The sequence below is a fragment of the Cynocephalus volans genome, chromosome 3, assembly GCF_027409185.1.
Source record: "Cynocephalus volans isolate mCynVol1 chromosome 3, mCynVol1.pri, whole genome shotgun sequence".
NCBI classification, from domain to species: Eukaryota; Metazoa; Chordata; class Mammalia; order Dermoptera; family Cynocephalidae; genus Cynocephalus; species Cynocephalus volans.
Window position 1 is genome coordinate 71,204,205 of NC_084462.1, and position 288,358 is coordinate 71,492,562.

At 46.6% G+C, this 288,358-nt stretch overlaps 2 protein-coding genes and 1 long non-coding RNA gene across 4 annotated transcripts; 1 reads left to right on the top strand and 2 right to left on the bottom strand.

Annotated features, from left to right (window-relative positions):
• Positions 1-17,539: 17,539 nt before the first annotated feature.
• Positions 17,540-20,300, bottom strand: LOC134373051 (uncharacterized). The gene is made up of 3 exons (XR_010022940.1): positions 20,225-20,300; positions 18,822-18,901; positions 17,540-17,748 (listed from the first exon to the last, which is right to left on the bottom strand). It is a non-coding gene; the product is annotated as an uncharacterized LOC134373051 (long non-coding RNA).
• ANP32A (acidic nuclear phosphoprotein 32 family member A) lies at positions 17,620-55,917 on the top strand. Of its 2 annotated transcripts, none has more exons than XM_063090489.1 (7): positions 17,620-17,824; positions 48,093-48,242; positions 48,490-48,612; positions 51,098-51,308; positions 52,994-53,091; positions 55,383-55,446; positions 55,704-55,917. In XM_063090489.1, exons 1-7 carry the CDS (start codon positions 17,771-17,773, stop codon positions 55,763-55,765), a joined length of 762 nt encoding a protein of 253 aa, XP_062946559.1. In that variant the 5' UTR covers positions 17,620-17,770; the 3' UTR covers positions 55,766-55,917. The 2 variants fall into 2 exon arrangements, with proteins under 2 accessions (XP_062946559.1, XP_062946560.1); XM_063090490.1 differs by having other exon boundaries at positions 52,994-53,073.
• Positions 55,918-106,128: 50,211 nt separating this feature from the next.
• CORO2B (coronin 2B) lies at positions 106,129-232,865 on the bottom strand. The gene is made up of 12 exons (XM_063090375.1): positions 232,657-232,865; positions 174,131-174,331; positions 132,524-132,640; positions 120,146-120,295; positions 119,288-119,452; positions 117,268-117,384; positions 115,245-115,349; positions 114,607-114,703; positions 111,385-111,497; positions 110,956-111,046; positions 110,619-110,758; positions 106,129-106,483 (listed from the first exon to the last, which is right to left on the bottom strand). The coding sequence occupies exons 2-12, from the start codon at positions 174,329-174,331 to the stop codon at positions 106,352-106,354; spliced, it is 1,428 nt and encodes a 475-aa protein (XP_062946445.1). The 5' UTR covers positions 232,657-232,865; the 3' UTR covers positions 106,129-106,351.
• Positions 232,866-288,358: the final 55,493 nt, after the last annotated feature.

The following is a 288,358-nucleotide window of genomic DNA, read 5'->3' on the forward strand; positions in this document are numbered from 1 at the left end:
TCAGATCCTTTGCCTACAAATCTGTCAAATGTTGTTATGTTTTTGTAAATTCCCCCAACTTCATGTTGCCTATAACTTTGTGTATATTTTATTATATATTTTTACATTCGCATGTAGGAAAAAACCTATTTCTTCAGTTGGTTAGAGTGTGCTGATAACACTAAGGTCCAGGGTTTGATCCCTGTACCAGCCAGCTGCAAAAAAAAAAAAAAAAAAAAACCTATTTCTTTAGCATTCCTAACATTGTTTTTAATCTTTGAAAGTTTATTTGCTACTCAGAAATCTGATAAATTATTAACCTCTTGCTATGGGTTGGATGTGTCCCCCAAAAGTTCATGTATTGGAGACTTGATCCCCATTGTAGAAGTATTAGTAGGGTGGGAAATCTGATTACAGTATTTGAAATGGGGGGGCCTTTAAAAGAGATGGTTGGATCATGAGGACTATGCCCTCCTGAATGGATTAATCCATTCGTGGAGTAATGGGTTAATGGTTTAATGGGTTATCATGGGCATAGACTGGTGACTTCATAAGACCTTGTGGTCATAAGGCTGCACTATAACCAGCTGTGCTAACTGGCCAGCCCTCTGTGACTTTATATGAAGAGCACATGAAAACACTCCTGCCATTCCTGCCATGTGATACCCTGCATTGCCAGGCCCTTACTAGATGTGTCCCCTGGACCATGTACTTCTCAGCCTCCAAAACCGTAAGAAATAAATTTAATTTTTTATAAATTACCCAGTTTCAGTTATTCTGTTAGGAGCAACAGAAGACAGAGTAATACACCTCTATTTTCTATTATTTATGACTTGATTTAAAATTTATGGCGTAATTTTATACATTAACTTGACTTACCTAAACTTTTTTTTTTTGGTATATACTAAAAGATCTAACTTAATTTTTCTTCAAAATAGTTTCTTGAGCACTCTTTGGACAAAGCCTACCTTCATGTAATTGTATTTATAGATCTTTACTGCAGCTCTTATTAATAACTAAAACATGCTTGTTGAAAAAGTTCAAAACCCAGAAATACATAATGTGAAAAGTAAATAATCCCATCCCTTAGAGATAATTTTAAAATGATGATTTAATAAATTTTTAAACCTTTAGCTTTTTAAAATTGAGGTATTTTTTCAAAAATAATATACATAGATTTTAAGTGTGCAGTGTGATGAGTTTTGACAAATATACCCCACCCAATGAAGATATAAAACATTTCTACACCCAGAAAGTTCCCCTTGCTCCTTTCCAGTCAAGCCCCATTCCCCCCAAAGCAAAAACTATTCTAATTTAATCATTATAGTTTAGTCTCGATTGTCCTTGAACTTCGTATGAATGGGATCATAAGTACAAACTCATCTGTGTCTGGTTTCTTTCAGTCAACATAAAGCTTTTGAGACTCATCCATGTCATTCTATGCATTAGCAGTTTGTTCCTATTTATTGCTGGATAGTATTCCATCATATGGATAAACCATAATTTATTTACCTATTCACATATTAATGGACATTAGGGTTCTTTCCAGTTTGGGGCTATGTTAAACAAATCTGCTAAGAACATACACACTTTTCTGTGCATCTTTCTAGGAGTGGAATTACTGGGTCGTAGGGTACGTGCAACTTTAACTTCATGAGAAACTGACACAATTTTCCAGAAGCAGTTGTACCATTTAACCACCCACCACTAGTATTGAACAGCTGCTCTACATCCTCTGTAACACTTTGTATTATTTTTTCTGCATGTGATGATAATTTTAATAGTTTTTAAAATTTTGGCATAATCACAAATTTAGAGAAAGATGTAAGTTCAATACGAAGAACTTTTTTTATTGAACCATTGTAGGTAAGTTGCCAACCCGATGCCCCATTTCCCCCTAATTTTTTGTGTGTATTGCATACAAACAAGGACATTTTCCTACATAACCACAATATAACCATCAAAATTAGGAAATTATCATTGGTGCATACAACCACCTATCCTCAGACCCTGTACAGGCTTTAAAAATTATCCCAATAACGTTCTTTCTGGTAAAAGAATACAGTTCAAAAATTATATGCTGCATTTAGTTGTCAAATCTCTTTAGTCACCATCAAACTGAACTGTTCTCAGATTTCCTAGACTTGCATAACCTTGATACTTTTGAAGTTTATGGGTCAGTCATATTGTAGGACATCCCGAAATTTGAGTTTGTCTAATGTTTCTACATAGTTACATTCAGATTATGTATCTTTGGCAAGATTATCATAGAAGGCACATGACTTTAATTTGTCCCCTTACTGACAATGTCCACTTTGATCACTTGAATAAAGTGGCGTTTGCAAGGTTTCTCCATTACAAAGTTCCTCTTATCCCTTCGTAATTGACACTTTTGTGGGGAGATACTCTGAGATTAGGTAATTATTCCATTGCTTTCCATACTTTTAATTTGTTCATTTATCAACTTATATATGTATAAACTTGTGGTTTCCTATATTATTCAGTGGGCCATAATCTATTATTTATTTTGATACTCAAATTGTACTAAATTTGGCCCTGCAAGCTGACCTCTTTGTCCTTTTGACATGTTCCTATCATTCTTGGAACCATACCTTGCTTTCTGGAACAAGACTATCCAGAGTCACCTGTGCTTTTCCTGCCCAGCCCTGGAATCAGCCATTTCTCCAAGGAGCCCTAGTTTCTTTTAGTGGAGAATGGTACTTAGAAACTAAGATTTAGGCACTTGGTGTCCCCATTATTGTTGGCATATTACTGCTTCCAGGACCTCTCTCGAGACAGAACTAGGGAATATAGATGGACACACACACACACACACACACACACACACACACACACACACACACACCCCTCCATCTATGTTTATTTATATACCTATCTACATGTATTGAAAACCATGAGTCTACACTAATACATCCAATGCCAATTAAATACCATAAGGTTCATCTTAGTTTTCCCCCTTTCTATATTTGTGGCTCTTTACTCTGACATATGTTATCCTTATTATATTTTCTTATTTGTTCAATATGCTGAATATATCCAATCTCCCATGTTCACTGCCATCTCCTTCCCAGTGTGGTTGCCCTCCTCCCCATGGTCATTCTCTGACACTCCACTCTAGATCATCCCTCTACCAGGACACCCTCCTCACCATGCTCAGCTTCTAAAATCTTCTTTGCGCCTCCCCTCCAGTGGACACCCCCTCTGGCTCTGACTCCCCATGCTGGGCCACTCTCATATGGACACCCTTCTTACCCAGCTCTAACTCCCCAGCTTGGGCTACCTCCCATATGGACTCTGCTCTCCCAGTTCAGGCCCTGACATCTAACACTGGGCTGTCCCATGTGGACACCTGTCTCACCCTGCAGTTCATGTTCTAATACACCATGTTGGACTCACCATGGACATGACTGTACCCCTGTCTCTGCTAGAGCTTGACCACCCATGTGAGGCTGGCTTATGCAATGTCCTTCTCACCCCACTAAGGCTCTGACACCCATGCCAACACTTCCCACTGCGGGGATGCTTTCCTCACCCTGCTCAGGCTCTAATACACTGTCCTAACCCATTGTAGCTGCCTCTCACTACCCCCATCAAGTCTCCATTATGCAACATGTTCTAACTGGCCATTTATACATCCTCTTTTGTCAAGTGTCTACCTGAGGCTTTTACCCATTTATTATGTTTATGATATTATGTTGTTTTTCTTCACTTATTGATTCGTAGGATTTCTTTATATATTCTGGATCCAAGTCTTTTTAAAATGTACGTATTGAGAATGTTTTCAACAATACTGTGGTTTACCTTTTATTTCTTAATGATGATGATGAGCAGAAATTTCTTCTTTTTGTGAAATCCGATTTATGAGTTTTTAATTTTATGACTAGTGTTTTTTGTGTCCCATCTGAAATATTTGCCTGCCCCCAATTCAGGAAGATATTCTCCTACTTTTTAAAAAAGGTTTAAAAGTTTAGATTTTATGTTTAGGTATATGATCAATCACAAATTAATTTTCATATGCTCATATGCTGTGAGACAGAGGTCAAGGTTATTTTTTTCCATACCAATCTCCAGTTTTTCAACATTGTTTGTTGAAAAAGACCTTCATTTCCTGATGAATGACCTTGGATCTCTTGTCAAAAGTCAATTACCATATATTGGGGATTTATTTCTGGACATTATTCTGTTCCATTGATCTGTATATAGTCTATCAACACACCAGTACTTCATCGTTCTTAATTACCATAGCAGTATAATCAGGTAATATAAGTCCTCCAACTTTGTTCTTATTTTTCAAGATTGTTTTTGCTAAGTACTTTGGATTTTTATACAGATTTTAGAATCAGCTTGTTGATTTGCTACAAAAAAATGCTGCTTGGTATTTGATGGAGATTGAGTCTACAGATTAAAGTGGGGAAAATTGCTACCTTAATATCAAGTTTTCTATTCCATGAATATTATATATCTCCATTCATTTAGGTCTTTGCTAAATTTTCTTACAATGTTTTATAGTTTGCAGTATAAATGTCTTACAGATCTTTTATCAAGTTTATTACCAAATATTTTGTTTTTAAATGCTATTGTGATTTTTTTTAAAGTTCATTTTAATAGTTTGTTGATAGCATATACATGTACAGTTCATTTTGTATAGACCTTGTATTATGCAATGATCTTAAATTTTTCATAGATTTTATAGATTTTCAATGTAAACAATCATAGTATATGCAGAAAGACAGTTTTGCTTCATTCTTTTTCAGTCTGTATGCCTATTTCTTTTCCTTGCCATACCACAGTGTCTAGGACTTGCAATACAATGTCAAATAGAAGTGGTGATAATGAACATCCTTGCTTTTTCCTGATTTCAGAGAAATATTGTTCAATATTTCACTACTAAATACAGTTTTAGGTGTATGATTTTTAAAAATGCCCTTTATGAGATTGAGGATGTTCCCTTCCTCCCCAGTTTAAGATGTTTTAATTATAAACTGATGTTCATTTTCATCAAATGCTTTTTCTGAATCTATCAACAGGATGGTATGGGTTTTTCTACTTTACTATATTATTGTGGCAAATTTCACTGATTGCTTTTCTACTGTTAAAGTGCTCTTGCCAACCTGGAAGAAATCTCATTTGCTAAATTTTGTTTAGGATTACACACTGCATCATTTTAAATCTTTGAAATTTGTTGAGACTTGCTTTAAGGACTGAAGTATATTTTATTTAATAAACGTTACATGTGCACTTAAAAGCAATGTATGTTCTATGCTTTTTGGGTGTAATAGTCTATAAATACTATTTAGGTAAAATTGGTGGATAGTGTTTAAATATTCTATATTTTAATTATCGGCTTATTCTATGTTACTGAGAAAACTGTGTTGAATTCTTCAAATATGATTGTAGATTTATTTGTCTACTCATTTATTCTGTCAATGGTTACTTTCTGTATTTGGGATCTATATGCTTAGGTGCATAAACATTTAGCACAGTTGTTACTTCCTGTTAAATTGACCCCTTTATCAATATGGAATTTCCCTCTTTATTTCTAGTAGTACTTCTTGCCTTAAAGTTTACTTTCTCTGATATTAATAGAATCATATGTGCTTTCTTTGGTTAGTTGTTTGCAGGATATATTTAATCCATCCTCTCACACTAAGCTTATTTGTGTTTTGTTTTTGTGTATAGTTTGTAAGTAGCATATAACTGGGTCCTTTTAAAAAAATCTCTAATAATCTATATTTTTGGAGCAACTGTTTTGTTCCTTTATATTTACTCTAATTATGGAATTATTAACTGGGGGTAAGTCTACCACCTTGCTATATGTTTTCTAATTTTCCCATTTGTTATTTTCTTCGTCCCTTCATGCCTTTTTATTAATCAAGTTTTTTAATATTATGATTTATCTTTTTTGTTTTCCTTTTACTATCAGTCTTTTAGCAGTTAATCCTAGAATTTACAAAATGTGCTCTTAACTCATTACAGTGTAATTGTCACCATCACGAATAATGCAAGAATCTAACAACCATTTATCTCCATTTACCCCAATGAACATATTTTTGTTGCTTTTATATGTTTTATTTCCTACCTATGTTGTAAACTCCACAGATATTTATTATGATGGTTGTTTTGATAGTAAATAGTCTTTTATATTTATTCAGTATGATGACACGAGATCGTTTTCCTTCAACCTGAATAAATTACTTCAGGATTTCTTACACAGTAGTGTGCTAGGGATGCAGCTTCACAGTTCCTATTTATCTGAGGACTTTATTTCACTTTCATATTTGAAATCATTTTTGTACATTTTAGTAGAGAATTCTAGGTTGAGAGCATTTTTCTTTTGTTTTCCTTTCAGCATTTTAAAGATGTTATTCCATTGTCTTCCATCATCCATAGATTTTGTTAAGAATTGACTATCATCTATTGTTGTTTCCCAAGAGATATTGTATCTTCTTTCCTCTAGCTACTTTTAAGATTTTCTTTTTATCTTAGGGTTTCAGAAGTTTGATTGTGCTGTGTTTAGGTGTGGTTTTAATATCCTGCTTGGAATTTGTGAGGCTTTTTGAATCTGTAAACTTTATCATTCATTAGATTAGGAAAATTCTCAGCCATTATTCTTTAAATATTACTTATGTCCTGTCTCACTCTCCTCTTCTTCTGGAATCCTAATTATATGTATGTTAGACCTTTTGTCTGTGCCCCACATCTCTCTCTTACTTGTTTCTTTTACTGTTATTATTGTTTTTCCTTGCTCAGTTTAAATATTTTCTATGACCGTCTTTGAATCTTGACTGACACTGTAATCATTCAAATAGTTCTCAATTTCAGATATTTCAACTTGCATTTCTAGAATGTCCATTTGGTTCTTATTCACAGACAACAATTCTCTGCTGAAGTACTCTATCTTTTCATTCATTTTGTCTCTAACTTTCCTCTAATTAAAAAAAAATTAATTGACATGTACTAATCGTACATATTTATGGAGTTAATTTTCCTTACTCCTTAACATACTAATTATAGTTATTTTGAAGTCCTTGCTTACTAACTCTAAATCTGGATCATCTCTGGGTCTGCTTCTTTTACTTTTTTATCTCATGATGATTGTTATGTTTTTTGTATTTTTTTCTTTGCATGTCCAGTGATTTTTTTTTTCCTTTGGTCTGCTGAATATAGTGGTTAACACAGTGAAGGAGCTCTAGGTTATACTCTTTCAGGTGTTGAATCTTGTTCTGGCAGCACATTTCTATTTAAATTTAGCCCTAACTCCTATTGTGTAACTCTAGGAGCTCATAGTCCTTAATCCTAGAATGTGGGATTTCTGGAGCATCCATGAGTCCCTAGACATGCATGAGGGTTTAGACATTTTACATTAGGCTAAGCCTAACTTCTCACATATCCCCATTATTGTGCAACCTCTGAAATCTCTGCTCAGCTCTCAGCCTCCCAAAACTCTTCTCTTCTAGACCTCCTGGAGTCTTGCCCTGTACATACAGACCTTAACAGTGAGCTTAATACCTGAGGGAAAGTTTTAGGCAATTTTTGAGGGGTCCTTCTCTGTAGCTGCCTCCTTTGTGTGATCTTACCCTCCACATCCAGCTGTTTTAGAATACCTGTGCTCTGATCTCTATTTCCTCTGCTCAGAGACACTGCTGCTCTCTGCTTGGGTTCTATATCTCTGTGCTGGGATGAATATGAAGTTGACCTCATGTGCTTCCCCTTTCTGAAGGATAATAATCTTGCCACGGTTGCTGTCCAGTACCTGCACATTGTTGTTTTACATAATTTGTATAGCTTTTATTGTTGTTTACATCAGAAAGGTGAGACCAATGCCAGCTACTCAATCATGAACAGAACTGGGAATGAAGAGATTTATTTTTTAAAGGAATACATTTAAGAAACCATTATGTTTTTCTCATCTCTAGCTGTAGGGCAAGGCTAAACATAAAGACTCTTACTACAACATGCTTTCACTAAAATTTAGACTCCAAATGGGAAGTTCTATATTTTTATAGGGTTCTGTCTTTTATTTTCATGCCTTCCATAAAGCATTTAACAGCTTAATAAGATATACCCAACTTAATCTTTGCTAAATTTTCTGCTATTCGTATTCATATAATTGGAGTAAAACCAGAAATTTACATATTGATTGTCATACAAAAAAAAAGATGTCTAACGTCAAAGATAGAACATGGAAGTACAAGTGCTCAGATTTCCTTCATATGTTAAATTAAGAGTGAAATAGACCAGCTTTGTTATCCCATTCCTTTTAAAAAATTATTTATTATTTTTTTGCATTCAAAGATGTCATTGCAGAGCAGTGTGAGGGGGTGGGGGGAGGGGAGCAGGAGGATGGAGTTTGAGTGGGAGGGCGGGGCTGGCCCACTGCCAGCTCCTTAGCTGGCCTGGTTTACAGAGGGCAAGGAGCATGGCTGAGACCCACGGCAGGGGGCCCCACTCTGGTTGGGGAGCCTGGGGGATTTCTGGCAATGGCTCAGTAGTCAGGGGCTATGGCTGAGGCCCTTGGCACCCCTCACCCCTTCTTGTTTTTTGATGAATGCAAAACCTAAAGAAATAAAAGCTGTGTACGTTCATTAAAATTAGCACACTCAAAATTATACCAGAGTCAGAGATAATCTGTAATTTCCATTTCTCCTACAAACTACTTTTTAAGACAATTCAATTCCTGGGTAGGAACCTAAAATAAACTTTTATAGTAGAAAGACTTCTGTGTTATGGTCATAAAATCGAGAATTTATTTTTGTTTCCCTTATGTTGGAAAGAGTAAAGAAGTTACTTAGCAAACTTTGTTTCCTCAATATCCTATTGCTATTTATTTGATATTGAAGATAGAAGTTATTTAAATGTGTCCAAAGTATACTTTTTAAAGTAGGGTGCCCACTAAGTTCAAAGAATTTATCTAGTCATTAAATACATATTGAGTATTTAATTTTCAAACAATGGAAGGGTAATAAAAATGAATCTGACATTGTTCTTAGCTTCAATGATTTATTGTAATTTTGTGAAAAGGGTAAATACGTGTAGTATGTGGAAGTAAGTGGCAATACACTTTACAGTGTTATGAAAGCTTAACGAGAGAAAAGATCTTATTTATTTGTGCTGGTAGAATGGATCATCAAAGGTTTTACAACGGCAGTGGCATGAAATTTGGTCTTAAATTTTGGGTAGGATTTTGACTGGTGGAAAAAAAGATAGGGTAGACAATGTGGAAGTGTGTGTGTGTGTGTGTGTGTGTGTGTGTGTGTCTGTGTGTGTCTCTGTGTGTGTGTGGTTAAAATAGAAAAGGAAAGGGAATAACAGAGGGCCAAATTTGCCTGGAAATTAAGCTTAAATGCCAGGCCATGGAGAACAGGCCACAGGGCACCAAAAAAGCTGTTATTGATCAAAGAAGCACCATAACTGGAGCTCAGAAATATTCATCTGGCCACAAGATGAGACCTCAGGGCAAGTGCTGGTCGAAACAAAGTTTTCAACTATGTGATCTTGGACAATGTGGTGAGTTCTCATAAAATTAAATTTTTTAATGTAAAGGACTGTCATATTCTGAATCCGAGTCCTCCCTATATTACCACTTAAAAAAAATAGTCTGTAGAAAAATAGTTTCTTAAAGAATGTTTTTATCTGGTAAAATTAAAAGTTGGAAATTCTATGTTAGTCTTCAAGCCCTTTTTCTAAATATTATTGGTGAGAAAACCAGAAGCCTGAGAACTACTGGTACATGGGGTGGATTTAGACATAAAGGAGATTCGAGCTGGTGTGAGCTCTCTTAGAGTGTAAAAATGAGGCTGAAAGGAGAAAAGATAGTTGGAAAATTAAGGATGAGGTAACTATTTGGTTATGGGAGTCAACAGAGGACAATTCCAAGGGTGTCATTGATAAAAACAGGGGTGTCAAGAGGATAATGATAGTTTGGTGGAGGCAGAGTAGGCGGAGGCTTGCAAGGAAGATTATTTTCATTTTGGAAATGTTGTGTAGCACAGCTACTTGGAAATGTCCAATGAGCAATTGAAATGTCAGTCAGCCTGGGAGGGGAGCTCATTTATTGGTGAGACAACAGACGTTTATTTTATACCTACTATGAGCCAAGCACTAAGTTTGGGGGAAAGAGATATATTTGCATGTTACTTTTATAAACTCCCTTATAATTATCTTTTCTTCATTAAGTACTTGTTATTTAACATAATCCTTTTAACTGTTTTATGGTGCTTTGAACCTTAGTTCAAAGATACCTTGCAACTACAATATTCAAATTTACAATTAATCCACAAAATCATAAATGAATGGACAAGACTAAAAAAAAAAAAAAAAAAAAAAAAACCCTAAAACTTTGTTAGCATAGCTATAGTAACAAATAGACCCAAACACATAGTGGCACAGCCTCATGAAAGTTTCTATCTTGGTCACAGTATAGCTCTTGAGGGGCAGGTGAATAGGTTGGTGGAATGGCTCTCCTAAGGGATACAAGCTGAGAGAGGTTCCATCTCACGAACACAATGCTTCTAAGGTCTCTCTGTCACCTCCATCTAAGTCAGTATGCAGTGACATATTCAGACCTTCAAGTGGCAATATCACTTCGACTCATACTGTACTGGCTAGAACTCAGTCATGTGGCCCCTTCTAACTACAAGGGCAGGTGGGAGGCATAGACAAACTGTGTGTTCAGGAAGAAAAAAATGGATTTTGTGAACATTTAGCAGTCTGCCATAATTTGCATTAAATTATCTGAGAAAAGTTAAAATTGTAATATAAAATTTTGGTCATGAAAAACATTTTGTGTATCAATGAAAAGAATTTTTAGCACTGCTCCTCTGGAAAGATGTTACTGATACTTATAAGGAACTTCTACTCCTAAACAGTTACGCCATGCTTTAATAGAAATAGAAAACAGTTGAATTCCTTCAACATTTTTCAGAGTCTGTGCAAGTGTATTGCCTTGGATTGTTCCCCCAAAACTTGACCCCTACTGTGAGTGTTAAAAGGGTGGGAAATGCTATTGTGGTAGTTGAAAGGTGGGACCTTGAAGAGGTCATTGGATTGTGGGGACTGTACCCCCATGAATGTATTGATCCATTCTTGGAAAAATGGGCGTGGTTCTGAGGACTTTAAAAAGAGAGTGCATGAGGAGCTCTCTCTCTCTCTCTCTCTGTGCTCTGCTATTATGCCATGTGAGACCCCTGCATTACTGTCACTACCAAGGCCTTCACCAGATGTGTTCCCTGGACTTTGGACTTCCCAGTCTTTGATACTGTTAAGCAATAAATTTTGTTTTCTTACAAATTACCCATTCCCGGTATTTTGCTATAAGCAACAGAAATGGACTAATACAGGTATCATCTGCTTTTTCTAGCTGAAAAGCAATCCAAATTAACTGACCTGAAATGATGTGGGAGAAGATGATATTCCAGTATAAATGTTTTCAAGCACGTCCTTGATGACTGTCCTGTATATGTAGGCCTCTTTGATGTGTTCGAGATTTTTGAATTTCTTTCATCAGCATTTTCTCTTCAAAATTGTCCTAAAAGTGATTGTATCCTGCTATGAACCCTTACTTAGCCTGTGACCACTTGCCTATTTCCCACAGATTTTTACAAGTCTCATACCCTTCAGCTTAGTTCTGCACTTGAGCCTGAACATGTGTGCTCAGAGTAGCAGATAGAAACCCATTAGCAATAATCCATCTCTACTCAAGAACTTATACCACTTGATATCTAGAGATTTTTGCATTTATTCATGAAATATATCATGTAGATTATTCCTGTCTTTAGATTATCCCTTAGGACTAAATTATTTGTAACTTAAAATCAAATATTGCTACTGGGAATACTTCTTCTCAAAGTCCTAAGGTTATCACCAGCCCTGCTTTGTTAAGTCTTTCATTGACATCAACAATAATATATTGTTTCCTCTGGTCTCAAATTTGGAAATGGAAGCATTTGAAAGGAAATTAGGATTTCAGGTACTAGCTCTGCTTTAAATTGATCCTATATAGGTGATGCAGTCTCTTCCCAGTAAGTAGTAGCAAGCAGGAGAGGAGCTAAGATGAGGATCACTATGTAATTAATTAAATAATAAGTATGGATCATGAGAAAACCTTCACAGTATATTTTATTAGAACACTATAGTGGATTTTTTTTTTTTTTTTTTTTTTTTTTTTTTGGTCACCAAGCACCAGAACACTCTGGGCAGAATACTAAAATAGATAAAAGGCAGGGTCACACACGCCACTGTGGAAGCTAAAGGGGGCAGATAATCTTTTTCCCTGACAGCTGGGTCATCTGCAAATGTTCCTACCAAGGGCTTTGAACTTTGAGGGAGTGACACAGAAATGAAGAATGCTGAGAGATCATTTGAAGCCATGTTGGGTACAGAGTCCACAGCATAGAGATGACTTCTGAGGTGTGGGGTCTTCTGCAGACTCTGCCTAGAGCATTGTCTTGGTTGTGCCCTAGACTGCCCAGCATCCTGTGTCCTGCTCATTTCCTGGACCTCGGTCTTCTTTGGTTCTGTGACAGTCTTATAAAAATAGCTTGCATTGGTCAGGGCAAATTTCTGTTGCCTTCTACCAAGAATTCTGACTTGCACAAACATCCCAGATATCAGCTAAACCTATATTTTCCATTAAAAATAACTTGTTTCTTAATGCAATAATTATTCATCAGCTGAAAAACTTTACAAATAAATTATCATAAAATAAACAAAATAAAACAGAAAACACTGTAACATCATCCATACAAAAGTACTGCAAAAACTGTGTTAAACATTTTTTGATACATATCCTCGTAGACTTTTTTCCTGAGTATATGAATATACTTGTATTCTTTATTTCTTTCTTTAGCTATTATAAAAAGTGCTATAATACCATGATCAACATGCCTGATACAAATCTTTGCACATTTGCCTCCTATTCAGCCTTATCTATGGCATTGCTTCTCTACCTGAACACAGATATGATGAGTTGGTCCAGCCTATTGAAAAGTGTTTATCACACTTAGTCAAGTTGCCTTTGAATAAATATTTGTAGAAGAGATATAATTCTCATACACAAGAAGGCATATAAAATGATTTGGGGTAAATTACTGGGCCAGGAAAACCTCTTCGGCAGAGTAAATCATGTTCCTCTGCTGGGTAAGAGTCCTCAAACACTTAACATGGCTATCTCATTTGGTCATATGCAAATGAATTCAAAAATTTTATATTAAAGTTGCTAGGATCCGAAATTTCCAGGGAAGGGTTAGGGTATACAAATACTCTCATGAAAGGACCCAATATTTCAACTAGAAATACATTAAAAATTTACTAATTTCTCAGAATGTATTAAATTGATCTCTAATTTAAGAGTTATAGAATACATATATTTTAAAACAGATAATTACTTATAGGTACAAATAATAACTGCCATTACAAAGCTGAGAATCTGAAAGGACAATTTTACTAAATATGTTAAAAATTATAAATACCATTTGCAAATCGTAAACATATTAAAGGTTCTTAGAAAGCCTAATATCTACCTCTTATTATCTTAATAGATTATAGTACCCTTTTCTTCATAAAGGTAAACTTCAACCCCAGATGAATTAAAACAAATTAGTAGACTCTAATAAATTAATTGCATTTCTACTTTTTCAACCTAAATTGCCTTTAGTCATGGTCTTCTTCTATAGCTACTCAATCCATTATTTGTCCTTAAGACATTTATTCTTTTTCTTTATAGCCACATCTTAATAATAAAAACAACAGCTTATCTTATTTTTAAATAAAATAATTATTTTATTTTAATAAAAATAAAGCTTATCTTATTTTTATTCACCAGGTTTTCTTCCTGGTGAATAGTAAACAAATGTTCCTCATATTGTTACTTCCAAATTATCTTTAGTAAATACATTTAAGAAACCAATTCACAAAATTTCTAGTGATTTCCAAACAAGTGTGCAGGTGATAGGTTTTTTTCCTTTTCAAAATAAAACATCTTTAAGCTGCTTTTAAGATTTTTACTATTAAGTTTTAAAGTCACATATGACTGTTTTCATCTAACAGTGCTTTTTCTCCATGACCAACCCATTGATAAAGTTATTCGATCATTTAAAAATTATTTTTAAATCATCCAGTGCTTTATGAAACAAAAGAAAATTAAGAATAATGTTTTAGATCCTAGAACTCAACATTCCTTTGCTATTCAAATCAAAATGTAGTAACCTTCACATTTGTTACCATGGATTTCAAAAGAATTATCTACATTTCTAAAAGCTATTTATATAAAGACTAAAGAGAACATAATTAAGCTAGAGTCTTTCCATATCATTGTCTTTGGGGTCCAAGCAGGAGAACCATGATGTAGATAAGAGTGCTATGGCCAGGTTCTAGTGTATGTGATTTAAGCTGAAGGACAAAAAGTTGAAATGTGAACACGTTAGCTTGACACATAAAAAAGAATACTAACCAAAGGGTCTCCACCTTTAGAGACCAAACAAGGGTAACTGAGCTAAAACGGCAGCTGCAGCAACGTGGATATTTATAAAACAGTACTTTCCAATATGTATTGAAAGAGGCTAAGGACACCTATTGCACATACGTCTTTGAGAACAAAACAGGCTGCTCATTTGTTTGGAAGGGTTCTTCTTGGGAAATATTCTGGAAAGCAGGAAGATATTTTTCCTTACTTGCAGGTCATTTTTTTCTCTAGGAGCTCAAACTTGGAGTTGTATCTCATTTATTCTTCTCAGTGTGAATCAAACCCAGTTCCAGAGGTTAGAGGCTCTAATCTTTCATGATCTAATTCCTATTGCAGAATCTCTCAGCAGTTAGGAACTCCATCAGTTCCCACTCCATATTAAAATTCAGCCACAGTTACTTGATACAGGGCTTCTTTTCTTATTATATTTTCCAAAATGCAGAGCCATTCAGAATATTTATTTACAACTACAATATGCAATAAAATGTAATTTAAGAAACACTCCTGTAAACTAAGGAATATAAGAGCAGATTTTTTTTGAAATTTGGTCAAGTTAGAAGGGCTCAGCTCTAGCTGAGCTATATTCCTAATTCCTTTCGATAATAAAAAAATCAAAATCAAATTAAATTTTTGTTAGAAATAAACTACAAACAAATCCATGTGTAAACACAGGAAGAAATTTCTTCTTTCAAACTATGCTGGGAAAATGGGAAGTATTCAATTGGTTAATTTACTGTTTGGATATTTCAACTTCTGTAATGATTGACAGCCAGTGAAAGTTTCTTTCCATTTTCTAACACTAATGCAAAAGCTGTTATCAAAATGTATAAAGATAAGATGCTTCTAAAAATAGTTACATTTACTATTTCAATTCAGTAATCAGGCCATGATTTTTTCAATTCTAATTGTAATTTGTTTCAGAACACTATCTTTAATGGGGGTTTGGGCTCCTAAGTCTTCCTCTTCAGTCCTTGGATGCTAAAATGAGCAATCTGCTTCCCTTTACCAGAGCTGGATGGTGCACGTCTCTGCATTTGATTGGCTGGCTTTTAAGAGATTACTCCTCTGGAAAGTCACTGGCCCATATCACACTGGTAGCAGTGTGGTCTTAACTGTGGTTAGAATTTTAAGTTGAAGATGAGCATTTACCATCAGAACATAAACTTCAGGACTTCTATGTTACACAGATTCTACACACCGTATTGACTCACAGTGTTTGTGATCAAGAGCTGTTTTAAAACAACCTTAAATACCATGTCCAGAAATAACAACTGACCCAATGGCAAAGACAGGAAACTTGGGGTCTCTCATGTTTTAAAAAGCCAATACAATTAAAGAATAAATTCCAACTACACAAATAGCCTTCTATCAGATTAGCAAAATCTGAGGATGACAGATATGTCAGCTGTCAATAAATTACTCTATATATCCAGATGAAATAAAACAATGACTTTCAATTTTTATTTTACATTTCCCAGCTGAGAATAAACATTGTCAGATTTCAAATTCCATTTATTATTTTATCTGAAAAAATTTACTGAGAAAAATGCTTAGTTGCAGGACTTTACGTTTGAAATCCATCAAGTTGCAATATATCACTAGTTTCTTCCTAAGTGTAAGCATTCTGTTAGTTTTATTTACATTCCATCACTTTTTATTTCCTCCTAAACCTCATATATTTAAGAATGAAATTGTATTGGTGTTATGTAACAATATTTTAAATTTGCACCATACATACTGGTTTCTCTCTCCCTCGAACCCACTTCGTGAAAAATAAGCACAATGTATCCAAAACGAGAAAACTACCTTCGGGTGTGTGGGGAAGCCTGTAGACGTGTAGGAACAGACACCGGTTGTGTGGAAGGGTAAGGTAAGGATGTATCTGTCCTTGTTGACAACAATCCCCATAAGTTATTAACAGCCATAGGCAGCCAACTTCGTACACAAAGTCCTAGGGCTGGCCATGAGAAGTTGATAACCCTGTGTGAATTAGTGCTTTAAGGTCTCTTAAAACTTAACGTAATTCAAAAAAAGCCCAAAGCAAGCAAACTGAAAAATCTGGAGAAAGTGCTCCAATTAGTCTCCTTGGCAACCCAAATCGAACCAAATGACTCAGGTGGACGATTAGAATAAACTCTGCGCCGTTCTCTTTCACTACGTATATAAAGCCCATAAACTGTTTGGCCCAGAAAACGAGGACTTATTAGCACCTTCCTTTTTCACTTTTATATATTCTATTCATTCAGCAACAGTTCTTAATCCGTGGTCTTCATTCATTTCTTGCCTAAACAAGATCCTGGGTGCCTCTTGGTGATCACTCTTTACAAGCTGTCCTTACATGATAGCAAAATGAAATGTCCCTCCGTAGAGAGGGTCGAGACCGCGCGGTGTCATCCGAAGGTGGAAACATCTTGCTTTTATTTACTTATTTACTCGAGGGGCAACGATGGCGGTGGTCAGACTTTGAGGCGGCCGGAGGGGAAGGGGCGCACGGGCTGTAAGACGCAGCCCTAGGGTGGGAGGCCGCGGCGGAGGTGGGGGGACAGCCACGCTCCTCGAGGTCGACCCGCCGGACCCAGAATATGACGAGCCCCTCCCCGCACTGCACCCTTGACCCCTCCCCTCTTTCCAGGCTTTTCATCGGCTCTCCCGCCCGGCAGCCCGCGGCCCCCAGGCCTCACGCCGTCCGCTTCCTTCCGCAACCCCATCGTGCGGAGCAGGCAGGCCCGAGGCAGCCCCGCGAAGCCCTCGTCCCGGCTGGGACCCCGACCGACCCCTCCGGCCGCGCCCCTCCCCCTCGTATAACGCACCTGCGGCCCCGCCCCCGGCCAAACGTTGAGGCTGCGGCGGGCTGGCAAGGCCGGGCGGCTCAGCCCTCGAGGCACAGTCACCTTCCCTTCCCCCGCCATTCCGCCCACCCCCATAGCTCAGCCACGGAGCAGCCGCCGCGCTCTTCAGCCGCCCCGAAATCTAAAGGGGTCCGTCTCCGGCACCTCAACCAAATGGCTGATCCTCCCTGGCCGGCTGCGCAGCCCGCCCATTGGTCCCTTCCCCCCCCGCCGCCGCCACCATTGGCTGTTGCCCGGAGACCCTCGGCGGCAATTGGCTCAAGCTGCTGCCGCTCGACCGCAGGGCTGCAGGTCCCGCCTCCACCGTGATCAGGTTAGTGTGCGCCGCGGGTGCTGGGGGCTCGAGAACCGAGCGGAGCTGGTTGAGCCTTCAAAGTCCTAAAACGCGCGGCCGTGGGTTCGGGGTTTATTGATTGAATTCCGCCGGCGCGGGATCCTCTGCAGAGAGAGAGCGCGAGAGATGGAAATGGACAAACGGATTCATTTAGAGCTGCGGAACAGGACGCCCTCTGATGTGAGCATTTGCCAAAAATATCTCTGTCGGTCCATTCTACTTTGTGTGTGTGCGCGCGTTGGGGGGAGGCACTTTTTTGGGGGGTGGGGGCCCGGGAGGTGTGGGTTTGGGGGTCCGACTGCACATGAATTCCAAGGTGTGGGGGCTGCAGTGCCATCCGAGCATGTTCCGGCTGCCGCCGCCGCTGCCCTTGGTGTGTGACTACCTGTGCGTGTGCTCCCGCGTGTGCGAGTGTGGGTGCGAGAGTGTGCGTGCGAGTGTGCACCCATCGGGGGCCAGCAGGCGCACGCGTTCGGGTCGGAGAGAACGAGGCAAAATAACCCTCTGTGCTCACCGCTCCAGTGACTCCGTCTGGGGGAAAGATTAACGAGAGAGGAGGAGGAGAGGGGCTGCCTCTTGGATTTAACAACAACAAAAAAGGGGGTTTATGTTTTATAAATGTATCCCCCCTTCCGCCCCCCTCCCGCGCCTTCCCCCTTCCCCCTCCCTTTCTCTCTCTCTCTCTCTCTCTCTCTCGCACACACACAATAAGTTTTGGGCTTCGCGAGTCCGGTTTAGTTTCTGATAAATGTGGGCCGAGGCCCCCGGGGAGAGCGCGTGGGGAGGGGGCTGCAGTGGAGTTGGGAATGGCTCGAGTTTAAAGTGCGTCTTCATTTCTTTGCAGTGATGAGGCGAGAGACGGGGGAGCCATATTTGTAACTTTGTAGTGTTCGTGAACGCGCCCTTTCTCTCCCTCCCTCCCTTTCTCTGCCTCCCTTCCTCTCCTCCTCTCTCTCCCTCACTCTTTCCACCCCACCTTCGGGCCAGATGCTGATGTTTCTTCTTTCCTTCCGAAAGGAGGATAAATTCGAAGGAGGGGGAGGGATTTTCGAACGTGCAAAGGCACAGATAATCCCCGCGCCTCCCCACCTCGAGCGATCGCTAGTGCAAGTTGCCCAAAGGCTACGTCCCGGTCCCCCCTCGCCCCAGCCCCTTCCGGCCTCCCGAAGATACCAACCTTTGGACCCTGGCGCCCCTCGGCACGAGCCCCCGGGCCCGTCTTTCTCGGGGGTGGGCTCCTCGGTAGCCATTCGGCGCCTGTTTAATAAATGGGCACGGGAAACTTTGTCAGGACGCGAGGTGCCCAGAGCTGGTGCCCGCGGAGGGTACTGGCTGAGTCCACGTTTATGCGGGCATGGCAAACACGCAGCGCCGGGATGGGAGTTTGCCTCGTCGCTGTTATTGATTGGGCAGCGGCGGGAGTACAGCCGGAGGAAACTTACGCGGGTGGGAACTGGGAGTCTCGGGCGAAAGCCCACCCCCAAGGAGGAGGAAAGTGAGGGTGGGTGACTCGAACGCTCGTTTTTATTTCTGTTTCCCTCTCGCTTTCAAACATGATTGTTTTCTGCGAGTTGACTCAGTGGAGGAGACCTCCGGGTCTGGGGCGGACACACTGGCCGACTCCCCTATGGGCCCCTCGCGGGGACCAGGGGCGCGCGGGCGGGAAGACACCCAGCCTCGGCGGCCAGGATTCCACAGAGTTGGGAGTTTGGGTGGCACTGAGCGCTGACCTGTCGCCCCTCCAACCCGTTAAACCCGAATCCCTGGCGAAGACAGGCCTTGCTTCCTCTTTACACTAGTTCCTCCACCAAACCTGAGACTTTTGAAAACAAGATCCTTTTTGTCCCTCCCCCCCCCCCGTCATAACGCAGCTGTGAGCTGTAGACGTGCGAGTGCCTTATGGCGCACGGGGAGGGGGTGGGTGTCGCCAGAGAAGACGAGTTTCCGCGAAAAATTTGCCGGCGGTTTGCCTTTCTCTGGCCCGTTTCATCCCGGCTTGGACCCGGACCCGGAGCATTTGGGGGTTGGGTGTGGTGATGGGGGAGGAGGCCGGAGCCGCGGTCTTCCCGCGTACTTTCCGGTAGCCCCCAGTGCAGAGGGGGAAGGGAGCCAAGTAGGGGGCCGGGGTCGCGGCTGGGGGGTCTGGAGGCGCGGTTCGCCTGGCGAATACGATTAACACTGCTGGCCAACTGGGAGCGAGATCGAAAGCGGGTCGAACCGGCTCTTTAAACTTCCCCGAGTGTGTGTGTGTGTGTGTGTGTTTGTGTGTTTGTGTGTGTTGGGGGAGGGGCGCGCGCCGCGCCGAACTGGGAGCGATTTCTCACGCTTCGCCCCCTCGCCTCGGAGCCTCCAGGCCCACACGCCTGCCCCCTGCCTGGAGGCGGGGTGGGGCGCGGGTGGCGGGGGAGGGGGCACTTTCTGCACATGGGGGGAGGGGGAGAAAGCTAGCAAAAGAGGGACAAAAGGGGTGGGGGAGGAGGAACTGGTTTTTTAAAAAACGTTTTTAAGACAAATAGCTCCCGGAGAGCGCTCCCTGCACCCCTCCCCGCCGCGCTCCCCCCGGGGCCCCAACACACCCACCTTCGGAACCTCTCCCAACTCGGATCCGGGGGCTGGTGGCCACGCCGCGACGCCGAAATAGGACGAGCAGCCATGTTTCCCGGGTCTCTCGCGGCCCGCCCCGCCCCTCCCCCATGGCACGGCGGGCGCGGAGCGCGGGGCTCGGAATGCGGGCTCTGGGCTCCATGGCGCGCGGGGCGCGGGCGGGCGGTGGGGGTGCATTGCGCGAGGATCGGGGCGCGGGTGCACCGGGCGGGCCATTTGGCTTCCCGAGCTAGTTTCGAGTTCCAGGTGTTTTATGTATTATTATCGTTTTGAACGGCTAGGCCAGCCTGGGGCCGAGCGCCAAAGGCCCCGAGGCGTTATTCGGGGGTGGGGGCAGCCACCAGGGCCTTGCGCGCCTGTGGCACGACTGCCGGGCGCCGGGCTGCCATTTTGTCACCGTGGCTGTTGTCGCTGCGGGGGGGGGGGGGGTGAGCGGAGTCTTGCGCCATCGCCCCGACGGCCTCTCGCGCGGAGGCGGCAGGGGGAGCCGGCTCCAGGGACCCCCAGGTGAACTCTGGGCCGGGACGGGGGTTTCCACCCCGCTCCAACGGCCTGAGGCTTTGCTGGAGCGTCGCGGCGGCCGTTGCACTGGGAGGGCGACGATCCTCTTTGCAAGTGTCTCCCCTGCTCCCTCCCATCGCGCTCTCTACCTCCCCCGCCCCTCTTCTCTCCCGGTATTTCGCCGTTTCTCCTGAAGGCGTTCTAGACGTAGTTAAATGTGGCCTTAAAGGACAAACAGATCGCCCTGGTGTTTGCTCCTTCTGCGGAAATGATGGGGAGGGGGGGAATTAAACATGGGGTTTCTTTTGGGGGGGGTCGTGATCACGACTCTAGTGGCCCTGACTGAAGCCAAGACAGCAACCTTTTATCCGGGAGAGAAGAGCTGTCGATGAGTTGGGGAAACGCCCTCCGGGGCTGGGCTCTCCTGGAAGGTAGGTCGAGCTCCGGGGTTTCAGATGGGTGTTGAAGCGCCTTGCAGGCTGGGGGAGCCCCCCATCCCCCGCTCTTTCTCTGCCCCTCCCTCTTTTATTTTTGCCTTGGGGAAGGCAGCTGTTATAATAAATGTGACCCTAAACCGAAACAGAGGGAATAAGTTTTGCTTAAAAAAAAAAAAAATAGTAAACAGACTTTCTCTGGGTCTTGACGAAAGAGCCAGTCGCGTTGCTTTCTCCGATGCTGGCATCTGTCTGGGACTTATAAAAAGCCGATATAGGTGCTGGTTAAGCACTCACTGGTTTAATTCTGGTATCTGCGTAGAGCATAACTTTCATGGCAGTGTCCGGCAAAGGCTACTCTGGAAGCCAGTTTTTACTTTGACCTTTGGAATACATCTCATGATGTTTTCCAGGCCGACTTACTGCCTAATTGGGTTCACGGAGCCTGATATTAACTCCAGTTTATGCAAGTCAACTGGGGATTCACAGGCAGAAAATGGAGCGTGAGCTGGGTATAGTCATGGTCAGTTGAGTTGTGTTACTGGGTTCTGCTGCTGGTGGTAGTTTTGAGTCTGGGGGCTCGGTGGTGATGCTGGGCTCTGGAACCACACAGACCTGGGTTTGAATTCCCCCGACCACAGAGATAGGATATGCTAACCTGCGTTTGACCTTGGGCAAGTTAACATAATCTGTTTCTTTGAAGCTTGGTTTCCTCACCTGTGAAATGGGAACAATAATCCCCTTAGATCAGTAAGTGGCAAAACTGGTTTGATCTGGTCCTCAGTATGTGCTCAGCATATGATAGTGTTATTCTCAGAGGTATGGGGTACAGCGAGGCATAACTTGGAGCTTCTCCATGGTTTAGAATAACAATCACAATAATAGCTAATGCTTACATGGCACCCATGCTGTGTCTGGCACGTTTCTAAGTGGATTACACATATCAATTAACTTAGTCCTCACAACAGCACTATGAGGTAGGTACTATTCTTATCCTCATATTACACATAAGGAAATTGAAGCATGGAAGGGTTATCTTGTGACTAGTGAGTGGCAGAACCAGGATTCAAACTCAGACAGCCAGCCTGCATACTTGACCTCTGCACTCTACTACCTCCCTTCAAGAACTTTATTTTGTAAGATACTGTGGGGAAGAGCTTTTTCTTCTCTAGCTTTGCAATGGTGCCATCTTATGAAGAGAGTGAGTTTCCTGTTCCTAAAAGTACGGAGATGAAGACTGGATAGGCTCCTGGTTGAAGATATTGCAGAGAATGGTTCAAGACCAGCAACTCTGGATTGTCATTTTATGGGGGAAGCCATTCACTGAGATTGGTTTAGCACATCACATCTGGTTAGACTGAAATGAATGAATCTGGCCTTTTAGGTGTTGGGGGACATATTTTTGGGTAACAAGAAGATGAGCAGGAGCCTCGCTTCTTAGGCAGTGGCTTGTACGGGATCTTGCATGTCATTTTCTGTTTTTATGAGTCTCCATCTGCAGCCAGAAAACTGAACAGAATCTTCATGTCATTAGTATCTGAGACATATATGCTAATAACATCTCATGGATCATCTCACTTAATCCTTCCAATATCTCCTCAAGGCCAAGCAGTGTGATATCATCCCTCTTATAAGGATGAATCATCTAAGGTTTGGAGAGAAGATTGGACAACTGGCAGAAAGCTGACCTGGTTCTTCTCCCACTATTAAACCAGAGGCCCGTTGTGTGGGCAGTAGGGACTTTGAAGGTTGTATAGTCCATTGGGTCCGAAACATGGGCCATTACCAGAATTACTGGGGAGCACGTAAAAGGCAGATTCCTAGACTCCACCCCTGGACATAGGATTAACACAGGGGTAACCAAACTGTGGCTGAGCTGACTGTTTTTGTACAGCCCATAAGCTAAGAATAATTCATACATAGAAACATTGCAATCAATTTTATGATGTGGAACACTAATTGAATCTCAATTAAGCTAAATGTTATCCCCCCCAAAAAGAATTCTGCTTGTCTCATTAGCAGATTTGTATTACAAAAAAGAAATTGTACTCAGTATATTTTGAATTTTATCAATAAAGATTTGTGGAAATTTGTTTTTTCTTTTGTTAAAAAAGTGCTTATGTAGTATTCTTAATGTTGTCTCTGGGTGAAGTTTACTATCTGGCCTTTTACAGAAAAAGTTTGCTAATCCTTGGTTTAGTAGATTGGGAGAAGGGCCCCTTATATCTGGTGTTGGGTTTTTTTTGTTTGTTTTTGGTTTTTTTAAGCGTGTGGAAAGCCGTACATTTGGGTGGTGCTTTAGGGGTCTTTCCAAGCCTTTTTAACTAACTAGTTCCTAATGGAAATCAGCCTCAATCCAAGAACCTCCAGAGGAAGGGAAATTGTCCTTACTACCAGTATTGAGCACTCCTCTCTATCCAGAAGTAGTTCTGTATACCCCATAGGAATTCTTTATGCTGTGTACTCAGGATATTTCAAAAGGTTTTTGTGTATCTTGTAGTTAAATGGTTACTCTCAAATTTTAGATGTCTTCTCAGAACTAGAGGGAAGGAGCTTTGAACTGTAACAGTTCAAGCTTTGAGGCCTACTGAAGGTGGGGCAGGTGCGTACCCAGTGACTGATACTAGACTGTCAGAGCACAGATCATTGAAAACTGCAGATAATACTGGAATCTAGTTTTGGCCTGTGGCTCTTCCATCAAGCATGTTTCCTGTGGAACAAAGCAGCAAAGTGGCTTTGAGTTTCAGAGCCCTTCTTCCCTTCAGCCTCTTGTGCCTGAGCTAACTGGCACATAAAGGATTGGCCAGGCCTACTCCCCATACCGGCAGCCCACAGACCCAGTTCCTTCTCTTGGCCGCTGCTGCACCACCAGCCTCTCAGGGCAGCTTACTCTAGACTTATACTATTGGCCATCCTTCTTCTTTGCAGTCCCATCAGAAAGGCACCTGATTGAGCTTTCAGGGCTGGCCATCTCAGAACTTCAGTCCAAATTAATTATACCATCTTGAAACAAAAAACTTGGAGCTCTTGATCCTTTATGGGGATTGTGTAGAATACTCATCAGATGTCTCTGTACCACTGTGCCTGCTCTCTCTACCTTGGTGTAGTCACTTGGAAAGAAGCAGAGAGCTTGTTGCTGAGTGGTGATTGGGTCCTGGTCAAAGGAACTTGGCCCAATTGTCTGGCCTGAATTGTGACTTGATTTAAGAGGTATCCACAGGGAGCACTTCTTTAGAGATGTTTGCTGCCACATCCCTCCCTCTCCAATTTTTTGGCCTGCCAACCCTGCTCTAGCTGGTTCTCCAGTCTCCTGGGAATTACCTTCTACCAGTCCCCCAACACCACTGCCTTCCTCTCGTAAACAAGTAGAGAAAACATGGACCTGACTGAATCTTATATTACATTGAAATGTAATTATTCGACAAATGATAAATACACAGCAATGATGTTTTCATTAAAGAGATGGAGTCTGGCAGGGACAGAGATTTGTAAAGGCATCTGTTATTCAGAACTTCTCATTTAATAAAATTTGTTGAAACGGGATGAGCAAAGCACCCGTGGCCCTGAGCCACCTTCCCAGACATGGGAGCAGCCTCCTTGCATAGAACTGGTTGTCCTGATGATATTTGTTAGCAAAGTCTGTAAATTAGATAAACTATCTTTATTCTACCACACCAAGCCCTGTCCTCTGCCTCCTGGGCCACACCCTATAACATCACCCCCACCCCACCCCCACCGTGTTTTCTCTTAAATTTATTTTGTTTTAGCTCCCTAGTGGCCCCCTGCATTTATCTCCTGTTTCCTTTACCAAAACTTGCTCCAGGCAGCAGATCTAAAAGATCAGCTTACTCACTCTGCTATTACTTACATTAATGTGAATTAAAGTCAGCTCTGTTTTTCCCAGAGGTATTTACATTGGAGATTCCGGTTTGGTGAGGAAATTACCAGAGAATTATTAAACACTTGGGTGCTGTTCTCAGCTTTGCTATTAACTAAGTTGGACAAGTTGTTCAGCTTTTTTGGCCTCTGTTTTCTCCACTCTAAAAGAGAGGGTGGATCAATTGGCTAGAGTGCAGTGTTATAACACCACTGTCAAGGGTTCGGATCCCCATACCACCCAGCCGCCAGAAAAATAAATAAATGGGGGTGTTGAATTATATCAGTGGCTTTCAAACTTTTTGATCCTAATATTTACAAATATGTCAGTTACCACAGTTGGTTAGAGTATGGTGCTGATAACACTAAGGTCCAGGGTTTGATCCCCGTACCTGCCAGCCGCAAAACAAAACAAAAAAACCAAATACTCTACACTGCTACCTAGCATGTATATACATACATACACACACATATGTTTTTTGAAAAACCGACAACATGCTTCCCTCCTACTATGTGTAAAACATTTCGATTTATTAAAAAGAAAATTTGCTGGCTTTGACCCATAAATTGATTTCATTACTTGTTAATGTTTGAAAATCATTAGAAGATGGATATTGAAGTTCCTTCATACTCAAACATTTTGTGGTTTGGTTTGGGGGAATAAGGGAATGCCCTTTGTAGCTTTGTGAAATCTCTCCACTGATGGTCAATGGTGATTCCTCCTGGTTTACACAAGCCCATCTCTGGGTCCCATGTTCTCAAGCTGCTCTCCTTGTAGCTCTTTCCCACCCCAAACCTCACAGCTTAAAGAATCATCTTAAATTCCTATCCCAGATGGATGCCTTCCAAAATTCCTGGTTGTGCCAGTGGTCCCCCCCGTGTCCCTCCGCCCTTCGGTGTGCTGCACACCGTGGAGCTTGCTCGAGGGCACCCACGCTTTCCAGCACTGAGTCAGAGAAGATTGTAGAGAGGAGAGTGCACTTGACTTCTCCCACCCAGACTGCCTGGGTGTACATCCTGTCTCCCTCACTTCCAGCTGTGGCACTCGGGCAAGTCCCTTCATCTCACTCTGCCTTCCCTTTTTGTCTCTGTCAGATGAAGATGTAATAGTACCTACCACACAGTCTGGCACAGGGTAAAAACCCAGTAAACGTTAGTTGTTGCTGTTGTTATACTTTATGCTGCCAGGACATCATAGTTGGCATTCACTTAAAAAAAAAAACCCATTATCGACTGACACATTATATAAAAAAGTAACATTTGTTTTAGTGGGAAAAGATGTTAGAAGATAGACATTCAAACTTGCCAGAACCAGCAATTCAATAGTAAGTGTTGTTTCTAGATCTGGGAATAGCTATAGCATGTGGACATCAAGGAGTAGCCCCAGCTTTGAACTCTCGGTACTTTCTACTGAGGGTAGTGTGATGACTTCTCCTCCTGGATCACAACCCGTTTTCTTACTGCCCTCAGCAGCCGTTTCAGACCTCCACTCCTCAGACTGCCCGCTGACCCTCTACCCTTTTCCTCCCAGCCAGTGACATCCTCACAGAGAAAATGGAAACTTCCTGGTTTTCTCCACAATTCCTGAACCAGACCTGCTTAAATCCCTTCCCAGCTCAGCGGTCCTTTGGTTCTCTTCCATTTTTGCTCTGTGGTTCTCTTCTTCCTTCCTTCCTCCTTTTTGGATTCTTCTGAAGTGTGGGATGTTTCTCCCATCTTAAAGCAAACAGAAAGACTCCCTTGATTGAGGGTGTACCACTGTAGATACTGCCCATTTCTCTTCCTGCTTACATTCAAACTTCCTGAGTTGCCTGTAACCATCTTCTCCATCTCCTCACCTCTTTAGTCTTCAGCCGTCTTCAGTCTGGTTTGTTTCCTAGATTGCTCTGAGAATCCCAACAGCCTTCATTTCTTTTCTTAATGACTCCTCATCAGGAGTATTCAGCATCCTTGACCTTCATGAAATAGGTCCCCCTGTTGACTCTCCCTTTCTCTGGTATATCTCCTACAGAGCTGGCGACTTCTCAGTTTCTGGTGTCCTTTTGCCCTCTGTGCAGCCATGAAATACTGGACTCATTTGAGCCAGGGCTGTAGGCCCTCTTATTGTATATTCCCTCATTGTGGAATCTCTTCCTCCCTCATTGACAACTGCAGGTACTATGTGCTGCCTGGGAAGTGATGCTTACCTCCTGGCTAAGCTCAGGACCAACCTGACATGTCCACCTGGGCATCCCAACATCACCCTGCCCTCAAGTCCAAAGGGAACCCATGACCTCTGGACCTTGCTCCCCTCTACACGCATGCGATCCTCTTTCCATCCATCTCAAGTCCTGTCAATTTAAAATATCCTCTGTTGCTTGTCAGCTGATCCCATGGTCGCCTTCAAGCCATGCTTCTAACTTCAGCCAGAATGATCTTATCAAAACTCAGGTGTAATTGTGTTACCCCCTACATGAAATTCACTGTTGTTCTTAGGATAAAGTCCAACAGAGCTCTGCATGGCCTAGCCACTGCTCTCATTTTTTCCCTCACCCCCTTCTCTCTGCCCTGGACTCACTGGCTGCCTTGTGTTCCCTAGAGTCCACTCCACACTGTGACTGCCACTGTCGTCTAGTTAGCATCTAACCATCTTCAGAATCTCCTTCATCCTCCCCCTTCAGGTCTAGGTCTGGTTCTTTTATTACAAAACTCTTAGTGCTTCAGAGTACTTCAGTTTGTAATTATACATTCCTGAATGGGAGTGTTTAATTAGCCATCCCTGTCCTCTCTGTAGATGGTACACTGCGTGCTTGAAAGGACCTGGTTTTGCTTAAGATGTGTGCCTTCAGAGCTCAGCACTGTGCTTGGCACATGGTAAGCGTTCTAGAAGTATTGATAGAGTGAAGGAACTACAAACTTGTCAACTTCATCTCTTACTCTCTAGTAAACCAAGCATGAAGCCACTGAAACAGAGCCCATGGCTTTCTTCCGGGTTGGTGTGAGTTTTTGGTTGAGCTGCCTCTGGATGGGCGATGTACACTCTCAGCTCGTTCATCTGCAAAGTTTTCTGACTTTTGTATCTCTCAGTAAAAAATCTGAACCTGAGCCTCTACCGTTTAATTATAGATCATTTGCATACACTGCATATAAATATGTACATTATAAAACATAATATCAAAAATATGAATGAAAAAAGATAAGTTTAAAAATACTAAAAGTCCTGGGCCGGCCCATGGCTCACTTGGAAGAGTGTGGTGCTGATAACGCTAAGGCCAAGGGTTCAGATCCCTATATAGGGATGGCTGGTTGGCTCACTTCAGAGAGCATGGTGCTGACAACACCAAGCCAAGGATTAAGATCCCCTTACTGTCATCTTTAAATAAATAAATAAATAAAATACTGAAAGTCCTAATATTATCTTCCCACACCCCAGTGGGTTGTCTCGGACAGTCCACTTAGGAGATCACTCTTCTAATTAATTGCTTCTTTTATTTTAAATTCTGTAATGAAAGCTCATGCCATAAAAGAAATGTCTGTATGTTGCCAAACACTATTTCCTTGTTAAGATCTTCCCAGCCCTTATGTGATGAGCAGGGGTGGGAGACATCCACAACCCCCTAAACCGGCCTGCCTGAGATCCCCATCAAATCAAGAGTCTGCTGCTGCATGTCAGCTTAGTGCTGCTTGGTTAGGCTGTGTGTACAAATCCCCTAAAGTCCCCTCTGATCATCCCAAGGATCGCACAGAGGCAGGTCCCCCTGGGTTCTCCCTGCAAATGGCCTGAGAGGCCAAGAGGTGGCTAAGGTGAGAGGATTCTGTCAGCCATAAATTCAGGGCTGGTAGGTAAGTGGTGGTGGGTGGCTTTCTCCTACCTGTCTTTAGGCTGGGAATGAGTAAGAGGATCTATTGTAGGCTGGGGAAGAGCAGGGACATGGGGCAGGGTGAAGCTTAGAGGAGACAGGCCTGCTGGTGTTTCTGCGTCAAACTTCAGCAAAGTTGTGCTGCCACTCTGCAGCCAGCAGTGCCAGGTCTGCGTTTCTGTATTCTACCTCCTGCAGAAGTTATGGGGGGAGGGGGGCGGTGGTAGAGGGTGGTAGGAGGTGGTAGGGTGAAGGCAAGGACCTGTCACTGTAAATTTAGAGGGATTATTTTCAGATTCCTTCAGGCACTGTGCTATCCTGGAGAGGGGCTCATCCCCACTGATGTAACCAGCTCTCACCTCAGCCACTGGCCTCACCAGTAGGCCTGGGTGGTGTGGGGAAGAGGGAGGGCTGAGGGGCGCCCACAAGCACTGGCTTGGCCTCTGTGCCCAGCATCCACGATGAGGCAGGGAGTTATATGAATGCTACTTAAGAATTTGGCAAATTTAATTTGTTGAGTCCAGTTCCTGTTTCCTGGGCTGGGTTGCGGGGTGGGTTATAGAGGATAGCATTGCCTAGTTCCTGTGGTGGAATTGAGATGATAGAACATAGCACACAGAAGGAGGAGAGAGGTGTGTGGTTAGTGAAGTAGATTTCAACCCCAGCTGTGTGTCAGAATCACTAGGGGAGCATTTGAAGAAATTCCCAGTCTGTGTATTTTTAGAAAGCTCTAAAGCACAATTGGGAACTGCCAAATTGAGGTAGGGTGCAGAACTTCACAGCAGGTAGGAAGAAGTAAACTAAGTGGATGTAAAAGAAGAGGAAAACAGAGCAAGGGAAGCAGGAAATCGGAAAGGATGCAGGATTTAACTTGCTGGTGTGCAGGGATCAGCTCCTTGGCCTGTCCCTCCTTCCCCACCATAGCAATGCAGAGTTCACACACCCCCACATGCCACTCACCACACTTGGGATTTTTTTATTTACCTGTGTCTCATGAGGCTGCTTCAGGGAGTGTTGAGTGGGTCTTCTTGATCAAGACTGGACTTGGCCCATCCTCAATCTCCAGGAGGTTGAGAGGCCAGTGGGCCTCTTATAAGAAGGAGGGGGGTGCCCAGGCACAAGCAATCACGTGTGGTGGGCAGGGCCCAAGAACTGCTGAGTGGAGGATATCGGCAGGTCACCTCTTGGAGCCTCAGTTGCCACATCTATAAAATGGTGAATAACAATAATACCTGCTTCCCAGGGATTGTGGTCAGGACTGAAAGAAACATAGTTTGTGCCAGGTGTATGCTATGGACAGACCTTGTAGATTAGGTTTTAACTGGCCAGGCTTGAACAAGCTGCTTAGATATGGGGTGCCAGCCCCTCCAAAGAAGGCTTTTGCTTGATGTGTGAAATTATGTGGTGGGAGCTGTTCTAGGAAAAGCTGTCATTCATTGTCTGCCCCAGAAAGAAGCCTCAATTGGAGCTGCTAAAGCAGATGGGAAGGGCAGGAGAAGCCCTGGGCAAAGGACAGAGCCCCCAGTTTTTTGTTGAAGTGGGGCTGGAGGGATATCAGCCAAGCTGTGGCCATCCCCTGTGCCAATGCCTCCCTTTTCTATCATGGGGCAGGGGATAGGGGCTCTCGGCCTGGCTTGCCTTTTCTGTAGCAGTTGTTCTGTGGCATTAGTCCTTCCTGCCTCTCAACTTCCTCCTGACTGCAGAACTTTGGGTCAGCCTCTCCCAGTCCTTTGTCTTTCATTCAAATGGCTCCCTAGAGGTCCCTTTCTCCAGGAAGTCTTCCTCGACTCACTGGAAGAAAGGGAGCAAATTTTGTCCAAGGTAAAAGTGCCCAGGACTGCCAGGTCATGTGGCAGCATCCTCTCAGCTAGCTGCAGTAGCACCTCACTTCGGTGTGCATTTGTGGCTCCTCTCTCCGTTGGTCTGGTCTTTTTATACTCCCTGCCAGAGGGCAACTCCCCTGCAGCTGGAAACATAGGAGTGCTCTGAAATGCTGCAGATGTGGTTCTTGGGCTTCTGCCTGGCTGCCTGTGGGAAGGGTCTGTCTGTTCTGGCACAGGGGCCTGTTCCATATGGAGGGCCAGGAACTGGCCATCACAGCCACCTGGGTGTTCCTTCCCTTTCTGCATGTCTCCCATTCCCCATGGAGATTTGGGCATACTCTGGATGTGGCCTGGAAGAGAGGCAGGCATGTCCTCTGTGGCACTCCCTCGCTGTCTCCAGTGGGCTTGATTAAGCCTATTTGCAGATATTGGCCTGCAGCCATGACAAGTGGTTCTGCTCCTTCTAGCCCCGTCTAGTTTTTAGCTTTGTTGCAGACATGCCTTTATGTGTCTTGGTTAAGAGTATTGGTGTGTCAGTACATTTAGGTGTGGTCTGAGAGTTTGGGGAAGCTTCTGTTGGAGGAGACCCCACCAGGGCTACTGTTTGGAGTGGGGGTGGCGGGAGCTGAAATGGAATGCTGGCTGTCCTCTTAAAGCTGAAAGGGTACTTGGCTCAGGGCAGGCGGTTGGCCTCTGTCAGTTCCAGGGACCGGTGTAGTCACTGTCAGGAGTGACCAGTGACCACAGGACAGAGTCAGATGTGGAAGTATGAATGTGCCTTTGGCCAGTGGCCATAGACTCTAGCAAGGTATGGATCTTGGTCTGAGAGGTGACCACTGCACCAGAAATAAGACTTGTATCAGGCACATGCCTTGTTAGCCCTAGAACGCTTATTGTGGCCACACGTGTCCCTGATGGTGAGCAGCACTGGGCCAGTATCTGACGTTAACCAGGATTATAGGGGTGGTCTCTGCAAATAGGAAATACTGCAGGGGGATTAAGTGACTTACCCAGTTACCCAGATGGAACATGGAGGTGCAGGATTGGAATCCCTGTTGTTCTGGCTGACGCCTAGCCTTGACTAACTTGTTCATTCACTTATTCCACACATGTTGGTTGAATGCCTGCTGTGTACTGGGTTCTGTTCTAGATTGTCTGGGTGCAGCAGTGAACTAGACAGGTATATCACCTCTGCTGCCTCTATGGGTCTTCCATCCCACTGTGGGAGACTGTCAACAAGCCATCAAGCAGAGGCATGGCTGCTGGTGTCTTAAGTGCTGTAAAGACAGATAAAGCTGGGTTAAAGTGCATGGGGGTGATCCAGGAAGGCCACTTTGAGGAGGTGGCATCTGAGCAGACACTCAAGTGAGCTACACTGGACTTTCAGCCCCCATGAGCCAGAACTTTAGAAGATCTGTTCTAGAAGTACAAGTCATCTTCCCAATGAGCAAGCTGAGGCCCAGTGAGGTTAATGTGAATTCAGGAGGTGATGAGTAGGAAAAACGGAATGATACAAGAGGGACAAAGTATAATAGCTGGCCAGGACTCTCCTCACACCCGCCTTAGGCTCTGCCTCTCTGCCTTGTCATCCCAGAATGTCTTTTATTATCCTCTTGAGACTCACGCTCTGAAGGATTTGGACTTCCAAATTGCATTTATTAACAATAATAGATTTATTTTCTCATTAATGTCTGGGTGTGCTACAGGGGGGAGGTAGACATGTCAAACACATCTGTAACTGCCAAGCGGCCCTGCAGGCAAGGGCTGACCATGGAGTTGCTCTTTTTCCTGTCTTGGCAGAGGTGCTGCCTGGTTTTGGTAACAACAGACTCTCACTATCAGGGTGGGATTTCTACTGGTCTTTCTGAAATAGCAGTGTTTCTTGGAGGAATGCCATTGTACTTTTTGGAGTCCATCTGAACCTTTCAGGCCCTTTCACCCTGGTTTGGGGGTCCAGATGCTTTTGGTTAGACGAGAAACCCAACTGATGCCCCTGACCAAACTCAGAGGGTCCCCAGGGCTTATTTTAGGGGAGAAAAAGCCCACAGTTCAGTCAGAGGTCACAAATACAGCTGCTAGCTGCTGGCTTACCTCTCCCAAGGACCAGGATGAGCCATAATTGGCTGATAGTTTCATCTAGAAGCAGGCATCCTGCATGAATTTGAAAGGAGCTTCTGGTTGAAGTGAGGCTTCATTAATTAGCCTGTTAGGAAAATGGCCTCCAAGTATTAAAGGGGCTGGATAATTTTCATGTCTACTGTCCTTTGAGCTTCTAAAAGGAAGGCACTCAATGTTCATCTTTTTACCAAATAGTAAGAAAAAGTAATATCTTTTTTATGTGTTTTGTTTGTTTGTAACTGTTGAATGCTTGTGTGCCAGACATATTTGTTCCTAATGTATGCAGAAATGCTGCAGGATGAATGGGATTATTCCCACTCTAACAGATGAGGGAACTGAGGCTCAGAAGGGTTAAGCAAGTAGCCCAAGGTCATGTAGTACCGAGAAGGAGCTGTGCTGGGTGCAGAGGTTATTGACTTCTTTGACCTCCTCCCCTCCCTGCCACTTTGGTGATAATATGGAAATGAGACTCCTGACTTCTTTTTCTTTCTCTTCTCTACCATAAAATCTGCTACATTTGTTTTCCTAGGAAAGTGAAAAAGAATATGCCAAAATTTCTGATTTTTAAAAATGTTTTATTGTGGAATAGAACTCATAGAAGTAAACTAAATATGAGATTCAGTGGGGTTTTTTTTTATTTTTTCATTTAAATTATTATTTTACACTTTCAGTGATATGCCAGTGAAATCAACTTTCCATGTGCCTGCGCATGCCTTTGTGTGCCAGGGTTTCGAGGTGTCTCAGTTTCCGCTTATGGCTGTGACATACTTCGAGACACTGGGGCATATGCATACAAATGAGGAACATACCCAGGGTGCCTTAGAGATACTGAACAGGGTCCGGAAGTGGGAGAAGGACAAATTGTTTCCCAATAAAAGTAGGCTAAAACATAATTAGGGGCTTAGGTGCTGTCTCAAAAAATAAGTGTCTGTGTATTTTAGCCTTCTGTAAGAAAAGAGTAATGCTTGTTACGGAACGGGCATGGTGGTGCCATGCATTTTATTTGCAACACCTCACTGCCTTTGCCATCACTAAGACCCCTTCTCAGACAAGAGGAGGCTTACCCTTATTGAGCACCTACTATGAGCCTTGCGTGGTAGTTGCTTGCAGGTACTTGGCAAGCATTACCTTTTCGATTTGTTAGAACACCCCTGAGGGTATAGGTATGGCTACCCATTTACAGATAGGGAGGCTGGCTTGAGGTCAGATGGCTTTCAAGGCACACTGAACCACCCCCTGTGTGTTGTAAGGGTCCCTCTGCTTGTCCCTCCCAGACTGGACACGGCAGGCAGAAGGCAAGGACCCCTTTATCATTGTATCCCCAGCACCTGGTGTAGTGCCTGGCAACTAATAGGTTCTAACTGGCGTTTATTGAATGAATGGAGGTTAAGTAACTTGTCCACAGATGGGTGGACAGTGGCAAGCCCATCAGATTATAGAACTCCAAGGCTCTATGATTGCCACCGTGTAGGTCAGAAGTGGGGTCTGATTCCAGCTCCTTTGTCAGTAAGCTGGGTGAATACAAAATGACACGTGCAAGCTTATCTGTATTGCAAAATTATTTATTATAACAAAAGATTGAAAACAATCCAAATACTCTCAGTAAGGGACTGGCTAAGAAAAACAATGGCACATCCACACAGTGGAATACTATGTAGTTGCAAATAAGGAATGAGGAAGGCTTTTATGTACTCTATTACCTGAACTCCATGAAAAAAATGAAAAGCAAAGATCAGTGAAATAAGCTAGTTTTGAGTAAAAGGGAGAAAAATAAGATTCTGAATTTGCTGGTATATTCATACACACTCCGGAGGTACTTAGTAGGTGGGGTAGCTAACTGGGTAGACACAGGATAAGATGGGAGGGAGAATTAACAGTATATCTACTTGTACTTTTTGGTTTTGAAACCATGAGAATGACTGTGTTACATAGTCAAAAAATTAAAAAGAAAAAAATAACAGAAGTTACTTTGGACTTATCGAAGCTTCAGTCTCCCTGTCTGTATAGTGGGGCAGGTGGACTGGATCAAGGCTTCTTAATCTGGAGTGGAATGTTGTGTATATTGTATATTTCTGTGGCTTTCATGGGCTTTTACAGGAGATTGTGACCCTGTCCAGGATGGTCTGTGACCCCTTCCATTCGTGGCCTGGCCCCCTCAGGATGTTTAGGAAAGGCTGGTGTGGCACAGAGAGCAAGGAGCCTTCTTCCCCAGAGGTGTCAGGCCTTGTTTCTGTCCCCATTTCTGGGACACATTGCCCTGATGTGACTCTCAGTTGGTTCTTCCCCCAAAATGAAGAGTTACATTGAAAATAGGCTGTTTTGGAGCATTCTGGCAAAGTGCTACAGTTTAATAGGAAGAGAAAATGGCAAAACATTTTCCCAGGTTATTTTCGATGCTTTTCAGTTTAGCAAACATTTACTGAGAGCTAAGTGCAAGGCATTGTGGGGGAATCAGAGTTACATAATACCTCAGTTCTGCTCTATGGGGTGCTAAGTCTCGGGTAAGAAACGTGCTCATAAAATTCATCACAGTAACCTCCAGCACCACACAGCTTACCCAGTGCTTTCATACCCATTATCTCATTTTGTCCCATGGAGATCTGTGAGATTGGTACGGATTCTTCTTCCATTTTACAGATTAAGAAACTGAGTCTCAGTGGAGGCTTGCCCAAAGCCACATAGTTCCTAAGTGGTAAAGCCTGGAACCAAACCAAATTTTCTGACTACTTCACTTCTCATGTGCCCAGACACTCATAATCAAAACATTCTCCCATAGGATATTTTCTAAGGGTGTGACCTAGGCTCCTTTCTACCTGGAAACATGGGCTGAGAACAATCCTGAATTAAGGATTCACTGTTATCATTTGTTCTTTTTTCCTTTAAGACAGGGCAGAGGAAATCTTTAGACTTATGGCCAGGCCTTGGTATCTCCTTTGCTGTGGTCTGAACAATTCTGTCTTCTGTTGACTGTGAAACTCACCACCCTACCACCAGTTGCATGCAGAATGTCCCATATGTGTGTAAGGATACCTGTGACATACAGCAGCTTTCTTCCCACCCCAGTCTCACACTCCTATCTCCTTGACTTCCCTTCTAACACAAATATCTGGCTTCCTAGGTATTCCCCTAGGGCCAAACATGCTTCCCAATCAGGGTCTCTGCCCTGGCTGTTCCTTTGCCTGGAAGGCTCTTCCCAAATGTTCAGTTGTCTTCAAGTCTCTGCTGAAAGTTTACAATGGACAAGCCTTCCTTAGGCACTCTTTCTAAAGTAATGTCCCTTGTCACTATTGCTTTTCTCTCCTTTTTTCCTTTATAACATTAATATATGTTATATACAGGTGTATACATTTATTGGTTTATTATCTTGCTCCCCCACTTGAAGGTAAACCCATGAGAGGCAGGTGTACCTAGTTTTGTTTACCGCTGTATCTCTGAACTCCTAGCCTGGCATGGAATAGATACCCTGTAAATATTGTTGAATGGGAATTGGGCCTATAGCCTAACCAAGTAATGCTTTTTTAAGAAGAAAGAGTCAAATCATAGCATTTTAAGAGGTGAAAAGACCCAGAGCTCATCTCTTTGCAGGGTTTCATCATATAATATTATTAATTCATTTAATAGTCATTCAGCACTGTTTACGTGTAAAGCTCTTTACAGACGGTCGCTTAGCAGCCTCTGAGTCATATGCTTACAAGGACAAGGGAGCTCACAGATTTTCGGAGCAGCCCATTCTTCTGTAGGGCAGCTATAATGATCTAAAGACCCTCTTACATTTTACATTGGGCAGAAAACTGCCTCTTTGTAATTCCTGCACACTGATCTCCGTTCTTGAACCACTGGAGCAATACTGAATAAGTGTACTTCTGTTTGCACGTGACGTTCCTTCAAATATTTAGAGAGAGATGGCTATCGTGGGTCTCCCCTACTCAACAGCCTAAACATCACTAGTTCTTTCAGTTGTTCTTCCGATTTCCCACTTTTCCGATGCCTTCCCACCATGGTTGCCTTCCTCCAGTTTGTTCTTCAAGTTTCGGGATTTAAGATTTGGCCCTGTTATGTTGGTTCAGAGTGTTTTGGGACCCTGACTAAGGAACCTTGGTGCATGCTACTGTTTCTATCAACACAGCCTGGGATGACCTTGTCTGGGTTGGCTCCCACAGCAGGGGCCTCCTTTATGAGCTTCTGGTAAAGACTAAAATCATTAGGTTCCTTTTACATTGTCTCTGATCATCTAGTCCCTCTCTGACCCGTCAGGATTCATAAAGGTTGTAGGTTTTTGTTTTGTTTTTGTTTTCGAGAATTTTGAGATTAAAGCAGCTGTAGACCTGTAAACACCTGTTAGCTTAACCTGCAGTCTATTTTAAAAAACAGTAAATATAGATTAACATCTATCACCAAAACCCAGGTGAAGGAGATTGAACTCTGAAAGTTAAGTGAAACCTACAAAGCCTGCAACTTTCTCCTTTCTTCCTTTTTTTTTCGGCTGTGTGACTCTTTCTGTCTCTCTCTGTTCTGTCCCTCTGCTCCCTTCCTTCCAGCAGCTCCCCCTTTCCCCCACTGCTTCCTTTCTCTTCCTTATTCTGTTGCTTTTATTTACCCTCTCCCAGTTAGTACAGATATGGAACTAGCATTTACTTCTAGCATTTTTTGCACTTCCATCACCAGTATTTTTACTACAAGCCTTTAATTTACACACTTAAGCAAGTTGTGCATTTCACATTTGTCTAAGGAGGAAGAACTGAGATTAGTTGCTTCTTATGTGTAACCCTTGGCTAATTTGTTTTGTGGCCTTGGATAGAAAAACTCTCAGCCCCAGCCTTAGGTTCTTCTGCATGATTGGTTCCTGTTTCTGCCCAAATCAGCGGTTTCTCATTGGTGGTTGGACACCAGGGCTTCAGTGCCGAGGCGGTATTTGCTCTGCTTCTGTCATTGCCGATGCTGCTGTCATTTTGGGTAGAGGTCGTGGGGAAGGAGGCCAAGGTCGAGGTTTCTTCTTTGAGGCCAGTTAGCCTTCCCTGCCTCTTCTGTGTTTCCAGCCCTGCTGGGTGTGTGTGGAGGCTTGGAGCAGGGAAGAGGGGCTAGGATCAGGCCTGGGCTCTTTTCCTAACAGCTCTTTTTATTTTCTTCTTTGTTTCCTTTTGCCTCAAGAAGTTCACCATGGAGAGGCCTGTGACTTTAGGGTGTGGTCCCCAAGTTAGGAATCTTGAGAACGGCCTAAGGTTTGATTCCATAGTGGCCTAACAGTGTGACCTCAGGCCAGTTACTAGGTTGGTTTCCACCCAGCTTCGTCAATTGCCAGAGGAGTTGGTTTTGATACAGTGGTTCCCCAAAGGTGGCATTGATGGGGTCCTTTAGTTCTTTGAAGCATGTTTTATTTATTTATTTATTTATTTATTTTTGTCCTTTGTGACCGGCACTCAGCCAGTGAGTGCACCGGCCACTCCCATGTAGGATCCAAACCCGCAGCAGGAGCATCGCCGCGCTCCCAGCCCGGCACTCTCCCGAGTGCGCCACGGGCTTGGCCCTTTGAAGCATGTTTTAAAAGCCAACTAGAAATGGGGCAGAGGCCCACACTAAGGCTATGGGAAGTGTCCCAGCCTCTGAGTATGAATGTCATGGTGTCTTCTTAGATGGGTCATGCTGGGGGCTGGGGTGGGCAGAAGCTTCGAATTGCCAACTCCTAGATCTCTGAGTAGTGAAACTGAATAAATGAATTACTTTTGTTTTGTAAACAGTTCTTCCACTTTGGGGGATTCTCAGTGGGTTGCAGTCAAGATCCATACCGGACCCCAAGGCAGAGACCCTGGACTATGCCCCAAGGACGCCAGTGGGATTCTCTCAGCAGACAGCCCCTGCAGTCCACAAGTGGCCCCAGCTCAGCTGGGCTTAAATCTCCCAATCTGATTTTGTGAGCCAAGATCAACCATATAAGTCAGCTGGGGCAGTTGATTTGTCCAAGAGTACTTTTAGTGGGGTGCTTTGCCTCAGAAAGTGATTTGCCTCAGTTAGCTATCTAGAATCTACTTGATTGTCCAGAGCCATTGTCCCATCCCCTCCTCTAGCCTGAGTGGTCCCTTACCATTTTACTACTTACAGTAAGCATTTACTGAAAGCCAGCCCCTCTGGGCAGGGCACCTGGGGGACACTGAGACCTAAGACCTTAGCAAGGCTGTGTTTGGGGGAGAGAAAGGAAGAAGAAAGATTGGCCATTCAACAGCTCAGAGAGCCCTGGGGGACAGGGGCAGTTTCGCTGGGAGGGATAGATTGGTGGAATTCCTGTTGTCTACGAGGGGAAGTGCTCTATAAACTGTAATGTGCAAGACCAGGTGGTGTTACCGATGTTGCTGCAGATCAGGGAGGCCAGCAGAGGGGTGAGGCAGGGACAGACTGACTGCCTTGGGAGGAGGTACAGGATTTTCATCAGGGAGCACTGATAGGTGGGGACGGGGGAATCCTACTCTGGATTTGTACTTGATCCCCGTGGTCTTCAAAAGCTTTTGGACAGGGGAGTAGTGAGACATGATGTGTGTGATCAAAGCAGTGTTTTAGGAAGATTGATTAGGATTTACCCTCTTTGCTCTCTGGGCCTTCCTTTTCTGTCTCTTCATGGCTTTTCTGTTGCTTGGGGACAGCGCTATGAGAAGCACATGGTTTTTATTGTGAACCACAGAATCAGTGAGCTGGGAGTGGGACTCCAGGAGGTGAGGTGTCTGGTTTTTGCCCCCTCAGAGGAGCTCTGAGGCCACCTAATGATCTGTGAGATAACAAACATAAGATGGGCTGATGCCAGACTCCCACATTTTGGAACCCAGCGCCCTGCACCTCTGAGGACAGTTTTTATGATCCTGATGTGTTTTAAGAGATTAGATGATTGATTTTCCTGTTTCACTCATTACCCATGATAATTGCCCCAGGTCCCAGATTTCCTTTATCAATGGTGAATCCAGGGCTTCTTGGCCCATGAAATCACCCACTTTTTGGGGAGCAGTGACTAAATTTGGATGTGGGGTGGACACTCACTCAAAGTGTATGGACCCACAGAATTTTGGAACTAGAAGGGACTTCACCTCTGTACTCAGGCTCCATTGTCCAATGTATGGCTTAGAGGACTGGCAGAAGCCTGTCCCCGAGGGCACACGGCAAGGTAGTGGAAAGTGGAGACCAGTGCCCAGGTAGTCAGAAAGCCTGATGAGCATCCTTTGCACTTCACCTAGGTGCTTCTTGTTCCTCTTTCCTTCTCTTCCTGCTTGCCATTCAGATGCCACCTGCTTAGACTAGTACATTCATTGGACCCTGCTTCCAATTCCTGCCTCTTCGGGTCTTCCAGCATCCACCGAAGGTAGGAATGGAACAGCCATTTAGAAGATAGAGCTTGCTAGATTTTCACTTGATCATATCACCTGCCAGTTCCAAAACCCTCATCTGCCCTTTTCTCCACTGCACCCCTCTCCCCCAGCAAAGTCAAACCCAAGACAGCTCTCTGGGCTTAATTCTTGCTGCTCTGAACACTTTCCTGTGCATACTCTTAAATCGAGGAACTAGGGAGGGGCTGGACAATCAGGGAAGGCTTCCTGCAGGAGGTGAAACTAATGGGGCCTTGAAGTGGAATAGAATCTAGACTGGCTGGAAGGTAGGAATGAGTTTTAAGGGGAGGCAAGCAAAGGCACAATGTCAGGGAGGGGCCCAGCTAGGGTTCACTAGCTATACAGGCCCATTTGACAAGCCCAAAGTCCTGGTCCTACACCCATCCCAGGCCCTGAGTCACTGGCTGGAGGAAGCACATGCAGTGGAACCAGCTCCTCTGCTTTGGCAAATCAGAAACCAGTCCTTCCTCACACTCGCCAGAGGAGAGAGTAAGCCTAGAACTGAGGAAGCCGGTTCCAGGCGGCCCCCAGCGAGTCACAGGGTTTATGTTAATGCGGGCCCTCCCCACACCTTGGTTTAGCCTATGAGCTGGGCCCTGGCGGACAGCTTAATTACCGCTGCAGCAGCCTCAGCTCCCTAAAATAATAAGGATGGCGTCACCGACTTCCCGTGGCCATGTGCTCCGTGCTTGCCTTCAGAGCTCTATTGTAGGAAACAACAAAAAATCAGAGACACAGATGCTGTTTTCTCGGAGAGATATTTTTGTTTCGTTTCTAAACTAATGTCGTACCCTGACCCTAGTTAAGATGTTAAAAGATCTTTGAGAGGTATGGAGACCACAGAATAGGCTTCTGTTAGCAGAAACTGGAAAGCTATGTTGGTGATCTGTTAATTCTGTGGTCTTGCACTAGGGATCTTGATTTCTGCCCCAGAGTGGCGATGTGTGGTGTGGGGGAAAAAAATCACCCAGCTCAGGGTTCCTTGGCTCTAGGCCCAACTCTGGACCTTGCTTCCTCCTCTGGAAAAAGAGGACTAAACTAGACCAGCATTTTGCAAACTGTAGGTTATGTTAAAAAAAAATTTTTTAAGTAATAGAAAAAAGTAATCATAAGGGTAAGTTTTGTTTCAGTTGTGTGTGCCTTTACACACTCAAAAATGTGTGTGCTGAGCCAAGGTGTAGAATATATTTCTTGCTGTGGGTTCTGGTCAGAAGCCAATGGCCTAGATGATCCCTGTGGCCCTTTTAGCTTTCAAAATGTCTGAGTTTTCTCCCAGAGCCTTGACTTTTCCCCCCATGGAACCTGACTCATATTTTCAGTTTTTACCATGCTGGCTGTTAAGCAAAACTATGGGTTTTATGGTTAAAACAATAAAATCACAAGCATCTATCACCCACATCTAAAGCTGTAGTGTCTCAAACAGATTGGCCTTCTAACTAGAAATGGGATCTGCAACAGGGGATGGCCCATTTAAGAGCTGACCTATTTAAAACCCATGAGGCACCAAAAAACACAGGGTCAATTTGATTTGAGTCTTCTCTTCTGTGCAAAGACTGGAACCTGAAAACTAAATTGGTCGGTCTGACAAGACTGGAACCAAAGCTACAGATATGTATTGAATTCTTGCTCAGTGAAGGAAAAGAAAGTTAAGGCTTGAGGTTAGTGTCAAAAGCAAAACAGCCATTCTTGGTTCTTCAATAGGTTAAGAGGCCTCATTTTCCCTAAGGAAGCCTTGCAGACAGCTTATGTGACTCAGATCTGCTAACCTGCCCTTTGTTCCCATTCCTGTGCCTTGACCATGGACACAGAAGTACAGATGGCCATGGCTAAAGGGAAGGCAAGTGGCTTTTTCCAAGCTGTGGGTGCTCTAAGTACATTATTTCATTTAATCCAACCGTAGGTGATGAGTGTTACAGTCATTAGAGGAAATGGAAGCACAGAGAAGTGAGATGGGCTAGTGAGTAGGAAATTTGGACTTTAGCCAGGTCTCTCTGACTCTAGAGCCTGCCTTCTGTCTACCTCTCCACATTGCCTTGGGAAGTACTGGAAAAATAAAGAGCAGTTCTCTCTGATCCTGTCCTTCAGGGGGGTCTGTTTTATGCCCAAACTGTCCATTTTAATCAGGGCCAACTTCAGGGGCATGTGACCTGTGAATTTTTTTGAGCAAGGGGCCCCACATTTTCATTTTGTACTGGACCCTGTAAATTGTTTAGCCAGTCCTGGCTTTGATGGACTGCATCCACTTTCTCAGTCTTTCTGGGTCCCTCTTGTCTACCTATAGGGTACCTGTCCTATCTGGTGGAGGCATTTGAAGAATGCACTCTGCCCCAAACTCAATTCTGCTGCCTGGCACACTGGACTGGAGTTGTTTACTAGCTGGCTGTCTCCTCCCAGCCAGCCACCACCTCTTGCTGGCAAGGACCCCGACCTTGGCTCACCACTGCTTCCATGTCCCCTCAGAGCACCCTGTGTGGACAGGGTGGAGATCTGTATGCAGAGCACTGGGTCAGGTCAGAAGGAGAGTACTGACCTGCTTCTCAGAAGCTTGTACTTGTCTTAGGGGCACAAGATATGCACCAAAAAGCATTGTTTGTAAAAGGTAGGGTTCATTTAACATTTATTCAACCACTTACACTGTTAAATTTCATGATAGTTTGACTCACTTCTGTATTCCCAGCACTTAGTGTTGTGCCTGGCACAATAAAAGGGACATTTGTTAAGCAGTGGCTCTGGTGTCCGTTCCCTGCTAGGCTGATTATGGAGAAGGACAGTCCCTGACCTCTAGGAGGATCAGATGCTTAATACACGATTAAATGATTCATGCAACAGCTGCCCTCAGTGCCCCAGGATGCTCAGAGCTGGGTGCTGGGAAGGCTTTCTGGGGAGGGGGACTTGGACTAGATTTGTAGTGCAAAGGTGAGAGGTGTGGAATGCTGAGGATGGGGCAGTGGGGGAGAGGGAGCTCCAGAACGGAGGTCTTGTTTAGGAACTCGGAAGTTTTCCCAAGGCAGTGGGAAGCCAGGCATATTTTCTAGGCTGGAGTTTACACTTTATAGGTTAAACAGTTATCATCATTCTCTTTCTACGGAGGCAGAAGCCTGAGGCTGGGGGATAGACCTGGCATCATTCAGTGGTCAAGGCCTGTTCCCAGTAGTGCAGGCAGCCTCCTGACCACCACACACATTCCCTGGTCACAGAGACCTCATGTGGAGGCACTTGTGACAGTGACCAGGGCTGTGATGTTGGTAATGGAGAGGAAAGGTCAAATGTGAGAGATTTCTAAAGACAAGATTTCACAGTTTTGAAACAAACAACAAGCTGATCCTTAGAGTAATAATGTGTCTGTGTTTATCGTGGAAGTTTCAGCTCCTGTTGGTGAGAAAGGACTGACGCACGTCCTTGCTTTGGGGACAACTTTTGTAGGAAATGCAGGGGCAGGGGCATTCTGACTTCTTGGGAACTTTCAGTGACTCCCCAGTGACATCTCTAGGGGACAGAATGTGAATGTTAGGGCTTCTCTTGGGTGTTATCAACTTGAGGAATGAAGTGTTGTTGTCTTGGGTGTTTTTTAAAAGCTCCTGATACAAGCAGAGTAATTCCAGTTGTTGGGCTGAAGAGAGTAACCACATTTGGGTATTTTTAAATGGCCAGTGGAATTGGGAGGGTCTAAACCCAAAGTACACGTTTTCAGTTTAATTTTAACTCTGCATCTCGCTCACACCCAGGACTCGGCAGAGGAAACGGGCCTTAAGATTTTTCTTTTTTAAGCAGAACACACCCTGGATGTGAAGGGAATGTTCTCTTCACATGGAAGGGTTAGAGCGGAGTCTGCCAAGTGCAGAGGAAGTGGCTTGGAATTGTAGCAGTAGTCTAGGGTGGGTTCGAGCCTGCCCTGGAGCACTGAGAAAGTGTGGCCCTAGTGCAGGCTGGCAGGGCCAGGGGGGTGGCCGGGATGACTTCCACGCGCCAGCCAAAGGGGCTGATGTTTTTGTTTTGTCCTTTTTGGTCTATTTCAAACATTTCCCAGGCAGCTCACCTGCCACCCCCATTGTGACACATCCCCCGCAGTGGGCTTCCCCCCACGTGGTTTGGGCTTTTTGGTTATATCAGAAACCTCAGGATCTAAACCCTCGCACCTACTACAGTCTTCTTCGATCTCACCCTAAATACTGCCAAAACCACACCAAGAAGGAAATGCAGAAACAGTGGGGATTCCGGAGGACCTCCCCCACTTCAGAAAAAAATGTGGGGATTTCCCAAGGGAATGGAAGCAGCCACTTGCTATTGGGGAAAATTGGGGTCACGGGCCCCTTTATGGATCCTTGCTCCCTTCTGTAGCGTCGTCTGAGCCAGGACTGGGCTGGGTTCTGTGCTTTGGTTACTGAGGAAGTGTAACGAGGGTGGGGACCTCCGGGAGTGGCACCCACCCCACAGGTGGAACAGTTAGAGGGGCTGAAGCCAGAGGTAGGGGCAGAGAGGTGTGAAATCTTTCCTCGCCCATCGTAAGGGTCACTGCAGAAGCTCCTTTAACAAAAGGCAGGTTAAAAAGAGAAAAGCATAACAACTTTTGTTTAATCAAAGTTTTAAGTGATACGGGAGCCTTCAGAAAAGAAGACCCCAAAACCAGGGAAAACTGTCTATTTTCATGCTTAGGTCCCACAGCCATGCAGAAATGTGATTGGACAAAACGGTAGGATCTAATGATGATAGACAGGGGAGAGGGAGACCCAGCAGGCCTGTCCATATTCTTCTTGGCCTCTCTGTGTAGCATTTCTTCCTCCCAGTATGGGGTGGGATCCCTCTGGAATGAGGGTCTTCAAGGGAGAAAGGTGAGAGTGCCCTTTCTAGGTTTTATGGCTTTGCTTTGGGGTAGAGGGGTTCTAGTTTCTATGAGCTGCCTTGGAGAAGAAGAGGTATTGTGGTTACTGTGACTCGGAGTGGGGGGTTGTGGGGAGGAGACGAGGATGGGAGAACAAGTGGCGAGGGACAGGAGGGCAGGAGGTCAGAGAGAGCTGCTTCTGAGACCTTCCAATCTCCTTTAGTTCAAATACTCAGCTTGCCAAAGAGCCATACTCTGGGGTATTGTGTTGTTCTGTGCCCCATCACAGACGAGAACATGTAGAATTGAGTTGGGGGTCTGGGAGAGCTTTTTCCCTGTACTTGGGAATGTCAGAGAAGCCTTCACCTCAGTCCAGTAGACATCTTCCTGGGATTTTAGGATGGATGGTTCTGATGTGGCTGTAAAATGGAGAGAATACCTCATAAATCCCCCATGGAGTGATTGTGGGGATTAAATGAGACTCTGTGGGAAGCACTTAGAGTGTGCCTGGTGAGTGCTCAAGAAAGATCAAATGATTATTTTTAATACAAGCACCAGTAGTGGCGGCTTTTGCATATTGTCACCCAGAAGAGTGGCCACCGGTTTGGGTGTGGTGAGAGGTGCTGGGGATTGGCCTGGTCAGCACTCCAAAACCTGTGTCATTCTGTAGGATTCCTAGGCAGCCTGCCCCTGGCTGGCTGGCAGAAGGCATCCCAGGGGCAGGGGTGGCAGGCAACACAGTGCCTCTCCAGGAAAGACGCCGACTTCCTGGAGGAATTCCCTTGACTGCTGCCAGCACCACCTCTCCCAGTCACTGAGGCCCTCCTCTCCTTGGCTAATGGCAGTAAGAGGAGAAGCACTTGACATGTCTAGAAAATCTACATGTCTGAAGTCTTGAGGGTAGACTGGAATCTCTTCTCATATTTGTCTTTGGAGCTTCAGGAATTTCCAGGGCCTTCCAAGGAAACCAATTACTAAAGAAGACTGTGGGCCTTATGACTCCAGTGTTTACTGCAAACAAAGGAGGGGTTCCCTTCCCCCATGCAGTTACTCTCCCTCCATTCGCTCTGGCCCCTCTTGGAGACTGAGGGGATTGTGAAAGGACTGAAATTCCCCCTGCCAGATCCAGTGAAAAGCTGGATCTTAGTGGCCAGTTTCTAGTCTGGTAGAGGGCTGCCTGGCATTCCCTGGCCTTCCCCACTGTGGCTCTGCCAGATGGAACCCATGGACCATGGCTGTCCTGGGTGGAGCACTGTGCCTCCATCCTCCAGGGAAGAGTCAATGCAGGGCCCTGCAGGGCTCTGAGGTCCGGCTGTGTCTCAGAGCTCCCTGTTCAGCCCCTGGCAAGGGTGGACTGAGGAGGGGCATAGCAGCCTACTGTGGACTCTGTTCCCATCTCCTTTCCCCCCAAGTTTCCACTTGGTCCAGAGATGCCTGAGTAAGAGGGGCACCTGGAGGATTGTGGTAAGCCGGTCATCCTGGGCCTACAGGAAGAAGCGGGAGCAGCCCAACAGGGACTGTTAAAAGGCCTATTTGCTTATCCAAGAGAAGAAAAGGCACTGAGGGGCAGGAGCAACCCACTGGTGAGAAAGCAGGGCTTGTGGGCGGAAGTCCCAGAAAGGGAGGCAGCACATCTGGTCGACACAAGTGAGTGTCTCCTGGCAGGCTGAGGGGAGCGGGCAGGTTGGGTGCTGTGTCCTGAGGGGAGTCTTTCAAGCATCAGGTGAAGCCCTGGGGGGGCCAGGTTATCCAGCAGCTGGACTGCTCTGGGGTCGGAGTGAGTAACCGGGCCATCTGCCTGGGGGCCAGGTCCCCAGTCCCCCTCACTGACTCCCTGAGTCATTTTGGCCTGTCTTCTTGCCATCTTTAGGTAGATCCTACAGTCTCACCTTCAGATAAGTCTACCTTTTAACAACCTAATGAGAGGGTGGCTATTTATCAGTTCTTTCCACCTCATTAGAAATAAAAAATTAAGACCCAAATTTTGCGTAAGGGAGGAGGTGGGCAGGAAGCAGGCAGGGCCACAGAGGTGCCTTCAAAGACTGGCTTTGGGATTTTTCCAGCCTTACATTTCATGATGGGCCCATCTGAGGTTGGTCGGTTTCCATTCTCTCCTTCAGTCTGCGCTCAGGACCCTGAGAAGCAAAGTCTAGAGCTGTGCTACCAAAACGATAGCTCCCTTTGTCTCTTTACACTGAGTTAATTAAAACTAAAAATTGAAAGCCCAGTTCCTCAGTCTCACTAGCCAGGTTGCAAGTGCTCAACAGCCATACGTGGCTAGCGGCTCCTCTCTTAGACAATACAGGATGTTTCTGTCCTCGGGGGAAAGTCTATTGGACAGCACTGGCCTAGAGAGTTGGAGGAGTCTCTGATCTCTGCCCCTACCATGGGGCAGGCCAAGCAGGTGACTGTGGTGATGAATGCGAGGCGCAGGTGTGTAGACTCTGCCATGGATGGCAGGAATGGGTGAGAGCAAGTGTATGTGCATGTCTTGGAAGCCATCAGCAAGCAGAGGGTTGCAGACATGTGGAGGAGGGGGAAGGTGGGGCTGAGGATAGGAAGTAGGCAGCAGGCCTCTGGAGGGGGGTCAAAATGGGGCATTCGGTGGGGGGTGAGGGGGCAAGGCCGAGAGGTCCCCTAACAATGTTTTGGCCAGTGCCGGTGGGGATCTGGGCACTATGGTATCTTATTTCATAATGGGGTTTTGGGAGAATGTGGCAGCAGGGTTGGGACCACCAGCCTCTCAGGGGCAGCAGAGCTCATTGGATTTATCTTCTCCAGTTCTGCCAAGTCCTGTCTGGGATGGCCCCCTGGTTCTGCAGCTCTGCTCACCCCAGCACTCTCCTCTCCCCTCATTATGCTGAAGGCAGAAAGACCAGGCTGGGCAAATCCATCCTTTGGTTGTTCACTGGTACAATGATCTGGAAGAGCCAGGCAAAGTGACATGTTTAGTACTGATGGACTGCTTCCTGGGCCTGTCTCCCCATTCTATAAGGAGGCCTCTCTAATACCCTTCCCCTACCTCAGGCCCCTTTCCTTGCTTCCATTCACATGGTCCTTCCCTTTCCAGGTGAAAGAGCTTGTCCTGGATAACTGTCGGTCAAATGAAGGCAAAATCGAAGGCCTCACAGATGAATTTGAAGAACTGGAATTCTTAAGTACAATCAACGTAGGCCTCACCTCCGTCGCAAACTTACCAAAGTTAAACAAACTTAAGAAGGTAAATAGAGTGTAGTGAGCCCTGAGTGCTGGGTGGCAGGGTTGGGGAGCAAGAAGGGGGTTATTACTTTGTGTTTGGGGAAGGTAATTGAAGGTAAAGTGGGTGCGTGCACCAGCATGCCAGATAGTTCCCTGAGACTACTTCCCTTGCTTGTCTGTCTGGGGAGAGCCGGGTGGGTGGCTCTGAGCTGAGTGAGAACCTTCATTTTCAAAGCCATTTCTGCTTTTTCTCTCTCTGCCTCGTTTAGCTTGAACTAAGTGATAACAGAATCTCAGGGGGCCTGGAAGTATTGGCAGAAAAGTGTCCGAACCTCACACATCTTAATTTAAGTGGCAACAAAATTAAAGACCTCAGCACAATAGAGCCACTGGTAAGTCATTTGGATCCTCCCCTCTCCATGGGGGTAGAAGGCAGGGAGGAATTGGTATCAGGAAATTCTACTTTTGCATTTGTAAAATGTCTTTATTTTCACTTATGTTAATTTCTTTGACTCTTATTTAGTTACTATCTCTGCTCAGTCCATAGAGAAACTGAGGCCTAGAGAAGTTAAATAGCTTGACTGAGATCACATGGCCAGAATGGGCGGTTATTGTGAAGGCGGGGGTAGGACTCTAGCCTCGATTTCTGGTCTCATACTTTTTTCCTCATAGTTTCTGCTCAGCTTTAAAAACCTGAGCTATAATTTCTTCTGGCTCAGGGCATGCATGGCTGGTTTTGACCATCTTTGAGGAGAAAGGAGCTATCCAGGAACTAAGCTGACCCTGGAGGTGGACTCAGATTTTCTTCTTAGGTGGCTGGCCTGTGCCCGGTGGCTCTGAACAGTGGGAGATGGGTCAGCTGACACTGGACGCCGGGATGACGGAGCTGTGTGGTGTGGAGCCTACTGCAGGCCTTCCCCAACACAGCCTGGGGACAGCAATGCTGGCACCCATCGTTGGTGTGACCTGTGCTTCTGGTGCCTCCACTCATCCTCAAAGAGCCAAACACCCCAGACTTCACTGATTTGCTAGCCAGAAAGGGGCAGGTCACAGACAGAATCACAATTTTTGCATTACTAGGATATGAACTGCTATTTTCCTTTGATTTTAAGGAAATAACTAAGATGTGTCATTGATTAAATAACAGTTTTTCTGAAATAGATAAAACTTCCACATTAAGTAAACACACCAATTGTAAATTTATACATAAGAGTCACCTCGTAAACCAGGCATCTTAGAATCAGAGAAAGGAACTTGGAACATTTGCCAAGTTTCCCTTTTCTGGGTCTGTAGTGGGGAGGTTGGAGTATCCCTCGGTTTGGGTTTGCAGGGTTCTTGTCCAAAAAGCACTCCTTGCTCTCCATGGACACTCAAGGGGCTTGTGGATGGGCCAGGGTGGCAGGACAGGAAGCTGGCATTTCTTTTCCAAGCTCACACTTTACCTGTCCATCTGTGGCATGGGGTCAACTAATGAAATATGCTTCCTACAGAACTTTTTTGGGGGTCTTCTGCTGGTCTTCTAGGAAAAGGCAAAACTATTTTTATCTGCCTAGAAGTCTTGATTTCATGATTTTGTAATTATGAAAGGAAAAATCTTTGAAGTCCTGTATATATGTGTTTCAGGTGTGTGATACGTGGATCAAGTATAAAACATCCTCATTAAACACTGTGATTTGGTCACCATTAGAGACCAGACACACACACTCACATACTCTCACACTCCCATTTCTCCCTGCCCAGATCACACGTGTTCAGTAGCTTCCGCATCCCTGATTATCAGTGTGATGCACTACACTCACCACCAGGGGTGGGAAACTGCTTTTGGTTGGGGGGTACTGGGCTCACCCACACAGACTGTATCCCAGACTTCCTCCGTGCCTTTGGCCCTCTGCTGACAGTGACCCAGATCTCAGTCACAAACTCTTGGTGAAAGCAACCTAGCTCCTAGCATTGACCCTGAGGGGCAGTGACTTTACTCCGCAGTTGAGCCTGACCCCGTTGGAACAGAGACTCAGCCCAGGTCAGGTTTCTTGTACCTGGTGCCTTGGAAATGGTTGTGGTGGGAAGTTAAGATGCTGCTCTGTTCCTTGCTAGCCCTGTGACCCTTTACTTCCTGGGCCTCAGTTTCCTCCACTGTCAAACAGGGATAGTAGCTTGGGCTAGAACCTATCTGGTATAAAGCTTTGACAAAGCACATTGTGTGAGATGCTGTGGACAGATTCTGAATCCTCCATGGGTTTTTTTCTTGTCCTTTTTGACAGACAGTGTTTCAGAGAGTAAGAGCACAGGTATGAAGTTGGGCTGTCTGATTAAATCCCAATTCTGTGCAATCTGGCAAATGAATTGGTACTTGTTTCTGCCTTACAGGAATTGTGAGGATAAATTGACATAATACATTAAGTGCTATGTTAACTGCCATCATCATCACTATTATTAGGTGCAGAGGGAGTTAGTTTATTGGTTCATGTCGCCTTGTTAGTTCCCCTCTGGCTCCTTTATCACAGGGCAGGTAGCAGAGCTCTTGGCATGTGAACCATGAGAGCGCCAGTTAATTTCAAGCCAGTCACTGTTAAGGCAAAAACTATAAATAGCAGAACAAAAGTATTAACATTGGATGAGGCCTAAAGATCCTTGAGTCCGACTCCCCATTTTCTAGTTGAAGACATTGAGGCCCACAAACCAGGGGTGAGGTGTCTGGGCAGAACACTAGGGCTCAGCAGAGCCAAACTCGAGTTTCCTTGTCACCTGCATGTCTTGGGCTCTCCACACCATCTCATGTCATCCTGCCTGTTTCCTGGGGTTGTCTCCCCCTTTCCCTCCCCTTCCCACCCACCTCCTGCAAATCGCTCACTGTCAACTTCATTTTTCCACTTGCAGAAAAAGTTAGAAAACCTCAAGAGCTTAGACCTTTTCAATTGTGAGGTAACCAACCTGAACGACTACCGAGAAAATGTGTTCGAGCTCCTCCCGCAACTCACGTATCTCGATGGCTTTGACCAGGATGACAAGGAGGCCCCTGACTCAGATGCAGAGGGCTATGTGGAGGGCCTGGACGACGAGGACGATGACGAGGAGGAGGACGAGGATGGTGGGTGGCAGGGGGAGGGCCAGGGCTGCAGGGCTCACCCTGAGGCTTTGGGGCTCCCCCTTGGCTGTTCAGGGGGGTAAGCTAGGTTTTGGGAGGTCTGTGCCCAGCTGTCTACTGGCCGCCTGTTTCTAACACTGGGGGGAATGGAGCTGTCTGGTGTTTGCCATGGTCCTTGATCTGTCTCATTGGTGGAATCTCCTAAAAGAATAGGACATGAGCCCCAGAAAAACATCCTGAGATTCTCCAATTGCATAGTAGGAGGGTACTTCCAAAAGTTCATGAAAAATAGAATTAAAAGATAATGCAAATCTTTCCATGAACTTTTCGAAGACCCCTCGTAACTCCTCTAAAACCATAGAGCTGGTGGGTTAGCTCAGTTGTTTAGAGCATGGTGCTAGTAACTCCAAGGTCCAGGGTTCAATCCCTATACCAGCTAGCCATCAAAAAAAAAAATCTAGGGCTGAGCCCGTGGCGCACTCGGGAGAGTGCGGCGCTGGGAGCGCGGCAACGCTCCCGCCACGGGTTCGGATCCTATATAGGAATGGCCGGTGCACTCACTGGCTGAGTGCCGGTCACGAAAAAGACAAAAAAATAAAAAATAAAAATCTAACCGAATCCTCGCTTTAATTTTTGTCCCTTTTCTAACACCCCCCAGGGAATGAGATTGTACAGTGTTTCTTTCTAGTGTGACTCTAGACTTAGACCTTCCTCCAGAGAAGAGGTGGGGTGTGGCCTGAAGACCCCATCTCTCTGTCTGGATGTCCAGTCGTGGAGATGAGGACATGGACTGGAGAGGTTGTGGGGCCCCCTGGTGGCTGCAGCCCACAGGACCGCAGGCCAGCACTTGGGGGTGTGGCTTCAATCTCAGGAGCCCCAAGGGCTGGGAAGTTGCGGTGGCTGCAGGTGGCATGTTGGGCTCCCTGGCTGTGCAGTGAGCAGTCAGGGCCTTCAGGAAGGGAAGAAGGAAAAGAGGGGAGCTCCTCCTCTTCCCTTTCCACCTTCCCTTGCCACCAGCACAGTGTCTTCCCTGCAGGTCTTCATGACCAGGGTAAAGTTGAGAAGTGAGACACTTGCCCAATTACTTCAGACAAAGGATTTTGTTTTTTCCTTGTGAGATTGGGAGTTTTTTTGCAAGATATTTAGATACCCTGTTTGCTTTGGTGGGTATCTTGTGACATGACAGGAAGGACCCAGGACTGGCAGTCCTGACACCAGGTTTCCAGGCCCAGCCCTACCACAGTCTATGGGTGACCTTGAACAAGTCTTTCCAAGTTCCTTGGGTTTCTCACCTTTATAGTGAGGAGTTTGGCCTAGATGCTCTTTCCAAATGTGTTGACTTCACAGCTTTCCCAGGCCCTGTACCTTGTTCCTCTGATCTGACAATTTGTCTGTGGCCTCAGCCTCTACAAGGAATCATACACTTTCCTGAAACTTGTGAGGAGGCTTCTCTTTTGGGTTACTTCAGGATGCTTGTCCTTTGGAGTACTCCAGGATGTATTTAATCATGTTGGCACTGTTCTCATGAGAGGCAGAGCGGCAGCCTCTGGGCTTGGCTGGATGTGGGAGGATCATGGGCCCATCCTGAAGACCCAACCCCTGCCGGGCCCATCCACCTGGGCCTCCTCTGCGTGCGCAGGAGCCAGCTCACCACCAATCTGTTCTTGTGCCCTGTTTCTGTTGCACAGAGGAGGAGTATGATGAAGATGCTCAGGTCGTGGAAGATGAGGAGGACGAGGATGAGGAGGAGGAGGGTGAAGAGGAGGACGTGAGTGGAGAGGAGGAGGTGAGGGGTCTGGGCTGGCAGGGGCGCTGCTCCCTGAGTATCTCTTCATTGCTGCCTCTGAGTCCCAGTAAATGCCTCCACAGTCAGCCTTGGCTGTCCAGAAGACCTGTTTAGAAAGTCACTCCCCCAGGTCAGGGAAATAGTTCCTTTCAGAGCCTTCTACTGTGCTGGTTTTGGGTAGGTAAGACATGCAGCAAGGTCTGGGGAGGTTGAATTAGGAGTCGGGGAGAGGATTCTGGAGGCAGGGACTTGGCTGGAGTAAACCTGGCCCTTGCTTCTATGTGAAAATTAGCTCTTAAGGGAAATATAGAATCCATGTCCCTGTTTTCTGCTTTTTTGCATTCTTATGTTAATTAAGATATTCACTGAGCACTTAAATGGTGTGCTAGGGAAAATTCAAGACTCTCTTGGATTGATAGGTAGTAGGATAAGACACTGCTGGATCCCAAATCAGAGCATGACAGGGGTCACCTGCACACCGCAGGAATAATGCATCGGGAATTGGCCGTTATCTGAATTGGCTGGTTCCAAGTCTTTTGTTTGTTTCTTTTACCAACATCTGTGAAAGGTCTGTGAGGGATAATACTATGCAGAGGTTAAAAGCACAGTCTGTGGGGCAGGGCGAATCCCAGCTCTACCACTTGCTAGCTGTGTATCCCTGGAACAGTTACTTGACCTTTCTGAGCCTATTTCTTCATCTGTAAAATAGGAATTATGATATCATTCACATTCAGTTGTTAAGAGGATAAAATACAATACAAGTGACATGCTTTAGGACAGTGTCTGACAAGGGTAAGTGTTTGACCACTTAACTGTAGGTGTTCACAGCCCTCGAATTCCTGGCACGATGTGCTGGATTTTGGGTTTGGATGTTCTGAGTCTCTCTAGAGCACAGTCATTTTCCATGACTTGTTCAGAATTCTAAATCAACTCTTGCTAATGGCCAAAGTTAGACCTGGGGCAGTTTAAAGTGACAATAGCAAGTTCAAGGTACCTGCATCTCCCCCACAGCAATCCCTCCTTCTTCCCTGCTTTCCTGTGTCCCTTGATTGAGGGTCGCCTGCCACACAAGAGTGGCTGAGGCAGGGTCTCTAGGCCAGCTGGCCGGCCCCAGGCCTAGGAGAAGCAGACAAAGGAAAACGGAAAAGCTGGTGAAATTAGTGTGTTTTCTGTCTAGCTCTGCTGTGGAGTTTCTCTTCTTCCTAGGTCTAGGCTGTGAGGCTTGCCTCTAAAGAATATTGTGAGTATTTTAAAAACAAATAAAGAATTTAAAAAAACAGTTTCCCCTAGGACAGCGCAGTAAATCGTGTTGGCTAATGGATTTCCGTCTTGCTCTTCCTGTCACAAGAGTCCCAGCATGCGGATTTGGTTTTGTTTTGGGGTTTTGTTTTGTTTTGTAATCTCATCGACTGTCTGCATATTTCCAGCTTCCAGTTATAAAGAGATCTTATGCACCCAAAAAAAACAGTGTTAGCAAACAGACTGATGAGGGAAATATTTGGTGACATTATAAAAGGATATAGAATTTCCCTTGACAAAAAAAAAGTCTGTTACCAACTTTTTTTAAACTGGGCTTGCCTGAAGCTTTGGGAACAGGACTCAACATACAGAGATTCAACTAGCATGTAACTTTCAGGAGCAGCGTGAAGCAATGGCCCTCTGTTGAGAAGGAAGTCATGTTGCTTGCTGTGAATTCAAGCCAGTTGGGAATGATGTCCTCAGGGGATTTTATATCTTCTTTTTCCTTCCCTTCCAAGTGATCCACATTTGGAAGATGGTGAAGGGCTGGGCAGAGTGAAGTTGGACTTTCCCACAGAATCAGGAATTGCTCCAACTGAGGTCTTCCCTTGAAGCCAGAACTAGATTGAGGATGGATAAAAGAAAGGATGGCCTATTTTTACAAGGCAGGGCGTCTGCTTGGGGAACTTTTTTCTCCTAAGAGAGCATGCAGACTGGAAAGCTGCCTGATTTATAGGGACTTCAGATCAGGAGTTTTTACCTTTGGGGTGGAATCCACAACCGCCTGAAATTGCATATATATATTGTGTGGTGAGGGTACTCTCTGGGGAAAGAGTTCAAAGCTTTCTGCAGGTTCTCAGATGGGTCCTTGATCTACAATAGATTAAGAACCTCTGCTTTACATTCATCCTGGTTGGCAGGCCTTGGTATGAGGCTCTGAGAAGCTGGGGGTGGCCCCACTGTTTTGTGCTCAGTATTAGGGAAAGTGGCTTTCTCAGCACGTTCCTGGGCCAGGGGTGTTACTAATGTTCTGGTGTCTGTCTTTTCTCTAGGAGGATGAAGAAGGTTATAACGACGGGGAGGTAGCTGATGAGGAAGATGAAGAAGATCTTGGTGGTATGGCAGTCTTTTTACTCTCAGCTGGTAGCAGCCTCGCCCCTTTGGTTTGACATTGGACTGTTCAGGCTGAGGACCCTGGCAATAGGCAGAACACTTCTATCTGAGGCCCCATATGCCTTCCTGGCTTTGCAGATACCTTGCCTCAGTTTCCCAGGATAGCAAAGCTTCCCAGATGTGTGGTTTCTCAGTGGGTGGGTTGAGTTAAAGAGGTGGAGTCATTATCTCATCTAAATGCCTTTTTCTTACTCTTCCAGAAGAAGAAAGGGGTCAGAAGCGAAAACGAGAACCTGAAGATGAGGGAGAAGATGATGACTAGGTGGAATAACCTATTTTGAGAAATTCCTATTGTGATTTGACTGTTTTTACCCGTATCCCCGCCCCCCCCTCCAAATCCTGCCCCCCGAAACTTATTTTTTTCTGATTGTAACGTTGCTGTGGGAACGAGAGGGGAAAAGTGTACTGGGGGTTGTGGGGGGAGGGAGGGCGGGAGGGGGTGGAATAAAATACTATTTTTACTGCCACTCTTTATTTTTTTCCCCTACTTTTTCTTTGTGTCTGGTTCTGTCCCTGTAAATGCGATAGCTGAGTACACACCAAGGGGGCATTTGTTCCTAACTCTCAAAGAGGATGGTTTGGAGGTCTCTTACATGTCCTGGTGTTTCCCAAGTCTCTGGAGTTGGTGGGACAGCCATAGCTGGCCTTCATGTGGTTACTCGAAGCCCGAGAGGGGCTGAGCACCAGCCGTATCTTTAATACTTGCTTCGGTTCATGTGGTTTCTGCATTTCTTGGGCCTGGTAGAGGTATCCAACGTCATGGTTTGTAAATAGCAACCTAAAGGCATATTTGGCACTGGTTTGGAGACATTCCCCGTCTCTCATCCCTTTTCCCCCTTCACAGATGGTGGTGGGCTTCGCTCTCTACAAAGAGGACTCTGATGTTACTCTTGAGAGCTATGAGCCAGAGAGCTGAAAACGGCAGGCTTGTGAGTCGCAAGTTAAATGGATTTGGCAATTAGAATTAAAAGAGAAGAAACAAACCCTCAAACTTCAACCTCTTTAAAAAAAAAACAAAAAAACTGTCCTATCTTGTTCTGTAAAATATTAGAACACTTTGTTTTACAAAAATGACAAGAAAATTCTTCCACATGTACTTCTGTGCTTAGTACATTTTTATAAACCTAAGCACTGGAGACGTTGCTGCATGTCGGCTGGGTTTTTTTTTCATACACCCAAGCACGGAAAAACTAAATGCAAAATTGTATTTTCTTACCTAGTGGAAATCTGAAATGACTGCAAATTCCTAGTGAATGTACAGGTTTGCTCTCATGTCCCTCTTCTGAATTGCTTTAGAAGTGACGTGTTATTTCCTCCCCCGTGTTTCATCTGTATAAAAGAACATCTGCTCGTTTTTCTCCTGCCCCTCAGAAGAGCCAAACTTTGAGTTTTATGTCTGTTTGTCATTGATAAATTTCAATAAATCTTTTTATACAGTTTTTTTGGGGATGGCTTCTTTGAGTCCAGCAGGCCACTGATCTTTCTAAGATGCATTCCAGATAAACTGCTAATTGAGGGGGAATCTTTGTTACCTGATTATAGGATATATAACTTGATACTAAGTTTGGAAATTTTTTATCTCAAAGCAAGACTCGGTGGTATATCTTCATTAAAAACTTCCTTAAAGAAAGAGATAAAGATAAAAAGTTACTTTAAAAAACCCACCAAAACAGTCACCAAAAAGTTGGATCAACCTTGGAATCTTGTTTTGAATATCTTTAATTGTTTTGTTTTTTGTACTGTAAAAAGAATGTATGCTTGAAAACTCAGGAATGTATAAAACAAATTATTTCACAACCCAAAGATTCACATATGGTGTTTTATTTTGTTACTTTTTTACTTAATATTATTAATGATCATTTCTCTCTACCTCTAAATACTTTTCAAAAGCATATATCTTAAATGGCTACATGGTAGTCGATCAACTATATTCTGATTTGCTTGATTTTAATCAAATGTTAGATGTTAAGGGTAATTTCCACCTTACCACTACAGTGGATATTCCATTATGTATGTACTCACTCATACTTTTTGTGGATTTCTTAGTACAAACACTTGGAAGAAAAGTCATTGGACCAACAGTTACAACATAAGGCTCATGTATGAGGTTCCATGATGTTTTCCAGAGGGTTATACCAATTTACTGTGGTGGTCTATACAGATGCACTTATATTCATTCTCAGCATGATAGCCTTGAACCCCATAGTAAGACCTAGTTCCTTACAATGGCTTACAGTCATTGTGTGATCCCAGCAGTGCCAGGTGCTTCCAGGAGAGCCTGTAACCTACCGCAGTCTCTGAGCAGTGCCCCGGCCCTGCCCTTTGGGGCAAGCTGCCTCTAGCTCCAGGCATAGGATGGGGAGGTGGCCTACTGCAGCTAATTACCGGGGCTATGCTGATGAACTAGGCAGGCCTGCTCTGTGCCTTTCAGAGCTGCTGAAAACATGGGAGTAGGGCAAAATTGAGAGATTCTCTGCTCTGGCCTCAGATTTTCTGGCTCTGACTCCCTCCATGAGGGATTTTTGGACAAGTTAACTCATGTAGATATGAAAATACTATAAAATGAAATGTGAAACATGATGAATGGGTTAAGTCTGATGGGCCTCAGGAAAACCTTTCTGTATCTTGTCAAGCCTATATGTCAACCCTTGATAAAACTCATGCCCATTTTATAGATGAGGAAAAGTGAGTTTGAGTAATTTGGAAGTAAGAAGAGGTGGGAACTGTGTAAAACCCAGGTCTGTCTGAGGCTATTTCCATTTCATGGAACTTAGTTGTGAATGGCAAAGAGGAAGCATAAGCTCAGCAGAGGCGGGTGGTAGGGAGCAGAGAAGAGCTGACCTTACTGAGCTCTTCCTGTGTGCTTCAAGTGTGCATTAACCATACTTATCTCATTAACCATACTGAATCATCACAGCCGGCCGCCTTATGTAGGTGCCATGACCCTTGTTACACAGGTAGCTTAGAGAGTGTCATTTGCCCAAGGTCATTGAATGGAAAAAATAAACAAACCAGTTCACTTTCTCCCATTATACTCAACATACTTCTGACACCAGCTGTGTGGAGATTTCTCCTCACCAGCAAACAATCTATTCTGCAGCAAACACCAGCTGAGTGTCCTCTAACCTGGAGAGAGCATCAGATCCTGCAGGTTGAGGGCTCAATCCCCAAGACTGCTCTCCACTCCCAGTGCCAGTCACAAGCCCCAAGTTGTTCTACCTGTGCTTCTGACCAACTGGCTATAAATCAGTGTTCCCATGACCCCTTCCTTGGGTTCAATTAATTTGCTAGAGTGGCTCACAGAATACAAGGAAACATGTTTACCAGTTTATTGCAAAGAATATCACAAAGGATAAAGAGATGTATACGGCAGGGAGTGTGGAGCTTCCATGCCCTCCCGGGACATACCATCCTCTGGGAACTTCCATGTGTTCAGCTATCTGGAAGCTCCCTAAACCTTGACCTTTGGGTTTTTATGGAAGCTTCATTATGTGGGCATGATTGAAGTATGGACAATCATGTAGAAATGTGATTGGACCAAAAGGGTGTGATCTAACACTAATAGACTGAATGGGGAAACTCAGCAAGGCCTGTTCAGATTCTTGGCCTGTATGTGCAGCATTTCTTCCTCCTGGGTATGGGGCAGGACCCCTCCTGAAATGGGGATCTTATGACCTACCATCAGATAAGATAGGTCAGATGATTTCTTTTATGGCCAGCTCCAAGTTGGAAAGGCAGAGAGCCAGGAATCATGGAGGAAAACCTATATATCATAATATCACAGTTATTACAGCCAGAAAGAAGCACCATCAGGAATTGACCAGGTGTGTCTGATTCCAGAGCCAACCCTCCTGCCCTTAACACTAAGTGCCTCCTGCCTGCTGCTCTCCTGGTCTGCAACCACCCATATGAGTTAGCTGTGTTGAAGTAGTTCCTCACCCTTGGCCAGCCCTGCCCTGGTGAGGGAGGTTTCATCACTTGGTGTGCTAGCAAATGCCATAGGACAAACATTTGAGAGGGAGGAGCCATTAGAAATCACCCAGTCCAACCCTCTCACTTGACAAAAGAGGAAATCAAAGCCCAGGGAGGGCAAGTGATGTGCCCACGGCCACACTGCAAGGGAGTGGCAGAGTCAAGCCTGGGGCCCAGCACTGCCATTCCTAGGCTTCTGCATCATGTCTCATGACTGAGGGGAGGTCAGCTGTGGTAGAGTAGAAGATACACAGTGAAGCATGTCTTCCAAGAAGACCACAGCCAAGCCTTGAGCGGACAGGACAGGAAGAGCCACGACTCATCAGTGTGTTGGACGTGGCTTTGGAATTCATCATATGTTCTTAGCATCCACAGTGGATTTGGCTTCCTGGTACTGTCTGACATCGATCACCACTGGAATGGCTACACATTTCCTGGAGAGAGAATGATGGTGATGATGCTTCTTGGTTGTGAGCTCCTACTCTGTGCCATATGCTTAAATATATTTTGTCCTTTAATCCCCATGGATGTCACAGATGCAGAAACCGAGGCACAGAGAGGTGAGACAAGTAGCCCAGCTAGTAAGTTACAGGCCTTAGACCTGCATCTTTCTGATCCTTAAGATCTTGTTCTTATCCACTCTGCTGAAAGCACCAGGCAGATGAGGGAAGGGGGTTGAGCAATTCAGTTTGTCTCATTTGCTGACATGCAAAGGCTGTTTTTATCTGGTTCAGAAACTCATTGTTCGTGGTTGGAAGGATTCCCACAGTGGTTCCCTAATAAGCAGCTTTGGAAAACAGTGGCTGTAAGTCCCTGGACCAGCCCTTGGACTGGTCCTTCTGGCTGGCTGGGCTCAGGGGTGAGCAGGCCTAGGAAAGGGCTGGAGATGGTTGGACAGATGGGGACAGATCTGCGGCTGAATCACTGGACAGGCCCTCAAGGCTGGCCACAAATGTGCCAGCAGAGGAGAGGCTAGAGAAAGTTTCAAACCTAATGGGGCACCCATAGACTGCTTAACTGACTGTGACTTAGGGGGTGGATGCAGGGGACATCTGTAAGATTGCCTGCCAAGCATCAGTTCTTCTTGGTGCAGCAACAACACTCAGGGACCATTGGAAGGACTCAGAGATGTGGATCGTTCTCCATTCCTGAAGTTTAGTTGGGCTGACCCCATGCCCTGTGGTTCCTAGAGTAAGCAAGTGACTCAGTTCTGGCCAATCAGCATACTCCAAACCCTGACCACAGTGACTGGTAAAAGGGAGGACTGGAACCCAAATTGGTCAAATGAGGCTTGGTCCCTCGGGGGGTACTGGGCTGGGAGGATGGAGGTCTGGAGCTGTGAAGGCACATCCCTTGCAGAGAGGCAGCCTGAGAATGAAGCCAGAACAGAGCAAAGCAGAGCCAGCCAGCCTCTGGATGATTCCATTCCAGCCTAAAAGAGTCCTGACTAATACAATGAAGTGAAGATACCAACATATACTTGGAAGTTACTGTTCGTTGGGCACTCTACATTATTTTGCTTGTTTCTCATTATAACCCTATCTGGTAGTCATTATTATCCCCATTTCAAAATTGAACAAATGTAAGTGCTCAGTAAATATTAGCTGCTTAGTGCCAGACACAACAATAAATGCTTTATAAAAATCAATCTACTGTTTCCCAGATTTCCCTGATAACCCTGGGGCTTGTCAGACTGCCAGGCCTCTCACCTCTGGGAACTGTGGTTCAGTAGCTCTGCACCGGGGCTAGGGAATCTGTGTTTTTAACAACACCCAGAGGATTCATATCATGAGGGAAGTTTGGAAAATGCTGCATTAAAGTCGATACTCACAACCACCTAGTGAGGAGGGTCTGATGGCCAGGCTCATTTAAAGTTGAAGAAAGTGAGGCTCAGAGAGGTTAAGTGACCTGCCCAAGCTCACACAGGTGGCAGGTGGCATAGCTGGGATTTGAATCTGGGTACATGACTTTCACACCCCTTGTAGACAGAGGATGATAACAGCTACCCGTGGGTCTTACTGGTTGTGAGACAACAGAAAAGATGGGAAAGAGTATTGGAAAGTGGATGGTGAAAACTATTTAGAAAATGTCACTTTTATGGTAAGGAAGCCCAAGCAATCCAAAGATTTTCTTTAACAAAGAGAAAGCAAAGCTCTAAATGCCACTTGGTAATTAAAATAATCTATATAGAAGGGTCCCCCCCCTCTTTTAAAATTTATAAGCAGTAAAATTTACTCTCTGTATCAACCACCACAGTTATTATATAGTTCATGAACTATCTTGGTTGTAAAAAAAAAAAAAAAAAAAAAACATGCATTTGCCCTCTGGGGGTACACTAAATCTTGCTGACGGCCTTCTGAAGGTGATACACATTTTGGCCAAGGCTCAGGAATTAGGAGACTTGGGTTCTCATTCTGGCTCTGAAAGTAACTAGTTGGGTAATGGTTGACAAGTCACCTTTATGTCCTATAAAAGGAGCGATGCAGACTAAAAGACTTCGGACAGTCTTAGTTGATAGTTTGTTGAATCATTTCTGTCATTGCCCTGGGGCCTTCAGTTGCATCTATTTTGAACACAAGGTTTAGGGTTCCCCTGACAAAACTCCACAGTGGCAGTAGGAATGGTCAATGTGGGAGGAACAGCCTGTCTGCTAAGGCAGGAGCACTCTGATGGGGGACGGTGAAATGACTTTCCGGGGCCTCAACATGTAGACTGAAAGCCCGGTCTATACACGCCCACTACTGCCTGGGCAATCCAGCTGGCCAATAAGGAAGTGGAGATCAAACTAATCTGTATTGAGTTCCCACAATGTGATCTCATTTCATTCTTACAGCAGAATTCTCTTTGAGGTAGTTGTTATTATACCGGCCTTCCAGATGAAGAAACTGAGATTCAGAGACATCATGTAAGTTGCTCAAGGTCCCACAGCCGGGAAGGCACAAGCTGATATTAGAACCCAAAGCTTCCTGGTCTGAAATATGAAGATGTTGCCTCAATTTTCAGGTCCTGCACAGCCTATAACTAACTGCAGCAAGATTCATCTCACCCAAATCTTGGCTTGACTAATTTCACACCTTTTCTCAAGAATCTAGCTCTCAGGCCCAGCACGGTCCTCCCACTCATCTCTGCAGTTCTCCAGACTTCCAAGCCCGTGACAAAACCAGTCTCTCCATAGTCCCTAGGAACAGATGTCTTGTGACAAAAATGTTTTCAACCTTGTAAACAAGGAGAATGGATCCCTGCTTCTGGAGAGTTCCATTCTCCGCATTTGTGGCCAGCCTTGAGGGCCTGTCTGGAGACACGGATACTGGGTGTTTTGAAAGATCAATAGCAGCTCCTTTCAATGCCTGGAAAATAGGAAGAGGCAGCACAGGGGGTGGCACCATCCTGGGCTAGAGCCAAGAGGCCTATGTCACCTTGGACAAACCACCTCTCTCTACTGCCTACCACCCAAAAGTGTCAGGAGATACAGAGCATGTGTGCATGCTGATAGGAAAGATCCAGGAGAGAGGGAGGCATTGATGACATAGGAGAGAAGGGGAGAATCTTCGAGGCAATCAGAGGCATGGGATCTAGTACATAAATAGAAGGTTGGCCTTTGGTAGAGGACAGGACACTTCATCCTCTGTAACAGGAGAGAAGGCAGAGAAAGACTTTAGATCCAGGAAGGTGAGCAAATTTGGTGGAAGGAAGATGAGAGAGTTCCTGTTGGCTTTTGGAGGAAATGTGAGGCAACGTCATCAGTGGGAGGTAGGGGCAGAGAGGGGCAGAATGGGAGTACGGGGGTTGGAGAGACAGGCAAGAGAACAGCCACACCAGGGAAGCCTGGGAGGGCTGCACACCCATTTATTTGAGGCTAGTGAGCATGGTTAAAGGGAGACCAGTCAGCCTGGCACAGTTGCTTGAGTGCAGGCACGGAGGAGGCACACAGTTGGGTATAACTAGGCAGATGATCATCACAAATAAAGCATGGGTGAGAAGGATGGGGTGTTCAGAAGATTGTAAGGATGGACCATGTATTCCAATCTGGCTAAGGAGGGAAGTGAGAATGTGGGGAGGGTCAATAGGTTGGAGAAATGCTGGAGTTGAAGGATTGTTGGGGTGGGAGCATCAAGATAGTGACTTAGAAGGAGAGGAGGCAGCAGTCAGAGAGTGGAGATGTCCAAGGTGGTGCAGTATTGGTGAGCAGGTCATGATATGACCATGGGAATTGATGTCTCATGGGACAGAGGAGCAGATCTTCAGTGCAGATGAGAAGTCTGCAGAATTGAGAGGCCAAAGTATTGGGTGGTTTATCCTTGAAGTTGTTGAAATTGATAAGAATGATATCAGAAATAATAATAGAAAAAAGATAATGAACCAACTGTTAAAGTCCTCACTAATGAGAAGACATAATGAAGAGGTAGTTCTGCCTCTTTGGAGGAGGAGGGAGGAGAAATGGAAGCAGTAATGGGAACCAGAGCAATTCTCCAGTTCCAAGCTCTGGGGCATATGAAGGAGGGATACAGCCTCCCGTGTGACCTCCTCATGAAAAACTGCAGGGAGAGTGGGGTCATCAGGCAGGGGCAAGAAAGGTGGTCCATCAACTTTATCATCAGTGGACCATCCATGGTTCCAGAGGTTGAGGAGGTGAAAGTGGTGGAAAATAGTCTTTGTTCCTTTCTTTCTTTCTTTTTTTTTTTTTTTTTCTTTTTTCTTTTTGGTGGTTGGCCAGTACAGGGATCCAAACCCTTGACCTTGGTGTTACCTTTGTTCTTCCTTCTACAACTTCCATGCATTTTCAAGCTGGTAGTGGGACAGGGCTGGGGCAGGCAAAAGAGACAGGTCTGTCCTGTTCCAGTGCTTATGGGTATCCACAAAGAAGCAGGTTGTCTTGTGTTCTGCTTGTCTTCTCTGAGTCTTTGGAGATTGCTGGCCTCTCATTTCAGGGGCTGCCCAACTCCCTGAGACCCCCACACCCTCCACTTCTCTGTTCTTGCCAGGTACAGGTGGTAGTCTTTCCCTCCCATCCCCCAGGACCAGTTCTGCCAAGAAGTTCACTTACTGAGCATCCACTTACACACCCACTTACCAAAGACATGAACCAGGTGTCCCCCCTTAACTGGCACACCTCCAGCCAGCATTTCAGACTTCATTGCTAGGACTCATATGGCAAGGAGGAAATCAGGAGCACCACCACAGGACCCTAGTCCCTTACAGAATATACAACAGGTGTTCTGGAGAATGGCAACAAAGGCTTCTTTGTCACTCAGAGCCTCAGGCATTCAGTTGACACTACTGCTCTCTGCACATCCCAGGCAAAAATGAAATACCTGAGCTGGCTGGTCAACAGCAGTAGGGAGCCCCCACTGTTGGCCAGGTCTGGCTTGGACAGCAACCTCTGCTTTAATCATTTGGCCATGGAGCTCCAACCTTAATTTATAGGCTCTCTCAACTAAGGAAGGGGGCAGAAGTTCTGGCCCTCTTTCTCAGAAGAGGCTGTGGGCACGCTTACCACTCGACGCTTCATGGATTGTTCTGGAGTCTTGCTGCCTACACTTCGTACACGCTAGATCTCTTGTGGGCCTCAATCACAGGACTTGTCTTTGCTAACTTCCATGAACCCTATTCAGATTCTGCATGTTCTTGTCTGTGTTGATTAGCTTCCAGAAGTCTCTTTGACTTCCATACTTTAGGTTCCTGACTCAGTCCTTATTGCTTCTGACCAGTTCCAAGCTGTTGCCATTCAATTTTAGATGGCATAGGAAGGCAGAAATATGAAGTCTTCACAGTGAGGAGTCTAAGTAAGAGGACAGAGGGGAGGTTTTGTTGAGTCAAATCTCTTTTGGACAGATCCAAGTTTAGTGAAATGGAACACTGAAGAAATTACTAAACAAGCAGATATTTACCACCATGCCAGCCTTTGTAATAGGTATTGGGTGGGACTACAAAGTCTAGGGAGGACTATTTCCTGCTCCATTTCAAGATGACAGACTAAAGCACAATTTGGGCTTGAGGTATCCCTTAAGATTTTATAGTGACAAACTAAATTTTACCAAATTTGATCAGCAGCTACCACAAATGATAATTCTTAAAACTGTATCAAAATGGAAAAAGGCTTATGACACTTTTCAATAGACCAAGTTTCTAGCTTTCTAGGAGGAGAAAAAGAGGGAAACATTATGATACAATATTTATTGAAAAGAACAGAAAAAAAATTAATATGCATACAAATGAGAACAGTATATAAAGTTTATTGTCATATTAAAAAACAGCATGCTCTACAATTCAATAACAAAAAAAAATTTTTTAAATGAGCAAAACATTTGAACAGACCACTTCACAAAAGAAGATACAAATGGCCAATAAGCATGTGAAAAAATGCCCAACATCATTTGTCATCAGAGAAACGTAAATCAAACTCACAATAAATTAGCACTCACACCCACTGGAATGGTGAAAATTAAAAAGACTGACAACAACAGAAGTTGATGAGAATTAAAAGCAACCAGAGTGCTCATGGACTCGTATAGTTGGTGGGCATGTAAAACGGTACAACCTCTTAGGGAAAAGTTCTGGCAATTTCTTTTAATTTTATAATTGTATACTTACCTTCTTTACTCAGCAATTCCATGCCTAGATATTTACCCAACAAAAATGAAATATGCTCACAAAAAGACTTGTGCATGCTTATTTACAGCAGCTTTATTTGTAATATCCCAAAATTGGAGGCAACTCAAATGTCCAAAAATAGGTGAATGAAAAAACAAATTATGGTATATGCATGCAATGAAATACTACCCAACACTAAATACAACAACTCAGAAGAATCTCAAAAACATGCTGACCAACCCAGACACAAAAGAATACATTGAAAATTATTTCATTTATATAAAATGCAATAACAAGCAAAACCAATCCATAATGATAGAAGTCAAACACTGGTTTGCCTCTGGAAGCATGGGAATTGGGAGTGTCTTTGTCCATTTTCTGCTGCTTTACCAGAAGACCACAGACTGGGTAATTTATAAAGAAAAATTAATTTCTCACAGTTTTGGAGGCTGGGAAGTTTGAGAGCATGGTGCCATTATATGGTAAGGGCCTTCTTGCTGTGTCACAACATGGCAGGAGGTCGAGCAAACACATGAGACAGATGGAGAGAGCATGAGGGGCCAAGCTCACTTTTATAACAACCTATTCTCATGATAACAGACCTACTCCTGTGATAATTACATTAATTTATTCATGAGGACTCCACCCTCATGATGCAATCATTTCTTACTAGGCCCCACCTCCCAAAACTATTGCATTGGGGATTAAGATTCCAACATGTGAATTTGGGGAGACACATTCAAACAATAGCAGAGATTGATTGGAAAAGGGCATGAAAGAACTACCTGAAGTGACAGAATTATTTTATATCTTAATTGGGTATGAATTACACTTATGTATACATTTGTCAAAATTCAGCGAATACTTAAGATTTGTGCATTTCACTGTGTGAACTAAAAAAAAAATACACAACCAAAAATAAATATTGAAATTTGGTTAATGTTATTCATGCTAAATGAAGCATTTGCAGATGAAGTGCATTGATTTCTGGAATTTATTTTGAAAAGCATAAAAAAAGATGGATTGATGTATATATGATAAAGTAAATATAGCAAAATGTTAGTTATAGAATCTAGGTGGTAAATATATCTTCAGGTTTTCTGTATGTATGAAAAATTTCATGAGGAAATAATGGTGTGAAGATAACATGCAAAACAAAGACATTACAGAATTAAGATTATGGCCAATTTTTTAAATCACCTAAAACATTCACTTTATATTTTTATATTCAACCAAAATACTTTAAAATAATTCTTATATTATCAAAGTTTAAAAAAAGTTTATTATAAAAATTCTGGAATATATAGAGAACTAGAAACAAAATTTTTTAAATCTGTAATCTCCTGACCCAGAGAAAATCACTTAAGACATATCAGCACATTTCTTTTTTTACTTATCATATCTTGAACATTTCCCCTGTCATTAAATATTCTCCAAAACACAATTTTTAGGTATTAGTTTATTCCATTGTATGTATGTACTATATAAAAATTGTTTAATTGTTCCCTATTGTTAGATGTTGGCTTGTTTCCAAGTTTTTCTATCACAAACAAAGCTGGGGTGAACATTCTTGTGCATACATATTTGACCACATTGTGATTTTTTTCCTTAGGATACATTCCTGGAATTTGGTTTACCAGGTCAGAGGTTAGAAACATTTTTTAATGTTTAATACTAGCAAATTGTTTTCCAGAAAGGTTATACCAGTTTACATACACCATATAGTGTATGAGAGTGTTTATATTCCTGAGACTTGGTCATCTTTGGGTATTTTTTTTTTAATTTAGTTTTTTCTTTTTTTGCCAACTTCATAGAGGAAAGATTGTATCATATATTTTTAATTTGTATTCCTTTGAATACTATTAATACATTTATTTTTCCAAATTCTTATTAGTGATTTGTATTTCTTCTCCGAATTGTCTGTTTACATCTTTTTTCCTATCGTTGGGGGGAAGGATTACTATTTTTATATTGATTTGTTGAAGCTTTTTGTTAAATAAGTATATTAATCTCATACCTGTGTTTGCAACAGCTATTTCTCTCTGTTTATTGCCCATGTTTTTTAAATTAAACTTTTGATTTTGAAATAACTATAGGTTCACATGTAGTTGTAGGAAATAATAGAGAGATTCTGCATACATTTTACCCCATTTCCCCCAATGGTATGAGCTTGCAAAATTAGAGTACAATATCATGATCAGGATATTAACACTGATATAGTCAAGACAAAGGACATTTCCATCACCACAAGGATCCCCCATGTTGCCTTTTTTATAGCCACACCGACTTTGCTCCTGTCCCCAGTCTTTCCTTAATTCTTGCCTACCATTAAATTGTCTCCCATTTCTATAATTTTGTCATTTCAGGAATGTTATATAAATGGAATCATACAATACGTAGCCTTTTGGGATTGTCTGTTTTCACTTGGCATAATTCTCTGGAGATTTATCCCAGGTGTTGCATGCATCAATAGCTTGTTTCTTTTTATTTCTCAATAGTATTCCATGATCTGGATGTTATCATAGTTTAACCATTCACTCATTGAAGGATATCTGGGTTGTTTCCAATTTTGGGCTATTATGAATAAAGCTGCTATAAACATTCATGTACAGGTTTCCCTGTGAACGTAAGTCTTCATTTTTCTGGGATAAAAACGCACAGGAGTGCAATAGCTGGATTGTATGGCAGTTGCATGTTTAGTTTTCAAAGAAGCTACCAAACTCTTTCCAAGAGTGGCTATAATATTTTACATTCCCACCAGCAATATATAAGTGATCCAGTTTCTTCACATCCTTGCCACATAGTGTTGTCACTATGTTTTATTTTAGAAATTCTGATAGGTGCGTAGTAATAGCGTATGATGGATTTAATTTGCATTTCCCTAACGATTAATGGTGTCAAACATCTTTTTGTATTCATCTTATTTGTTATCAGTATATCTTCTTTAGTGAAATATCTCTTCATGTCTTTTGTCCATTTTCTAATTGGATTTTTTTTTTAACTGTTGAGTTTTGAGATTTCTTTCTGTAGACTAGATACTAATTCTTTATTTAATGCATGGTTTGCAAATATTTTCTCCCAGTCTGTAGCTTGTCTTTTTATCTTTTTAACACGGTCATTTGCAAAACAAAAGTTTCTAATTTTGATGAAGTTAAGTTTATGAATTATTTCATTTATGGATGATGCTTTTGGTGCCAAGTCTATACACTCTTTGTTTAACCATATATTTACAAGATTTTCTCCTATTTTTTTTTCTAAAAGTATTATAGTTTTACATTTTGCATTTAAGTACATGACTTATTTTGAGTTAATTTTTGTCTAAAGTGAGGTTTCAGTTGAGGTTCTTTTTTTTTTTTTTTTCCTAAACCTATAGATGACCAGTTTCTCCAGCACTATATTTTGAAAAGGCTATTTTTTCCTCCATTGAATTGCTTTTGCACCTTTGTCAAAAATCAACTGGACATGTATGTGTGGGTCTATTTCTGGGTTCTCTCCTCTATTGATTTATGTGTCTGTCCCTGAACCAATAACACACAGTCTTGATTAATGGAACCATAGAGTAAGTATTAAAATTGAATAGACTGATTGCTCTCACTTGGTTCTTCTTTTTCAAAATTGTTTTATCTATTCTAGTTCTTTTGCCTTCCCATGTAAATTTTAGAAAAATCTTGTTTATGTCTACAAAAAATCTCCCTGGGATTTTGGTAGAAATTGTATTAAACTTAAGTATCAATTTATAGATAGATAACGAACCTAGAAAAAATTTTTAAAACCTAAAGAAAATTTGGTCTTTTTCCTTACTATGTTGTCTCACAATTCATTAACAAAATATATGTTAATATTTATTTAGATCTTTGATTTCTTTCATTATTAGTGTTTTGTGGTTTTCAGCACACAAGTTCTATACATATTTTATTAGATTTTCACTTAAGTATTTTATTCTTTGAGTGACGATAAATGGTATTTTATTTTTAATTTTGGTATCCACATGTTCATTACTAGTATATAGAATTACAATTGATTTTTCTTCACTTATTAGTTCTAGGAGATTTGAGGTAGATTCTTTGAAGTTTTCTACATAGGCAATCATATCATCTGCAAATAGGGACAATTTTCTTTCTTTCTTCTAACCTTTATGACTTTAATTTCCTTTTCTTGCTTAATGCTATGGCTAGAATCTCCTGCGCTATGTTGAATAAGACTGGTAAAGGTGAACGTACTTGCCTTGTTTCTAAAATTTGGGGGAAAGCATTCAGTCTTTTTCCAGTAAGTGTAATGTTGGGCTGGAAGTTTTTTGTGTCAAGTGGAGTAAGTTCCCCTCTACTCCTATTTTTCTAAGCATCTTTATTAGGAATGGATCTTGAATTCTGTGAAATGCTTTTCCTGTAATGATAGATATGATCACATGGTTTTTCTTCATTAGCCTTTTAATATTGATTACATTAGTTGATTTTCAAATGTTGAACCAGGCTTGCATCCTGGGAATAAACCCCACTTTGTTATGATGTATAATTCTCTTTATATAGTTCTTAATTCTAGTTGCTAATATTTTATCTGGAATTTTTGCATCAATATTTCTGATGGATATTGGTTTGTCACTTTCTTTGCTGTATTATTTTTATCTGGTTTTGGTTTCAGAGTAATGCTAGCTTCATAAAATAAACTGGACAGTATTTCCTCCTCTTTTATTTTATGAAAGCAATTGTGTAGAATTGGTGTTAATTCTTTAAATGTTTGTTAGAATTCTCCAGTGAAACCATCTGGGCCCGAAAATTTCTTTTTGGGGAGTTTTTAATTAGTGGATTCAATTCCTTAATAGTTATAGAGCTATTCAAATTATCTATTTCATGTTAGGTGAGTTGTGGCAGTTTGTGGGGTTTTTTGGAGAAATCGATCTTTTTCATCTAAGTTATCAAATTTGTGTGTGTAAAGTTATTTCTAGTATTCCTTTTTTTCTTTCTGATCTCTGCAGGGTCTGTGGTGATATCCCCAATTTCATTCCTGATATTGGTAATTCATGTTTTCTCTTAGTTTTTCTTTGTCTGTCTTGCTAGCAGTTTGTCAATCTTATCAATCTTTCCAAAGAACCTGTTCTTTGTTTCACTGATTTATCTCTATTTTCTGTGAAAATTTAAGGTGAAAGCTTAAGTTTTTTGTTTAGGACTGTCCCTTTTTTCTAATTTCAATATGCTTTATTTTCATTTTCATTTGGTTCATTGTATTTTTTTTTAATATATTATTTTTGTGTGTATTTTATTTTCTCTTTTGGCAGCTGGCTGGTATGAGGAATCAATGTATTTTTTAAATTCCTCTTGAGACATGTCCTTTGACCTATGTATTATTTAGTAGTGTGTTGTTTAGTTTCCAATTGTTTGAAAATTTTACTAGTTCTTCATTATTGATATCTAGTTTGATTCCATTGTGTTTAAAGAACAAACTCTGCATAATTTTAATTCTTAAATTTGTTGAGCCTTGTTTTATGGCCCAGGATACAACCTATCTTGGTATATATTCACTGAGTGCTAAAAAGGGTGTCTATTCTGCTGTTGTTGGGTGGAGTGTTCTAAAAAAGTAAACATGCTGGTTGACAGTATTGTTGAATTCTTCTCTATCTTTGCTAATTTTCTGTCTAGAATTATCAGTTGGTGAGAGGAGTATTGAACACTTCAACTATAATTGTGGATTTGTCTATTTCTCCCTTTAGTTCTATCAGCTTTTGCTTCATATATTTTGCAGCTTTCTTGTTTGGTGTATACACATTTAAGATTGCTGTCTTCTTGTTGGATGGGCCCCATTATCATTATGTAATGTCTCCCTTTGTCCCTGGTAAAATTCTTTGTTCTGAAGTCTATTTTATCTGATACTAATATAGCCACTCCTGCTTTCTTTTCATATTTGCATGGAAGCAATATTTTGTAAAGAGCTTCTTTAAAATGGAAAATGAGGGCTCACTTGGGAGAGTGTGGTACTGACACCAAGTCAGGGGTTAAGATCCCCTTACTGGTCATCTCTAAAAAATAAAATAAAATAAAATAATAATAAAACGGAAAATGGCTGATGAGAATTCTAGTTAAAACATTTTAAAGATATAATAAACTCTTATTCATAATGAAGATGACCTAAAAGTGCAAAGACCAAGTAGCATTGCTTAATTCACTTTTACTCCCCATGTGCCTTCTTGTGAGAAAACAAACTAATAAAAATATAGAAATGAATTGTAGTAACTTTGATATGCCTGATTCAAAGCTGGTTACATCAATCCCTGCAGAACTGATGCCAGAGAGCAGAACTACGTTAGACATCTTCTTCTAAGTTTTACTTTATTGGAACAATTCTCTCTAACCTCTAGAATTTTGCTGGATTCCTCCAGGGCTCACATTCACAGAAAATTTTAAATATAGAATTTTAATCCTATTTCCAAGTGAGATTATACACATAACCATAGAGATACACCAACAAAATGGAAAGAAGATGTTTATCCAGCAACTTTAAATTTGTGGCCCGTTATTGCACCTCACTGCTGATAGTATGCTGAGTTAACACTTTTATAAACTCAAAATCATATCCTGATTAGCACAAATATAATAAATGTTATTTCTGTTTTTATATTAAAAGGGTCAATTTTTAAAATGTAAATATTTAAAATGTCACCTTTCCTGTGACCCCAGTTGAACATTTCTGCATTTTCTAACTTACCAGGAACCCTAAAAAATGGCATTAGCTAGGGTCTCTTTTGATGGCTCTGAAAATCTGTTTGCAGTAGGCCCTGAGCCTTTTGAATACAGTATGCTTTGATCTAAGATGGATGGATTCATATTAGCCAACTATCTAGGCCTTTATCTAGAAAGAGACAGAATCCAGGTATTTCTCCCTCATGTTGGAACAACACCCTGGAAGAATCTACATTAGAAGGATGGTACCTTCCACCCACCATGGAACATCAGGCCACGATGCTGATCTACCAACTCAAATAAAATATTTAGCAAAACCAAAATGTATCACATCATATCCTTCCTGTAAGTAAGAATAGGGAATCTTTGCAAACTAAACACAAATTAAAAGCAGACATTTTATAATCTTTTCTGAAAAGCTGAAAGAGATTCATCTTTCTTAAAATTCACTCAAAAGCAAATGCCACAACTGTGTAATATAAATATAGGCAGCCCAAGTTCCAGCCCCTCAAGATGGGATTTTTTTTGGAATCCAGATACTCAAGATTTAGATTCTCTCTATTATGATGGAGTAAAATGTCGGGAGAGTCAATAGGCTTACTAAACTGAACACTGTAGTGAGTTAAAGGACTTAAAAAATAAACACACACCACAGCTGGTGCCCATGCTACTGCATTGTTCACTCACTGAAGACAATAGCCTGAGACAACACAGCGGTCAAAGAGAAGGGCAGATTTCTGCACTGGGCAGGTATATGTTGCCATCCTTCTCTCGGCATGATCTGGCAGACCCATATGCAGAAGGCACCGTATAAGTAGTCCCCTCTTACCTGCAGTGTCTCTTACTGCGGTTTCAATTACCTATGGTATAGTACAGTAAGGTACTCTGGGAGAGAGAGAGCACATTCACATAACTTTTATTATAGTATGTTATTATAATTGTTCTATTTTATTATTATTGTCAATCTCTTACAGTGCTTAATTTATAAATTAAACTGTACCGTAGGTATTTTATAGGAAAAAACAGAGTATACAAGGGGTCTTCAAAAAGTTTGTCAAAAAATTTACATTATCTTTTAATTCTGTTTTCCCACAAACTTTTTTTTTTTTTTTTTTTTGGCAGCTGGCCAGCACAGGGACCAAACCCTGAACGTTGTCGTTGTCAGCACCACACTCTAACCAACTGAGCTAACTGGGCAGACCCTGTGAACTTTTTAATGTACCTTTATATATAGGATTCAGTACTATCTGAGGTTTCAGGCCTCCACTGGAAGGTCTTGGAATGAATACCCTACAGATAAGGGAGGTGACTCTAATAGGATTTGAGCCTTGAAATCATCGTATTTGTGATCAGGAATAATGGAAGTTTTCATCTTCAGTTACTCCTTACTACTTTAAAGCAATAAAATGAAATCCTTCTGAGTCTTAAAAGATAAATATCAAAATATTAAAAGAAAAAATGGGTATAGACACTTCATTAACTGAATATTTAGAACAACTTCTCTCACACTATTGGTATATTAATTTGAAGCAAAGTTAAAATTCTTGTTTTGTTTTAAATAGGTAATACATTCATATGGATCAAAAATCAAATAACATAAAAAGGTGTGCAATAAAATGTTTCATTCCCATCCATTCCTTCAACAACTCTGTTCCTACCCCCATCCTACCCTACAAGTGATACACTTGCATTGTTTTCTTTTTGTTCCAAGAGTCCACTTTACAAATACGAATATATTATTATAACTCCCCCTCCTCCTTTACTGTACATAAAAGGTAGCATAAAGAGCATTAAGAGCATGGATTCTGAAGCCAAACTAACAATGTTAAAACCCCAGTTCTTCCAGTCATTAGCTGTGTGTCTTTTTTTTTTGTCCCCCTCCCCATCCATGCCTGCACCTTGCTGTGTGTCTTTAAGCACGTTTTATAACCTCTCAGTGCCTCAATTCCCTCATCTGTATAGTGAGGATAATAATAGCATCTCTGTCATATGGTTATTTGAGGATTAAATAAGGAAGCATTTAGGACAGGGCCTGGCACACAGTGAGCCCTCTATATGTGGTACTGTTATCATAGGGAGGTGTGGTCTCGTGAGTCTAAGAGCATGGGCTCTGGAGGAGACTGTCCAAGGTCAAATCTCATTTCCTTACCTGTAAAACAGAAATAGTAATAGTAGTTACCCCATAGGATTGTTGTGAGATTGAAATGAATACATAGGTGTATACATATAGCTCATGACCATGACCATATGTATATATGTATATGGTCATGTTTTCAATACAGTTACATGTTATACAGATTTGTAGCCTAAGAACCATGGGCTATGACATATAGCCTAGATGTGTAGTAGGCTATACCATCTGTATTAGTCAGTTTTGTGTTGCTATAATAGAAATACCTGAGTCTGGGTAATTTATAAGGAAAAGAGGTTTACTTGGCTTACGATTCTGGGACAGCTGCATCTGGCACAGGCCTCAGGCTGCTTCTATTCATGGCGGAAAGTGGCAGGCAGCTGGCAGGTATAAGCAGATCATGTGGCGAGAGGAAGCAAGAGAGAGGAGAGAGGGGAGGTGCCAGGGTCTATTAAACAACCAGCTCTCGTGGGAACTAATAGAACGAAATCTCACTCAGGATCCCCACCCCCCAGAGAGAGCATTAATCCATTCATGAGGGATCCACCTCCATGACTCAATCAGTTTCCAACACTGCCACATATAGGATCAAATTTCCACATGAGTTTTGGTGGGGACCCCACACCCAAACTCCATCACCATCTAAGTTTGTGTAAGTATACTCTATGATGTATTAACACTATATATACATTATAGTGTGTGTGTGTATATATATATATACACACATATATATACACACACTATAGCCAGCCCTCTGTATCCACAGGTTCCTCATCTGTTGATTTAACCAACCATGGAGTGGAAGATCATGTTGAAGAGATACCTGCACTCCCAGGTTTTCCGCAACTCTATTTACAATAGCCAAGGTATGGAACCAACCTAAATGTCCATCAATAGATGACTGCATAAGGAAAATGTGGTATATATACACAATAGAATACTACTCAGCCATAAAAAAAAGTGAAATTCTGTCATTCACAGCAGCATGGATTAGCTCAAAGAAAATTATGTTATGTGAAATAAGCAAGGCACAAAGAAATACCATACCTGCATGTCCTCACTCATAAGTGGGAACAAAAGAAAGAATGAAAGAAAAAAGGAATGAAAGAAAGAAAGAAACAACAATCATAATAATATATTGAACTTTCAGAAGGAGAAAACAAAACTGATTTCTAGAGCTAAGAAAGGGAGAGGCGGAGGAGGAATACCAAGAAATCGGTTAAAGGACACAAAACAGCTAATTGGGGGGGGAAAAAGTTCTATTGATGTACAGTTGAGCTAGGCACCTATAATTAACAATAATTTACTGCATGTTATCAAATGACTAGCAGGAAGAATATTGAATGTCCCCAACACAAAGAAATATTATGTTTTGTAATGATGAACATGCTGATTATCCTGACTTGATCATCACACATTGTATAAAGGTATTGATATTCAACTCTGTACCCCCCAAATATGTATAATCAATTATGTTTCAGTAAAAAAGTTAATAAAATGAAGTACATGGGAGAATGTGCATAGGTTATGCATTTTTATATCAAAGACTTGAGCATCCACAGGTTTTGGTATCTGCAGGGGGTCCTGGAACCAATCCCCTATGGATACCAAGGGATGACTGTATCTCATTTATGATAGTGCCTTGCACTTGGTAAGCACTATTATCGTTCATCAAATCCAAAATGCCATATATTGTAAGACACATTTTATGTACTAAGAAAAAACATTCCAATTCAATTATGACATTCCTTTGACTATAACACATCTTCATTTCAAATATGTTGCAAAGTGAAAAAATGCGTATCTTAGAGTTGATAAAATATGGGATATAAGTTTTAGTATTCCACTCTTATTTTCACTAAAATACATCTTGGATAACGTTCTACATTGGTACAAAGAGAGCTTCTCCCCCCTCCCTTTTTTTTTTATTAAGGGCTATATAGTAATCCATTGTGTGGATGAGCTGTGAATTATTTAACTAGTCCCCTATTAGTTTCCAGTATGTTGCTGTTACAAACAACATCACAATGAATAACCTTGTAGACGTGTCATTTTGCAAGTCTGCTAGCATGAGCAGTAGGATAAATTCCCACAATTGGCATTGCTCAGTAAAAGAGTGTACATATTTGAAATTTTGGGCAGATATACTAAGCTCAAGTTTCAAATTGCAAGGTTACTTCAAACTAAGGAAATCCTGGACCAAGAATGTTTGAAAAGGATTGGCCTAATAAAAGAGGAGAGCTGAATTAGGAGAGTCCCTCCACAAGGGTGTGGGAGAAAGAACATGCTTATATACTGCTGGTGGCCGTGTAAAATATTCAGATTTTTTGAAAAGCATTTTGGCACTGTCTTTCCAATTCAACCTCTAAAAAGCTATCTTACAAAAATACAAGCACAAGTTGCAAAGACATGTGTAATAAAAACAGCAAGCACTTAAGATGTGGCAGGCACAGTACTAAGTGCTCTACAGATATGAACTCATTTAATTCTTATGGCACTGTTAGGCAGTCACTACTATCCCAGTTTTACAGACATGGAAACTTGAAACACAGAGAGGATAAAGCTAATAAGCTGCAGAGATAGGATTGGACCCAACCAGCCTGGCACAAGTCTTTGCTCTTAAGGACACAAATACAGTATTTTGAAATAGTTAAAAAAATATTAGAGAAGCCTAAATGCCCCAAAGAGAGTTAGTATTATTATAAATCCACACTGTGGAAAACAATGCAACCATGATAAAGAATAAAGTAAATCTTTATATACCAACATCAACATATGTCCATAATATATTGTCTTGTTTAAAAAATAAAAAGGAAGCTGCAGGGCAGCCTGAACAGCATGAGTACATTTCAACATATGTGTATATGGGATGTATCGATCACATGAATGGATGGATGAATAGATAGGTACATAAACAGGTAATAGATAACATTAAAAGTTCTGAAAGGGCAATTAAATAATTAAGGATATCCAGTAACAATTACCTCTGGATGGGAGAGAATGGTAGGAAAAGAGACTTCACTTTGTATACTTCCAGATGATTTGAATCTTTATGATAAACTTCTTCTTGTAAATAGGTTATTAAGAGGCAACAGTCATAGCACTTAATTCCTGACTCCTAAAATTTTACTTTATAGCTGCACCAATGTCATCAGAACCACCAAGAAATGACTAGGTGTAAAAGGGCACTATGGACCTGTGAGTTGAAAACAGAAACAACAGGAAAAAAAAAAAAAATCAATCCAGATTCAGAGATAAACAGCACTGACCAATACTATTGTATTACTTAGAAAGTGACGGGCCGACCCCGTGGTGCACTCGGGAGAGTGCGGCGCTGGGAGCGCAGCAGTGCTCCCACCGCAGGTTCAGATCCTATATAAGGACGGCCGGTGCGCTCACTGGCTGAGCCCGGTGCGGCCGGTCACAAAAAGACAAAATAAAAAAAAAAAAGAAAAGAAAAAGAAAATGACTCAGCATCATCACGTACAAAAGTCACTTATCAAATACAAATAGTCTTTAAATGATTAAAAATAGCTTACTTTTCTTTAGCACTTTTAGGTACAGTTTCTTTCATTTCTAAGTTATTTTTAAGCCCTAGAATCTTTCCAAGCTGATTCGAATCTCTCTCTCAATACCTACTGTCTTAGTCTGTTTGTACTGCTATAACAAAATACCATAGACTGGGTAATTTGTAAAAACCAGAAATTTAGTTCTCACAGTTCTGGCAAAGTCCAAGATCAAGGCACCAGCATTGGCGTCTGCTGAGGGCTGCTCTCTGCTTCCAAGATAGTGCCTTGTTGCTGTGTCCTCACATGGTGAAAGGTGGAAGAGTAAGAGAACCCTTCCTTCAACCTCAGGCCCTTTTACAAAGGTGCTAAATCCAATTCATGAAGGCAGAACCCTCATGACGTAATCACTTCCCAAAGGCCACACCTCTTAATAATGTTGCATTAGGGATCAAGTTTCAACATGAATTTTCAGTGGCACACTATTAGTCAAACCATAGCACTTACCAATTAAAGTAAAATTAAGATGTTTTACACCAGCATATGTCTATGAATGATCCTAAAGGGAATACCTTTTTTGAAAGGTCTGGGCTAAGCTGAGGTAGTAGAGCAGGCCTGGGCATACTGGTGAAAGTCAATGATGATTTCAGAACACAAGGTGCAGCTGCCTAAAGAGGGAAGCAGTCTCCCAGCAAAATAGCTCACGTTCGACCCATGAATGAACCCTGCCCTGCCCAGCCCACTTGGCACCACAGAGGGTACACGATGAACTCCACTGCTTTCCTAGAAGAGAGACCTGCTCTTAAGAAGGAAGGAGACCCTGAAAAATGAGGGTTTGATCTTTGAAAAAAGTCTTTTGAAACCATATAAAGGGAATTTATAAGGAATCAGTTGTTGTAGGGTTAGGGCCATAGCTGGAATCCTGCTGATGTAGCCAATTGTAAAGCTACAGCAATAGCTACGCCAGTTGTCGGGTTGGGGACTAGCTACACCAATTGTCTGGCTAGGCAATTCATAACTAAAGCTAGTATGTTTCATTATTTTAGTTATACTAAGTTTCCATAGTATTGTCCAGGCTAGGGCTCAGACCCTTCAAACCTATTGTACAGACTGGGTCACAAACCCCTCACATGCCAGGCTGGGTCATAGACCCCTCACACGCAGGTCCATGCTAGGTAATTGGGAAAGATCCCAGGAGCCACTGGCAGACGACCCAAGCTCAGCCTTCAGAAGCAGCAGTAGCAGCAGAGGCAGCAGCAGTGGGGGCCTCTTGGGGCATTCCAGGGGCACTGGCAGCAACAGCTTGCAGCAACAGCCTCCACCAGCAGTAGCAGCCTCCCCATGCCCCCCCCCTCCGGGTACCCTGGGGGATGGGGGGCCCTGTGGATTAGAGCCACTCGTCCTTAATACTTAAGTCCGTAACCCAGGACACATGGGTGCACAAGCGCAATTACACTAGACAATAACCAAGGAACACCTGGGCACACGTGAATATTCACATCAAAAGCTTGGCAAGATTCTGAACATCTGAGGGGCCCTGACCATTTTCCTTCATTTTCTCTACAATCCACCCCTTCAGGGTCCCTTGCTGTACAATCTATGCATTCAGAATCTTCTGTGATGTTCCCTTAGCGAGGATAACTGACCTTTGCATTCACATATTACATGGTCCATCCCAACAGTTGTCTACCAGGAAAACTGAGAAGAGAGGGGCTAAAGTTTCATCTTCTAGTAAAGAATTTCTATGCCACTGATACTGTCAGTAGGAAGCATCTATTTCAGTGCATCAGACACTCTAAGGACTAAGTTGCTGCATCTTTTTTCTTCACCTTAGCATTTTGTTGTTCTGCTAGGAGTTTGCTGGGCCACTTGAAACCTTTTTTAAGGAAAGATTCATGGTTCTGCCTCCTTTCCTGTTTATCTTAAAATGTGATGTTTGTTGTATCTTAGGGGCCCTGTTTTATTATTCTGTGACTCACCTTTCCATTTATTATTGTTTCTTGGTGTCTTGGGGGTGACTGGGAGGGGCTTCTTAATCTGATATGGTTCTTGAACTTGTAAACTCCCCTTTTGTCCAGAAGCTAGAGGAATCTGCAGTCTTTGGCTATGGCTGGAGTCCCTAACCTGTAAGCCAGGGCTCCACAGGACTCTACAGCAAAAAGTGGCAGAATTTGTCATCTTTGAGATCTTTCCTGGTAGTGCTCATCCTCACTGGTGGAATATTTGGTACCAGCACTTTGCTGTAGTCCTTTTCCTTTTTCCTCTCTGTTGGGAAAATACAGGAAAATGGTCAAGGCCCCTCAGATGTTCAGAATCTTGCAGAGCATTTGATGTAAATAGGCACGTGCACCCAGGTGTTCCTTGGTTATTGTCTAATGTAATTGCACATGTGTCTTGGGTTATGGACTTACGTATAAAGGACAGGTGGCTTGGATTCACGGTGCCACCCGCCCCGGGGGGGATCATGGGGAGGCTACTGCTGCTGGAGGTTGTTGCTGCCCGTACCCTTGGGACCCTCCGAGAGGCCTATGCCACCATCAGACCTGTAAGCTGCTGCCGCCGTTGCTGAGGACTGAGCTCGTGTCATCTGCCAATAGCTTCCGGGATCTTTCCCAATTACCTAACACAGACTTGAGGGGTGTCTGGGAGCCCTAACCTTGTTGGTAGCCGTGTAGCTTTACAATTGGCTACGTCGGCAGGATTACGACATGAGCCCTAGCTTTACACTCTCCTTTGTTTTATTTTCCTTAACTAAAACATTGTCTTGATTTTCTTCCGCTTCACAGAACTACTCAAAATATCTATTCATTTCCACTGTGATTCAGTTATGATGAAAGGGGGCAAATATGGATCTTGGAAGAAGCCTGCTTCCTGGTCCTGTGTCATCTCAAGAAGGTACTTGTTTTTTTTTTGTTGTTGTTGTTGTTTTTGTCTTTTTCGTGACCAGTACTCAGCCAGTGAGTGCACCGGCCATTCCTATATAGAATCCAAACCGCGGCGGGAGCATCGCTGCGCTCCCAGCACCGCACTCTCCCGAGTGCGCCACAGGCTCGGCCCTCAAGAAGGTACTTGTTGATGGGGCGCCCCATCCAGGACTCCTCAGGGCTGCCACCTCCCCATGGGATGGAACATCCTGCCCTGTCTGTCTTCTTTCTCCGCACCCTCACATCTCCTGCAAAGCTCCACACTCCCTTGCAGCCCTTTGCCCAGGAAGTTCCCTGTGCAGAGCCTCAACAGGGACGTCTGCCTCCCCTTCTTTAAATAGGAACCAAAATGCCACTTCCTGGATTGTGTCTTTACGTGAATATGTAATTTCTGAATTATGTCACTTCTTGGAGTCCAGCTTCTCGCCAATTCTGGGAGCCAACAACTTCCCTATTGGATTTTGTTCTTATTGCCTACAGGTTATTTTGAAGTCATCCCATGGCTTTAGTCCCTGATCATTGCTCTTTCTGTTTTGCCTCTGGTAGCCTCTTGATGGGGTCATGAGAACACATTATTAAAACCCCTAGAAAGCAGCTTTTTACCCCAACAGAAAAGTGTTTTCAGGTTGGTCCTGTTGAAGGGCAGTCACCTTTCTGTCCTGATCTTCAGTCATATTCTCTCCCTCTCCCTCTCCTCACCCCACAAAGCCTATATTTAGGAAAGGCATAAAAACCAGAATAGAGAACACCTGTGCTTCCACCGCCCAGATTAAATAAAGCCTGACCAATACAATTGGAGCCTCTTTGTAATTCACAATTACAATCACCTGCACTCCCAAGGTGACACGATTCTTGTTTCATGCATTTTTTCTTATTTAATTTTAATTGTGTGTTACAGATAACTCATGTTAATTTATAAAGAATAAATAACCAAGGAACTATAACGAACATTTAGACAATTAGCAATGACTGATCTTTTGCGTTCCCCTCCTATTTCTTTCCCCTACCTCCCTCTCACTATCCAAAGTTTGGTGAGGTTTTTCCTTGCTTTTTCATATGTAGTTCTTATCTTACATTGTGTATGTTAAATAGTATGTTTAATATTTGTTTTTGAGCTGCGTACAAATCTTATTCCATGGTATGTAGATATCCCAGACTTTTTTTTCCCTCAACATTGTGATTCTGTGATTATTACAAAAAATTACATGTAGCTGTATCTCATTTCCTGTGATGTATAATATTCTGTAATTTACTTATCCATTCTTTAACAGGCATTTAGGTTGCTTCCATGTTTTTCTTTTTTTCCTATTAGAAATATAGCTTCAATGAACAATCTTGTACATGCTTCCCTGCAGTGTGCAGGAGTTTTCCTAGGCTATACAATGAGGAATGGGTCCAGAATGGTGGTTCTCAAACTTCGCTCTGTATCAGAATCACCTGGAAGGCCAATAGACAATACAAAAAACTGGGCTCATCAAAGTGGCATAGGGCCTGCACCTGTTTTTTGTTTGTTGTTTTGTAAACCAAGTTTCCTAGGTGATTTTGAATCACACCAAAGTACAAGAACCACTGTCTAGCGTTTGGAAATGTTGACCTTTACATGACAATGACCAATTATTTGCTAAATAGTTATACTAATTTATACTCCCACCAGCAGTGTATGAGAGTTGCCATTTACCACAGTTTGCATTGTGAAACTTCTTTAGTTTTAGCAATCTCATGATTGTAAAATGGTATCTTATTGAGGTCTTCTTTTACATTTCCCTGTTATTAATGGCATCCTTTCATATTTATTAACTGTTTCTCTTCTGCACTATGTTCATTTCTTGTAACATCTCACCTTTCAAGTGAGGTGGTGTTTCTAACTGATTTGCAGGGAGCCTTTTCATACTCACTAATTTATTCTTTCACTTGCTGACTTGCCTTTGTTGGAAGATTTTTTTTTTTTTTTTTTTTTTTTTTGGTCAGGAACATAGTGAATAAAATAAAGATCCCTGCCCTTGCAAAATTTACATTCTAACAGAGGGAGATATACAATAAACAACATAGTAAATAAGTAAATCATATAATAACTTAGAAGGGGATACATAATATGGGAAAAGGTGGTGTACCACTATGGGTATCATACTGAGCTGTTTCCATTTATTGCTCTATCATTTTTGACAATACCATGCAGCATAAATTGCTCTACCATCTGATCCAATTAAAGTTGGGCTCCCTTGCAGTGGCAGGCTGTTGCCAGGCTTTAAGGCTTGGTTCTACCCTAGGAGAGCTCTTTTTAGCTATGTCTTGCCCTGAATCTCTCTGTTAAATTTCTAGCTGATCTACTGTTTAGCCTCCTGTGAATTTCTCACCACTAAAATCTGCAATGTTTTCTATAAACCCTTAGGCATGAACTTACCCAAGCACCATTCCAAATAAAATCGGTCGTCTTGGGGAGCTGCATAGTTCTCTTCCTATGGTCTGCCTTATGGGAAAAACCTCTGTACCACTGCACCGAAGCTCAGGTGGGCATGGTAGTACACTCCTCCCATACGGACATACAGTTGTTCCAGCACCATTTGTTGAAAAGACTATCCTTTTTACCATTAAATTATCTTGTCACCTTTGTTGAAAATCAGGTGCCCATATATATTATTCTATTTCTGGATTCTCTGTTAAGTTCCATTGATCTAAATATCTATTGTTATGTCAATACCGACTGTTACGTTTACTGTAAATTTATAGTAAGTCTTGAAATCAAGTAGCACTTTGTTCTTTTTCAAAATTGTTTGGTTATTTTCAGTCCTTTGCATATATATACGTGTAATCTTGTTAATTTCTTCAACAGAGCCTGCAGGATTTTGATTGGGATTTAATTGAATCTACAAATCAATAATGGGAAAATTGGCATCTTAAAAATATGGAGTGTTCCAATCCATGAACACGTCTCTCCATTTACTTAAGTCTTTTTAAATTTCTCCCAGCAATGTTTTGTTGTTTTCAGTACATAGGTATTGCACAGCTTTTGGTATATTTACCCTTGTGCTTTGTGTTTTTAGTGCTATTATAAATAGTATTCTTATTTTCTTTTTCTAATTATTTGTTGGTATTATATAAAAATACAATTTATCTGTATATTGACTCATATTCTGTAATTTTGCTAAACCCACTTAGTAATTCTACTAGCTTTTTAATAATATTCACTTGTATTTTCTATGTGTACTATTATATTATCTGCAAATAACTTTATTTCTTCTTTTTCAATCTGCATGCCTTTTATTATTATTATTTGATTAATTGCACAGCCTAGGACCTCTAGTACAATTTTGAATAGAAGTGGTGAGAATGGATATCCTTGCCTTGTTCCCAGTCTTAGGGAGAAAGCATTCATCTTTCATCATTAAGTATGATGATAGCTGTAGGTGTTTTTTAGATGCTCTTTGTTGGGGTGAGAAAGTGCCCTTCTATTTGTAGTTTGATAAGAGTTTTTAATTTTGAGTGAGTGTTGAATTTTGTCACATACTTTTTCTTCATCTGTTGAGATGATCATATGGATTTTTATCCTTTATTTTGTCAAATTAACCTTGAGTTCCTGAATAACGCCCATTTGATCATGACATACTTTCCTTTTTATATATTATTGGATTCAATTTGCAAAAATTTTGTGAAAAATGTTTTTTGCATTTATGCTCAAAGTATACTGATATGTAATGTTTTTTCTTGTTCTGCCTTTGGCTTAATACTATTCTCAGAAAATGTGTTAAGAAGTGCTCATTTGTTTTTAATTTAAAAAATGTTTGTAGAACTGGTATTTTTTTCTTGAATGTTTTCTAGAATTCACCCGTAAAGCCAAAGGTTTTGGAGTGTTCTTCGAGGGAAGATTTTATATTATGAATTTAATGTTTTAAATAGACATGGGACTGTTCAGATTTTCAGTTTCTTTTAGTGTAAGAATAGTGCTCTGTGGAAATTTGTCCATTTTTATCTAGGTTTTAGAATATATGAGCATACGTTGTGTATAATTGTCCCTTATTATCCTTTTTACAGGTGTGGTAATGTCCCCTTTTCAATTTCCCTTTCATTGTTAATTTGAGTCTTTTTTTCCCCTTGATCAGTTTAGCTAGTTTTATCTCTTTTAATTGTCTTTTCAAAGACGCAATTATGCACCAGTTTAACTGTTCTCTATTCTTTGCCCATTTTCTATTTAATTCATTCTATTCTTTATAATTTCCTTCCTTCTTACTTTGGGTGTATTTTGCTCTTCTTTCTCTAGCTTTTTAAGGTAAAGGTTTAGAACATTGCTTTTAGGCATTTCTTATTATCTAATATAAACATGTAAAGCTATAAATTTCCCTCTAAGCACTGTTATAGATACGTTTCACAAACTTCTGCTTGTTATGTTTTCATTTTTCATAATAAATATTTTCTGTTTTGTTGCAATTTCTTTAATTCTTCAGTTACATAGAAGTATATAGTTTAATTTATCAATATTTAGGGATTATCCAAATATTTTTCTTTTTAATTTAATTCTGGCATACTCAGAATATTTTATGTATCCTTTCAATTCTCATAAATTTATGAGATTGTTTATGGCTTAGTATATGGTTTATATTGGTGAATGTTCCATGTGCACTTGAAAAGGATAGGTATACTGTCAGTGTTGGGCAGAATGTTTTATAAGTATGTATTAGGTCAAGTTGTTCAATAGTAGTATTGTGCAAGTCTTTTAAATACTTACTGGTTTTCAATCTACTTGTTCTATCAATTAGTGAGAAGAGTGTTGAAATCTATAACTATAATTTTAGATTTATTTTGTCTTTCAGTCTGTGAGTTCTTTCTCCATGTAATTTGAAGTTCTGTTACTCAGTGCATGCATATTGAGTTATGTCTTTTTGATGAAATGGCCCTCTTATCATGAAATGTTGCCATTTATCCCTGCTTATAATTCTTTTCCTAAAGTTTACTTTGCATGATATCAACACATCCATTTCAGCTTTTTAATAATTAGTGTTTGCTTGGCATATCTTTTTCCATCTTTTACGTCTAACTTATTTATGCATTTATATTTAGAGTTTGTTCTTGTAGATTCTTTATACAGTCTGACCTCTCTGCCTTTTAATTGGAGAGTTTAGGCCATTTACACTTAATGTAGTTATAAATATAGTTGTATTTAAGTATATCATTATGCTATTTGTTTCTATTTGTCCCATCTGTTTTTTGTTCCCTTTCCCTTTTATTCCTGCCTTCTTTTGCATTCATTGAATATTTTAATGATTTTTCTTTATCTCCACTTTTGACTTATTAGCTATATCTCCATTTCAGTTTTTAATGGTTGTTCTCATTTACCATATACATCTTTAAATTATCACAGTCTAGCTCCAAATGATAGTATAAAACTTCACATTCATAACAAAAACCATAAAAGTTCTGAGAAAATTCCCTACTTGCAAGCATACAAGCTAGCCTACCACAATTTCATGGGAATTGGCAGAAGACTCAGGACTTGGGTATCCTTGGTCAAAGACAACCTTTGAACTTATACACAGTGGGTTTGCATCACAGCTGATGAATCCTGAGTATAGAAAATGACAACCTTTTATAATAGTCTGCAAGCAAACCTGTCCAGTCTTTGCCCTGGAATACATACATGTAGCTTTATTTTTTCCCCCAGAATGTTATTCTTCCTAGGGCTTTTGCATTTCTCAGCCAACTGTGTTTTGAATATTATGTATGTGCAAACACGTGATCAGTGGGCAAAACTGAAGTGCAATATCTCTGCTGGGCCAAAGGCCACACTTCTCAGGCTCCTTGTGAAGAATTTAGGGTATAGCTAATAGATGCCAGCCACAACAAACTGGCTTATATAATTGTATGAGACATCCCAATATTAGAGATGTTAAAATGGGAACAATTAGAGTGTTTAAATTGGAGAAGTACAGTATGGAATCTATTTTTCCTTGTATGGTGTGATGACCAGTAACCCACCTATTCTTTCTTCATAGTCCTTTATAATATAGAACATGTTATCATCTTTATTTTTTATGTTTGGAAACTAAAGTTCCGGAAGGTAAGTAACTTGTGTAAGCATTGGAGGAAGGGCCTGTGCCCAGCTGTGTCTGACTCAAAGCCATCCTCTATTTCCCTTCCTACTCCACCACATTCCTCCTTTCTGGCTCTTTAAAACCTCTTGTTTTTCCCTTGGGAGTTAATAGACTTTGGGCACCCTATTTCTCCAGGCCACATCAGCTTCAGGGGCAAGTAAATTATATCATAAACAACATGAATGAAATGATATTTCTCTCATGCAGCCTCTCCCACAGAGTTGCAGGTCTCAGAGCCTCTCAAATCCCTCCCAACGAGCTTAGGGAATCTCCAAGGAAGTCTCACATGTGTTTCCCAATTAGTCCATGTGGCTCTTACTCAGGTTTCTCTTCCCTCACTTGTCCACCTGTGGGGCTAAGGCCACTGGCCAGAAGTTCTTCAGAGAGGGTTTTCTATCCAGTGTCCCCATATGCTCTAAACACCCTACACATCATCATGGGTTCTTGTTCTGTTCCCCATCCCTGGGCTAGATCTTTGAACCAGGCTTGTAGGATGAATCTCTGTCCTGGGAAAGCCTCTTCTGGCCTTCATGGAAAATGATTTTCCCTCCTGCAGTCTTCCTGTCTCTGGCCTATCCTCTACCCCCCACCCTAACTCTGCAGACATGCTCAGATGTACAGGAATCTATAGCTACAGCAGCTTAGGGCTAAGCTCTGGGTCAAGGATCCAAATACACATGCCCTGGCACTGTGCATTAGTTTTCTGTTGCTGTAGTAAGAAATTATGACAAATGTAGTGTCTTAAAACAACACTCACTTATTATCTCATAGTTCTGTAGGTTAGAAGTCCAGGCAAGCTTAGTTGTGTTCTCTGCTTATGTTTCTCATAGGCTGAAATCAAGGTGTCAGCAGGACTAGACACTTACCTGGAAGCTCTAAGACAGAATCCACTTCCAAGCTCCTTTGGTTGTTGGTAGAATTCAGTTCCTCCTGGTTGTAGGACTGAGGTTTCTGTTTTCTTGCTGGCTGTCAGTTGGGGCCAGTCTTCACTCCTAGAGGCTGCCCTCATTTTTTCTCATGCTTTCTATGTCTCTGCTTACCTCAGCAACAGTAAGTTGAATTCCTCTCATGCACTGAGTCTCTGACTTCTTTGTCCTCATCTCTCTGATTTCAGCTAGAGAAAGCTCTCTACTTTTAAGGGCTCATGTGATTAGATTGGCCCCACCCGGGTAATGCAGGCTATCTCTCTATTTTAAGGTCAAAAACCTTAATTACATCCTCAAAGACCCTTTTGCCAAATAAGAGAATATAAGGAGACTTCAAAAAGTTTGTGGAAAAATGGAATTAAAAGATAAAAATTAAAAATATAAACTTTATTTCTCAACATAAGCTCCATCTAGTTCAAGGCACTTTTGTAAGTAGTGATACCAGCCATTTAGTCCATCCCTAAAGAATTGAGGGTCATGGGAATTTAACCACGTCAATGCAGTCTTTTTTAGATTATTAACTGAAGAAAAATGGGTGCCCTTTATAGATTCTTTTTAAGATTAGGAAACAAAAGAAGTCAGAAGGAGCCTAATCAGGACTTTAAGATGGATGCCTAATTTCCCATTGAAATTCTTGCAAAGTTGCCCTTGTCTGATGAGAGGAATGAGCAGGAGCACTGTCCTGGTGGAGAAGGACTCTCTGGTCCTTTCCCAGGTGTTCTTCTGCTAACGGTTTGGCTAACTTTCTCAAAACACTCTCATAATAAGTAGACATTATTGTTCTTTGGCCCTCCAGAAAGTCAACAAACAAAAAGCCTTGAACATCACAAAACACTGTTGCCATGACCTTTGCTCTTGACCAGTCTGCTTTTGCTTTGTCTGGACCACTTCCACCTCTTGGTAGCCATGGCTTTGATTGTGTTTTATCTTTAGGATCATACTGGTAAAGCCATGTTTTATCTCCTGTTACAGTTCTTCAAAGAAATGTTTCAGGATCTTGGTCCCACTTGTTTAAAATGTCCATTGAAAGCTCTGCTCTTGTCTGCAGGTGATCTGGGTGTAACAGTTTTGGTGCCCATCAAGCGGACAGTTTGCTCAACTGTAATTTTTCAGTCAGAATTGTGTAAGCTGGGGTTCCGGTCAAGATGGCAGAATAAACGGTTCCCAGAGTCACTCTCTCCCACAAATCAACCAATTTACAACTATAAAAATGTAACATCCGCCAAGCCGGGGCCGCTGGAGCTCAGGGGAAGAGGAGGAGCGACCTATGGAGTTCATGAAGGTGGGAGAAACCAACATGTGAGGGAAAAAAAACTGCTCTAAGCATTTCGGGCCGCAGTTGCTTTAAGGCTGGAGCTGATGAGCACATGGAGCAGGAGCCGGCAGAAGCCACAGCTGTGCTCTTCAGATGGAGTTGCTTGGAGGCGGAAGGAGAGGAGAGGGCCTTGGTGGCCCCCAGGACAGCAAAACCACTAATAGGGTTCCCATGGACCCATGCAGAAGCGAGGAGCCAGAACAACCAGAAAAAGGGAGCCACTCAGAGGCTGGTGAGTCATTGCAAGGAAAGGCACTGGGCTGGTCCCATGGGAAGTGTCTGGAGCGGGGCAGTGGGCGAGATGGGCCCACCAGGAGTACACTGGAGCACAGCAAGGACAAACATCCTGACCCCAATCAGCACAGCACCACTCAGAGGAGACTGGTCAGGAATACAGAATTGCATGGGGTGCAGTTTGATGAAAAAACTCAGGCCCAGATCAGAGATTCTACAGAACACAGATCCACTGGGTCTCTCCCTAGGGAAACAGCAGTAAAGCAGCAACTTAAACAACCACACAGCTCAAGTACTGGTTCCCACAGGAAGTTCCTCCGTGTTAGAAGCAAAGGACAAAAAATTAGTTCCGGCCCAAGCACACCAGCACTTTGGGGCCTTCCTGGGAACCAGAGGCTTGGATTTGGGGACCAGACCCTACTCCCACTTCCAGGCAAACTGTGCCAGTGCCTCGGGGCCAGCATGGGGACATGGGGCATGGAGAAGGGGACTGGACTCTCCTCCCACAACCAGACACACCAAGCCAGCACCTCGGGCCAGCCCAGTGACCCGAGGCAAGGAGAAGGGGACCGGACCTCTCTCCCACAACCAAGCACACCATGCCAGCACCTCAGAGCCTGCCTGGGGACTCAAGGTATGGAGAAGGGGACAAGACTGTCCTCCCACAGCCAGGCACACCATGCCAGTACCTCCAGGCCCGCCCAGGGACCCAGGGCATGGAGAAGGGGACCGGACCTCTCTCCCACAGCCAGGCACACTGTGCCAGCACTTCAGGGTCTGCCCAGTGACCCGAGGCAAGGAGAAGGGGACCAGACCTCTCTCCCACAACCAGGCACACCATGCCCACACCTTGGGGCCTGTCCAGGGACCCAAGGCATGGAGAAGAGGACCGGACCTCTCTCCCACAACCAGGCCCACTGTGCCAGCGCCTCAGGGCCCACCCAGGGACCTGGGGCATGAAGAAGAGGACTGGACCGCCCTCTTACAACCAGGCGCACTATGCCAGTGCCTCAGGGCCCACCTGGGGCATGGGGATGGGGACTGGACCCTCCTCCCGCAACCAGGCATGCCATGCCAGCGCCTCGAGGCCCACCCAGAGACCCAGGGCATGGGGAAGGGGACCAGACCGCCCTCCCTCAACCAGGCACACCGTGCTAGCTCCTTGGGTCTAACCTGGTGACCCGAGGCATGGAGAAGGCGACGGGGCATACCTCCCACAACCTGGCACATGGCACCAGCGACTTGGGGCCTGCCCAAGGACCAGAGACATGGAGAAGAGGACCAGACACACCCCACAACCAGGCATATACCGCCAGTGCCAAGGAGCATACCAGAAATAGCACCTCCATGTAGGTGGCCCACTGCAGCTTCCACAATAACCATGGCTACCGTGAAAGCAACTAGACACCACAAGCACCATGCAAATGGTCCACCAACCACTGGAGTGCATTCACACAAGGAGAGTCACCAGCAGAGTCAAAGAAAAGAGAATGTCTCTTTCCACAAAGCCCATTCCAGAGTGACAGAAGAAGCATCTGCTCTATGATAATATTGAGGGACCTAATCACATCTCTCAGCATTGGACAGATCATCTAGGCAACAGATTGAGTAACCATGATTCTTTCAGAAGGAGAGAAGAAATCTAGGGTAATTAGAGGGGGAGGAGGAGGGAATGGGGTAAGGGGAGAGACTCGACAAGGGGCATAAAGAATAATTACGATTTGTAGCAATACATATGCTAGTAATATTGATTTGATCAACATATCTCAATGTTCAACCTCCAAAATATGTATAATCGATTTTGATTCAATAAATAAAAAGAAAAGAATTGTGTAAGCTGAACCAATTGAGATATCTATGGTATTGGCTATTGTTTCTGTTGTTAATCGTGGGCCCTCTTCAATTAAGGCACAAACAAAATTTTTTCTTGCAAATTGACACCGACGGTCTACTGCTGTGGGTTTTATCTTCAACATTGTCTTGTCCCTTCTTAAAATGAGTTATCCATTTATAAACTGCTAATTTTGGGAGTCACTGTCCCCATAAACTTTTTGTAAAGCATCAGGAACTTCAACATTCTTCCACCCAAGTTTCACCATAAATTTGATGTTTGTTCTTGCTTCAGTTTTAGCAGAATTCATGTTGCTCTGATAGGACTCTTTTCAATCTGTCTTATCCTTCTTAGTGCCTCAAACTAGATCCTGTTCAGACATGTCATAACAAGTTAGTATGAATTTATTTTGGTGGGAAAAAAAATTTTCAATCCATGTAGTTTTTTTTTTTTTTTTTTTTTTTCATAATATGCATTTTCTATGCACTTTTTGAAGACCCCTTGTATATTCACAGGTTTCAGGGACAAGTGCAAGGACATCTTTGGGGGGGGGGCCACCATTTGGCCTGCCACACCCTTCAGCTAGTTTGGAATCTCCATAAGGAGTCAGGGTGCTGGCATAGAGCCCTGAAACTGTTAGTGCCTAATAAATTCTGTTGCTGGGGGAACTTGGGGGTCCTGATGTCTGACACAGGGGATTAAAGGGAAGAGTTAAAATTTCTGAGAATTCAATTTAAAAATATTCTTTTTCAAAAATCAATAGGGGAAGAGAGGTTACCTCTTTGTGGGAGGTAAATGCCTTTAAGTCATTGGCTCTGGCAGGTACTACTCTTCAGAGCTTGGTTCCTGAGGGAGTGAGGGAAGTTTTGAGTGCTGTTTGCTCTTGCTCGTCCGATGGGACGAGATGGCCCATCGGACGGGGCAGGTGGGTTTGCTCATGACCCGGGAGCTGGTTTGAGAGGTGTAGGCTTTCCCCAGGCTGCCTTTCAGTCAGTGCTTTGGGAAATCTTGAATGGGGAGGCTGTGTGGTTGAAAGCAAATCCATACAATTTTGGTCAGTCTACTTTGTGCTGGGGACCACCACATTCAGGACCTCGCCAAACCTCACAGAAACCCCTCTAGGTAGGTTACAGAGGCTTCAGTTTACAGACGAGGAAACTCAAGCTCAGAGAGATTAAATGACATGCTCAAGCCATATAGTGAGGCATAGAGGCAGGACTGAAGCCTGTTCCTCTGTCTCATAGTTCACTATTCCATATTGTAGTTGCTTCCTTGGTTGACGATAAGAAGCCATGGTTTGTAGCTGACGTATGAGAGTGCTTCAAAAAGTTCATGAGAAGATTTGTATTATCTTTTAATTCTATTTTTCCAGACACTTTTTGAAATACCCTCATAGTAGGTGATGGCGGACACTTCTCTACTTGTAATTCAAGTTCTAGCCTACCTCTTTCCTGACTACCTCAGTCTATACCGATCTTTTTTTTTTTTTCTGTATTTACATAACATTCATTTGTTCATTCATATTCATTCTGAACTCAATACACACTTATTGAAAGTCCGTGACCTACTAGGCACTATACCAATGTGCCAAGACAGGCGTATTCCATCTGTCAATGACCTTATTCTGCTGCCTTTTTATTCCTGGAGAAGACAGACGATCATACAAATAACTGTGAAGTGTGAGGAGTACTAGGATGGGGAAGTCCAGGACACTATGGAAGTAGCTGGGTGTAGATTCTAACCTATTCTAGAGCTGGGAAGGACTTCTCTTGGAAAGTGGCTTTAAAGCTGAGATCTGAAGGATAAGACAAAATTAGCCCGATTAAGAGTGTGGGCAAGAGTGAGCCAAGCAGCAGGAATATGGTATACAAAGGCCAGGAGGTGAGAGAGTGCCTGGGAAGAGTTAAGAAAATTAGGAAAACAAAACAAAACAAAAGTAGGTCTGAAAATTAGGAAAACAAAACAAAAGTAGGTCTATCTGGGATGTTTTGTAACACCAGCCAATTCTTCAACCCCAGCTGGATGACCAACAATTCAATTCAATTTTGACACCAACTACCCAGAATTAGCACAGACCCCACAGCTTCACAGCTCAGTCCCACAGACTGACCCCACTTCAGATGCCAGTTGCAAGTTTCAGGCCACCCTTACTTCTGACTGACCAGCTATAAAGCAGGGTTACCACAGCCCCCTCCTCAGGTTTGATAACTTGCTAGAATGGCTCACAGAACTCAGTAAATAAACCACTTTACTTACGTTTATGGGTTTATTGTAAGGGATATAAATGGATGGCCAGATGAAGAGCTATTTAAGGTGATGTCTGGAAGGGTCCTGAGCACAGGAGCTTCTGTCCCTGGGTAGTTAGGGTGTATTCAACAATGTAGAAGCTCTCCAAATCTTCTTGTTCAAAAGTTTTATAGGGGAAGCTGAACCCAGCCGCAACTAGGCAAGCTGCTGCCACTACCCCGGGGCCCAGCCAAGGTCCTGAGGCTTGGAGCTGGGGGAGGCTGAACCCAGCTGCAACCAGGTAAAGAGCACACCAAAAATACCACTTTCACATCGGTAGCCCTCCATAGCCACCACAATTGCCATGGCTACCTCAAAAGTGGCTAGTCTCTATAGCAGCAGTCATAGCCACTGTGCAGATGGCATGCCAGACTCTCAACGGCATTGACACAAGGAGAGGCACTAGTGGAGACCAAAAAAAGAAGAGGTCTTCTCTCTCCACAAAGCACACCCCAGAGTAATAGAAGAAGCATCTGCTTTATGATAATAGGGGAGGACTTGATCACACCTGTCCCAGTACTGGACAGATCATCTAGGCAACAAACAACAGAGGAACAGTTATTCTGTCAGATGGAGAGAACAAATCTATAGTTACTGAGGTGGGGGAGGGGAGGAGGAAGCAGAGAGATTGGATAAGGGGCATAAAGAATAAGTATGATTTGTAACAATGAATATGCTAATAAAAAATAAATTTAAAAAATAATAAAATTTGGCATTTTAAACCAAAGAAACAAAGTTTTATAGAGCTCAATCCCTCTCTGGAGGTGGGTAGGGCTAAAAGTTCCAATCTCTAATCACTTGGTCTTTCTGGTTATCAGCCCCATCTTGAGGCTATTTGAAGTTCCACCTTAAGTTACCTCATTAGCATAAACTAATGCTAATGATCCAAAGGGGCACTAACAAAAGACACTCCTATCACTTATGAAATTTCAAGGGTTTTAGGAGCTCTGTGCTAGGAACCAGTGACAAAGACCAAATATTTATTTTATTATATTGTAATCTGTAAGGAGCAGAAAGTTTCAGGCAGCAAATGGCACAAGATGAGATCTGAGAGATAAGAGAAGCAGGTCAAGAAAGAAAGAGGTTAAAGAAGTTTTCTTTAGATCAGGGCAGTGGGAAGCCACTAGAACTTTCAGTAGGGGGAGATAGGGATGAGGTTTGCATGTTATAAAGATCAATCTGGCTGATCGGAGAACTTTGATTAGAGCGACAAACTTTGAGTCAGAGAAATGGTAAGGAAGCTTCTGTGGTAATCCAAGTGGAGTCAGTGCTGGCCTTGGAGTTAGTCATGAAGATGGATGAAGTGGGAGGGGTCATGAGAAGGTGGAGATGGCCTGATTTTGATTTTGGATGCGTCGTGACCTCTGTCACTCCTCCAGCAATTAATTGTGCTCTGTCTTAAAACATCTATTTTTATATTTGCTTCTACTTCTCTTATACTGTTATTTGTCTTTTCATGCATTTCTATCTAGTCTCTCCAACATTCCTTACAATTAGAGATCGTCTCTCATGCCTAATCCACATTTAATTTTTTGATTCTGTCAACCAAAAGTAAAATGACCACCTGGTTGAGAATTAAACAAAGCAGTTTTATTTGAGAGCTTGTTAGGACCTCAGCCTGGGAGACACAGATTCAAGAAACCACGAACATGTGCTCCAGGGAACAAAGAGGGGTTTGGGCATTTAAAGAAAAAAGACTGAAAAGGAGAGTGTGTTAACAAAAGTTGTGACTGGTGCCAGCTACCTTAAGCAGTTTGTCCACAAGGGATTGGTTGTAGCAGGTCGTTGGGGCAGACTTTGGTGAGGGACCTTCCAGTTTGTCAGCAAGGAGCAGAAAATGGTTGCCAGCAGATTCCTTGACAGTTGTTCATCCAGGAAGTCTTGACCTTTGTCATGTGGCTTAGTGCAGAGTCTCAGAGCGTTCTCAGTTAAGAGGTGGCTGAAGCTCAAGCTGAGATGGCCTCCCAGCTCCATTTTACGTGCCTTGATTAGATTGACGCCATTTTCTCTCATCAGTTCTTTGGGCCTCAGTCTCCTCACTGCTGACTTGGGGGATCTATGCTTTTCTCACTTTGTAGGGTTATTTTAAAGACCCAGTATCCAATGAGATAAGACAGTGAAGAAGCTTTAAATAGCATGCAGATGCAGTAAGTTATCATCAGAAAGAAATACCTATCTGCATTAGGTAAGCACTGCCTAGAGTGTTCATTGGTCAGGATGCAATCAGAAAAGGGAAGTAAAAAGTAGATGTACTCTTTCTTATCTGGCTGATTCCTATGTTATGATTAAAGTTCAATCAATAATAACCAAATAATATTGACTTCAGCCAGAGAGAAGCCTGGAAAAAATGTTTACCCTAATAATAGACAAAATTTGGATAGCCAGTGGTTTCAGGGATCTACTGGTGTAATCCCAGCACCTCAGCTCTACATGTGGTTGGTTTGAACCGCATCTTACAAGCTAGGGGAAACCCCATACCTTCCCCAAGATATCTGTGAATTCCCTGGGCTTAGATCTCTTGGTGTCATCTCTGACTCTAAAATTTCTTCTTTCTGTCTTTTGGCCACCTATGTATCTCTATCCCAGAATTGATCCAAAGGTTGAACACAGCCTCTTCTCCCTTGATCCCCACTCGCCCCGCTCCCATAAGGCAGCTTGTTTAATAGGCATTTATCGGAGATTTGGGGAATGGATTACATTGGAGAAAAGGGTTGGATTGCAGAATCAAGTCCAGATTATTTAAAATTAAATTTTAGATCTCTCTGTTCTTAAAGAGCTTCCCCAATTTCCCACCCACTTGGGCTTTATCTTCTCACCATATTGCTTAGCTTTCCTTTTCTCTCTCTCCTTTGTTCTTCCTCATCCCCAAATTTCTGTTCATTTCTTAGGCAGAACTATTTAGCTATCTTTGTTTTTTACCTCCCAACCCATGTCCTCAAGTCCTCACCTTCTACTCCCAAGGAGCCTATCAAGGTATTTTCCTAAACAAAGACACTTCCTTCCCTAAAAGGAACTCTGGTGCCAGCTGATAAAATAATAACCTCTCTTATCAACTACAACAGTAACAAGGTTGCCAAATTATGCTTGTTCTTTGGGAGATCTGATATTAATTGGGCCTCCTGGCCCATGGGAAAAGTAGCCAGCTGGGACTCCTGGTGACTTATATTTGCACCCATTATCTTATTGGATTTGATGCTTGCAAGTTTGGGAGGAAGGCTGAATAGTTCTGATTAACCTATATTATGATAGGCAAAATTGGAGTTTAGAAATGGTCAGTGACTGAATGAATGAGCTTATGAGCAAAAATTTGAACCCAAATCTCAGCTCATTCAATTCTCTTCCTCTTGGGAGTTTTTGAAAAATGGAAGATGTGCCTTGTCTGTTAGTCAAATGAGCTGTTTTGAGAATGAACTTGGTGCCCTGGTGTAGAAGGTCAAAAGAGACATGAGTTATTTGGCAAATCGGTTTCACATAAATATGGTAGGAAAAGATGAACTGTCAGCGGATGCTTTTCTGTGTTGAGACTGAAATGTGATCTCCCCAAGATAGCCATCTTGAGGCTGTCAGGCAGGGCTCTGGCTAAGAGGAATCTAGCAGGACTGCTTTGCGAGCCACCTCAGGAGTCTCCTGGCCAAGCCTTTCCCTCTCCCCTCTCCATATCCATACTCTCTCCTCTTTAAAGGCCTAGTTTCCACTCTCTGCCATCCTCTGGGAAGCCATCCCTGACAACCACACAGGGATTAAATCTTCTCTCCTGGGATCTGCAATTACTCTGCTTTGCACCATTAGCACGTTCTAGACCAGTGGCTTTCAACTTCACTGATTTCAATCCATAGTGAGAAACACACATAGATGTTCCTTGACTTGTGATGGGGTTATGTCCAGATAAACTCATTGTAAGTTGAAATATTGTAAGTCCGAAACTTACAAGTTTCAGTTGTTTACTGCCATGACTGCTTGGCTGACTGAGAGCTGCAGATTGCTGCTGCTACCCAGCATTGTGAGAAAGTATCTTACCACATATTGCTAGCCTGGGAAAAGACCAAAATTCAAAATTTGAAGTGTGGTTTCTACTGAATCATAAAGTCAAAAAATTAAGTCAAGGATTGGCCGGTTACTCAGTTGGTTAGAACATGGTGCTGATAATACCAAGGTCTAGGATTTGAGCCCTGCACCAGCTAGCTGCCAAAACAAAACAACAGCAACCACCACTACCATGACAAATTAGGTCAAACCATCATAAGTCAGGAACCATCTGTATTTTACCTTGCATCTCAGTAGACACACTATACCTCTCCGTCTCTCTCTCTCTGTCTCTGTCTCTCTGTCTCTGTCTCTCTGTTTCTCACTCTCTTTTTCTCTCACATGCACACACACATATGCACAAACAGAAATGCACACATGCACTATGGAAAAATGTTTCAAATTTCATCTGATCATTCTGATGCCTTAAAACCTCCTGAGACTTTCCATTGCCTGAAAAGTGTATTCCAAGTAAATAGCCTGAGTATAAGGCTCTTTGCAGACTGTCCACTCATAAGTCTTCTCCTTGGCTTCAGCAACTCAAGGCCCTTTGGGATTCCCCCTGCACCATGCTGACTTTTTCGCTTCTCTAACTTTGACATGCTGTTCCCTCTGACTGGGGTGCCTTGCTCCCTCTTCTCTAGTGGAAAACTTTTCACTTCAAGAGCTCAGACCACCTATCACCATGAGGTCTTCTCTCTGTCTTCTGCATTTGGATTGATCTGATGTAGCACTGATTACACTGAATTGTAATTACTGATTCACAGGTCTGCATCCTTCACTAAACTAAGTTCCCAAGGCCAGTGATTTGTGTATCTTAATCAGTTTTATATCACTGGCACCTACTGTAGTGACACTGTCCAGCAGATGTTAATTAAAAATTAGCGGGCCGAGCCCATGGCGCACTCGGGAGAGTGCGGCGCTGGTAGTGCAGCGACGCTCCCGCCGCGGGTTCGGATCCTATATAGGAATGGCCGGTGCACTCACCGGCTGAGTGCCGGTCACGAAACAGACAAAAAAAAAAAATTAGCAAAAGAACATGTTCTCCAGTTTCATATCATCATTAATTAAAATTCTTCCATTCCGTATGGTCTTAATCTCTCTGGCCATTTTAATGATCCAGTTATATACACGTGTGGTGGGAGGGAGGTGAAGAGGGTGGATGTAGAAATAACAGTTGTTGATTCTGTAGTCCCCGATGTACCTCCTTCCCACTCCAGCCAGCAGTATTTGTTGCTGGAAGGATCAGGATTCTGATAGCTGCAATGCACAAACAAACCAATAAATAATCAATGCTTAACTTTTGAACTTCTAAACAGATTTCCAAAAATTCATAGCTCAGACAATAGTCTTGAAAGCCAAGGCTTTTTTTTTTTTTTTTTAATTTGAAGAGAAGAAGGGTTTGGCGCTAGAGAAAGCAGGTCATAGTGCTTATGCAAGAGATTGGAGAGAGGCTGCGTGAAGAGCCAGAGTACCTATCCTCCTACCAAAGTCAAGATTAGGGGTCGGAGCCACTTAGGGTGGAGCAGGAGGCGGTCAGTGGGTGGAACCAGACCTGGAGGGATTAGGTAAGGCAGAGGCAGCATCCAAAGGATCCAGGGAAGGCAGGGCCAATGCCCACTGGGCTCTGCTGCCACCTTGGCCTGTGTTGAGATCTACTTGACCTGTGCATCTCACTGGGGAGAGCTGCCAGTCAAGTGTCCAACAGAAGTGACACCTGGACCACCCTGAATCCGCTCATCCCATCCAGCTACCCACGTGCGCAATCCCTCTTCTGGTCCAGTGGGGCAGTGGTGATATGGGGGGGAAAGCCCCAGCACCCACACCTGGTAAACTGAATGGTACAGCCTGAGATTTCATCCTAAGGCAAGCAGTCGAAGCTAATCCTAAGCCTTTACTTGCGTTTAAAATGTCTTTAAAATTAAAAAACCTTCCTCTCTTATCCCATTACCCTGAGATAATCACTGCTAATCATCTCAGTCCTTCCAGACATTTCTCTCTGTACTGCATATGAATTTTAATTATAAACTAGACTGAAACCTCTTGGAGACCAAGGACCATGTCTTACTCATTTCTTTAGTTCCAGCACCCAGGACAAAAGCTGATGCAGAAAAGGCATTTGGTAAATATTTGATAAAATAATTCTTGAATTATTGAAAACTGTCTTAAAAACTCAGGAGGCAATGAAAAAGAACCTATTTTCATTATTATTACAAATGATTTTGGACAACTATGTGAATTTCATGGATCCTGAGAGGCTGGTGGGGATAAATTAAGGTGGGAGATCCCTGGGGGGTGGAGGGTTTCGAATCATGCTGTTAAGAAGCCCCAAGGGGCAGCCAGGTCTTGCAGTGATAAAAGAATCCAATAAGTTTTTTGTTTTGGGGGGTTTTTTGGTGGCTAGCTGGTATGGGGATCTGAACCCTTGACCTTGGTGTTCCAGCATCACGCTCTAACCAACTGTAACTGGCTAGTCCTCCAACAAGTTTTCTTAAGACTGGTCCTTCCTCTTCCACGTACCCAAAAGGACATTTGCTAAGCGAGGTGGAGCCAGCAGTATTCTGGGTCCTCTGCTGGTGTGGTGGTGGTTTACAAGAGACGTATAAAACACTGCCCCTACCTTCATGGAGTGCCCCGTTTGACAGTAGGGACTGTGTCATTTCTCAGCTCTGGTTCCATTCCTGGGAGTTCTCCTAACATGCCCCCCTCCCCACCCTCCTCCTGTCTCCTTATCCCACTCCTCCCACCCCACTCCCTGATCAGGGTCAGTTTCTTACCTCAGCAAGCTCTTTCAAGTCTTCCCTGACCACTGCCCCAGTCCAGGCCAGCGCCACCTCCCTCCTGGACCACTAACCCACATGCCCCGACCTGGTTTCCCTGTGTGAGTGTTGCTCTCTAATTCCTTCTCTTGGAAGCGGCCAGAGGGAGGTGTCCATTCCTGCTTCAAGTCCTTCGTTGTCACCAGGAGTGGAGTCCAGCCTCCCAGGGCAAGAATTCAGGGCTTCCTCAGTCTGGCCCCAACCCGACCCCTCTTCCTTTGTATCCTGGGCTGTACCGTGCCTGGAAGCAGAGACCTCAGGTGACCGCTCTGTTTTTCTCATCAGTAGCTTCCTGGAGACTGTGTGGGCTGGAGCTGATGTGCCCCAGGGCTGGGCTGTGACCACCCGGGCTGCAGAGGTCTGGCCTGGACCCCTGCTCCTCCCTCCACCTCCTATCTTGCCCTCCCTTTCACTTTTTGGCTCTTCCTTCTGCCACCTCCTCAGCTCTGAGCCTCATAGAATTGCAGACTCTCCAGGCAGAAAGTGTCCTTCCTTGTCATTATCCCTGAGGGGGAACTGCTCATGGTCACAGAACAGGTCGGGGGGACAGGCATCCTGACCAAGCCTCTTCCTGGCTCTGCAGTCTCAGGGAAGAGGGTGAGGGGAGCCCCCGCCTCTGGCTGCTCCTTGGAGGCAGCCGACTGCTAGGGCAGGGGGAGGGTGCGGCTGACCCGTTGAGCCTCTCTTCTCGTACACTCGCCCTCTTTCAAATTCTGGCTGTTCTGTGTGCCCACTTTGTCATGAAACTCTGGTGCCTATGGTTGGGTCATTAATTCTGGGGTGGGGTGCGAGGTGGGAGAAGGGACCCAGCTCAGAAAAATGGGCTTGATAGGAAGGCCATCATCTGCCACCTGCTGGCTGGATTCAAGTTTCTAGCAAACTCTTCCTGGTCTTTGAATCTTGCTGTCATCACGATGACCTTGAACTTCAAGATCTCTCTGCTCAGCGACCCCACCTTCCTCCTCCCACTTGAAACCCGCCCTTTTTCTTTGTCCCCACATTTCCTTCACTCAATCTGTTTACCGTATTTACACCAGCATCCCAGTCCCGGGTGGATTTGTATATGAAGACAGCTCTGGCAAGGGCAATGCTTAACCCAAAGGGACTGTGTGCCAATGGGGGGGTTCCAGGCAGAGTGACAACCCAGGCATAAGGGAAGAGCTCTGGGACAGGAATGTCCTAGAACTCCTCAGACCCCACCCTGTAGATGCTGTCTGAGTAAGGCTGACCCATTTGTGCTTGTTACCGAATTAAAATTCCAAGAAAAGACAGGCTGCAGGTTGTTCCCGAATAGGAAACACACATACACAGAATGAAGAGTTTCTGCCAACATCCCAGACAGGGGCCTCTTCCCTTCCCTGCAGCACAGGCCTGCTGTCCCCAAGCTGGCCCACTGCCTTGGGGGGAGGAGAGGGATCTGGTGCTGCTTCCTGTGGCAAGGTAAGTGTCTGCCTCTGCTCCAGGCAGCCCTTGTCACCACAGCCCTTCCAAGCAGGAAGGCTGGGGGCGGGGGCCTGGTGGTGGGGTGTTTTCAGTATGAAGTCATTTCCCACTACGAAGAAGCAGCCACGTTCTACACGGTCCACTGGCAGTCTGGGATGTTTGCCCAGTGCCAGGAGAGAGTCTAAAAATGCCCAAGCCCATCTTGGGATCTCAGGAGGCTGGTTGGAAGACTACCCAGGAATCAGCAAATTCCAAAACAACTGCCCACTCCACGCTGAACCCAGCTGAGGGAGAAGCTCGTTCTAGCCTCCAGGGGCTCCACGTCCTGCTGTATGGTATGATGCCCCCAGATAGACCATAGGCTGGACCCCCTCACTGGCGAGATTGTTCTTTCCAATCTCTGGGTTCCCAGTGTCCAGTAGTGAGTAGCTCCAGTTATTTGGTGTGTGTTCAACTGAGTTTAAAAGCTAATTAGGCGTCAGGGGGCAGGACAAGGAGTTCTAGGCATGCCCAGGAGGGTGCCCTTGCTGATGGCAGGAGTATTAGGGACCTGTCCATAGAAGAGAAGGGTGTGGAGTGTATCCTAAGATTTTCTTACCAGGAGATATGATGGGGGCAGACCCCTGGTGGGGAGCATGCCAGTGGAAACAACACGGTGGGCTAGGCCATCACTGGCGGAATGACCAGCGCAATGACTAGGCATGGACTGTACCCTAGCTTAGAAAGAACTTAAGGACACATGGCCAACCAGTGGAGAATTGATGGGTCATTCAACAAATGCCATTGGGAAAATGGGCTACTGGGAGCAGGGAGGGGGAGCAAGTTTGACCCTGACCTTAGGCAATTTACCATAATAGGTAATGATTACAGATCTGCTGAGTTGGACTCTGAATTGAGGATCAGGTGGGACAGATGAGACAGATCACCTTGTTTATTCACCTGTTCCCCAGGCCTAGGCAGGGGGAAGCCTGTTGGGCAGCCAGCTCCATCTTCCTCAGCATTCTAGGAGAAGGAGCTTAGGAAGGCCAGGCTTTCAACCAACTTAGAATTTCTTTGGAACCCAGCCAGGCTTTGTGAATTGGTCAGCAGCAGAAACTCCAGGGGTGCCTTTGTTCAAATTCACATTCAGCAAAAGTTCTTTTCTGCACCCAAGCTTGTGGGAAACCATCCTCTGCTTCCCTTTTCTGGATAAACTTCTGTTTGCACCACTAGCACTAGACAAGGGGTGGTCCTGGGGATTTGTCCTATACTCCCAATGGCTATAATGGGAACCTGAGATGTCAGGCCAGGAAGGGACCCTACCAATTACCCCATCCCCTCATTTTATAGATGGAGAAAATGAGGCCCAGAGAGGAAAAGTGACTCATTCAGTGTCACACAGCCGGTCAGGGGAGAGCTGCGCCTGACCCTCGTCCCAGTGTCTGCCCACTGTTCCTCTGCAGCCCTTTCTGGTTTCCTCCTTGACACTTTCTTTCTAAGGCTTACGCTGCTTTCCTCTGGCTCTCCTGAGTTTCCTGTGGTGTCCACTCTGCTACATGCCTGTCTGCTCTGCAGCCTGACACCTCTTCTCCAAGACAGCCCTGGCTTGCCGATAGAGGGAGGATGACCAGCGTCCCTTGTCTCATGATGAGCCCCAGCCTCCTCCCAGAACAGACTCTGCCCAGCTCTGAGCCAGGCGGGGGACTGGAGCATGTACCACCTCTGGCTCTGGACTCAGAGTCACATCCCTGTGTGCCCCCCGCTACACTGGCTGAGTTGCCTTGATCATCTCCCTGCTCTGGGCCTGACCACTCTTCTTGAAAATGAGAATAGTAATGGAACGTACCAATTACAGCTGCTGTGAAGACCAAATAAGTCAGCATATGGAACTGTGCTTTGTCAACTGTGAAGCACTACTCAATGTAAAATGTTGGTGTCCCCCAGACCCCAACACAGGGCTGGACACAGAGCAGGTATCTATTGAATAACTGTAGAACAGTGGTTCTCAACTGGGGGCAATTTTACCCCTTCCCCCCAGGGGATATTGGGCAACATATCAAGACATTTTGGTTGTCACAACTGGGTGGAGGTTGCTATGGAATCTGGTTGGAGGCCAAGGATACTGCTAAACATCTTACAATGTACAGGACAGCTCCCACAGCAAAGAGTTACCTGGCCCTGAATGTCAATAGTGCTGAGAAGAATGAAAGTGTGAAATTATATCTGTAGGTACAGACGTGGGTTGTCATTCCAGAAAGGCAAAGGAGCTGTGGCTGGGGAGTTGACTATCAAGATACCACAGTGACCAAGACCTGGAGCCATCCCGGGTTGAATGAGATGGCCATGCCTAGGTTTGATAAGTTGAAAACATTTTATTTCAGTTCTATCCTTGGGAGGCAGCATAAATAATCACAGAAGACCACAAAGGTCAATGGGGAAGAAAAAAAAGCTCCAGAAGTGTGGGGAGAAGATGGGTGGTGACACTGTCTAGCTGTGGGGGTGGGGGTGAGGAGACCCTGCTGCAGCCGCTTGGGAGGATGGAAGGTCTTAGAGGAAAGGCCTGAGGGGTGGGAGGCTTTCCCCTGCCCAGTTCACCTGGAGGGGCTTCCTGGCCTTTGTGGACAGGATGTTCTGCAGAGTGGCCACGGGACACAGCAGGCATGGGGTATCACATGTCTTATAGATCCTAGCTAAGGAAGGAGAAGAGTGGACACCCATTTCTTGATCCCCAGATCTCACCCCCGAACTGTAACTTTTCTGAGAACAGTGTTTGTGGACTCCGTGTGGGTAGTGGGAAACGAAGGGAGAAAAGAAACAGGAGGAAAAAAGAAAATGTGTAGAAGACCAAATGAAATGTGGCATGTCAGATTATGTGACTTTGGAGCACTTCTGCAAACTGGGCAGATGTGAGGCTCAGTGAGATCCTGTGTGTCAAAGAACTGTGTAAACTTTAAAGTGCTATACTGATAGGAGTGGCTGTGGTCATTCTACGTGCATAAGGCTGAGACTGGCTGAGAGAGTGGTGCTGAGCATCCCTAGAAGCCATCAGACCCCTGCTCTGTTGTCCCCAGGGCCGAGCTCCACCCTTCTCAGCCTCAGCTTCCAGGAGGAAGAGACCTCATCTCAAATGGAGTCCGCTGGGGGGGTGGGAGCAGAGGGTGCGGGCCAGGAAGGCCTAGGGGCACTGAGTGTGAGGGGCCTCAACTGGGCCTCTAAGTGTGGCACGTTGGCACTACTGGTGTTGGGCAGACGATAGAAGTGGCTTCCAGTTCTCATTCTCCACAGAGATTTGGGCGCTGGTGAAGCCCACAATGGGATTGGCATCTTGATGTAGTAGGAAGGGCTCTGGCCTTGGGGTCTGGACACCCAGAGTCCTGGTCCTGGGTCTGCTCTTGACCTATTGGGTGACTTGGTAATTGCTTCCCCATTGCAAACCTCAGTTCTGTCATTTGTCAAAAGGGGACACTAATCCCCACCCTGCCTGGCTCACAAATTAAATGGGCAAAGGGTGTGCAAGAGCTCTGAAGAGAATCCTGGGGGGTGCAGGGGTCATTATGGCCTTGGAGAGCAATCCTCTTAATTCCCTGAAGACAAGGGGGAAGGAAGAGACAGAAAGGAGCTGGGCTGCTCGCTGCCCCTGTCGGGTGAATCAGGCTTCCAGGGCTGCGGAGAGAAGAGAGCGGCAGGACTGGGGAGGGAGAACTCCCGCCTGCAATGCAGTCCTTCCTCTGTGGTACCATCAGTGATGCTGAGATGTCCTGGCAGCCCCCTGGCAGGGGAAAAGTCGAGTTTTACATCTAGCTGGGATCCCGCTTCCTCCTCTGCTCCCTGGTCCATTGAGGGCACTCCTCTGGGAGTCTGTGGTCTTCGCCCAGCTGAGGGGAAGCCTGGCTCCTGGGGTGACAGGGAAAGGGGCTGCCAGTTGGGGGGTCTCCAGAAGAGGCTGGAACTTTTATTAGCATGAGGTCAGGAGGTCAAAGGTCAGCTTCCAGTTCTTGAGTTGATAGGCAGGCTCCAGTCCTGGCTCTGTCTCTGGGGTCACTGGATATGGGGAAGTTTGGGAGCGAGTAGAAACAACGGAGAGACCAGCTTAGAAAACAACCCGACTGGGAAGCTAACAGTTCTTGGGGCTGTTGCGCAAGTTTTTCAGTTCCAGCTGGAGCTGCCTCATGCGGATGTCCTTCTGGGCCAGCTCCTCTTTCAACCGCCGAATCTCATCCTGCTGCCGGAAGAACATTCGGAGGAGCTGGGGTGGGTGAAGAGAGGCGGCCAGGGAGAGAGCAGGTGAGAAGAGGATTTCCTCCATGGGTCTCCAGACACCCCCCACCTCCACCCCACACTCTCCCCATCCAGGCTCTGCCCATCACCCCAGGCCTTCCACTGCGGGCTCCACCTCAACATCCCCAGTTGACCCTCCCTACTCCAGGCTCAGTCCATGGCTCCTACTTTCCCTTATGAGGTAGGGAAAAAAAAGAAAACCTTCCCGTTCATTCATGAGGAAGGAGTGATGTCACACACTCCAGTTTTCAAATATCCCAAGCTCACCCCTTTATGGGTCCAAGCCCATGCTGTTCTTTACCATTCCGGAGGGAAACCTTTCTCAGATGTTTTGCATCCTTCCCTTCTTAAAGAGGCTCAGGATACAGAATGGAATCTAGCTTTTTCCCTGCTGACATGGGACTATGACAGGAATTCCAAAGTTTGCACCGGGCAGTGATTCATTTACCGAGGGTGGGTGGCATGGGCAAGCAGAGGTATCTTGGCAGACCTTCATTGAATGACTCCCCAGATTAACCTGTCTCTCTATGTCTTCTGTAAAACATATGGTCAGATGCCCACTGAACACTGATCCGCAGCAGGCACTCGCAGACCACTGCACGCTTGAGTTGAATGTTACCCGCAGTCAGCTGTGCTTGTTCTCAAACTTCCTGGTGTGAATTACATTTGCTATTGTAATTGCATAATTTAATTAAATATGATATAAACTGATGAAATGAATACCAAAAGAGTTGCTGTTTCTATAAAAACTTAGTTAAATGCTTTAGAAAATCTTGTTAAAAGTGATGCTAAAAAATTGTGGCTGAATTAGATATGGATGATATAATCATAAAGGATTAGGGAACATTCTATATCTTGATTGTGTGATAGTGGCTACATGACTGTTAGGGAAAACATTGTAAAAACTAGGGCTTTGCATTCAGATTGACTTTAAAAGTTCTTGTTCTCCCTAAAAGAAACTGAAACTGGAAATTGGAGTTATGGTGTGATTTATGTGAAAAGACACGGCAGATTCCGCCCAAGGAAGACATCTTCAAAGAAAAGGTCTTGGTCCTGCATCTAAATATGCTCAGGGCCAGACGGTTGCTCACTTGGGAGAGTGTGGTGCTGGTAACAGCAAAGTCACAGGTTTTGATCCCCATACTGGCCAGCTGCCAAAATAAATAAATATGCTAAATGCATGTATATGTTTTATGTTTTCAAGGAAAATAAATGCTTTAGAGAATGTATCATTTTTATGATTCCCTCCTTTAACTGACTTTTTAAAAAAATTTTAACCAACAAACCATCAGTTCTGGTTATGTCTGTTCAGAGGGACAATATACTGTTTGCTCATACATTATGTAATTTTATACACTTGTGCCTTCCAAGTTCTCAAAATTTCTTTGCACAGTATTTTGGTCCACTTTTGTCAAAAATAACTGGCTTTACTGAGGTGTAATTCACATACCATAAAATTCACTCATTTAAAGTGTAGAATTCAGTGATTTTAGTAAAGCTACTGAGTTGTACAACCATCAGTCTCTTTCCCTGTGTCAAGCTACCAGTTGTCTCTTTACACTTAGATCCATGTGTCTGCCTTTCATGGCCCCAGTTTCTAATTGGTTGCTTCCTATCTGTGTGATGATTAAAATTGTGGGTAAAACCAGAGTCAGCAGACTCTGAGCAAGTTCTTCTCAATGAGGAAGATGCACAGCTTTACAGTAGAGAGATTATGGCATCTATATTTTCTGCTCAGAGACTCCTTAAAATTTTCCTCCGGGTTCTCAGGTCTTATTCATATAGACAAGTCTATAGCTATATGTTATTTGATTTAACTACTGTTCAAGCCTGCCTTCTCCATACCCAAGCCCTTGTTAAAGCCCCCTTTAGTTACTGCAGCAACCCATGTATCTCTATCTTCAAAAAGTAGGGCACTTTTCCTGGGCTCCCAAGCTAGGGCAGCAGGGGGCTGAGGGCCTCAGTCACGCCCCCCTAGCACCCACAACCAGCCCGGTGACAACCACTGAGCCACAGCAGGAAGCTCCCCAGTCTCCCGAGCCAGGGTGGTGGGGGGCTGAGGGACTTAGCCACACACCCTTGACATCTGCAACCAGCCCAGCAATGACCACCGAGCTGCCACCAGAACCCCCCTGGTTTCCCCTGCCAGGATAAGGGAGGTGCCACGGTCCTCAACCAAGACCCCCTCCTTTCTACTCCTCCCACCCTATTTCCCTCCCCCTTCCCCTCTCCCCCTCACTCCCAGCTGCTCCACAACATCTTAGAATGTAAAAAAAACATTAATAAATTTTAAAAAAAAGGAAATTAGAAAAGAAAACATTTAAAAAAAGAAGTAGGGCACTTTTTCCAAAAAAGGGCACTTTGAGCTGGGCCAAAGGCAAAGGTTGCAGCCTCTGAGCCTCTTCTACGAAGCCCACCCCTTTTTTAAAAAATGAAAAATGTTAAATATATACAGAAGTAGAAAGTATAGCATCACGAACCCCCAAGCACCCATCACCCAGCTTCAGCAAATCATATGACCACTCTTGCTTTATCTCTGCTCCTACCCACTTCTTCTGCACCACCTGCCCCCACTCAGGGATTATTTTGAAGGAGATCCCATTTATCACATGATTTTGTCTAGCCCTAGAAATCTGAACATCCCTTTACAATAGCACATAAATATATTTTATGGCAATTATCAGGTTGCCTCTCAATCTCCCCTATAAGACTATGAGGTCCCAGAGGTCAAGGCTAGTCTTATTTTCATTCATAATAGTGATAACGTAAGTTGGTGAGACAGGCACCATCTAAGAAGGCTCCATGTTATCCCCACCCCTCAAGGGTGGGTTGGACCTAATAGCTTGCTTCAAATGAATAGAAAAAGGCAGAAGTGATGGGATGTCATTTCCAAGATTAGGCTATGAAAACACCGTGGCTTCCATCTTGGACTCCCTGTCTTGCTCTCTTGCTTGCAAGCTCTGAGGGAACCCAGCTGCCATGTTGTGAGCTGCCCTATGGAGAAGTTCACATGGCAAGGGCCTGAGGGAAGCTTTTGGCCAGTAGCCCATGAGGAACTGAGGCCCTCAGTCTAACAGCCTTTGAGGACATGAGTCCTACCAGCAATCATGTGAGTGAACTTTGAAGCAGATTTTCTTCAAGTTGAGCCTTTGGATGTGACTGCAGCCCCAGTTGACAGTGTAATTGCACCCTCACGAGAGACCTTGAGCCACAGGCACCCACACAAACTGTGAGGTAATAAATGTTTGTGGGCTTAAGTCGTTAAGTTCTGGGGTAATTTGTTACACAGCAATAGAGAGCTAATACAGTTGGCTTCTTTCTTTGAGCACTTGATATGAGCCAGGAGGAGTCCTGGACACTTGTGGATTATCTCTTCAATGCTCACAGCACTTCCTGTCCCCCCTTTACCATAAGGAAATGGAAAGGTCGGGAAACTTGCTCAGTCACATCTAGGAAGTGACAGAGCCAGGACTCAAATGCGAGTGGGGCCATGCAGCCACCTCTACCCTAGGGGCATCAAGCCTCATGCCTGGCGCACAGCAGACATTCTCAAGTCCTGGCTGAACTGCAGTGGCGCCAGGGACTGGGGGTGCGGGTTGGAAGGAGGTGCCTTCAGAGACATGGACAAGGCTTGGCTCTGGCTGCCCCTGAATGGATCGTTCCCATTCCAATGGTACAAAGAGCACTTTCATAACCACCCGGCCTCTTCCACGAAGACAGGAAGCATCAGACCCCGTCTCTGCTGCAACGCCTGGGAGGAAGGCACAGCTGTAATGCACGTGCCCCGTTATCAGGAATTTATAACTCCCATAACACCAAATGACAGCAACATTCCGAAATGAATTCATGAGGAGACGCATAACTCTGTGGGTTAGTAAATTTGAGGTGGGGGGAGGGGCAGGGACCTAATATCTCCACTACATCCCAGCCCCTATTTATTGGGGTCAGAGGCAACGGAAGCCAATAACAGGCTACTTATGGTTTTTGTCACAGAAAGAAACATGACTCAGAATGGAGCTGGCTTAAAGGCCTGAAGCCAATAATTGAAATGTAAAGGCCTCACTCTTCCAGGACCTGTGGAGGCAATAACTTATATTCCTTACCTCGTTCTCTGTTCTGGGTGGGACATTTTCTAATAAATCTATTCCATTGACCACAACGCTCTTCTTTTCTTTGATGGGAGCCTTAAATACCATTTTTGAGGACTTCTTATAGCCTTCTTTCAAAGACATCAGCACGGGATCTAAGAAAGGCAAGGGAAAGGCTCTCACGGACAATTCCATGGACTGGCAAGTGATGGCGTATTTCATTCCACTGCACGTGACAGATGCTGGGTGTGAGGGAAACAGGGGGTCATGCAGGGGGACCTGGGGCAGGCTGGGTCCTGGGCAAAGGCTGCAGCCTCCGAGCCTCTTCCATGAAGACCACCCCCTGCGGTACCTCGGTTGATGCCTCCCAGCCATTCATCCGGGGTCAGAGCTGGCTCTGTGCCTGGTGTCATGGGGTAAATATCTTCCTGGTAGGAATCCGACTGCAGCAGGGGAGAAGGGTGCAGAAGAATGGACAGATGGGGGGCTGCTGAGAAAGCCCCTGCTCTGCAGTCTGAATTCTCCTCACTGACCTCCAGTCGTGCCACCCGCTCTCTTGCCCCAAGCCTTTGCACTCACAGTGTCTCCCGCCTGGAGCTACTCCCCTGCACTCATGAGCCAGCTGAACTGTCCCACCCCTGCAAATGTCCTCCGCCCCCCCACCCCAGATTGACCCCAGTCTACAGCACCTCTTCATGTAGGCTCCTCCAGGCTACAGGCAGCAGTGAACAAGCTGGGATTCAATGCAGGGCCCCATGGAGCCCACCCCAGCCCCACTTACCCTCCGTGGCACGATCATGGAAATGGGCTCAATCAGGCCCTTGAGCGTCACCAGTTTGTAGAAGCGGAACACCTCACAGGCCGACACATCCAGGCCGTGCTTGGGCATGACCCCTGTGGACAGGCACACACAGCTCCATGGGGTCCCAAGGGCTCCCTCTCAGCACACTGCCCCCCTCATGTTCTTGGCCAGGAGAGAGGTTGAGGTGGTGCTCACTTAGGTTTGGATGCAATGACCCACACAGAGGGCAGAGGGCAGGCTGGGGCGTCTTGAATCAGGTTCTGTCTCTTGGTGGTAGCTTCTCAAGTAAGCGCCCGGAGCCGGACCTGCCCGACCACCATGCCCTCTTTAGAACTGGGGCCTTTTAGAACTGGAAGGGACTGCAGAAATACTTAAAGCTAGTCCACACCTTTCACAGAGGAGACTCCTGAGGGTCGGAGGGCAAGGGTCTGCCAAGGTCACAGAGCAGGGGCAGGGCCACAGAACCCATCACATTCTGCAATGCACAGTCTTCCCTAAGCCTCTGTCTCCAGTTTTCAGAGAGAAAGGAGGGAGAGGCCATTCCCCATACTCCCTAGAGGTTTAAACATAGCCTACAATTACTGTTCTGTTGAACGTCTTCTAGAAACAGCACTGCGTGCACATGTTGTGTGTGTGTGTTCACTAGCCACAATGTCCCTAACAGCTACTTCTATGAACACCTACAACAGGAAGGTGAGGCATTGGGGTGTTAGAAGCACAACTCTAGGGTCAGACAAACTCAGGTTTGAATCCTGACTCTGCTCCTCTTTCCAGCTGGAAGTCCTTGGGCAAGTCACTCTCTGAGCTTCTTGGACAGTAGTGACCCCACATGAGACAGTCGGGGATTAAGTGCAAAAATGTTCATTAACTGCCTGGCACAGTGACGAGCACCAGGGTGTTAGTTTCTTTCCCTGTAAAGTGAATACAAGTTAAGACTCTACCTCTCCTGGACTGGAATGGGAGGCCGCTCTTCCAGATAAAGGAATTCCAGGAGCCGGAGGGAACTGGCTACCCGGGTGAAATCTGGGTTTGAATTCCGCCTCACCACTTACTTATCAGCTACATGACTTGCCTAGGGTGGGTTGCTTAATTTCTTTGAACTTACGAAAAGTGCCTGGCTCATCGTCAGTGCTCAATAGTGGCCACAGCTGAGGAGGATGAGGGTGAAGACCAGGAAGAGGTTGAGAAGAAAATCATCCTTGGTTCTTCCCTCTCCTTTTTCCTTCCACCCCACCACATTTGATATCTTAGCAAGTTCTGCTGACCCCACTTTCTAAGCATCTCCCAAGCTCATCTCCTTCTCCCCATCTGCATGCTGTCCACCTGGTTATCTTCCTTCCTTGCCTAAAAGTCCACAATTACTTCCTAACTGGTCTCCCTGCTGCCCTCCTGCCCCTCTCAAATCCATTCTCTCCAATTCATTCTCTCTACGGAAGCCAGACAATCTTAAACTAACAATTCATAGCACGTCATGCTGTCCCAACTCCCACCCACCCACCCACACAAAGAAAACCCTCCAGCGCTTTCCCAATAAAATCAAAACTCCTCTCCCTGGCTAATGCCTCCATGGGATTCAGTGTCTGCCCTCCTCTCTGACTTTGTCTCCTAACACCCTCCCCATCTCCTGCTATGTCACAGTCTCTGCTACACTTAGCCACACTGACCTCCCTTCTGTTCCTGGAACATGCCAGGCTCATTCTGGCCACAGGGCCTTTGCACTGACTATTCCCCCTGCTGGGACTACTCTTCTCCCTTCCTGCCTTTCAGATCTCAGCTTAAAACATCATCTCTACAGAAAGGCCTTCCCTGACCACCTGGTCTAAAGTAGCCCCCAGTCACTTTCTGTTCTATCACCCCATTTGATTCTCTGCCTAGAACTCAATCCCATCTGCTATTTTTCTTACTTGTTTGTTTATTGTCCATCCCTCCCACGCCCCACCCCCGCCAGCCCCAGTGGAATGTGAGCTCTGCAAGAGTAAGGCTGTGTTGTTTTACTTACCACTGTACCAGGTCCAGGGGCTGGTACACAGTTGGTACCCAACGAGTGTTTGTTGAACAACCATGTCAAGGAGCAGGAGGAGTCAAGTCCTCCTGTACACATGGTCTCTAAGCTTTACAACAGCCCTGTAAGGTGGGTTTGGTTATCCCCATTTTACAGATGAGAAACTGAGACTTGGAGGGGTTAAGTACACAGTTAAGCCAGAATGTAAACCCAGATCTGACTCCAAAGTCCAGACTGCTTTTTACACTGCTTGATGAATGGTGGTGGCAAGTGAGGTGGGGATGACAGAGAGTTGGGGAGGAGTGATGTCAATGGAATCGTCCTCAGGATCTCAGACACCTCTGGACCTGCCTTTGGCTACTGGTCACTGAGGTGGGCTCTCAGGCCTTTTCAGCCCTGATGTCCCTGAACAGGCTCTCAGGCCCTGTCCATAATACCAGATCCACCGGGGGAACAAGCAGGACTCAAGCTCCAAGGAGAAGGGTCACCCTCAGAGGTGAGAATGGGGCCCCAGAAGGTACTCATTTCACTGGGAGATTTGGACCCCAAATGGGGAATTGCTGAGCCACATGCACTGCCAGCCTAGTTGTAGGAGGGAAAATGTGTTGTAGACTCAGTGATGGGAGAATGTGGGGTCTGAAGGACGTCTTGCCTGATTCACTACAGCCCATCAATTCTGGAGTTCTCTCTAGGGTATTGCCTGAGAACACAGAGAGCTCAGGGCTGCAGCCATGGGGACACCTGGGACTTCTTCCTGCCCTTTCAGGCAAGAACAGAGCTGCTGCTGAGGCCTGGGAGTCCTTGGCTTTCCAGAGGCTCAGGAAGGGGCCTGGGTCTAGACCCCACTCTGACCTTTAGTTACTGAGCTGCCTCCCACCCATGTCATAAGCACTCTGGGCTTCAGTCCTCCCATCTGCAATTCATGATGATGACACGGAGCATGCCCCTACAGGCTGCTGATGAACAGAGATGACTGTGGAAAGACAGCACAGGTCAGACGGGCAGGACAGGCAGGCTGAAGAGGAGCTGGCTGCCCATCCACCAGGGGTGGCACCTGTGGGTCCTATTCTGACTTGCACATGAGCTTGTGGCCTTCTGAGTCTGACTTTCTATTTAAGGGGGGGGGGGTGACCCATGAGCCAAATGTCTGGTCTCCTGTTCTATAGCGTCACAGCCATGGCAGCCTCTGAATCCCTTACCGAGGCCTTTCTGCGGGGCTGGGGAGCGGAACTCCATGAGGTAAGTCAGGTAGGGCTTCTCAGTGCTGATCTCGTAGTACCGGATGTTTCCATCCCCCTGGGGGCAGGAGAGAGGGAGGTAAAGAAGGTGTGGGGGAGGGGAGGGCTGAGAAAGCCCTGGTCCCAGGGGTCTGCTGAAGAGCGCTCCTCTCATGCCTCAGAGGTGGTCAAAAGACCAGGGAGACCTCTAGACCCTTGGTGGGTCCACCATGGGTGTTTATTGGGGGTGGAGGAGTGGGTGTGGGATGGGCTGGTGTGTGTGTGTGTGTGTGTGTGTGTGTAGACAGCCTTTCCGACAAACAAGGTCACCGAAGATCTGGCAGGTGCCTCAAATTCCATCACTCATCACTGTCTACACTTCAGGCTCTGATCTTTATTCCAAAGTAAACCCCACTCCAACTCACCTTTTAAGGAATTCTCAGGCACTGAGTGTCTGACTTGAGGGTGGGTGTTAATGGAGCAGGGTGAGACCCAGGAACCTGGGTTGGGTCAGGGTAAGAGGTTGGGCTGGCTCTTCTTAGGGGGTAGGGCAGGTGCAGGGGCACACTGGGGCAGGGGTCTCCCACAGGCTGCCCCAGTCCCTCTCCACCTTCTACTACCTTTCCAGCCAGGTAGAGCATGTGGGTATCAGCATCGTAGAAGGGGAACAGGAGGCCAGACAGCCCATCAATTTCCTCCTCGATCAGGGGCATGGACAGGTCCTCCTGTGGGGAAAGGAGTGGCTATCAGCCTGTGTCCAGGCAGGATGGCACGCCACCTTCCGAAATTCCAGCTAAGCCACCCCAGAGCTACCATCCCTTTATGTCAAGATGCCCCTCAGATGTTAAAAAGCCTGTCCTATGTGTGGGACAAGACTAGTCTACCTGTCATGAAAAGCAGCCTCGGGCAGTGGAAAGGGTCTGCAAATAGGAGGAAGGGGACTTGCTCCCTAAACCCACTATTTGCTATGTGTCCTCAGGTAAGTATCTTGCTCTCTCTGGAGCTCAGCCCCCAACTCTGGAAAAAGAGGGTGAACATCTTGCAGGTGTGCCTGGGCACTGTCCCTTGAAAACCTTCTGTACCTGAGCTTCACCTCTGGAGGTCTCCATCTGGTTTGACTGCTGGTGATGCTGTCAGAGCTGGGTGTGTGGCCCAACTCCTGACTCTCTGAGGAAGTGACCTCCCGAGACCAGTGGATGTTTCCTTTAGCCCAAACCTAGAGGCCACACCTTGGCCCTCTGGCCCTCCCTCCACCTCACTTCTGCCTCTGTCCAGTTGTGCCCTCAGTAGTACTTTTCAGAATAGAGAGTATGCAGCTGGATGGACCCTAACACATGCCTCTCTTCCAATTGCTTGTATAACTGATGGGGAAACAGGCCTTGCCAAGAAGTCATACAGAAAGTTGGGCGTCCTCTTCCCATACCAGCTGCTGACATCTGAGGCCTGCTCACTGGCCCATGTCTCTGCTCTGGGTAAGCTGGTGGGAGGGGATGGATGGGGAGGAGACTGGACACTGGTCCCCACGACCCCAAAGACCCAGCCAGGAGTCCAGCCAGGTCTGCTGGAGACCATAGTTTGCCTTGAGTGTGGGCACAGATGCATGCTGAGGGGAGCAGAGTGTTTGGGGCAGGGGAGCCAAGCTCTGCACCAATCCTAGTGTGAAAATGCTTACTCAGCTGCCTTGGGGGTTCTGGGGGTCCTTGGTCAGAAGTGGCCAGAGGGTCTGCCAAGCCCAGTGGGCTCCATGCTCCACACCACAACAGAATCCCAGCACATGCTCATAGTGCACATGTATGCCTGTATCTGGGCAGATCTGTGACCACCTCTGTGAAGGTTAATTCTAGGTGTCAACTTGATTAGATGAAGGAATGCCAAGAAAACTGGTAAAGCTATTTTTTTAGGTATGTCCATGAGGGTGTGTCCAGAAGAGATTAGCATGAGAGTCTGAGTGGGTTGGATGGGAAAGACCCACCTTCAGTGTGGGCGGGAACCATCCAATCTGCTGGGGGCCCCAAGAGAACAAAAAACAGAGAAATAAAGGTGAATCTCTCTCTATCTGCTGGAGCTGGGATACACTCCTGTCCTGTCCATGGACACTGGAGCTTGAGACTTTTTGGTTTTTGAGTTTCAGGACTTACACCAAGGATACCATCGGTTTCCCTGGTTTTGAGGCCTTTGGACTTGGACCAAGCCACACTACTGGCATCCAGTTTGCAGACAGCCTATCGTGGAACTTCTCTTCACAATCATGTGAGGTAATTTCCCTAATAAATCCCTCTCATATATTTACAACATATGCTATTGATTCTGTCTCCCTGGATAACCCTGACTAATACAACGTCCAAGCCCCAGCTGGGACATCACTGCCTTATCTGTTCTCCACATAAGAACGGGCCTTGGCTGAGGTCCTCTCGAGGCATGAGGCGCTATCTCTTGGTGCCTCCCTCCAGCATGTGGACCTTACTCTAGTCCTTTCCCTCTCTGGCATCTCCTCCCAGCCTACACCTGGATCAGAGGCCCCAGAGACCCCAGACCACAGACCTCACTCTGCTCTTGCCCCATCTTTGAAGCAGAGAACCCATGAGTTCGAGTCTCAGCTTCCTGCTCCCTTCCTGTCCACCACCCAGTCTCCCTGCAGCTGACCTGGTCCCAGAGGGCGATCTGTCTTGTGTTCCACCTGGAGACCCCTGTCGTGAGGAGCCGCTTCATGTTTCCCAGGAACACCACCCGGTTCACTCTGTGGTTTTTGCAGTTTGCCTCCTAGTAGGGAGAGAGAGAGAGCCAGTGAGCCAGGGCCCCTAACACTTGAGTACTGTAGTGAGCTGAATGGTGGCCCCCATAAAGATAAATCTATGTCCTAGTCCCTGGGCCCTGTGTTTCCTTATTTGGAAAAACGGTCCTTGCAGGTGTAATTAGGTTAAGGATCCTGAGATGAGATTACTCTGGATGTGGCCCTATCCAGGTGGTCCCTAAATGCCTTCAGGAGTGTCCTTGTGTGAGAGAGGTAAGATTATTCAGACACACAGAGGAGAAGGTGATGTGACCACAAAGGCAGAGACTGGAGTGACGCAGCCACAAGCAAAGGCAGCCGGCCACCACCAGAAGCTGGAAGAGGAAAGAATGATTCTCCCCTAGAGTCTCTGTAGGGAGCCCAGCCCTTTTCACACCTTAATTTGGGACATCTGGCCCCCAGAACTGTGAAAGAATAAATTTCTGTTGTTTTAAGCCACCTGCTTTGTGGTAATTTGTTACAGAAGCCCCAGGAAACTACTACAAGTACTGTGCAGCAATGGAGCCCTGGGAACCAGGAAACCAGCCTTCTTTGCCATTTCTCAGAGCAGGTGGGGGACAGGGGCGGGGAGGAGAGCTAACCTCGACCAAGTTCCGTCAGGGGCTGTATACCACACCAGGCGCTCTCACCAGGGGCATTGTTTTTAATCCTCACAGCAATATCTACTGGAAAGAATCATTATCCCCATTTTGAGGATGAGGAAACAGGCTCAGGAGAACAAGGGACTCATGCTGGCTCACTGTCCAACAACTCGCTTCATCAGGAGGCTCCTTCTTAACTGGGCTGTCCTCTGCCTCCTCTCCTTCACATCAGCTCGTGATACCTCCATTTTCTCCTAACACACAACAGTCCTTCACCAGGTGAGTCAGCATCAGGTCAGAAAAGAGGCCAGTGGAGCAGTGCACAGATTCAGGCTGACGCCACTTGCTCAAGAGGGAACAGCCCCTCACCCTGTCTGGGCTTGTGTCCACATCAGCGAGTTGGAGGTTGGGTTCTCTGCTCTCTAACATCCTTTCTGTTCCACATGGGCTCTGGGTCCGAATCTAGCTACTCCTCAAACTGTGGAAGTCTCAACAAGGCCTGGTGTTCTCATGTGTAAAATAAGAGGGCCATCCTGAGGATTAGACGAGATAATGGAGAGCCACACAGTGAGCTCTGAGTAAACGTCAGTTCATACTAATGATGCCAACAAATAGGATTATTACTTGTAGTAGTAGTAGTAGACAACTTTCTGGTGTTACAATATTGGATTCTTTCAAGATAAACACGCCCAGATCAAGCATCAATGCTTTCTTGTGTAGGAGGCAAACCTCAAGTTTCATCCAAATTTCCATCCTACCTAACCTCATGATAGCACACAGTAGGTTCTCAAGAAATGTTAATTGCTTACTAATGGCACCTAACCCCTTCCTCACAGCTGAGACTCAGAAGTTGAAGACTCAAAGACCATAAGTTGAACTGAGTTCGCCATCAGCCTCCCCACTTGGAGCCATCTATAGGGATGGTACCCTGAGCCATTTCTTGCAGGTGGCTATGCAGTGAGTCCGAATTCCTCCTCCTGGGCCCATGATGGGACTTGGGTAACACCTGGAGATTCATGTGCTAATGATGTCACCAGAGCAGGCTAGAATAATCCCCTCTGGGGGAAGGAAGTACAGTAGGGCAGGAAAGGGTACTGAGGTCCCTTCCCACATATAACAAGGCAGGGTTCCTATGAACTGAGAAGTGCCCAGAATAGACAGGTTGGTCAACAGGTGCAGCGACATACATGGAAGAAGGGATCTGGCACAGCTTTTTTCTCCAAGACTGGCTGAAAGCTGAGCCCCAGGCCCCAATGCTTCCTACCACCCTCAAAAAAATGTAGAGTTCCACCTGCAGAACACGGCCAGAGCGGGGCTCGATCACACGCAGCTTCTTGTCCTTGCATGTGGTGGTGAGCAGGCTACCATCTGTGTTGAAGGACATGCAGAGGATCACGTCTGTGTGGCAGTCAATCATCTTCACTGGCTCTCCAACGTCCAGGTTCCAGATGAGGACCTGTGAGGGCAGATGTGCAGGAGGCAGGGTCAGCCGCTGCTGTGAGCACGGGTGTCTGTCCCAGGTCTGCACTTGACCGTCCTGGGAGAAACGCCTCATGCAGGGCCTAGGGTGTGCTGGCATGCAGAATGGTGTCATTGAGTTTTGTATCAAAAGGCTGGCATGTCCCTGCCACACAAATCACTAATATCCCTGGACAGATCCCAGTCCCAGCCTGGACCCAGTTTCCACAATTAGCAAGAAGGATATATGTTCCTTGGCCAGGTCCCAGGGGGATGGCACCCCTCTTTTTAGGGCATTCCTGGGGGCAGGGGATGAGGCTCCACTTTTTTCCCTCCAGCAGCTTTGGCTTCTCCTTTTCCCCACTAGGAGGGCAACAGCCACCTCTTGGCTAAGAAGTGGGCAGACAGAGGGTGTGGATGTGGAGTAGACATTCTCCTCCAGTCCACTAACCACCAGAGAAGGTAGGAAAGATACCTCCAGCCCCTGTGGACCCCAGGAATGATGGGGTGCACAGGTGATGCTCAGCAGTGCATAGTGAATGAATAAATGAGTGAATGAACATGTAAGACAACATTGTTAACATGCTCTGGAAATAACAGTACTCCCTACGGGCCCCCAAAGATCCCCTTCTTTCTCCCTGTCCCCCCCACTGAGCTGGCTCTGGCCACAGCTGCCCACCCGGGTGCGTACCTTGTAGTCATAGCCAGCACTGAACAGGATGTTGTTGGTGGTGGGGTGCCACTCGACCAGCCCCACACGCCGGCTGTGCCCGTGCAGCTCCAGGAGCGCCTCAGTCATGTTCCGCTTCAGCCCACCCTCGGGTATTTCCCAAATCCGCACCTGCAGAGGGGGACCGAGGGCTGAGGCTGGGTAGCCAGGGCCAGGAAGTGCCCTTAATAAGAGGCACCCTCTCCCTTGGATGCCAGGATTTCTGCAATCTGCCTAATGAGGCACCCCTTGGCTTGGGGCTATGGGCAGAGCCTGACTGAGGCCTGGCGGGAGGTCCCAGAGTGTGGTCAGAGAGGGAAAGAACCATCTCCTCTTTGCCTTTGGGAGGGTTTTCTCTGAGAAGGCTCTGAGAAGGAATAATAAGAACTATTATTCCTGGCACGTTGTTATTGCTATAGTCGAGCTAGGCTCAGAGGACCATGCACAAGCAGCTTTTAGCAGGTGTTGTAATAAAAAGCCTCTCTTTGCTTCCCATCCCACATCCTCCTAAGAGAATCTGCCTTCGTTCTCTCTCCTCAGCCCCAGAGCCACTGTTTGTACCAGATGGCCTTGTCTCCCACCCTGTCCCCAACCCAGGATGGACAGCTGGGCAGAGGGAAATGCATCTGAGATATGATGGGCTCAGGGGGAGAACTGATTAGATGTTGGGTCCTGAGCCAAAAGGATGGGCAGAGCCTGGATGTGATTGCTATTTTCAGTCTTGTGGATGCTGATATAGAAACAGAAAAAGATGATCTGCAGAGAGGAGGCTGGGACATGCAGAAAGAAGCAGACAGAAGAGGCCACGTGGCCCCAGAGAGAGAAACCAAGCAGTTTCTCTGCAATCTCTGAATAACCCCCAATTATTTACATTAGCCCTGGGGGGCTTCCTTTCTCAAACCAGACATACTTTGCATAGTTTCAACTGTTCATCTATAAAGGAAGTGGGTGGGGAAATCCTTGCCCTGCCTCGCCTACTGGTAGAATAAAATGAGATAACGGTTCTAACTGTTTATAAACTGTAAAGTGCTCTAAAGATCTAAGGAATTATAATTCTTGTTATCATCATCACTAATACTATTTATTATAGTCTAACTGGGTGGAGAGGAAAGAGCACCTGTGACCACAATTTAGGACACCTTTAAAACAAACCTTTTGAAAATCTGAACTCCACCCTTACTAGTAAGGAGGAAAAACAGGAAAAACAGCTTTGAGATATTATCTATAATCTGCTAAAATAGCCAACTGAAAAAAAACAAAACAAAACACCAAGAGCCATTGTTGGCAAGATTACACTGGAGCACATAGATTCAATCAGTGTTGGTAGTATTATAAATCAGAGTAACTCCTTTGGAAGCAATTTGGCAATTTTTAGTAGGAACCATAAAGACATTTATATTATACTCTTCAACCCAGTAACTTCATTCTTAAAATTCAATATAAGCAAAATCTTTATGCATAAAGATGTTCATTGCAACATCATCTATTCAAAAAAATGTAGAAACACTCTAAGTGACACTCTAAGTGGCATTAGGGGAACAATTTAATATGTTATATCAGTGTGTATCATTAGCCATTTGATTATAATCCTGAAGGCTGTGAATAAACACGGAATGAATGTGGAAGGAAGCCAAAGGCAGGGCCTACTGTGGAGAGCAAGGCTGGGAACATGGTGCTGGGAACTAAAGGAATTCCTTTGACAAGTTTCCCAACCAAGAAGGGTCTTCCTCCTCAGTCCATGAATCTACCAACTGGAGGGTTTCAGGACAAGAAGGGCAGGTTCAATCAAGGATTTGGGTCACCTTCGGGTGCACCATTCTCAGTTTCAGTAAATCTGTTTCAAAAGCCCACTGGAGAACAAGTTTATAATTAGGGTACAGTTTAACATGTTTTCTGGTCCCCAGCACTCCCGCACAGCCCAGCGTGGTGGGGGTGGGGCTGGGGGAGGAAGTGACGCAAAAGGGCCCAGCATGCCCTGTGGTCTTTCCTCAACAGCCACTGTGCTGCAAGAGCGTCCACGGAGGAGGACTGATGTAGAAATGGCGGGGAGGGTGGAGTTGGGACGAGCTGCTGCCACATGACTCAGGAGTCACCAATAAGACACATATTCCTCTTGTCCTCAAATGTACTAGAGGAAGGTGGCCCTTGAAGTGGAGAGACTACTGCTTGGGTTAGACAGACCTACACCACACACACACACACACACACACACACACACACACACACACACACACACACACACACACACACACACACACACACACACTTCTTTCTTTTTTACCTGAAAAGGCCACGGTTACACATGTTCTTCAACTTGCCTTTTTCACGTAACAAAGACAGTGGGCATCTTTCCACACACTCCATATACATCTACCTTATCTTTCAAGTGGCCAGAGAGACATCTGCTGTATGACTGTTCCATGATGAATTTAATCAACCTCTGTTAACCTTAAACAACTGGGTTCTGCCCAATTTTTTTTTTTCACTATTACAATTCATTCTATGATGAACATCGTAATACAAGTTTGTGCATGGGTGTGAATATTCTTGTAGGACAGATGCCTAGAAGTGTTTCATTTTTTTTGTCCCCAAAAGCTGTTGCAGTTTTTACCTACAGAGTCTTTACCTATGTTCCTAAAACCACACCTTTTAAAAAAATGATGTTTGCCCATCTGATAGGTCAAAAGTGCCATCTCGCTGTTGTTTGGATTTGCATTTCTTTGATTCATAGAAGTACTGGGTATCCTTTCCTGTGTTTATTGGCCACCTTTGCCTGCACTTGAATTGGGCTCTAGAAACTTTTGGACTCAAAGGGATGAGACTTCACGGGGCAGAATGACAGGCCAGCAGGGGTGTCAGGGAGCAGAGGATTCTGTCTATGGGCACCTTGTTCTGTATCCTGAGGAGGGCGGACAAGGAGCACACGCTCAAACGTCAAGCCATTCGGTGTGTAAACGGTGATAGACGCAGCAGAGTCGTCTCTGGCCATTGAGAAAGATCTTTGCAACTAAACTTTGAGCGTCTTTCACTGCACCAATACTTCCTGAGGGCCTCCTGTGAGCCAGGCCCTGTGCTCTGGAGCAGCACACAGCAGCAGACAAGGCAGGCAACTGCGGGAGCACTGGCCGGAGAAGCCTCGAATCCGGTCCTGGGGTGATGGTGGTGGGAGGGCCGTGTGGGTCTGGGTATAGTGGGTGGGGAAACTGCAGGCCTGGTTGGCGTGTGGCAGCCTGGCAGGTGGCAGAGGAGGCCAGAGGCCAGAGGCTGTGTGTGTCGCACCTTGTCACTGAGTCCCCGAGAAGCCCTGCTTGGGCCCAGAGTCTCAGATAAAACCCTTTCCCAGAATAACCTAATGCCTGAGCAGCCCTGCTAACTGAGGTGTCCTGGATTATGCCAGGTGCCGGGTTAAGGTAGAGAGACATTAGGGGTTGTGGAATGAGGCTCCACGCAGGCTCTAATCCCACTCACTAGTTGGGTGACTTTGGACAAGCCAGTTAACTTCTCAGAGGCTCAGGGTCTTTGTATAGAACATAAATAAGACACGTGTACCTTTTAGGAGTATGTGGGTTAAACTAAACTGGGCTTCAGAGTCCTTGTGAGTCTGAAGCTTTCTAGCCACGTGAGCCGATTTGTTGGGGTGACAGTTCTGCCTAGGAGCCTGGAGGCTAAGCCAAGTGGGTGGGGGAGAGCAGGTGGTGTCTGTGCCCACTTTTCAGCCCCTGGACTACATCCAGGGTGGAAGCCAAAAGACCTGTTTTCATTGATAACTGTTAGAAGTAGGGACACAGGTGGGGCTTGGGATGCCAGAATGAATAAATATTGCTCAGAGAGGGGGAGAGGTGCCTTGCCTTATCCCCATATGATTCCAGCCATTTCCCTCCCTGGGCCTGTGTTTTCTTATCCACACATTGGGGCAGTACTAATCTTCCAAACTTCTCTGCTCCTGACATCATTGATTGCGTCACTGGGGGAAGAACACTGGCTCTGCTCAACCTGTAGCTAAGAAGCTGGGAAAGAAATTCCAGTTCCTTAGTATTGAAGTGATTTGTTTGAAACAAAGAGTAGATGGGGTGCGGGAGGGTTGCTGTGGATCTCCCCAGAGGTTGTTCTGGGATGTTACTTCAATTCAACAGGAAACCCAGCAGGGTCTGCCAAACCGGATTTCCGGAAGGAAGGGGTGGAGAGAAGTGGCAAAAGCAAGCCAGCTGTGCCTGGGACTGTCCTCTTCATAGGTCCCTGGGCCAGAGCCCTGTTTAACTCTGTTACATTTAATCCAACACAATACGCTCAGCACACACACCCTGCCCCTGTGCCACATGCACTAGATGTCGGGGGACAGTCTTTGGTCTCAAGTAACTCACATTCTTGTGGGGCAGACAGCAGATACAAGGCTAAGGCAAGGTAGCTGATAAGGACAGTTAATAAAGCCACAAAACCAAATGTCCCCGTGCATGGGGGAAGGAGCAGCTGGCCAACAAAGCGAGAGCTTTGTGGTCTGATAAGCTCCGTCCAAATTGAGACTCTGACCTTATTGGCTGTGAGCCTTTGGCCATGTTATTTAGCCTCTCTGAGCAGCAGTCTTCTCATCTGTAAAAATAATTATACCCGTACAATAGAGTTGCTCTGAAGACTAGATAAAGATAAAATATATCACCACTGAGCAGATGAACAAGGACTTAATAATACTTAAGGATGCTCAAATTAATTAAGAAATGATATACAAGTTTTATATAGGTCAAGCTTTAGATGGGATTGAGTTTATTCCTCACGTGCATTTTGTTGCCCCTGTGTGGTCAATACATACAGTATGAACTCTGTCTCCATTTTACAGAATGCAGCATAAGTTTCATCTTTATAATGTTTACATGATTATGAAGATATCTCGTTGGAATTCTGCTTTCTGACACCTTGAGGGTTGTGGTTGCTAGTGACTTAGGACAGGGGCCTACTAAGCCCCTCTGATGACACCATTCCTAAGGAAAAGAATGCTCCATTTAGGGGATCTGCTCGTTACACAGCTACAGCAAACAGACAGTACATTGGCCCTCTGTATCTGTGAGTCTGCATCTGTGCATTCAACCAACCGCCGACCGAAGATATTCAGGAAAAAAAGATGGATAGTTGAGTCTATACTGAACATGTACGGACTTTTTTCCTTGTAATTATTCCCTAAACAATACACTATAACAACTATTTACATAGCATTTACATTGCATTAGATATTATAAGTAACCTAGAGATGATCTGAAGTACATGGGAGGATGTGCATAGGTTATATGCAAATACTAGGCCATTTTATATAAGGGATTTGAACATTCACAGATTTTAGTATCTGTGTAGGATCCTGGAACCAATCCCCCCTAGATGTGGAGGGACAAATGTACTTACTGTCTGTATGTGTGCCATAGGAGCACAGGGAAGGAGCTGGAGTTCACAGTGGCCTTAAGTAGCCGGGAGATCTGAATTCCAACCTTTCAACTACTTTAAAAAAAAGACTGTTTGGGGAGGGTCAGGAAAGAATAAGATATAGTTTCCGCCCTCTAGAAGCATCCAATTCAGCTGTTCTACAGTACATAGTCATTAGCCCCTGGGATTTCCATCTAGCCACTGAACAGATATGATGCCGGGGCCAAGGGCACAGCAACCCTCACATCTCCTGCAGTGAGAGGAGGGACACTGAGAGGGTCTTGCTCGGAGCCAGGAGGCTCCTTGAACTTTCACCTGCCCTTTCTTGTCAATTATTCTGTTTATTATTAGAAACTGAGTTTATTGTTATTCACCTAGCCAAGAGGTAGAATCTCAAAGTCAGCCTTAATGCTGATGTCCTCCACCCACATCACTGTTTCCCAGTTTGGGAAACAAATTACACCAAACCCAGAGAGGTAGGAGAGACCACCTCAGGGCCCAGAAAAAAGCATTATTGAGCATCTACTGCCGAGCATCCTGGGAGGAGGTTGCCAGAGGATTAATGAAATGGTAAATGTGCAGCTGAACTGATGAAAGCATAATAAGTATTATTATTATTATTACTGATTGTCCTTACACAGATAAGGGAATGAGGCACAGAGAGCATAGGAAACTTGCCCAGGTCACACAGCTAGGAAGGGAGGAGCTGGAATTCAAACTCAGAATTTGAATCAGGCAAACCACTCCTCTTCCTCTCTTCCAAACTCCTGCCCTTCCCAATTCTTCCTTCTTCCCTGGATTGGATCCATCCACCAGAAAAGGACATGGTCTGTCCTTCTGCTTAACTATTCCAGGAAACAGTGGCTTCAAGTATCTAGAAATCATTGCCCTTCTTGGGGCACAGACAACCTGCCAGGCCTCCCACTAGAGGGTCAACTCCACCAAACAGGCGTGGACTCTTTTAATTCACTACTGTACCTCCAGTGTGGGGAACAATTCCTGGCACATAATAGGTACCCAAGACATATTTATTGGATGAACGAATGAATGGAAGAACCTAAGAAGCCTGGAAGCTTCCTATCATCAGCAAGTTCAGCAATGAATCACCCCAACCTGAGTAAGCAGGCTGGACAGATGGGGAATCATCCCTTCCTTATTTGGAAGGGGGACTCAGGTGGGGGGTTTCTCTTCTGGATTTTGAGGCTCAGCATTCAGCTTAGTCTGTCTGGGAAGCCCGTGGTGGAAGGCCTATTTGGGGGCTGAGCAAATAAAGAATGACATAGAATGGAATGAGAGCAGTGGCCTGGAGGCCTTGGTCTCTGTCTGACTCCCAGCCCTCTGGCCACCCCTCACTGGGGAGAGTTATTTAAACTCTTGTGTCCCCACCAAAGGAGAAGAAAGTAACGGTTAACGTTTATGGGGTACTTAAGATACACAAAACACTTTTACGTTCATTTAGTTCTCACAATGAGCCCAATAGCATTCCTATTTCACAGTAGGGCAACTGGTGCCCAGATAGCTGGGAAATGGCAGAGCCAGGATTTGAACCTAGGGCTAAGAACTCCTGAGCCTGGTTGCATAACCACTGAACCACACTGCTGCTTTCTCTGCAGCTCCTGGGTTTGTTGGTAAGGACCCAGGCAGGTCACTGGCCTCTCAGGGCTACCTTCCCCCATCTCTAAAAGAGTGCACTGCTCCCTTTCAGCAACAACAGGTTCTGGTTCTCGCGCTTGTGTGTGTGTGTGTGTGTGGGAGTGGGGAGGTGGAGTGGGGAGGCAGGGTGGTGGGTGGCTTCCAGCAGGGCTCACATTCCACCTCCTCCCTCCCCCAGCTCCTCTGGGAGGGGCATCATCTCTCTCAAGTGGGGAGGGCTTGAACAGAAGGCAAAGGAAAGATGCTGAGCTTGGCCCACCAGGGAGAGGGGCTGCTTTCCCCTCCCTCTCTCTCCTGGGATCACTCTCTCCCTCTCCTTGAGATGTCAGAAACCTCTCTCTCTCTCTCTGTGGCTGCTGGCCCCCCGAGAAGGGCTGGGAGCACGAGGCTTGGAAACCGATAGCGCCCTTCCCTGCCGCCTGCCAGCCGCCCTCCCTAGCTGCGGCAGAAGCTATAAAAAGCACAGCCCTTCAACAATAGGTGACATCACCCAGCGGCGGAAAGAACTGGATTCTGCCAGATGCCAGGGAGAGTTATGGCCCCCACCCCTCCCTCAGGACGGAGGCCCCTTGGGAAGGGGCTTGGGTAGGTTCCATCAGACCCCTGGAGGGACAGAGGTCAGACTCTGGAGGACCTCTTCATGCTCTGGGGGTGGGGAGGCTGGTCCTGAGGGATGGGGCGGTGGACGGGGGAGGGATTGATTCCACCAGAGGTTTTTCAGGGATGGGCATCTGGGAAAGGAGCCGGGGGAATGGGTGCTCATTAGATCCCTTCAGTGTGCTCTTGATGTTCCAAGGGATGAGAAGAGGGCAGAGGAGGGATGGCTGTGGAGGGGGCTCAGGCACTACCAGGGTGAATGGCCAGGCTGGCTGCTGAGAGAGCTTCTCTCTGGGCCCCTCTGGGCGGTGCCCTCCCCAGCCCCGGCATGTAGCATGTGCCTGGCACATGGTGGCTCTGCCGACTGGCCTCCCAACCCTGGCTCTGGCTGTCATGCTGGATGTGCCATGAGTTGACCATTCAGGCTGGAACGAGTTAAGGGAGGGCGTCTCAGAGGCCTGCGTTGAGGTGCTTAGATGGAGGCAGGGAGGCTAGGCAGAAGAGCCATGCCAGTGTTGACAGCCCCCTCGTGCTCCCCTTGGAGCTGTGGGCTCCTGTCCCTTATGCCCTGCCCCCTCCCAGGCCCCTGGCAAGGGTTGCCTTCCCTGGCGTGCCTTCATTGTGCAGTACGGGCCCTGTGCAGAGAAGATGCTGCGCTGTAAACAGTGAGCTTTTGATGGATCAGTACTCTCAGCCTGTCATGGCTCTAAGCCTCAGTTTTCTCTCTGTAATGCCAGAGTTGTTGGTGAGGTGCCCTACAACCTTGGGTGGGGAGCCTCCCCCTTGCCTCAGTGTGCCCTGCTCCTGGAGGGGCTGGGCTCCAGCCTCAAGGGCCTGCTGGCTCCAGAGCCAAGACCCCTGGCCCTGAGGCTGGGGAGGAGTAGACACAGAAGAGTAAGGTTGGGCTCTGAGCTGCCACTTCTGGGGCAGCTGGCCTGGCAGCCAGAGCCAGAGCTTATTTCCTCTCTGACCCAGAGACTTAATCTGCTTGTCTCTGATCAGCTGCCCTGGCCAGCCCCTCCCCCTCTGTGCCCCAAGCCGGTGTCCTTTCCCTTCACTTCTCCCAGCCACCCCCTTCTCCCCACTGATCCCCATCCCAGTCTGTCCAGCTAACTCCGGCCCCTCCTCATGCAGAAAACTGGCCATGAGCCCTCAATCCTCACAGCTCCCCTTCCCTGATCCCCTGGAGTTTGTACCATCTCCCACACTGCACATGCCTTGAGGCACAGGCCTCACTACCAAATTCACCTGCTCACCCTGCATCCCAAGCCTTTTCCCTCTAGTCCCAACCTCCCTTTGCAGCCTCCTCTCTTGCCCACTCCCCTTACTGACCACCTCAGGGCTCCAGCCACACCAGACACATTCCCTCCAGGCCTTTGCCTTGCTGGGCCTCTTCCCAGGATTTCTTTTTTTAACTCTTTCTACCGCTCAAAGTCCTGCTTCTCTAAGGTCCAGCTCTCCCTAACCTCCTTTCCCCCTTCCTGCATCTTGGTCAAAATCAACCCCTGTCTTCTCTGTGTGCACAGCCATTTGTGTGGCCTTCAACAGATGCAGTGACCTCGTCCTGCATTGCATTTCAGTGAGTGGGTAGAGCCCTGCCTCTCTGCTGGAAGTGTTTCCAGAGCAGGACTGAGATTAGCATGCATTTATGAGGTGCTAGGTATAGTGCTAGGCACAGACTTCCTTTCAACCTCATTGTAACTGCTGAAAGGAGGTATTATTATTACTATTTTAAGATGAGGAAAACTGTCTAAAGGTTCTGACGAAGCTTAGAGAGGTTAAGTAACACTCCCTTGGTCACCCAGCTGGTAAATGCCAGAGCCAAGATTCAATCCCAGGTCTACCAGATTCCATGGTCGAGCTCTCTTTGGACCTCCCGGGTATGCTGTGGTCCCTCAATCTGTGTGTGTGAAACTGAAGAGAGCTGCTTGGCTTACGTGGCTGGGGTACAGCCTTATGCTTTTCTTGAACACACAGGTTGGGTGTCTTGTTTGTCACCTGGGATCCTGGAGTGAGCAAGAGGCACCTGTCAGGGGAAATAAGATGCTGAGCTGGAACTGGGAAAGTCCATCTTGCCTGGGTCAGACAGAGAAGTTGTGACCTGAGGAGGAGCCAGGGCTGCCAGTGATGCCAAGAGCCCCAGCCTAACCTGTCCCTCCTCCACATCAGGATGGACACTGCTGCTCTCTTACTCAGTGGGTCCCAGAGGAGACAGGAGACACCAGGAGAGCCCTAGAGCTTCCAGCAGTCACTATCTTTTGATTCCTATGATGATGAAGCTTGGCAGGGCAGGAAGAGCACGGGCTTTGGAGCCAGCATCCCCAGGTAAAGCCCTTGCCCCTCTCTTCCTAGCTGTGCAACTGCCCCTGCCCCTCAGTCTGGGGGTGGCAGTGAGAGCTAAATGTATGTAAAGTGCCCAGCCCAGGGTGGGTGCAGGAGCTCAGTAAAAGGCAGCCCCAAGTTTCAGAGGGGTCTGCTCCCTGCCGGCTGGTGACAGTCACCCAACACTTCAGCAGGCAGGGATAGAGCCAGTGGTGGTCACTGTGCTCCTTCTTGGGCTCCCTGCATCTAGGAGAGAAGGATGGGCAGCACCTCTGCCTGCCCTCTCCCACTGAGCCCAGGCAGTAACCAGTGACATCACTGTCCCCTCTGCCCCCCAGCTTCATCATCTTCCCTGGGCTGAATCACCTTGTGCCCACCTCTGTAGCTCTGCTCTACCTATGTCCGGACCCCAGATCACTGTCTCCTGATCACCTTGGTTCTGGGGCTGCTGAAGAAAGTAAGCAAACCCAATGAACCGTCTTCACCACAAATTCTTGCTCTCTCTGTTCACGTGGGCCCTGCCCTCACTGCAGCTGCTATCAGGAATCCTCTCCAATGGCACAGGGCTTTGACACCAGGAGCCGGTGAAGCCCACTCCACTCTCCTAGCCCCCTCCCCACCATTCTCCCAGGTACTACATACTGTGGCAGCTGACCTCACTCCCACCTTTGTGAATTGATGGAGACTATTTATTGTGAATCTCTCTTTCTTTTGATAATTGATACTCATTCACTCATTTGTTTATCTTTCATCCATCTATCCATCCATCCATCATCAAGTCATCTACTTATCTAGTCACTCTTGCTTCCATTCTTTCATCTATCAATCATCCATTCATTCATGAATCTCTCTATCCATCTATGTAGTTATCCATCCAACAATCCATCCATCCTTCTATCCATCTACCTATCCATCCATCCATTCATGCATTCACCCATCCATCCATCTACCTACCCATCGATCCAACAACCCATCTATCCATCCATACATCCATCTACTCATCCATCCATCTACTCATCCGTCCATCCATCCATCCATCCATCCATCCATGCATTCATCCATCCATCCATCTACCCATCCATCCATCTACACGCCCATTGACCCAACCACCCATCCATCCATCCATCCATCTACTCATCCATCCATCCATCCACATCCATCCATCCATCCATCCATCTACTCATCCATCCATCCATCTATTTATCTAACCATCCATCCATACGTCCTATCCATACATCCTATCCTAGTACCTAGTAGGCATTTATTAAGTACCAGGCCCTGTCCTGGATGCTTGGGGTTCAGAGCCAAGCAGGTTATGGTCTCTACAGCTCACATTCCAGTCTGGGAAGACAGGCAGACATGAGCTCTGAAGTTCCTTCCAGTTCCAACATCCTGGTAGTCTAACTGGAACCCAGGCTATGCCAGTGAGCATCAGGTAGATACTGGTAGCCTGAGGGAAAGACTGATCTTCCTTCATTTGGGAACACCAAGGACTCAGGCTGATCCTTCACCTGGGAACACCAAGACCCTCCTCACGAGCTCAGCTGAGGCTCTGAAATCCCCTGTTGCATACAAGCTGGTGTGTCGATGTTGCTCAGGGGTAATGTGGGGAACAGCATGGGGCCCCTTTTCAGGAACATGGGGGCTACTGCCAACACCTCTGACCCTACCTCTACCTGTGAAAGCCAGCAGAGCCTAAGTAAAGAGTGGCCAGAAAGCAGCATCAAGTTTCACTCTTTCTGGATTCTTTCTCCCCCCTCTAAGTTATCTCTTCCCTCCTTTCCCCCATCTCCACCTCTCCTGTCTGTCCTCTCTCCCTGCTCTCTCTTCCTCATTTCCCTCCTACTTCTTCTCTGTTCCCATCAAGTGGTGGGATACCTGGTGTTCAAGCTATGGCCTACCAATGTGGGCCCTAGGACAAGTCACGACAATTCTCTCAGCCCAGTGTTCTTCCCTAGAAACCACGACTCACAGAGGACAACCAGATGGAGCAAGAGCTCTCTTCCTCCTGGCACATCCATCGCCTTCCTTTCCCCCTTGCTCCTTTCCCACATCCCTGCTCCTGACCTCCTTCTTTTGAGAGCGCAGAAGAGTGCTGAATCACACACTTAATTTTTTTGTTCTAATTCTCACCTACAGAAATCAACACTTTCAAACTCAATCACACTAAAGGCACAAGATCTGTCAAACACTCCATGGATTTGCTCCCTCAGTTCTTTCCTAAGTCTCTTTCTCCCTATCCTGGGACAGCTGGAAGGATGACAAAGAGGATGGAAGAAGGGCAAAGGGAGGAGGGGGGAAGTGAAAGGAGGGAGGCCCCAAGAGGAAGCAGGGAGGAGCCCCTGTAAGCCCGACCTCCTCAGGGAGCACCCTGCTGCTCACCGATGTGTCCTCTGAGCATGAGGCAATGATGTTGTCGATGAAGGGGTTCCACTTGATGTCCAGCACATTGCCTTGGTGACCACAGACCTTAGGGTGGTTGGGTTCAATCCTGCCTGTCTGCAGAGGAGAAAGAGAGAGAGAGAAGGAATTAGTTCAATAGCCCCAGCGTGGCTCTGAAAGAAAAGTCCTTTTTTCTGGGTTTCCCAACTAGACTGGAAGGTCCTTGAGGACCCACCTATGTCTTATTTGTCTTTGAGTCCCAGCTGGCTGAATCGGGCTGGGCCAAATTGCTCTGTGGCTGCATCCTCCCCAACACTCTGAACAGTGGTAGGGGGAGGCCACACAGCAGAACAGTGGGGCAGGGCCACTGCTGGTCCATATGACACCTCTGTGCAAATTAGGAAAAGGTGCCCATTCCTCAAGTTAAGATGCTACTATCCACTGGAATGACCATAGCCTGGTGGGCAGAGGTCCAGGCAGCACACGCCATGCCTACTTTCTCACCCGTTCACACTCACCCAGTCACTGGGGTGCACCTCCTCTCCCCAGTGCCCATACTCCCCTCTGCCCCCCCAGAGGAGATGACACAGTCAGGTTGTATCAGGAGGAGGCTCTTTCCTGCTGTTCCAGGAGTCAGCAGAGAGGCCCAAACCTCTGGGTCCACCTAGACATTCTTATATAAGTTGTTCCATCTATGATGTGAATGGGCATCCTTGTGCAGTGTGCATCCTGAACTCCTGTGTACAGTGCCCTGTGGCTGAAAGCACGGTCTTTGGAGTCAAACAGGCCTGTGTTTGAATCACAGCTCTGCCACTTTTTAGCTATGTGGCCTTGGGAAGTGACCTTCTCAGAGCCTGCTTCCTCATTTTTAAAATGAGGACAGCAACACCTACTTCTTAGCATTGTTCTGAAGATTAAAGGAGCTAATGTGTATAGCAAAGCACGTAGTGTAGAGATTATCATCATAGTGATTTTTCAATATATGATAGTAGTTATTATTTTACGGTTAGATGACACCTCCTCCAGGAAGTCTTCTCTGATCCCTCCACGGGGTAAGAGCTCCTCCTCTGTGCTCTCACAGCATTCTGTGCTTCCCTCTGCTATAACACAAGCACATCTGATTGACAGTCTGTTTCTGTCTGTCTGTGAGCAACTGAGGACAGGGGCTGTGTCTTCCTTATCTCTGAATGTGCAGCTCCTTACAGGCCTGGCACACAGTAGGTGCTCAGCACATGACCTGAAAGACATCCCAGGAGGGGAAAAGAATCCACAAAAAGATGAAACAAGGGATGTGTCTGGGTGTAGGACAAGCTGTTCCATGATTAGTGGCTACCAAAGTGGCAGGGAAGGGTGAAGGAACTGTAGGTAGAAGCTGGGCCACCATCAGGTCTTTTTAGGAAAGAAGAGAAGGAGGTTTTTCTAGACACTTCCCATTTGCCAATAGTGGCAGATGGTCAGAAAAGTGGGCAGTCCTTGAGGTATGACCTGCCTAAAGGACCGCCCACTTTTAGGAAGGAGGAAGAGAACTTTTTCCCACCACCGTGTGCCTGAACTTCCCCGTGAGATGGAGGAAGAGTCATGCAGAGTGTGCACGCTGCTGTAATCTCTTCCCCACTTCCTGCCTGAACCCCTGTCAGCTCATTTCCAGTCGTTTGGTCTTTTGTGACACAGCAATGTCAGGAGGGGTAGAGCAAAACAGGCCTGGAGAAAACAGCAGTGGTGTGGAGGGTGAGGAATGAGGCAGAGAAAGAGAGAGAGGAAAACAGCCTCAGAGGCTGGAACCAGGAGAATTTCACTGATACTATACATGTGGGAAAATTAGAGAATAGAGGGAAAGAATTTGGGGAGTGTTTCTATCAGTTATGAATGGGCACTGCTTCAACATTTTATGAGGGAAGCAGCTAGGTTTGGAATATTTTTTTCAATTACTTTTGGGCTGTTAGACCATGATTTTTTCAATGAGACTCTAAGCAGAGACGGAGCCACATGTGACACTGGGATTTATGAGGGTTACAGATTATCTTTAAGGCTCACGACAAGCCTGTTAACTAGGTAGGATAAAATTAAGGCCCAGAGGTTAAGCAGCTTGCCCAAGGTCAACCAGCTGAAAGCAGAGCTGGGCTTCCCACACAGGTGTGACTCTCAAAGGTGAGTTTTTTGAACCCCACTGCCCATTGTTGATCAGCCCCCCTCCTCCAGCTCTGACTTTCCATGGGCACACAGGGCCTGCACTGTCTGCTTCCACCGCTCACTTACTCTCTGACAGAGCCATTTCTTACCTCTGATCTCAAAGGCTGCATCTGAGCGTTCCCTGAGTAAAGCTGTCCGCAATGAAGCCTTTGGCACCCAGCCCAACCCAGGAAAATCTGAGGGGCACTGAATCGGTCAATAGGTGGCCATCAGCTCACAGAAGCTTTAGCCAGCAGTCTGTGGATGATACTCTGGAGGGACAGTTTAAGCAAGATTGCTGGAACCTATTCAGAATGGGGAAGGACCAGAGCCCCACACTGGGGAAGGGAATAGTCTTTTTATTTTATTTTTATTTTGTATTGATTATATGTATTTGTGGGGTACAGAATCAAATGGAATAAGTCTTTTTAAAGCAGAGAATGATCCTGATGTATACTTCCAGGTGGACCTCTCTTTACACCATGGATGCATTGCCCAATGAGGTGGGTAAATACAGCTTTCATGACTGTATCACACTGTTGTTTATGTGAACGGTGGCCCCTAGAATTTCACAGTACACAACCTGCTTGGCTGTATGCAGCAGCCCTGAAGGGAAGGACCCCCTTTCAACCTGGCAGCTCTAATTTTCCTTTTCATATACTAGGGTTTAGGGTTCCACATAAAATTTTGTTTAAAAGATGAGTTCCATTTCTAAATAGAAAAGTTTGAAAAGCACTGTTTTGTAGAGAAATCAAGCAAATTTAAAAATGCAATTATTAACTCCAGTAAAAAATGCCATATAAGAAAGCTAAAGTAATCATAGTGCATAATGATTTATGTACAATGTTTACATAGTTGTAATGTCAATCCTGAATATTTATTTAAGCAAGAGTTATGTTATAATATGCTAGACCAGAGGCAGGGAAAGCATGTGTGAATGTAGTAAGAAGGGGCATAGAGCTGGAACAGAGCTAGAGCCACATTTTCCATAATAGGAAGTCAATAGGCAATGTCTAAGATTTAAAAAATCAAGGCACTGTAGTAAAAGCATGTAGTTAAGAAATATGGGAGTAAGCACCAAAAGAAAAAGCTGAAAGAAATGCAAGTAGCTACATTTTGGGAATAGGAAGTGGGAGATGTAGCAAGGAGGGACAGGGACTGAGGTTACAGGCGGTAGTGACCTGGGGAGATGTTTAACAAATGGGTCTCCAGGGAAAAAAGTCCCACATTTGTAGCATTTGCCAATTTCAGTGGTAAATATTCCCACCATCACTAATTTCAGGCTAAAGAGGTGATGTCAGCAAATACAGAGTTAGAAGATACTCTCAGTTGCACACTATTATATAATATTTCCACTATAAACAATGTAATAGACATAAATAACCTCAAGAACACAGATGGGGACTGGCCAGTTAGCTCAGTTGGTTACAGCATGGTATTGCTAGCACCAAAGTCAAGGAATCGGATCCCCATACTAGACAGCTGCCAAAAAACAAAAACAAAGCTTGTCATAAAAAGAAAAAAAAAAAAGAACATAGATAGTATTAAAATAATTAGGAAGTGATGAATTTTTAATATTTAGTACTGGTACCTCTGTTTTTACTTAAATTATTTAATTGTAAGTTTATGCAATTTAAGTTTTAATAATGGCTGTGTTTAACAATCAGCTTGCAAAACTCCTAAAAATTTAACAATAGACTCTCATGACTACAGGTTGACTCCAGCACATCACTTGTAGTACTACAGGCCTGTAGTGCTGTGAGATTTTATGAACTCCGCACATTTATTAATTTGATAGACATAAAAATTAAAGAACAAACAAATAAAACACCTGTGCCAGATGTTCTAAAGAAAACTTATTCTGAATTTTTAAAACTGTGAACAGTCCTCTCCCCAAACCCCACAAGTGCCTCTGTTGTGCGAGTTCCTGTTGCTGTACATACACAGGGTGTGACCAGAGACCAGACTCAGATCTGTCTGTCTCCCAAGCCTGGCTCTTCACTGCCGTGCAACACTGCCTCTCATACCTAATACGAATATACTAGTACCCATCCTAATACCAACACCAGCACTAATGGCTGTTGTCAGTATAAGATTATATTAATATAATCAAGTTTATTTTGGTTTACAAATATAATCAAATTTAATCCTCCTAACAACTCCATTTTTCAGCTGAGAAAACACAAGTTTAGGGAGCTTCTAGGAAGTCAAAATTTTTCAGTGTTACATAACTTTAGAATGACTGTCCAGATGGTCAGCTCACAGAATTGCCCTGTGGTAGGCCTCTCGGGGGTCCAGGGTTCAACCTACCATCTGGTCCTCAAACCTCAGACAGCTCCAGCCTCTACAGAGCTGGGCAGAGACCTTGCTGCATGGGGTGGGGAAGCCTATTACCTGGAGTCTATGATCGTTAGGGAGATTTTCATGCTGCTGGTGGGGGGTTTACCCTGCAGGGCTCAAAGAACAAATTTAGCCCCCCATGCTAGGACAGACCTTCGGTGTCAAATGTTGGACGGCAGATGTTGTGTACCCTGAGTCTTCTCAAGGAGCAGCCCGGTGCTGGGGATCATGCGGTATCTCAAATATACTCTCTCTGCCCATTGACAGAGTTAGGAGCAGCTGGGACACAGGCTCTCTGCCCCAAGGTGGGTGGGACTGTGAAGGATGGCAACTTTTCCAGAGGTCCATTTGACAGGACCTCTCTAAACTTTTCAAAGGTTCTGGCTTTTGGCCAATAATTCCACTTTGGGAATTTACCCCAGGGAAATCAACAGAGAAGCACACTAAGACATTCACTGCCATGTTATTTAATATGGGACAATAAAGGAGCAAGCCAAAATGAATTACAGCACACCAATATCACGGAACATCATGAGGTCATTTAAAATCATATTTCCAAAGAATACTTAGTGGCATGGGAATTGCTACAGATCTAACATTTAGCAAAACAGAATCAAGTTATACATATAAAATGATCCCGGGCCGACCCCATGGCGCACTCGGGAGACTGCGGCGCTCCCGCCGCGGGTTCGGATCCTATATAGGGATGGCCGGTGCACTCACTGGCTGAGCGCGGTGTGGACGACACCAAGCCAAGGGTTGCGATCCCCTTACTGGTCACAAAACAGACCAAAAAAAAAAAAAAAAAAAGATCACTATCTCTTAAAAAACACCCCATCTGCAAGAAAATGCATCAAAATGTAAATGGTGGCAGCCTCTGGCTAGCTGGATATTATTAGTGTCTTCGAATTCTTCTATAATAAACATTTAAAATTTTTATTAAAAAGATAGGTAAAAAAAAAAAAAAAAAAAAAAAAGAAAACCCCATCCCCATGGCCTTGATTGAAAATATTCCTCTCTGGTTTTAGGCAAACAGTTCTTAAATAAATGAGATGCAGACGGGTGTGTACCAGATTTACATGTTTCAAAAGCTTTTGTGGAATATAAATGTATTTGTTTATTGATGAACAGGTCTCTCTACTCCCTTGTTGCCACCTGAGTGGTCTGGGGGGAAATAGATCTTTGAAATAGAATAAAATTATATAATTAATTGAACGTGGGCTCAGAGTGTGTATGGCGTGTACACGGGCAGCTGTAGCCAGGTCCTCCCTTAGAAAGGCTGGCAGTGTGGTGAGTGTGGGGTACAGCTGTGAGGACAGCACTGGGTGCTCTGGGCCCCTGTCCAGGCTTTCTCTGAACCCAGTGAGCTGACTGAGGATGAGATCGTTTCAAAACAACCTGCACTGCAGCTTCAGCTTCCTGGAATCTCCCATCACTGCAGAGCTGAGTTTTGTACACAGAAGCAAAATGCGTTCTTCCCTGGAGAATCAGCTTAGCGAGGCAGAACAGACTGAGCAGGAGGTAGGGTTTCCACGCCCAGTTCCTGCACTCACTGGCTGGATGACCGGGAACAGAGCCCCGGCCTCTCTGGGTTTCCTAGATTCCCAGACCCTGTTCTAAGACTTTTCTGCTCCTTCGTGGCTGCCCTCAGTACTCCATGAAGCAAGGCACAGGTGCAACCACAAGCGTGCCTTGCCTCTGGGTAGCAGGACAGAATGCAGGGTTTCACATCAGATCCACTGTCAGAAAGACAGGGTGGCAATACTATAATTACCATGAAAAAGACCATGATGGTAGTAAAGACTATTTGAGGAGTGCTCATGAAGTCCTAGGCCTTGTACTGAGCAACTTACATGCATTATTTTATTTAATCCTTGTAACAACCCTATAAAGTTTTATTAAACCCTTATAATCCTCTGGTAACAATCCATTTTATGGATGAGAAAACTGAGCTCTGGGAAGTGACTTGCTGAAGGGGAAGCCAGGAGCTGGGCACTGTCTGCTCCTAAGGCACCTCTGCTGTTCTAGCTTCTACTTCAGCATGGAGGAGAGACACCAGGTAACTTGAGGGAAAAGTTGTCAGTAGAACCTCAACATTTCTAGTGCGGGTCCCATAGAGATTGGGGGCAACTCAGTTGTGAAGCCCCCTAAATTTGTTCTTGGAGACTCTCCCTTCCTTCACTCCTTTCTCACCCAGTCTCTCCCCTCCACCTTGTGGTTCCCAAACTTTGCTACATTTTAGAATCACCTGGGAAGTTTTAAAAATCCCAGTGATGAGGTTGTACCCCATATCAATTTAATCATAATGTCCAAGAGGTGGGAGCCAAGCATCAGTATTTTTTAAAGATTCCTCAAGTGACTCCAACGGGCAGCAGCAAAGTCTGGAAACCCCTACCCTAGAGACTCCATATTCTGCTGGGTCTGGGCCTCCCGCATTCTAAGACGGAGCCAGAGGCTGGCTGGCTGTCAGTCTTACCCAGTGTGGGGGAGGGTGAGCAATTAAAGAACATTATCATGCACATGTAATACAGGCCCATTGGTAGAAGCCACAGATAAAGCAAATAGGAAGACAGAAGTCGCATTAGGTGATGAACATTTAGAGGAGAACCCAGGACACTAGATAATGCTGAACCCAGGAGATGGGTGATCTATGGGTGGAACCCCAAGTCTCAATGTGGGAGATGTTTTTGGATGGGCCACCCCTGTCCTCACATTTTCTCCTCTGTGTGCTGCCCCGTGCATCCCAGACCATCCCATTAGGCTGCTTGCAGTTTTCTCGGCTCTCTCACCTATGGACAGAAGTTAATATTGAATAAGAGAGAGAGAGTCATTCTAAACAGGCACCAATAGTCCTCTCCAAAGCCCTGGACAAAGGTCAGACCCCCCGTGTCCCAGGTTCCTGGGTTTGAAGGAGGCTTTGCCCCCAGCTCACATTTACGCAGCCCTCGACACTTGCCCATACATTATCTTAATTAACATCATGCAGGGAACAGGACTTGACAGATGAGGAAACTTGCCCCTGGTCACACTACCTGGCAGTGACAGAGCCAGAATGACCTCATGCAGGTTCAGAGTTCTGCGTACCACTGTGGGGTGGGAGGGCATCTCATGTTCCTAAACATGGGTGTTCATCCAAAGTGCCGGCTGCTCCACCCTTATTTGCCAGTGACTGTCCCCAACACACACACACACAAGCTCCTCTCCTGTGGCAATTTCTGCCCAGGCCTCTGACTCTGCTCTTTCCCTCTCTCCATCCCAATCAAAACTTACTGTCTCATGTCCCCAATTTCAGGACCCTGCTCTCTTTGGCTGGTTAATCCAGCAAACAAAAGCTTTTAAAGGAGGACACTGGGGAGTAGCGAGCTAGTCCATTTCTTCCTGTAGGTCATCTATGTCCATATTGACAGGAGCCTTTTAGAGAAAGCTGCTTGGTCCAAGTGTACTCTCCTGGGGTTTTCATATTCTCAGGCAGATTTCTAGGACATCTCTTTTGGGTAGAGAGCTTTATTTACTCTAGAGCTGGCAGCATTGTTCTGCAGGATTTCTGAAGTGGGCCCACTCATTTATCTCCTTGCCTCTATGTCTGCCCTCTTCAGTTCTCTCTCCAATCCATCTTATACGCTGTTGCATAATTTCCCTAGAGTATGTCTCTGCTGCGATAATTCCCCTGCTCCAAGATCTTCAATGACTCCCTATTGCCTAGACCTTAAAAGCCAAACTCCTTATGCAGGCATCAGAGCCAATGTAGTCCTGGCATGATCCTGCTTTAACGCTCTCACCCCATTGCCCATGCCATACACATGGCTACACACACCCATACACCCCGCCTCCAATGCTTCTCTCACATGGGATGGCCTTTTCGGTTCCTGGTTCAGCCCTGTTGCCAGGCTGTGAGCAGCATGAAGACAGTGATCATGGCCGAGGCATCTTCAAGGCCTCACACAATGCCTGGCTCATAGCAACAACACAATCTGGGTGAATGGGTGGGTGAATGATGGTCACCCTGTCTCCCACCTCTGGGTCTTTGTACACATTGTCCATCAGCCTGGACCTCCTTCCCTTTTCTGCACATGCCCAGCCTTGGCACCCAGAAAATATTCATCTAGTGGATAGACAGATGGTCTCTCCCATGCTGGGAGATTATTCTGATCCTGCTCTCCTGACCTCAAGAAATTCTAGACCTGGGGCTGAGCTTCAGGGGTAGATTTAGAGTCAAAGGGATGAGTGTATGACAAAGGTCATGAAGGTTCTAAATTAGGCAACTTAGAAGGCCTCCTCACTTCCTGACTGCCTGTTTTGATTTTTCCCCTCATTCTTTTATAATGATAATAGAATGTTTGTCAAGATGGAGACAGGTTTGCTCGTCTTTCCAACTAAAATTTCTGGGCGTATGTGTGCGAGTGTGTGCTAGAGAGGGCGTGGAAGGGCCCCCTGGTGTGTTGGTGGATTTGTTTGGTGAAGAGCAATAGCAATTCTGTTTCTGCTGTATTTCAGCTCTTGGAGACACCCTGTTCTCCCAGGCTGCAGGAGGAAGAGGCGCTGGAGCCGCCTTTGTCCTCGGTCCTGGGCAGTGTCCTTTTGCAGATCCCAGAAGAAGGGATAAGAGGCTCGTGAGCCTGGGATAGGAAGATGCTGAGTGACAGGAAGTGAATGTGTGTGTGTTGGGGAGGGAGCTGCCTGGGTCTCTAGGGCCTGGGGATTCCTGCCACTCTCTGCAGACCTCAGACTCGTGATTGTCCTTAGATGTCCCAACTGCTGGCCCTTTTTATAAAACCCTGTGCTACAACACATAAAGAAGATGAGTAGACTCCAAGCCTGCTGCGCAAACCTGCAGGGAAGGTAACTGGGTGGGGGTTTTGATGGGGTATCCTGGGAGGGGGTTGCGAGTCTTTGCCCTTGGCTGCTCACAGTCTATCAGGGGAGAAAGACAAAGAGCTAGACAACTGCAGTGCAGGATGGGCTGTGCTTGCATGGGGGAAATGCAGGGGGTGCTGTCAGAACCCAGAGCAGGGCAAGCACTAGAGACCTGGAAATCAGGAGAGCCTTCCCTGAGGAGCCGCTGCAGACCCCAAGCTACGAAAGCACACAGCCAGGGAAGGAGAGGGGACATGGAGGAATACTTAAGACATACAAGGACCGGCACCTGCAAAGTCCCAAGGCCTATGTGGGGAAACCAAATGGGAAGACAGAGACAAGGCCCCAGAGGAGGGCTCAGATCAGGCCATTCGGGAGCTTGCTGGACCCATGAAGGAGTCTGGATTGTACCCCATGGGCAACAGGGAGCCATTGATGGTTTAATCCAGAAGAATGGACTGCAGGGGGACCCTGAAGTACCAGGCAATCACTGCAGAGGGAGAACTATGTTATGCTTGGGGAGTCCAGGGGCCTAACAGAGGGCAGGGGGCATGTCCCTGAGGGGGCACTGCTGGAGCGAGGCCCTCCATGACGCAGAAGCCCTCGTGCAACCACACCATCTAGCATGACTCTCACCCACCAGTATGTCCAAACCTCTCCTAAGCTGTGTGTCTTCCTACAGGAATAAACAGGTTGTACGGTTCTCCAATAAAACATCAAGAGCTTTTACTAAGATCTTTGTCAGTCCCATTTCACACGTGTGAAAACCAAGGCTCGGAGAAATTATGGAGTTTGCTTGAAATCACTGTGTCAGGAAGCTCACCCGAGGCACTCAACTCCAATCTCATTCCTTTCCCACTGCACCTGGCAGGGCATGAAGACAACTTTCAATGATTGCTACGTGTATCCACTGAGTTCATACCCCAGGGAGGGGCCCCATGTCACCTGTTCTCAAATAGGACAGGAGGGGCAGCTGAGGTTAAACACCTTCTTCCCATTTGACAGATTAGAAACCTGAGGCTTAGAGTCAGTGGCTCTCTTGTCCACAGTCATGCCACCACACAGAGAGGGTGGCGTTCTGGCCAGAACCTGCCAGTACTCTGTCTGAGGCCACACTGCCTCCCTGGGCGGTGGAACAAGCCCTGCAGGAAGGGGGTGAGGCAGGTGCACCCGAGACCCGAAACCGCCCTTTCCTGGCATTCGAGGCCTCGAGTGTGATGGGGCAGGGGACCACCAAGGGAAGGTGAGTTTCCCCACATCCCAGTCCCACCAGTATGTCCCAGTGTCCCACAGTGGGGAAGGGGGTGGTGCACAAAAATCTGCAACTGCTGGAAATGTGGAAGAAGCAGCAAAAAAATGACAGCATCTATGCAAATTGTGGGAAAAGTCTTCATGTTGTTCGTTTTACAATGAGTTGAAAGCACATTTCTGGTTCAGGCAGACAATCAAGAGAAAAAGAAAGTGCTTGCACTGGCTTTCTCTTCCTGCCACAGAGCCATGTTTTCCCAGCAGGCAGGCAGCACTGGGGACACAAGGTCCGGACCACCATGGGAGTCAGCTCCAGGGTCCTCATTGTCTTCCCATTTCTTGGCCCCCAATGGTCCATCCTCCTTCAGGCTCCTCCAGAACCCAATGGTTCCCCCAGAAACCCTCCTGAACATCAGGGCTTGCTCCCCAGAGGAATCCACCCCAAATGGGGTAGCCTGGAGAGAGATGTAGACATGGATGACCTTGAGCATGTGGAGCTCAGTCAAGGTCAGGAGCCAGTTCCCAGTCTGGTCTTCTGTTTTTTGGCCCAGAGGCCTGAATGTCTGCTATCCCAGTGGCCAACTCAGTAGGGCCCACCAGGTCTTCTTGCGTTTTCAGGGGCTGCTGCCAAAAGTATAAAAATCCCTTCTTCCATTTGCCCTCTGACCCAGGAAAGGAGGAGGAAAAGAGCAGACCTCCCACCTGAAGCCCTTCCTACAACACCCCAACTCCACATGTGTCTCCTGCAGTGTGAAAGGAAACTCAGGTAGGGCTATTATTTCTGCCGTGGGATTGGGGAGCATTACTAACCACTGCAGTGGCAGAGCACAGCCTGGGAGTCAGAAGACCTGGGTTTTCACCTCAGTGCTGCTGCTCACTGGCTGAATATCCCTGGACAAGGCTCTGCCTCTCTAGGTCTCAGTTTCTCCCTCTGAAAAGTGGAGACATTGTTGAAGGACAGATATACCGCACACGTGGTACACTTGCCACCCCTTGGGACTTCTGCTTCTATAGCAGGCATTGCTAATCACTCACTGAGCCCAACAATCCTTCTCAGCAGTATCTGGGGAGGCCTGAGCAGTCCATCACAGTGGGAAATGAGCTGATGTCTGCATGCCGGCCTGGGCACACGTGATCTCCTAGAGCTTGGACAGCTGTTACCATTCTGAGCCCCTTGCTAAGCCTCTGGGACTCCCTATGCCTCTCTATTCAGAGAGGATTCCCATAGGCCTCGGATAAATTAATCCTCACAAATGCCCTTACATCTGCCCCTTCCTCTCCAGGTCCATCCACTCCAGCCATCTTCTAATTGGTCTCACTGTGGCAGTCTCTTCTTGCACCCCAGGGGGAGACCAGCATCCTATCATTATTACTTTCCTTGTGTAACCCCTACAGAATCTTGCATGGTGTGTGTAACTGTTTGTAAGATATTTTGGCAGCTGGGCATCCAAGCCCCTCCCTGATTTGGGGACTCTCCCACTGTGTGCTGCATTGGTGAGATGCAGTGCCCACCTTCCACCACAGAAGCTGAAGCAGGGGCACGCCTCCTACCCCGGGTCTTCTGATGCCCGGGGAGTGCGGGGACACATGACTAGGTTTGGCCAATCAGACTCTCCAGCCCAGAGTGGCCAAGGACTAGGCCCTGAGGAGCTGTCTTGGCGCTGACCCATGTTCCAAGTCTGGTTCCCCCCTGTCACCACTCCTAGGAACTCAAATCTGTGAAGCCCCCAAATCCTTTTCTGCATAAGAGGGCCGGGGAGTGATTTCTGTTGAGTCAGCTCCCTTTCCTCTGTCTCATCAGAGCCAGCTTATTTGCTTGGCCTTTGAGGGGCCCACATACCTGTTCCCCCCCAACCCTCTAAACTTATCCTTCAGTGTGCTCAACCTTTGGGGCTCACACTTCTCAAATTGTCAAGAGACAGACCCAATTTTAAATGTTATGTCTCAGGTCCTAATAAAATACTGAAATCTCCCCAAATTCCAATATTTTGAAGAGCACACCTTTGCTTAGACAGCTTCTCACACCTGGAGGAAACACAGAACTTCTTTGCCAGATCATGTGTGTCTTGACTTTCTGTTTGGGAAAATATGGTCCCCACATTAGGGTGCTCCGCATTGGCCCACAACAGCCTCACTCCCCTTTCCCTGCCTTCCTTGTGACACCATCCCTAAAAGACCTGTCCCTCTGGGCTTCAGCAAGCTTAACCATCCTTCAAGGGCTGCCCCAACTCCTGCTCCTGCTGAGCTGAGTCCAACACATCTTGTGAGCTCCTTTTCCTTCAACTTTTGCCAGCCTTTGTCCCTATAACGCACTAGTGACAATGCTGGCTCTCATTTGCTGAGGGCGTTCCATGTGTCAGACTTGAAACTCAGTATTGTTTCAATTACTCACCACAACTCTATGAAGTACATGTCATTGTGTCCATTTTACAGAAGAGGAAAACAAAGCTTAGTGGGATTAATTAACACAGTGGTAAAGCCAGGACTCAAGCCTCAGTCTGTCTGACTTCCAAACTAGAATGTAAGCTACACGAGGGCAATGCTGTGTCTTGTTCTCTGCTGCTGCTCCGTGTCTGAAATCATGCTTAACACATGGTAAACTTGCAGGAAATTTTTGTCGAATTAATGATGCCATGAACTGTGGGCCTAATCAGGGTGTCCTGTACAGTTGCATGGGTTGTGCACTGCACATCCATTCACACAGTGTGCAGCCTTCTCTGATGCTCTGTGCCTAACCATGATGCCACCCTGCTTCTCAATTTAGCACTGTCTTGTACTGTTTGCTTTATTTCATGGGTGTTTGTTGCCTTCTGCAAGAGATTATCAGCACTTTCATCTTAAATGAGATAATCACAGAGGGTTTCCAGCAGAGTGTGGGACATAAATGAAACCTAAGAAGTACAGACATGCTTCTCATGCCCTCTGGCCTCAAACACAATGTCAGTCTATATTCAGGATCAAATGATTCCCTAGCCACACATTGCCAGTCGCACAGATGTTGTTTTTGTCGACAGTGGGAGTGGATCACAGGACACCATCCACACTCTCCCGAGCTGGGACACTCCTCTGTCTTGCCTCTTTGGGATATGAACTGAGAGAACCCTCCATCTATCAGGAACATGCAGACTCTGCAGGGACCCAATGGCCACCATCTTCCAGGCCTAGACACCACCAAGACTCAGCTCTGGGCCAGCACTGCCCACGTGGAAACTGTGGGATCTCCATGGGATCTATGAGCAGGGCAGGGGAGCTCTGGCTCAAACCCTCAGCCTTGCTCCATCAAGGACATCTAAGAGCCAGAGTATAGGCTGCACCACCTCCGAAGCAATGGCTCTCAGACATCAATGGCCTTGAAAATTTCCTTTACATTGCAAGTGAGCAGCCCAATCCTTATATGAGCGATCTCACCCCATCCCAAGCCTTCTCTCGGCTGCATCTGCTAAGGTTGGTTGATCGTCAGGGGCTGGGGTGGAGGGAGAAGGAACATACTGTGCTCCAAGCTCCTAGAAGTTGGGATCTAGCTTTGGCTCTGCTCACACTGATGAGTGACTGAGTAAGATCCTTCCTCCCTGGGCTTCAATGTCCTCATGAGCCAATAAACATAAGCTCCTTGGCCACAGTGCCTTGCAGCAAAGAAACACTCAATACGTGTCCATTATTATTTCATCTGCAAAATGCAGGTTAGCTTACCCCCTGCCTGCACTCTGCGCATGCTCCCAGGACTGCATCTTCTCTTCAACTGGGCTTAGTGTCTCACCAACAGTGAGCTCTCCGAAGGCAGGCCGTGTGTCTAACCCATCTTTGCATCCCAGACCTAGCAAGGCCCTTGCACACGTGCTGAAACAGTGTCTGCTAAGCAGAACTGAAGCATCAGGGCCTTTCTAGCTCTGACAGTCCTTGGTGATAAATTGAACCTCTATCCACCTGCTCATCAGACACAGACAAGGATCCCCCAGGCTTGGCACTGGCCATCTAGAGATGAGTAAAATGGGACGCTTCCTTTGAACATCATCTCCATGACATTCTGTTTTGGTCACTGCTGTATCCCCAACACCTAGCACAGTGCCAGGCACTTAGTAGTCTCTCAGTAAATATTTACAGAATGAATGCATGAGTGAGCAGTAGGTGACATTTCTGGGAAGGCCCTCACTCTCCCTCACCAGCAGAGCGAGCAGGGGTAGGGACTGGGTCCTATTGGCAAGAAGAACTGGGCTGCTGGAGGGGGCGGGGAGGTGAACACACCCCCTGGTCTGGCTGCCACCTGGCCTCAAGCCAGATCCATTATCTTTCCAGTGACCTGGAGCTACATTTTCTACTCTAATTCTCAAAGGATAAATGGGACATGTGGCCTGCCCCGTGTGAGCACTGGGGGATGCAACAGTGAAGGCTGAGGGCTGGGTGCACAGTGCCTGAGTATCTGGGGCTCCCCAGGGGACACAGAGTGGGCAGCTCCTCTGAGCTTGGCCGTGGCTGCCCTACCTGCTGACCCCTGGGACACTCTCAGCTGCTGTATTCTTTCCATTATTGCCCAGTGACCCTGTGGCCACCGGCTGGGGGCTCAGCATCAGAGAAAGCAGAAGGGGCTCCCATTGGCACAGAAATCAGGGAAGTCCCCATCCTCCAGAGCCCCCACTCTGTATTGTGGAGCCCTCGGCCATTCTGCTGACTCCTTCCAAGCAGTACCTGGCATGGGGCACTGCACAATGCTCCTGGCACGTGCCCGAGAAAGGGGGCTCTTGTCAATTATGGAAGGGCAGGGCCAGCCTCCTGGGCCGAGGGTCTTGGCCCAGAAGGCAGGGGGTTTTCACTGAGGCCTGATCTATGCTTGAGAAGGATAGGAAACCCTCAGCGCAGCCCAGCATCACACCTTTCCACAGCTGTGGAGAACCTGTGGCCAGCTGAGTCAGAGGATCAGGCAGGATCTGTTCTCAACAGGACAGGAGAGGGGATCTGCCCACCCAGCCACGGGTGAAGGAGAGGGGAAGAGGAGGTGGGGGGAGACGTGTCAGGAGAGGGATGGTGGGAGACACATGGAACAGAGCTGAGCTGAGGTAGAAGAGCCCCTCTGAGCCAGCAGGGATGTTTCATTAACAAGAGGGACAGGGGCTGCCCAGGGTGGGCAACGTCCCAACACACAGTCACCAAAGCCTATGGCCAGAAGAGCTATTTCCTTTCCACCTGTAGAGGCTTTGAAGGTCAGCTCCCAAATAAACTTTGCCCATCCAAGCAAATTCCTGAAATCTCCTGGGTGTGGCCTCACATCCCGCCCTGCCTGGCCTTTCCCAGAAAAGCTGCCTCCCAGACGCCGAAGAATGTGAGGGTGCTAACATGAATAAAGCGCATGTATTTCACAGGGCTTTTACCTTTAGCCTAGCAGGGCCACAGCCCTTAGATGAGAAGGACCACAGTCCTTAGATCAGGCTGTAGCTTAGTAGGATCTTTATCTTAGTAGGACAACAGTCCTTAGCTGTTAGAAGGGCCAAAGCCCTTTAGTTTAGGCTGTAGCATAGTGGGGCCACAACTCTGTAGTTTTAGCAATAACCTAACCTTTTAGTATTGCACATAGAAATGCTAAGTTTCACAGCACTCAAAGGTCTCTGGTGTGGATATGAAAATTGTAACACAGCAAAAGGGCTTGCTCTAAGGGCAGATGCCCTTGGTGCAGTTAAACCTAATTATGGGAAAATATGTGTACTGAAAGCTTCAAGGCTACTCTGCCAGTTAGTGTTGGTTCCACATTTCACCTTCAACTGCTTCTCTAAATTTCCTAGGGAACTAAGTGTTGCCATAACGATTATCTCATTGGTTCTTTCATATGTCACATAGCTTAGTTTTATGACTCCTTTGATGGTAAATTGCTTAAACTATTTTTAAGTTGCACCTGCTTTAATGAAAATTGTTATGTAGCCAGTTTATGTTTTCACTATGACTGATTAACCACTTGTGTTCTTTTCTGTAACTTTTGCCTGGATAATAAAAACCAAGAGAAAACCTAGTTTGGGGTCATTTTCCTAGAAATTCCTTCTCTCTTGAAGAAGTCATCTCCTGGGATTTAACTCCTTTGGGCCTCTCATTACTCAGGAAAAATGGGCTTTGAGTAATACTTTGTGTCTCCGTCTCCATCACCCTGGGGGAGAGGTGACAAAGAAAATGCTTTCTCTCTGCGCAGAAAGGGGTCCTTGCTCCTCAGCTCCACCCCTGCAGTGTGGCCTCACTTGTGCCATCTGTACCATGGGGCTTTGTGCTGGGTGACCTCTGAGGTTCTGGCATTTTCTGGTGTGTGGTATTTTCTCAGTCTCAATGGGGATGAGCAGCAGTGCACTGTAAATATGGCAATGTGAGGGGTTCAGTGGGAAGTGAGGGGATCTGGGCAGGAAAGGCAGAGGAGCAAGGGGGAGATTCTGACAGATGGCCCAGAGGGGTGGCGGGGGCGCCCGCAGGGCTCCAGGCCTGGTGGGGATCGCAGTCCCGGAGGTGCGGTTAAAAGCACAGATCTTGGGCCACCTCCAGATCTACTGAGTTAAAGCCTCTGGGGAATGAGCATTTGAAACACGCTCTCCGAGTGGTGCCCGTGTGCCCACACCAGCACCGAGACAGCAGCAGGCATTCAGGAGCCACTGTTCCAGCAGCCTGAGCACAGCTTGGGAGTCTCATGGGCCCGGGTTCAAGTCCTGCTTCTGTGGCTTTCTGGAATCATAGCCCCATTTCACAAAGGAACAGAGACCGTGAACAGAGGTGTCCAGTATTTGGAGGGTTTAGTCAGTGGTGGTTATCCTTGTTATTAAAGCAGACCCCTCACCTTCTGTCACCTCAGTTCTGACAGCTGAGGAAAGTGACCTGCAGCTGGATTGGCCCTAGGAAGTTGAAGCCCAAAAAGGACCAGGAGGAGGAAGAGGAGGTCCTGCTCAAATTTAGGGCCCCTTGGAGTATCTGTGCAGCTCACCATCACTCCCTATGTCCCTCACATACAGAAGTTAGCCCCCATGTCAGCACTACAAGTGTGGTTACCCCCAACACACACACACACACACACACACACACGCACACGCGCACACATGCCCCAAACTGATTGGGTCAGAATGAGCATCTAACTCAAGCTGAGCCAATCAGATTCCCTGACCACCCTTTACCCTCCCTCACCCCTGTCCCCTTCCCTAATTTATTTTTCATCCTGTCGTTATCCACCTTCTGTCATACCCTATGAGTTACTTATTATCTGTCTCTTCCATTAGAGTATAGGCCCCATGAAAGCCAGGATTTTTGTCTGTTTTGTTCATTGCTGAGTCCCCGGTGCTTCCAACAGTGCCTGGCACACAGTAGATGCTCAGGAAAAATCAGTTAAGTAAATAAATTCTCTCTTCCAGGAGATGTAATAATAGCTAACATTTACAGAGCACCTATTACGTGTTAGTGTTTTCTAAGCACTTTAAATATGTGTTAACTTGTTATTATTTCCATTTTACAGATGACTTGCCCAAGATCACACAGGGAAGAGGCAGAATTCTAAGCCAAGGTGTCTCAAGGGGCAGGGTGGGTATATTATTCTATTAATGCCCTTGACTTTATGTTTACAAACACATTTATAAACATTTTATTTGAGGCTGTCTCACCACCCTTCTGGGGGAGGTATTATTTCCCTAATTTCAGAGATGAGAGAACCGAAGCTCAGAAGGGCTAATGGACTTGCTCAAGGTCACACAGCAAGTAAGCAGCAGAGCTAAAACTAGAACCTACGACTTCATCTCCAACCTCCCCACGTCTCCACTATTTTCCATACACAAAGACAGTCCTCCCCAGTCTGGAAGATGCTGTCCCCACCCTCAGAGGCTTTACTTTCCCTGGGAAGATGGTCTAGATAGAGGAAGGGACAGATCCGAAGTCCCAAGCAGAGGCTGAACTAACCAAGCAAGGGGAATTGATGTGCACTTGTTTCCCCACCGATGAAATCCTCACAAATGACTGATGGCAAAGCAGGAGGCAGCTGCTGGAATGGGCATTCCAGAGCACAATCTGAAGGGGGGTGCAAACATCCCAGTTCAGAATGGACTGGAAGTATTTCCGCCATCGTGGCTGCCTTCTTCAGATTACCTTCTGCTCTATTTCCCAATTAAAGTGTGGCTCATGGAGCTGAGAACAATACTGTACTGCCAGCCTGTGGTCTGACCAGCACAAAAGGGAGGGGGAACATTTCCTTCTTTTTTCTTGAAGCTAAGGTCTTGCTGCCTTATAAAAGGATCTCTGACTCTTTGACAAATACCTGAAATTCCACCATTAGGGGTATATTCCTTTGGCACTCCACATATAAACACCACTGAGGAGAGCATAGTGGGAGACGTTATTGGTCATTGCCAACTCATTTTGAATGAGCTTTGGGAACTTTCCTGCAGGCAGGTCTATGAGGAAAGCACAGGAGGGCACTGATGGAAAGGGTGGAGATGGGGAGATAAGAAAGAGGGAATGAGGTGGCTGGAGTCAGTGCAAACTCTTCACTTCGGACCTTGCCTGATGAGGTCACTGGGCATCACTGAGTTGGTGTTCTTCATGCTGTGTCCCACAGAGGACCCCCTACCTGTGAGCCTCTCTGTGGTGGTCAGAGCCCCTGTTCCTCCACTCCACCATCAGCACGAGGCCAGCACAGGAGGGCACTTGCTGGAGGTCACCCAGTGAGTAAGCGGACGAAGGCTATGCCAGGGCCCCCCACAGATTTGTGGACACCCGGGTCAGTGCCCAGTCCCAGCCTGTCAGTTCTGGAGACCGTGCTCACAGGAAGGGGCAGTAGGTCCCCTGCAGAGACAGAGGGCGCATGTCAACTACTTGGGGGCATTCACTGGTTTCACTCCCGCGTTACAAACACTGGTGGGACATTCCGATGACCTCACCGGCTTTCATGGCACATCTGTGCAGGGGATATCTCCCACCCACTCTCCCAAAGCCCCCAGCGGGGAAGCTCTCAGACCCCAAACGGTGGCTTCCTATCCAGAAAGCCTTGCCTGGCCAGACCACAGCCTTGTGGCCAAGCAGGGAAGCTGTGCTACTGCCCTTCCACCAGCAGAGGGCGGTGGCTGCGCTGCTGTCGGCCGCATCCAGCGCTCTAGACTGCGTGGAGGGAACTTAGCCCACCAGCGCCTCCTAACCTCGGTTCCTCAGACACTGCGGCCTGGGTGTGAACGCTCCCAGTCAAGTGCAGTTCACGACTGCGCCAACTCACTTAGAACATTCTTTATGATGAAAATCCACCTCCTTGTAAGTTTGGCCATAAGCTTCTCGTGCTGATTCTGGGGCCACAGAAATAGTCAACCACTTTTTACTTTGCCAGCTCTTGGGAGTTAGTTGGAGTCCGATGGAGTTTGGATGTATTGTCCTAACAGAACTCATGTGGACATCTGATCCCCAATGTGGCAGTGTTGGGAGCTGTTTGAGTCATGGGAGCAGATCCCTCATGAATAGATTAAAGCTCTCCAGGGTGGGGTGGGGGTCCTGAGTGAGATCTCACCCTATTGTTCCCCTGAGAGCTGGTTGTTAAAAAGACCCTGGCACCTCCCCTCTCTCTCTCTCTCTCTCCTGCTTCCTCTCGCCATGTGATCTGCTTGCACCCGCCAGCTGCCTGCCGCTTTCCACCACGAATAGAAGCAGCCTGGGGCCGGCAGCAGATGCAGCTGTCCCAGAATCGTGAGCCAGACAAACCTCTGTTCTTTATAAGTTACCCAGTTTCAGGTCTTCTGTTACAGCAACACAAAACGGACTAATACAGAGTCCCTTTGCCAGTTGGCCACCCACAGTGCTATGTGACTGGGCTAGACACTTCCCTTCTCTTTATCTCTTATCACCTAGAAGAGGAAGGGATGGATCCTGATGAATTCTGAGGCTTCTAATTCCGACATGCCCCGTTCACAGGCACCACTGTATAGCTGTGGGTAGAAGAGGGGCGACCGTGCCCCCGTCTCCTGGTTTGGGTTTCTAGTTCACAGTGGCTCCCAGGCACCCGTTTGTCGCCCTCCAAGCTACCGCTTGTTCTTAGACCCTTTCCCTAGGGGCGTGGGTTCTCCTAACTGCTGCGTCCTCATCTCCACCTCCACCTGAGCTCATCCTCAGCCCAAGCCACCCGACGCTTCCACTAAGTGCCATGTGAGGGGCTGCCGAATGTCACTGAACTCACAATCCCACCTGGAGTCCCTGGCCACTGGTGGGGGCGGGGGAGGTCAGGTGCTCGAGGTGGCAGGTCCCTGCCTCATAACGCAGAGGGCCAGTTGGTTGCCTGACCGGCCTCATTTCCTGCCCCCCTCTCCCCAGGCCTCTCCATCCTGTCCAGGATTCACCCTGGTCCTCCTGACACCTTTTCTTCTCACTTCCAAAGCTGGGCCACTGCCTCACTTGTGGTTTGTTTTGAGAGTCAAATAGGCTCACTGTCCTTTAACTTTAAAAATTACACAAAGAAAACAACTTGGAAAACACCACACACACAGAAAGAACATACACACACCCACCCCCAACTCCAAATTACCAAGTTGTTCTATCACTATTATTTTTGGTGTAGTTTTCTCAAGCTGCACTCAGGAACAAGTGGAGTGGGGTCCTTTCACCCCTGTTCACTATGCCTGTGGGCCCCCATCATGCTCTCCAGGGCTTCCAAATTCAGACCAGTCAGAATTTTGTGAGCTGACGCATAGCCCTTCACCGCCCTCGGACACCACTTTTTCCTATGAAGCTTTAACCCTGGGATGGCCCCCTGTGATCCCACCTCCTGGTGTACACGCCCTTGTGTAGTCAGTCCCCTTCCACCTGTACCAGGGCTGGTCTACGTTACTAATAGAATGTGGCGAGGACTGTGAAAAGACTAGGTTTCTGCCTTGGGCTCTCTTGCCCTCTCTTGGGTCACCTCTCATCGGAGGCAGCTTCCATGAGGGAGGACATTTAGCTTGTGGAAGGGCCCAGGTGGTGAGGAAGTGAGGCCTCCTGCCAACAGCCACAGGAAGGAGCTTAGAAGTGTATGTTCCCCCAGTCGAGCCTTTGGATGACCACCGCCCCAGCCAACAGCTTTAACTGTAATAACATGTGAGACCTAAGCCAGAATCACTCAGCTAAGTTTTGGGATAATTTGTTATGCAATAGTAGAAAACTAACACAGATATATTTTCCATTTGTTGGGAGGGAGGCAGTACACGCATTACCATCTCAGATTTTGATATGGGAAACTGAGGCATGGAGCAGTTAATCCATGTGGGTGAGGCTTTCACTCACATGTAGGTCCACAGCCAATGAGGAGTAGACAAGATGCACCAACTTTCCTGGGTCCCAGACTGTGGACACAACCCCTGACATTTCAGAAGGTCCCTCTACACTTTAAAAAAAAATAGTTAAAAAAATAAAAAATAGAAAAATTGGGAAATATAGATGAGGGATAACTATTATTATGTCCTGGTGAATATCAGCTCCAGTTTATGCCCAACTGCAGAGAGTTGCTGTTTTTCCTGTGTCATTAAGTATTTTTTTGACATCACCATTTTGTGGCTGCCCTGTATTCCATAGTATGGTTATGTTACAACATATATTAAGCAATCTCCTACTTTTGGATCCATAAGTGATTTATAACTTCCAATACTCTAAAAAGGCTGCAGTAAACATTGTAGTTGAATCTCTGCACACATTTGTGAATTTTTAAATTTTTTTTATTTATTTATTTTGGCGGCCAGCCAGTATGGCGATCAAAACCTTGACCTTGCTGTTATAACACCGTACTCTAACCAGTTGAGTTAACTAGCCAACCTCACATTTGTGAATTTTTTAAAGGATAAATTCCTGTAAGTGAAAATGTTGGGTTAACAGGCATGCACTTAAGGAAAAATGCTTTTGCTATGAATTTTTAAATGCACTTCACAAAGGTTGCACTAATATGTACTCCCATCAGCAACTCAAGGGAATGACCATTTCCCCACACCCTTGACAGCACAGGATATTATAACATTTTATTTGCTTATTTGGGGATGAAAATAATATCTCATTTTCATTTGTAAGTCTTAGATGTACTCAGGTTGATTATGTCTTCATTTGTTTATCAGACATTTGCATTTATTTGCTTGTGAATTTCCTGATTATACAAGGTACTCACTTTTTTTCTAATGGGGTATTTATCTTTTTCTTAACAATTTATGAGAGCTCTTTGTATATTAGCGATATTAACTCTCTGAATTAATTCTTCATCACATTTATTGTCCCTTTTCACTTTTGATCCATCTGTAAAAACTAATGATTCTAAATAATTCTAAGTGGGCTTCTCAGTTCCAATCCAGTTTTCTACCTACTTAGTTATCTATAAACAATGTTTTTAGTAGCAGGAAACTGTCAGGGTTTCTTTGTTGAGCCCCCAAACCACCCTTGGAACGATCTCTTCAGTAAGTTCAGATTTATTTCTGGAGCTCAGGGATATAAACCATAGTTAACTCAGAGACAGCCTCACCCATTGCTCTCAAAGAAAGTGGGGCCAAAAGTCAGGGGCAGCCACGGGAATGGACTCCTGTTAGGGCTCCTAGTCCTGGCCCCCTCCTGTGTTTACGCAAAGCACTGCAGCTTTCTTTCAGAGAACGCATCCCACCCACTGGGCCAGAAAATCTACCCACTCTTCGTACCCACTTCCCGCATTTGCCCTGGCCAGAGACAGGGTCTGTTACAGTTCCCATGAGGGAACCTACCCATTTGCAGGCAGGCAAAGGTACTGCAAACACTCAGGTGTGTCCGGAGAGATGAAGCTTGACTTCACCCCAGCACACAGTCCAAGAATGAAGATGGGGTGCAGCTGCTCAAGTCCAAGTCCTGTCTCAGGCTTTCTAAGCATTACTGTGTGTATTTCTTCATTTAGTCAAGTAAGAGAAAACCTTGCGCTTGAACCCCTCCAATGGCTTCCCATCACACCTAGAAGAACATCCAAACTCCTCAGCGTGGTCTCCAAGCTTCCAGGCAATCTAGCCGCTCGCCTTCTTGCCTTGGGCCACAGCAAGACACTCTTCTCCACAGTCTTTACGTGACTGGCTCCCACCCATTCAAGTTTTCAGAGAGGTCCTTCCCCAGCTGTCTTATCTAATGTCGTCCTCTCAAGTCCCTATCACATCACTGAGTGGGTTTTTTTCACAGCACTTACTACTGTGAAATAATCCTAATTACTTGGTCAAAATAATCTTAAGGACTATTTGTCTCCTTGTTTATTGTTTGTCTCCTGACTAGCCCACACAGTCCCTGAGACAGGCGCCTTGTCTGGATAGCTTGTCTTTCTTGTTTGCGTGATCCAGAAGGTTCTCTGGTCTCCCATAGCTCCCCGCCCACTCTCTGCCACCCCAGGTCATGTTGCAGACTGCAACTTTAGGCACTCCATGGGGCAGATGACCTGGGCCATCTTGCCAACTGAGGCTCATCATGTGTCAGGTACTCTGCTAACCTCTTGGCCCATATCACCCCCATTTAATTCTGGTGCTATCACTTTCCAGCTGTGTGACTTTGATGGTTACCTATGATTCCTGTGCCTCTGTTTCCTCATCTGTAAAATGGGGCAGCCCCCATTTCCTGGGTTGCTATGAACATTTAGTAAGACAGGATGCATCAAGGTCTTAGGACATCCCAGACCTGTTGTACGTGCTCAGTGAGTGTGAATGATTACTGTCTTCATTACACCCCTGCCAGGTAGGACTTATTACTTCCAGTTTATAAATAAGAAAGCCAAGGCTTTGGTGTCTAGTAACTCAACTAGAAAGTGGCTGAGAGACAGGATTCTAAGTCCCTGAAGCCCATGATCCTCACTGCCATGTATTCTAAGAGATCTGGTGGAGCCCGGGTGGGGCGGACTTCATCCAGAAAGGGAGGGGAAGACTTGGTGGCTCTTTAAGTAGGGAGGGCCCCGTGGGAGTGAGGGGAGATTAAGGAGGAGCGAGGCTGGGGAGAGGGAAGCCCAGGGCTTGTTTGCCAAGGGCCTCCCTCCAGCAGGGGCTGCACCTGCACTGCCACTGACACTGCAAGTCATCTCTGCCTCAAGGAGGAGGAGGAGAGCTGTAACTCACCCCAGGCCACGCAGCTAGTTTCTGATAATGCCAAGACTGGACCCAAGTCTGCCTGACTACAAAACTGGGTACTTTTGAACCCAATGCAGTGATTGCAATAGTACAGATTGAAAATGACAGTGCAGAGACCCCCTGTCCACACAGGCTTATGGCAGGCACAAAGCTCCCCTGGCCCCTTCCTTACCCATCTCCCAACATTAACACCCCAACCCCCAGCGCCCACACCTTGCTTTCTACTGCTCTATCCCAGCTGTCCAGGAAGGGCTCATTGGGGGAGGAGTGAAACACCTTCTCAGGCCACTTCCTTTTCTTTGTCTGGGACTCTGCCAGGAGGAGTCAAATGGGCAGGAGTAGGAGACAGAGAAAGAAGGAATAAAGGAAATTCCGAACAGCTGTCAGGAAAGAAAGGGTCTCCTGGAATGCCATCACCCCTTCTCTGGGTCCTGCAGGAGTTCAGAACACTGGGGGGCGGGCAAGGCTGATGTCCTTTGCCTGTTCTCATTTGAACATCACCCCACCCACCTCACGTCCTAAATCTGGGCTCCCCCTACTTCTGACACCCAGTGACACTGTGGGCAAGGCACTAAGCTGCCTGGGGCCTTACATTCAGTATTTGTACATCTGAGTATCATCTGGTGACTTTCCACATGCCAGGTCTTGTGCCAGCTATGCAGAATGTTCCCAAGGAATTCTCCCTCTGAAGCCCCTTCCCCACCTCAAACAATTGGAGCATCCAGCATTGCCAAGTATAGTAAGCTGTTAATGGTAGAATCTAGGTGGTGTTCACTGCAAAACCATATTAACTTTGCAGTAAGTTTGAAAATCTTAATAATATAATGTTGGGGGAAAAATCTACCTTTCTCAAACCAAAGTTTTTAATGGTAAATATGTGATGTATTGTGATCAAAGTTAGGAACAAGATACCACTGTGATTTAATACTTTTCTAGAGGTATTAGCCAATGCAATTAGAAAAGAAAGAGATACCAGAGGTATAAAAGTTATAAATGAACAGATAAAATTATCACTACTTGCAAATGATAAGACAGTGTCCCTAGAAAACCCACTGAAAAACTGCTATAAGCAATTTGTGAATTTAGTAACATGATGGAATATTAACATACAGAAACCCATGGCTTTCAACTATGCAATCACCATCTAGCACATACAATGGGAAAAGAGTTCTATATACAATAGAACAAAAAAAGTAAATACATGTAACAAGAGATGCATAAGAGCTATGTGAAGAAAATTTTAACGCTACAAAAGAACACAAAAGACTAGAAAAAATAAACTATGTTTATAGATAGACTCAACATCCTAAGATTGCCATTCTCTTTAATTTAATTTATAAATTTAATATAATTCCAATAAAAATACCAATAGGATTTTTTTGTATCTATATAAGCAGAATCTAAAATTAAATATTAAAATAAATAAGCAAAATGAACCAGCTAATGTCTGAGAAAAGACAAGTGGTGACTATCCCTGTTAATATTGTTGGGGCTTGGAAAATGATATCCCAAAATATGGTCCTTTGGGTCTCTGAGCACTTTGAATAAAAGACACTGGAAGGCCTTAGAAGCTGCATTAGAGCCAAGAACTTGCCCTAACCTTCTCTTGACCCCCACCCCCAAGTGCAGGGAGGGGCTCTCTCTGGAATTTCCCTTACCTGACTGAAAAAAAGCTACTTCCAAAAGAAACACAATTGTCTTAAGATTCCCTCTCTAGGAATCCCATTAAACAACCAGGAAAGATTAACCACCAGAAAAGAGAAACGACTAAAAGTCATCACCACACCAGACAGACTTTTCATCTGTTCTTCCAAGGGAGCTCTGAGACTAGTTATTCTGTTTTACTACTGTATATTATTCCACTTTTTGGATCTACCACAATTTCTGCTGATAAATGTTTGGATTGTTTCTAGTTTGGGGCTATCATGAATAAAGCTCCTATGAACATTCTTATTCAAGTCTTTTGTGTTGGTATGCTTATTTTTCTTGTGTATAAACTTATGAGTGGGATTGCTTGATCATAGGGTAGACATTTGTTTAACAGAAACTGCCAAGCTTTTCTCCAACACGGCAGTAACACTGAACACTCCCAATAGCAGCATATGAGAGTTACAGTTGCTCCCTGTTCCATCAACACTTGCAATTGTCAGTCTTTTTTTTTTCTTTTTTTTGCAATTGTCAGTCTTTTTAAATTTTAGCCATTCTGGTGGGTGTACAGTAATAACTCATGGTTTTAATTTGAGTTTTCCTAGTGAGTAATGATGGGCAAAGCATACAAACTATTTACACACAAAAGAAATGCAAATAGATCTTAAACATATAAAAAATTTCAAACTCAGTCTTAATAAAAATGCTAATTGAAACTACTATGAGAAAGTAGCTCCTTTTCACAGACTTATTGGTTATTTGGATACATGCAATGCCCATTCACATCTTGCCCCCCCCACTTTTTTTGCCCATTTTAAAATTCAGTCATATATTATGGTTATAAGTCCCCTGTCAGATATATGAAATGCAAATATTGCCCCCCTGTCTGTGGCTTCCCTTTTCATTTTCTTAATGGATCTTTTGATGATCAAAGGTTTTTAATTTTGATAAAGTTCAATTTATCAATTGTCTTTGCAGTTATTGCTTTCTGTGTCCTGTTAAGAAATCTTTGCCACCACAATGTCAGGAAGAAATTCTTGTCTGTGTGTGTGTGTGTATGTTTCCTGGAAGAAAGCACATAGCTTTTGAACTATTAACTCAACTTCTAAGGATTTGGTCTACAGACATACATGCACACATACGAAACAAGGCAGGTCCACAATTATTCTCTGAAGCACTGTTTGTGATAGTGAAAGTTGGAAACAGTCTAAGTGCCCATCAATAGGCAAAATGTGGTTCAACAAATGATGGTACATCCAAGCAATGGGGATACTGTGTAGCTGTAAAAATGGACAAGGAAACTTTTTCTGTATTTGATGTGGAAAGATCTCTAAGATATATAATTACATGAAAAAAAGCAAGATGCAGAGAGGATGATGTAGGTAGTGGGCTATCTTTGTGTAAAAAGGTTTTCCAAGTGGTCTTCAAAAAGTTCATGGAAATATGTGTATTATCTTTTAATTCTATTTTTCGTGAACTTTTTGAAGTTCCCTATTAGGTATATATAAAATTTTGGAAAGACACTCAAGAAACTGATAATACCAGTCGCCTCCTAGTGGAGGAACTGAGTAACTGGAAGCTAGGTGTGAGAGGTAGACTTTTCTCTGTACGTCCTTTGCTTTTGAAGTTTAAACTGTATGAAGGTTTTGCCTATCTGAAAATAAGTACTTTTGTATAAGTAGATTCGTTATTTTAAAGAGGTAGGCTTTTCCCTTTGTGGATGTTGGTGGGTAAGGAAAGAGCTGGAGCAAAGACATGCAGGAGGGAAACCTGGCTGCAAATTTCCCTGTGTCTGGGGACAGTGAGAGCATGTCACACACCTGTGCCCAGGGTCTCGCCAGGCCTCAGTGCTGCATTCCAACCAGCAGGGGCATTTCAAAGTACCGGGTATAGGCCCTCTCTGGACCAGCCTGCAGCACTGAGTCCACAGGGAAGTACCTACTGCTGTCAGCACTGTGTTGGGGGACTTATTTATCCTGTGCCATTTAAACCTTGTTTCAATCCCAAGGGGCAGGTCTTAGGAATGACGTCTACTGGAAAGAGGACAGTGAAGCTCAGAGAGGTTAAGTAACTTGTCCAAGGTCACAAAAGCATTAAGTAGCCTAGATGGACGTAGGACTGTATATCCTTTCCTCTCTGGAATTCTATAAGACCAGTGGGAAAAGGAAGTGTGGAAAGAGTTAAGCACCCAAGAGTAAGCCACCTGGCTCTTCCCTGGCTCTTCCTCGGCCAGCCCCTCCCCCTTCCACCCAGGTTGTTGTCTGGCCTTAGCCCCATCCACACACACCCCCACCCCGCCACCCCACTGCCACCAAAGGAAGGAAGGAGGCACAGATGGCAGGCGAGGAGGAGGCCCCCAGCCAGGCTCACCCAGCTGTCGCTTTGGAGAGTCCCATGCATCTCATCATCCTCCTCCTCCTCCTCCCTCAAACAATTGGGAGCAGGCCAGCCCGGCCCCAGCTGTTCCCTCTCCCTGGTCTAGGGCTCCTGCAGACCCAAGCTTCAGGGGACTTTGTCTCTGGGGAGGAGAAACACACACTCCCAGAATGTCAGAGCTGGGAAGACCTCAGGGCCAACATCTCATTTTACAGATGGGAAACTAAGGCCCCGAAAGGCAAAGGGACTTGCCCAAGGATACAAAGAACCAGGCAGAGAAGTCAGCTTTCTGACTTCCAGTGAAATTTAGGATTTGGGAGTGTCCCACAGGGATGAGAGGTGCTCAGGCCAGTTGAACTGCCCCCTCCCCACCAACCTTCATCTAGAGTACTTCTGCCTGTCCTGATTTTATATGACATTCCCCTCTGGTTATATTTCCAGGGTCTTTAACCTGAATGGGTCCACAGAGCTTCAGGAGGCCTGTGAGTTTGGGTAGAGTAACACTTTATTTAGGGGGAAGGAGTTTGGGGGATAACTGGGTGGGGGACATGGGGTACAAAAGTAATTTCTGGTAATGGGTATGCTGCCAATATGAATCTGGCCCTCACATCATGGGCACGAGGGGTGACAATTAGCTTTGTATCGCATGAATATTAATAATAAAAAAAAATTTTAAAAACAAAAAAAACCACCCAAACTTTATTTATATTTTCACTAGCCTCTAACTGAAATTTCACATTTTCTTTCTGTATAAATGTAGGTGACAAACCCCAATAGAATGAGCTGAACCTATGATATTTTCATCAAGAGACATCATAGATATTTTCAGATCACGTCTGCTACTGCTATCTCGAAATATTATTTATGCTCATCACTACTTTGAAATTAGAGTAGTTATTAGGCCTGATCATGTGATTTAATGCATTAATATAAAAACACATACTACTATTTCACAATTCTGGTATACATTTTGATAATTACATTTCAATATAATTGGTTTCTTTGTAAACCTGTTTATTTTATTTTATGTACTTAAAAACTTTATTCCGTGAAGGGGTCCATGGGTTTTTCTAGACTGCCAAAGGGGTCTATGCTTGCCCTCCCTGAAAAAAGTTAAGAACCTGTTTAATTTGAACAAAAGTTTCCAGTATTAAAAACTAGAGTTTGAAAACTTTGGAACTATATCTGTGACCTCACAAGATTGAGGCTGAACTTTCTTGAGATAAAGGAATAAGCTTGGGGTGGGGGTGGGAGTGGAGAACTGGTGCCTGCTGCAGAGACTGAATTGTGTCCCCAAAGTTCATATATTAGAAGCTTGATCCCCACTTAACTGCTGAGTGTGGGAAATCCTATTATAGTAATTGAAAGGTGGGGCCAGGAAGAGGTGAGTAGATTGTAGGACTGTGCGTAGTGAATGGATTAGTAATGGTGGTCAGGGGTGTGGTTCTGAGGGCTTTAAAAGGAGAGCACATGAGAGGTTAGTAGCTCTCTGCTCTGCCATTTTCTGCCATGTGAGACCCTAAGTCACTGTTGCCACCACCAAGACCCTCACCAGATGTGTTCTCTGGACTGCAGACGTCTCAGCCTCTGAAACTGTAAGCAATAAATTTCATTTTCTTTATAAATCACCCAGTTCCAGGGAGTTTGTTGTAAGCCACAAAAACAGACTAATATAGTGCCCTGGGTAGGGAGGGAGGTCACCAGGGCCCAGCAGGTTGGGGAGGCTTGCCCTGTTCCAGGCACCTTCCAGGCTTTATGTTACACCTCACTGAGGAACGGCCGTGGAGTTGGGACTAGCATTTCTCCCATTTTGCACCCACGTAAACTGAAGCACACACCATTTAGGAACTTGCCCAAAGCACATGGCTAGTAATGGTGGAATGGGGATTTGAGCCTAGGCCTACTGATGCCATATCCTGAACTCCTAATCACTGGGCATGCTGCCTCCCTGTCTGGGTAGATGGAAGCTTCTCCTAGGAAGTCCCTAAGATGTTGCTGCTGCCTTGGTGCTTCTCTCGGTGAGTATAAAGGGTGCAGGGAATAGGATCCTGAAAGTTTTGCTGCCTGGATCAATTGTTTGACACCTAAGGCACTAACTAGCTATGCAACCTTGATCAAGTCTCTTGTCCTCTCTGGGCTTTAGTATCTCCACCTATAAAATGCATAGTTCTAAGCACTGCCACCCCCTGCCTTCTCCCTCCTGTGTTCACCTGATGACCCACTTGAAAACATAGGCACAGGTTGCTTAGCAACTAAAATCAAGATCTTGGCTGAGTCAAATGGAAAGGGGACAACACAGGCAATGAGTGCTGTGTGATGCAGTTGGCAGAGCTGTCTCTTGTTTTAAGAGGCTGTGAATGTGTGACCAATCCTTTTTCCTCCCCTCCCCGCATACCAATTAAGGGGACCTTTAAGAGCCTTGGGATGGGGGTTGGGGGCAGAAACATGAGGAAGTTTCCATCCAGAAATGGAAACTGCCCTAAGGACTAAGTCAGGCCTGGAGTTTCTCAGGCCAGGCAAACAGGCAGCCATTGTCTGGACGCTGCCATTAGAAGGGCCAGTGGTAGGGTTTTGGTCAAAGCCTCCAGGCCCCGCTGGCCCCCGGGAAGATGCTATTTCAAACCAGGCCACCTTAGCTCCACTTCCCAAGCCCCTCATGCACCCTGTACCACGTTTGTTCCTGGAAGTGCTGGGAGTCATGGACACGGGAGGAGGAAACCTCTAAAGCTACAGGCTCGGACTTGACAGAGTAGGCAAACCTCCACCTGGCCTCTCTTGAGGGGCTTGGGGATGGCTGCCCTGTGTGGACAGATCTCCCTGTGGACTGAAATTCCATTACTGGCAACACATTCTTTTGGATTTCAAGAGTTTGGTCTCATTAAATCTCACCCTAACCATAACCAAACCCAAAATCCCTTGGTAAAGGAAAGCCACTGTCATCAACACCTTAGCTGATGGAATTTTGGACTCTGAGAAGCGGCTGAGTGCAAGGGATTCCAGGGAGGGGGCCCGAGGGGCCCAGGCATGTCATGCAATCTTGGATAGGGCACTTCCCCTCTTTGCGACCAGGATTTGCTATGGACACAACAAGGTATTTGGAATATGTGATCAGGTGGGGTCCCCTCTGACTCTGGCACTGTGTCAATGTAAGAATAGAATTGGGGAACCGGGCACATGAGCTATGGAGGGGCTGGATTGTGAGGACTCTGCGGCTTCAGGCTGGCTTAGAGCACAGACTCTCAAACTCATGTTCATTTAACCGGCCTGTGCCTCAACCTGAGCCAGCTAGATTCCAGAAAGCCCCTGTTCCGAATTCCCATTTCCTCCCACCAACCTGGAACTTATTATAGTAATAATAATAATAGAAGCAATACAGCTCGGATTTATCAAGCACTTGCTACATGCCAGGCACTGTGGAAAAAGTTTTATATGCCTTATCCCATTTAACCCCGGCAGACAGCCCAACTCCAGATAAGGAGACAGGCTGACTTTGGAGGTGCCCCCCAGGGTCCAAAGTGGGCTCATGCCCCTCCCCAAACTCTCCCACCTCTAGGCACTCAGCCTAGTATAGGCACATCAGTCATGCCGCCTGGAGACCACAAATGACCAGGCTATGGGTGCTTTCCCCTCTAGGCAGGGTGATGGCTCACTGCAGGGATGCTCAGGGACTGTACTAGACAACAGAGACAGTAGCAGGAAGACCAAAGGCAGGCCTCCCCATTGCTGGCTGCAGGCTCTGAAGCCCACCATAGCTCACGTAGCTATTACAGGGACTGGGTGGACCTGGGAAGGGGAGGTGATGGGCAAAAGTCTTGGCATTGCCATAGCTCCTATTTACTGAGCACTCACTATGTGCTCAGTGCTTTACATAGTACCTTATTTAATCATCATAGCACCCTGAGAAACAAGTGCCATTATTATTTCACAAATAGGGAAACTGGGGCATAGAGAGGTTACCTGCCTAGGGTTTCACAGCTAAGGAACAGAGCTATGATTCCCAAAGGTATGAGAGGCTCCAGGCCTTAGGAGGAAAGTGGGGAGCAGATCAAGCAGACTGGCAAACTGATTTGGAGTCCAGGCTGGTGCCTCTGGGAAAAGGTAGTGCCCACGGCCCAAGTTCACAGAGTCCTGGTGGACCAGGCACTATTATTTCTATCCTCATACTGGCTCTACACGGAATGAGAGGAATAGAGCCAGAGAGACACTCAGCTGAGGCCCTGGCCTGAGGCAGAGGGATGGATTCCTTGACCTCCCTGCCACCTACCAGCCAGGCTGCATCCCTGGCCCCCTGGACCCCAAATCCAGAGAAAGCCCATCCCACAATCTTGAAATAAAATAAGGGAGAGACACTTTCATTTCTGCTGAAGAGCTTGCCTTCACTTTTCTCAAAAATAAGCAGCCATTCTTCCAAAAAAGGAAATAGCACAAAGCAAGGCTGTCAATCTCAGGGCCCAGACAAATGGAATAAAGTTGCAACTTCTCTCTCTCAGAGCACAGTCCTCCCCCTTTCCTGAAGTCACTTTCTGTACATTCAGGCTGTCACAGGCTTTGAGATGCAAATTGCACCAAGAGGAAGGAAGGCAGCTTGAAGAACAAAGAACAATTGAGGAAAGATTTGAAAAATGGATTTGAAAAAGAGGGGACCTCAGTGCAGAGAGGAGCAGGGATGAAGATTCGAGACTTTTTTCTGGAGGAGAGAAGATGTAAGGAGCTCAGTGCTGATAGTGGGGAGTGATGGGAGAGGTACAGAATTCTGGAATCGGAGGGAAGGCTTGGGGTGAGCAAGGCAGTTTGATTTTATTACACTCCTCAGCACTGGGCTGGACACCTTTTCCCCCCTTCTCTAACATTAGGCTTCAAACATGCTGTGAACCTTGAGGCTAACAGGTCCATCAACACCCGGATTCAACTCCAGAGTAAGACCAGCAGGGTCAGGCAATACCATTCTAAGAGCTTTAAGGGGAGAAGGCAGCCCCCTTCCATCTGGGCAGCCCCTGCAGAGCCCCACATTCTCCCTGGGGCCTGGAGGGGAGGGGCTTCCAGGACCAGCAAAGAGAAAACCCCAGCTAGAGAGGATGAGGCGCCGTGCCTCTGGGACCTGGCCTCAGGCCAGGCCAGTGCCCCCTTACTGAGTACCTACTGTGAGCCAGCCTCTGTGCAAGCCAGATATGTTTCTCTATCCCTGGGGGCTCTCAGTTCAGGAAACACAGCTAACTGGATTGCAAACTCCATGCAGACGAGGACTTGGTCTTTTTTACTGCTGCATCCCCAGTCCAGGAACTCTGACTAAAACATAGTAGGTGCTCAGTAAACATTTGTTGGATGGAGGAATGGATAGATGGATGGATGGATAGGTGAATTATCAATAGATGGACTAACCACTTAGAAAATAAGGAAACATGTAGAAAGTGCTCTAAAGCTATAGACACAAAATGCCTCTGAATGGGTATTGGGATGGGAAAGGCTTCGTGGAGCTGGCAACATTTGAAATGGGCTTGAGGGAGGAGAAGCAGCCAATCTTGTATTCCACACAGCGCCTAGCAGCACACTGGTGAGGACGTATTTGAATAAAATAGTGTTAGAAGGGAATAGAATGTGAGAGCTAAAATGAGCTCTAGAGATCATGTGGCCCATCCCCATCATTTTGCAGAAGAGAAAACTAGGACACAGGGAGGTTAAGTGACTCACCTGAGGTCACAGCACACCTGAGTGGCAAGGCAGAGATTCAAGCAAAGTCTGTCTCCTTCTGGAGCCTGAGCTCTTAGGCACCATCCCGTGCTGCTCTCCTGCTCCAGGGCCCTGTTCTCCTCACTGAGATGCCTTGTGGATTTGTACTACCGTTCCTGCCTCACCCATCTCCACCACCCACCCCCACAGGGCTGGAGAGAACTGCCCAGCCCTGGTTAAGCCTCCCACCCCCATAGACCAGAGATTGGAGGAGAAGCAAGAGGAGGCCACACTGACTGGGGTGGGGAAGGAGACTGCATCACTCCAGCCCTGCAGACCAGGGCAAAATGTTCTGCCACCAGATTGAGGCTGGGCAAGGTTACAGGGACAGGTGCAGAGAATGACTCCCACCTGGAGACCAAGCCCAGCATCCCAATCCCAGAATTGAGCAGCTCCTTTAGAGTGGAGTTACTAGTTACCTTAATTATATGCAGCTAAATCTGAGCATAAATTAATCAGGATCTAGTCCCCAGAGAAGGCAATAATGCCTGTCATTTTTAACTGCTGGCAAGGAGAACGTAAGATGGACATGTTCAGAAGCTCCCCCCACCCAACGTGGAGTTGGTTCCTTGGGCAAGCCATGGGCATGACCTTCCCAGGGAGCTCCCACCTCCCCAGCCCACCAATGGGACACTCACTGGGATGCTCAGAGACCAGGCCTGATGGTACTACGGTCCCCATGGCATGGCATGGTGCTGGGGGCCCTATCCTTGCCCCATGACCAAAGGAATGACATTCTCTTGTCCAGTCCCCTGCTCCAAGACCTGCCCTGCCTCTCCTTACTGACTAGAATTGTTGCCTCATTCTTCAGAGAGGAAGCTTCCCCGAGATCTGCTGCACTTGTGTGGAGTTTGGAAACATCTGCTCTCCTGGCTTCCAGAAGCACACGTGTGGTGTTGGCACATCAGAGGAGCACAATAAAGTATTGGCTGAGTTAATGGTCACAGAAATCCTTGAAGACATTCAAATGGCAGTAATAGTAATACAAGGCACATCTATAAAAAATGCTTTTCTCTAGCTCTCTGTAAGGTGGGCAGGCATGTGCCTTGGAGAGCCCTGAGTTTCAATTCTGACTGCTATTTGTGTGCTGCACAGTCTTGGAGAAGTTGCTTGACTTCTCTGAGCCTCTGTTTCTTCATCTGTACAATGGGGAGAATTGTACTTTCATCATGAGACTTGAGGTGAGATTCAAAAAGAGCAGGTGTGTTAGACCTTCAAAAACTCTTCAGGTGTACAGCCAGGACTGAGAATGTCTGGGTTACAGGGAGAACCCAGACTCCTGATAGAAAGGCCAGGTTTCTTTCCTTTCTTCCAGGTGCCATTGGGGTAGCAGGTAGAGCAGGTAGGGTTCCAGGTAGCTCTGTTTCCAGCTCTGGTCCCCTTGCAGGCTGAATCCGGAGGTGGCAGGCAGCCCTGGTGGACTGCAGCAGGAAAGGGCGGTGCACCTGGGGAGGCCCCAGTGGTTAATCAGGCCGCTGGGCACAGTGCCTGATCTCTGGAATATTCATAAGGCCCCTCCAGCTGTGCCAGGCAATCAGGGTGCTGATTGCTCCCCCATCTGCAGCTTAACATTCCACTCCAGAGAGGCGAGAGCTGGCAGCTGAATGTTAACTAGGGAAAAACAGGCTCTGGCCTTCACAACAGCAGCCTGAACAAGAGCCCAGGGAAGACAAACCTACTCCTTCGAGATCTGCCAGCCAGCAGGAACTTATCTGCTTACCAGCGTCAAGGGCAGAGGAAAGAGTCATGGACTTAGAAATAAGTGAGCTGGCTTGGGGTCCAGCTCCTGTATGACCAATTGTATGCTTGTCTCTGCAGTCTCAGTTTCCCCAAGTGCAAAATGGGGAGGTTCTACCTACTTGCTCAGAGGATCAGTTAAGACAGGGTTTGCTGGAACTCGAGAGCACTGTGCAAAGGCAAAGTGTCACTGTTTGTAGTTGTTGTGCACATGGCTTCCTAGCCTGTAGAAAAGCTTTTAATCACAAATATTGAAATCTCAAGAATGCTGGCTTTAGGGAAACTGAACACATGGAGAAAAGATCCCTAGATGGTTCTGAGCCTCCTCCAGAGATTTGGGGGTCCTGGGCAAGTGCTATTCTCTTCTGGCCCAAACCCCTCAGAGAAGAGAGAAAGAGATGAGGAGAGACACCTGACAGTAGAGGGAAGAAAATTTCGGAAAAACTTACCAAAGCAGACAATGTTCTGTGGCCTGTTGGTTGCTGAGGATGATAATTTAGAGCCTAGAGCCATTTGGTGTAGAGACAAAAGCGTGCCACTGGGAGTTCCCAGCTCATAATTAATGCTTAGAGTGATGATTTGGAGTGGCCAAGAAGTGGCCAGACTCTTTTCTGTGTTTGTTTTCTCTTTGGTGGCTTGTCAATACAGGGATCTAAACCCTTGACCTTGGTGTTATTAGCACAATGCTCTCCTCAGTGAGCTAACTGGCCAGCCCTGTTTTCTGTGTTTGTATTGAATAATATAGAAAACTGTTTTTAGGGTGATTTCTATCAAATTGATGAGAAAAATAACTGGAGCTTAAAATAATGTAGACTTCTTGCTATGGATTGAATGTCCCCCCCAAACTCACTGAAGCTTGACCCCCATTATAATAGTGTTAAGAGAGTGGGAAAACCAATTATGGTATTTGAAAGACAGGGCCTGATTAGATTGGATTGGAGGACCTTGCCCTAGTGAATGGATGGATCCATTTGTGGAGTAATGGATTGATGGTTTAATGGGTGGTCATTGGCGTGGCTCTGATGGCTTTATAAGGGGAGCAAGAGGCAGGTTAGCTCTCTTGCTCAGCCCATTCTCACTACGTGATACCCTGGTCGCCACGTCACTCTGTAAAGTTCCCACCAAGAATGAGACCCTCACCAGATGCGCCCCCTGGACTGTGGACTTAGCCTCCAAAAACTATAAGAAATAAATTCTATTTCTTTATAAATGACTCAGTTTCCTGTATTCTGTTATAAGCAACAGAAAACGGACTAATACACTTCTCCTTCCTAGAAAATGGACCAGCATGGAACAGCTCATCTCTACTGGTGCCAGATAAATGAGGGGGTTCTGAATTTGGCATTCCCTCTTCTCGCTTCCCTCCTCCCACCAGGCCTGAGTCGCATGCCTGCGGGCTCAGCCCTGACCACAAGGGGCAGTAGCCCGACAGCCTTGGCCGAGCAGGAGGGAAAGGCCCACAATCGCCCCCTTCCTAAGCAGCCCTTCTCTGAGGAGCAGGACCCTGCTCCACACAGTCTCAGGTACTGGGTCCTGCCTCAAACTCCCACCCAGTCAGAACACCACCTCCATCACCGCTGTGTCCTCACTACAGACACTTCAGTTTGGTCTGATTTTTCTATAGCGAGCTCACGTTCATGTGTTACCCTGGGAGAAAGCATTTACAGCACACGTGAGGGAGAACGGATGTTCACATGCGTGAAGAGCTCCATCTGACGGGCAGCACGGCAGGTTTACCGTGTGGACGGGGCTCCTCCCGGTACCCAGGTGAGCACGGTGAATGGAGCCCCTCTCTGTGCTGCAGCCTCTGAAACCTCAGGGCCTCCCTCTTCACATCAACGAAATCATTTTTATGGTTTCTTTTCTAAGGTACAAAACATTACATGTTCGTTGTAAAAAATTTAGAAAATATAGCTAATGAAAACGAAGAAAATTGAAGAGCGCTCATGATCCCGATACTTGAAGATAACCACTTTTGGCATTTGGTATATTTTCTTTCAGTCTTTTCCAGATAGGTAGATGAATATATAGATTTTTTAAAATGTGATTAATCATATATTGGCTTTTTTTTCACATAACAGTGTATCATAAATAGTTTTCTTTCATTAAATATGCCTCTGCTCAGTGGTTCTCAAAGTGTGATCTGGGAACCCCTGGAGTTCACCAAGATCTTTCCAGGGAGTCTACTGTGTCAAAACTATTTTTATAATAATACGAAGACATTATTTGCCTTTTTACATTTTTGAGAGGCTGCACAATGTGTGCTATCACAATAGGCTGAATGCAGAAACAGATAGGTGAACCCAGCTGTCTTCTATTAAGCCAGACTAATATTGAAGAGAGTTGCAAAAGTGTAAAATAATGCCATTCTTCTCACTAAATTTTTTTTTGTATTGGAAAGTAGTTATTTTTCATAAAAATGTGTTTTTCAAGGAGAACATGAAATGGGTTTATCATTATTTGAAGTGAATTAATAGACACTTAAATTCCTCCATTTTTATTCTGAATATGCTTAATATTGATAGATATAACCCCCATAAACAGAAGTTCTTTGGAGTCCTCAATAATTTTTAAGAGTGTAAAGTAATCCTGAGACGGAACATTTGAGAATGACTGCTCTACATCATCAGTTTTAATGATGGCACTTTTGTGTGAACGTTCCTTAATTTGTTTACCCCTTTCCCTATTGATGGACTCTTGTGTATGTTGAGTGTATGTATCTGTTTGTACACATACCACATACTTCTACATAGACAGACTTATATTCTGTAGAGTACTTTCTTTTTTGCTGTCCACGAAGTGTTTACAAAATAAAGTCATATTCTAGATCAGAATTACTGACAGTATAAAATTCTTTGTTATCATTACAGAAACTGAGAGGAAGAGTTTAGAGATGTTTAAAATGTTTATTTTAAATAAAATACATTTTATTTCTGTTACAAAAAATAAAAAGTTAAGGTTTGTGAAAAAAAACGAGTACTAAAAAATGAGGCAAACTTTTTTTTACACTAAAGTGGAATTGCAGGGCCAGAGGACATGCACCTTTAAATATTAGTAGATATTGCCAAGTTGCCTCATTTACATGTCACCAAGAGTGTATTTGAGCACCTGTGCACTCACACCTTTGGCAACACTGAAGATTATTAGTCTTTTAAATCTTTTCTGATTAGTAGATTAAAAGATATATTTTGTCTTCTGTGAATTTCTTATTCATATCTTTTGTCCATTTTTCTTTCGAGTTCTTTTTCTTACTGATTTTTCTGGAATTCTTTACATATAGTGGATATGAATCTTTGGTCTGTTACATATTGCAAATATTGTACTCAAATATGTGGCTTGTCTTTGAATTTTGTATAGGTGTCTCAATGTAGTACAGAAACTTTATTTTTTAAAACATTTATTCTAATCTATTAATCATTTCTTTTATGGTTTTGGAGATTCTTGTCTTGCTCAGGAAGCCTTTCTCATTGCATACTTTTAAAAATGCTCTCCACCCTCCGTCCAGATGCAGGCAAGAAACACAGCACGCCCGGGGTCCTAGGCAGGAGCCAAGGGCAGCATCCTCCTCCGAGAAGCAGGCAAGGAGCACACTGAGAACACCGCTTCCTCACAGGTGGCCCATCACAGCCATTGCCACAGCCACAGCTGCTGTGCAGGTGGCCTGCCAGACACCCAACTGCAGTGACACAAGGAAAGTCACCAGCCAAGACAGGAAAAAGAAGAGGACGTCTCTCTCCTCAAAGCCCACTCCAGCGTAATAGAAGAAGCAACTGCTCTACCGTGCCCCTGCTTTATTTCTGATTTTAGTAATTTCTGTCTTCTCTCTTTTTTTCTTGGGCAGTCTAGATAAAGGTTTGCAAATTTTGTTGATCTTTTTAAAGAATAAAAAAAAAAATTAAGCAGTCTACAGAGAACCAAAAACTAAATAAATAATGCTCTCCATTTTCATCTAATACCTTACAGCTTTTTTTTTTTCTTTTTCTTTTTTTAAATGTTTCAATCTTTAGTCTATCTGGAATTTATATTCGTTATGGTGGGAGACATCGACTGCGGACACTCACGAGCCATAAAGTAGAATAGTGGGGGGTGGCAGCAATGGGTTTGAGCCCTAGTAAGAACCAGCTCACGTGTTCCTGGGGACCTGTAGGCCCACTGCAGGTGCACGGAGCTGAGCTAGTCCCCAGGGCAGACAGAAATCTGAGACCATTGGTTCGGGAGGGAAGGCGAGCTACATTTCAAAATCCTTCTAAATGTCATAGAGCTGCTGTGGATCTTTGCAAAATCAACAGCAGAACTGACAACTTTCCCAGGAAAGTATAAAACGTCTTTAATATGTTGTGTGGTTGGTTCACAAGGAACTTCAAGCCTATTATCCCACTTGATATCACCACAGCAGATGTAGGCAGAGGAGGATTTACGATCCTAGTTTTACCTTACAGGAAAATAAGGGGCAGAGAGGTTAAGTGACATGTCCAAGGTCACAAGGCTGGCAAGTAGCCGTACCCGGACCGCTTGCCACCTAGCCCACTGCTCCTCAGATCTCTCTGTGCCTCAGGCTCTGTCCTCAGGGTCACTGCAGCCCCCGTTTGGTGGAAAGGAGGATCTGGCCCAAGCCTTTTCCAAATCTGTACTCCCCCACTGGGGGTAGGAGAGACTAGAAAAATCCATCCATCACCACCAGCTGACAGTGAATTTAGGGAACCAAGGCTTCCTTGCACATGCACCTCCTCCCCACTTTGATGGAGGGTGGGAGTGGGGATGAGTCAGGCTGGGAAGAGGGAACTCAGCCATAAATAAGTGGGACTGACAGCGAGCACTTTCCCTGAGGCGCGTGACCTCCCATGGGCCTGCGGGGACTCTGCCTGAATGGCTACAGCTTAAAAATTCATGACTAGGCCTTCTTTGTAGATTTAATCTGCTATATTCACATAAGCAACCACAGAAGGTGGAAATCTTTAGATAGGAGGTGGGGAATAAAGGAGAAGGCAAATTATTTATATTCTCTTAGTGAAGAGCAATTTTTTTTTAATGAGTATGACATTTTTGCAGATGCTCAATGTACCAAGGCTGGGTCTTCACGCCTTCCAGCTCCAAACCAAAAGGACATGCAGGACACAGAACTGTAGAGCTGGACCTGGTCTTGAAGATCAGTGTGCTCCAGTCCCTCAGGTAATGAAACCCCATGTACACCAAGGAAAGTGACTTGTCCACGTGCACACCTTTGGGCAAGCTCTGGAAAGAGATCTCAGGTCTCCTTGATCATTGGCCTACACTAGTTCTGTTGGATCACAGGTGAGCCCTAAGGATGGCACAGCCCTGGACACTTGATGAGGAAGTAAAATGTGGCTGGAGGGAATTCAGAGAGAAATAGGGGCAACAGCCCAATGGTGACCAAGGAGGGATCCTCTGTGCCCTGGAGCTGTACCTGGGGCGAGGGAGATATGGGGCCACCCACCTGCTCCAAGGGGATGATGAGGAAGGAGCCACCTCCTGCACTCTCAGTGACAATGGCCAGGAAGCGGGCGTTGACAGCGCAGAAGTGGTTGTCATGCACATTCTTGGTGATGGGGATGCCATCAAAGCAATGCTCTCGGTTGGCCACCTTCCCATAGACATTCCGGAACTTGGAGCTGCGGTATTGCGGACGCCAGGACATCTGTAAGAGGTCAGGAGAGACAAGGGTCAGGCTGGTCACTGCTTCATGAAAGGCCTGGGTTAGGCACCAGGGGAGGGAAGCTGCTCTTTGGGGATGCAGGAAGTGAGCGAGTCCTGGTGCCTGCCCCTAGGAAGGAAACAGAGGGGAAAGTGGCCTCCAAAAATGCAGGGTCCACTACATGCCCAGCCCCGTGTTAGAGGACTTCCTCTTTTAATAAAGTTCTACAAGAGCAAATACTGGCATAGGGCATTCACATATTTCCTGCTTTGGGTGCACATGTCCATCCCACCTTCCAGAAGAGTTGTAGGGTCCTTCCACTACCAAGGAATGTGTCGTGTGATAGAGCAAACCAACACCATGGATAAACTCCTCTAAGTTGTGTCCGAATTGTGCTCTATTCAGTACCAGCGGTGTAGACCAAGGAGGCTGGGTGTCCACAAAGATTGAGAACAATGCCCATAGCGGCAGGGGGGTGGTACTGGGGTGTGTGTTTGGGGGTGTGTCCCATGATGCTTAAGGAGGCAAACCACCATCCATTATCATCCCACCTGTCTGCCTCTGATTCTCTCTAGAGTCTCTAGTCCACAAACACACCCTCAGAAATCTCTTAGTCCTACAGATCATCATCATCTCTATCACCACCACCGCCATCAGCAGCAGGAGCAGCCCAGAGAGTTGAAGCATCTTGTTTAAGGCTGCACAGCTGAGTAGGGCCATGAACACAGATCTCCTGACTGGAAATCTGAGACTCTTTCCTATACCAGACTGCCCTTTGGAGCAAAGTTTCTCAAAGTGTGGCCCATGGATCACCTGCATCAAAATCATCTGGGGGTGGGGGAGGTCTCTGAGCCTCCTATGTCATTTATTAGAAATGCTGATGCCTGGTTCTCAGTCCAGACTTACTGAATCCAGTACTTGGGGGTATGGGGCCCAGAAATCAGCATTTTAATTCAGTTTCTTGCCCAGCTGCTCTGTGAAATGAATATGCTTCTGGCCCTGCAGACTTTGCCCTATCGATACTGTTCCCTCCCAACAGAATCTCCTGATGTGCCTCGAGTCTCCCACCCAGCTCAGGACAGAAGGGGGCAAGCTAATTTCTTCACCGAAATTTCCCAGGGGAAGAAAAACAAACAAAAAAACCCCAAAAGGAAACACCACCACAGAATCAGGAAACCAACTCTGGGAATTTGGCTGAAAACAAAACTGCATTTGATTTAAATAAAGCCAGGAGCTAAGCCACAAAGGCCTCCTTATTGAAGGAAGAAGTTCAGAATCCAGTAAGGAGAATTGCAGGGAAGACTCCTCACCTGCAGGCAAATCCTCCTCTGCTTTCTGCCCCCACGCCTTCTCCACACCCCATGGTCACCTTCCGTCCCAGCAGGGCCACTCTCCCTACTCTCCACTCCTCCTATCTCCCTGCCTTTGCTCATGCTGTACCCCTCTCCCCTCTGCCATCTGTCTCTGCTGATTTCTGCCTAAGACTGTCTGGATAAAGTCATGCTGGAGAGGCAAGAGCACTGGGTGGGAGCCTGGTGGGTCCCTGCTGACTGTGTGACCTCAGGCAAACCCCTTCTCCTCTCCGGGTATCTGGCTCCTCATCAAATGACATCAGCAAGTCCCAAAGTGGAGTCCCAGGTGGTCACTCAAGGTTCCTTTACATGGTACAGAGATCAAATATTAAATTTAGTAGCAGTGTGTTCATTTTAATTTGCATTAGAAAAAATATATCTTGCATGCCAAATCCATGATTTCACAGATCCTACAGCTAATGAGGTGAAATTTTAAAAAGTGAATCAGTTCAAAGAAAAATACAGTATGAAAAATATAGTATGGGTGGTTGATGGACCTAGCAAAAGTTCAGTCTGAGGTGGGAACACTGAGAATTGCTCTGTCCCTTCAGGTAGAACATCCTAGATTCCACAGTTCCCCTAGAAGAGAACAGCTTGCTCATTCCAACCTCCTGTTCTTTGCTGGTGTAGTTCTGGCCTGGAAGGCCTTCTCCTCTCATCTCTGCCCAGCCTGATAGGGTTTGGATGTATTGTCCCTGAAAACTCATGCAGAAATCTGATCCGCAATGTGACAGTGTTGGAAGCTGTTTGAGTCATGGGGCTGGATCCCTCATTTATGGATTAATGCTCTACTTAGGTGGGTGGATTAATCAGTGAGTTCTTGCTCTATTAGGTCCCCTGAGAGCTGGTTGTTTAAAAGACCCCAGCACCTCCTCTCTCTCTCTCTCTCTCTCTTGCTTCCTCTTGCCATGTGATCTGCTTGTACCCACTGGCTCCCTGCCACTTTCCACCGTGAGTAGAAGCAGCCTGAGGCCCACACCAGATGCAGCTGTCCCAGAATCATAAGCCAAATAAACCTCTGTTCTTTATAAATTACCCAGTCTCAGGTATTTTTGTTTTAGCAAAAAAAATGGACTAATACACAGCCAAACCTCAGCCCTCAGGGTCTGACTCAAATCTGACAGATGTAGCCCACAACAGCCTCACCCAGCCAGCACCTCTCCCTTAGCTCCTAGCCTAGACCTTGTCTCAGGTTCTCCCGTCCTGGGGGTGGGTCTCTGCTCTGTGGTCACCGGAAGTGACCCAAGAGCCTTCTGAGCAGGACCAAAGAATGGTCTGTGTTCTTCCTGGGCAGCCCAGATGGGTCCTGGGGGCTGTGGGGAGACCAGCTGGGCACCTGGCCTGGTGGCAGGCACAGCCCCTCCTTGAAGGGAGCCCAGCCTAGCAGGGGGTACAGACCAGTATAGCTCAGCCTCTGCCAGAACACAAGGCTCAGGGAGTACTTCATAGCCCAAGTCCAGCAATCAGGGATCGCAAGTTCTCTCTCCAGCCCCAGCATGGCCTGAGGCTGGGCACCTGGGGTGGTCAGCATGAGGCCTGATTATAGACTGAGTGGCCCAGTTCTGTGCTCTTCTCACTGCAGACCTCACTGCAGGGTCTCCTGGCTGACTGTGGGGAAGGGTAACAAGAACTGGACTAGGAGCTATGCATACCTAGATTCAAGTCCCACCTCTGCTGCAGACTAGCTGTGTGATTGGGCAAGCCACTGAACCTCTCTGTGTCACCTCCATCTACTCCTATATAAAGGAGGCTAATAATCCCACCACCTCCAAGGCTTGGGAGGAGTCAATGCCAAGCTGCCCGTGTCGTGCCCAGCACAGGGCAAGCTGACCTGATGGGCTCTCTTGTGTCTGTTTTCCCATCTAACTTTACCCTTTCCTCCTCCACCCTCCCCCTTCCTCTCCTTCTTCCTGCTCTTTCTGCTTTCTCCCACTTTGCTCTTCTCTCCTCTCTCCTACAGCTCCCCAGTCCTCGGGTGTCGATACCAGAAAGAGGCATTTGTGGCAAAGGCTCCTGATCGGCACACTTGCATTCCTCTTGAATGATCCCTTACCCACAGCCCAGCTAGCACTTCTGAACTGGATGCTGCACCTTGGGGGCACAGCCCTGAGGCTTGGGGGCAGCAGGCACCTTCTCCCAGTGAGCATGACCCCCAGGGTTGGACCCGGAACAAGGCAGGCCTGCTTCTTGGGAAGAAGGTAGAGTCTTTCCAAAGGCTTGCTCTCAGCAAGACCGGGCTGTTCTCTCTCTAATGGCTGGAAGGCTGGGACTAGATTGCAATGGAGATTCTCTCTGCTGGACCTTTGGATGGGCCAGGGGGAGGAGGCCAGGGGCCCTTGCTACTCAATGGCTGCACATCCCTGGGCATGCAGCTCTGCTCCACACAAACCCACGCACAAGGGTTTATGGCGGAGCACTGAACTGAGTCTGCAGCCCTGAACTGGAGACTGCAGCCCTGGGCTCCGTTCCCTTTTAGACTACTGCTAACCTTGGGGAAGACACTTTGCCTGTCTAAGCACCAGTTGCTCTTCTCTCTCCTCTACCCCCTCTCTTCCTTTCTTCTTTATGGAAGTATTGGGAAGGATCTTGCAAAAATCATGACTCCTGCCTCCTCATTATTTCAGCACACATTTCCTACATCAGCACATCGTCATTATCACATCTAAGAAAACTGACAATTCCTCAATACCATCTAATATCCAGTCCATAATGAAATTCCCCCAAAATATCTTTTACAGCTATTTTGTCTTTTGAGCTAGCATTCAAGGAAAGGTTCATGTGTTGCATTTGGCTGTGATCTCTCTTTCACCTCCTCCCACCACCTATATATATATATATTTTTTTTAATGGCGTTAACTTTTTGAAGACATCAGGTCAATTGTCTTATCAAATTGCCTCATGGCATCACCAAAGTTGTTCCTGTATCCCCTGTAAGCTTTAGGAGTTAGGTCTAAAACCTTGATTGAATTAAGGCTGAAACGTCTCCATTATTAATCTCTTGGCTTTGGGCAGGGGGTTGGTGAGAAAGGAGAAGAGAGGGCCTAGGAAATGTGTGAGCATGCACCTGGTCTGGCTAGTGACAGTGAGGCTGGCCAGAGCCAAGGGTTTTTTCTGGAGGGTGGTGGACAGAGGCTGAAGGCCTGGGAGGCCAGGTCAGGCACCAGCCACACTGTGGGCCAAAGCCTGGCATCCGCAAGCCCTGGAGGTCTGACCTTTCCACCCTCCATTGCTAACAGGCTGAGCTCATTCTGAGGTCAGATGCATGGTGTACAGGCAGGAACAGAAGACACTCCTCCCTGTTCTGCCAGAGGGAGGAGGCCACACTGCCCAGACAAAAGGAAATCAGTGAGGGCAACCAAGAGGTGCCCTGAAAATCTGGCCCTTTGCCCTTCATCCCCAAAGCCTCGCCCAGATCCCGGAAAATTCCCCCCAGCTGCTTCTACGGAGGGTGGGACCCATGCTTTCTCTCTGAACTTTTCAGGACCAGTGAGCACAAGATTAGGACACATTTGAGCTCAAAGAAGCTGCCTGGATAGGTAGTGATTTTCCCGTCCCTGCAGGAATTCAAGATGTAGGTGTATGACCTCTAGTCAAGGGAAATGTGGAACAACGGATGGAACTAGATGGCCTTCCAGCCCGAAATGACAGAGTCCTCTACTTTATTAAAGATATGTTGCAACAGAGAGGAGCTTTGGAGTCAGACTACTGTCCTGGTTCTGCCACCCTGGCTGGGGACCTTCCTCCTCTGTTAATTCCTCCCTCCCAGCTGGGGTGCTGTGACCCTGAATGACAACAGGTTCTCCTGCGGTAACTGCCACCTCCTCCTGGGGCCTCCTGCAGAGCTAATTAGTGCTTGGCTGCTTATCTTAAGCTTTAGGTATGTATGTTTTCTCTCACCAGTTACTAGATTGTGAATTCCCAGATTATCCAACTCCTTCCAGCCCCTGCACAGCTCCACCCCACCCCATCCTGTGCAGCAGGAGCCTCATGATGACCTTGGTGGAATAATTTCCCAGTATGGGAGGAGGGCAACAGCCAAGGTCGGGCACAAGGAGGTGCCTCTTTCAGGAATTTCATCCAGGGCTGTGACTTCACCTTGCTGAGGCCTGGAGTTTCAATTTCAGGCTGATACCCCGCCCCTACCTGCAGGATGAGGGTCTGGTCCTCACCCTCTCCCATGAACTCTTCTGGGTCCAGGCCCTTCCTCTGCTGTGTTCTTCCTTCTGGTCCTGCCACCCCATTCCCTCCTTGTCACCGGGATGCCCAAGGCCTCTGAACCCAGTGACAGTCTCATGCTGGGGCCTCAGGAGTCCCTTGGTGTTGACAGCACAGTATGGACAAGGGACCAGTGCCTGCAGAACCACCCCAAAAGCCTACCCACAGCCACAACCCTCTCCAGACACCACATTATTCGGCCCCCCAGCTGCCCAGTGGGCAGATATTACAATCCTATTTACAGTACACAAGGGGTCTTCAAAAAATTCATGGGTAGATTAGTATTACCTTTTAATTCCATTTTTCAACAAACTTGTTGAAGTACATATATAATACCTTATATATACATTATATATTATACATATATAAATATATGTGACTAATTGGAGGCTCCGAGAGGTTAAGAGACTTGCCCAAAGTCACCAACTATCAAAGTGGTGGAGCCAAGACTTCAACCAAGAACTTCTGACTCTTAGGCTGCTGTTCTTTCCAATATAATACACATCTTTTCCTCCTTCAGCCTCTCCACTGAAACTATCACCCCTCCCACTTGCTCCATAAATACAGGATGCTACACAAAAGTGTAAAGAAATTATATAGTAGACAGGATTTGGGGAGTCAGAAGTAATCCAACAGTTTCTATCCTGGCTCTCCCACTTGCTAGCTGTGTGACTTTAGACTAGTTGCTCAACCTCTCTGAGCTTCAGTTTCCTTATCTATGAAATGGGAATAATGTCACCCAGCTCACTGGATACAATGAAGTGATCAAATGCAAAGGGCCTGGCAAGGTGCCTGGCCCAGAATGAGTGCTTACCAAACACTGGTTCTACCCTCCCCGTTCTCCTGCAAGGTAGAGTCTCTGGCCTCAAAGAATCAAGTGTTTACTTGGGGAGGCCAGGCTCTGCCAGGAGGAGGAGAGGGCTGAGTTGGGCTGAACCGAGAGTCAGGAGGAGGGAGGCAGAGGCTCTGGCCTCCAGATGTGCACAGCTGCTGGGCCTGCTCCCTGGCAGCCTCTCCCTGGGCCCAGGGCCATCCTGGTCTCCTTCCGAGAGGGGAGGGCCCAGAAGGAAGAAAAATTCATCTCGCAGCAGAGTGGCCCTTATAGCCTCCCAAGAAATGGAGGCCAGCTTTTTTTCTCCTCTGAGATAATCACTATATAGACTCCACATGGAAGCAAATTGTATCCTGTCCTTGGAGCTCAAAAATGATTTACTGTGGCCAGCGGGTGCATTTTCTAGATGACAATGACTGAAATTTAGTCTTTTAAGTGGAACACAAAAATGTCTGAGGGCTGTTTTTTTTCTTGACTCTGGCTCAGGTGAGGGGGAGCTTGTGGCTACATCCACATCAAAGGGCTGGGAAGAAAGCCCCCTGGGGGAGAACTGTGCAGTGGGGGAGCCCCAGAGATCTCTGGATCTGCCCTGGCGGAGGCTGGGCACTTGTTCCCACAGGGCAGCCCATCAGGATATATGCGAGAACCACTCCCTGTCCATGCACTATCAGAGAAAGACTGGCATTTTCTGTTTTGTTTGGTCACTAGCTTTGAACTGGGACAGCCACCTCCCTTCTCCAGGCTCAGCATCCTTTTCCATGAAATGTGATGCACCTAGGCCCTGGAATCTGGATGACGATGGAATGTGGGAACACAGGGAAAGGACCTTCACAAATGGCGTGGCACTGCCGTGAACAGAAGATACTGCTCTCAATAGCTCCGTCTACTTTGCCCACAGCATTCAGGGTCTGTGAGCGGGAGCTGGTCACATAGTCCTCATCCATCTCTGAGCTAGCTCTGCTTTCCTGAGCCCAGGAAAGCTGGACACACAGGAGGGACACAGTGCATGTTTCCAAACTGGAGGGAGCAGAAGTGAATCAGCCTGAGCCCTGAGAAGCTGGCCAAGCTGGGAGTAATTCCTAGTGGACACTAAGCTTCAATTTCCTCCTCTGTAAAATGAAGGGGTACAGTCTTTTTCTTTTTCACAGAAGAGCCCTTTCTTTAAATAAAATATGACTCAGAACTCCAAAATGTAAAACAGACAAAATCAGAGTTGTTTCCACCCAAACTGAGAAGGAAGCTCTTCAAGCAGGGGCTCTTGAGCTGCACTGCAGAACCCTGAGGGTTCACAGAACCCAATCTGAGAAACTGTATTCCAGCTGGCTCAGCCACTAACTCACTGGGGGCCCTCAGGCAGACCCCTTCCTCTGTCTCCTACAGGTGGTATTTGGCCAGATGACCACAACCTAGCTCTGCCATTTCGTGATCTAGCCCACGATGCTCCTGGCTTCTCACTGGCTTCCCAGACTTCTGAGAAGATGGAGCCATTTCAAAGATTTCTAGCATGGACAAGATGGACCACACATTTTCTCTCTTAAATCCTCTGAGATTGCTGAGTCCATTAGGTTTGGGCCTCCAAGGACCCTGGGGGTCCCTTAAGGGTCTGCTTTTGAGTTCTCTGCATCCTATAGCACAGCCAATTCTGCAGAGGTGCAGGGGAGGCTGACTCTGTAATCCCATCCCACCTTCAGGGCAGAGCGCAGCAGTAGTGTGAGCATGGGCTCTGCAACCAGGTGACCTACATTCAAATCCCGGCTCTACCTCCTCCAGGTCAACCCTGGGCTAGTCACCGAACCTCTCTGAACACAGATAAAGGAGACAGTTCCTTTTTCTGTAACATGATGTTCTTGTGAGGACTCTCTTCCTCCTGCTTAGAGTGCTCCCCATGTACTCACACACCTTCTTTGCCTGAGACCTTCCCCATAGGCCCTAAATTAGCAAGTGTCACTATGAGCTAGGCTACCTGTTTTACTGATCTGGTTTTCTTCCACCAGAATGTCAGCTCTAGAAGGGCAGGGATTTCTGTCTCTTTTGCTCACTGCTATATCTGCAGTGCCCAAAACAGTGCTTGGTGCAAGGTAAACACTTGCCAGTGGGTCTAGGACAGTACTGTGCTCATAAAGTTTAACAACCCTGAGGGAGGAGAGAGCCCTGGTTTTTAGTGTTTGCCAAGTTATAGTGGTTTAACTACTCCCACCATGACAAATTTCAGGGTACCAACATGACATAACATTGAATGTGTAGTCAGGCTAGAGTTAAACAGCAATGGTAATAAGATGGCAGAAAAGGAGGTGGAGGCCACAGAGACAGAAAGATGGACAGTGGGTGTTTGCATGAACTGTGTAGTTTTTGCCACTTCCCTCAGTATAGCATCTCCCAAACCCCTGGCCTGGTCATTCTCAAAGCTGACTACACATCAGAATCATCTGAGGAACATGCTATGAGGGCGCAAATCTGTGGACACCAGTGTTTGAGGACATCTGCTCTTGCCTATGCACTTAAGAGCACGCTAAAGCTGCACCATCCCACAGTGTAGCCACTAGCCACATATGGCCATTTAAAACTAGATTAACTGAAATTAAATCAAATAAAAATGCAGTTCCTCCGTTAGACTAACCACATCTCAAGTGCTCAATAGCCACATTTGGCTAGTGGCGACCATACTGGACAGCACAGATTATACAGCATTTCCATCATTGCAGAGTGTTCTATTGGACAGCGCTCGTAGAACATCAACTAGCCCCAAAAGTCACATCATCCTTTAAGAAAGGAGTCCAACCTGAACCTCCACACCTGGCAGTTCCTGTGTGAGATGTGCAGGGACATGATCTGGAGTTAGCCCACTGAATTTCTCCCCACCCGTAGCAAACATGGAATTCCTGGGTTCCAGGCCAGCTTTCCTACCAACTCATAGGGCCTCTTCTTCTCAATCCTTCAATTTTCTCAACCATGAAATGAAAATTCCTCCCTCTGCCTGGCTCCGTCCTGCCTGCCTCAAGCTATCAAGGAATGGATCAAAATCGAGTGGGAATGGGCGTGGTTGAGATGGTGCAGACGAGAGGACACCATCCGGCACCGATGCTGTGCTCTCCCCATCACCCAGCAAAAGTCCAGCCAGACACAAAGCCTATTCCTGGGCCAGGCTTCTCCCTGGGACCCCTGTAACCTTTCCTGTTCTACTGAACAGGCTGGGCACAGGAGGAGAGGCTGTGGCCTCCTCTGGCTCAATCTCTTGGGGAGAGCTTCCCACCTCCCCCAAGAGGGCCCCGAGCTGGGAAGTCTTTCCTGAAGCCCCAGATTCTGTGCTGTGACCCGCTTGCTTCTGGCTTACCACACTAATAACACCAGCCAACATGTATTAAGCTAAGCACTACAAGCTAAACATTTTACATTCATTATATCCAGTAATCCTTAAAATAAACCCAAGAAATAGAAACAATTATTATCCCCATTTCCAGATGTAACTGGGATTGTCCAAAGTCACTTAAGTGGAGGAGCTGGGCTTTGAACTCAGATCTGACACCAGGGTCTCTACTTGTCCGTTCCCCAACTACACTGGATGTTAGTGGGGGCAGGGACTGCTTATTTCCCAGGGCTTAGCATTGGGCCTACATAGTATCGATGAATGTTACTAAACAAGTGAGTGAAGGAAGAGGCGGCCAGGGAAAAGGAAGAGGGACCCTAACTCCTTCCCTACAAGCCTTCAAAAGTCCCCTTCGGTGCTCACAGATCACAAAGCTTGTGCATCCCCAAACCACAGGACCAGATTCCAACACATCCGCCCTGGGCAGAGAGCCGGAAAAAGGAAATGTCTGCCCCCCTCTGGGCCCAACTTTTCCTCCATGTGGTCCTGACACAAAAAGGAATTCAGGGAACCATAGTCTGCCAGAGCAGAAAAGGACCCGTGGGTCCACTAAAATCCAACCTCTTGTTTTATAAACAGGCCCAGAAAGGGGAAGTGACTTGTCCAAGGTCACACAGCAAGGTCAGCTGATGACTGGTCTACACAGCAAGCTCCCTGTCCTGGGGGTGGTAGGATCTGGTGCTGCCACCTCTCCCCTGCAGGCAGACCCCATGGGAGTGTCTAAGTGGGCGGTGGAAGACAGAGCAGCACCCAGGCCCCACCCAGGAAGCACCCACACCCTCCACTGGGGCTCTGAGTTCTGTGTTCCTCTGGCCAGGCAGAGAGGGGCGGTGGAGCTCAAAGCACAGGACCAACAGATGGTTTCTATTTGCGGCCACCAAGCCTGGTCTGTGCCAGACTCCAGGCCTATTTTGAGGAATTGAGGGCTCCACTGTCTCAGAGATGGCCTCCAGCTCGTACCCCCTTCATCCAGTCTGGCAGGAGAGCAAATGGGAGATCCGATGCTGGTGGGCAGGGAGGTGAAGGGAGTAAACCCTAAAAAATGAGGCCAGTGTGGATGGTCTGCAAGCTTAAGCTCCAGAGAAGGGGTCCTCAGAGTGTGAGCCCCAGGCCGCCCGCCTCAGACTCACCTGAGGTGCGGGTAGGAACGCAGCCTCCAGGCCCCACTTCGGGCCTGCAGAATCACACCCTCTGGGAGTGGGTCAGGGAAGCTTCATTTTAACCAAGCCCCTCAGGAGAATTCCTGTTTGAGATTTTTGCTATTCAATGTACTGTCTGTGGACCAACTGCATTGGCATTAGCTGGGAGCTGGTGAGAAATACAGAATCACAGGTCCCACCCTAGACCTGAATCAGAATCTATAGTTGAACAAGATCCTCAGGTGATTCGCATGTACGTTAAAGTTGAGAAATTGTTCAAGTTCAGTGCTTCTCAAACTTGAGCGTGCATCACAATCACCTGGTGGGTTTGTTAAAACAGATTGCTGGGCTCCACCCGGGTTTCTGATTCAGGAAATCTGAGGTGGGGCCCGAGATTTGCATTTCTAACAAGTTGCCAAGAGATGCTAAAGCTACTGATCCCAAAGCCAGACTTTGGTCCCTGAGCTGCAGTGCAAGGAACACTGTGCCTCTGAAGGTCTAGCTCTGTGACCTTTCATACGTCCCTTTCCCTCTCTGAGTCTCAGTTTCTCTATAGGTAAAATGGATATAATTCATACCTTTTTCCTAGGATAGTTTTGAGGATCTAGTGAAATAATACCATATATGAAAGTGCTTTGTGAACTGTAACTGCTTTACAAAAATTCTTATATAAACAAATTTGCATCTTAAAAAGTGTGTTAGGTGATCCCTTTTGCCCTTGATGACCATCCTGCCATACAGTGAGTCAGTAAAAGAGCCGGGCCAGACATGTTTCTTGAGCCCTTTATTCTGCATTCCTAGACTGCCAAGCACAAGACTGTGTACATAGTAAGTGCTCAATAAGGGCTGGTGAAATTCAACCCAGGACTTTCAGTTCTCAGCTCAATTCTCTTTCCACTACAGTCTCTACTTCTCTGACCCTCCTTTGTGGCCCCCTGACCTCCTGGTAGCTGAGGCTGAGCAGCTCTTTTAAAAAGGCCGAGGGTAAAGGTCAAGCTGGGGAGACGCCAGGCCCAGCTGACATCACAGAGGCTCCTCACCTGGGAAATGCCCTCCTGACTCTCAGGATGATTTGGGATCCCGTGTTCAGGGCACCTGGCCTGGACCTGGCACATGGTGGGCACCCTCAACAAAGGGGTCCTCTCCTCTGAGGGATCCCATCACCAGGCAAACCTAAGCCAGGGCACTGCAGGGTTCACATATTTACAGTTGTGTAGACCTCACATGGGTTGATGGTGCTTCCTGTCAATGAAGCCTCCTAAACCAATGTGCCAAGTGTGTGTGCCAGGGAAGGGACAATCTGAGCTGCCCATGGGGGTATTCTCTCAGACTTCCTCAGGGAAGGCTACAGCCTCCCCTCCGGCCCCAGAGTTCTGCAGAGGAGGCCTACTTGTTGGCCCCTATAGCCAGGGGACCCTCATACCACCCACCTCACAGACCAAGACCTTGCTCCCCGTCACCTGGCAGGGCAGAAAATGATGATCTGATAAACTGTCCCTGGGGGTGTTGGGCTCTCCCCTTCCCAAGAGATTATTTAAATTACAACCAGGGGAGGGCAGACAAGAGAGAGATGGCCCACTGGTTACACTGTAGAATCTCTGTTAGTGCCCAAAATGAGAAAGGAAAAGTTGAAATGATTTACATTACTGCTAATCATCTTGGGTATAAAAGAGGGGAGCACATCAACTTACCCACAGAGATGCCAGGCCACATGCACAGAGCTTAGCTGGGGACACACTCTTTGCACTTTCCATCCGCACTCTCCCCAACGGGAGTGTGTGTGTGTGTATGTGTGTGCGTGTGTGCGTGTGTGTGTGCGTGTGTGAGTGTGTGTGTGTGTGTACGCGCGTGTGCACACGCCTTTGGAAACAATTCATGGGGCCTCACCAGCTGATGGTATATAAACTAGAGTAGGGATTGTTTGATTAAACTTAATGTTACTGAGAAAAAAAAGGGGGTTTTGTTTGAAAACCCCTCTGATGACTGTCTCCTGATGTTCTCCACCTCTCACTCGCTGCCTTACAGAAAGAATCTACTAGTCAACTTCGGACCCAGCAAGGAAAGAGGAGTCCTCCTGGATCTTCAGCCAATGATTTCCCAACAGCCTCTGTTCCCCAAACTCACAGGGGACGCAGTCCCTTTCTGGGGAGCATGCTGCATCCTACGTGAGCCTCCAGCCCAGGCTCTGCTCAGCAGGGCCCACACTCACAGTGGTGATGGCCACACCGATCAGCTCCTGCCCACGAAGCATTTAAATGTGAGAGACATTGAGCCAGTGGTTGGTGGCAGAGGCAGAGGCCAGAAGCTGAGACAAGGGGAACAGAGAGGAGGCCAAAGAGAAATGTAAAGGGGATTATTTTAATTTTTTAAATACAGTAGTCACTTTACCCTTTTGCATTTACTAGTTGTGACCTTCCCTCTCTTTCTCTAAATGGCATCCATTTACCCAGAGAGGATTAACAGTTAAAGTAGGATTCAAAAAAATTCAGGTTCGGACATCCACAATAGGATTTTGCAGCAACACAATAGCCTTAAGAGCCAGACTTGCTGAGAGAGGGCTTGTCACCCCGTGCTGGCAAATGAAGAGTCCTGCCAGGCCGATTCCCTCATGGAGAGTCAGACACCACGGGAAGGGGAGAGCCTGCCCCTCACAGCCTGGAGGACTGTGGGAAGGAGAAGGGAAACAGAGACAGGAAGCGAGAGTTCCGAAGCGTGCCCTTATTTCCTGTACTTTCAGCCAGAATCTCAGGGGGAAATGTGCTGGGTACATTGAGGGTGGTCTGAGAATATAAGAGCTCTCTTCAACTTCCTGGTTGGGATTCCAGAAGGAGAGAGAACACTATCAGAACAGTGGGCCAAATAAAAGATGGCTTCTCAGAATTAAGATGGCCACGGGGCATGGCTGGAGAGGGCCTGGTGTGCATTCCTGGGCCTCCTTCAGCCCTTAGCTCTGGGGAGAACCCAGCATCCCTGCACAACCCTGAGGACAGACGTGGAAGGTCTGAGAGCCACAGGCCACCAGGAGGTTGCCATGGTGAGGGCGCATCAGAGGCTGTGGGAGACAGACAGTCTAGGCCTGGGGCAAGATGGCTAGTGGGATTTGGGTTCAGCCATCTTCAAGGACAGCAAAGGACCAACTGAGGATGGACACCACCATCAGAGCCAAGGACAAAGTGGACCATGAGTTTGTCAGCTGCAGACTTCAGCAGCAGATGCCTGAAGAATGCCCACGACAGGCCAGCCACACCTCAGTGGACTTCAGCCAGGACAAGTTTAAGGACCAGTGTGGAGACAGAGATCCCCTTTTCCCCCAACACCCGAGGTCACATAAGCCCCAGCTGTCTGTATCCCCAGATGCCAGAAGAGGAGGAGCTCTGAAAGATGTGTCCTTTGGAGTCATTGAAGCAGAAGCCAAATTACCCCCAAGAGTCTGGGCCTTTAAATCACAAATGACTGAATCAGACAGACTCCATTGGACTGGGCTGAATGAGATCAGACCAGCTTCGAAGAAAAGAAAGAATCTGTTATCTCCTTTGCACATCCCAGCTGTCAAGGCCACCACATAAGGACATGAAATCTGTGGACTACGTGAACTGTGCCCCTGGTGTTATGCAATGTGGAGGCCACAGATGCTGCAGGAAGGAGTAAGAGCACTCACGTCACCATCCCAGAGGCCCAGCTTGAGCAGATTAGGGGGATCTGAGCACCTTCTAGCTCAGAAATGTCACTCTAGGCATCTTACGCCTGAGAGCCTGGGAGGTCTGGCTGCCAGTCACTCTCTTGTCCCTCTCAGCTCCCCATTACTAAAGATCGACAGAGAGAGTCTATTTCTACCAACCAACAGAGAGCCCAGCCATGCTGAGAAATGACACATGGTCTTTCCTGGCAGCCACCCTGAGCCATTCCAGCAACCTGTCTACACTGGCCAGGGGAAGCATCTCATCCCTGGCAGCTCAAGAGGAATGGGTCTCCTTGCCCAGGTGTGTCAGCACTTCCCCCACTGTGTTGCTGGTGTCAAGAGGTCAGTGAATTGGCCCGCTGGATCCCTGACCACCCTGTCCCTGGAGACCTACCCTCCCCCAAGCACCTGCAGCATTGCCTGGCTGTCACCCCACCCCCACCTGCCACTTGGCATATACTTACTTCATGGTCTGACTGGTTCTCTTTACATGTGTAAAACTTAACTTCTCTAGAAGGCTGTAAGCTGGGCCGCATTTCAGCTATGAGGGTTGGAAAGTGCAGGGACTCTAAAGTCAGACAGATACGGGTTTAAATCCCAGTGCCACCACTGACTAGGTCCATACCATACAAACCTTGGACAAGATCATTAACTTTTTAGAGCCTGTGTTCTCATCTGTTAAAATGGGGACTAATAATGCCTAGTTCTCAGGACAGTTCCCCTCTCTTGGTCTTCCTCTGAGTGCCCTGCACATTCAGACAGTCAGTAACCAACTGTTGGGTGAATGACTGGCTTCTGGGGGCAGTGGAGAGTCAAGCACAACTTCAGAACTCTGCTGTCTGGGTGCTCCCTAAAAGCAGCGGGACAAGTCCCAGAGAAGAGAGGGGTCACAGGCACTGCTGACTGGCCACATGCCAGCCATCCCCACCCATGGCTGCCTACTCCTGCACTCGCTGTTCTAGCATCCCAAACACTTAGGAGAGGCCCCATGACCCAGTTCTGGCCGATGAGACATAGAAGTCTGCTGGGGGGCTTCAAGGAAATATTTTTGTCTCATTAATTAAAAAAAGGAGAGACACACAAGAAAAGCTCTTTCTTGGCTCACTGGCTGACGCATTGCTTCCTGTCTTTGTCTGTATTTGAGGATGTAAAGCTTAGAGCTGTGGCACCCATTTGAGACCAGGAGATGACAAGCCCACAATCAAAAAGCTAACATAATGAGAAGGCAGACAAAAAGGATAGACAAAGCCTGGGTCCTTGATGATTCTGTGGAGCCACGAAACCAAACCTAGGATTTCCTCCCTCCAAACCTCTTCTTTGATAGGCCATGAATATTCCTATAGCTTGAGCCATTCTTAGTAGGCTTTTTTTGTTAATTGTAGCCAAAAGCATTCCAACTGATAGAAATAAAGAAGAAAAGGGAGCAGGTAACAGATGTCTGAGTCTTTGGACACTGCCGTGACCTGTCCCCATGAGATCTCTTTGCCCCCACAGCCAAGAACTTAGACATTATAAGGGGCCCAGAGACCGCATAGCCCCACGCAAGCCCAGCAGGTCTGTTCTTGCCAGGGACAAAGAGAACCAAGGGCCCTTCCACTTCCTTTCCAGATTTTCTCTCAGGCCTCAGCACAGTTCCTTTGGGTGGGCTGAGGCAGCTGCCTCTGCCCCTGTGCAGTTGCTGGAAAAGCTGCACAGCTCAGGGGTAATAATGACCACCACTGTGGGAGAAAGTGATAATCAGATATGTGCTTCCTGTTGCTACACAGCCACTCCACACAGCACTGCCCAGGTCCAGCAACACTGCTGAGTCTTGAAAGGGGATTTTTTTTCCTCTTTTTTTTTTTCTTTATTCTACTTAATGCTGTCAGTACTGCAGAAAGCATGAGGAAGAGGGGTGGAAGGGAAAATGAGGTAAGGTATGCAAAACACATGGCACAGTGTCTGCTGGGCACCGAGCCAACACCAGCACCCTTCCCTTTCCCTTCCCACATAATGGCAATGCTGGGTGACAAACATGGCCACTGAGCAACTCCTAAAGGGTGCCAGTGCTTCAGGCAGGAGTGCTCCTACTGTCCTTTTTGAATTCCTGGCTTTTGAAATACTCTTTCTCCTGGGGTGCTCTTCCCTTTCTCCCGTATTCTCACCCTGCCCTTGCAGCTCTCTCTGTCTTCTGCATCACATGGGAAGTTTAGGGCATCCCTCTCAACAGGATGCCTCCTGTGCCCAGAAACTCTTAAGGAAAGCTCCAGAAGCCGGAGAAAGTGTATAGACTCTGGAGGTGGATGTATGGGTCTTGGTTAGAGGACTTTCTCTACCAGTTACTGTCATGAACAAGTTGCTTTACTTCTCAGAGCCCCGTTTGTCCATCAAATGAGGATAATAATGGTGCTTGCTCATGGGGGTGATGTGGAGATTAAATGAGAAAATGCAGTAAAATGATTGTAACATTACGTGGCTTATACTATGTGCTTAATACATGTAGCTGTTGTAAAGTCCCAACTCGACTATTTCTGTTTCCTTATTTGTAAAATGAATAAAGCAACATGTTGCATGTTTTAATGTATTTGCCACTTGGTGTTGTACTTGCTACGTGTCAGATACTGTTCTAAGCACTGTGTAAATACTGACTTAATCCTCATATCAACCCAATGAGGCAGATGCTATTATCCTCCCTTTATCACAAGGGAGGAAAATGAGGTACAGGCATTTAGTAACTTGTCCAAGGTCACCTAGGGAAAAAGAGGCAGAGGAAGGATTCAAATCCAGGCCTTCCACTCAATAGGGAGTGTGCTTAAGATCTGGCTACAAGGCCTCTCCGTGGTTATATGAGAATTAAATGAGATAATGCATGCAAAGTGTTTGGCACACAGAAGGTACTCAATATCTGGTCATTATGTTACCATGCCATTACTGTTGAATGTTTATCATCGTTATTAGTAACATATGCAAAGCGCCCACCAAAATTAAGCTGTCTGTCCTGTCCCTTTCTTCCTCCCTCCAGCACTGATGTTGCTCGTTTGGGTAGTGGTGGGAGGGGGTCTGGGCACTCTACATAGAAGCTTCCTGCTGGGTTTCCAGTTTGGAGGCAGGTGGGGAAGATTTCAGGCACAGAGGAGAGAGTGAGTGACCTCCTCGGCACACAGCCTCACGGAACTGGCATGCCAGAAGCTCAGCGAGTCAAGTTGGCTACAATAGGGGGAGGCATGGAGAGGGGGGGAACACCAGGGTGGTTGGCGCAGGAAGGAGGCCATCCCCGGGAGCCTGGGGGTCTATGGGGTGGGGAAGCAGACTGGGGGAGACCAGGCTTCCCCTGCTAGATTCAACTCAGCAAATGATAACTGGGTCACCTAATACAATCTGGAGGCCCAGTGCAAATGCTCTTTCCTGCTCACATCATCACATCCCATCCTGCAGCTAAAGACCAGACTTGTCACAGTGCCTCTCACCAACCACGATTCTGGTCTCCTCTCCCACTAACTTGTTATGGCTGAGGTCAGAATCCCCTCATTGTCCCAGGCACACGGTCATTCCACCTGGAATCCTAGTCTCCCCCAACACTCACCTTCCCTGACCACCCCCACCAACACACTCTTTCTTCTTAGGGAGGCCTTGTCACATCATTTGCAGGCACTTAAGGTGAGGTGTCCTTTCCTGGTGCATTGATTTTCCTGTGTTCAGGTCTCACTTCTGAACTCCTTGAGGGTTAGGACTATGTCCTAATCATCCCCCTTATGACACCAGCACAGAGTAAATATAATAATGAATACACAAAAATAAAGTAAAGCAAACAAGCATAAAATAAAATTGTATAGGTAATGCACAAATAACACTCATTCAGTGCCTACTAGTACCAGGTAGGCACTGTTAGAAGAAGTTTACGGGAATTAAGTAATTGAGTCCTATTTTCCTTATGAGGCTGACATTATTGTGCCCATTCTGCAGGTGCAGGAATGGAGGCAGAGGGAAGGTAAGTATCTTACAGAAGTCACACAGTTAGTGGTGGGGCTTGGAGTTAACCCAGGAGTCTGGCCCCAGCACGTGTGCTCAGAGCCACGTCCTGCACTCTCATCAGTGACATGCAGCCTCTGAGCTGCTCTACAAACCCATGACTTCCCTGGTGAAGCTGGCAGAGAGGCAGGGCCAGGAGGGCAGGGGCTGTGGCCCCAGCCTCTGACCAGACCTCCCGGCCTCTCTCTAAAGCAGCGGTTGCTTCTCAGCCCTTGCTGCAGCACCTTCAGTTCACCTGGGGAGATTTTTTTTTCTCATAAATACTGATACCTGAGCCTCTCACCAGCCAATGAAATGGAATCACTGATGATGGGGCCTGGGCATCTGTATTTTTAAGTGCTCCCACAGTAAGAACTGAGAGCTCTGCTCTGAAAGCACTGACTCCTGCAGGGTCCCTGGCTCTATCTTATGACCTCCTCCTCTCCCTCAAAGGCTGGGAGTCCTGCATCTGGATCATCCAGGCCCCTGGCTTCTCCCTTCTGTTCACATCAGTCCTCCCCAGAGGGCACAGGGGAGGTGAAGAAGGTAAGCTCAACCCAGTCCACGTGACGTCACACACGGCACCAGCCCCCCCCCCACATGCAGCCACATGCGCCTCGGAACATGAATGTGAACATGGAGTGGTCTTCAGAGTTCTCTCACTTGCTCTAGGATGCTGAACATTCCCCCTCGTGTTTCCATCCTTAAGACTTACAGAGTACTTGGACTCCCTGGCGATGGCGGCTATGCTCAGGCACTTCCATCGTTGTGCAGTTTGGCCTTCCATCCTTCCCTGGGAGCTCCCTTCATGATTTTACTCACGTGGCCCTGTGCACCTTCACATCTGCCAAATATGTCTGGGGGGAGGGACAGAGAACCCTCCAGATTGGGGTCGCCCAGGGACAGGAGTGAGCTACCTGAGATAAGCCCATAACTAATCCACCAAACAGCATAGCAAGATTTCCTGGACAATGGACAGGCCTTTGGGAGAGTATGTTACATGAGCAAAACAATCCGAAGGTGCCATGGACTCACTGACTTGAAAATACAGTATCTCAGGGTCAAGTCCATGATGGAATTGATCAGGAATCAACCCTTGTGCCCAGAGTGCCCACATGCACCTGCTGGCTCACCATTCTCTGCAGGGGCAGACTCCTCCTTGCCCACATCCCCTGCCCACACTGATCCTTCCAATGGCATGTTGTACAAATCCTACCCACTCGTCAAGGCCCACCTCGAGGGCACCTCAGCTGCGGAGCCTTTCTCGGCAGTCCTAGGCAGGAGGTATGGTACTGCCTTCTCAAAACATCTTTTCGTGTGGCTCATGCATCCCTCACCTAGTGTGTAGTTACTGGTCTGCGAGTCCAGCTTCTCCCACTAGTATAAGATTAGCTCGGGGGCAAGAACCCTGCCTCTCAGCGGTCCCTAGCACTAAGCACCACATAAGTCACAGGTCATGAGACAGGGCCCCAAGGACTCAATCTAGCCAGCAGATCCAGGGTTTGAGGGCTGGCACAGTCAGTAAAAATGTTCTGAATTAGTGGCCAACATTTTAAAAATCAAGAAATTACATTTAAAAATCCAGATTTCTTTCTTTTCTTGAAAAATCAGAAATCAAAAACTCTGGCTGCTCTGGGCCCACATTCCCACTGCTGCCCCCTCTGATGGGGACGAGGGTGCTCCAGCTACACCCAAGCCAACTCCCTCATTAGAGTTCCTGTCTGAGCCCTGCAAGTACTAGAACTACATGCCCTAGTATGGCACAGAGTATGTAATTTCTTAAAAAATCACTGAAGAATAATTCTTCTGACTTTTGAAGCAGCCAGTAATGAAAGATCTACACACAAATCAAACAAATTGCATTTTTTGCTAGATAGCATTTCTGGATGAAAGCTGGGGGCAATTAAACTACCCTAGGAAGACAAGCTGTGGCACAAGCACGTGATGGAATACTGTCCAGCAATAAAAGGGACAAACTACTGATACCCACAACAATGTGGATGAATCCCAAGTGCAATGTGCTGAGTGAAGCAAGATGGACTCAAAGGCTGCATACCGCACGGTTGCATTTGTATGATATTCTGGGAAAGACGGAACTATGAAGACAACATGGAATAGTGGTGGCAAGGCCTGGGGTAGGAGGAGTAGCTGGTGACAAACAGGCAGGAGGGAATTTCGGGGGGTGATGGAGACGGTCTGTATCATGATGGTGGTGATGGTGGTTACAAAACTGTATGCATTTGTGAACGCATAGAACTGGATGCTAAAAAGGGTGATTTTTACTGCATGTAAATTATACCTAAAAAAAAAAATAGTCCTGATTTTAAATAGACCAAAAATTACCTGAAGAAACTTTTGTCCTGGTTCTAGACACAGAAAGTTGCATAGAAGACACTGTGGAAAACCTTCAAGTTTAGAGATTCCTAAACGCTGGTGGACTGAGGTGACCAGGGTCCCTTCACTTGACAGTGGCATGCTCTGGACACTGCAAGGGGCCTTAGGAACAGCTGAGTACATTGCAAGAGGAAGGGTCCCTGGGCATGCTGCGATTGCCCTGCAGTGTCCTGACTCTGGAGAGGCATGGCCTTCAACCACTAGCATCAGAGTTAAAAATAAAGGCCCCCAGACCCACCCCAGATCCACTGAATCAGAATATCTGGGGATGGACCCCAGGAACCCTCAGGTCTGACATTTTTAAAAAGCCCCTCAGATGATTTGAATACAACTAATACTTTGTACATTGGTTTTAGGCCCTAGAGACAGTAGTTCCTAATATTAGTCCCAGGCTGGGGAAACACTGTGAACAGTACCTTTCAAAGACTCTGACATTCTGCATATCATTATTATTACTCATGTTAGTAGTTGTGTTCACTATTGATTCTAGTATCTGACGTTGGCGGGGTGCTCCAAGTTTACAGAGCACCCTGACATGAATTACTTCATTTACACCAGGCAGATGGCTTTATTTTCTATCTCCATTTATGGGATAAGGAAACAGAATTAGAAAGAGAGGTTAGGTCACCTGCTCATGACGGCACAGGGGCAGGGCCTGCCACCCTGGTCCTTTGAGTCCACTTCTTGTCTCTTCCCATCACCCTGTCTCTAGAGCTTGAAATCCTCCTTCTTGTTGGAGGTGAGCTGAGGGGAGTTGGACAGAGAGCAGGAGGAATCAGAAAGGGTGGCCTTTCCATATGGTGGTCAAGGAAACTGTTTATGCTCCCTGAGCTCAGCTGCAGACAGTGGCTGCTGTGATCCATGGTGTGAACAATGGAGGGCCAGAGCTGTCCAAACACACCCACCTCCAATCTCATGCCTAGCAAGTGGCACACACGGGGATTACCCTGGAGCTATGTTGCAGCATGTGGTAATCCGCACCCGGCCCCACCCACCTGCTGCTGCTGCTTCCCTGGGGCATGGGGCTCCTGGATGCTAGGATAGAGACGCCCAACAGGATTTCTGTAGCAAAGGAACCTGAGGCTGCCTGCGGCTTCTCCCACTGGGGGCCACCCACTGCCCTAAGATGACTCCTGGTCCTCTGGGACGGCCCCAGTTTGCATGGAGAGTAGGAGAGGCTGATCTCACTCATTTCTGTCCCTTTGGGACGGGATGGGGTGGAGTAAGGAGGTGGGGGGAACACATGTGAGTGGGGCGGACTGGTCACTCATGTCAGGCTTCCACATGTATGGACACTGCCAGGGCTCCCACGTGGCCTTCCACTGGTGGTGCAAAGGACACAAGATCTGACTCTAGCAGTTCCAGTCAGGCCCCTGCTCTGCTGCTCTGACGAGTCTCATCTCAGTACCTTGATTCAAGAGGTAGTACAGAGTGCATGTTAAAGGAACCAGGCCACTTCCTTGCTGTGTGACCCTCCCCAAGCAACATCACTTCCCTGAGCCTCTGTTTCCTCATCTGTACAATGGGGATGATATTAACAGAGTTTATCTCATAGGGTTGATGTGAAGATTAGAGTCCCTAAATCATATAAATCACCTGACACATTCTAGGTATCTATAAATAGATAAACCCCCAGCCTGTTGCCCAGTCTGTTAAAGGGAATAATCCTAATCCCTGCCCTGTCTGCCTCGCAGGGTGCCTGAGATAAGTAAACAGAACTGTAAACTCCGTGAGGATGGAGCTGTCTGCCTTGTTGCATTCCAAGGATTTAGAAGAGTATCTAGCAAGAGGTGCTCAGCAAATATCTATGAATGAATGAATGGAGCATGGGGATATATTTTGTGACTGTGAAGGCACTCCACAGGACTGGGCTGCTTTTGTTTCTAACGAGTAGTCAGTGATGTCCAATGATAGGATGGGTGGTGCTGGGAAGTGATGAGTGCCCCATCGCTGAGGACAATTAAAGGAATTGGAAGATCACTTGGTGCAGGTATCAGAGATTGGACTCACAAAGCAGGTTCAGGTTGAACTGGGTGACACTGGAGAGTCCTTTCCAATTCAGGGTGAATCACAGGATGACTCCCCCTCCCAAGTGCCCCTAGCCTCCAGAAGCCCACAGGCAAGTCTTGCCCAGTCAGCCCACACTCAAGTGAATGTGGAACCAACGCTCACTTCATCACTCTGTGGTCACATATACCACCCAGATGGATGGTCTCAAACATCCCTATGCCCATAGCACTCTGCTTTGCACACACAACTGAGCACAGTTGCCACCATCACGATTAACATACTGAGCACTCACTACAACCCAGGCTTTGGGTTAAGTCCTCCTCCGACTTGGTCTCATTTAATTCTCACTCCTAAGAGAAAGGGATCCTCATCCCCATTTTAAAGATGGGAAACTGAGGCTCAGAAGGTGCAATGACTAGCTCAAGGTCATGTGGCTGTCAAGAAGCAGAGCTAGGCTCTAAACCCAGGTCTGCCCCACTCCAAAGCCTCCCTAACACAAACCAACAGCTGAACCAAAGCCAGCCCAGGTGAGTTTCACAAGGCTTTTTTCACCTTGAAGGCAGAGTCAATTGGATAATCCACCCATCTGGAAAGGCAGGGTCGTGAAGGCAGGGGTACAGTCCCACCTCGGGTGCAGGTACACCAGCCTCCAGGTTCATGCAAGTATGGAACCCTGGGCCAGTGCCCTATCAGGAAAGCCTCCTCTTCTCCTCTTGAAAGTCTTTAGTCAATAGTATCAGTACAATAGCTGAAATGTCTCCTGCTTCCCCCATCACACTGGGTCCAGTCTTCCATTCTAGCACTTCCTACATTGTTCTCTGGCTAGTAGTTTATGTGTCTGCCTCTCCTGCCAGACTGTGAGTCCCTTGGGGTTGGGGGCAGTGTCTGATTCGTCTGTGCCTCCATTCCAGCTGTGAGTTCTGGGCCTGGCTCCTCAAAGATGCTACATTGCTCAATAAGTGCTGTGGCTTAATTGCTTATGGCCAGGCACTGGCAGGGTTTGTGGTGGTCACATAGTTGAGAACGTTCACCGCTGATCTCACCCGTCCACAGTGAGCCGAGTAACAATAAAGCATGAGAACATCTGTCACTCCTCCAGAAAGCAGTGGCTCCCCAGAAATGCAGTGGCGTGTAACCAGCCATGGGCCATTCACTGCCGCTCTGGAGCAGAGCTGGGCCGGCGGACTGCTCTGCTTCCACCAGCAGACCTTCTACCCTTTGTTGGGGGATTTCATCACAGAAACTGGCCCCCTGCCCAGCCTGCCTGACACGCATAGTGGGGAGGCCTGGAAACCTTCTGACCCTAGTCCCGCTTGGGCTGGCTGAGTGAGGGCAGGGCCACTCCTTCGCTGGGTTAGTTCATCTGCAAAACAGAGAAATAACAACCCTACTCGGTCTGCCTGATAGGGCCCAGACAAAAAAACGGAATGAGTGAGTAAAAGAGAGAAGGCACTTGGGAAATATAAACATGACTCAAAAGCACAATGTGGGGCCAGGTGATCCCTAAACTCAGGTATTCAAATAAGGTTGGAAAGGAAGGCTCTTTTCACTCCTGTGGATTAAAATAGCCCCCAAGACGCACAGACAAGTGCTCTGTCCTTCCTCAGACGAGGGTTGAATGGAATCAGTGTTTTCCAAGCTTCATAATTTGTGTACCACTGCTGACATGTTCTTGCTGTTTTTACAAATCACCCAAATCATATTTATTTCAAACTTTTCTTTAAATTGATTCAAAAATTTAACTATCTGGATGAACTTCCTTCTAAGCAGTTTTGGCCATGACATCGCTGGTTTGATGTGCTAGATGCCTTTTTTCCTAATACATAATACATGACTAAACCAGAACATGCTCTTCCAGAGGCCCCACAGAAACCATCGTGTGCACTACTGGTGGTCCATATTCATTCTTTGAGAAGCAGAGGGAGAGAGGACCCTTTGGGACATTTCCAGCTCCAACAGCCCAAGGGTTACTTCTACATGGTGCACTCACCTGGAGCCCAGCCCTGGGACAGAAGCCCCAGGAGATGGAAAGACAATCCCGCCCCCAAGACCTTCCATTCTTTCCAGGGAAAAAATGTCCTCCAGGTACTTCAGCTGTTTGTTTGTTTGTTTTTTTCCCCCGCATTTTATTTAGACCTGCTGTAAGGTATTGTACTAAAATATATACATTACAGCAGGATTAAAAAACTAAGTGATAACATTCAGATTAAAGAAAAGTGAGGGTCAGAGAACTAAGGCAAGGCAAAATGAATACATAATAGGCTTATGAGAGCTTGTGGAGGCTCCCTGGAAGAGCAGCACAGGTTGGGGCTCTGGGCTTCCTAGCAGTCAAAGTAAAAAGGGAAACATGATTCATTCTCATCAGCATGTGATATATGAGCAACGTCTTCAACTGCATTCCTAATATAAATATGTGTAATAGTCTCTGGGGCTGCTGACTTGGCTAGAAGGATGTTGCTACCATCTCCTGACAGGCGTCCCTGCCTCACCCTGAGCCCCTCTCCTATGCTGATGCCATTGCGATTGTCCCCCAAATAAAGCTTTGATCACGTCACTTCTCTTTCTCAAAAACATACAATGTTTTCTTCTTACTTACAGAATGAAATGTAAACTTTTTAGTCTTGTAATCAACTATCCCCATGAACTAGCCCCACAGTATCTTTAGGACCACACCTTTAGGAACCTCATATTTAGATCACAGTGCCTGAATTCAAATCCTGGCTCTACCACTTGGTAGCCATGTGATCCTGGGCAAGTTACATAACTTCTCTGCATCTCAGTTTCTTTGTATGTAACATGAAGATATAAACAGTTCTTGTCTCTAGGATTAGTGATAACCCAGGAGTGCTGCTCCTATGCCAGGCACAGCAACATCAACTCCCCAGACACGCACTCACACCTCCTGGCCTCTGCTCATGCTGCTGCTTCAGTCTGGCTGCCTTTCCCCTTTTGTGTTTGCTGAAATCCTATCACACATCTGGACCCAGTTCAAGTGCCACGTGAACTTAGGGCCTTCACTTATTTTCTCCATCAAAATAACCCATTCCTTGCTTTCTTTTCCCACAGCACATAATTTATATGCAAGACAATATGTGCAATAAATACAACACTCCCCAGTGTTTCTCATACTGAAGGGGCACGTCCTACTAGTAGGTTAGGAGATCAAAGTAATAGGTTGCTACCAGCCTTTAAAAAAATGAAGCAGAGTAGAGAAGACTAGAAAAGTCATGCCTAGTATGTGTAGCATGACTTTTGATTTGGTTTTGTATATGTAATGTGTGTGTGTGTGTGTGTGTGTGTGTGTGTGTGTGTGTGTGTGTGTGTGTGTGTGTGTGTGTGTGTGTGTGTGTGTGCTGGGTCATAACAAAATTTTCTTACTAGAAGTTATGGCCAAAAAAGTCTGAAAGCCACAGCACTACCTGTGGATTCCTGGAGAGCAGCAACTGACTCTGGTTTACCTCCATCCCCAGCACTTAGTACAGAGCCTAACACGTAGTAGATGCTCAATAAATATTTGTTGAAGTGAACTGAAAAGTCCAGTAATCCAGCATAGCAGTTTACTGGAGCATTCCAGGTGCCTAAGATTCCACTGTCAACCCCCATGTTCGGCCACAACTTCTGAGTGCCTCATTCAGGCACAGGGCTCACCCAGCAGGATGGCACCCACCTGGGAGGATTTCAGATTGAGGTTGTTGGGTGTGAGTGGAAGAGAGTAGTATGGCTTAGTTCCTGCTCACTCAGGACACCCTCCTGAGACTCCACTTTCATCTTCCACAAAATGGGAGCGATGATGCCAGCTTTGTCCACTCCAAAGAGAGAGAACATGTGAGGAAAGGCCTAGCGTTCATCTGGTCCTACTCTTCACACGGAGTTTGCCAAGAACGAACATACACACGTACACACACATACATGCATGTACACACTCACACACGTATGAACTCACAGACATACATACACTCTACTCTTCATTTTATAGGTGGAACATGGAGGCCCAACGTGGGCAAGTGACTTGCTCTAGGTCACACTGCAGGCCAGTAGCACAGCTGGGGCTAGAACCAAGTCTCCCCAGACCAAGAGTGAAGGGAGGACAAATGATACATTATTTGTATCATTTGTGCTTGGAAAACATAGAAATTCCCTTTCAAGAGTGACAGGTGGTATCAAGGTCCAGCTCCAGGATCTGCAGAGACAAGAGGCCACAATGGCTGACATGCCTCTCTCTTTCCCCCTTTGCCTCTGGGTTCTTGTCCATCCCCAGCCACCAATCCCCAGAGCCACCTGTGCTGTAGAGCCAAAGAGAGACGGTGTCAGTGTCATTGGAAAGCATGGACTTGGAAGCAGATGGACTCAGCTGTAACTTAGTTCCAACAATTGCTGGGCCATTTTTTAACCCCTCAGATCCCTGGTTCCATATCTGGTAACCAGGGTTACTACTCTCCACTTACATGGTTCCTGGGAGTAATGAATGAGACAAGGCAAGTTAAACACCTACTAAGCGTTTGTGAACATTAGTTCTTCCTTCCCTTCCCCTTTTCCTTCAAAATGCTGTACTTCATCCTCAGAGATTTCTTCCAAATAAAAACAAAACACCTCCCATCACGCCCTGTTCCACTCTAACACTTCAACGTCCCTGCACTAAAAGAATAAAGTCCAAACTCCCCAGCCCAACATTCAAAATCCTTATGGATTGGATCCCATTTCTTTAGCTCTTTTGTTCAGCAAGGTGATGAAAAAGCCACCTGTCACCTAGGATCAGAGAGTTTGCTGAGAATGAACGTGCACACACACACACAGGCATGCACACGAGCACACACACGCACACATGCACACACACAGATGCACACAAACAGCACTCTCCCCTCAGACTTGCCTTCCGCATATCCTCCTTTCAAAACCTCCACTCTGGAAGTCTTCTCAGATGCACACAGTTGGAACTAGGGTGGCTGTGTGAGTTTGGTTCCTGAACCAAGGGCAGTTCAGCACACAGTGTAATTGCTCTTCCTGTGCCCACCTGTCTCTCACAGGAGACAAGACCCAGCTGTTGGCCCCTCCATAGGTAAGGCCAGGCATTTGTGCATGGGAGATCTCACAGGTGACCATAGCAGAGTTCCCTGCATGTGCCACAGCCCACGTGCTCATGCAGTCATACTCACACCCCTCAGAATCACTCCACTGTGCCTGGAAGCCTCACAGGGTTGCCCACTGCACCCAGCAAGCGTTTGAATCTGGATCCAGGGCAGCCGTCTGCTTTTAAGGGAGTGTGGCACAGAAGGCCAGCAGGCCAGGCAGCCAGAGACCCGGGTGGGGGCTGGTGACCTTAAGCAAGGTCTTCCTTCCTGCTGGAGTCCCAGTAAAATTCTGAAATCTCGAAATAAGACTAAAAATAAGGCTAAATTCCTAAGAAACTGGGACAACTGAACTTTTCAAGTTATGCACACCTTGCCCAAGATTCTTAACCCTCCTCCCCCCAGTAGTGCAGATGAGGATCTGGGGTGGTAGAGAAGAGGCAGGGGTCTTATTTTGAAGAGGCTCCCATGAGAATTCTGATCAGCCATGTCCCCAACAGCAGCCCCATTATGCTCATCATTAAACTGTTTACTACAAAAGCACAGGCTGTGGAGTCAGTCCTCGGGCAATCACTTAACCAGTCTTCCAGGTTCTTCCATCACAGAATGGAGAAAAGGCCTCACACTGGACAAGACCACGGGGAGGAGGGAGTGAGCGCCTGTGTGGAAACCACCCAGCAGGTATGGCTGCAGTGTGTGTTCTGTCAACGACAGCCTCCTCATCTGAGTGAAGCTTATGTCCTCCACGAAGCAGTAGGCATCTAGGAGGAAGGACTGCAGTCTTCCTTCTTGTTTTAGTCCTTTCAGGTTGCTATAATAAAATACCATAAACCAGGCAGGTTATAAACAACACAAATTTATTTCTCACAGTTCTAGAGGCTGGGAAGTCCAAGATCAAGGCACTGACAGATTTGGTGTCTGGTGAGGGTCTGCTCTCTGGTTCACAGATGGAGCCTTCTAGCTGTGTTCCACAGATGGTGGAAGGGGTAAGGGTCTCTCTGGAGTCTCTTTTATGAGGGCAATAATCCCATTCATGAGGGTTCCTTTCTCATGATTTAGTCACCTCCCAATGCCCCACCTCCTAATGCCCTCACCTTAGGGGCTATGATTTCAGCACATGAATTTGGTGGAGGTACAAACATTCAGACCAGGGCACTTCTGCTTCTCTTCTGAGCCTGAGCCCCAGCCACCGGCTCAGGAATGAGCACATTGCAAAGATCTGAAAACCCTTTCATAGTCCACAAACATCTGCTGTGTGGTTGCCCTGCACCTGGCCTTAAGGTTAGGGGACACAGAGGGGAGTAAGACCCTGCTGCACCCTCCAGGGGCTCCTGGTGCAGGGGGATGACTGATTTGCTGTCCACTCTGATTATGAAAGTTGGCATCAGACCTGTCTCTTGGGTGCCTGAGGCCATCAGGCCAGGTGTCCCAGGGAGTTACTAGCTGATTGGGGTCTTTGTTAATGACCAAATAATGCAATCTAAGCAGGCATAGGAGGCCTGGGAGGGCTGGGAGGCCTGGGAGGTGAAGGGACCATGTCCCTGGCTGCCCTGAACTTGAACTAAGCCATCACTCGTCCTTCAGCCAGGAAGGCCTGCAGCAGTGCCCATGATGCTCTCATCTCCCCCCTCTCAGAGGCCCCATTGAAGAGTCCATCTCCTGTGTACAGCACCCCCATAATCCCACCCTCTCACATCCCAGTGCCTGGTAAACAGGACTCTGTGGGAGGCAGATCCCCACCCCATCCAACTCCCACACACAGAAGCTTTGTCTGGGCTGCTGCTGCATAATACATGGGCACAGACCCGGACCAGCCTCAGGCCCATCTGGGACAACAGGCTCGTCACTAAGAGGCTGTGAGGGGCACAGCCAGGACACAATGTGCTCCAGTCAGAGCTAAGAGGAGTGGAGAGAGGGCCTGCTGGGCCCTGGGACTGACCCCTCCCCCAGCACACAGTGTGGGGATGGAGAGGAAGCCTGTCCCCAGAGAGCCCCAGGGAGTCCTGCAGTCCTCCCACACGTTCTCCAGTGCAGCCTCTGGCCACATCCTTTACCCTCGGGGCTGAGCTGCTCTCCTCTGATGACGCTGTGGAGCATCATTCAGGACCCCTCCTTGTCTTAACCCCCACGCTTCTTCTTTAAAAAAGTTCCTTCAGCAGGTGTTACTGCCCTGTCTGGGTCTGTAAATTCCTTGGTGGCTTAGGCAGTGGATTCTGACCTTGGCTGGCCCAGAGGCTTCTCACCTACCTGTACCCATGCATCAGTGGGAAAACAGTGTGGCGATAAAGGAGGATAAGAGAAGGACATTATGAATCACCTACCATGTACTTCCTAAAAGAAGCGATGCACAGTTTTATGTGATAATATAGCACTTACTTTCTCTTGCAAGATATTTAAGTAGAAATAATCCACATGCAACCTATCTCTGTATAAGTGGAATTGGGCAATTACATGTACAGCAGCTGGTTTAGCAATAAGGGCTTGGGAGATTCACTTTGAACCACCCTGAAAACACATTAAAGATGTGTTCAGAGGTTCTCTCTGGCACAGAGATGCTTATTCTGGGGCCCACTCCCAGAGATTCTGCTACAGGAGGTCTGAATAAGAGCCCAGGAATCTGCATTTTAACAAGCACCCAAAAGATTTCAATGCAGGTGGTCTATAGATGACACCTTTAAGACAGTGGTTAGCCACTATGGAAAACAGAATGGAGGTTTCTCAAACAACTACAGACAGATCTACCATATGATCCAGCAATCCTGCTTCTGGGTATATTCCCAAAGGAACAGAAATCATCGTGTCAAAGGGATACCTGCACTCCCATGTTCATCGCCACTCTATTTACAAAAGCTAAGATATGGAACCCACCTAAATATTCATTGACAGACTGCTGGATAAGGAAAATGTGGTATATATACACAACGGAATACTACTCTGCCACAAAAAAAGAATGAAATTCTGCCATTCGCAGCAACATGGATGAACTTGGAGAAAATCATCTTGAGTGAAATAAGCCAGGCACAGAGGGAAAAACACTGCATGTCCTCATTCATAAGTGGGAGCTAAGAGAGAAAGAAGGAAGGAAGGAAAGACCACAGTGGTGTGTTGGACTTGCAGAGGGAGAGAGCACACCTAGGGATATGGAGTGCGGGGGAGAGGGGAGAGGGAGGGAGGTCAGGGATAAAATGGGTGGGGACACAGAGAACAATAGCAATTTGTGATAATGGGTATTCCGATAGTATCGATCTGGCCATCACATCTTGTGTACAAGTGGTGGTGGTCAGCATTGTACCCCATGAATATGTATAACCAATAAAATAAAAAAATAGTTTTAAAAACAAAAAAGACAGTAGTTAATGAAAAAATATTATGCTTCGAATATGCAAACAGGTACCACAGGTTGGTGGTTAACTAAACAACTCACAACAAACTAAATAATGGAGCTAAACTCACAGCCATTTCTAATTCAAAAGCAGGAACAGCCACAGTTGCACGTTGGAGCCAACTCAAGATGACACTGAGGGCAAAGTGTCCTTACTGAGAATTTCAGGAGTTCCAGTCATCTACACAGGTACACATAGTAGGAGCTTTCTCAAGGGCTGCGAAGATGCCAGACATCATGCAGAATACTGATTTCAAGGCCCCAATAAACTCCAGGGATATGCTAGTTTAGGTTTACAAATGCAATGGCTTGATAACCCTTGTTTAATTCAGGAAGATGCTTGTAAGCAGCTTTTGGTTGCATGTTAACAGTCTATGGAACTGTGCATCATTGGCCCTTAAGAATCCGAGGAACGTGGTGTTACAACACCAAGGTCAAGGGTTCGAATCCCTGTATTGGCCAACCATCAACAAAAAAAGGAGCTTGCAATCCTGAATCCATTCTCATGTTCTCAGCCCTTCAGGGAGAGCCTTGCCACTCACCAGTGGGCCAAAGGCTGGTCCTTTAAGACTTGCTGCATAGAGAGAAAGGAGGCAAGGCCTGAGAGGTTTGCAATGGAGGAGTAAGTTTCCATCTATTTTGATCAGCCTCAATCTGGCAAGCCATTTTAATAAGCTGCTGCTATTATCACACAGCTATGTGAAGCTTGGAAGCTCTGGGTTTCAAGATCTGGTTTTTTGCAGTGATTGCTCATTTCCCTTCAATTCTGTTCTTCTCTCTCAGAATAATAAAGTCTTCGTTTTTAGCAGGGAAAAAGACTACATCTCCCAGGTGGCTGTGCAACCTAGTGTGTGGTCATGTGATAAAGTTCAGGCCAATAGAATGTGAGCAGTGGTATCATGTGGCAGCTCCTGGAGCCTTCCCCTTCTTCTCATCCCGCTCCCCACAGGTGGAAATGTGGACATGGTGGGGAGCCTGCTTAGATGACAGAGCAACAAGAGAGAAGGAACCTGGGCCCCTAACAACTTTGAAAGGGGGAGCCACCCTCACATCCAGGACAAAGTAATGTGAGAGAAAAATAAACCTCAATTTTGTTTTTGCCACTTTGGGTCTTTATTAGGGCAAACAAAATCATATCCTCACCAAAGCACTTGTTCTAACTCCTATTTCTCACTCTTTCATGACCCTCGGGGTGGGGGTGGGGAGAAAGGTGTGTCTGACTCCTGATTTTGAGAAGAGCCAGTTACAATAAAAGCACACAAGCTAAGACTGAAGTCTGCTTCCATCATCTGCCTCTTCTAGTACACCTAGACAGGAAAGCAGCAGGTATCTCTGAAGGGCTGTCAGGAGTTTTGGTGAAGTTAGGCAGCAGAGTCTCACGTCATGTTAAATCTGGCCATAACGATTCCCTGTGCAGTACTACGGGCGTTAATGGCTCTGACGTTCTGGACCTCGGCAAGGTATTCAAGAAAATTGTCTCAGGCCCCAAGGAACAAATGAACACAACGGGCAAGGAAGGTGGAGTCAGTTATAAACCAGATACTGCCACCTTTCTCTCCCCAAACGCTGGGAACTCCCAAGCTAAAGATCTGCAGAGCTGGAGGAATCCTAGATCATCCAATCCTACTACCTCATTTACAGAGGAGAAAACTGAGGTGTGAGGCTGTGAAGTCATGAGTTCAAGGTTGGTTAGAGAGCAAGTTATCAGCAGGCCAAGGCCTGAACCCAGATCGCCTGGCCCCACCCAGTTCAGTGCTCTTTCTAGAATTTGTACTCCAGCTGCCGGCACTGCCAGCTCCCAGGAACTCAAGAGTGTGCAAAATCTTACCAAACAACCCCTCCCACCCACAACAGCACTCAGCTCTCTGGCTCCACACCAGACCTCAGAGCACTCACTCTCACATCAGCCACTCCAGTATTTGAGGGTTCCTCTGAAGTGCTGGGCATTTCTCATTCTTTTTCTATCCCTCCCTCTCCCCCAAACCTATCAACACCCTCATAAATAAATGGAGTCATTCACTACTGATTTGTCCTTATGATCATCGTGTCAAAGCTTACACACAAAGAATATCATAGAAAATAAGAACTTAGTAAGTGTAATGCCCATCTTTCTCCCTCTGTATTCACATGTCCACTTTTGGTCCTTGTCGCATGCATCTGTGCCCAGAGCCTTCAGACCCTTCTCATTCATTCTGTGTCATTATATCTATTCCTGGGAATCTACCCCAATAAACAACAAGCAATGTGGACACATTTCATGTATAGGGATGTGTCTTAAAAGCAGAAAGTTGGAACCACCTAAATGTTCAATAATAAGATGCTGATAAAACACAAAATGTTTATGTTCATATGATAAATGATTATACCAGCATAAAAATCATGCTTTTGAAGCATATACCATATTTCATCAAATCTAATTCAATCAATTGTAGGAGTGACCATTATTTTATGTTCCTCTGGGAAAGAAAAACATGAAGTAATTAACTATCACATGCTATCAGTTGACAACATATCACAATTTTAGAGATCAGAAAATGTGAAATATTATGATTATGTGAAATATTATGATGATTATGAAATATGGTATAAATAATACCATGGGGAAATGCTCCTGATACAATGTTGCAATATTAAATGTAAAAGGTAGGATATACTTATATATACTCATAGGGGGAAAACAAGTGAAAGGAAAGCACCAAAATGCAAAAGGTGGGATCTCAGGAGGGTAGGATAAAGGGCGATTTTTTAATTTCATCTTTACACTTTTCTGATTTTCCAAGTTTTCTAGAATGAACATATATAATTTTCATAATCTGAAGAAGACATTTAAAAATAAGTATAAAAATGAATACAATGGAACAGGTAAAATCATGGTGAGCATATGACTCTGGACTCTGCATTCTTCTTTTCTGACGTTCATGACCATATAGAGAGCCGCTCCCACAGGTCGTACTGAGTGGCGGGTGCATTCTCCTGTGTTGATTAACTGCGGTTGGCTTAGCTTAGTTGTTCGGTACGTGGAATGTTTCCCAATTTTTTGCTAACACAAGTACTGTACAAAGTGCTTCTTTTATTTTTCCCTTTGGGTTCTTTCCTTGGCCACTTCCAGAGTGCAGAATGACAGGTGCTACCTGACATCTCTGGGTGTTAGTTCACATCTCTGTGAGTTGGAGTCAAGGGACTATGTGGTGTCTAAGGTCCACCTCCACTCTGACACTCTGTTTCTATATGTGAACATTCCGGACTGGCCTGACGTCATTTGATTTCCCAAACCCGCCTCACAGAAACTGAAATTCTTCCACTGGGCATCAGAGTATCTAACTCTACAAGGTGATAAGCCATCTTAATAAGTCAAATGAACACATCAAGTCCTTGGGAGATGGGACCCTGGGAGAAAAGGACACTCAGGTAGAGAAGACAGACACAGGATCTAGTCTGAGACCAGATTTTCTTCCACAAACGGAACTTAAAGGCACAGGGTGCTTGAGGAGAGGGGGTTGGTGAGAGAGAGAAGGGAGAAGAGGAGAGGATGGGGGGCATAAGAGAGGAGGAGACAAAGGGAAAGAGCAGGGGTCTGTTCCTGGAATAGGGGGCTCTGGAAGTGGAGGAGGCAAGCATGGGAAGATGGGTGGGGCAAGACAGCAAGGGGTACGGATGTCAAATGAAGGGGTAGGTGTGAAGGGACACACCCAGGGCCTCAGCAAGCCCCCAGCCCTTCTTCCACTGGGTCTGGAGGAAAGCACAGAACTTCAGGGCAGGGAGTTGGTTGACCACTTGCTTTGTAAACCAGGCACTGGAGATCCCATCCATCCCAGGAAGTCCCAGCTCCTCTTCTAGGGCTGTTGGCACTGGGGCCAGAGGGCTGCAGGGTCCTTGAGGACAGGGCCCATTTCCCACAGATCTCTGCATCCTTCAATGCCTACCACCCAGGAGCTGCTCAATCAATAGTCACCTAGTTAATTCTGAATAACAAATGGAATTGTCACTGCATTCTTTTTCCCTCTGTGCGTGAGTCTGGCCAGGTTTCCCCACAAAAACAGGGAGTGGGGTGGAGGGGAGGGGCTGGTTGCACAATTACAGGGCCCCCTGGGGGTAGGCTAGCTGGCCAGTGTGAATGATTCACACGGATGCCGGGTCAAGCCAGTGCACTGAACAGGACCACTCTGTACTCTCCCACCCCATCTGCCATCACAGCCAGTGAGGGGCCCACAGGGCCGGTCCACATGCTGAGCCATGAAAAGCAGTGCTCCAGCCATGTCACCAACTGACCCCTAGCTCACCTCTGGGCAGCAGGAGCAGCAGCCTTCCATAAGTAATTTGTATGCCTTTGGTTAAGTCACAGTTCATTCTGGGAAAAGACGTAGTGAGGGTGCAGAGGAGAGGAGGACAGCAGGCTCAGGCTATCATCTAAGATGTGGGTGCAGGAGGCAGGGCCCCTATCCTGGAGTTCAGCGATTTCCCTTCCTTTTCCTTGCCACTGACCCAAGTCTGGTTCAGACCCTCGTTACCTTACACCTAGAGGCTTGATGTGCACAAACTGCCCCGTCCCAAAGCTTGCACAGCCTTGGCCGTCTTCTTAAATCCAGACCCTGCTGGGAGAAGCGAGAGAGTTCCTAACAGCCTGGTGTGGCTCCATCCACTGGATCTTCTTCTCCTCTGCCAGAAAAAGCTCAGAGAGGGAACAGTGGGGGTGCAGACCAATTTTCTTGATGAAGCAAATGTGCTCCTCTGGGCGGCTGTACTCCCTGGTCCATATGCGACCCCTATGCTCCATGCTCATGTTGCTCCTGTCACCTGTGGTCCTTTTCCCTGCCCCATCTGCCAGGTCCAATCCCAGCCATCCCCAGAGGCTTCTCCCCCATGCTTCTCCTCCATGAACCCTCCCTGGTTCCCCAGGTGGAGGTGCTTTCTGTGGACCCAGGGACTGTGCAGGAACCTGGGGTCTCAGCATTTCTCGCTGTGCCTGGCTGTTACCTGCAAGTTGATTTCCTCTCTGTTGCCTCTTGAATTTGAGATCTCTGTCTCTTTTTCCCTGGCACTGAGTGGGAGTTTAGTAAATACTCGTTGAATGGATGGAAGGAGGGTTGGAATAGTGAACACGGTGGGGGGTGGGGCGGGTGGAGGAGGAGGAGGAGGATGATGAAGAATTTCAAGTCACCTCCCAGAGCCCCATAACTCTTCAAAGCCAGCTGTGGGGAGCCTGAGAAAGGGCACTGGGAGTCTGTCAAGGGAAGGGCAGAGAAAAAAACCACAGGCTCGCCCATTCAGGATTCAGGAATTCTAGTTCCGTGGGGGAGTTCCCTCCCTGAGGGAGGAGGACCTGGGAAGAAGAGGGGAGTATGTTCCCTGACCCACAGGTCACATCATTCTCCAATAAATCCCTTCATTGCACACAGCCAAGTCCTTGAAAAACAGAAGTGTCCCCTGACACACACTCACGCACGCGTGCACACACATACACAGAGAAATACCAGGAAGTGGCAGGGGCTCCCAGGAGGAGAGAGCTGTGCTCCTGGCCAGCCAGCGAGTTGGCCTGTGCTGAGTGGCCTGGCCAGGGGAGTTGTTCTCGAGGCCACAGTCCTCCGGGGGACCACAGTGTTGGGGAGAGAGAACCTGCCTTGCTGGGAGGCCTGGAAACGAACCACCACCCCTCAGGTCTGGCCTGCGCAGAAGTCATCGGAGGCCAAACCTTGATCACTTCACGCTGGGGTACTGCCTAGCTGTTCACAAAGGAAGGCTCTGGGCCTGCGGTGGCCCTGGTCAGGCTACCAGGTCTGGTTTGGGTTGCCTAGGCCCCAGAGTTGGGTTGCAGCAAAAGTGTAATAAGTTCTCTCACACTGGTGGCATTTCACAGTCTACAAAGCCTTTTACAAAGCTGTGGTCAGTAGCTCAGCTGAGCCCAGGGGCATGTGGATCCCTCACTCCCAAGCCCCTATTTCATGAGGTGCTATGCCCAAGGGCATGCATTTTGACTGAGAGACGATAAAGACCCCAGGGTCTTGGGAAAGCCAGGCACAGGGACACAGGATGGTATTTGTTGATGGAGACCTGGTCCGACCCATCTTAGAGAATGGAAGTGACAGCAAAAGAAGCTCTTTTTGAGAACTCTGAGGCAAGTTCCACGTCTTCTCCACTGAGATCTGGGTGTAGCAGTGACACCATGTGACTTCTGAGGCTACAACATAAGAGGTCATACATCTTCTGGCTTGTTTGGTGGAACACTTGCTACTGGAGCCCGGAATCATGACGTAAAGCATCCTCTGAGATTGCCATGGCATGAGGAAACCCAAGCCACATGGAGATGTCATGTGTACATGCTCCAGTCAACCATCCCAGCTGGGTCCAGCCTTCCAGCCATCCCCATTCAGGCACCAGACATGAGTGTGAAGAAACTTCCAGATGACTCCAGTCCCTCAGACGTTCGAGTCGCCCCTAGTTATTTGAGCCTTCCTAGCTGAGACCCCAGACGCTGTGGAACAGAAGCAAGCTACCTGCTCTGTGCCTGAGCCACAGCATCCACGAGGCACCTCGCTGACCCCTCCACCTACTTCAAAAGCCCAGTATCTGTCCTGACCCCGGCCAGCCAGGGAGAAAGCTGAGAGAGGCTCGAGATGTTTGGGGAAGGCTTCTTGTTGTCATGCCCTCGACCAGCTGCCTTGCCCTTCCCCAGCTCCGAGTCAATCATCAGCCAATGCAGGATGGACTGAGCATGTACAAGGTGCCCGTCTTGTGCCGGCAGCTCCAGGCATGCCGACAATGTCTTCCATGCCCACCCCTCTGCACTCAAGAGGCTCACCCTCCATCTGGAGAAACTGAACTCCATGTTCAGCTGTGCTCCAAGTTTTGCTGTGTCTGTCCCAGTTTCAAACGTTCAGCCCTACTGTACCCATGACCTATCAAAACATCCTTGTCATTTCAATGTTCCTGTATCCAAAGTGCATTTTCTACAAGGCCTCTTCCACCCAGAAGCAGCTCAAAACCCGTCAGACCATGTGCCAGGATTTAGGGAACGGAAAATGTTTAGGTTCAGGAAAGCGACTGGCCAACAGCTATTCCGTTCATTTCAACAGGCCTGCTGCATGCACGTAAGGCCCTGCGCTGGGCACTACGGGGACCATCAGCACAGTGCTAGGTTCACCACAGCCCATTGCCGGAAGGGCCCAGACTCATCCACACTGCTAAGTCCAGACGCCAAGGCCTCCTCATGCTTGCCCTCTGGTCAGCAGTTGATACGGATGTCCACTTCCTCCTCCTTCACTGTCCCATAGCCACACCTTCTCGGTCACCTCTGAAAGGCTCTTTCCCCTCATCAGTCTCTAGGCTCAAACCCAGCCTCTCCCCTTTCACTTTAACCCAGCAGTCCCCTCGCTGGCCTTGGAATTACCTGGGGAGCTGATGCCCAACCACCCCCAGAGGGTCTGATTCACCTGCCTGGAGGGATCTCCAGGTGACACTAATATGTTTGCCTGGATGAGACCCACTGCCCTGACCCTCTTCCCTGCCTGAGGTCATCCACATTCAGGGACTTAAACACCATCTACAAGCTCACGTTTCCAAAATTCCTACCCCAGGGCTTGGCCCCTTTCCTGAGCCATTCATTTGGATTCTCACAGATATCTTTGGGTTTACATGCCGGGAACTGAACTACTGATCTCCCACCCCAGTGTGCTTCTCCTCCATGACTGCGACTCCCAGAAAATGGGGACTTTCATCCATCCAGGTGCTCACCCCACAAACCTGAGAGCCATCTGTGACTCTGCCCAGTTCGCCTCCAGATCCTGTCAGTTCTCCCCACACTTTCCAAAGAACTTCTACACAGACATAATCATGGTGGCATAAAACTTTGTATCCTCTTCTTCATTTAGCATGAACATTTTTCCACATTGTCTTATCATTTTGGTATTATAATTTTTAACGGCTGCAGAATAGATGCTGACTAATTTCCTTAGGCAGTCTCATACTGTTAGGCCTTTCTTTTGCTTCCAATTTTTGGTTGTTATAAATAATGCTGTGATGAGCATCTTGATGCATATAGCCTTTCCCTGCCTTTGGATTACTTCCTTTGGACAGATTCCCAGAAGTAGGATTACTAGGTCACAGGATATGGACATTTTTATGGCTTGGGATGCATGTTGCCAAATTGCTCTCCAAAACGGTGATACCACTTTACTTTATGTGTCTCTGATAATGGCTTATACAACTTTGGACCCAAGCTGCCACAGGACCGAAGACAGTGCTGGGCAGCTAAGAGTTTGGAGTTTTTCTTTTTAAAAATGTCTTAAAAGTTTGCTTAATTTTTTCCTATTTATCAAAGTAATAGATACACAATATAAAAAGGCAAACGGAAAAGAATAACCAGATAAAACAAAAGCACCCATAATCCCACTATTCCATAGGTTCTCAGAAAGCGTGATTTCTGAATGTTAGAGTGCTAGGATGAGGAACTTGAGCTGAATTTACACAGAAATGAGATGGTTGTTTTGTCACAGCATATACATAGAGAAGACCCCAGCCTTTCCACAGTAGTCCCCTGGGCAGGACATCACATACTCTAGCCACAATGTGGACATCAAATCACCTTTTTCTTTTTTTTAAATAACATTTTTTTTAAAGTAAATAAAATTTTTTTTAAAAGAAAGGTTTTAAACTCCTGGTGTGAAATCCTGCTTAGGACTGCCAAGGCATTCTTAGGGATATCCTCAGTGCTGGTCTATGTTTGCCCTTCATCAATAGGGTTCTTCTCTTCAGCCATAATCTAAAATTACTCAGGTACAAGCTTGGTCTGTTCCTAGTGGGGAAGATGGTTTGGGGTCGGGAGCTGGCCATGAAGAGCCAAACCAATTTCCTGACCTTAGAAGCCACTTGCAAGGAGGTCCCAAAACATTCTGGGCAATGCTGGAGTCCTGGAAGGGGCAGTCAGAATGACAATACTGACAAACACCCATAATACGGATGAAGAGGGCAGTTTGTGCCAGTACTGACCATGTGCCAGGCCCTGTGCTAGGTGCTTTATGTACATAAAATACATTTACTGCACACAGCATGTCCATGGGGTAACTAGTATTACTATCCCATTTACAGATGATGAAAGCAGGGGTTTTAAATATGTCCAGGGCCTCCCAGCTAGAAGATGGAAAGGGCCAGGCTCTGGACTCCTGCAGTCTGACTTTACAGCTTGGGCTCTTAATACAGAGTCTCCTGGGTGCACATGTTCCAGCATGAGCCCTGCAGGAGACCAGTGCTCATCTGCATTCTACAACACAGCACCCCTGCCCCATGTACCATCAACCCGGACCCCCAACTAGGATCCAGCATCCCCATGTGTATCAATCAACTCGTGCTGCCATGACACAATCCACAGACCAGGTGGCTTAAACAACAGATATTTATTTTCTCACAGTTGTGGAGGCTGGAGGTCCAAGATCAAAGTCCAGCAGGGTTGGTTTCAGGTGAGGTCTCTCTTCCTGGCTTACAGACAGGCACCTTCCTGCTGCGTCCTCACATGGCCCTTCTTTTGAGCACTCATGGAGAGAGAGCTGTCCGGTGTCTCTTTCTCTTCTTATAAGGACTCCAGTCCTATTGGGTTAGGGCTCCACCTTTAAGACCTCATTTAACCTTAATTACATCCTTAAAGACCCTATCTCCAAACACACTGGGAGTTAGGGTTTCAACATAAGAACTTGGGCAGAAACAATTCAGTTCATAACACCATGTCAGCCTAACTCTGTCCTGAAACACACAGACTCCCAGACATCTGCTAATGACCTTGCACTGTTACTGCAGTTTGTTGCCCATGAAGGCTCTTCTGTCATTATGCATCAGATTACCGACAAGCATGGCTTTTTTTTTTTACTAGACTATGATTATTTGGAGGTTACATGCCAACTTTCATTTATCTGTGCATATCCTCCCATTCATTCACTCAATTCACTCATTTATTCAGACAGCCACTCAGCCATTGGCAACTAATTTAGTAAGCACCTACTACAAGCCAGACACTGTGTTAGCCCTGGGACTTCAGTTGTGCACAAAATACAGAAGACAGTTCTACATCCTAATTCTGGCCAGCTTCCCCACTTCCACCTCTCTCTGTTGTACTCCCTAACCCCAGGCTACTGATGTCTCTAACCTCCTAACAAAACGTTGACAAACCCTTTCTTGAGTAGGGGGCTCTTTGACATCTTCCTGCTCAGGGGAAACATGCTATTAATCCACTGTGGCAGCTCTTTCTAAGCAAGAGATTGCAAAGCTGTGTCTCCCTTCCCAGAAAATAAAATTATACATGTCCCAAAAAACAGAAACAAACTTGTGCTTGCAAGATTTGTACAAGCAGTCCCTCTTTGCCCAGGAAGTAGGCTTGCTTCCAGGAAATGTTCCTATTAGAAAACAGAAAGAATTGCCTCTTGGTGTTCCCAGAGAGGAAGGAGGTGAGTGTTGCCTGTCTCACTGGAATCTCCTTCATGGAGGTAGAAACCTACGAAACTGGTGGTTACACCTCACCTCTACCATCCCTACCCAGAGCGGGGCATAAAAGGAGGAGAAACCCTACAGCAGGCAAAGCCATGGGGTTCCCACCAGCCAGGCTGATCAGGGCCCTAGGAACCATGGAGGTTACAGCTGGATCCTGTTTAACATGGTACGTGATAGGAAGAGGTGGCTAAAGACACAGTGAGAACCCTTTTTGCTCATGTCTCTCTTACTGGCCTGAAATTTTTATATCAAGGTGAATTAAAGCATCTAGGTAAGCTGTATGTGTGTGTGTGTGTGTGTGTGTGTGTTTCTGGGGTCAGCCCTTAATTTGTGCAGGTCCAGATATCTCAATCACAGCAATATCCTCCCTGCCTTTCACTTCTACAGCACCAAGAGTAACCATAAAAGAAAACAGGATATTTTAATATTTTAATCATAAAAAAATATGTGCCAGGTGGTCTTGTAAAAATATAAATCTGATGTCACTCCCCTGCATAAAGCCAGTAAACAGCTCCCCCCACTCCCACCTTCAGGGTCAAGTCCATGGCCCTTACACATTGGATTATGATGGCTGCTATGGTTTGAATGTGTCCCCTCCAAAATTCAGGTGCTGCCAATGTGATAATATTAAGAGGTGGGGCCTTCAAGAGGTAGTTAGGCCAGAAGGGCTCCTCCCCCATGAAGGGACTAAGGCCCCGTAAAAGAGCTTTCTGCAGCACTTGGTCTCTTTCCCTTACTGCCCATGTGAGGATGCACCTGCCGGTGCCTTGATCTTGAATTTTCCAGCCTCCAGAACTGTGAGACACAAATTTCTGTTTACAAATTACCCAGTCTTGGGTATTTTGTTATAGGAGAACAAAATGGACTAAGACAGTGGCTCGCTGGCCTGGGCCCTACCATGGCACAACTAAGCTCCATCAGGGATCTACTTCGTCCTGTCCCTCAAAGCCCTGGTTTCTCTTCTCTGGGCCTTCACAAACGCAGCTGTTCTCTCCACCTTAGTTACTCCTCCCAACAGTTCACAGGGCCAAATCCTCCTCCTCCTTGGGTCTCTGCTTCAATCACTACCTTGGGCAAGCCTTCCGCGTCCCCTAGACAGTGTCAGCCCACTCCCTGCAGCCCGCATGCCTCCTTGTCCTGACGCTCCCACACAGCACTGCAGCAGCTGCTCTGAGCTGCCTGCAGGCCGGGACCTCTGCCACATTCCCCATGCTATCCTCGGTGCTTACCAAAAGGCACACAGGCAATGCTCAGGGGATACTGGCTAAGTGACCTCTCAGTCCCCCACCTCACCCGCCAGTCCCAGAGGCCAGGGCAGTGTCTCGTTCACTCCCAGGGCCTGGCACAGGCTTGGCCCTCCCAACGGTGCTCACAAAGTGTTTGCTGCACTAGGAGAGTGTTTGTGGAGGAGCAAGTAGAAAACGGCTTTCTGGATGGATTTTCTGATCTCTTCTTCTGCTGTTGACCACTCACCTACACGCCTGCACACCATCCCATCCCCCTCAACGGAGACACATGCCACAGGAGTGCCACTGCCTTGAAAGCCAGCTGGGAGGTATCCTGTCCCCTTCAATTAAAAGTCAGACAGGCGGCCTCCTCCCAACTCATTCCTCCCTCTCCGGGTCATTTCTAGAAACTGAGAATCAGCACAGCTGACAGCGAGGTATAGTGGTCGTGGAGAAATTGCTGGGTTTGCATCGCTCCCTTCCCACCCTCCTCCCACACTACATGGTCTTCCTATGGGTGACTAGGCTGAAGGGCCAGGGATCTGGTGGCCCAGCAACAAGGAGGCTGAGGGCTGGGCCAGGGCTGTCTCAGCTTACTGTTTTTATCTCCTCAGGCCTCCTTTTCTTCCCCACTCCTTCCTCAAAGCCCTGGTTTTAGGGCATCCCTTCTTCCTCAGGTGAAAAAGGCAAAGTTTTGTCCCCTGGCCATCACCCCCAGTCACAGGAGGCAAGAGGGCCTCTGAAGGTCCCAGGACTGGGCCCACTGGTAGAGCGAAGGTCAGAGAGAGGCTGCTAGCAAAGACCCCTTTCTCCTGCTGACTGAGTCCCCAGGGGTCCAGATCTGGGGCTCGAGAGAGAAAGGCAGTGGGGTTGCCCAGGTTGCAGGAGTTGGCACCATTTGGGAAGAGAGCATGGTGTGTATTCAGTGAAGTTCACTCTTGTGCAGACTATAATGAAAAACATCCTTGGGGCACAAACCAAGCATAGGGACCGAATGGGGCTGGGAGAGAGACAGCCATACCAGGAAGGCTTTCTGGAGGAGAGGACACTGGAGCCAGGCCTCCATGGAGGAGTGCAACTTCCATGTTTTAGAAAGATTTGCAAATCAAGCGGCACTTAAGGTATTGGAATTTGGTGGTGTGTGTGTGGTTTTTAGGTTTGTTTGTTGAGGATATCCTCGGCCAGCAATGAGGCTGTGGGATCACTTGTGAGTATACTTTACCCCTGTAGTGCTGGGACAAATGGTGGGCTACACACAGAGGCTGCCTCCATCCCTTCTCCCCAGTCCGAGGTTCCCTGTGGAGAGGGCCTCCACCAAGCAGCAGCAACAGTCCACATGAAGGGTCAGGCAGGGGACCCCCTAGCCAATCTCCAAGGATTCAGTTCATTAGGAAGCATCCTCCATTGCCATGGAGACTCCAGGCCCACAGAGCCTCAAGCACAATTAGAGAAGATGCATTTTTGAGTCAGAGCATAACGAGACCCGGACATCCGGAAAACATATGGCAGCCTCCCAAGGGAGGGCACACTGCTGTCACAGGGTTACCAGGGCACTACCTCTCTTGGGTGGGAGGTCTGAGAAGCACTGGGGAGCACTTCCCCCCCTTTAGAATCTTCCAGGGCAGCCTGGCCTCTGTCTGAGCAGCTTGGGGGGATGGGAGAAAGGAAGACTAAGCTCCCTATAGCTGTCTCAGGCCCTCCTGGGGACGGGGCTGGGAGGCTTTATTCTGCCCCTTCTGTGAATTAGCCGATAAATGTATCTCACATGGCTGAAGCTATGCTGCATGCACAGAATACATTCTTATATTCATGCAAAAAATATAAATACATCATTCAAAAATCTCTAATTGAACATCTACACAGCCAGACATAGAGGAGCACGCGATGGGTTCTGTGGCACTGCACGTTTCCTCCCATGCAGGGCATGGGGAGACAAGGCATGTTCAGATATAACCATCATCACAGCAGTGACGTGAGAAGGACAGAACTTCGAGCAAGGAGAGATCACAGAAGGCTCCATGGAAGAGATGGCATCTCAACTGGGCCTTAAAAGCAGGGATCAGAACCTTTCAAGTAGAAGTGGAGCAGAAAAGCACAGGTTGAGATTGGGGGCAACAAGCTGACCAGTGTCTGGTCTGGGCAGGAGCCAAGGAGGTAAATGGTGGCGAGAGACGGAAGGCCTTGAATGTCCGGCTGAATGGCCTGGGCAGTGGGGAACCAAAGGTGGGGGACAAAGAGCTCCAGGAGTACAGGCCAGCAGATCCCCACTCCCCCAATCCAGACAGCCACAGGGACAGCTCACCGCATGGTTGGCGGCCCCGGCTCCATCCTCACCAGCTCCCCTCAAGCAGAGTCACTCTTCCAGGCCTCCGGAAGGTCTGGCTGGAAAAGAAACTTTCTTTGGGCGGCTCCTGCACAACCTGCCACCCCCAGCTTTCTAAACACAGTTTAGCTGATTAGCCCCTTGTGCCCAGCAAAGAGCACAGCAGAGAGAGGGAAAGGGTTGAAGAGAGGTGAACTTTGCTATAGAGTTCAAAGTCAGGAGTAAGGAGTTGGGGAATGAAGACTTCTGCAGAGGGGCCCCCAGGCAGAGCTGGGTGGGCTCCAGGACAGGGACGGAATTTGGAACAGGCAGCCTCTGCTCACCAGAGATTCACCTCTCTAGGGCACTAAACTCATGGCTTCTCTAAGGTCAAGGTCTTTTTGGAAAGCAGGATTACTCTCAGAGAAAATCGGAATGCTGTCCTTGGATAAATTTTTTTTTTTTTTAGGAGGTTGCTATTAGCAAAAATCACTGTGCATGATAGAGGAGCAGAGAGGGCAAATTTCCAATTTCCTCCTTGCTCTCCTCCCCACAGTCCTAGGGGGGCTTAACAGTGCTAAAACCCTAAAACCAACATTGCTTGGCCCAGGAACCCAGCTCAGCCAGCTGGGAGCCAGGACACCCTGAACCCAGCCCAGCTGCATCCCTCTTCCCTGGAGCTGCCTGCAGAGCCTGAGGCACTGAGCTTCTGGGATCTAATTTTCTGAAACAGAGCCAAGTCTGTGGAATAAGTTAGAAAATCTGGTTGGGGGAAGGGGTGTGGATCTGGAACAAAGGTCGACTGACCAGTGCCACCTCCTCCTGCTGGGTTCCCCATGGCCCTCTCCTGCGTGGCTGGGAGCCACAGTCCTGCACTCACTTCTTCTACCCCGTCCCCACCTCCACTGACTCATCACCTTCCAGAATATCATCCTGCTCCTGCCCTCCTCTCCAGCCATTGCTGCTTCCACCTGGCCAGCTCAGGCCTTCTCCTGGACCACCCCAACAGCCCCCTCACTGGTCAGCTGCCTTCAAGCAATGGGTCTTGAAGAGGGACAGGGAGAGGGACAGGGGAGAGGGACAGGGGCTGGGAGCCACAGCCTGGACTTCTGCCTGGTCTTGCTCTCTGCCCTTGTTCACCACAGTAATCTGGTGAAGCCTTTAAGTTCCATAGCAAAGGAGGGTTTTGTTTGTTTGGTCTTTTTAAAAATTTTTTTAAATGAGAGGGAAATAGAAATTAGGGAGAAGCGATTTGCTAAACGCAATGCTTTTGAGAGGCAAAATAGCCAGGCAGTTAAGGGCAGGGGCTCTGGAGTGCTCAGGGATGCCATAGAACCCTGGAGCCTGCTTCCATCTCAGTTTACTAGTTGTGTGACTTTGGGCATGTTACTTAACCCCTCTGAGCCTCAGTTTCCTCATCCACAAGATGTACATAACAGTAGAAGCCTTCTCCCTGTGCTTCACAATCTATTGAAAGGATGATATGAGATGCATGTAAACAATATGCACTCAGTAAGCATTAGGGGTTCTGTCTTAATCATTAGTATCTTGTTACCAATGGATTTAAATCCTACAGCATCTCCCCTCCTTACCACCCCAAAACCAAGCCAGCCCGAAAAAGATGTGCCCAGCGGCCAAGCAAGCAGCAAAGCTGCTTCTTTCCGTCATTTCTCCTTGACCCAAGAAAGCTGTGCCTCTTAATTGCTCTTTGGTTTTACTCAATTTGAAATGAGCAGGGCACCAATTCCCTGCAGGAAAAAAATAAATATGCTTCTGCTCAAAATACTAATGAGGTTGGACGTGAGGTGAGGCTGGCAGGGGAGGTGGCCCCTGAGGACTTCCGCCAAGCCCTGCTGGCCCTACAAGAGGGCATGGCCTGATTTGAAGCATCCTCCAGAGGGCAGGTAGGACATGAGGCTCTGGATTCGCTCCACAGGCCCCAGGTCAGGTAATACCCAGCCGTCCATCCCATAGATGTGTGGATCCAGTTCTTCTCCAAGGAGTCTGGGAATGCCCTGGCTTGTCACCAAGGCCTGGAGAGCCATCTTCCCCATGCCCAACGCCTCTGCCCTGGCTCAGACCCCCATCAGCTCAACATAGCTGTTGGGCTCTGGGCCTCCAGCCTCATCCCCCCACATTCGTCCTCCCAGAGCAGTCATTCTCAAACAGTCAATTGACAAACACTGGTGAACAGCTAGCATGTGCCAGCCTTGCTGAAGGCAGGACCTGGCTTTTCTTCCCTCCTTTCTGACCCTCTCCCCTCACACTCCCCAAGATGGGCCTCATGCTGTGCCTTAAATGGCAAGCGACTCCTCCCCCTGAGCCTGTGAGCTTGCTGCTCTCTCAGCCAGAAAGATCTTCCCCAGGTTCCATGTGACTCCACCCCTCCCTTCATTCCACTTCTGCCCCAACTTTCCCTTATCAAAACTGCCCTATCACTCTGACCCCTGGCCCCGCTGTATTTTCCTTAATATCCTTTACCATCACCTGACGTCATCATATTTATGTATTTGTGTTCTGTCCTGCCTCCTCACTTCCAGGCCTGTCCCCAAGGGCAGGGACTACTTCTGTTCTGTTTAGGGATGTTGATGTGCCCCATCACCTAGAATGCCACCCCACCAGCACAGTGCATGCTTAACAAAAATTTATTGTCCTGGACTCTAAGGACTTGATCACATCTCTTTCCTACTAAAGCCTCTTTACAGATGCCCATTGTCTTTAGCGTAAGGCATTCAGGCACAACGAGCCCTGGCCTCCCTCTTACCTCCCCTCTAGCCACCCCCAAATCCTGTACCCCTTCCCGGTCCCTGATCCTCCACACTCAAACTTCCCGGGGCACCCCCAGGGCTCTGGAGCACCCCAGGAGCATCACTGCCCTTGCCTTCCCTCATGCTGCTCCTCCAACCCCTGCTCAGCTCCAACTTAGCCTCCACAGTCAAACTCAAAGGCCGCCCGATCTCAGAAGCTGTGGCCAGTCTCCCCAGAGCTCCACGGGCTTTAGGACTCACATTCAGCGCAGGTCCAATCACTTCATCCATGTTTGCTTGCCTGTCTGCCTCTCAGCCAGAATTCAACTTCCTTAAAGGCTGGGGAAATTGGTCCCTTCTGTGTGTCCTCTCAACCAGTGCAGTGCCTGGCATGGAGCAAGTGCTTAATGGATGGCAGTTTGTATTAAGATTTGGATTGTTCTAATGATAATAACTGTTATTAACTTTACCATTTACAAGGTCCACCACAGGAAACAGGAACAGCAAACCAGTCGTGGAGCTAAGAACAGAGCCCCAGCCCTAGCAGAAGCCCTGCCTGAGGGGCTGGACTGAGAGCAGGGGTCCTGATCCCCCAAGTGAGGATCACAGATAACCTGCAGCCTGCCACATGGCTCAGAGCATGGAGCCACAGGCTTCCACGTCAGAAGATAAGCTCGGCCCATTGTCAGGGGGAAGTGCTGCCTTGCTCCTCAGTGTCTGCAAGTCCTGGGGGGATGTAAACCAAACACTGGCGTGCCCCTTCCTGGGAGGAAATCCCACCAGCATTCTCAGGGACGTGGGACAGCAGGGCTCAGCTGCAGGAGGAAGAAGGGAAGGGGCCCTTTTGACACAACTTCTGAGGCAAAGGAGGGCCTGGGTCAATCACTCCCTCTGGCCTGACCCCACGAGTCCCAGCTGAGGCTGCCAACTGGACTAGCCACTCAGCCAGTTCATTGGCTTTGAATGCTGCATAGCTGCATGGTACAATGCTTCCTACAACCACCCCACTGCCTCAGAGCAAACTCACTGTATGGCTCATCTGACTCTCCAAACACTATCAAGGGGCAAACAGAACTGAATTAATACCTTCCTCTTTTCTGAGTCAGAAATAAAGACCCAGAGAGGTTAAGCAACTTGCCCAAGGTCACACAGCATGTTAGAGGCAGAGCCCAGAATAGAAACTAGGCTGAGATCTCAGTTGTTATCATTTGAAGTCACCAGGAACATGTGTGCTAAAAGGCTTTCCTGGGACTGGAGGAAGGAGGTTGAGAGGGCTTTCTGTCCTCTCCAGAAATCCCAATCCCCCTTTCTCCTACAAGCATGTGGGCTCTGTCTGGCTTCAAACCCAGAGAAATCCCATCTCTCTCACTGACTCTCAGAAATGGGAAGCAGCCCGTTCTTTGTGGCTTCTTCCCTAGAGAATGAGTTCAATAAACAGAGCCCCTCTCTCCTCTTCCTGCATAAATATTTCAGGAAACAGAAACAAACAGATCTGCTTTTGATCTGCTGCTGGTTACTCAGAAATTGGGGCTCCTCTGTCCCAGGCAGGACCTCCCCTTCCCCCTCACTAGGCATTATAGTGTCCACCAGGCCATGCAGGTGTGAGATGGCAGGGACAGCCATCTCCTTCCAGGGCTGCTCACCTGGGCTGGGGAACTTGGTGAGAGCTGGAGAGCAGAGTTCAGTCTTTACCAGAAGCACCCCCACCTACCTACCCACCTACTACTTGTTCTTCCTGGAAATGGGAGGAAATGATCCACTCCGTGTCTGCTGTTCTCAGGAATGCTTCAATCACTGCTGCCCCAAGACCACACTGCAGGGAGGCCAAGTTCTTGCACAGACAGGCACCGCCTATGGGGAAGAGGGTGCAGAGCCTCCAAGAACAGGCAGACCAGAGTTCTGCCTGGGAACCTCAGCAACTTCGAAGGCCAGCCCTCCTTAAGACTCCCCCAAACACTCCTCTTGTTTATTCATTCAAACATACATTATTCTTGGATCTGGAACATTCAACAGCTCCCCACTGGTGACAGGATCTGACTTCTGAGACTGTCATTTCCTGTGCTTCTCAGTCTAGCCCCACTCCAACTTCCCAACTACATCTCTCTCTGCTCAAGTCATACTCTGGACAGCCCTTTCCCCTAAATGAGTCCTTCCCTTTCCTAAATGCTTTTCTCCCTTTGCCTTTTCTCCTCTCTCCTTCTCTGCTCTCACTCTTCTCAGGATGGTTCATGTGCCACCTCCTCAATGAAGCCTTCCTTGACCATCCCATCCCACAATTACCTGCCCTCCTCCCTGAGCTCCCTAATAGCTCTCTGCCACCGCAGCCCAAGAACTGTGCTTATGATACTCTTATGCAGGAGGTCTTATTGTTCCAGTTCAGTTATAAGCATCAGAGAACCAGCTTCTGTTTTAGCAAGTGATTGCAGATTAGACCCGCATCTGGACCTTACCACTGCAGAAGGGAAGCTCAGATTTTAAGAAATACTAACGCCAGGGCCCTACCTCCCAGAGATTCTGGTTCTATTGTTCTGGAGAAAGGGGGTCAGGGAGGACCAACAATATAATTTGCAGGCCCCCTTTTCAAAAATTATAAAGAATTTCAAGACAACAGAACATTAAACCAAGCGTTGCACAGGTGACACGCCCATGAAGCCAGTTCTAGAGACAGAGGTTTAAACCTCACTAGGGGATTTGCAGCTAGGGTTGAGAATCACCACCACGGGCAATGGGAGCCACTGAAGGTTCAGTACTTCTGAGCTCCCACAACAGTACACAGACGTGCATCTCCTTCCCCTCTGTATGCATAGGCTGCCTGGAGCACAAATATCTGTAGGGTGAATGAATGTCTGAATGAACGGATAGAGGTGGAGCTTGAAAGAGAAAGCTGGGAAAGATCTTTTTTCATTTTTTTTTTAATTGAGTTGTAAAATATACACAATACACGTATAATGTACAAATCTTAAGTGTTCAGCCTGATAAATTTTCACACATGATCCACATTCATGTAACCACCATCACTCCAGAAGGATCTCTTTTGCCCTATCTCAATGAATTCTACACCCGAACCCCAGGCAACCAACTGAAAACTGGACAGGATTTCATCAGAGAAGGACTCTCCCTCTGGAGGTGGAATAAGCACAGGTGGGGTATGTCCAAGAGATGTAGAGGACGCTGACTCAGAAAATTCCCTGATGTGTGCCAAGGGCTGGTATTTATACCAATTGTTGAGGAATAAGCACAAAAGGTCTTGACAGCCTGAGTGACTTCCTCAAAGTCACAGGGCAAGCTGGTGGCAGGACTCAAACTCTGGTCCTCTACCTCCAAGTCTTGTGAACTCTTCACACCCTTGGCAGTCTGGAGAACATGTGGGTGGTGGATGTCACAGCTCAGGAGACATAGGCTGCAAGGTCTAGGGTTGCTGGGCAAGGCAGGGGGTCAGACAGGGCCCCGGATTGGCAGTAACAGGGCAGAAACTCACATCCATAAGCTCACCCCTGCACCCAACTTCCAACCAGGTCTCCTAAGATGATTGCGGAGACTGAGTCCTAGCCAGAGGGGAAGGAAACAACCCAAGATCACAGCCAGGGAGTGTCAGGGCTGGGGTTTAGCCAGGAGCTTCCAAAACCCCAGGCCAGTGCTCTTGTTGCCATGCTATAACCAAGTCTTTCTAGAAGGAGACTCTAGCCCTCTGCACCTCCTATCTTCTCAACCCCCACAACCCCTACCCCATCCCACCCCCATCCAACAATTCTGGCAGCCCCAGCAGATGGGAAAGGGAGGTATCATGGAGTGGTCCCAGCCAGGGCTATCTCCTTGGGGGGCTGGGGCATGTGCAGCACTCAGCCCCCAGGCACTGGGACATACCTGCAGGAAATCTGGGCTGGGGCTCAGAAACCCCTCCCCCACCTCACCGCACATAGGCTTTGTGAATGTCCATTCACCTCTCTCCTCCGAGGAAACATGGGTAGGTGCAGACCACTTCAAGTGCAAACAGGATCACATCACTCCTTTTCAGAAAAGCCCTCTAAGGCTCCCCAGCACCATCAGGGACAAAACTCAAGCTCTCGGGTTGGGCAGCCAAAGCTCCCTGTGGCTCCTGCCTGCCTCTCCAGCCTTGTGTCAGCCACTCACTGCCTGCCCTTCTCAGCCCAGCAGCACCCCACGCTTGTCTCTCCTGGAGTCAGCCAAATGTGCTTCCCCTGCCACGCCTTTGTTCACACTGCTCCTCTACCTGGAATGCCTCTCCTGCCTCTGCCTCTGCCTATTCATCCTGGAAGACAGAGCTAAGAGCTCTTCCTCCAGAAACCTTCCCTGCCCACCAGCCTCCCTTGCCCAACCTCCCTGCAGTCATGGGTCTTTCTTGACACTTCCTGGCCTATGTATGTCCCCCACTGCAGTGGGATACCCCCAAGGAGAGCGAACGCATCCTCAGTCCCACCTAGGGCCTGACACACAAGTGCTCAGCAAATGTTTGTTGAATGAATCTAGGGCCTCATTTCATTGGCACAGGAGCGAGGGGTGGGGAAGGTGGTCAGTGTTCAGGAAAGCAAGACAGCAGGGTGGAGAGGTACACAAAATGAGGTTAGCCATCCTCTCCGCACCACCCCCATGTCCCTGGCAAAACTGGCTCACTCATGGTAACCAGCTCTCCCCTCCTGCCTCACTTTCTCCCTCAATAATCTCTCCTGAGTCTCCTTACTTTAGGGTCTTGCTTTCAGCAGGATGGGCCCAGTCAATGACAACTGCTTAAGGTATTACTCCTGCCAGGGGTGATTTCTATTTCAAGGTCCAAAGGAACTGAATTCTGCAGTGGGTTCTAGGCATGGTGATGTGGGAGGGCACTCTGACAGAAGCAACCACACAGCACCATCAGCTATCCACTCCAGGCCAGGGGGCTGAGGGGCTTCTGCGCATACATAAGGCTGTGCAATCAGATGCATCGGGGGCAGATCCCAGCTCTCCCTTCACTGCTGTGTGAACAGGGCAAGCACCGTCCTCACTGAGGCTCAGAAGAAGAAGAAAAAGTGGGCATAGCAGCAGTTGTGGGGGGACACAGGATAACGGATGTGCAGTGCTCTACATGCAGGCATGCCCAGGAGAGCTTCGCCATCCTGCTGCTTTTCTAAAGCCAAGGCGCCCAAGGCTTGAGGCTCCCTGCCCCCCCCACCACCATGGTTCTCCCTGGCCCTGGCCACAGAAGGGGCAGCTTTGTTTGTGGCTCCTGAGCACCAGCTCCCCTTCCCTCTGCCCACACCCCCTTCCTCCTTCCCTCCAAGCCAGAGTTCCAGGGAAAACTTGGCCAGGAGACTTCTCAAGCCAGTGATAAGGTCTGGCCAGAGGAAAGCTCCTAGCAACCCAGGCTTCCAACCCAGCGGCCCTTCTCATGGTTTGAGAGAAACAAAGGAGAGAAAGATCACAGGCAGCTCAGGGTGCCAGGGGCCTGGCTTCCAGGAGGGAGAGCCGGGGGTCACCGGCCACTGTGGAGGCCAGGGTGGCAACATGGCATGTAGGACAGGTGGCTGCCAGACCTCGGTAATCACAGCCTGGTGGCTGAGCAGAAAAATCTCAGAAGTCACTCCTCTTGCCTCTGCCACCGCCATGACAGGCCTCAGAGCAGGGCACTCCCAGCTGGTCACTTGGGGGAGGCAAGCCTCTCCATTCAGGTGCCCTCTTTCATCTAGGATAAGTTCTCAAAGTCTCCTTTCTGGAACTTTCCCCCATCTTCCACCTTTGAGTCAGTCTTTGGCCTGCTAACATCGGGAAACTACTAGAAGCTTAGAAAAATGCACTCAGTTGAAACCCACCTAACCTGAGCCTGCCATTAACTTAGGGGAGCCCCAGTCCCCAATGAGCCACATCTTCCCTGTGTTCCTTGGGCAAAACTTCTGGGGCTCAGTTTTCTCTTCTGCAAAATGGTGGAGTCCACTACACATCTTTAGAGTCTCTTCTGGCTCTAGCAGTCCATGGATCTATAAATACAGATTAAACCCAAGCATCAACATCCATGGACTATTTCAGTCTTGCTCCAAATCCTGCCAAATCTTGTAATATGTACAGGTACCCCAAAGGTCTATAACACACACTTACTAACATGCATACCCCTTTGATGAGTGCTGTGAAAGGTGCTAAAAGGAATGAGACATAATCCCTGGTCCCAGCAAGTTCACAATTAAGTTAGGAAGCCAAGGAGCACGTTCATAAAACAATCAGCGAATGACTTAGCATCTTAGGCCTTCACCTGCCAGCTGGTGTACAGGAGCTCCGAGGATTGAGAAACGAATGTGGATCTGAACCCCAAAAAGGCCAGTTTAACAAGACAATTCAGGCCCTGGAGTAGCCTCAATCCATAACAACTTGAGTTTGTTCCCAGATATTATAATGACTAAGGCAGGAAGGCAGACTCAGAGTCTTTAAACGACAGATTTGTGATAATAAAAACTTAACCTATCCTTCAGTTTACGCAGAAATCCCCTTTCCCAGAATTCCAAATTTCTTAGAATCCCAAATTTCCCCGTGCATTCCCGCAAACTGATCTTTCACCTGGAGGTCCACAGGGCAAGCATAACCAGCATTTTCTTCATGAGTTAAACAAAAAACTCAGGAACTAAATCCCTTTGTCGCCTTCCGCCAACATCTTTCTTTCCATCAACTGTTCCATATCCTGGAAATTCCACCAGATTCCAGATCATAAAAGCTGTTAGCTCTAAAATCAAACTCAAGGTGTTAAAATGGTTTCCTATAAATGCCTCAAGCTAGGAAAAGCAGGACTGAGCTCAGGGGAATCAGGATATATCCAGAGCAAAGATCAAGGTCATTTAAGAGTGGGGTCCTGGTCTCTCTGCCCAGAGACCCAAGCAGGACTGTGCTCTGGGACCCATCTTCCCCTGCCTTCCACAAGGAGGTCTGGCTTGCAAGGAGCCAGGATGATACAGATCAAGGTTTAGATGCTTTATTTGGCTCACTGTTCAAATGAAAGCAGGACACCAAATTTTTGGAGCCAGATTATTTGTCCCAAGCATATTAAAACAGCCAAAATAGACAGAACGGGAAAAGAGAAAAGCAACTTTTCATCTGCACCAAACTAGCCTGACAGAGTAAAAACAGATAGAGGCTGTTTGGAAGAGATGTACTTTTCTCTTCCACCCACACAGTATGAATCAACTCTGAAGTCAGGACTACCACAGGGGAGAAGAGGGCTAGCTATTGGATGAACTGCCTAAATCTGAAGGTCTTGAAATACTGCTGGGGAGGTGGGATGCAAATTAGACATTACCATAAGCTATCTCCTTCCATGATACCTAAAAAGCACCTTACTTATATCTTTCCATATTACTTACATATTACAGCTCCCTAGGTCAACTACTAACTTCATTTTCACAGATGAGAAAACAGAGGCTCAGAGATGTTAAGGGACTAGCCCAAGGTCACACAGTAAGGAGCAGAGCAAGAGCAAGGCCTAGGTCTTCTGCCCCCAGGTCCTCTGCTCTGATCACATGTTTCAGGTTCATTCCCACCAGCCTGACAGTGGCAAGACAGAAGGCCTGGGAGGCAGGCTGAGCCCTTGACAGGCTATGTGGCCTTAGTAAGTTACCTCCCTTCCTTCTCTGGGCCTCTGTTTCTGCAACTACAGAAAGGGAAATAATAATAGCATAGACCTCATAGGGTGTCATGAAGATTAAATGAATTGATATGTACAAAACACTTAAAAACTAAGCACTCTGGAAGGGTTAGCGGCTTCTATTGTTGTTGTTGTTGTCTGTTGATCCCCTTGAAAGCAGGAACCTAGCACCTGGGAACTGCCTGCTAATTAATTAGTATTTATTAAACTAGTCTAAATTAAGATTAGGAGTCATTCTCATATTCCTAGCAAGTGTGGAGTGCCACAGAGGCAGAGGACTGGACCAGATGACCTCAGATGGCTCTGGAGTTCAGCATCAATGATGGGGGCTTCCTACAAATTAGCATGAGTACACACCCAGAGCGCACCTCCTCACATCCCACTCTCTGGACAGCCAGAACCTCCAGGATATTAACATTTGTCTCACGCAGGGACCAGTAAATTTAAGTCTATGGCACGAACATCATGTAAAACATCCACCTTCTCTGAGCTTGGGCAGGACAAAAACCAAACTGCAGACACGTAGTGGACTTTTAACATGCAATAAATATATTCCGCCCTCCCCCCATAGTTTTACTTTTAAAGACCAAGGCCTAATCTAGATAATAAGAAACAAAGAACAAAAATGGTCATAATTTGGCCCACTAAAAATATAAGGTGGAAATTTTCCTGCTAGAGCAAAGTTTCTTTTTGGAAAAATTAATGTCCTCTCCCTGCTGTCTGAGAGCCAGGACAGCCCTTGCCCTCCTTATACAGCCCAGGGAGGCTCTGTAAGGTGGAGGGCTGGGCAACTGAACTTGGCACTTCCACAGCCCCTTGCTTGGGTTGGTTTAAGAAGTGGCCCAGGGTCAAGCCACCCTCCCCATTGTCAACCAGCAGGGAGGAGGAAGGAAAGTATGCCAGAGCCAGGGGGCCCGGGTCTGGACCAGCCTCCATTCTGCCTTACTGGGCCACCTTTGCAGGTTACTTGACCTCCTGTGCCTGTTTTCTCATCTGTAAAGTGGGAATAAGAACAGTAACCTATGCCATGATGTCACTTTGAGGATTAAATGAGCTAACACATGCGTGCTGCTCTCACCAATGCCTGGCATGCGGGAAGTAACTGCGGTGAGTTGTTTTTGACTCCAGACATTGGCCCATCCTGTTCCCTCTGTCATTTACCCACTCTTAGCTCCCCTCCTCTCATCTGCTACCTCTACTCATTCTTCATGACTCAACTTAAAAGTCACTTCCTGACCCCCCCGACTAGGTCAGGCCCCTGTACTGCTCATTTGATAACCTCTAGGACATGCATTAATTTTCTGTCTTCCTGATATTAACAGCTAACACTAACTGCCATGCTTCACATGGATCGGCTCACTTAGTTTTAATAAAAATCCTTTTAAATGCTACTATTATCAAACCCAATTAATGAATGGGGAAACAGATCTTCAGAGAGGTTAGGCAACTTGCCCAAGAACACACAGCAAGTAAATGATAGAGAGCCATCTGTCTGACTTCAAAGCCAGCATTCTTAGCCATTGACAACCTCTGATGACTGGGGGGCCATCTCAAGAGAAGCCCTTACTTCTGGTAAGGGCTGTAGGCCAGTACCAGAGACCTGCATCCCCCACACAAAGCTACCTCCATGGAAACGGAAAAGGTGGTCCTGCCTCTGAAACACCTTGTTCTGCTTGGGGCCAACTGCCCTGCCTAAGCAGCCGTATTTGATGTCAGACACCCCGTGTAGGATGCCCTCCTCCCCTAGAACCCTTCCCCAAATTATTTATGTGGATCCCAGCTCCAGCAAAGGCCACAGGTGAATCTAAGCAGGACACATCCACGGGTGTCACCCTCAAAGCAAACCAGCATGTGTCAAGCACATCTTCTATAACAGGGCCACAGACACAACAGACAGCAGCCCACTGCCTTAGGATCATGCACCAGTACGAAAGGCCAGGAAATTAGATAAATGTGTTCTCTGGGCTCAGACAGCCCATGCACAAATCCCTGCTCCCCACCCACTAAATCTGTGACTTTGAGCAATTCACCTTCTCTCACTAAGCCTCAATCTACCTCACAGTTGTACAGAGTAAATGTGGCCACACGTGCCCAGTGCCTGCTTAATAACTGTTATTATCGTGATGACGATGATTAATCTGCATGGGATGTGGGCCGCCATGTGATCGGATTGAAAAGGTTCTGGCTCAGGTTGGATCTGGGTGTGCATCCGCCTCTGACCCACATTCGCTCTGTGACTTGGGTGTGGTCATCTCTCCACTCAGACTCTGTTTATTCATCTGCAGACAGAGGGGACCCTCCCCACCACGGGAGCGTTGAAGGGATTCATTGCAGTAACCCCTGTATGTCTTCTGGAAGCAGGACAGCCTGAGCAAACTTGAGAGCTCCCACTGCTGCGTTAATTAATTGGAAGAAGGGTGCCAGCCAGAAACCAATTACAAAGTCCCCCCAGGGGCCTCTGTGGGGGGGAGAGGGAGGGGGGCAAGTAAGGGCCCTCAGCAGCTCCTCCCCCGCTCCCCACCCCCACCCCCTTGTGCCTCCTTACCAGCTGGTCCCACACTCCAGGCCCACAAAGGAGAGGTTCATTCTAAACAGCTTCTTTTCATGTGGAGGCCACTGGATTTGCATCTGTCCTTCCTTGGCAGGGCCTGCCCGATGCCAGCTGCTCCCAACTTCCCAGGCTACAGGCTGCTCCCGGCCCCTGGGCCTGAGTCTGAGGGGCCCACAAGGAAGGGAAGGGGAACTGAATGGAGCTGATCAGGAAAAGAGGGAAGGAGACAGGGCTGGGCACAGAGGAAATTAGCACATTCTCTCATCTCCTGGACATCAGACAAATTCTGTGGCCAGACACATCCAAATCAGAATCTGAGCTGCCCCAGTGCCAGGAGCCAAGACTCCAATGCTGCTGCCGCTGGCTGAGGCCATGTCTGCCGCAGCCTGGGAGAGAAGTGGAAAAACTCACTCCATCACCGAGCTGCCAGGCCTGATGCTGCCAGGCCCTTGGTCCAGCCAGCGTCCGCGCGCCCAGCCAGCCAAGCTCAAGTCTGCACTGACTTCACAGAGCCGGCCAACTGCAGGGTGGTTCTGGGGCCCTGGGGAGCCTCACAATCCTTCCCAGATGCCTCTAAGAGCTGCCATAGGTGTCAAGGGGGCAATGCCCTGGGGCAAGGGAACACAGGACTCTGGGCACAGTCAGGAAGAAAGTAACTATCATCTTTCTGGAGAGCGAGTTGCATTGCCTAGAGGGTGAGATAGTAGGGAAGGAAAGAGCCTGCATTGACCGAACACTTACAGTATATAGGCAAGACAAACCTCTCCTGGCTTGTGCCCACTGGACCCTGAGATTCCTAACTCAGTCCTTTGGCACATCTCTTACATATCCATCTCCTCTTAGGTCTTGGATGGCAGGAGCTGTGGCTAATGTGTTTATGTCCCTAATGCCCAACACAGGGCCTGGCCCAGAATAGGTGCTCAGAGGGCACAAGCTGACTGAATGAATGACTGTTAGCCACATACCCTCTGGCACGAGAATGCTAAATATCTGGAAGGAGGACTGAGAGGATGGAGGAGGCATAACGGGTGTGTGGGCAGAGAAGGCAGAGCCCCACCCAGCCCCTAAGTGAGCTGGGTCTGTGCTGGTACCTCTGGGTCTTCTAACCGAGGCTCCATAGGATGCTGGCTCTCTCACCTCCTCTCCCAATAAGACCCAGACAAGAAAGAGGTGCTGGGGTACAGGCATCTCCTGGGTAGGCTAGATTCTGGGCCAGGGAATTGGAGGCAGAAGGGCCATGTGATCCCCCCTGACTATCCTGACTCTGGGTGTAGCAAGGCTCCCAATACCTTGAACCCCAGTACTTTCTCTCCAAGGGTAGAGGCTGCCCAGCAGAGGGAATCCAGATACCAGACAGACAGACAGGAGCAATGCAGTGGTATAATCGGAGTGGGGCCCAAACACCTGCCTGAGGTCCCCTTTGTAGGGCAGCCTGGTGGAAAGAGCACTGACCAGGAGTTGGAAGGATCCAGGCCCTCCAACATCAAACTTGCTGGGTGACTTTGGACAAGTCACGACTTCTGCTCTCAGGGTCTCAGTTCCCTCATATTCCAAGGGAAAGTCAAGGGTGGGTTGGTTTGACTGCTCCAACATGCTGTTCTCCTATGGGTTGAATCCACGTTTATGAAACCTACAGATATAGAGGGCCACCTGTACTTAGTTCCTGGCCCCCTGGCCCCCTGGGCTCATGTCAGGAACTTGACAAGTACTTAGCTCATTAGCATCTAGCTTAACAAGGCACATCCGAGAATTGGGGAGCTCAGTCCCTATAAACTACCTCCTCCCTTACCTTCTGGCCACATCACAACCAACATCCAGGAAATTGCTTCAAAGGGTCTCTGAGCAGCAAAAAGGGGGTTGCAAAGTCCTACATTACAGATCACAGGCTTTTCTTATAGCCCATTAACCTGTACTTTATACACAATTCTAGCATATTTTGTTCTCTGTCTTTCCAATTGATGGCAGTTTAGAAGGAGATATTAAGAAGCGTGGAAGCATTGTTAGTCTCGTACATGACTGAGATGGAACAGAGATGGAAAATTATAAAAAGCAGGCACAAGAACTCAAAGAATAAGTCATCTGGAGTTCCTTGTCACTGGAAAAGCAGCCTTCGCTCACTCACGCCTGACTTGCCCTATGGAGCATGCTGGACTAAGACTGAGAGGAGGCAGTGCCTTGACCTGTGGAAATTTGTGATTTGGGAAGCCACATCTGGGCCCTCTCCCGGCTCGCTCTTCTTTTTTTTCTTCCTTTCTTCTCCTCCTAATTCCATTAATAAAGTAAGGTAGCTTACTAAAATACATACAATAAAACAGAGTTCAAAACATAACAAGGGAAAATGCCATCAGGCTAGAAGGTCATAGTCAGAGATCTGCATGGCTGTGTGTCCTTAACGCCAGGTAGGGCAGCAGTTTCAGAAATCCCCCAACCTCTATATGCAGCTTCACCAGCTGTTCCTCACAATAAAGGGGACTGGAGCATGTATGAAAGAGAGAGGGCTAAATGGAAAACTGAGGCTCACCTCCTCTAAGGAAGTGCTGCTTAGGATCTAGCAACTTGCCATCTGCTTTGCTGTTGCCCACTTTCCAGGCCTCTCCGGCTCTGAACTCCTGGAATCCATACCTAACTCTGGCCCAGAAGACACTGCCTTCAGGGACCTGACACAAAGGCTAAGGCCTGTGTCCAAGGGGCAGGAAGCTGGTGTCCACCCATGAGCCTTTGCCTGGAGAAGGAGCAATGAGGACTGGGGCCCTAGATACTGACTGCCCTGTGGTCTCATCCTCTGACCCATTCCCTCCCCCACCTTCCACCCCCAGTGTGCAAGCAGTGATCCCACCTCCCACATTCCCTTGAGGGTTCTCCTTCATATCTGCCTTGTAACCAGACCATCCCCCAGAGAACAAAGAGCCCCATAGTCTCCATCAAAGCTAACTTCCTTGCCAGAGTTGGAGCTATTCCAAGGCTCAGCAGAAGGAACCCTAGAGATCAGAACCAATTCCTGCTTTTTAAAGATGGAAAAACAGGGGCCCCAAGATGGAAGTGACTGGCCCAAGGTCATACAGCCTGTTAGTAGCTGATTTAGGACTAAAGGCCGGGCCTTCAGAGTCTCAGAATGTGGTGGTTTCTCCCAGGGCGCATGGGAGAGCCTCTTCCAGCAGGCTCGCAAGCAGCAGGATGGTCCCCAGGCCCTCTCCTGCACCCTTCCTGCTCCCTCTGTCCCCCACAGGAACAAGCTGGTCTGTGAAGGGCTGGCAAGAGGAGAGAAGATAGGGTTAAGGTGAGGATTTTATTTAATCCTCTGAGCTGGCTTAAGTCAAAGCCACATTGGTTAGAGCAGGAGGCAAAAGATATGGAGCAGTGTGTTGGGGGCAGGGTATGGGGGTGGGAGGGTGCTGGTGAATCATCCACTGGATACCAAGAGGCCAGGCCTAACAGTGGGCTTAAAAGACAAGTTCTCACCTTCCTGGACTCCCTGTCCTATCCATGCCTCATGGTCCAGGCCTCCAAGCAGGGCCCCTCCACCATGGGAGTACCCCATTCTCCAGGGTGCTCAGCAGTGCAGAGCCCTGGAAAGATCACTGGCCACAGATTGAGACAGACCTGAAAGTAAACCCCAGCTCTGCCACATACTTGCTGTGTGATCTTAAGCAAATCACTTCACCTCTCTAAGCCTCAGCTTCTTCCTCAGTTAAAGGGGGCTGAATGTACCATCCCTGCAGGCCTCCGGGGAAGGAAGGCTGCATGAGTTCATGCATATAAAGAGACACAGGGGAGGCGCCCAGTCAATCCTCAGTGCTATTATTACAAATCTCCCATCCTGTATCTCTCCATCCAGGCCCATCCATTATTTTCCTGTCCAGGCCTGCTTTCGTCTTTGACGTTAATAACATTCATGATAATAATCCCTCCCAGCTGAATAGAATCTGCATCATTTCAAAACACCAAGCATCCTACCCCCTGTGGGTCACAGAGTAGCCAGAAGTAGCCAGAGCTAAGGCAGCCCCTCAACCCCCAGGTTCATCCTCCCACATTGCTCCTAAGTCCCAGAACCAGGGCCAACGGCAAAGTTTGGAGTTGGGCCCAAAGACCCCAAACAAGCATGCTGTCCTGTGGCCCATCTCATGCGGGCATGCGTAGCCCCTAGCTTATCAGAAGGGGCCAGAACCACCCCTCCTCCATCACCTGCTCCCCTGACACTCCGTCTGGCCCAACTGCTCTGACCACAAGCAGGCCGCCCATCCGTCTGCTCTGGCCTTCAACTCCCCAATTCTGAGAGCCAGCTGGGCAGCTGGAAAGGGTGGAGACTAGCCTTGAGTGCATGGATTGCCAAACCCAAGGCCAAGGCCAAGGCCAGGCTGTGAGCTCCCCACCCTGTCACCTCTGAAAACTGTAGGTTCACACTCTTGATTTTACTCATTCTTCAGCTGCCTATCACTACCCCATATTATCATGATCACATTATGCAAGAGGAAACTGAAGCCCAAAGTGGAGGAGCACATCCCCCCCTCTCCCACCTCTGCCAAAGTCACCCTGGCTATTTGGGATAGAACTAGAACTCAGGTCTCCCCTGGTTCCTCGATCCTGGGCACTTTTCACTGCCCCATCTGCATTCCTCCTAACTCTTTCCCTAGGGACCCCAAATTCTCTCCAATAAACCTGGGACACTATGGCAAGACTCAAAACCCCTCCTCCAATATGGGGGGCTGCCCAGATGCCCACCTTCTCTTCCCTGTCACAGTCCCTCCCCTTATCTTAAAGCCGGCCACCAAGGAACCTTCCGAGCAGCAACTCCAGGGACTGGGCAGCGCCTTCTCCACAGAGTGGCTCTGGCGTGGAGCCAACGGTCCTGGGTCGGACTGCAGAGGCCGGCAGGTGGGGTGGGGTGTCCCCCTCCGCTGGCCTCCTCACGGCGACAAGCCCTCCCGCACCCACTGCTCAGCACAAGTCCCTGCCGGCGACGGTCCCCGCGGCGCGCTTCACGGGGGACACCACGAAGCTAGCTGCCCAACACAGCTCTCCAGGGGTTAAAAATGCAGCACCCTAACAAGGGTTAAAAATGCAGTCCCCGGGTTGGGCCGGACGCGGAGGGACGTGCTCCAAACCACAAGGGCTGCCAAAACCGCATCCTCGCCCTTGTGCGCAGTCCTTGGGGGCTGGAGCGACTCGAGCGACCGGGGGAGCCAGAGCGGCGCGCGCCGCACCTTCCCGGCACCAGCGCCCCCTCCCCACACCCACACCCCCGCGCCCCCCGCAGCCCGGGCCGGGGGCTGCAGGCGCGGGCGGGTCGCGGGCACGGCGGGCGCAGCGGGCGGGCGAGCGGCGCTTACCTTTGTGACAGTCATGCAGAAAGTCGGCGGCAGTGCGGGGGCGCGGGCGCGGCGTGCGGGGGCGGCGGCGGCCCGAGGCGGCGGCGTGAAGGGGGTCGGGCGCGGCTAGGGGCGCTAGCGGCCCGGCCGGCTCTCGGCGCGCTCCCCACTCCCCGCGCCCCGCGGGCGGCTGGGCCCAGCCTGGGGCCGCGCTCCGGGCGGGCAGCGCGCAAGGACCGCTCGTCGGCGCTCGCCCGCCGCTTGTCGCTGATGTCAGCCCCGAATGTGCATTTATAATAGATGAGCCTCCTTCGCCGCAGGAAGGCGAGGCAGGAAGAAAGGGAGCGAGGGAGCGGGCCCGGGCCGGGGGGCGGGGAGGAAGAGGGGCCGGGAACTCGCTACAAAGGCGGAGGCGGAGGGAGGAGGAGGAAGCGCAGCCCGCCCGCTGCAGTGCCCCGCGCCTCCCAGCTCGATCGCCGGCCGCCCGCCGGGCACCCCCGCTCCCGGAGCCCGGGGCAGGTTCCCAGGCCCGCGGCCTTAACCCCTTCGGGCCCGCGGACGCCACGCGGCTGAGCCAGGCTGGCTCCTGGCACCTGCCGGTTGGGGAGTGGCTGGCGACCGCGGCTCTCGGGTGCCCCGTTGGCCCGGGGACGCTGGTGAAGTCACTCGCTGGACGGCCGAGGCGCCACGCGGGCCGAGAACACTGTCGGGCTCGCCCCCTGGAGGTTCGCAAAGTTGGCCCGGGGGCCGGGAGCCGTGAGGGTGGCGCGGGAGGCGGGGAGGGGCGTGGCGGCTGCAAGCCCGGGAGCCCTGCCCGCACCCCAGCCCCGCGCAGACCCCGGGTGCAGACGGGGTCGCCAGACGAGCTGGTGTAAGCACGCGTTTGGATCTAATTCCTGCGGCTATTAGCTTGTCCGAAGGCCATCGTTCGTACTCAGTTTTGCAGAGGACACTGAGGACCGCAGTGGGAAGTGACTAAGACAAGGGCTCACGACCGTCCCGGCCCGAGCAGTCTCTCCTGGCGCCCGCTCTTTCTACTTCGCCGCGAGCTCGCTAAGGAACTCCTGGTTACAAAAGTGCGTTCTAGAGACAGGACTGGGCCTGCGCTAGGTGTCTACACCGTCTTTGAGTGCAGCGCTACTCCGGGGGGCACACGGGTGCGTCCCGTGTGGTGAACTCATCCTGACCTGGGTCACATCCTGTCCCGGAGCTGCTGCAGGGTTTTGAGGACAGTCACCTCAAAGTGACCTCGTAAGTCTTGAGAAAGGAGTCCCCCTCCCGAGTACCTGGGCAGAGCCGGTTTCGGCAGAAACTGAACCGCGGAGACGGAAGAGGGGAAGGGTTGGCAGGGGTGGAGGCAGAGGGGTCTTCCATGCAGCACAACCTCCCCGCAAGCCCTGCAGTGCAGGCTTCCTGCTCCACCGCGATTACACAATGCGATTCACCAGGACAACACACAACGTCATATCTGAGCACCTGCTCTGTGGAAGGTGCTGCGGGAACAGAGGAAATCCGATGCCGATGCCTGCCTTCAAGGAGACCACTAATCCGGATAGTAGTAACAGAGTAACCAGCATCGGTGAAGTGCTTTGGAGATCATCGCTACTTTTATTTATATTTTCTACAGTAACCCAAAATGCAACAGTATGAGGAAGGAATTGCCATCCCCACTTTGCTGATGACTAAACAGATTTAGAGAGGGCAGGGGACTTGCCAAGATCACGCAGTGAGAGAGCCTGGATTTGAACAGAAGTCTTTTAAAATCAAGCCCAGCATTGTGCTTTGAATCTGTGAGCTCCAGAGTCCATTCATACCTGCTGCCTTATTTGAGCCTCCCATGTGTCTTGGGAGGTGATTAGGCAGCTCCTAGTCCCCGGAGGAGTTCTGGCCACTTACTAAATCTCTTGAGTAGCAGACGTTCTGCAGGACTCGGGCACCTCCTCTGTGCCAGACCCTTCCTAGGCGCGTTCCCATTGTTGGACCTCATGCCTTTGACCACACTGTTTGCCTATCAGGAATGCCCCCCTCATTCTTCTGCACTAACCCAAATGCATCCGGCCTCCCACTCCACCTCCTTGCCACCTGTTGGACAACTGTAGCCCCCAGGGATCTCCCCTGTTGCATTTAGTTCTGAGTGCCCGGTCTCATCTTCAGCTAGCCTCTGAGCACAAGGGCATGCCTTCTCTTGTTGTGTACCTCTGGGCACACAGTAGGTGCTCAGCAAATGTTTAATGCCACCAAGAACAAATCAAGCAAAATAAACCTTCAACCTGCAGCAGAACCCATTTTAATTAGGCCTGCGAAAGCACTTTGCATCAGCAAGCCGTCCAGCATCAGAAGTGGTCACATTTTGTGTCTGGACTGTCTTGGGTGGGTCAGCCTCAAGACAGAAGGATGGAACTCAAGCCTTTCCAGGGCCTCTCCAGCCCTCGGACCCCACTGGAAATTGTTAAAGGGTAACTCAAGAACACCAGCCCCCCCGTACCCATGGCTGTGACTTGTCCACTTTTATCTCTCATGGATACTTCAGATCCCAGATTGTCCTCCTGAGCTACCCAGCATGCCTCTTGGCACCTTCCTCACCATCCACCCTTGCTGTGAGCTCCAGGAAAAAGACAAGTACAGCTTGAGCCAAATGCAATTAGGAACATCAATCTGCTGCCCCCAACCCATGTGACATGTTCCAAAGGCAGAAAATATTTCTGATCGCTCATGTGCTGCTGGCTGGCTCCCTTCTGTCACATCTCCCATCAGAAGGCAGGTCTGGCAGAACAAGGGCCTCCCCAAGAACTCTGCTTCCCCTCTGCACAGTCAGGGGCTTGGCCCATGGGAGATGATCAGGAATATGTGTGCTTTCTATGGTGCAGTTGTCCACACCACAAGGCCTCCCGCTCTGGGTGCCCAGTAACATAGGCTTAGTTTGGGTTCCCCCCAGAGCAGAGCCTGAGAAAGGAATTGGATGCAGGTGAATTAATTGGAAGGTGATCCCAGGAGTGGAAGAGTGGAGTGAAGGTGGGTAGTGAGATTGGGAAAGAGGAAAAGCCAAGATAAAGGTGTGTTCTCAAGGTCTCTGCTGGAGGCACCTGGGCAAGGAGGGCTCAGTTCCTCAGAGACCTCTAGAGTGTGTACAGAATTGCCTGTAGGAGTCAGTCAGCAGGAGTGGGTTGTCTATCCACACTTCTCTTCTCTGTTGTTTGAGGGCTGCCCCTGAGGGCATCACCTCCTTGCACTTCAGGGCTGTGCTTTTGGGTGGGCACAGCACCCCATCAGCTTCAGAGATTGGCCTGGGGCAGAAAGTAGAAGGTCCCCCAGCTGTTACTCGGGGTGGGATGCCCTCAGCTCAAGTCTGAGCTCTCGGACCATTGACTGAGCTGCAGGTGAAGTCAGAAGTAGGTTAGGCTGAGGGGACATGTTACACATTGTGAGTTCACTGTACTTGCTCTGGTCTCTTCTAGACGCTTTCATGCCTCTATGCTTTAGACCACACTCCTTCCTTAGCCTCGAAAGCCTTTACCTCCTTTCTCAGCCTGGCAAACTCCTGCTCATCTTTCAAAGAGCAGCCCAAATCTCACCTCCTTGTAGCTCTCCTGATGCTACCTCCATGGTGACCTGATTCACACTGTTTTATAGTTACCATCATGAAATATAGTTGCTCCTGTCTCTTTTTATGAGCTATGACCATGTTATCTTCTCTCTCTCTTTTTTGTTAATCGCAAGGCGAACACATAGGAGATGCTGGATAACTGCCCTGCCAATTCGATAAGGCTACCATGGGCACCTTTAGCTTCTGCCTTAATAACTCCCTGGGTCTTGCCAGTTAGCTCAATGGTTAGGGCATGGTGCTGATAACACCAAGGTCCAGGGATTGATCCTGTACCTGCCAGCTGCAAACAAAACAAAAGAAAACAACCCTGGCTCGAGGCCCAGTCCCCTATAGCAAGGCCTCAGGACCTCTCGACATGAGGCTCTGCCCCACGTAGTGTGTTCATTTGCACAGCAGTTGCCCAGGTCCTATACTGGCTGCCACCATGGAGTGGGGAGGGCTTGGTCCTTGCCTGCAATAAGCACTCATCCCAGACCATGGGTGGGTGCTGCATTGTAGTAGGGGCCAGAGAGAGATTCCCAAAGATGTGGAGCCCCATAAGAGGGAATTGCTCCTCCAGCCTCGTTCATGCCACCTTAGGACATGTGCCCACATTCTGGCCACCCTCAGTTACTCAGTCTTCCAAGCCCTGCAGATCTTACTGTCCCTGTAGCTCTCAAATCCTTCCCCTCCTCTCCATGTCCACTATGACTGCCCAAGAGAAAATGCTGGGCCGCTCTGACTAGTCCTCCTGCCTCCTCCCTTGTACCGATCAGTCCATTCTCCACCCAGCAGCTCATGCACTACTGCTTAAACACACATGGATCTGCCTGCTGGAAACCCATTAGGGGCTCCCTGCTGTCCTCAGGATGAGGCCCAAACAGGGTTCTCCAAGACCTGCCCCCACCCCTTGCATTTCCAGGTTCCCTGTCTCGTCACACTCTTGCCTTTCTGTTCCCCTCAGCACCTGGCTGCTTCTTCATTCTTTCCTCAAATGTCACCTCTTCCAGGAAGCCTTCTTGCATCATGACCAAGATGGTTTAGATGTCCAGCCTCTATGCTACTTTCCACAATCCCTGAGTCTTCTCCTCTCCATGTAGTTTTAGCATTCCCATTTGTGTGACATCCTACTGGAGAAGGAGCTGCTAGAGGGAAGGAACTGGCTATTTCTCTTGGTAATTCCAGCACGTAGCAAGGGCTTTGCTCAGTCAGCTTCTGGTCTCTCTCTTTCCCTGTATGTGATTCTCCTGGTTCCCATTTTTCCCTTTCTGTCTCTTTTTTGTCTTCCCAGCCTCTCTCCCTAACTACATGTCTCTGCTCCCACCCTGAGGCAGGACAAAGTAGGGACATGCCCCAGAGAGGCTGCTTATAAATATGCAGAGACTGGACCAGCCAGGGCCTGCACACCAAGTGGGACAGGAGGGACACAGGTTTGCCATTAGGGTTTTGCACGTGGGACAGAGAGGATGGAGAAGGTCAGGGGCACGTGCGTCTCTCTCTGGCAGAGATGCCTCTGTACTCTGGCGAGTACCTTCACTGGGTAATAAAGCCCTATTATGTTTCTTTGTCCTTCTTATCCTTTCCTTTTGCCAGTGCCATGAAAAATTCTTTTTTCATGGACCAAGAACGTGGATATGCTGCCAGGTAAGAACCCCACCCCTGTTTCTCTGTTGCATTCACCTCTCCTTACTTCCAGTCTCCACAGCTGTCTTCCCCACACTTCTTCACCGGCACCACCAATGCCTGCTTTCCCCATTCTGCCCTCCCCGCCCCAGTTCTCTCAGGCCTGGGTGTGGGGTTCTCATCCCCCTTCCTCTCCCCTTGACCTTCGCAGTTTCTCTCTTCCTCCTGTCTCTCCTCCAGCTCTGCCCCTCCCCACCCTGTCTGCTTATTTTTGTCCTCTGGCCCTTCTCACCTCTCTAAGTGTTTCTGTCCCCACCTTCCTGTCTCTGTGGATATGTCTCTCTCTGTCTCTTCTTTGTCTCACTCTTATTCTCTTTCTTCCTTTGTCCCTCTCCCTGCTTCTCCATTGCCTCTGCACAACATACACAACACTGACTTTGGCATGGGGGGATGCTGGGCAGGTGGGAGCCCTGCCCTAGGGGTGTCATCCTTCACCCTGTATCTGAGGGGTGATGACTGATGAGCCACCTGAAGGCAGGCACATCTGGGGCCTCTGAGGACTGCATCCTCGACTAGGGGACACCCTCCCCAGAGCAGCAGGCTCTTAGTCCTTGATTCATTCTGAGCTTGTGAGTTGTGTGCAAGTGATCGCGTGTGGGACTCTATGTATCCATGTGTGTGTGTGCATGTGCGCAATGTATGGAAATGGACCAGAGAGGGATGAGCCACAGAACTGGGCTCAGTGAGGGAACACCGGGCCAGCCTCATCCCAGCGGTCTGCTCTCCCAGCTCTCTCTGGGTCCATGACAGCAAACAAGTATGTTCAGCCATGGAAGAACAGATGGCTCACCTGGCAGGGCTGCCTGCCAGACCCTGCATGTGCAGCCCAGAGGCAGATGTGCTCCAGGCACATCCACTACTTTTACACAGTGTAGTGGGTAGGAGACGGGCTCTGGAGCCACAATACTCGGGTTCAAATCCCTCCTCTCCCACTTACTCCTGTCTCTGTGATCAGGTAGTTGTTAACATCCTTGTGCTTCGCTCTCCTCTTCTGCAGAATGGAGATCTTAGTAGCACTGGCTTAGAGAACTGATACTAGATCCAAACGATAGAAAGCAGAAAGCACTTGTATCCACTCCATAAGTGCTGTTATTCCTATTACTAATGAACAATGTGTTCCCATTATCCAATCCTTCTGCTTTCTATTCAGTCCTCATAATATTCTAGTCATGGTAGAATAAACAACTATTATCACCCTCATTTCTCAGGAAAGGAAACTGAGGCTCAGAGAAACTACCTGGTTTGCCCAGGCTCACAGCTAACATGTACCAAAGAAGGCCAAAGGCCCAGGTCTGACTCCACCTGTGCTGTACTTTTCACCACCCCGAGCATCTGCCCAAGACCCCCCAAAGGCAACCCATCCTCCCTAGGGCAGAACCCCACTTGCCATCAAACCTTACCTCTCCCATGCTCCACTACCTGCAAATTCAGACTCTTCCCTGTGCTGTAGATTAGGGCTCCTCAAGGGTGAAGAGGAGGGAATCAGGAGACCTGAGTTCTTGCTCAAGTTTTGCCGTATGAGCATGTGGCTTATCAAGCCTGGTGGCCTAAGCACTCCACAGTCCACTGTGTGTAGAATGGGAGTACAGAAGCCCGTCTGCTTAAGAACAACCAGCTAGCAAACACTCTAAGCTGTTGACAGGCTTCAGTGAAGGAAAAAAACCTGCCATGCCGCCAGCCACCAACAGAGGGCATGAGCGGCCTCTTGTGTAGAGCCACTTGAGACCTAGGGGCCAGATTTCCAGCCTTGAGGTCCGTTTCGATCTGAATTTTGATAACCTAGTTGGCGGTTTTCAAACTGTGAGCTCCAGACCAGATTCAGCTTCACCTGGGAGCTTGTTAGAAATGCAAATTCTCAGGCCTATTGGTTTAGAAACTCCTGGTGAGGCCCAGCAGTCTGTTTAAATAAACCCTCCCCTGCCCTCCCTCTGGGGATTCTGATCGCTCCCACTTCAGGCTGAGAGCCACTGATTTACATCATAAGGTGTGGTGAGCTCCCTGCCAGATAAACCATGAAAGCAGATGTGAAAGAGCTGTTGTCACCTTCCATCTCCCAGGCAGCATAGTTGAATTTTAACCTGGGCTTTAGTAAGTGAAACTGGAGGCTTTTAGAATCTTCAGCTGAAGACAAGCACAGCAGGGAGTGGAAGGAAGGAGAGGGAGCCTGACAGCCCCAGCAAGGGCCAGCAGCTTTCACACCTTCACTTAAAATCATATGCAGACTTCGTGGCTCCAGGTATCATCCTGGGTTAGCCGCATTTGTCCCTCTGAAGCTGACCCAGTGGTGGGCCTGGCAAGTACCCTGATTGCCTCGTGAGAGAGATGCTCCACAATTTGGGGAGCAAGAGTGGGAGCAAGGAATTGGAGTTCCACGTTGATAGAGTCTGATGCATAGTCCCCCCCAAAGCTCATGTCAAAATCTGATCCCTAACTTGGAAATGTTGGGAGTGGCTTGGGTCATGGGGGTAGATCCCTCATGAATGGATTAATTCTTGCCCTGGGTGTGGGGGTCATGAGTGAGTTCTCGCTCTGTTGTTTAAAGGACCCTGGCACCTCCTCTCGGTCTCTCTCTTGCTTCCTCTCGCCATGTGATCTGCTCGTACCCGCTGGCTCCCTGCCACTTTCTGCAGTGAGTAGAAGCAGCCTGAGGCCTGTGCCAGATGCAGCTGTCCCAGAATTGTAAGCCAAATAAACCCCTTTGCTGTATAAATTACTCAGTTTCAGGTATTCCATTATAGCAACACAAAAACAGACTAATACACATGTAACAGCCCAGCAACCTCCCAAATGCCCCTTCAGCCAGGCCAGTCCCTGCAGTGACCCAAGTCTTCCTCACTACTGACCCTCTGTGTCTGGAAGTGTTGTCCTCCAGGGCTCCGCAGAGAGCCCTCTCATTCAGTAGGGACCCCCTACCACACCCCAGCTACACTGTCCTCTCTCCCCTGAGCTCCCAGCACTTACCACTTCCTGGAGCTACACACCTCAAGACACCTGTCATTACTGCATTTCAGTCACTTAGTTGCCAAGTCTCTTCTTGCTCCAAGATGTTCTGAACTCTAGTTGACAAGGACAAGGCTTATCTCTTCTCTTACAGCTGCTCTCAGTGGGTGCAGGCTGTTGGGCAAATATTTTTGTGTGTGGGAACTGTGTTTATATAAACTATTTGATTTTTAAATGTAATGCAAAATTCTTGGCCCCATGAGGTATTGTGATTTATTAATGAGGGTTTAGAATAGTGGGGAGAGAAGAGGTATTAACGTCTTTGTTTATTGTCCAGTCAGTGCATGTGAAGATTCTTTGCAGGATCTGAGAACTATTTTTTCCTGTTCAGGTCCAACAACCATCTTTTCGTGTTCTTTATTGTCAAATATGCCATTCCTGCTTAACTTCTTATGTCTCCCCCATGAGAAAAAGGTGACAATGCTGTTATTCACAGTGCCACAGCTCTCAGGGACCCGTTTGTAATGAAACTATATGGATCTTCATGCTCTGCAGTCCCCTGCTACTGTGTATTTAATGCTGGTGGCACCATTACTCACGTGTGGAGGCCCACGTGGCTGGGACAGAGTGGGAGAGGAGGGATCTTTGGATGTTGTGGGGAACTTAAAGAAATTGATGTAAACATTCTTAGGCAGCTCTTTAAAGACATATTTACCATCCAGAGCACTATCCCCAAACTCTTCCACAGCCTGGGGCATGGGTTTTAGAATTCAACCATCTGTCACCTCTTTTTACTTTCCCTGTGCACTTTCTTCAAAAAGAACAATATCCTGATTGTTTTCTGCCATCATCAGAAATGGGGACCCAGGATCAAGCACACAATGGTGACCAGTTCCAGAGCATTCCCTGTACTAGGTGTTTTAGGTCCCTTGTCTCAATCGTATTCACCACAACCCTAGATGGGTTTTTTTTTAAAGAAAATGTAATTTTATTAACATTATTTTTTACATTCTAGGATGTTGTTGCAGAGCAGTTGGGAGGGAAGGGGAGAGGGGAAAGGGGAAGGAAATGGGATGGAAGGAGGAAGGAGGAGGGGTGGGATTGAGGCCTGTGGCACCCGCCTCATTCCCACAGGGGAGACCCGAAGGCTTCCAGTGGTGGCTTGGTCGTTGCTGGACTGGGTGAGATGTCAGGGGGGTGTGGCAAAAGCCCTTGAACCCCACCGTCCCAGCTCAAGAGCCCGGGGCCCTTCTTGTTGCAGCTTGGTGGTCATCACTAGGCTGGCTGCACGTGTTGGCAGGGCATGGCCAAGGCCCTCAGCCCCCCACCAACGTGGCATGGTAGAGCCCAGGGTGCTTCCTGTGGCTCAGTGGTTGCTACTAGGCTGGCTGTGGGTGTTGGGGGTGTGTGGCCAAGGCCCGAGGCTCCCCACCACCCTGGTTTGGGAGAGCCTGAAGTGCATCCTGTGGCAGCTCAGTGGCCACCACTGGGCTGGCTGCATGGGTCGGGGGGGCTTGTCCCCCACCCTCAGGATTGGTTGCAGGTGTCAGGGGGCATTGCTCAGGTCCCTGGCCCTCCCTCCTTTCTGGCTTGGTAGCCCAGGGGACTTCCGGTCCTTATAGGTGTTATAGGTGTTCTTTGGTGAAATGAGACCTTTACTAGTTAATATGAAACTGATTGTATGATATGAAATAATATGAAACTAGTTAATATGTCTCTGGTTGTGGGTACTTTGTTTTTTCTTTCATTTCTGTGCTGGATTATTTTCTGTTCCCACCATTTAAACTCTGTGCTGGAACTAATTTGTTGTCCTTTGCTTACTTCTAAAATGGGGGAACTTCCTGTGGGAACCAATACTTGAGTCCTGTGGTTGAGCTAAATTGCTGCTTTGCTGCTGATTCCCTGGGGAAGGCTTTTTGTGCAGCTCAGGTTTTAATGGTTGGCTTTATAGGTACTTCCTGCTCTCGTGAGATCTGGTGCACCTGAGTTGTGTAGAAACTCTGGTCTGGGCCTGAGTCTTTTCATCAAACTGCACCCCATGCAATTCTATATTCCTGACCAGTCTCCTCTGAATGGTCCTACGCTGATTGGGGCACAGACCAGCTGTCCTTGCTGTGCCCCAGTGTTCTCCTGATGGGCCCTTCTCCCCTGCTGTCCGTGCTGCAAACACTTCCCATGGGATGGGCAGTTGCTTTTTTACAGTTGTAAATTGGTTGATTTGTGGGAGAGAGTGACACTGGGGACCGTCTATTCCACCACCTTGACCAGAACGACATAGACAGGGTTTTATCTCCATTTTACAGATGAGGAAATTGTGGCTCAGAGAGTTGAAGCCCAAGGTCATCCCAAGATGATCACCAAGAGCCAGTGACAGGGAGACAAGAGTCAACCCTGGGTCTGCCTGGCTTCAACCTGGGCCCTTTCTGCTGTACTTTGGGGGTCTTCTGCCTCTTGGACACAGACCCTTCCCTTCTCTGAAAGAAGCACACTGAATGTTCCCCTCAGCATGTCAGGGACAGGCCACAGTTTCCAAAGTGTTCACTGAACTCCAGGGGAGGAGGAGATCACAGCTTGAAAGTACCCCAACTTCCTTATTTGGGGTTCCTGAGGCAGGCCCTCAGACCAGCCCACTTTGAGGGCACCTTGCTTGTTCCCAAAGTTACCAAACCAAGAGGGGTCTGTCATCTGCTGCCCAAATACCTAAGGAATATCTCAAGCTAAAGTCTGCAGTGTTAAAGATTAGCATTTATTTGGATGCCATTCAAAGGAGCCCTGTGGTAGTCAAGGGAGTTTTTAAGACCCAGACTTGTGGGGGTCAGGGGGATCCCTGGAGTCGTGTGTGAATCTGATTGGTTGGCAGTGAGGTCTGGCATCTTAACTGGTATTTTCCATGGTGCCTTAGGGTCCAGGGTGTGTGCTTTTCAAAGCAGGTTTGTAGTTGTTTGTTATCTGGAAAGACAACTTGAGATTGGCCTTACAGATGTTATTCTAAGACATAAGGCATTAATTTAAGGAACAAACATTCTGACCTTCAAATCAAGTCTTAGCCTAAGGAGCAAACACCCTGACCTCCAGACCAAGTCTTAGCCTAAGGAAGTTTGTTTAATCAAATCTTCTCTACTTTTACTCCTAGGAAGCCAGCCCATTTTGCCTCATGAAGCAGTAAGCAGTTTTTCTTTAGCTGTCCCCTTTAACCCCCAGACTGGGGCCAGGGGGATATCTAGGAGAGATTGGGGTTTATTCCCCATTTACACCAACATCTTAGCCCCTGGTCTCATCTCATGTGAGGGCACCAACTTATGAGTCACCATCCAGAAGTTTCCCTTGGTATCTTAAAACTTTATGATCAAGACCTACAATAGCCCCTAACTCATTCTATGAGGCCAGCATTGCCCTGATAAAGATATCGCAAGAAAAGAAAACCACAAATCAATATCCTTTATGGATACAGATGATCTAGGCTCTAAATAATGTCTGTGTGTACATGCAGGCACTTTCTATGCAGTCTCCTTTGATCCTCCCAAAATCCCGTGAGGTTGTGCTCATTTAGGCTTGGAGAGGCTAAGTGACTTACATGCAGTCATAAGTGGCAGAGCTAGGATTCAAACCTGTGTCCAACTGCAAGGCCAGCTCTTCCTACCACACACCCAGCCATCTACATAGGACAAGAGAAACAGCTGACCCTGCAAGTTTGCTCTCTTGTTCCAGTGTCACCTCTGTAAGGCCTCTTGCCTGGATGACCCACCAGAGTTGCCTCTCTCTGCAAGTGAGATCTTTCTCATAGCCTGCTGGGAATGCCATAGATCCCACTAAAAAATGACTCCTTAGCCAAAGAACACACGTCACCCTGCACACTTTGAGATGAAGGTTATGTGTGGGGGAAGAAGGTGGAATGGGAGGACCATCTGTCACTCCCTGGGCAAGGACTTTACCTCCCTGCACTTCGGTCTCCTCATCTGCAAAATGAGTGTGAAACTAAAACACCGACAACACCAAATGCTGGTGAGGATGAGGAGCCACGAGGACTCCCATTCATTGCTGGTGGGAATGCACAATGGCACAGCCACTTCAAAGGCAGTTTGGCAGCTTCTTACAAAACTAAACATACTCTTACCATATGATTCAGCAGTCGTGCTCCCTGGTATTTACCCAAATGAGTTGAAAGCTTATGTCCACACAAAAATCTGTACACAGATGTTTATAACAGCTTTATTCAGAATTGCCCACACATGGAAGCAGCCAAGAAGTCCTCCAGGAGGTGAATGAATAAATAAACTGTGATAACTTCCAGACAATGAAATATTATTCAATACAAAAAGAAATGAGCTATCAAGTCATGAAAAAACACGAAGGGACCTTAAATGCATATTGCTAAGTGAAAGAAAGCAGTCAGAAAAGGCTGTACACACTGTCTGCTTCCAATGATATAACATTCTGGAAAAGGCAAAACTATGAAGATAGTGAAAAGATCAGTGGTTGCCAGGGGCTGTGAGGGGAGGGAGGGATGAATAGGGGAGGACAGAGGATTTTTAGGGCAGTGAAATACTCTGTATGATACCATAATGGTGGATACATGTTTTAGTCTGTTTTGTGTTGCTATAACAGAATACCTGAGACTGGGTAATTTATAAAGAACAGAGGTTTATTTGGCTCCCGATTCTGGGACAGATGCATCTGGCATAGGCCTCAGGCTGCTTCTACTCATGGCGGAAAGTGGCAGGCAGCTGGTGGGTACAAGCAGATCACATGGCGAGAGGAAGCAAGAGAGAGAGAGAGAGAGATAGAAAGAGAGGAGAGAGAGAGAGAGAGAAGGTGCCAGGGTCTTCTTAAGCAGTGTGCTCTCGCGGGAACTAATAGAGCAAGAACTCACTCATTAATCCCTCCCCCCCAGAGAGAACATTAATCCATTCATGAGGGATCTGCCCTCATGACTCAATCAGTTTCCAACACTGCCACACTGGGGATCAGATTTCCACATCAGTTTTGGAGGGGACAACACATCCAAACTCCATCAATACACATCATTATACATTTGTCAACACCCCTAGAATGTGCAATACCAGGAATGAACCTAATGTAAACTATGGACTTTGGGTGCTAATGATATGTCATTGGGTTCATCAGTTGTAACAAATACACCATTGTGGTGTAGGATGTTGATGGAGGGGAGGATTGTTGAGGGGGACGAGGAGCATATGAGAATTTGCTGTACTTTCTGCTCAATTTTGCTATGAACCTAAAACTGCTCGAAAAAATAAATTCTACTAAAAAGTTAGAGGCAAAATCACCTAGGTCTCTAATGCCCATAAAAATAGTTTGTAGATGGCAAGGTGGTTTATTGCCTAAAGGACTAGTACTGTCATGTTTTTAAATCCCAGCTTTGTCAGAAATCTGCAGTGGGAGTTCAGGTCAGTCACTTTGACTTTTTTTGGGTCCCAGTGTCCTCAGCTACAAACCAATAATAATGATACTTATTTGTTCCTCGCCCCAATGACAACCTCTCAGAGGGTAAAGGGCAATAATAATGATAACGATAGCCACCCCTTATGTCTAGGCACTGTGTTAAGCACTCTATATACATGCTCTCACTTAATCCTTACAACCATCCTGACTTTACAGATGGGAAAACTGAAGCATGGGGTTGGGGGAGCAAGGGTAACAGCTGGTCAGCAGCAAAGCAGGTTCTGGAAGACACAACAGCCTGCACTCAACCTCCACCTTTACCCCCATGCCTCCCAGGCTGACCACTGGCTTCATAATAACAAATGATGATCACAGCCAACATTTTTATAGGACTTACCATGAGCCAGGACTATTCTTAAGCACGTAACATGCACTGTGTCATTTCATTCTTACGATAACTCCACGAGGTAGGAGCTATCATTACGCCCATTTTACAGATGAGAAAACTGAAGCACAGATCTCAAAGAACAGAGAACTTCAGACCCAAGAGGCAGTGGGGGGATCAGCTCATCTGAGTCCCTTATTGGACATACTGCCTCCTCTTGGGCGACCTCAGGTTCTGGAGCTGCTGTAGGCAGGTCGGATCAAGGTGAATACGTGTGTGTGTGATGCACATTAGGCTGCACCATTGCTGCGACACCTCCCTTTGGGGCCTACCAAACCAATAGTCAAGAGAGGCCACACCTGGGCCTCCAGAGCCCTGTCTCATGCTACATCCACCCTAGGGGTGCCTCTCCACCTACGATGGCTTTTTGTCCCCAAATTCCGGGCCAGGGAAGGAAAGTCAGGAGCACACAGCCTCCTTTGCCCTTCAATCACAGAGGAATCCTGTGGAGCAGGATGTGTCACAGTCAGGGGAGGGGGCAGGTTGCAGCCCCAGAAGCAAAGCACCTGGGGCCGCAAAGAGAGTCCAGCCAGGGTCTTGACACCCAGCAGGTATGACTCAGGCTGTGGGGTAGGGGAGGGGGGTGACCAGCATCCTTGGAGGCACCTCCTCTTTGGTCCCCATGGGATCAGAGACTTGATTTTAAGTAGGAGTCCCTTCAGAGAGGATGGTTTGGGCAGTGATTTAGAATCAGCCAACCTGAACCCAAATCATGCCTCCTCTGCTCTTGAGCTGAGTGACCTTGGTTGAATCACTTAGCGTCACTGGGCCGCAGTGCCCTCCCCTATCAAATGAGGATGATGATGGTGGCCATCTAACAGGGAAAGTCTGTCCGTGGCCCGGCACAGGGACTGGTGCAGAATCAGAGCTCACAACTCATTAGCTGCATCTCAGCTGTAAAATAGGGTCTCTGATAGGACCTACCATGTGATGAGGGTCAAATGAGTAAAATACATGAAAAGTGCTTAGAAGGGATCCTGGCACAGAGAAAGGGCTGACTGTTTTTTATTCTCATCACCATCCTCTTTCTCCGCCCCTTCTCACCCAGGCAGGATACCTAGGGTGCGGGGAAGGGGACTGCATGACTTTAGTACACAAAGTGCAAAGATGGCATTGTTGTCAGCTGCTTCCTCTCAGTGGTGGTGGAGGAAAGACGGAGCTGCAGGAATTTGTTGGCACCAATTAACACCGTGAGGCTCCCTTCTGCTCACACTCTGGGCTGCCTCCCTGCTGGCTGGGGGCCCAGAACCACATGGCGGAGGAAGCAGGAAGGCGCAGAGGAGAGCGGAGACTGTGGAGCCATCAGCAAGGACTGGGGCACCCCAGCGGACCCCAAGCAGGTATACTCCTAGCCGGAAGACTCCAGAAGAGTGAGGCAGGCATGGAGCATGGGGCAGGCCTGGTTCCTTAGGGCTGTAAGCAGATACCTCTCCCAGTCAGTGGCCTTCCAAGTGCACCTGACAGCAGAGTGGGGGTCATCCTGTCCTCTATACAACAAGTCAGTCATAATCTTGCAATGAAAGAAGTAATCCAAATGGCTGGAAAAGAAATACAGAGATAATGTCATTTGTTGAACTTTATATATGTGTGTATATATATATATAATTTATGCCAGTATAAAGTTTAAAATAAAAATACAATAAAGGAAAATAGTAATGGATTAATAGTTTTTAATTACATTAGTGTGTTTTTGAAAACAAGGAAAAACATATCTATATATTATCAGTCTGTCACAGTAGCAAATAATATCAATACAGCTTCTGCAAATCTGGGAATGACAACATCAAAACTGATCTTCTCAGATTGATGCCCAATAGACAGTAAAGCCATATTTGTTCACCTATCTTTGCTCATAATTGATCAAAGAATAGTTTCGAATTAATTTTAACTTTGAAAAATCACTTTCATGTGAAGCAACAGTATATAAATCATCTGGAAAATCTTAACTATAAGATTAAGTTTGGTAGAGAAGCTAAAAATTCCATTTCACAAAAAATTCCCGAAATGACAATGCTGTTTACATCTTTGTTTCTTCAGGATCAATTATAGTGGTTTTGAAATGTTTCCATAGTCAAAAATTTCCAGTAAAACATTTGCAACAGAACATTTTTTTACTCTATTTGGAAAGCACCTTCTGAAGTTTTTCTTCTACAAAAAATCAGAGAAAATGGCTAAAATATGGAGAACGTTGTTGACCCATTGCTTTAGAAGGAGTAACCAAATTGATCAATTAAATTTCTTCACCCTAGGCCGGCCCCATGGCTCACTCGGGAGGGTGCAGCGCTGATAAATTTCTTCACCTTTACAATGACTTTGTCATCACTGATAATTTTGAATCTACTAAGATACAAAGTATGCCAGAAGAAAGCTTGAAAAATTTCACTGCTATAAAATTATTCTCTAAACAATTCCATACATCAGCCGAGTCTAGGTATGTAAAGGTCCACTGTATATTTGGGAGTTCTCTAAACTGACTCACATGTTGAAAACGATGCTTACTAAAGAGTAAGTAATAAAAAGTGCTAATTTGCAGTATGCCCTCTCCCACCTTCAACAATGAATACAGCAATTATTTAGAATTTAGACAATCTAATGTTCCTAAGGGATATTAACCTAGTTTCCTTTCCTTGTGATGTCTTTGTGTGGATTTGGTATCAGGGTAATACCGGCCTCATGGAATGAATTAGGAAGTTCCCTCCTCTTCTATCATTTGGGAAGAATTTGAGAACGATTGGTATTGATTCTTCTTTAAATGATTGATGGAATTCACCAGTGAAGCCCTCTGCTCCTAGACTTTTCTTTGCTGGGAAATTTTTGATTACTTATTGAATATCTTTGCAATAGTCCCCCCTTAACCACAGTTTCGCTTTCCATGGTTTCAGTTACCCATGGTCAACCACAGTTTGAAAATATTTCATGGAAAATTCCAGAAATAGAAAATTCATAAGTTTTTTTTTTTTTTTTTTTGTCTTTTTGTGACCTTGGCTTGGTGTTGCCCGCATCGCCCTCAGCCAGTGAGTGCACTGGCCATTCCTATATAGGATCCAAACCCGCGGCAGGAGCGCTGCACTCTCCCGAGTGCGCCACGGGGCCAGCTCAAAATTCATAAGTTTTAAATGGCATGCTGTTCTAAGTAGTGTGAAGAAATCTCACACCATTCTGCTCCATCTCACTGGGAAGTGCATCATCCCTTTGTCCGGTATTTCCATGCTGTAGACACTCCTCACAGATTAGTCACTTAGTAGCCGTCTTGGTTACCAGATGGACTCTCTCAAATGGCAGTGCTTGTGTTCAAGTAATCTTTATTTCACTTAATAATGGTCCGAAAGCACAAGAGCAGTGATGTTGGCATATTGTCATAATTGTGCTATTTTATTAGTAGTTGTTATTGTTAATCTCTTACTGTGCCTAATTTATAAATTAAACTATCATAAATATAAACGCATAAGGAAAAACATAGTATATATAGGGTTCAGTATGATCCACAGTTTCAGGCATCCACTGGGGGTCTTGGAATGTACCTCCTGTGGAAAAGGGGAGAGTATTGTACTTATTATAGGTCTATTTAGATTTTCTATTTCTTCCTGAGTCAGTTTTGGCAGTTTGTGTCTTTCTAAGAATGTGTTGATTTCATCTAGGTTATCTGGTTTTTTTGGCATACAATTATTCATATTCTCTTATAATCTTCTTTATTTCTGTAAAGTCAGTAGTAATGTCCCCAATTTCAATTCAAATTTCAGTAGTTTGAATCTTATCTCTTTTTTCTTAGTCAGTCTAGTTAAAGGGGTGATCTTTTCAAAGAACCAACTTTTGATTTTATTGACTTTTCTCTATTATTTTTCTATTCTTTATTTTGTTTATCTTCACTCTAATCTTTATTATTTTCTTCCTTCTGCTTGCTTTTGTTTTAATTTGTTCTTTTAGGTTATTGATTTCAGATCTTTCTTCTTTACATACTGTAAGCATTTATAGCTATAAATTACCCTGTTAAAAAAGCACTGCTTTTGCTGAATCCTAGAAGCCTTAGTATGTAAGCATTTTATAATTTTCTCATTTCCCCTGTGATTTCTACTGTGTTTAAGAATATATTGTTTAATTTCCACATATTTGTAAATTTTCCAGTTTTCCTTTTGTTACTTGTCTCTAGTTTCGTTCCATTGTGGTCTGAGAAGATACTTTGGATAGTTTAAATTTTTAAAATTTGTTGAGATTTGATTTGTGGCTATGGTCTCTTTTGGGGAATGCTCAGCAGGCACTTGAGAAGAAGGTATTCTGCAGGTGAGTGGAGTGGTTCGTATATGCCTGTTAGGTCTGCATGGTTTCTAATGTTGTTCACGTCCTCTATTTTCTTATTGATATTCCATCTGTGCATTATTGAATGTGAAATATTGAAATCTCCAGCTGTTATTGTGAAACCGTCTATTTCTCCCTTCAATTCTGTCAATGTTTCCTTCATATATTTTGGAGCTCTGTTTTTAGGTGTGCATATATGTTTATAATTGTGATATCTTCTGGATAGATTGACTCCTTTATGAGTATATAATGCCCTTCTTTGTCTCATAACAATTTTTGATTTAAAGTCTATTTTTTCTGATGTTAGTATAGCTACCCACTCTATTTTGGTTACTATTTGCATGGAGTATCTTTATCCATCCTTTCACTTTCAACCTATTTGTGCCTTCCAGTATAGGGGAGCTTCCAGTATAGGGTTGCCAGATTTAACAAATAAAAACATAGAATACACAGTTATATTTGAATTTTAAGAAACAATGAGTAATTTTTAAGTATAAGTGTTTTCCATACAATATTTGGGGTTCATTTATACTAAAAAATTATTTGTTTTTTAATCTAAAATTCAAATTTAACTGGGCCTCCTATATTTTATCTGGGAACCCTAGTCCAGTAAGAATGTAAAGACACAGAGACTCCACTCTGGGAACTTCTGATTTAAGGGGGAGAATCAGGACCTACCCTGGAGAGGCTCCCAGTTCAAGGGGGAGTCTCAGGAGAAGGGGAGGGGAGAGGCTGCATAATCTTCCCATGAAGGTGAGCCGAGTTAGCCAGGCCTTTGCACCAGGACCTCTGCACTCTCCTGGGTCTCCTAAGGTTCCCCCACCCCCATTCCATAATCCACCCAGTGCCCAGTACCCAAAGTCCACCTCTGTCAGTCTGGGGATCAGCCAGCCAGCTTTTTTCAGACTGTTCTCATAGACAGACATGAGGGCATGGGAAGGTGTGGCTGGAGGAGACAATCATTTAGACCTTTCTCCAAGGTCCCTGAGCCCTGGTATGCAGTGAGTAGGAGCTTGTCCAAGCTTGCCTGCCTTTGGAGCAGAGAGGGGACAAGGCTTGTGGAGGAAACAGGGCACTCACAGTGCCTCCCCATCCACATTCATACACGTGTGCACACACTCACAACACACACTCACGTTCATGCTCCCAGGTACACCATTACTAAATATACATTCCCACACACTACTAAACACACTAGCAGGATAAACATGGTCTCATACACTCAGATCCACCTAAACATGCTCCACTTGTACAGACAAGCGGCCCTGCACACATTTGCATACTTGCCTATCACCCCTGTATTCAGTGATACAAACCTTGTATACTCTGCCCGCCCCGCTCAGGCTCTAGGAGTGTGTGTGTGTGTTTCTCTGCATGTTCTCCTGCTGTCTGTTCTGGGTATCTGCTCATCCTGTACCCCAGGTGTCTGCCTCCCTCCCTGCAGACTGAGGGAGGATGGGCAGGCCTGGTCTCCATGACAACCAGAGACCCTGTACTTATCCCACTGAGCACAAGTTAGCTGGAAGGAGAAGGTGCTGGGAGGCAGAGTCAGCTTTTGTCTAGGCCCTTGCTGAGTGGGGTTGGGGGTGAGAGCAATGAGGAGATTGGGAGAGGAAGGATGGGTGACCATCTGGACCTGGCAGAGTGGAGTTGCAGGCACTGCCCAAGTGCTCCAAAATGGCAGATGGGCATCATGGAGCCTGAGAGGGACTGGGAGGAGGGGGCAGCCCAGTGTGGCATATGCAGGAGCTCCCTCTCTGCCCGCCAGCTCAATCCTTCCCCACCCTCATTTTATCTCTTGAGTACCCTCAAGTCTGACTGATTCTGGAAAAACCTTCTCTGACCTCCCTTTCCTGGAACCCAACCAGTACTGAGAGGTGGAGCTGTGCTGCGGGGTAGGTACATAACTCCCTTAACAACCACCAGGGCTCTTGTACCCTCCGTGTGCCACTCCTATCCCGTTTTGCCTCCTATCCCCTGGGGGCTGGTGGGGAAGATTACTCTGATTGTGCCATGGGAAACGCAGAAGAGTGGGCATTAATTTGTGTAAATCCCACAACAGGGAGGACTGAGGCTCTGGATCCTCTGGGCACCTAGGCTGTTGGGCTCTTCCCTCATACTGAATCCATCAATAAGAAGACCTGCCTGTGCCTGGCACCCCGCCCTCAAGGTTCTGAAAGCTGGACCTGAGAGGGAGAGGTCTAGAGAGGACAGCTGGAGAGGGGCCCTGTCAGCAGAGAGCAGAGAGGAGGAAAACGGGTGATTTACGGAGAACAGCGCTTGAGAGAGAGAGGAGGCTGCACGCCGCTGGCTGCTGGTGTCTCCCTTCCAGGAAGATCCTGCAGATCCGCTGCAGGGGGTGCAGTTAGCTGGCAGCCTCCAGCATCTTGTGTCTTCCACGTTGGAGGTCTGGATCTTCCCAGGCAGCCCCTGGCCAGTGACTGAGCACGGCAAGGGTACGGGTGCCTGGCCATTTCAGCCCATTGCGGGACTCTTCCAATGGGCAGCCTCAGCTGCAGGTGTTCTCGGTGGGCTGGCGGAGACCGTCAGATCTGCGTCACGGTCTGAGGCTCTCCCTGCCCAATCTGTCTTCCTCCCTCCTTACCTTTCACGAGTTTAAACCCCAGTAGACCTCTTGCATTCCTAACGCCGTCTCAATGTCTGCTTACCAGCGGACCCAAACTGGCCCAGAGGCCAAGCGCCACAGTCCTCCGAGAGCGCGTCTGGGGGAGACGGAGGTTCCTCTTTGAGCCCCGGAGTTCGGAAGACGCCGTGGGCCGCCCCGCCCTCTGGCGGACGCTCCGTGAACTACACCGCCAGCCCGGGGAGCGGGAGCGGGGGCGGGGGCGGGGGCGAGACGTGGGCCGGCCTCCCGGGCGCCTGGGGCTCTGCACTGTTCCTTGTGAGAACCTCAGAGATCACTGTAGGAACCGGAAACGGAGGTCCAGAGAGGGAAAGGATTAAAGGAAGAAAAAGCCCTGGGGGCATCTGACCACCACCAGGTGGCTTCCTCTGCTCCCCGTCTTGTCGCTTCAGCTCTCCGCTCTGTCGCCTCGCCCTTATCCATTCAGAGACACCCAGGAGTGGGGCCGAGGAGTCTGCTTGAGCAAGTCCTCCAGATCCCTCACACTCGGTGTTCTTCTGACCACACTGCGAGAAAGGTTGACCGGAACTTCCAAAATGAATATCTCTAAGGCTTTTCATTCTCCCGGGACAAGAAGCCCCAAACTCCCCCCAAAGCTGCCACCGGTCCTGCCAGTGGGCAGGGGAAATTTACCCTTTTATTATTACGTTTTCTTTTGCAAATGCTCTAGGCCAAACAAAGCACAGGGTCATATCTATGTTGAGTAATTAGTCAACCCCCTGCCACTTAAGTCGTGCTGATGTCGCGGAGCTGCAGTGCTCCCCACCGCTCTGGCGCGTGCTCCTCTGCTAACACACGTCCTCTTCTCAGACACTGCTACCCACTCACCCTCCTAAGCAGGTGGAGTGGCGTCCAGCATGGCGGACTTGCTCCTAAACATTGACTGAACAAAGTTGAAGATGATGTGGTAGCAGAAGAGACACACGCTCACTCCTATGAGGCCTGCATGGGTCACTTCCTCATCCAATATCTCATTTTATCCCTCACAGCTCCTACATGGGGTGGGTATTAGGACCTAGAGATGAGGGAACTGAGGCTCAGAGAGGGGAAGTAACTATCCCAAAGTCATGCAGCAAGTCAAGGCAGAGCTGGGATTTTGCTCTAAGATCCACCTGGCTCCTTGCGCGTCTCCTGCAGCCTCAACATGGATGTGGGAAGGAGGTGGGTGGCCACACTCCCCCTTTGATGTTGCAGACCACATCCTGTCTGGAGTCCAGGGGAAGGGAGCTTTGGTCCTCCTCCCCACCCCCACCTTTCCAGACATTCAGGGTCCCAGCAGGACCCCTGGCCCTGCCAGGCAGTGGCAGGGGGAAACAGCCTCTCGAGAGGCTGGGTTCAATGAGAGATGTACTACACATGGGGGTCCCACGAGCCCCAGCATATCCCTGCAGCAGGCCAGGGAAGCAGCCTCACCATCAGCTTCTCCTCACCTCCTCACCTGCCCTCCCCCAGGCTTTTGTCAGCTCCAGCTCACTGAGCCACCCCTCCAGAGGCCTCTGTGCCCGAGCCTACCCTCCTGGCCATTCGACTCCATGAGGTGCCCATGAGTATCTGCCAGTCTGTCCTGCCCACCACTGGGTTCAGGGATCCCCTGACTGCCAGGGCACCCCCAAAGTCCTATCACAGTGCCCAAATGCCCGCCCATTTACATTAAAGTATGTCTTCAGGGCCTGCTGAAGTCTAATTGGGCAGAGGTAATGTGTTACCTGGGAGGTGTGGAACATGACTAGGGCCTCACGGTGCGTAATGCTGGGCAGTGCTAACATCCATTATTCACTATACCTGTCTGCCTAACTCCTGAAAGACCACGACGAAGGCCTATGAAGTCCTGGTTAGCAGTGCAGACTCTGATGTCAGACTGCCTGGGTTCAAGTCCTGGCTTTGCTACCTGGCAGCTCTGTGACCTTGGACATTTACTTAACCTCTCTGTGCTTCAAATCTATAGTGAAAATAATGGTACCTGCCTCACAGAATTCCATGTCAAGTGCTCAGCACAGGGTCTGGCCTATAGTGGGCCCTCATTGAGGTTACAATGAGGTTGGTTCTGATGTGGCCTTCCTTTCCCAAAGTTGGACAGATATAGGTTCCCATTCCTGCACTGCCATTTTCCAGATGTTCGATGTAGGGTAGATTAGTCTCGGAACCTTAGCTTCCTCATCTGCAACCGTCCCAGGGCTCTGTTCAGGATTAAACACTGTAATATAATTCTCTGTGTATTCCCTTCCTAGTGTTGGAGGAAAACGCAAGTGGGACGGGACCACTGGTAGAGCTATGCATTCGTTTCAGTGAGGCAGCTAGGGGACATTGCATCTCCTTTTCCTAGGGGACATTTATGACCAGACCAAAGCAGAAGTTTCCAGCAAGAGTCATACCTACCATCTGGCTTTTGTTTCCCAAAAGCTGGAAGCTTGTTAAAGACAGTGGTTATGCCAGGGGTCCTTGAGCAAGGTCAGAAGGGGACTGATTCTGAGAGGAAGAGAGAAGATTCTCGTGAGTCCCCTCTGCACAAAGAAGTGAAAGAGGCCCAGGGGTCCCTCAGGGAGGACTCTTGGATGTGGTCAGGCCTCCGTGGTCATGGCTCCATGCCAAGGGTCACATGGGCTCAGGCAATGAGGATGTCAGCAGCCACTGTCACAGAGTAAAGGCCTCAGGTTCTGTGTGACCTTGGGGGTGGGGGGCGAGAAGACCCCTAACAACAACCAAATGGACTTTCTTACTGATCTGGTGGGATGAGCTCTCTGCTGAATGAAGATGATCTAGGGGAAATGATGTAAAATCCAAACGCACGAGTTTATGGCCTGGGATTCGCTCCTCTCCACACACGAGGCGCTGGAGCTGCTGTGGAGTTGCATTTGGACCTCAGCAGCTCTGGCCTGAACCACGCAGGTCCTGGCCTCACACGCCTCGCCCGAGCCAGCACCACAGGGAGAGGTGCAGGGATAAGTGGACGTTTTCGTCTTTCCTTTTCTGAACCCAGCTCCTGCTTGTGCCAGCCTTTACCCTTCCAGTTCTAATGGTTCCTGATCATCTCCCCCAAACTCTCCGGTCACACGGAGGGAGGGGCCAGCAGGTGAGCTGCAGCCCTCGAGGCTGACGGGACTCATCCTGCACTCCTGCCCTCCGCATGGGCCCTTGTGCAGGACTCCCGTGGAGAGAAGAGGGGGCCACTTTTCCCCTTCTGAGTTCTGAGTTCTTTATTGGGAAAGTGACCAAGTCAACTGACAATTTAATATCATATGGCTCGGGAACTGGGTGATGCCTAGGATGGGGAGCAGGGCCCAGGCAGGGACTTCATGTGGGGGGAGCGGCAGGGGGGTGTCAGCCCAGACAAGGGAAGCTGCAGCTCTACTGGCACAGCCTCCACGTCCTGCTCACCACTGGCCAACAAATCTGTCCTGCTCCCCGCAACACAGACCGTGTCATAACGCCCTCTAGAGACAAGGTCTTCAGTGGTTGTGAGGGTGGGGCCTTGGGCCCAGGGAGAGGTCTGGTGCCCATGAATTGTGGGACAGCTTGGCCCGTCCGAGGCTGGGCAGTGTAGGAAAGAGGCCGCCCCCAGCCCCTGCTGCGCAGCAGGGTGGCCGGGAGCACCACCCCTGTGTGACCCGCTCCTTCCTGAGCAGATGCACCCTGGGTTTGGAGTGCAACAGGCCTGGCTTCAAATCCCAGCTCTGCTTTTTACTAGCTGTGGAGGGTGACCTTGTCTGACCTTGGCCCCAAACACTGGGAGCTTCTTTCTGCAGCCCTGGATCAGGCCATCTGGGGACAAACCTTGACTCTGCCCTACTTATGGGACTTTTGACAACTTACCTGCTGGCTGACTTGGCCTCTGTGAGCCTCAGTCTTCTTTGATGCAGGTGAGGTGTCTGGCGCTGGCCTGGCACATCGGGAGTGGGCAGCAGGAGGCAGGGCAGGGGTGGTGCTGTCACTCCATAGATGGGGAGAAAGACCTGAGAGTTCAGCTCGCTCCCTCAGGGCACTGTGAGACTTCATGTCAGAGCCAGGAACACCCAGGTGACCAATTTGTATTGGTGACATCAATGCTCACTGTCACTCACTTTCTTCCCCCCTGGAGGCTGAGACTAGACTCAACTGTTCTAGAAAATCCCCTGGCTTATGAAGTAGACCAACTCCTGATTTCCAAATAGATTCTTTGGTTGATTTAACTTTTTTTCTGCTTTTTAAAGTAATATCTGCTTGTTGTAGACAATGTGGAAAATTCAGAAAATTATAGAGAAGCAAGAACAAAAACAAAACAAGACAGAAAACCCAAAGCACTAAATTTATAGCCCATTGAGATTCCATTTGGGCACATTGCCTTTAAGTTTCTTTGCAATTTTCTTGGCAGGGTTGAGTTTATACCATTAGGAAACGATTTTGCATGATATAAATATTTTATATTTTGAGTATTTTCTCACAGTTTTTTTTTTTTTTTTTGCAAACAAGTTTTTTAAGGCCTCATGATATTCCCTCCTATGAAGGGCCCTTAATTCCACAACCATTGCCCTGTTGCATAGTTAGATTGTTTCTGTTTTCCCAGTTATTATCACTGTAAAAGGTTACACACAAATATAACTTGTATACACAGGTGTAACGAGTGTAAAATCTCCTAAACAAGATGTACACACCTTTGCACATCAATCTTTCCTTTCACACTTCTGCTTATTTCCTTAGGACACGTTCTTAGAAGAGAAATTACTGGGTGAAAAGGAATGAGCATTTTTTAGGCTACAGATTCTCAAACTGCTCTGCAGACATATTTTACCAATTCGCACCCCATTGTCTCACCAAGCATGTGCTTTGGTGCTGGATATGAGGATATTTTGCAGTTTAATTGTCATTTCTTTGATTTCTCATAAAACTGAACATCTTTTTCCCATATGTTTCTTACTCATTTGCTAATAGAGCCTCCATAGTCCCTAACCCAAGACTAGGTCACACAGGGTGTGAAGGGGACACTTTAGCTCCCAACTCTCCCTGACAGTGGGGGACCCAGAGATGAAGGAAGTCAACAGGTCTACAGCCCTCTGTCCAACTCCCGAAGATCAGGGTTGACTCTCTGTGTTTTAAAAGGCAATTTAGAATAAAAGGTGATAAAAGGGCAGGGTTGTTTCACCAGGACCTAGTCAAACACCCCAGCCTGAGCAAAGGCCGTCACAGGATCTCAGAATGGGTACAGTTCTGAGACCCTCCTCCTGGCTAGGTCTGCTAAAAGAAGGCTCCTAGGCTGGAGGGCTGGCTGAGGAGGACGTAAAGATCTGTTTATGCCTTGGCAGCCACAAGGTCTCTGGATGGGATTCCCTGGTTTCCAGGCAAACATCTCCTGGCCTCTTGAGGGTTTTGCTTGGGGCCCTCGACAGGGCCCAGATGGGATTTCTGCTCAGGATTACCAACACCTGCCCCAGCTTCTGAGGCAGGAATCCCTGGATGGTCCTTCCAACAGTTGCCTCTAAGTCCTGTCCCCTTGGTCTCTTCTAGCCACTTGCCCCAGCCCCCCAAACATGACAACAGCACCACCTACTGGCAAAGCCAGAATCTCTGCGTTACTTGACTCTACCCCCCACCCCCACCCCGTCTCTCCATATTCCATTGCACCAGGGCCTGGCCAGCCCACCTACTGAGCACTGCCCACCCCTGGTCCCAATCGCTGACTCTCCAGCCTGTCCTGCTGGGCTCATCTCCCTCCTGGACTACTGCTCAGCCTCCAGCGTGGTCTCCCCATCCACTGCTGCCCCCTGTGATACTTTCTCCCTTTGGAAACCAGGGACCTGTCTAAGATTAGGATATGATCCAGCCATCCCTTGCTCATAACCTTTGATGGCTCCCCGTTTCTCTCAAGGAGATGTCCAAACTGCTCACCATGACTTATAAGGCCCTGCATGATCTGGCCGCTGTCCTGGTCTCCTTCCTCATCTCTGACGGCTTTACTCTCCCCGCTCCCCAGCACAATCCTCGCTGTAGCACTTATGGGGCACAAAAGTGCCAGGAGCTCTGTCGCTTCTGGCCTTTGCCCAGGTTGACTCCTCTCCTCCTCTGCTGGACTCACTCGTAATTCTTTAATTGGGGAAGGAGAGGGGTGCTAGGCTGAACGATGCACTCCCCAAAGATGTCCACGTCCTAATCCCCAGAACCTGTGAATGTTACCTTATGCGGCAAAAGGAACTTTACAGATGTGATCAAATTGAGGGATCTTGAGATTAACCTGGATGATCTGGGTGGCCCTGCAAGTAATTACAAGGTCTTTATGAGAGGGAGGTCAGAGGGTCAGAGAGAGAGGGGAGTGAAGATGGAGGTCAGAGGGTGTAGTGAAGTGAGAAAGGGCTGTGAAGCAAGGAACTCTGCTAGACATCACCTCCTCCAAAAAGCCTTCTACAGCAAGTTAGTTTCCTGTGGCTGCCGTAACAAATTACCACAACTTAGTGGTTTAAAACAATACAAATCTATTCTCTCATAGTCCTGGAGGTCAGAAGTCCTAAATGAGTCTCACGAGGCAGAAATTAAGCTGTCAGCAGAGCTGCATTGCTTCTGCAGGGTTCAGGGGAGAATCATCCTTCTGAGGCTGCCTGCATTTTTTGCAGTGTGGATGAGATGCCTTTCTTCTGTGCTTTTACAGCTCCCTGAGATCTCCTCTTTATAGGACCCATCCTCCTCTATGTAATTGTCCATTTGCCTGTCTGACACCCCTGCTCATCCCAGCTGAAGAAACCAAGCTGTCCTGTGTGCCTGTGTCTAAGCAGTGCTGGCTGAATGTTTGTTGAATGAATAAATGTTCATCTCTCTGGCTTCTTCAGTCACCCAGTGGCTGAAAGCAGGAAACCCAGCTCTGGGGCAGCCTCTGTAACCACTAAGCATCCTGGTTGGTGCCTTTCACCCCCTTTTCTTCTTTCTGTCCCAGGAGTCGGTGACCAGCGATCCACTAGGTTAAGAGAACTGCTTGAGCAAGGCTATGGAGACAGGATCAAGGATGTTGTGACCAGAGAGGTGGACAATGTGGGATGACTGAGGCATGAGATTCTGTGATGATGTGTAATGGAGAAGGCAAGAAAGGGTCTTACTCATGTTTTGGGGGGCCTCAAATATGTACAGGAGGCAGTCTGCAATGGGGAGGAGGTGGCTCCAGCCAGCTGGTGCTAAAAAGACTGGAGATTGTAGGCACACACTCTGCACACAGCCTCCCTCTGATGGGGCTGTCACCGAGGCAACAGATGAAGATGGTTGCCCAGCAACAAGGCCCTGCCCCCTCATCCCTCCTATGGCCGATTTTGCCCCTTGGGAGCTTTATGTCCTTTCTAGATTGTGCCAGTGTTTAGATGAAACCAGATTTCCTCTGGGTAGCAGATGAAAGGGGGCTCTTCTGTGATCACTGTGGTCAGGGGTCAAACATCAGAAAAGAGGTGGGTCAAGTGGGCCTAAGTGAGGAGAGGGGAACAGAGGGATGTTTCAGCCTAAATCTTTCCCAGGTGTTTTTACTTTTCCTTCTGTACTAAAGTGAAGGAGGAAGAACACCAGCCTGGGGTTCAGGAGACCAGGTTCTGTGGCCTGGATCTGCCTGTCACTTGCTGAGCATTTTGAGCAAGTGACTTCCCCTCCCTAGTCCTCAGTTTCCCCATCTGTGAGAGGAGAGTTTGGGCAAGCTGATGACAAAGACCCCCTCTGGGCCCGGCATTCTGTGATTCCAGAACCTTGGGGGCAGCAATGGATCAGGTGGCCCCACACCAACTGCCAGGTCTTTGTCCTGCACTCACCACCCAGCCCTGCAGCATCTGGGTCTTGATCTGTGGGGGAGGAGAAGGAGGGCCTTGTGGCTCTGGGCCTTGCCTTCATGAAGGGCTCCAAATCTAGACTTTAGATGTCATCACCAAAGAAGTTTATGAAGAAGTGTTGTCATGTTTTATAAGTGAAAAGTATTCATCGATAATCATAAACACTTTAAGCTGTAGTCTTTGTAACTCTATTTGCCATTTTTCATTTAAAAAGTATACCTTGGTCTAAAGGAACAGAAGCGGCCCAGGTCTCTGTCTAGCTTTAAGGGCCCTGGCTCCCCAGCTGCTCAGCTGCCCAGGGTCCCTCCCAGGGGCTCTGGGGGTATGGGCTGCCCTTCTGTAGAAGACAGAAGATGACAAGGGACCTTCAGAGGGAGTGATGAGTTGGTCAAGGCCCAGGTCTGTGAGGGCAATACGGGTCTAAATGTTGAGAAGACCCAGTCATTGGAGAAAAGAAGGCAGAGCTGGGGAGGGGGCCACCCAGGCACACCTACGCTCCCTCCATCCCAGAGACCTGCTAGGGGCAATGGCCATGAGCCACACCTCCTATGCACTGCCCAGTGGGGACTTTGAGTCTTAGGGTCTCAAAGATGAGATGAGCTACCCCTAGAGCCAGGCTGCGCCTTGAGCCTGCATAGAGAACCCCTGGGAGAGGGGTCATTCACTGGGTCTTCTAATCTCCTACCCTTTAAGAATTATGTGCCTGGGTGGGTTGGGCTAGGGCAGGGCACACACAGAATGAGTCCCCTGAGAGCATCCTGGCTCCATTCCCTGGGTGCTGACTCTCTTTCAGGCCATGCTCTAGGTTCTCCGCATCGCACCCCTCTCTACCCACCTTGGCAGATGTGCTTTGGGAAAGGCTGAGTGAGGGTCTTCATTCAGTGTCAACCAAGGGGCAGGCAGCTTGGGACCGCTTCCTCTGGAGAGTTAGGAAACCTCTCCACCCAGACATGCACTCAGCATGCTGCAGGAAGCTGGACGTCCCAGCCTCTTTGAGCAGGATCTGGCCACCAAACAGCTTCCACCCATCCTGAGGGCAGGGTAGCCCACAGGTGAGAGGGACACTGGAGGTGTGGGGAGAGTCGAGTGGCTCACTCCCTCGGGGAGGCTGGTGGACTGGGTTAAAGCCCTGGCTCTGTAATGACTGCAGGAAAGCAGTATGCCTTGTTCAGTCTCAGAGTTCCCTTCTGGAAAATGTGAAAGTTGGGTTGTCAAGAGGCCTTTTCATCTCAGATGTGCTCTGGCTCCAAATGGACCCCATTGCCTCCTGGAGAAATTCTTTCCACAGAGGAGACGGGAGGAGATTTGTTCTGAGACAGCACCACCTGCTGGCCATTACAAGTAGGACGCCCATCCCTTCTCAGGTGACTACAGACTCCCAGAACTCAGCCATGACGTTAATAATGTTTGCTTTACTTTGCATCTGGATTATTTCATTAATTTTTAAAATAAACCACATGAGCTAGGTGCTATCATGTTTCAATTTTATATATTATGGAAATGAGCATGAGAGAGGTTATAAAACTCGCCTAAATCGCTCAGGGGTGTCATTCTGATCCCTCAGCTCCTCATATCACTGACCAGTCCCCTGGCCTTCAGAAGGGGTCCTGAGGCCCAGAGTGAGTGACCTGCCAATGCCACATGGCAAGTCAGTGACAAAGTTGGGAAAGAACCTAAGTCAAGCAGTGGGAGCATTGCAACCCAGGGGTTCCTCCAAGCTTGCTCCTGGGGGCTTGTCTGATCCACTCTGCGTTTTCATACCAGTGAGAAAGAAGCAGCTTCAAATCCACCTCAGGTCAGCAGGTTTGTCCATGGAGAACTCCCAGCTTCAAGCACACCTCAGGCCTGGCATCTCTCCTATCCACCTCTTGGCTGACGCTACCTTCTCCCAGGTCCAGGAAATCTACCAGGTGTAGTTTGCATTCTCCAGGAAGTAGGAAGCAAAGAGCCTGGCAAGATTGAGAGGAGCTAAGTGGCTTGCCCATGGTCACCAACAATTCTATGGAGGAGCTGGGACTAGAATGGAGTGACCCAATTACCAGCTCAGGGCCTTTTCCATTCCATCCTCCCTGTGGTCCCTTCACCCTGTCCCATAGAAGGCCTGAGCTGGCTCAGCCAGGGGCTAGCCAAGGACCAAGGTGGGAGCATGAGGAAAGGAGCTGGGAGTGCATGCTCAAGACAGCAACCAACCAACCAACCGATAAACCATGGCAGACCCAGATTTGAATGCCAGGAAGGAAGACTGACAGATTTTAGAAATACTAAAGCAAATTCTCAGAGAACTAGACACAGCTGAGCTATGTACCCTGTGACTCCGAGGGAGAGTATAAACAGCCATTAAAAACAAAAGACCAAAAGGTAATATGGCAATATACTAAGAGAGATTGTTTCCGGGTAGTAGGATTGTGAGCAATTTTTCTTCTCCTTAATCATATATATTTTCTAATTTTTCTGCAAAGATTCTGTATTGCTCATATAATAAAAAAAGTTACTTGTAGAAAGGAAACAAGAAGGAGATTGTCTTTATGATTTGGGGGTGCAGAGGAAGAATTTCTTAAACTACAAAAAACACAAACTAATAAAGAAAAATTAGCAAGAGAGACCAAAGATATTTGCCTTTCATATAACAGACAAGGGATTGTAATATGATAAATGAAGGACTCCTATTAATCAATGAGAAAAAAATACATAATCCAAGATTAAAATGGGCTAAGAATATGAATAGGCAACTTGCAGAAGGGGAAATCCAAATTATCAGCAAGCACATGAAAGGTTGTGCATCTTCACTGGTTGTACCCTGTCTCATTCATCATGTTGGCAGAAGTGGAAAAGTCTGAAAGTATTGAGCATTAGGAAAGATGTGGAGACATAAATACTCTCATATGCTGCTGGAAGGAGTAAGGCCACTTGGGAGAGAAATTTGGCAATATGAGGTAAATTTGAAAATGCATGCAGCAGTTTCATTTTGAGATATATCCCTAGAGACATGGTCATATATATGCGCAGAAATACATCAATGCACTGGTGTGCTGGAGCCAACTTGTACGAGCTTGCAGGGCTGGTAGTGTTCAACTCTTCCTAGCCCCGCACTCTATGATGGCCTCTTAGTAGCCTGAAATCAGTCATGGAGTATTTATACCAAAGAAATTAGCAAACACTGCAAACTGGGGTTCTTTCTTTTTCTCAAGAGGATTGATGGTTAAACATTTACCAGCATACCACTGCAGATATATTCTTTGCATCTTTAATTTTAAAAGAAAAACAATGGCTGGTCAAAATGTCTATTAATAGGAGAATAGATGAATAAAATGTCGTGCAAATTTGCTAGAAATGGTGTAGAGAAGTTAAAAGAAAAGAGTTAGATGTATGTATCAACACAGCCTGATCTAAAAAAACATACTGCAGCTAAAAAAAAATGAGTGACTGAATGAAATGCTCAGTAGGATATGGCTATGTAGTTTAAAAACAATATTTAATATTATTTCTGGAATATGTGTCTGTATGTAAAATAATTTTTTAATTGACTGGAAGGATAAACACCAAATTCATCAAACTCATTGCTTTTGGGGAAAAGAAACTTAGAGGAAGGAGAGAGAACTTTATGTGAAGTATTTTATTTCTTTCATTGATTGAAGTAACTCTGACCAAATATTAACAACTGTCATTATAGATGGTGGAGTTGTGCATGTTTGTGATGGTCTCTGTGTTTTCCGCATTTTTAAAATAAAGGAAGCAGCACTAGGAGCTTTCTTTATGGTTACTGAGGCTATAATTACAAGTGATTCACACCGAATCCCTTTATGAGGAAGCATAATTCCAGGAACAGTTGAACTTCTCTACCTGACTTGTCTTTACCTACGGACACTAAGGAATCCTATAACTAATTGGGTTGCTCTCTTTGCATTGGCTGCTAGGAAGCTCAGTCACAGATATTGAGCCCATCTTAGCAATTATACTGGAACTCCCAGTTTGCATTTACTTCATTCTTTGTTTTACCTTCTCTTTCTTACCTCCATGATTTCTGCATTTATTTATTTTATAATTTACTTCATTATGTATATATTTAAATTTATAATCCACTTTGTGTCTCTTCTGGATGAGGCTGGTTGTAAATTAATTTATTTTTCAAATCCATCAGGTAGATAACATAGGATCCAAAAAGAGAGGGAGAAAGTATCCTGAATGCTTGTCTAAAATATTAGCTAGTATTAGAAGAGTATTTCCTCCCTTAAAAGGCTTGGAAATAGAGTGAACAGTGGGTGGCAAATATTAGCTAAGGTCAAAGCCAAGGTCAGCAGAGGATAAAGGTCATCATAAGACCAGATGGGGCAGGTACAGGGCAAGATCAGGAAGATAACAAGGCAATGTTCATTCATTCATTCATTCAATAACTACTGAGCACAGGCACTGGGTCAGAGGCAGGTTGCAAGGGAGGAAGAAAATATACTTCACTGGGCAGAGAGGGCAGGCCAAGCAGGAGGCAGCAGCAGCTGCTGTGGCCTATTTAGACACCCCAGGCCCTAGAATTACCAAAACCCAGATTGGGAAAACCAGCACAGAGCAGCTGAACAATCTGGGCTGGAGGTGGCTGGTTGTTCCCACTTTGACAGGACTCCCCGCAGGTCCCTGGAAACCTGGGAAGCCCTCAGGGTAACTAAGCCAGGATTCAATTTATAGACACTCATTCCACATGCAACCCAAATTGGTGCATGGTATTGGGAAGGTGAGGAGACGGGAAAGATTGCAAATGGATGGCAGAATCTTAAACCAACTACTGGGAATGTTACCAGATGGCAGTTCCGGTTCTTGGTCAAACCGTGAAAGAGAAACTTTCACAGGACTGAGCAAAGTCTGCAATGTGGTGAGCACCTCCTCAGCCAAAGAAAAGGAAGAGGGACAGACAGAACATTCAAACAACAGGGCTTTATTATAAAGCAAAAGCATGGACAGAAGGGTGCACGGGTATCTCCATGAGGGAGGCGCACGACTGGATTTTTAGAGGCAGGGTTTATACACTGTTCTGGGATGCGAGGGTTTCTCCATCCTGAGACGAGGAACATTCAGCCATGGGGGAAAATCTAGGATAATTAAGGCCCAACAGGCTGATGCAAGTTGCATCAGCTTCTTGTCACGTGTCCAAGTTTCTGAAGTTTTTGGTCATGCACAGTGGGGTCATTCTTCCCTTAGCGTTGCCCTTTCCGGTCTAGCGTCATGAGTGGAAGGGGTCATGTGCACTTTCATTCCTCCCAGTGCACCGGTGCTGTAGCTTTTGTAAACTGCAAAGTTCCAGATATACATGCTGATTGGTAGGGTGGTTAAGCTGTCGTCAGCACTTTATGGGTTCATTAACTGCAAAATAAGGAGACGGCTAGCGCTGATGCAGTCTGAATATTTATGAACAGGCTCCCTGGGGCGTGTCCCTATTCTGTCTGCCTCAAGAAGTCTTGGAGCAAATCACTCAGTGTCTCTGAGATGAGTTGCATTTGCAAAATGGACACTATAATTCCTTGTCCGGTCAACTTCCTGGCAGTAAATGTGAAGGGGTAGGGGACTTGAATGCAATGGACAATCAACAAGAGAGTGGTCTTATATTCAGAAAAGAGCCCCAAGTTCACTTTCTACCCCAAGAACTAAGGGTGGCAAGGTCAAGCCACTGGAAAATGAGTGACTTGATTTGGCAGAAGAGGGACAGCAGAATGGGATGGGGTCTGGGGGTGTAGGAGACCCTGTGCTGAGATGAGAGACTTTTGGAGAAAATGCCAGGAGTGGGGGTGGCGATTGGCCTTGACAGTCTTTGTGGGCCCTGGCACAGCTGTCTGTCACTTTTCTCCAACCACACCCTTGTGGCTAGGGCTGGGGGACCCTCAGCCTGAGACCAGGAGGCAAACTTCAGCTCCCACCATCCCCAGGGGGCACCCACAGCCTACAGGGCACCCCTTGTTCATCCTGGCTCTCTGCTGGTACTGAGTTGGACAATGATACTTTTCTTTCCCGAGAAAGGAATGTTTCTGCCAGGACCTAAGGAAGGGGAAGCCTCTTTGACTCCTTCAAATGCCGCCCCGGCTGTTGCTCCTCCTTCCCCCGGCACTACCACCTGCTCCCCGCTCCAGGCAGGGCTCCAAACGGAGGGGGCACCAAGTCTGGGGGAGAGAACTGGGCCTTAGCCCCAGGAAGCTTCTGGAAGGGGAGGGAAAGTCCATAGAAACACCTCCCCTTCTTTATCTCAAAAATTGCTTACATTGGAGAGCAGCCACACCCACAGAAGCATTGCCATCCAATTCCCAATTCAATTCAAAGAGTTGAATTTACCACCTAATGTATGCCAGGGAATGGGGGTGGAGGGTGTGGAATAGGAAGACCATCAACCTTGGAGTCATGCAAACCTGACACCTGATATTTACAGCACCAGATGCCTCTCCATATCAATAAAAATGAAAAAAGAGAAAATAAATGAATTAATCACCCAAATTGAAAAGTTAGGGGAAAAAAACACAAAGGCATAAGAGACAGGTTTTCTGAGGAGGGAAGTCTATCTACCATATCCCAGTTTTCCCTCCAGTGGGTGTTCCTCTCTGACAGGCCCTGCTACACAGGCTTCCGGTGGGGGTGTGAACCTATGGACACGGATTCCCACCTGTGGTGGCCATGACACTGTGTCTTGCAGACCTCTCACTACAGAGAACATAGCTGATCAATTTGAGGTGCCAGTGTGGTACTACTGTTAGAGCAGATTAGTAAGACCTCAGTACCTGGTATGCAGCTGTTGATTTGGTGAATACATTCCTTTCTATTCCAATTAGAAAAGATCAAAAACAGTTCACATTCAGATGGGAAAGATCAATTATTCGTGTATGATTTTTCTCCAGGCCTCTATGAACTCGCTGCTCTCTATCATGATACAGCCTGAAGATACCTGTACCCTCTAGGCATCCCCAGAACCTCACACCGATCCCTTCCATCGATGACATCAGGCTGACTGGACAGGACTAACAAGAGGTGTCGAGCACACTGGAAGCCTTGGAGAGACACATGTGTTCCCCAGAATGGAAGAAAAATCCTACAAAGATTCAAGGACCTGCCACTTCAGTGAAGTTTGTGCTGCTCAGTGGTTGGGAGATGTGCTGAGATATCCCCTCCAAAATAAAAGACAAATTGCGACATCTTGCACCTTCTCCCACGAAGAAGGAAGTACAGCCCCTGAGAGACCTCTTTGCATTCTGGAGGCAACACATCTCACTTGAAGGAATGTTGCCCAGGGAGCTGAGAAGTTGCACCCAGAGAAGGAGAGGGTTCTGCAGCAGATCCATGTTGTGGTGCGATCAGCCTTCCCTTGTGGGCCACATGATCTTGAAAATTCTATGGTGTTGGAGATGTCAGTGGTGGGAAAAAACACAGCATGAAGCTGATGGAAGGCTCCAGGAGAGAATGAGGATGAAGACCACTGGGATTCTGGAGCAAGGCTGTGCAGTCCACAGCAGAGACATATTCCTTCTGTGGAACAGCTCCTGGCTCGCCTGTTACTGGATCATGGTAGAGATGGAACACTTGTACTGGGCACCAAGTAACCATTTGTCTGGAGCTGCCTGTTATGATCTGGGTTCTGCTCAACCCTCCAAATCATAAAGTCAGACAAGGAGTGCCCCACTGTAAGATGGAAATGGTACATTAGATCAAGCTTGAGCAGGACCAGAAGGCATGAGTGAGCTGCAGGAGCAGGTAGTCCAGACTCCCATGTCACCCGCCACCCTTGTACCAGTGTCCCTCCCCCAAATAGCATCTATGGTTGGGGCCAGCAGTGGCAGGGGGAAGTGGGTGTTTCTGTATGACCAGCAACCAGCTGAAAACAAAGGAAAAATCCTGAGTTTGGTTAAAGATGGGTCAGTTTACTACAAGGGTGCAAAGAGAAAAAAGATAATGGTTGCATTATGGTCCCATTCGAGGTGACCTTGAAAAACAGTGCAGAGGGAGAACCTTTCTAATGTATGGAGTTGTGATTAGTGCTCCTGGTCCACTTTGTGTGGTGGGAGAAGCAGTTCAGACTGAGAATATATATAGATTGTTGGGCAGTGGCCAATGGCCTGGCCATCTGGTCAGGAGCTTGGAAGATCCAAGAGAAGGAGACTTGGGGTAGTGGCATATGGATGGGCATACGGAAGTGGACATGTAGTACAAAGATTTTTATATGAATGTTAATACTCACCAGGAAACACCCACCGTGGAAAAGGTACCGAATGACCAAGTGGCCAGAATGATTTGGCCAGTAAGCATTAGCCACACTTCATAATTAGCCAGCCTGGAACCAGCATGACAGGACCCTGAGTGGAGTGGCCATGACCTGGGCAGAGACCTGGGGCTACTATGGGACCAACGGCATGGACTCCCAATTACCAAGGCTGATCTAGCTGCTGCTGCCTCTGAATGCCAGCAGTGGAGACCAACACCAAACCCCTGATAAGGCACTATTCCCTTGAGGAGACCAACCAGCCACCTGGTGACAAGTTGACTGCATCAGGACCCTCTTATCCTGGAAGGTCCAGTGGTTCACCTGCACAGGGATGAATACCTATTTGGTATGGGTTTGTTCTTCCCGCCTGAAGAACTCCAGCCAGCACCACTGCTTGGGGACTAACAGAATGACAGGCATGGATTCCCATCCAGCACAGCACATGACTAGGGAACCCACATCACAGCACAGGAAGTGTAAGAGTGGCCCTTAACTATAGAGTCTGCTGGTCATACCATGTCTCTCTCCACATAGAGGCAGCTGGTCTTGTAGGATGCTGGGATGGCCTCCTAACGCGCAGGGGAAGCACCAGCTTGGACAGATGCTCTGAAAGAATGGGTACCATCCTTCAGGACACAATGTATTTATTCAATCAGAGACCTCTGCATGGTCCTGTGTTCCCAACAGGAGGGGTACATGGCCCCAAGAACCCAAGGGGTCTGTGAGGCTTAATTCCATCAGACTTTGGATAGATTTCAAATCCCCAAGCTTCCTCTACTGAGCCAGTACGTGGCCACTGAGGAAGGTACAAATAAGGGGGAATTCATTCATTCATTTATTAAGCACTAAATATGTGCTAGGCATAATAACTCCTTCAGTCCTCACAATCCCACTGGGAAGGAACTATTATTTCCACCATTTTGTAGGTGCAGGAAATGAGGCACAGACAGCTACGTTGTTTAACCTCTTTGTGCTCCATCACCTTCAGGGAGCATTACTGAACTCCTGCGGTGTGCAGGGCCCTGTGCCAGGCACCAGAGGGAGCACATAGATGTCTAGCACACTGTCCCCATCCTCTAATAGTTTAGGATCAAGTTGGGGTGCCCTTCCCCAGTCCACCTTGGGAATTTAGCCAAGGTGACCCAGCTCAGGTGCTCTCCCCAGGCACAAGGACCACTGCATGTTCTGCACACTCATGTCACACAGTGTCCAAACATTTGTTTACCTGGTTCTCTCCCCTAGTCGAAGGAGGGCTCTTTGAGGGCATGGACTGAGTCTTAGGCATCCCATGTCCCCAGCAACTAGGTCAGAGCTTGGCAAAAGGAGAGGTTCAGTACATGTGTGCCAGGTGGATGGGTTAATAGATGGATTAAATGACTAGTGTTACACACACATGCACACGCGCGCGCGCACACACACACACACACACACACACAGCACATTGTTACATCTTGTCTCTCAATTGCTCCTCCCAGTAGCCCTCTGAGGAAGGCATCACCAGTTTCTCCCTTTTACAGATGGGGAACTGAGCCACAGGGAGATAAAGCCACTTGCTCAAGAGAGGTAGAGTCAGGTGTGGATCCTGCAGTGGGCTGTCAGCATCTCTGCTCTTAACCACTGCACTACACAGTTGTCTGTCCACAGAGCTGGGGCAAGGAAGGCATGGGGTGGGTTGGTGTGGCACCAAGGTGGGGTCCGAGATGCCCCTGAGACAATCAGAGGAAGCAATGGAAGGATATTCCAGACAGGAAAGCTCGTGACTGGTCCAGCACACTGGTTGGAACAGAGGATTAGGGAGAAGTAAGGGATGAAGGTCTGGAGTCGCAGTGGGCTTCACTCGAGTCACCAGCACTGGCAAAGGCTGCTGGGCAGGGCCGTGGAAAGGGTGAAGCCCTGGCCAGGAGGCCCAAGTTGGCAAGCACAGCAGGATGGATGAGGAGGGTGGAGAGAGAGACCAGGGCAAGAAGGACAGATGGGAGATGGCTGCAGTTGTTTCAGGGGGAATAATGGAAGCCGTGAGCTCAGAGGCAGACATAGTGGCTGGAAAGGAGGTGATTGATTAAAGGGTTGTTACAACAGAAGGTCCCTGGGAAGCAACAGGAGGGTCTCTATGGAAATCATGGACTCTGCCCCTGAGAAATTGGCCTTGCTGGCTTTAGAGTAGCATTTTTTAGTCATTCCCACAATCCCCAAGGGTAACAGGAGAAAGGAGGAGGGAGGGTAGAAATAAGGGGGTGGGGGTCCACCAGTCCCTCATGCTCTTAGCCGCTGTGTCTCTGCAGTGTCAGGAAGGGGCTCAGACACCAAGATAAACAACTCGTTGACCTGGCCCAGGCTGAGAATGATGCTGATAGTGACTGTGAATCAGCCCCAGGCATTGGTCCAGGAGAGGGAGAGGTTCCCCAGCCAAGGGGAAGGGAACAAGCCAACCACTCTTCTGGAAATTTCCACTCAAATCATCCCCCTCTTACAGGAGAGAAAGCTGAGAGGTACAGAGGGGTCATGACTTGTTTGAGGTCACATAGCCGGTGAGAGCCTGTGGTGGAGGACGCAGCTGTCTGCCCCTAAGCCCGGGGTCACTGTGATTTGTGGGGTTTCTGGCACCCAATGCCTGCTGCTGAAGCCTTTTTGAGTGATCTCCACCAGTCCAGCCAATGCTTTTGGATTTGCATAACCTTAGCAGTTAAAAGTTTCCTTTGTTCCACAGTAAATTCTGACACCCCAGGAGAAGTCTGGAACGAGACATTTGCTGTTAAATACGTCTGGGTGGCTGAGCATTTCCCAACAAGTCACACAGTGATGCTGAGTGTCCCTCATTAGCAAACTAATCCAGAACCACACTGAGGGGAATTCTGGGAAATGGAGTTCTCAGCTTCTCCATCGCTTGGTAGTGATGCAAAATTGATAACAGATAATCCAGCACACAAGCATCTAAATCACGTAATGATGCCAGACCAACAGAAACCAGGCCTTCAGAATCGTTTGTTGTTCTTTGGATTAAAACAATGAATTAGGCTTGCCTGTGAGTACCACAAGATCCAAAATAAAAGTGCTTAAATAAGGCAGTTCAATTGTCTCTCCTATCAGGTGGGGTTGGGATGGCATTCCACAGTGTCAGGAGCTCGTTCTCCTTTAATCTCAATGCTCCATCATTCAGGGCTTCTCTGCCAACGTCATTTGATGCCTCAGGGTGGCTGCTGGAGTCGGCTCCACCTTCCAGCCAAGAGGAGAGAGGATGGGTAGAAGGGCATAGCCCCTCCATATGTGGATATTTTCCAGAAGGTGTCTCTGCTGCATCTGTTTATATGTCATTGGCCAGAGCTTAGTCACAAAGACAAATTTAGCTGTAAGAGGGGATGAGAAGTTTAGTTTTTATCTCAAGTGGCCATGTGTACAGCTAAAAATCTTCCTATAACCAAGGAAGCAAGAAAGAACACATATGAAAAGACATCCAGTGATCTTTGACATACCAAAGCTTCACGATCACACTTCTTAAGGGCTAAGGTTGTGAAATCACATCACTTTATTACAGGCCACTGTTACATACTCACATCATATTCTTACTGGCCAAAGTTCTGAAATGCTGTGCTAGTATAGGCCAGGGTTTCTGAATCACATAAGATTCTCACTGGCCAGGGTTCTAGAACTAGATAACATTCCTTCAGGCCAAGATTCTAGATTCCCATAAGATCCTTACAAGCCAAGATTCAGAATCACAAAATCCAATAAACCATTCTCCCCAAGTCACGTGAGATTCTTTCTATCAAGCATCGAGAAATATATGAGATTCATACAGAACAAGCTTTAAGATTCATGCAAGATTCCTACATGGAGATCAAATTCTAGGATTACACTAAACTTTTTGTAGACGAGGCTTACAGAATCACACGATATTCTTGTGGAGCGAGTTTCTGAAACTGTAGTGTCATTATAGTACTATGCTGACAGCCAGCATAATGGAATCAAACATTTTTCTCTGGGCCAAGTTTTCAGAATCACAAAATGTTTTAATAAACCAAGTTTTTGGAACCACATAATTTTATTACAAGTCAAGTTTCCAGAAGCACACAAGGCTATAAAATGGTATAATATTATTAAAAGCCCAAACTGGAAATCATATAACATTTTTACAGGCCAGTGTTCCAGAATCACCCAAAGTTCTTTCAAGCCATCGTGTCTAGAATCACAGAACATTCCTGGAGTCTAATTGGGTTCTTTAAATCCATACTATTCTTACAGACCAAGTTTCCAGACTCATCTAATGTTCTTAAATGACCTGAGTTTTGAAATCCCACATAAGTTTTATAGATGACATTCCTGGTCTCTGATTCCTGTCTCCCAACTGCGCTGGCAAGTGAAGTTGACTGTGTCTGCTCCCAAACTTCCGAAATTCACTGGGGTTAGGATTTACAAAACATTACTCCCTCCAATGCTCATGGCAGGTATACTCTCTCTTTCTCTAGACACCTCCAACTGTCACATAACACATACTGAGTTCTGGAAGTGTCCTGTGAGAGGCAGGAGGACCACAAAGAGAGGAGGAATCATTAGTGCATGAAGGGTTAATAATAATAATAAATAGAACATTTGTTGAATGACTACCATGTGCATCATACTAAATTCCTGACATACTTCATCTTATTTAATCATCCTGGCAAATTTATGATTGAATGATCACTGTAATTAATATAATTAATAAGTATCACCAGTATCCTCATTTTATAGATGAAAAACCCAGTCTTTGAAAAGTTACGTAACTTGCCTAAGGTCATACAACTATGAAGTAGCAGATTCAAATTATAACCCTGGTTGATGCCAGGGGTACAGGGAGATGCCTCCAGCATTGGAGCAAAGCACAGGAAAAGGCTGCCCTATCCTTTGGGATCAAAATTACCAAGATCTAGCAGGGAATGATCAGAGGAGCCATCTGCAGTAACGGTCCTTCCTAGGAGTGGACAAAACGTGAAAAGCCAAGGACACTTGGGGAAGCAAAAATCTAAATAAGGTAACCAGGATGAAGCCTCGAGTATATTCCCATGTAACTAAGAACCATGTAACATGACTCATTGTGCTGGAACTTGTAGAAAGAACAGGTGTATTGGCAAAGAGGCTGACACTTCAGTGAGTTTTCAGAGGATACTTTCGCAGTCTTTAATTAGCAGTGAGTGGGGAAAGGGGGATGCCCAGACTGGAAGACATGAATATTCTGGTCCATTTGGTAGAAAAGTTCCCAAGGTGAAAGTCAATTCATTACTCAGCAGTCACTTAAGTTTCTACCACACTCCTGGGCCTGGAGTTAAATACTATAAAAACGTATAAAGCAACATCTTTGTCTTTAAGAAGTTCCACTTTAACAGGAGAAACAGATGGACAAAGATCAAACATACGTGCACAGTGAGAAGGCTGCACGTGTGTGGATGTGCGATGTAAGTGTGTGTGTGTGCATGTGTGCACACATGTGCATGTATGTGTATGTGTGCGTGTGCGTGTGTGTGCAAGTGTGTGTGTGTGCATGCACAGAGAGGTGAGGGGAGAAGAAGGCTTCATGGAGATGGAGGTGGTGGGCTGGATCTAGAAGGACAAGGAGTCTGTTGGGTGGAATGTTTTGGCAGAAGTGGTGGTAGGCCTTCCCAGCCAGAGGACCCACCAGCATGCAGATTCCCCAGGGGATAGCCCTTTCCAGTGTGCATGGACAATCATAAGAATACTTCCTGCCTTGGACATAGAACTTGTGTTAAGAGGCTGAGGGAGAGGGGAGATTAGGGCCAGACTGGGCTTTGTTCGGACCTATCCTGTACACTGTAGAAAGGCATTGAACATGAGGATGTAGGATGGGAGGCTGTGCACAGCTTATGTGGGGTGTGGTGGGAAAAGGACCATAAAAAGGCCCCCTCCCTTTGATTACCTTCTCTGGGCTCTCGTATTTTGGCCATAGACACTTCAGCTGGATATTTCATACTGCTTACTCTAACCCATTATTATTATTATTATTTTAACAACCATCATTTCAAATGTAACCTTTGAAAATGTTGGAAAGACACTGCTTTTGGAGACAGTGCTTGGGAAGACATGGCTGCTTATCTTGACCTCATTCTCCATGGCCCCTGCCCAGGGAAGGGCAGCCCCAGGTCTGACTTCTCTCTTCCTACCACAAGGTAGTGGCAGTTATCACTAGTCAGCTGATACTCCAGCTGCACTGCCTCCAGCTCTGCAGTCTACCTACTCCATTGATGAGTCTAGTCCGGGTCCCTTTTAGTCAGGTTTATTTATTTATTCATGCTTTCAACCAATATTGTTGCACATATATTATATGTCTGCTTAATCTGCAAACCTGTTAATCTACCTCTACTCTCCTCAGCCTAGTTGAGAATTTCCAACTTTAAAATTCAGCACACAGGATTTTCATTTCTGGCTGTCATAGAGCAACAGTATTTATGCTTACCTTCCCATCATAATAAATGAATAAACTAATCGAAATATATTAAGTAACTGTTTTCAGACATTGGTTAACAGACACCATGGGAGTATGATCCCAGAGAGAAAGGAAACAAAAAAATGAGTCTAATGATCTCCATGGATTTGTATCTAGAGGCATATTCTGGACTGTAATGCAGGGAGGGAATCTCATACAGAGCACAGTGGTCTCAGTGAATGAGGAGACAAAGATTAATGTTCAGAGATGCTGAGGTAGCTGGAAATGTGATTGGAGTTCTGGAGACAAGCCACTATAAAGAAAAAGAATGCCCCAAAATTCCATAAAGATCCCCTTGGATCTTTGATAAATGATAAGTCATGTATATGAAGGCTGAAATGCCATGATCTCAGGCAAAGAACATTGGTGGATATTTAAGTTGAATTGTTCCCAGAGTTTATACAGATGAGGAGATGTTTAGGCTCCAACTAGGCAGAATGGAACGATTTTATGGTTCACCCAGGGCATTCAACTCCAGACATGCCCTAACAAAGGTTTAAACAAGCCTTAAAAGAAGGAAGCTAATCCTTTGGCAATTTAACCTCCTGAAATAAAATCCCCAACATTCTTTCCAGGAAGACAACAAAATACTCAACAGTATAATATTCACAGTTAAGTTAAAGCTTAATTAAAAATTATTAGATTTGTCAAGAATCAAAATAATGTGACTCAAAATCAGGAGAAAAATCAGTCAGCAGAAGCAGAAACAAAAATAAGAGGAATGATGAAATTAGCAAACAAGGCCTTTAAAACAGGTATAAATAAGCTCAATATGTTCAAGGATTTAAAGAAAAATATGAACAAGATGAGGAAAAATAGAAGATACAAAAAACCATTTAAAAAACCTCACAGAATTTCTAAAGATATAAAATATATCAAATGAAAAATTTACTGGATGGGGTTAAGAACAGATTAGAAGAAAGCATCAGTAAACCTGAAGATGTAGCAATAGAAACTATCTGAACTGAAACAGAAAAAAAAAAAAAAACCCAGCTGGAAAGTAAATAAACATAGCCACAATGACCATGAGACAGCATCAAACAGTTTGATACACAATATACATTTAGCTTGTATATGTAGCTGAAGCACCAAAGAAAAACAGAGAAATTGGGTAGCACTTTTCCAAATTTGGTGAATAATGTAAACCCACAGATCCAAGAACCTCAATAAATCCCAAGCAGAACAAAAACAAAGAGAACCAGACAAAGGCACATTATGATCAAAATGTTGAAAATTAGTGATGCAACTATTTAAAGCATCTAGAGAAAAAAAGACAGTCAGAAAAAAAAAATAATAATAACAATACCACAGACATTCTGTCACAAACTATGCACAGAAAGCCATAAAAGACATCTTTAAAATGCTGAAAGAAAAAAACATCCTGTCAACCTAGAATTCTATATTGAGTGAAAATATGCCTCAAAAACAAAGACAAACTAAAGACTTTTTCAGACCAAAAAAAGCTGATAGAATTCAATCCTGGAAAAACTTCACTCTAAGAAAGGCTAAAGAAAATTATTCAGGCAGAAATAAAGTGACACTAGATGGAAACTCTGATCTATTAAAAGGAATAAAGAGCATCAAAAATACTAAATATGTTAATAAATATAAAATATTTTTCTCATTTGAAAGTTTTTCTAAAAAGATAATTGAATAGATATATAACAATAATGGCATAAAGTATGGGGAAGTGAAATTATAGTGTTCTAAGAGTCAAAGATTTTATGTAAAAGTATATAATTTTATTTGAGGGTGAACTATGATGAGGTAAAGACATATATCGTAAGCCAAAGAGCAGCCATCAAAAAACAAACAACAACAAACAAGGAACAAAAAGCAAATGAGACAAATAGGGAACAAACAGTAAAATAGATTCATATCAAAAATTACATTAATTGTAAATGGTCTAATCACCCCATTTTAAAATTCAGAGATTATCAGATAGAATAAAAAGGCAGATCAAACTATACACTGTCTGTAAAGGCACACATAGTTTGTAGTAAAAGGATGGAAACAGCTACATCATGAAAATAATAATCATAAGAAAACTAATGTAGCTGTATTAGTATGAGAATAAGTAGCATCTAGTAAAAAGAAATATTGCCAAAGATAAAAATAAATAATTATAATAAAGCATACAATTCATCAAGAGGACAAAAAAATTCTAAATATGTATACTGCTGGTAACACAGCTTCAAAATACAAGAAGCAAAACATATATTTGCAAGGATAAATAGACAGGTCCACAATTATTGTTGTAGATTTAAATATTCCTCTCAAATATTGATAGAATAAGTAGTCAATCAATCAGTAAGGATAAAGAAAACTTGAACAATACTTCCAGCCAATTTGACCTAATTGACATTTATTGAACATCCACCCAACAACAATAGCAGAATGCACATTCTTTTCAAGTGCACATGGAACATGTATCAAGAGAGACCATTTTCTGTGCCGCAAAAAAAAAGTGAATATCTTTTGAAGAATTTAAAACAAAGTATGTTTTCTGACCAAAATTAAATTTAAACCACAAACTAATAACAAAAAGATATCTAACATCCCAAAATACATGGAAATTAAACAACTCATTTCCAAATAACCCTTGATTCAAAGAGTAAATTACAAGGGAGATTAAAAATATTTTAACTAAATGAAAATGAAAACTATGCATAACAAAATTAATGGAATACTGGTAAGATAGTGCTTAATGAAAAATGTCTACTTTTAAATGCTTATTTTAAAAAAGAAGAAAGGTTTTTATCAATATTTTAAGCTTTTATCTTAAGAAATTAGAACAAGAAGAGCAAATTACAACCAAACTAAGTGGAAAGAAAAAAATTATGAGCAGAAATCAATGAAACAGAAAATGGACAAACAATTGAGAAACTCAACAAAACCAAAACCTGACTTTTGAAAAGATCAAGAAATTGAAACTCTTGTAGCAAGATTCACCCTAGGGGGGAAGGGGAGGAAGGGAGGAAATGCTAACATAATAAGTGAGAGAAGTGGCATAACTACAGATTCTACAGATAATAACATCATAGTAAGGAAACGTAATGAACAATTTGATGCCAGTAAAAATCAACAACTTGGGTGAAATGGCCAGTTGCTAAAGAATAGAACTTTACTCAAGAAGAAATAGAAAACCTAAATAGCCTTATATGTGTTATGAATGTGTTTCTTGAACTTCGTAAATGATACTTCATCCTTAGATTTGTTCATGTTTACCTATTATGACCTGCTTTGACTGATATGACTTGCAAAAAGCATAAGCAAATAAAATGCTTCAGCTACATACTCCTAAATTGATAAGCACATATAGAGCAGAAAGTGATAAACAGAGTTATGCTTCCCAAAACATTTAACATGGAAGCATACTGATGAAAAATACTTTATCTTCTGACCAGTCACAGTAAGAGTACATTGACCGAGAGTCAGGGAATAAACCCCTAGCCCACTGCACCACCATAAAGCCACTTCCTATTGAGCAACACATGTTTTGGCTCCCTGTGTCTCTCTAAGAAACATTGAAATGTCAGAGATTAGAGTACATTTAGCAGTGGTTTAGGCAGAGAGAAAGACTGACTAATTCAGAGATTCAAATTGTCTAGCACATTTCTACCTTTTAAGTTTGCTTTAGCCACTTGACTTTTAATGGAAATAATTGCTTAAATTCATAAAAGCTTAATTAGGTCACAGGTGTAGTTTCTTAGCTCTGTTTCTGCCCATTCTTTGGTTAAAATTTGAGTAAAATTGAAACTGAAACTGGGATTGGAAACTCAAACACAACACATATTCATTAAAGAGATTGAGTTCATAATTTAAAGTCTTCCCCCCCATACACAAAAAAACCCACAAAATACTCCAGATCCAAAGATCCAAATGGCTTCACTAGTGAATTCCAACAAACATTTAAGAAAGAAATAATACTAATTCAAAAAAAAACCTCTTTCAGAAAAAGGAGGAATAGAGAACATGTCCTAACTATGAGACCATCATACCCCAATACTAAACTATGTAAAGACATTACATAAGAAAAAATAAATAAAAACTATCGACCAATAGCACTCATAAACATATACTCAGAAGTCCTTACAAAATATAAGTAAATAGAGCTAGCAATAATTTAAGGGATAATATACCATGCATAAGTAGGGTTTATCCCGGGAATGCAAAGTTGCTTTAATATTTGAAAATCAATCAATTTAATTCACCCCATTAGTTGATGAAGGATAAAAACCATATATCCAACTGGATAGGTACAGAGAAAGTATCTGACAAAATTCAGCAGTAATTCATGATTAAAATTCTCAACAAACTAGGAATAGAAGGGAACTTCCTCAACCTGATAAAGAGAATCTATGAAAAACCTACAACCTGATAAAAAGAATCAGTTAATGATGAAAGACTGTATGCTTTTCTTCTAACGTCAGAAACAAGACAAACTGTCTGCTCTTATTACTTCTTACTACTTATCACTTGATCATTGTCCTAGAGATCCTCTACAGTGCAATAAGGCAAGAAAAAGAAGTAAAAGTCATCTGAATTGGAAAGGAAGAAGTAAAATGTAGATCCACTCTATATTGACCATATAAGTTTAAAGCAATACCAGCGAAATCCCGGGAGACTTCTTTTTAGTAATTGACAACCTTATTCTGAATTTATATAGAAATGCAAAAGACTTAGGGCAAGTGAAAACAATTTTGATAAAAAGAAATAAAGTTGGAGGACTCATATTACCTGATTTTAATGCTTGCTATAAAGCTGCAGTAATCAAGAGAGTATGATACCGGCTTCAAAGTAGTCACATAGATCAATGAAACAGAATAAGGAGTCAAAAATAGACAAAGATACATGATCAATTGATTTTCAACATATTTCAATAAGTCTTTTAACAAATAGGAATCAAATAACTAGATATCCATATGGGGCAAAAATTAACCTCAACCCCTACTGAACACCACACGTAAAAATTAAAGAGACCTAAAGGTAGAAGATAAAACTATAAAACCTATAGGAAAAAAATAGAAGAAAATCTTTGTGACTTTGGGATAGGCAAGGATTTCCTAGTTGGGAAAGAAAAAAAAAAACCACAAAAGAAAAAATAACTTGGTCTTTTTATTAGTCTGCTAAGGCTGCTGTAACAGAATGCCACAGAGTGGGTAAGAGAAATTTATTCCCTCACAGTTGTTGAGGGTGAAGGTCCGAGATCAAGATGCCAGCAGGTCTGGTTTCTCCTGAGGTCTCTATCCTTGGCTTGCAGTCAGACATCTTCTCATTGTGTCCTCACAAGACCTTTTCTCTCTGTACACACATCCCTGGTTTCTCTTTCTATTTTTTATAAGAACATCAATTCTATTGGATTAGAGTGTCACCCTTAAGACCTCGTTTAATCCCGATTACCACCTTAAAGGCCCTGTCCTCAAACGTAGTTACCTTGGGGGGTTAGGGCTTCAACATGTGGATTTTGGGGTGACATAATTCGGTCCAAAATAGTCTTCACCAAAATTTAAAACTTCTCTTTGAAAAACATCTTCAGTAAATGAAAAGATAAGCGACAAGGCTGGGAGAAAATATTTACTTTATATGTATCTAACAAAGGATTTGTATCCTGAATTTATAAAGAACTTTTAGAACTCAATAATAATAATAAATAAACAATTAGAAATGTTCAATAGATTCGAAGGAACATTTCACAAAAGAAAATGGGTGAATGACCAATAAACATGTGAATGGATACTCAATATTGTTAGTCATTCTGGAAATTAAAATTTAAAACCACAATGAGATTTAACTACACACCCATTAGAATGGTTAGTATATAAAAACTGACGATCCAAGAATTGGAAGAATGTGAAATATTGTTGGTGATAGTATAACCCCTTCAGGAAATTTTGGCAGTTTCTTACAATGCTAAATATACATTTATTATATGATCTAATTCTGCCCCTAGGCAGTCACCCAAGAGAAATGAAAACATATGTCCACACAAAGACCCCACACATAAATGTTTGTGGCAGCTTAATAAAAACCAAAAACGAAAAATAATCAAAATGTGCATAAACTGGTGAGTAGATAATTAAATTGCAGTACATATGTATAATGGAATATTGCACAGCAATAAAAAGGAATGACTACTGATACCTGCAACCGCATGGATAAATCACAAGATAATTATACTGCATGAAAGAAACCAGGTATGAAAGAGTACATACTCACGGTCATTCGTATGAAATTCTAGAAACTTCGGAAACAACAAATCTATGCAAAAGTGACAAAAAGCTAACCCAGGTTGCCTAGGGCTGGTTGTAAGAGTGACTGCCTGGGACAGATCATAAGCCAACTATGTGTTCCATGTCTTGATTTTGATGTTGTACATGAGCCTATACATTTGCTAAAACTCATTGCACTGTACACTTTAAATGAATGCATTTTACTACATAAACACACGCACACACATTATACCTCAATAAAGTTAATAAAATTGATTCAAACAACTTTTTAAAAATTCAGCAGGCCAAATCTGACTCTCTTCCCAGCAGCCATCCTATAAACAATGTTGTCAATTTTTGCCTCTTCAAGGGTTTTGGTTTCTAGGCTGGGGACAGATGTGAATGAGGCTGAATTTGAGACAGAGGTTTGGAGATTTTTATTGAGTGAGCAAGCAACAGAAATCGAAATTCTACTTTTTAACAAATGAAAAATATTTTCCCCAAACTCTGCAAAAGCCTGTCAAGAGTTGAGTTAGTCTTAGCTCGGTAGTTTCTGTAAAGCCACTGAGTCCTTCCATGACTCAGAATGAGGGGAAGCCATCCTTTTCCAAATTTTGACAAGTTCACCAGTAATTTGCTTCAAAGCATCTGTAGTCCTTCCTGACTTTTTCAGCAATGTTTCACAGACAGCTCTTCCTTTCTTTTCAAAATGCTTCGGGATCCACTGT

Excerpts from the sequence above, each read along its gene's own strand:
- CORO2B (XM_063090375.1), bottom strand. The coding sequence starts at position 174,331 with ATGTCCTGGCGTCCGCAATACCGCAGCTCCAAGTTCCGGAATGTCTAT. Across the intron at positions 114,704-115,244 it reads TGCTCTACCTGGCTGGAAAG|GGGGATGGAAACATCCGGTA; the intron begins GTAGTAGAAGGT and ends TCCTGCCCCCAG. Across the intron at positions 111,498-114,606 it reads AGCCCCGCAGAAAGGCCTCG|GGGTCATGCCCAAGCACGGC; the intron begins GTAAGGGATTCA and ends GCCTGTCCACAG.
- ANP32A (XM_063090489.1), top strand. The coding sequence starts at position 17,771 with ATGGAAATGGACAAACGGATTCATTTAGAGCTGCGGAACAGGACGCCC. Across the intron at positions 51,309-52,993 it reads CGAGGAGGAGGACGAGGATG|AGGAGGAGTATGATGAAGAT; the intron begins GTGGGTGGCAGG and ends TCTGTTGCACAG. Across the intron at positions 55,447-55,703 it reads AGATGAAGAAGATCTTGGTG|AAGAAGAAAGGGGTCAGAAG; the intron begins GTATGGCAGTCT and ends TTACTCTTCCAG.